The sequence below is a fragment of the Aethalodelphis obliquidens genome, unplaced genomic scaffold (genome assembly GCF_003676395.1).
Source record: "Aethalodelphis obliquidens isolate GAN/ISIS:26980383/991018 unplaced genomic scaffold, ASM367639v1 scaffold13, whole genome shotgun sequence".
NCBI lineage: Eukaryota > Metazoa > Chordata > Mammalia > Artiodactyla > Delphinidae > Aethalodelphis > Aethalodelphis obliquidens.
In genome coordinates this window covers 13,939,333-14,227,690 of record NW_020837957.1, presented here as the reverse complement: position 1 = coordinate 14,227,690, position 288,358 = coordinate 13,939,333, and the positions used below count along the sequence as shown (strand labels likewise).

The following is a 288,358-nucleotide window of genomic DNA, read 5'->3' as shown; positions in this document are numbered from 1 at the left end:
TGGCTGACTGCTTCTTGTCATTCACACCTCAGCTTAAATGTCACCTCCTATAAGAGGACTTTACTGACCTTTTAATCTAGGGTAGCCAGCCAGTTAATTTCAAGGACATCATCCCTTACAATAATGCTCTGCACAGCACCTACCACTTCACCATTGTTTGTCCTCTCCCACTAGAATAAGTTCTATAACAGCAGGGACCTTTCCTATCTGGAACTTTGTATCTCTGGGAGCTAGAACTATGCTTGGCACAAAGTTAGTGTCCAATAAATACTTGCTGAACCAATAACAAAGAGAACAATCTTGCTGAAGTAGATGGTGCCCATGGAGAAAAGCCAGAAGATGGGTAGGTAGAGTGTGGCCACAATGTGGAGGGCCTTGATCACCAGGGTAAAGGGTTTAGCTTTAATCTGGTAGAAAGCCAGTGGAGGTTTCTGGGGGGTAGAGAAATGACATGATGAAATATGAAATATATTTTTTAGGAAAATTAACCTGGTGGTGATTAGAATGAATTTGAGTAGGGAGAAGCTAGGAGGTAGCTAGGGTAGCAGCTAGGAGGCTGTTGAAGTAGTTCACAGGTAAGAGGTGAGGGCTTAGACTAGAGGGGAAGTAGGGGAAATGGAAATGAGTGGTTGGATATGAAGGACATGATTCGGATTCAGATATGAGAGATGACAGAAGATGACAGCTCAAAAACAATTGCCAGGTGTCAAGTCTAAAACAATAAGGAACATATTGCATTTCTTCCAGTATCTTTCTGCCCTCTCTTTTATGCTCTAGAAATACTGGGCTTCTCTCCTTCCTGTCTTTATCCTGGCTTCTTCCTCTATGTCAGAAATCTCTGTTCTCTGTTCACTAGTATACTCTCATCTCCATCCTTCTCTAGTTGACACCTACTCACCTCTCCGTCTCTTAGCATTAGCATATCACTTCTTCCAGGAAGCCTACCCTGAACCCCGGCTTAGGTTGGATCCATCTGCCTGTTAATATGGTTAGTTCTATAGCATATGGTATTTTCTATAGCATCCATTGTGCTTCTAATTATGTTTTTAACACCTGACTTCATCACTATAGGGCAGGTGCCATGTTTGTTCATGAGGGCAGGTGCCATGTTTGTTATTTTTTGGTAGTTACATTCTCGGTCTTAAAAGAGTGTCTGACACATAGTAGTACTCAATAAGTGGAGGAGGGCTGGTTTTGAAGCAAATATGATATGTTTGGTTTTGGACATGTTGAGTAAAGCTGACAACGAGATATTCCAGAAGAAAAGCTCTATGGACAGTTGGAGCTATGGGACTAAAACTCTTATTTGTGAGTAATTATTTGTTCAATTGTATACAAACGGTAGAAAAAAATGGATGCTCACCTCATATTTACGGTACAATGCTTTAAAGAACTGTCAGCTAATAATTTATCCTTGCTTTTATCATATTTTTACTTAGGAAAGTAATCTGCTTACAAATTATTAAAATGTTCTATTTCACGGAATAATTTTTCATGATAATTATATATTAGCATGGTGATGTCAATATTTCAGCAAAAAAATGCATGAATCACTTTTTGTTTCTAGACATAATAATAGTGCTTACAGTTACAGGGAAGTTAGCAATTTTGTCTATTTTAATAAGCTATTCTGTAAATCATAGTTAAAAACCTACAAAGCACACACGTGCAAAGCATTTCATAAAATAATATTTTATTATTATAGGATTAATCAGTTTAGAAACCATTTTCTGTCTTTCAGCCTACATTCCAGATATTAAACAGTGTGATACAACATTCTTGTCACCATAGTATGTGAAAGGTTTTATTTGATGATTAATTAAAAGATCTCTGAGTTGGAATTCTGGTAAAGTACTAGCAGATATGGAGATTCTAAAATTAACTAGTGATTTCAGTTCTAATGAAAGTTAAATCTACATTTTCCATTCCTATTTTAGCTTATCCTGCTAGATCAAGAGTTCCAAACTGGTCATCTGTGGGCCCAATGTAGCCTCATAGATGTGCTTTGTTCAGCTCGACATTTTTCCAAAATTTGTGCTTGACTCCCTTTAGACAATGATTGTTCACTCTAGTTCTGTTCTCTAGTTTGACCACAGTCTCCACCATTCTCTATTACATACTTGGCCTGCCTGGCTTCTACATATAATCAAGTCAAGTAACAGTATGAAACAGAAGCATTCAAATTTCATTTTGTTACAAAATGGCCACTTTATATAACCAGCTTTTCGACTAAGTGAATGTCACATCCTCTTAGACTTAAATTTAAGAACATAAAAATATCTTAGACTAAATCCAGTAATACCTAAGGTTTGTTAGTGCTTTAAGGTTTAAAAAGAAATTCCCCATATTTATGTCACTTGATTTAACAAGGGCCTAGGGCATGTATTTAACATTGAGCCAGATTCTAACATATGATGACACCCTGGGAAGGAAGTTAGCCCTTTTGGGAAGGTGTATGAACCCTTCAAGCTCACAAAAATATCATTTTATTTACTTAAGCAGTAATTTACCAAGTGGTGTCCTGCAGTGGTAACTGCTTAAAGGTTCTCTCTTGAGCACCCAAGCCTAAATCACCTAGTGGTGACCCTGGATTGACAGGGAAGGAGTCTTCTCCTCTCTGGAGATGTTTCTGAGACAACGTCATTTCTGCTTTTTCTCCCTGCTTGTGTTTCTTAAAAATTAACACACTCTGACTTTTCCCCACATCATGTTCAAATAAAATCTAAGTGGGTCATGACTAAGTAAGATAAAACAAATTAAGATTTATTTCCCCCTTGTATTTATTGCAAATAGAATTGTCTCCGCTTCAAATTCTGTCTGTATAACTGAAACTTTTCGTGGTACAATTTTTGAGAATGGTTTAAATTTTGAAAACAGAATGATTTGGGCCACTGGGAAAGAATTAATTGGTTTCCTCTGATTGGAACTGATTTCATTTTGCACATACTATTGTACTTCTCAATTTTATCTGGAGCCCAAAAGGCTGCTTAGCTGATTTTGAACTAATTTTGATAAGCACATATTTCAGAAAGCTGGAATACCATGAATCTCCTCTAGTGAATTCCAGTTCTTAGTTCCAAACTATCCCTAGAACTGTTAAACAAGTTTATGCATCCCATTTCTTTTGTAGCACCCAAATGCCTAATCTCATGCATTGCATTCAGTAGCTGCTAAATAAATCCTTCTTGAGTTAACTAGTATAAACTTTACAAGCATTTATGCAGATGCATTAATATGAACTCTGAATTTGGAAACACAGTAATAAGTTAAATCTCTTCTGAGTTAATCAAAAAATGTGGTAGTTATACAATAACTATCAATTCTGTCTGTCAACTACTCATTTATTTGGAAAAGTCTAATTTGCAATTTTAAGAAAAATTCAGTTTGCTAATGTAATTCATTTTACAAAATAACGAAGTCAGGACTTCCCTGGTGGCGCAGTGGTTAAGAATCCACCTGCCGATGCAGGGGACAAGGATTCGAGCCCTAGTCCGGGAAGATCCCACATGCCACAGAGCAACTAAGCCCGTGCGCCACAACTACTGAGTCCGCATGCCACAACTACTGAAGCCCCCGTGCCTAGAGCCCATGTTCCACAACAAGAGAAACCACAGCAATGAGAAGTCCGCGCACCGCAATGAAGACCCAACATAGCCAAAAATAAATTAATTAATTAAGAAGAATAAACAAAATTAATGAAGTCAGTAAAAAATTTCATTGAGCTTACAAAATTACATACAACGGTACGTAATTTTGTTTGTCTTATCATGGAGGTGATTAGAATTAGTAGCAGAGACAGAATAGTCACATTCCAGGGCCAAATATCCTTTTAGGTGCTGGGAAACCTACTAAATTAAATCATTGCCTACAGTTTGTATGATAGGTTTTAAAGAAAATTGCTCTAAGTATAAACTGTCTATTATTCTACAAATACATTACCATTTCTTAGAAAGGATCTCCGTGACTGCCCTCCATTGAGCGGAGGTAAGGTCTTCTTCTCCTGGCTTACAAATGAATCCCACTTCACCTTGTCACAGCCGCCTAGTTCCTTTACTTTCTGTAAACAACTTTCCAAGTACTCTACTGGGTCTTCAGGCTTAGAACACATCAGTCCATTCAAAAGGCTCTGAAATACAACACAATATGCCCACAGAAAATATGTTTTTAAACCACCTTTGTCAAAATAGTGTATATCCCGTCTTTAAATTCTGGGTTGTTTTGATTCTTTGCATTTAAAAAAAAATAAACAATTAGAGTTGAAATTATGCTCTGATTGAATAATTAAAATACCCCCTTAAATTCTTGACCAATTAGTTTTCAGCTCAGCATTCTCTGTCTTTTAAACCATTAAGGCCAACTATACTGTTTAAAATAGAAGAACCTTATCAATATGAGATAAAGTGCAGTGTGTAAAAATGCCCCAGTCATGATTTATCTCATTCCTACCCATCCTTAAAGGCTCCAAGCCTCAGTTTCAGAGGATTTTTTAAGGATTAAAAAATGTAAATATTTTGTAAATATAATGTATTTTACATACATATAATGTACGTAAATATTTGTAAAGTACATATTAAGTGCCTGGAACATAGTAAATAATAAATGTTGGTGGTTGTAATCATCATCGTCATCATCATCATCATCAGGAAGTCTCCCCTGAGCCCTCAGGTTGGCTTGTGGACCCAACACCCTTCCTTGGTGTTCATGATACCCAGAAAAAACTATCTTACCTGTCATTCATACTAAAACCACCAGTTTATGTGTTGGTCTCCTCTTCTAACCTACAAACTCTTCAACAATACAGTGTGGGTCTTATTTATTTCACAATATCCAGCCTCTGACACTTTCCCTTGCACAAGGTAGGTACATACTGAACTGTTCTCTACTTAGAAAAAAAAATTTCACTCAAAACATAAAGACTGAGTTTAAATAAACACATTTGATATATAATAAATCACTACAATATCCATTGATATTACAGAGGAAAACCTGGTGTCTGATATTTCATAAGTATTAATTTCTAAAAATGCTATAAATTTGGAAATGCTGATTCCTGGGAACTGAACTGATGTGCAAAATATTTTCCTTTGGAGTATTTCATGGAAAAAGCATAGAGGATTATTACCACCATTATTAATGCATAAAACATACACCTTTGAAAAGCTGACATCTTTCCTAAATACAGTATTTTATTTTCAAATTATTCTTGTGCAATTTGCTCTAAATGGTAGGCAGTTCCTACCAGGTACATTTGTTCTCTGAAATCCTAAATAACGTAGGTTAGAATGTTCAATCAGAGGAGTTCAACTGCAGAGGGAGCAGAAAAAACTAACCTGGGCATCCACAACCAGTTTGTATGTCAGGGTCTGTGCTACACACACACACATTGCGTTTAACTCCTCGGATTCCTCCTACCTCAATGTAGCTAACTCTGTGGCAGGGCTTACTCAGTATCTTTGCATGCTTTAGCTTACCCAATGCACTTTCAGCCCTATGTGGCATTATTATCACCATTTATAGACTAGGAAATCCTGACTCAGAGATGTTAGTGAGTTGATCTAGGTTACTCAGCTAGAAACTCGTAGGCCTAGGATTCCAAGTCAATGGTTTTGATTCCAAAACCCATATATTCCTCTCTCTACATCTTGCAAAAAATATGATATGGGATTTAAAAAGTGCCAGATTTTCTGTGCCCCATACATAATCCAACTGCAATTCAAGTCACTCAAGATTAGGTTTTTAGTTTTTTGATCCCTATTATTGCCTAAAATGAGTGAACGCACTCAATGAAGATTTTTTTTTTTTTTACTGGAAACTATGGTTCCAGCCTCCCTAAACATACCTGACTCCACAAAGGGTACTGATTTTAGAAGGAGGAATGAGGTCCACTCCTTCATAGATAATTTAAATCCATTCTTCTAACAGTCAGCCAGAATCGGGGATCCAAAACAACCAGCAAACATTTTTTACTCGGTCTACTTGAGTCAACCCTTTGAGAACCTGAACAATCTAATTTGACTTGCCCCAGTATTCAAATTAATTGCCAAATCTTTGCTCTAAGGTACAGCGATACAAGATCAATATACACACCATAAGGTTAACTAGAGTTAAGAACTCATCTAAAAATGGAAACACATTTCAAACTTGAACCTACCAGAGATATCCCATTTAGCCCATATGATGTTTCAAGTCAGAAGGAAATCTGAAAAGGTCAGTTAGATACAGCTAGTTGCTTGACAATATGTAGATTCAATAATCAATCACTTGGTCTACAATGGTGTCTAGTATCCACAACTGTGCCCAATGTTTTGGGCTTGATAGATATCTAACTGCTAAACTTTGTATGCCTAGAAACTTTGTATACCTACACTGTGGTTTTGAGGGAGAAAATCTCCCTCAAACTTAAAGTGTTTGGTTTAAGTTTGGAAACTTAAAGCGTTTGGTTTAAGTTTGGAAACTTAAAGCATTTGGTTTTGCTGTCTACACTCATCACATGGAGAACTGCCAAGTCTTACTTCTCTTGTGCTGTGCACAGCACAGATTCTTCTTACTGGAAGGATGGAGCTTTTGGAGGTCACCAGCAGTCTCCTTCCAGCTTCCCATTGCCTTGGATTGCATTTAAGTACACTGTATATCTGTATTTCACCTAAGCAAGTTGACTTCCCTTTCTGGGTGTGCACTATTTTAAAACATCACATTCATATGCAGAAAAGCCAAGGAAAAGCATAGCACCTGAACAAAAATGCCTGCCATCACTTATTTGCACAGTGTAGATTTTCATACACAAGCTATCAAAATCCTCTGTGGTTACCAAGGCGGAAAAACAGTACTCACATTTATATAGAAAAAAAAGGTGTACTATTAAGAAGCACTTTGCAATCAGGTGGCCCTGCTGCAGATGTTTCTAATTACTCTTTTAGGGATGACATTGATCTCAGTAGCAGTATTTATGACAAAACCCTGCAAGCTCTTCATCTCCATATTTAGTTTTTGAAAATTAAAAAAAAGAAAAGAAAAACTCTTAACGAGAATCCTGCATACCCCCAAGACCTGTCCTTATGCAACACCTCCTGATTATTTTCAAATACTAGTAACACACTTGCTAGATTGGGGTTTCACATACTAGGCTTGTGCTCAGTGGGTGATTTACCTGGAAATCTTGTCTTCAGATGGACCTGAAACCGGTGGCTTATGGAGGTGAGAGGAAAATGGAGATCTGTAATTATGGCGGCCCATTTAAAGATAATTTGGGAAAACAGAGACAAGATTATTTTCCCAAGTAGTGTTATAAAATTCCTTTTAGCAGAACAAACCCCCCAAATAGGAGAACGAGCAACGCATAACTTTTAGTTTACTGTATCAGTCCACAGTCTTATCACCTTTCAGAAATGGGGGAACAGGTTTCAGAGGTCGCTTGGCTCGCTTCCATTTTTTTTTTTTTTTCCCTTAACCTAAGTAAAAACACATAGGATTCAGGAATGTTCTAAAATTCAAATACGGAGAGAAGGAAAGGAAACAAGACGATCCGCGACGTAGCCTATGGTTTAGAACTAACCAAGGTTCTAGTTCATCCATCAAGCCTCCTCTCCCACATTCCCAAAGTGTTCCCCATTTCCCGGGTCTCTGGTGCAGATGATGCTGTGATGCGGTCGGAAGACAGAGCAACAGGAGTCACGCCCGCCTCGCCACTCCCTCTCCGATTCGCCTTCTCTACATGGGTTGGTGAGGACAGGCGAAAGCTATGGGCTGGGGAGGTGAGGAAGGAGAACCATCCCTTCCAAGGTGACGGGAAAACGTGCTCAGGAGTTCATTCACCGAAAGCGCAGAGCAGCGCTGGGTGAGAGCCACCCGGGAGGTAGCGCTGCACTTGATGGGTTTGGATTTGTTTTTTGCATCTTCATCCCTCTCCCCCAAGCTGTCCCTGTGGTGGGCTGCGTTCGTCCTCACTTCCCCGTCAACACGGGGGTCCCAACCCTCGGCGCGCGAAGGGACTAAGGCTCTCGATTCCCAGTTCCGAGTCCTTGCTGGCTGCTGGGCGCCAGCGTACCCACCTGGCCTGATCCTCACCCCGGGAGAGCGCGGCCGGCCGCTGCCAGCAGCCCATCCTGGGGGTCCACATGGGAGGGATGCGCTGGGGGCAGCCTGCTTCCAGAACCCTGTTCGAAGACTGAAATTCGATTTTCGAGATGGAGGCTTCTGAGTCCAGCCTTCCGACAAGGACCCCGCAACCCGCCAGACAGGCAGCTACCCCTGGGCAAGCAGGCGAGCAAGCTTCCGCAAGCGTCTTCACTTCCGTGCCCCGCGTCGGCAAGGTGGGACGGCGAACGGCCTCTCACCCCGAGCCCCGGGGATGCCCTCCCCGACCCTCCCGTCCTCTCTGCCAGACCTAGCCCCCTACCTCGAAAAGCTGCGGGATTTCCCTCCGGGCCAGATACTCCTTGGCTTCGTTGGTGTTCATGGCTGTTCCGCGCGCGCCCTGGGGCGCAGGCGGGAGGCTCCCGGGCTGCGGCGATCAGGGCTGGGGCTGGCGGTGTCCACACCGAACACCGCGCAGCCCTCGCTCTCACGCGGAAATACGCGCTCGGCTCTGCCTACCCAGGCCGGGCCCCCCTCCGCTTCTCCGTGGCGACTGTAGTCTCAGAGCTCCCACCGCCCCCTCCTCGGTGCTGGTCCCCACGCCGGAGCTGCGGGCTCGGAGCCGCGGCTTCCCGGGCTCTAGGCTGCGCGGCCGCCAGCGGAGGGGCGGAGGGGGCGGAGGGAGCGGAGGGAGCGGAGGAAGGAGAACAGCGCGGCGGACGCCAGGCAGCAGCCCGCCCGACGCCAGGCAGCAGCCCGCCCGCCTGCTTGTCCCGCTCGGCGCGCCGCGCTCTGAGCCTCCCGTATGCGGGCGGCGACGGCGGCGGCCAGTCACGCTGCTCGAGCGGAGCGTGGCGCGGGGGTGGGGAAGGGTGAGCGCGGGGGGCTCGCAGTCACGCCCCCCGTGTCACACCACCGCCTGGCGCGCTTCCCTGCGCGCGCCGACCCCGGAACGCAGCAACCTGGGACCAGTTGGCCAAAGGAACAGAGTCGGGGTCTGTAGCAATGTGCGACCCTTTCACCTCTCCCGACCCCCCCCCCCCCCCCCCCCCCCCCCCCCCCCCCCCCCCCCCCCCCCCGCCACACGAGTTACTCGTGCATGCCCGAGGAGCTCCCAGGAAGAAACCTAATTGTCACAGAATTTATCATTTATTCCTAAGGTTACCTGTGTTTCATAACAGGGAGCTGGGAGTAAGGAGAAAAGGGGATTGAGGGTGTTGACTCCATCCCCTTAAGATAATTTTTAGATCTTGAGTGTTTCTATCCTTCAGGAACGTTTTGCTAGCTGGTCTCGAATTTTTTTCCTTGTTAGTGTCACAAATCCTTACAGATTTCAGAATAAGGCCTTACAGTGAGGTTGGAATCTTCCCTAACAGAAGGATTAGTAAGTAATCAACTAGTTAATTATGTCTGTAGAGAGGAATGGGAAGGTGGAGGCGAGAAGTGGGTGGTGGTTGAGAGCCGGAGACAGCTTAAACTGGAAACATGCTTGGTAGGTGACTGGGCGCCACCGTTAATCCGATCGGAGGAGTGTGCTGTTGGTGGACCATGGGCCGTTGGAGCACCCTGGGGTGGGTATGGGTTGATGTGATAAAGCAGCGTTACGGGTCAAGTATCTTCCCATTCCCCCATTATGATGTCTTTTCATTGCCTGCTTGAAAATGGTCCATGCCACCCTGGGAACATGACCTCTAATTCCATACAAGACCCAACACGTGGGAGGGCATGTCAGAGAAAGGAGGCTCTTGCCATCGGGGATCAGGCCAGGGAGAGAGGCAACACCGCCACTGCTTCCAGGAACCAGTGTCTGGGTGTCCATTTCAAGTTCATCTTTTGCAGATCTTTTCTTGGTTTTATTTCTTGTCACAGTAAAGACTGCTACTCATGCCTTCACTATAGCTACAGTTTTGTTTTATCCAGGGAGGGAACTCAAGAATTAATTGAGTTTTGTAAAGTAAATGAAGTTTTCTGAACATTTGTGAAACCATGTGTCATATGGTAGCCTTAAATGAGGCAGGTGTTCCATAGAAATTGGTTTCTGCCCTCAGAATATGCCACATCATTTATAGTTCCAGCTTCTGACGTTCTTTACCTTGTGTAAGAGCAGGTTTTGACAGTAGTGAAGCATTGTCTGTTCCCTGTGCAACAATGCTTGATAACTACCAGGATCCATGGCCTGAAAGCTTACTTTATGAGCAGGCACAGCTGAGGCAAAGCACCTAGGACTGAAGAGGCCACTTCCTGCTGGACCTTTCAAGGTCACCCTTTACAGGCAAGAGTCTGGCAGAGTACAGCTCACATCTTCTCTCCTAGGGAGGAATGAATCCTGAATGGATATATGATTCTAAGTGCACTTTAGTGTAGTCAGGCAAGGATAACCACTTGCTTGTATAAAGAGCGTGGATAATGAAGACTGCATTGCACTAAATATTCTAAATAGCCTGAAAAAACATAGTAGCTGGAGATGTGGCAGATTTTCAGGTAGCCTCATACACTGACAATCAGTGCTCTTTGGTGTGTTCCAGATGTACGAAAGAAGCAAGTATTCACAATTACTTTTGCAAAGGGAGTTGTAGCCTGTTATGGAAGGGCTATATGGGGAAAGTGTAATGCTTAAAAGCCAGGCTGATTGTTTGGAAGAGAGGCAATAGAAAGGACAAGGAACAACAAATACATTCTTGCCATGGGAAAGCTGGCTCATCTCTCCCTGATATGAAATTCTAAGGGTGGGTAAATAAAGGGTTTCTTTGTTTACTTGGGGATACGTCGTTGCAAGGAATCAAGATGCTTACTGCATACCTAGCGTCTCCAGGCAGAATCTCTTCTGCTCCCATATTGGGAGAGTGTGCTGCGTTATACAGCAATGAATAAGACATACATAATTCCTCTGTCAAGCAATATACATTCTCCTGGAGAGTGCATGTAAGAAGTCCAGATGGACCATAAGCAAATAAAAATGCAGAAACAACATAAGATAGTGATAAATGAAGAGCAGATAAATAATTAACCCCTCCCCCACCAAAGACATAAGTGAGAACATATCAGATAGTGATAAATGTAATGATGAAAATCAAACATGCTTAACTGTTGATTTGATGCAAAAGGGTGGAGTCCAGATTCTTTGCTGGAAGTAGCAGAGCAAGTGGGAATGGTGATAACCTTTGAGGTGATATCTAGAACTTTCCAAAGTTCTTGAGGAGGAGCCTCTTGGTGGGAATGTTTCTCTGGCTCACTGCTGACACACAGGCTATGTCTCAGCAAAGGGCTGAACCTTGCTCTGTCGCTATTAAGCAGCTGTCTCAGAGCAGAGACCATTGACTGCATCCAGTTGAGAAGACTCAAGGGCTCTGTACCCAGGGCAGCAACAGAGATGGTTGGAAGCCATGCTTAAATGCTCATTCATTCCTAACAGATATTTATGCCATTTATAATTTAAATAGGGCAAGTTTAACTGCAGAAAATTTTACTGATAAAGTGTCAAATATTTCTTATGTTGCAGTTTCTCACCCCAGGAGAGGAGTCTAACGGGATCTACCACAGGCCCTGGTATAGTTGATAGTAATGATGTCATGACAAATTTGGCCATAATACAAGGTAAAAATTCATTGAGTGTTATGAGTCAGGCATTGTGACAAGCACTTTATAAAGTATATTGTATATGCCATATTTAATTCTCAGATCAACCTGTGAGATATGTATTACTTGCATTATGTAAATGAAATAACTGAGATTTAGAGATCTTAATTCCAAGATTATACTAGTAGTTACTATCAGTCCAACTGCAAATCCCTATGCATCCTCATTCCTTAGAACTTCATCATCACCATGCCCTTCAATGTTACAAAGGCCTGCAACCTTCCATTCTTCCTTTCCTATTCCCTTCCTTCCTTTCTTTTTTTTTTTAGCAGATGTTATTTTGTATTTGAGGGGAAATGTGTTTCAAAACACAAGTACAACAACAAAACATGTATAACAAGTTTATCTCTATAGATTTTCTAATTGTTTAAGGTTCTTTTCTATTTGAAAGTTTTTTCATGATTCAGAGGTTGAAAAGATAACACAACATTCCTATTTGTTGAAATCTTGAGTGTTGAATTTCTCTCATTCTGCACAAAACCCCCCCAATATCTCCCTCCTAATTATTCTATTTCCCTCACTAATTGACAACCCACTGGGCTATTTGTATTTTCAGGGCCATTTGTAAATATTTTGTTTATCCAGAAAAAAATCTAAATACATAAGACTATCCATATTGTGTACATTGCCCTGATAAGTATACCCCTTATTTACGGGGTTTTTTTTAGAAAGTCTTTCTGAGGCTTTTACTCTTTTGTAAATGTGGAGTATACATACTGGTCTGTGAAATCTGGGGTAAATGCAGGATGAAATAATGATGTATAACACAACTCTTCAGCCAAAGCAGAATTTCCCTATGCTCTATTTCTTTTCTCCACACTGGCCGAGTAGCTGAGCCAGACACTTGGATTCTGGATCTCAAAGACCTCTAGGAATTTTTGGGTTAGTGGAGGTTAGAGGTAAGAGATTGAAAACTCTCCTACAATGTCTGAAAGCTTTAGGAAAATTTCCAAGTATATAATTTATACACTAAGAATAGGAAAATCCTATATATTTATCTATTCATTAATATGTTCATTGATCAAACAATTATGAAATAACCTTGTATGATCCATACCTGTGTCTGGAGCTACGAATACAAACAGCAAGACTCAAAGGGTTCGCTGTCTAGTAGGGAGACATGGGCTTGTAGTAATTAAGTACAGGTAAACGTAATACTATGTTTTAATAATATGATAGAAGTAGATATGTGGAGGTGGGGGACACAAAGGTACATGACTCATATAAATATGTATATGGTAAAAAAAAAAAGCACTTAGAACAGAACTCACACACACTGCTGGGGGAATGTAAACTTGCACAACCACTTTAGAAAACTGGGAATAACAATGGAAGCTGATGTATTTTTATATTCACCAAAAGATATGTATTAGAATTTTCACAGAAGCACTATTTTAAATAGTCCTAAACTAAAATATACTCCAATGATCACCAACAAGTAGAACACATAAATTGTGTTAGATTCACAGCATGGAATACTATAAGCAATGAGGATCAACAGTCTACAGCTACATGGAACAACATGGATGAGTCTCACAGGCATAATACTGAGTAATCACCAGACAAAAAATATACAAGCTGTATGATTTCATTTATATAAAGGACAAAAACAGGCCAAAAAAATCTATGCTGTTAGAAATCAGGACAGTGATTACCCATAGGAGAATGAAGCAACAGAGCTCAAGAAGGATTTAGGGGAAACTGCTCACGTTCTGCTCCTTGATTCGGGTGCAGGTTACACGGGTGTGCTCATCTTGTGAAAACGCATTCAGCTGTGCAGATAGAATGTGCGCTTCTCTGTGTGTATATTAAACTTCAGTAAAGACATATGTTGAAAAGTAAAAGATGGTGAAGTATGGGATTCAAACCCAAGACCATCTCATTCTTAAATCCCATGCCCTCCTAACAGTTCCATGCTATTTTATCATTTAATAAGCAGATCAAAAGTGAATTTGCAATCCATGGCCCTTTGCTTGTGCCTTTATTATTGCACTTAGAGTCAAATTGCTGCACTCAACACTATGTTGTTTGTAAGTAATAATTTACTTACAGTTTAGTCTCTCTCACTGTAAGATTCTGAGCTTCTCATCAGTAGGACCATGTCCTAGAAATCTCTATTTTCTCAGTGCTTTGGACAATGTCTGGCTTAAAATAGATACACGTGAATGCAGGAATGAACTATCTGTATCTGTATGTATAGAATGCTTAGAACTCAGCCAAAGAAATTTAGAAAGATATCCTAGCAGGAAAAAGTAAACTTTCTAATATTTTTTAAAAACAAATAGGTTGAAATCTTTAAAAATTGCACCATGATGACTTGAAAGAGTTAATGCCATTTGTAGGGATTCCTGATTTACCATGTGGGAGTTTAGGTGCTGAGAAAATCTAACTCAATGTTTTTGTAAGGTCTAGAAATATAATGGTTTATAAATACATGATTAAGCTACACAAATTAAAATGAAAACAGTGTTTTGTAATCATTCATTCAGTCAAATATTTCTTGAGTTCCTAGTATGTGCCAGGCACTGCTGTGCTACTCAGCACATAGACAAATAAAATACATGCGTATAACATATATCTAGAAGTTGGAAACAATAAAATAATATTTTATAAATCATATATGTATTTTTTATATTTATAAATCATATAGGTTGTTAGAATGTGATAAATACCATGCGAAAAGAAAAAGCAGAGGAGAGTAAGGAGGGACAGAGGACAGTTTCAGGTTTTTTTAAAAAATTTATACAATTTTAAAGGTTATTTTTCATTTACAGTTATTACAAAATATTGGCTATATTCCCCATGTCGTACAATACATCCTTGAGCCTATCTTACACCCAATAATTTGTACGTCCCATTTCCCTACCCTTATATTGCCCCTCCCCCCTGTAAGCACTAATTTGTTCTCTGTATCTGTGAATCTGCTTCTTTTATTTTTTATTCACTAGTTGTTATATTTTTTAGATTCCATATATAAGCAATAGCATACAGTTTTTATTATTGTCTGACTTATTTCATTTAGCATAATGCCTTCCAAATCCATCCATTTGTTGCAAATGGCAAAATTTAGTTCTTTTTTATGGCTGAGTAGTATTCCATTGTATCTATATACCACATCTTCTTTATCCATTCATCTGTTGATGGATACTTAAGTTGCTTCCATATCTTGGCAATTGTAAATAATGGTGCTATGAACATTGGGGTGCATGTACATTTTCGAATTAGTGTTTTCGTTTTTTTTCAGATATATACCCAGGAGTGGAATTGCTGGGTCATATGGTAGTTCTATTTTTAGTTTTTTGAGAAACCACCAAACTGTTTCCCACAGTAGCTGCACCAATTTATATTCCCACCAACAGTGTACAAGTGTTCCCTTTTCTCCACATCCTCATGAACATTTGTTATTTGTAAACTTTTGATGATAGCCATTCTGATAGCTGTGAGGTGATATCTCATTGTGGTTTTGATTTGCATTTCCCTGATGATTAGCAATGTTGAGCATCTTTTCATGAGCCTGTGGCCGATTACATTTTTAAATAGTGTGGTGAAAGAAGGTGTCATGGAGAACGTGACATTCCAGCAAAGATTTGAGAAGGTGATGGAGTTAACCCTGCCAGTATCTGGGGGAGCAGCCAGTTCAAATATCCTAGAGGGGAAGGATGCCTGACATGTTTTGGCAGCAGCAAGGGGGTGGGTTGACTGGAGTGGAGTGAAGGAGGGGAAGGGCAGAGGGGAATGCAGCCAAATCATGTAGGACCTTGTAAACCTAGTAAGTTCTTAGACTTTTCCTCTGAATGAAATGGGAAATTAGTGAAGGGTTTTGAGCCAAGACTAACATGATCTGACTTATATTAAAATTTTTTTTTAATTTTATATTGGAGTATAGTTAATTTACAATGTTTTATTAGTTTCAGGCGTACATATATCTATTCTTTTTCAGATTCTTTTCCCATATAGGTTATTACAGAATATTGAGTAGAGTTCCCTGTGCTATACAGTAGGTCCTTATTGTTTATCTGTTTTGTATATGTTAATCACAAACTCCTAATTTATCCCTCCCCCCCCCAACCTTTCCCCTTTGGTAACCATAAGTTTGTTTTCTATCTGACTTAAATTTTTAAAAGGCACATCTGTCTACTGGTTTAGGAAGAGGACAGAGGGCAAAGGTAGGCGCATGGAGAACAGTTGGGAGGCTATGTGATTCAGATGAGATGAAGTCAGTAGAGGCGATGAGAACTGGTTAGATTCTAGATATATTTTGAAGATAGAACAAACAGGATCTTTGGACAGATTGCATGTGGTATATGAGGGAAAGAGAAAACATCAAGGATGACTTCATGTTTTTTGGCCTGAGGGTAGTAGACTATTAACTAATTGGCCACAAGTAGCTTGCTAACTTAGAAAAGCAGATACATGGAAGGGAATTTTGACTTGCTCTGAAGGAGGCCTGGTACATGGTGAGCTCTCTCTGCTACTCACTGACCAATTTTCTGTTTTCATACACAACCTTTGGCTTAAGTGCGGCCATCTGAGCTCATGTTAGGTTAATGTACATGTCACAGGAAGTCAACCTCTTGTGCAAGTAGAAGAGAGGAATTTCCAGTTATTTCAGGAACATATTTGGAACTTAATGTTTTAGGATTTCAATGTCCATTCATTGGCATGACTATTTTACCTACCAATGGGAAATCTGTAATTCCAGCACATCGGGTCTTCACCAGTCAACCTAACTTGGCTAAGATAAATACAAATAAGGAAACAACTTGAGCTCCAAGGAGCTTCTAAATTTAAATGCTCTAGCTAAAATACATAGAGAAGCATTTTCATTTTGACTTAAATGAATATTCTGACAGAAGCTTTGAAGTAAAAGCTTTTTTGAGTCTCATAGAAGCCCCAGAGAAAAATAAATCCATGACATCAATTTATGTTTTTAAGTTTGTTTTCACAGAATGCAAAGAACACATTTGAGTTTTTATTATTCTTTTTTATCATTATGGAAAAATGGCAATTCTGTGAGCCTAGAGGCCTAAAATTTCTAAATCACACATATGTGTCAGAACCAGTATGCCCTTTTAAGTGTCTACATTTCTTACTTTTGTCTTTTTACTACATGCCGTATGAACAGTCTATTAGTAATGCATATATTAATCAGCTTAGGATGAGTAAGATATAATCTTTCCATCCAAGGAATGAAATGTACTCTTTCTCAAGAGTCACAAGGCATTCATGTTGGTGTGCTAGAAATTTTTAAAACTTACCAGAATTTACCATCTGCTACTGTTTTTTAAAATCTTTTTCATTTAGTCACATTTTCGCTATTAACTGTTCTTCTATAATACAATTAATTAGCATTCACAGTGTTTTTCTAATTAGGTGAAATCATAAAACTAAATATCTAGTAGAGATAACATGGGCAGTGACTAATTTAAAGAGGTCCCTTCCCCAAATAAATCAACATTTTAGATTTTGCAAAGGAAAACTAATACTGAAGCATTTCTCCAGTCATGTCAGTCTCTTGTGCAAACATTTTAGTGGCTACCATTGTCTGCACTGTCCAATATGGTACACTAGCCACCTATGGCTATTTAAAGTTAACACATTATTTAATAATAATTTTAAAACAATAAAATTAAAACTTTAGTTTCTCAGTTGAACTAGACACACTGCAAGTACTAAATAGTCATGTGTGGCTAGTGGTCACCATGTTTGGATGGAATTAGGTATAAATGTAGATATAGATATAGAACATTTCTCTCATCACAGAAAATTCTTTTGGAAAGTGCTGGTGTAGAGAATAACTTGTAATTGTTTTAGCATGGAATTCCAAGCACTCCATTATTTCATTCCAGTTTACCTTACTAGGTATATCTTCCACTATACTGATCACATATGACCTATGAATCCTATACTTTTGTATTTCTGAGCCCTTACTTATTTGATTCCCTCAGCTTATTATTAATTTCATCTGTTTTCCATTTAGTGAAATATTCCCATAGCTACAAGGATCCAGTTAAATATACCTTCTTCATAAAAGCCATCTATATTCAGCCCTGGTGGATTTAAGTAATTTCTTCCTTGCTGTTCTCTAGAATGTGCTTGTACAGGTATCCCCTGGTTTTTGATAGTTCGCTTTACGCCACTTTGCTTTTATGAAAGACTTGCATTAGTACTTGTTTTCTCTAACCAAAAGAAATCCAAAGATTTCTGCTTTTACAAAAAAGGAGAAAATAAAAAATGGCATTCAGCACTTGTTTTGTAGCTAGCGTTACAGAGGCAGCACATGACCTGTGCAGCAAGAGTGGTACCACCAAGCTCCTTCCCTGGGAACTGCGCTCAGCACCCCAGCATCAAGCTGCCATAGCTTTGAACTGTGTCTGTGAGCATCTGTGCTTTATCTTGATTTATTTATTATCTTTCAGCATCCTTTTTCTTTTTCATCGAATTATAATTGACCTACACTATTAAGTTAGTTTCAGGTGTACAACATAGTGATTTGATTTTTTTTACATTAAGAAATGATCACAATGTCTAGTTACCATTTGCCACCATGCAAAGTTATTACAATATTATTGACTATAATCCCTATGCTCTACTTTACAACCCTGTGATTTATTTGTTAACTGGAAGTCTGTACCCCTTAATCTCCTTCACCTATTTTGCCTGTCCCCCCACCACTCTCCCTTCTGGCAACCTCCAGTTTGTTCTCTGTATCTATGAGTCTGTTCCTGTTTTGTTTTGTTTTGTTTGTTCATTTGTTTTGTTTTTTAGATTCTACATATAAGTGAAATAGTACAGTATTTGTCATTCTCTGTCTGACTTATTTCACTAAGCATAATACCCTCTAGGTTCATCCATGTTGTTGCAAATGGTACGATTTCACTCTTTTTTATGGCTGAGTAATAGTCCATTGTGTATATATACCACATTGTGGTATATATACACATTGTGTATATCTTCTTTGTTTATTCATCTATCAATGGATACTTAGGCTGCTTCCATATCTTAGCTATTGTATATAATACTGCAACGAACAAGGGGTGCATACGTCTTTTTGAATTAGTGTTTTCATTTTCTCGAATAAACACCCGGAATTAGAATTGCTGGATCATATGGTAGCTCTATTTTTAATTTTTTGAGGAACCTCCATACTGTTTTTATAATGGCTGCACCAATTTATATTCCCACCAACCATGTACAAGAGTTCCCTTTTCTCCACATTCTCACCAGCACTTGTTATTTCTTGTCTTTTTGATGATAGCCGTATCTTGATTTTTTTGTGCATCTGTTAGCAAGATGTGTCCTAAGATACCTGCATCTTTGCTTTACACCATTTTGGCTTACAAATTACTTAATAGGAAAGGTCTACTTTCAGAGAGTGTGGAAAACCTGTATCTCTATTGTACCCTGTATAGGATTTATGTACTTTTGTTCCTATCATCTGCTCCAGCCCCCAAAGTATGTCTTCATGGTTGTACCACTATACAGCTCATCAGTGTCATGTACATGAAGAATACTCTAAAATGATGATTTGAGTAATTTATAATACATTTAAATATTACTTCTTCTTCAACCCCATTGTTTGATATGTTTTGAATTTGTAAATTTGTTTGCTCCATTATTTTTTAGGATGATCATTTTCAAACCCCATCTCCGTTGACTAGCCTAGATTTGGGGGCAGGGGGCAGTGGAGAGATTAACCGTATCAAGTTATAAATACAAGTTTCTCTTCATGTCTGTAATTCGACACTTGAGCATTTCAACTGCCTTCTCTATTATCTCTCATGCCTATAGCTAGAAAACAGGATGCAATTTAAGCCAATCAAACAGAGTGTCTACTAATCCCTGATAATTGGTGCTATGGGCTAGGTGTCTTTTCATTCATCTGCCACTGGTCACTAGTTTTGCAGAATCACAATCATCAGAACAAAAAAAGGTTGTTATGACCTTGTTTCTGCCTTTCTGAAAAACTGTTGGCCATTACTACACTTCCATTTTTAAAGCAAAACAAAGCCTCTCACCGGTTAATCTATTATCAAATTATAAGCTCCAAATGGATTCCCAGAAGTCATCACTCCTCTCATCTCTAGAAAACACAGCACAAGACCATAGCACATTCCTTTTAGGGAAATTTTGAATTGTGTTTCTCTTGTCTTTCACAACAGTCTCACTTGTAATTTTTCAGAAATTGGCAGGTGTTATTTGTGAAGATTATTCATGCTAACGAAATGTTGAAAGTCCCAATGTTGGAACTGCCTTTGTGGAAAGAGAAGAGGAAGTTTTTGTCAATCTCTGTTATCCTGAGTACATGCCTTCAAAAGAAGGTGTTTCCTAACATGACCCTGGTGGCTTCGTGGCGACAGTCATCCTGATATCTTTGAACTTGATAGCTACCATTCAATATGAGTAGAAAGAGAAAGCATTCTTATGCTCACCCTGAAGTCAATGTATTCATTAAATGGCCTTTGAATTTATTACAAGCACATATCAACTTATCTATCTGCTGGCTACACCAATGACCTGTCAGCAGGTGTCTTCCACATCTGTTTATCTCCAGCCCTAGCCTCTCTCCTGGGCTCAGTTCTGCCATTAAAACAGGTTGCTAGATACTTAATCTTTCATTCAGCTAACATTTATTGTTCACATATATATGCCAGACACGGTGCTAGGATTTTAGGAGACAAAGACACAGCCAGTGTGGCAAAATGCTCATCGTGTCCACAGAGGAAAAGGCTACTAAACCAAAGACGACAATGCAGCAGAGGACACTAGAGCAGAGTGGAAAGAGCATAGGCTGTGGAGTCCTAATTTCCACTCTTGTCTCTTTCTTACCCAGCTATCTGATACCCACAGGTTATTAACCAGTCTAAGCCTCAGTTTTCTCTATTACAAAAGTGAGAATATTATTCTTTAACTCACTGAGTTATTTGAGGCTTAATGGAGCCGGTAAGTGCAGAGTTGAAGCTCAGCCTAATTCTTTGTCTCCAGAGTCCGTTTTGTTGCCTACTGAATTTCTTATTCTATCTTTTAAGACCCTGATCTTAATTATCCACTGTTTCCTCTCCCACATTGTAAGCTCAAATTAAACTGATTCACTTCCTGTTCCTTGGATACATTTGCCTGATGCCTTTTTCCTTTGCTCAGGCTCTTCTTTCTGCCTGGAATAGCTCACCAGTTCTGCACATCTAAATTCTTCCTGCTTCGGGGCTCTTGATGAAATATAATCCTCTTCATAAAGCTTTCCTTGGTTTCTGCAGCATGAAATGACTGGTTCCCATATAATCCTGTAGCATTCTGTTCTAACGTTTTTTAAATGTTGTTTTTATGAGATGTGGTACGTCGAATACTAGAATGAGAATGATCATTAATATCTATGCATTGAAGTATTATAACTGTGACAACAGTTTGTCATTTGAGCTTGTGGAAGATGACGTGGTGGAACAATCTTACCCCTGAAATAAAAAGAAACTAATGGAGTGTGGAATGGGGATGCTCCTCCTTCCCCATATTCAATCCTCAATTTGCCCTTGCTATTCTCACTTCACCACTTTAACTTCCCTCTCATTGTCTTCAGGAAGCCCCTTCTATGTTTTAAAGTAAATTAGAAATGGTGGTAATAAACCAGACCTAAAAACCACCTCATATAAGTCTTTATGAACCACTTCAAAGTGAAGTTGCTACCTTGATTCTTGGTAAATATGGGTTTGCTGGCTGATTTTTCCTTGAACCATCTTTCAAAAGTCTTGAATTCTTGGAAAGGTATGAATGTCTAGAGCTTCAAACTGTTTTAATCGTTGAAGAAAGAATGGATTTCACTGGTAATCTCATTTGCTGTCATTAGACCATTCAACCAGTAAATATGTTGAATCTTCATAAGCAAGAAATATTTTCCATAGCAGCAATTTGGTACCTATTGTTCTTAAGTTTGAGAATACATAATGAATTAAATTATTCAGTGACAAAGGAACTGCACGTTCTGTGTCTGTGCAAATGTTAGTAAAGTTCAGAGATTCCTATTAAATTCTTAGGCTCTCTGATGAGTAAACATGATTTTATGGTGAACTATCACCACTCTTATGGCAGTTATGAGCATCCAGGTAGGGACCCGAAGATGCTGGACCAAACGAGTGAACAGCCCTGTGTAGTATTACATGTCCACTGTGAGTGCCAGTTGTACCTTGTTTTGTAGTAATGGCCATCATCTTCACTTTTACATTAATAAGAATATGTATGAATTAGCTGTACAATATGAATGTATATATGAATATGTACACATGGTTTCAATCAACTCTGTGAACAACTTGGCCTATTAATCCTAATTCACAGACACACTTACACACGCCACAAAATGGAGCAAATGAGCTCTTCCTGTTTGCTTCCTTACACTCTTTCTGCTAGAAATTTTAGAACAATTTTAGTTGTTGATTTAGCAACTCTATACATTAAATCTCAAAACCTTGGTCATTGTATGTCTTTATCAGCCAGGCTGCAAACTTCATAGCATAAATACTGCCTCTTGTTTTTTTCCTTGAGACAGTTACAGACTTTGTTCTTAGCTTTCCAAGTTCTTTAAAATTTTTTATTTCTGTTAATAGTAAAAGATTTTTTGTGTTCAATGTCTCTGCTATATATTTCCTACATTCTCTATGATTTTATATACTATTTTTTTCTTGCTTATCTGATCTCTTTATTTAAACAAAATTCTGAACTATTTCATTCTGTATAGAAGGCCTATATTATTCAACTGACCCATGGATAACGATCTGCTGATGGCCACTGCCCACTGTTGAATGTCTATCTGAGGCATTTCATTTTGAAATACCTGATCCATGACAGTGTCAGGGACTGGTGATATAATTCTACAAATCTGCTTTCTATGTCAACTCTACTCACATCCAGCTGCTGCACCTTCATTTCCACCTCAGCCATGTGGTGTAGTTCCCAACCTGGGCACCCTCCTGGAAGAGAGATGGCAGATCTAATGCATGGGTACAACGGATGCCACTGGGGAGAGTGTTTATCCTTCTTTGCCAGTGGCACTTACCACTTTCTCTCTAGTGGTTAGAACAGACTCTGGTAATAATTCGTTGAGTGATTAATATGAACAGAGAGCACTTCTTCTTTTTTTTTTTTTTTTTTTTTTTTTGCGGTACGCGGGCCTCTCACTGTTGTGGCCTCTCCCGTTGCGGAGCACAGGCTCCGGACGCACAGGCTCAGCAGCCATGGCTCACGGGCCCAGCCGCTCCGCGGTATGTGGGATCTTCCCGGACCGGGGCACGAACCCATGTCCCCTTCATCGGCAGGTGGACTCTCAACCACTGCGCCACCAGGGAAGCCCCAGAGAGCACTTCTTCATGGCCCCTGACTTCTTGTGACTAAAAGTTTGAATGTGAGGGCAGGGAGAAGGAATCTCATCTCTCTCCTTTGGTACTTTGCTCGATGGAAAAAACAACTCAACCCGACAATGACATAATCTGTCTACTATTGCAGCACCAGATGGCAACATCAAAAGGATCCTAAGGGACCTGGGAAATCAGTTCTACATGTGACTGTGAACCGCGTATGGAAAAGATTCCACCGGTGTCTTAATTGAACTAGTCAGGCTAGTGCCTTAAGTTATTCTGGAACCGATAAGTTCACAGCTGACTTATAATCATTTCCCTTCATGTGATTTGAACTGTGAGTCATCTGTTCTGCTGAAATTGTGGACACATTGGTGTATTTTTAACTTACTATGAGCCACTCTTCTAGAATAAAACAGAACAGAAACGCAATATGCAATTGTCTAAGGGGCAATGATGTACAGGGTCTTGAGTGGAGATCTATGTCTTGGATCCTGGAGGCGCTCATGAAGGGCTCCAGGGCTGAGGCTCTCAGCTCCTGTTACCCAGGGCTGCCTTCCCATTCCAGGAGAAGAAGAAACACAATTTCCCACAGTGAATCATTCCTTGGGGTTCCTGTAGCCTTTGGTTTCTGTGTCTGTCTCTTTTCTGGACTCAGTCTTATTCACCTTTGCAACTCCCAAACCAAGCGCTAGTACCTAAATCATGGTAGAATCTACATACCTGTTTGTTGAATCCAACTATCCATTATTCTAACAGATACTTTATCTAACAGATACTTATTATGCACTTATTATATACAAGAGTCTGTGCTAAGCATTGGGGTTACAGCAGAAAACAAAATAGACAGTTCCTGCCCTGACAGAGCTTAATTTAGTGTGTTAATTTTAGTGAGGGTGGGGTAAGTCAGATTATACATGAAAAATTATACAAATAATTCCAAATTCAATATTTGTAAGTGCTCCAAAGGACTAGGGAGTCCTGACCAAACTACTAATAAACTAACAATATAACACTAGCCAAATTACTTAACCTCTCTGAGTTTCAGGTTCCTCATTTGTAAAATAAGAGATTTGCGTGAATTAACATCTAAAGTCCCTTTTAGGCCTGAACTTTATGATTCAGTGAATCATAGTGAAGAAATATGTTTTGTACAAAGAGCAGCTGATTAAAATTAGTCATTAAATAATTATACCAGTAACAATTATCAGAAAGAATTCATTTAATAAATTTTCAGACTCTCAGTGACTATAGTGGGAACTTCACCACACAGAGAGAAATAAAGTAGGGAATCTTCTGGACAAAAGCAAAACCAAAGCAAACCACAATTACATTAAGAATTAAAGTAAAATGAATGAAATGTCTTAAATCTTAAATACTAGGCATCATTACAGGACAGTGTGAAGTATTAACTGAAATCTTCTCTAGCTCCAGAAGGTTACAAACAGTGCAAGGCTTACAAAAGAGATAACATCTTTCTGAGAATAAAATTACTAAATGCTTTAATGCTGAGTTTGAAAAAAACCCAGTTCTAGAACATTCTTTGGCATAAATCATATTTTTTTTTGGATCTATCTCTGAAAGTAAAGGAAGTAAAAGCAAAAATAAACAAATGGGACTTAGTTAAACTTAAAAGCTTTTGCACAGCACAGGGAACCGCTGACAAAATGAAAAGACAACCTACTGAACGGGAGAAAATATTTGTAAGTGATATGACCAATAAGGGATTAATAGCCAATGTATATAAAAAGATCATACAACTCAACAAACAGCCCAATTAAAAAATGGGCAGAAGAGCTAAGTAGACATTTTTCCAAAGAAGAAATGCAGATGGCCAACAGGCACATGAAAAGATGCTTAATATTGCTAATCATCAGGGAAATGCAAATCAAAACAACGAGATATCACCTCACACCTGTCAGTTTGTCTATCATCAAAAAGAGCACAAACAGCAAATATTGATGAGGATGTAGAGAAATGGGAACCCGTGTACACTGTTGGTGCAGCTACTGTGGGAAACAGTTTGGTGGTTTCTCAAAAAACTAAACATAGAACTACCATATGACCCAGCAATTCCACTCATGGGTATATATCTTAAAAAAAACCCACTAATTCAAAAAGACACATGCACCCCAATGTTCATAGCAACATTATTTACAGTAGCCAGATATGGAAGCAACCTAAGTGTCCATCAACAGATGAATGGATAACAAAGATGTGGCGTGTATATATACGTATATATATGTATACACACACACACACACACACATACAATGGAATACTACTCAGCTATAAAAAAAAGAGTGAACTTTTGCCGTTTGCAGCAACATGGATGGGTTTGGAGGGTATTATGTTAAGTGAAATAAGTCAGATGGAGAAAGACAAATACTGTATGATATCACTTATAAGTGGAATCTAAAAAATACAACAAACTAGTGAGTATAACAAAAAAGAAGCAGACTCACAGATATAGAGAACAAACTAGTGGCTACCAGTGGGGAAGGGCAATATAGGGGTAGGGGAGTAAGAGGTACAAACTATTATATATAAAATAAGCTACAAGGACATATTGTACAACATGGGGAATAAAGCCAATATTTTATAGTAACTATAAATGGAGTATAACTTTAAAAATTGTGAATCACTATATTGTACACTTGTAATTTATATAATATTGTACAGCAACTACACTTCAATTAAAAAAAAACTTAAAATTTTTTTTTAAATTTAAAAATCCTAGTTCTTAGCAAGAGACTTCTGGTTTGTTCCCACATGAGAGGGGAAAATTGGATTGATGACTTTTACCAATGAGACAGAGATGAGGAGGTGAGAAACTGGGAAATTAGAGTGTTTTAGGGGTTTTCTCTCCCTTTCATCATGGAGGAAGGAAGAGAGGTGCTCAAATAGTTTCCTTCCTTGAAGATGAGGGAAGGGAGCCCAAGAGTTTCCCTCCTTGGGAAAATTTGCAGGGTAGCTGGTAGGAGAACAGCCTGACATCTCAAGCCTGGTGGTTGCTTGCTGACTCTTGGCTTGTTGACTTGTCCTAGGGCTACTGGAGGGAGGGAAGGAACACTGAGAAGAGGTTTTGTGACTGTAGTTGGCCAGGTGGGTGGGAGCAGGAACTACTCCCTGCAAGTTCACTACTTCCAAGAGATACAGCGGATACCTGTGAGCAGATGGGGCCTCCCCATGGGTGCCGCAGAGCATCCATGAGATGGGGTGAGGGAGAGACTTGCTGGGGACTGCTACAGCACGAGACAAAGAGGCACACACAGAAAAGAGATGTAGCATGATGCTAAACAGGAATCCTCCAGCTGAACAGGCCCAGTCTCACAAGGTACCATCAGTGTCCAAGGGGAGTTTTAGGGATCTGAATCCTTCATCTGTGGGTTCTGTTGGATCCCCTACTCACTCCACACTGAGACAGTAGATCAGAAGCCAGACCAGTGGTGATAACCACAGAAAGGGAATAATTAACTCTGCCACAGCAGGGTGGAAGTGTTCATAAAAGGGAACAATGGTTACTTCCAAGAAAGATGAAATCAGTCAAGTAGCCCTGGGCGGTCAAGAAAGGAATGTTTGTCTCTTGCTTCTTGCCTGAGATGAGACAGGGAGGTCTGGCTCCTGCCCAAGGCAATAAGTTTCAGATCATCGCTCCAGCAGCTCAAAATCAAGCAGCAGATGAACTAAAGGACATCACCCAGGGACCAGGGGAAGCAGAGGACCAGGTGCCTGACAGACTCTTCCCTGGCACCTCCCCAATGAGGCCACACCCTACCTTCATCACATGAAGGCCATTTTAGGGAAAGAAGCACGGAAAGGCTGTCTGAGGGACCACATATGTTTATCTAAGAGAGACTGAAATACTACCCAAATGAGTATTTAAATGATTACGTAGTACTAAGCTTTAAAACATGTTGAACTCACAGTTAATTTTGTTCCTACTGTTTGTTGGATGAGGGGCTCAAGGGAAATCAGGAATAGCTGTAACCAAAATAAAGAATTTACATTTACTTTATACACCTAAGTTTTCAAGTCGGGAGTCCTGACCTGACTCTGGATTCCTATACGCTATTACTGAGTGAAATAAATAATTGGATCACAAAAAGTCTGAAAAATTCGGTTCTTTTATAAAAGTAATGTATTGAGGAAGTAATGTAATATAGAACAAGCATCTATGACCAAACCTATTTTGATAAGAAACAGCACAGCTTCATTTCCCGGCTCTGCGGCTTATTAGGTGTGTGGCCTTGGGCACGTTGCTTAATCTCTCTGACTTAATTTCTCCATCTTTAGAAAATGTAAAATAACAGCTATTGTGTTGGATTATTATAAGGCTTAGGAGTAATGAATGTAGAGTTCAAGTACCGTCTCTGACACACAAACCATGCTGAACATTGACAATTGCCATTCTTATCATTATTATATGTTGTGATCTTCTTACATTTTCTATGACAGGGAAGCCAGAATTACTAGTCCCTCTTTACTATTTGCTTTAGATGAATCAAGCTTAAGAAATCTCTTAGCTAGTTCTCCTATTGTGTAATATAGACAGCCTACGCTTACCAAAAGCCACACTGGGGGTTAAATTCTACTTGTTGTTGACATTACTTTGTAGTGTCTTTTAAGTTAAAATATATTTCTTCAATGAATCACAGGAAAATAAATGAGAGGGAGTTCCTGGGTGGTCCAGTGGTTAAGACTCTGCGCTTCCACTGCAAGGGGCATGGGTTTGATCCCTAGTCAGGGAACTAAGATCCTGTATGCTGCGAGGCTTGGCCAAAAAAGAAAGAAAGATAGAAAGAAAGAAATGAGAATAAAATGTGAAAATTAACTTTAGAAATAAATGAAATTCTTGAGACTGGTTTTCTAGACAATAAAAATGGAGAGCTGAGAAATTTTTATTTGATCCTCAAAAGTAGCTAATTAGGTTATTTTCAGCCCCCAGTTCTTCCTTTTCAGAACTAGTAGGAATTATTTTGTTCTAAAACATCAAAAATTACTTTAATTCTCTTTAAAGAGCTAAATAGGCACCTGTCTAGATGGAAAAGGCATAGAGAGAAACTATTTATGAAAATGATAGATATCAAGAAAGTATTCCTAAAATAGCATAGTTTACTAGTTCTCTAAATGCATAAATAACAAAAGGTACAGAGATTTTCTGTCTTTGGCAATATCTTTTTCTTATTTATCCATTGCATTTCTCCATACTAAAAAGGTGTTTAATAATATTCATTGAAAAAACCAACAGTGCAGCATCTCTCAAGCTTCCTAATTCAAAATGACATAAAGTGTAAAAACATGACTAAAACCATTGAGATGAAAATAGAGAAGTTGTAGTGCATCCATCCATTTCTATAATCTAGGTATCTTTTATTGTTTAAATCAAACATTTGTGCTTTTGACTGAATTTCTTAGCTCTTGTCTCTATGATTAATCATAATAAAGAAATTAATTAGTTAATCACACTTGAATGCTGCACTGTGACTCCTAAGCCATATAATAATCCAATATCACACTTTTAATATCGCTTTAATGTTTTTGCTCCCTGTGGTTACAATTCCCGTATACTCCATTTTAGCTGTCATACCTGGGTGCTCTGGGATACTAGTAAATTCAAATATTCTGTGTTGTTGGTCCCTCATCCTCACTCATCTATGAACACTAAACACCTCCTTCTTACAGGCTCTGTCTCCCCTTGTCTTTGTGCCATCCTCGGGAAGGAGGATTTTTTTTTTTTTTTTTTTTTTTTTTTTGCGTTACGCGGGCCTCTCACTGTTGTGGCCTCTCCTGTTGCGGAGCACAGGCTCTGGACGTGCAGGCTCAGCAGCCATGGCTCACGGGCCCAGCCGCTCCGCGGCATGTGGGATCCTCCCGGACCGGGGCACGAACCCGTGTCCCCTGAATCAGCAGGCAGACTCTCAACCACTGCACCACCAGGGAAGCCCGGGAAGGAGGATTTTATGAATTTTTCAAGTAGATGGAAAAGAAGTCAGGTGAAGTCCACAATTAGTTGTTGATTCACACTCCCAACATATGCATATGGAAGTTTCAAATTAAAATCAGGATGAACTTAGACGTGGCAGAATAATACATCCTAGTTTTCCTCTCACCTCATTGACTACTCCTTTTTTGTTACTTTTGTTGGTTCCTCTTCATCTTCCCAACTCTTAATTGTAGAGGGTACCAGGCCTCAGCCCTTGGACCCTTTTTTCTCGTTATGGATCCACTCCCATTATGACATCATCCAGTCTCGTGGCTTTATATGCCATCAATAGACTTAGTCTTCCCAAATTTATAATCCCAGCCTAGACTTTTCCTCAAGCTACAGAAACCCTTGTATATAATTTCCTACTTGATGATCCTACTCTAAAGTCTAACTGGTACCTCAAATTTAATATTGCAAAGCCAGCTGCCTGGTCATCCCTCTTCTGCCTGTCCTTTCAAAGTCTTCTCTACCTCAGTTAATGGTCACTCAAAACTTTCAGTTGCTCAGGTCAGAAGCGTTGGGTCATCCTTGACTCTTATCTTTCTTTCATCTGCCACAAACTGTTTCCTGTGGCTTTACAACATACAGAATCCAAGCACTTCTCTCTGTCTTCATCACTACCACCTCAGTCCAAATGCCATCATTTCTCACCTGCATTATTGGAATAGCCTTCTCACAGTTCTCCCTACTACCATGCCCTGTGGCCTACCACTATTCTCAACACAGCAGCTAAAGTGATCCTGTTAAAAATTAAGTCCAATCATGTCATTCTTTGCCCAAAACCCTCCAGCGGCTTCCCATCACACTCAGAGAAAAAGTCAAAATTTTACAGTGGCCAAAAGCAGTCTACACAGAGGACCTTCAAGATGGCAGAGGAGTAAGACATGGGGATCACCTTCCTCCCCACAAATACATCAAAAATACATCTACAAGTGGAATAACTCCTACAGAACACCTACTAAACACTGGCAGAAGACCTCAGACTTCCCAAAAGGCAAGAAAATCCTCACATACCTGGGTACGAAAAAGAAAAAAGAAAAAAACAGAGACAAAAGAATAGGGATGGGACCTGCACCAGTGGGAGGGAGCTGTGAAGCAGGAAAAGGTTCCACACACTAGGAAGCCCCTGCACTGGAAGAGATGGGGGGTGGGCTAGGGGGAAGCTTCGGAGCGACTGAGGAGAGCGCAGCAACAGGGGTGCAGAGGGCAAAGAGGAGAGGTTCCCGCACAGAGGATCAACGTTGACCAGCACTCACCAGCCCGAGAGGCTTGTCTTCTCAACCGCCGGGGCGGGTGGGGGCTGGGAGCTGAGGCTTGGACTTTAGAGGTCAGATCCCAGGGAGAAGACTGGGGTTGGCTGCATGAACACAGCCTGAAGGGGGCTGGTGCACCACAGTAGCCGGGAGGGAGTCCGAGGAAAAGTCTGGACCTGCCTAAGAGGCAAGAGACAATTGTTTCAGGGTGCATGAGGAGAGAGGATTCAGAGCACCGTCTAAACGAGCTCCAGAGACAGGCGGAAGCCATGGCTATCAGTGCGGACACCAGAGACCAACATGAGATGCTAGGGCTGTTGCTGTAGCCACCTAGAAGCCTGTGTGCAAGAACAGGTCACTATAAACACCGCCCCTCCCGGGAACCTGTGCAGCCCGCCACTGCCAGGGTCACTGCTGGCCTCGCTGCCACAGGCTTGCCCCGCATTACATACCCCTCCCTCCCCCCTGCCTCAGTGACCCAGAGCCCCCTAATCAGATGCTACTTTAACCCCATCCTGCCTGGGCAGGAAATGACGCCCTCAGGTGACCTACATGCAGAGGCGGGCCAAATCCAAAGCTGAGCCCCTGGGAGCTGTGAGAACAAAGAAGAGAAAGGGAAATTTCTCCCAGCAGCCTCAGGAGCAGTGGATTCAATCTCCACAATCAACTTGATGTACCCTGCATCTGTGAGATACCAAAATAGACAATGAATCATTCATGTGGTGGACTTTGGGAGCAACTGTAGACTTGGGGTTTGCCTTCTGCATCTAATTTGTTTCTGGTTCTATGTTTATCTTAGTTCAGTATTTAGAGCTTATTATCATTGATAGATTTGTTTATTGATTTGGTTGCTCTCTTCCTGTTTATTATATATATATATTTGCCTTTTTCTCTTTTTGTGAGTGTGTATGTGTATACTTCTTTGTGTGATTTTGTCTGTATAGCTTTGCTTTTACCATTTGGTCCTAGTGTTCTGTCTGTCCTTTTTGTTCTCTTATTTTTTTTTAGTGTAGTTTTTAGCACTTGTTATCATTGGTGGATTTGTTTATTGGTTTGGTTGCTCTCTTTTTCTTTTCTCTTTTTAAAAAATATTTTATTACTTTTTTATGTTTTATAATATATTTTAATTTTAATAACTTTATTTTATTTTTTCTTTCATTCTTTTTTTCCTCCTTTTTCTTCTGAGCCATGTGGCTGACAGGATCCTGGTGCTCAGGCGGGGTGTCAGGCCTGAGCCTCTTAGGTGGGAGAGCCGACTTCAGGACATGGGACCGCCAGAGACCTCCCAGCCCCATGTAATATCAAATGGTGAAAGCTCTTCCAGGGATCTGCATCTCAATGCTAAGACCCAGCTCCACTCAACGACCAGCAAGACACAATGCTAGACACCCCATACCAAACAACTAGCAAGACAGGAACACAACTCCACGCATTAGCAGAGATGCTGCCTTAAATTATAATAAGGTCACAGGCACCCCAAAACACACCACCGGATGTGCTCCTGCCACCAGAAAGACAAGATCCAGCCTCATCCACCAGAACACAGGCACAGTCCCATCCACCAGGAAGCAGACACAACCCACTGAAACAAACGTACCCACTGGGGGCAGACACTAAAAACAACGGGAACTATGAACCTGCACCTGTGAAAAGGAGACCCCAAACACAGTAAGTTAAGCAAAATGAGAAGACAGAGAAATGTGCAGCAGATGAAGGAGCAAGGTAAAAATGCACCAGATCAAACAAATGAAGAGGAAATAGGCAGTCTACCTGAAAAAAGAACTCAGAGTAATGATAGTAAAGATGATCCAAAATCTTGGAAATAGAATGGAGAAAATACAAGAAATGTTTAACAAGGTCCTAGAAGAACTAAAGAGCAAACAAACACTGATGAACAACAAAATAAATGAAATTAAAAATTCTCTAGAAGGAATCAATAGCAGAATAACTGAGGCAGAAGAACGGATAAGTGACCTGGAAGATAAAGTAGTGGAAATAACTACTGCAGAGCAGAATAAAGAAAAAAGAATAAAAAGAATTGAGGACAGTCTCAGAGACCTCTGGGACAACATTAAAGGCACCAACATTCTAATTATAAGGATCTCAGAAGAAGAAAAAAAGAAAGGGACTGAGAAAATATTTGAAGAGATTATAGTTGAAAACTTCCCTAATATGGGAAAGGAAATAGGCACTCAAGTCCAGGAAGCACAGAGAGTCCCATACAGAATAAATCTAAGGAAAAACACGCCAAGACACATATTAATCAAACTATCAAAAATTAAATACAAAGAAAAAAATGTTAAAAGCATCAAGGGAAAAGCAACAAATAACATACAAGGGAATCCCCATAGGTTAACAGCTGATTTCTCAGCAGAAATACTGCAGGCCAGAAGGGAGTGGCAGGACATATTTAAAGTGATGAAAGGGAAAAACCTACAACCAAGATTACTCTACCTAGCAAGGATCTCATTCAGATTCGATGGAGAAATTAAAATCTTTACAGACAAGCAAAGGCTAACAGAATTCAGCACCACGAAACCAGCTTTGCAACAAATGCTAAAGGAACTTCTCTAGGCAGGAAACACAAGAGAAGGAAAAGACCTACAATAACAAACCCAAAACAAATAAGAAAACGATAATAGGAACATACATACTGATAATTACTTTTTTTTTACATCTTTATTGGAGTATAATTGCTTTACAATGGTTTGTTAGTTTCTGCTTTATAACAAAGTGAATCAGTTATACATATACATATGTTTCCATATCTCTTTCCTCTTGTGTCTCCCTCCCTCCCACCCTCCCTAACCCACCCCTCTAGGTGGTCACAGAGCACCGAGCTGATCTCCCTGTGCTATGCGGCTGCTTCCCACTAGCAATCTATTTTACCTTTGGTAGTGTATATATGTCCATGCCACTCTCTCACTTTATCACAGCTTACCCTTCCCCCTCCCCATATACTCAAGTCCATTCTCTAGTAGGTCTGTGTCTTTATTTCTATCTTACCCCTAGGTTCTTCATGACATTATTTTCCCTTAAATTCCATATATATATGTTAGCATACTGTATTTGTCTTTCTCTTTCTGACATACTGCACTCTGTATGACAGACTCTAGGTCCATCCACCTCATTACAAATAGCTCAATTTCGTTTCATTTTATGGCTGAGTAATATTCCATTGTATATGTGTGCCACGTCTTCTTTATCCATTTATCTGTTGATGGATGCCTGGTGGCTTCCATGTCCTGGCTATTGTAAATAGAGCTGCAATGAACATTTTGGTACATGACTCTTTTTGAATTATGGTTTTCTCAGGGTATATGCCCAGTAGTGGGATTGCTGGCTCGTATGGTAGTTCTATGTTTAGTTTTTTAAGGAACCTCCATACTGTTAACCATAGTGGCTGTAACAACTCACATTCCCACCAGCAGTGCAAGAGTGTTCCCTTTTCTCCACCCCATCTCCAGCATTTATTGTTTGTAGATTTTTTGATGATGGCCATTCTGACTGGTGTGAGATGATACCTCATTGTAGTTTTGATTTGCATATCTCTAATGACTAATGATGCTGAGCATTCTTTCATGTGTTTGTTGGCAGTCTGTATATCTTCTTTGGAGAAATGTCTATTTAGGTCTTCTGCCCATTTTTGCATTGGGTTTTTTGTTTTTTTTGTTATTGAGCTGCTTGCAAATTTTGGAGATTAATTCTTTGTCAGTTGCTTCATTTGCAAATATTTTCTCCCATTCTGAGGGTTGTCTTTTGGTCTTGTTTATGGTTTCCTTTGCTGTGCAAAAGCTTTGCAGTTTCATTAGGTCCCATTTGTTTATTTTTGTTTTTATTTCCATTTCTCTAGGAGGTGGGTCAAAAAGGATCTTGCTGTGATTTATGTCATAGAGTGTTCTGCCTATGTTTTCCTCTAAGAGTTTGATAGTTTCTGGCCTTACATTTAGGTCTTTAATCCATTTTGAGCTTGTTTTTGTGTATGGTGTTAGGGAGTGTTCTAATTTCATTCTTTAACATGTAGCTGTCCAGTTTTCCCAGCACCACTTATTGAAGAGGCTGTCCTTTCTCCACTGTACATTCCTGCCTCCTTTATCAAAGATAAGGTGACCATATATGCGTGGGTTTACCTCTGGCCTTTCTATCCTGTTCCATTGATCTATCTTTCTTTTTTTTGTGCCAGTACCATAATGTCTTGATTACTGTAGCTTTGTAGTATAGTCTGAAGTCAGGGAGTCTGATTCCTCCAACTCCGTTTTTCATTCTCAAGATTGCTCTGTCTATTTGGGGTCTTTTGTGTTTCCATACCAATTGTGAAATTTTTTGTTCTAGTTCTGTGAAAAATGCCAGTGGTAGTTTGATAGGGATTGCATTGAATATGTAAATTGCTTTGTGTAGTAGAGTCATTTTCACAATGTTGATTCTTCCAATCCAAGAACATGGTATATCTCTCCATCTATTTGTATGATCTTTAATTTGTTTCATCAGTGTCTTATAATTTTCGGCATACAGGTCTCTTGTCTACTTAGGTAAGTTTATTCCTAGATATTTTTTTGTTTGCAATGGTAAATGGGAGTATTTTCCTGATTTCACTTTCAGATTTTTCATCATTAGTGTATAGGAATGCCAGAGATTTCTGTGCATTAATTTTGTATCCTGTTACTTTACCAAATTCATTGATTAGCTCTAGTAGTTTTCTGGTAGCATCTTTAGGATTCTCTATGTATAGTATCATGTCATCTGCAAACAGTGACAGCTTTCCTTCTTCTTTTCCAATTTGGATACCTTTTATTTCCTTTTCTTCTCTGATTGCAGTGGCTAAAACTTCCAAAACTATGTTGAATAAGAGTGGTGAGAGTGGGCAACCTTGTCTTGTTCCTGATCTTAGAGGAAATGCTTTCAGTTTTTCACAATTGAGGACGATGTTGGCTGAGGGTTTGTCATATATGGCCTTTATTATGTTGAGGAAAGTTCCCTCTATGCCTGCTTTCTGGAGGGTTTTTATCATAAATCTGTGTTGAATTTTGTCAAAAGCTTTCTCTGCATCTATTGAGATGACCATATAGTTTTTCTCCTTCAATTTGTTAATATGGTGTATCACATTGATTGATTTGTGTTTATTGAATAATCCTTGCATTCCTGGAGTAAACCCCACTTGATCATGATGTATGATCCTTTTAATGTGCTGTTGGATTCTGTTTGCTAGTATTTTGTTGAGGATTTTTGCATCTATGTTCATCAGTGATATTGGCCTGTAGTTTTCTTTCTTTGTGATGTCTTTGTGTGGTTTTTGTATCAGAGTGATGGTGGCCTCAAAGAATGAGTTTGGGAGTGTTCCTCCGTCTGCTATATTTTGGAAGAGTTTGAGAAGGATAGGTGGTTAGCTCTTCTCTAAATGTTTGATAGAATTCGACTGTGAAGCCATCTGGTCATGGGCTTTTGTTTGTTGGAAGATTTTTAATCACAGTTTCAATTTCAGTGCTTGTGATTGGTCTGTTGATATTTTCTATTTCTTCCTGCTTCAGTCTTGGCAGGTTGTGCATTTCTAAGAATTTGTCCATTTCTTCCAGGTTGTCCATTTTATTGGCATAGAGTTGCTTGTAGTAATCTCTCATGATATTTTGTATTTCTGCAGTGTCAGTTGTTACTTCTTTTTCATTTCTAATTCTATCGATTTGAGTCTTCTCCCTTTTTTTCTTGATGAGTCTGGCTAATTGTTTATCAATTTTGTTTATCTTCTCAAAGAAGCAGCTTTTAGTTTTATTGATCTTTGCTATCGTTTCCTTCATTTCTTTTTCATTTATTTCTGATCTGATCTTATGATTTCTTTCCTTCTGCTAACTTTGGAGTTCTTTTGTTCTTCTTTCTCTAACTGCTTTAGGTGCAAGGTTAGATTGTTTATTCGAGATGTTTCCTGTTTCTTAAGGTAGGATTGTATTGCTATAAACGTCCCTCTTAGAACTGCTTTTCCTGCATCCCATAGGTTTTGGGTTGTCATGTCTCCATTGTCATATGTTTCTAGGTATTTTTTGATTTCCTCTTTGATTTCTTCAGTGATCACTTCGTTATTAAGTAGTGTATTGTTTAGCCACCATGTGTTTGTATGTTTTACAGATCTTTTCCGGTAATTGATATCTAGTCTCATAGCATTGTGGTCGGAAAAGATACTTGGTACAATTTCATTTTCTTTAATTTACCAAGGCTTGCTTTGTGACCCAAGATATGATCTATCCTGGAGAATGTTCCATGAGCACTTGAGAAAAATGTGTATTCTGTTGTTTTTGGATGGAATGTCTTATAAATATCAATTAAGTCCATCTTGTTTAATGTATCATTTAAAGCTTGTGTTTCCTTATTTATTTACATTTTGCTTTATCTGTCCATTGGTGAAAGTGAGGTGTTAAGGTCCCCTACTATGAATGTGTTACTGTCAATTTCCCCTTTTATGGCTGTTAGTATTTGCCTTATGTATTGAGGTGCTCCTATGTTGGGTGCATAAATATTTACAATTGTTATATCTTCTTCTTTGATTGATCCCTTGATCATTATGTAGTGTCCTTCTTGGTCTCTTCTAATAGTCTTTATTTTAAAGTCTATTTTGTCTGATATGAGAATTGCTACTCCAGCTTTCTTTTGATTTCCATTGGCATGGAATATCTTTTTCTATCCCCTCACTTTCAGTCTGTATGTGTCTCTAGGTCTGAAGTGGGTCTCTTGTAGACAGCATATATATGGGTCTTTTTTTTGTATTCATTCAGCCAGTCCGTGTCTTTTGGTGGGAGCATTTAATCCATTTACATTTAAGGTAATTATCAATATGTATGTTCCTATTCCCACTTTCTTAATTGTTTTGGGTTTGTTATTATAGGTCTTTTCCTTCTCTTGTGTTTCTTGCCTAGAGAAGATCCTTTAGTATTCTTTGTAAAGGTGGTTTGGTGGTGCTGAACTCTCAGCTTTTGCTTGTCTGTAAAGGTTTTAATTTCTCCATCAAATCTGAATGAGATCCTCGCTGGGTAGAGTAATCTTGGTTGTAGGTTTTTCTCCTTCATCACTTTAAATATGCCCTGCCAGTCCTTTCTGGCTTGCAGAGTTTCTACTGAAAGGTCAGCTGTTAACCTTATGGGGATTCCCTTGTATGTTATTTGTTGTTTTCCCTTGCTGCTTTTAATATATTTTTTTTGTATTTAATTCTTGACAGTTTGATTAATATGTGTCTTGGCGTGTTTCTCCTTGGATTTATCCTGTATGGGACTCTGTACTTCCTGGACTTGATTCACTATTTCCTTTCCCAGATTAGGGAAATTTTCAACTATAATCTCTTCAAATATTTTCTCAGTCCCTTTCTTTTTCTCTTCTTCTTCTGGAACCCCTATAATTAGAATATTGGAGCATTTAATGTTGTCCCAGAGGTCTCTGAGACTGTCCTCCGTTCTTTTCATTCTTTTTTCTTTATTCTATTCTGCAGTAGTTATTTCCACTATTTTATCTTCCAGGTCACTTATCCGTTCTTCTGCCTCAGTTATTCTGCTATTGATCCCTTCTAGAGTATTTTTAATTTCATTTATTGTGTTGTTCATCATTGCTTGTTTCATCTTTAGTTCTTCTAGGTCCTTGTTAAATGTTTCTTGCATTTTCTCTATTCTATTTCCAAGATTTTGGATCATCTTTACTATCAATTTTCTGAATTCTTTTTCAGGTAGACTGCCTATTTCCTCTTCATTTGTTAGGTCTGCTGGGTTTTTATCTTGTTCCTTTATCTGCTGTGTGTTTTTCTGTCTTCTCATTTTGCTTATCTTACTGTGTTTGGGGTCTCCTTTTTGCAGGCTGCAGATTCGTAGTTACTGTTGTTTTTGGTGTCTGTTCCCAGTGGCTAAAGTTGGTTCAGTGGGTTGTGTAGGCTTCCTGGTGGAGGGGACTAGTGACTGTGTTCTGGTGGATGAGGCTGGATCTTATCTTTCCGGTGGGCAGGTCCACGTCTGGTGGTGTGTTTTGGGGTGTCTGTGGACTTTTTATGATTTTAGGCAGCCACTCTGCTAATGGGTGGGGTTGTGTTCCTGTCTTGCTAGTTGCTTGGCATAGGATGTCCAGCACTGTAGCTTGCTGGTCGTTGAGTGAAGCTGGGTCTTGGTGTTGAGATGGAGATCTCTGGGAGATTTTTGCCATTTGATCTTACGTGGAGGTGGGAGGTCTCTTGTGACCAGTGTCCTGAAGTTGGTTCTCTCACCTCAGAGGCAGAGCACTGTCTCTTGGCTGCACAACCAAGAGCCTTTCATCCACGTGGCTCAGAATAAAAGTGAGAAAAAGTAGAAAGAAAGAAAATAAGAGGATAAAAGTAAATAAAATAAAGGTAAAATAAAAGAGTTATTAAAATAAAAAATAATTGTTAAGAAGAAAAAAATTTTTTAAAAAGTAAAAAAAAAAAAAAAAAAAAAGGACGGATAGAACCCTAGGAGAAATGGTGAAAGCAAAGTTATACAGACAAAATCTCACACAGAAGCATACACATACACACACACAAAAAGAGGAAAAGGGGAAAAAAAAATCATAAATCTTGCTCTCAAACTCCACCTCCTCAATTTGGGATGATTCATTGTCTATTCAGGTATTCCACAGTTGCAGTGTACATCAAGTTGATTGTGGACATTTAATCTGCTGCTCCTGAGGCTGCTGGGAGAGATTTCCCTTTCTCTTCTTTGTTCGCACAGCTCCCGGGTTCGGCTTTGGATTTGGCCCCACCTCTGCATGTAGGTTGCCGGAGGGCATCTGTTCTTCGCTCAGACAGGACGGGGTTAAAGGAGCTGCTGATTCGGGGGCTCTGGCTCACTCAGTCCGGGGTGGAGGGAGGAGTGCGGGGCGAGCTTGCGGCGGCGGAGGCCGGCGTGACATTGCACCACCCTGAGGCACGCCGTGCTGCGTTCTCCCGGGGAAGTTGTCCGTGGCTTCTGGGACCCTGGCAGTGGCAGGCTGCACAGGCTCCCGGGAGGGGAGGTGTGGATAGTGACCTGTGCTCGTACAAAGGCTTCTTAGTGGTGGCAGCAGCAGCCTTAGCGTCTCATGCCTGTCTCTGGGATCCGCGCTTTTAGCCGCGGCTCGCACCTGTCTCTGGAGCTCCTTTAAGCAGCGCTCTTAATCGCCTCTCCTCGTGCACCAGGAAACAAAGAGGGAAGAAAAAGTCTCTTGCCTCTTCAGCGGGTCCAGACTCCCTCCCAGCTAGCGGTGGTGCACTAACCCCCTTCAGGCTGTGTTCACACCGCCAGTCCTCTCCCTGCGCTCCAACCAAAGCACAAGCCTCAGCTCCCAGCCCCACCCACCCCTGCAGGTGAGCAGACAAGCCTCTCGGGCTGGTGAGTGCTGGTCGGCACCAATCCTTTATGTGGGAATCTCTCCACTTTGCCCTCCGCACCCCTGTGGCTGTGCTCTCCTCCATGGCTCCGAAGCTCCCCACCTCCGCCACCCACAGTCTCCGCCCGTGAAGGGGCTTCTAGTGTGTGGAAACCTTTCTTCCTTCACGGCTCCCTCCCACTGGTGCAGGTCCCATCCCTATTCTATTGTCTCTGTTTATTCTTTTTTCTTTTGCCCTACCCAGGTATGTGGGGAGTTTCTTGCCTTTTGGGAGGTCTGAGGTCTTCTGCCAGCATTCAGCAGGTGTTCTGTAGGAGTTGCTCCATGTGTAGATGTATTTCTGATGTATCTGTTGGGATGAAGGTGATCTCCATGTCTTACCCTTCTGCCATCTTCCCACTCTCCTTGATAATTACTTTAAGTGTACAAGGATTAAATGCTCTACCCAAAAGACATAGACTGGCTGAATAGATACAAAAAAAGACCTGTATATATGCTGTCTACAAGAGACCCACTTCAGACCTAGGGACACATACAGACTGAAAGTGAGGGGATGGATAAAGATATTCCATGCCAATGGAAATCAAAAGAAAGCTGGAGTAGCAATTCTCATATCAGACAAAATAGACTTTAAAATAAAGACTATTAGAAGAGACCAAGAAGGACACTACATAATGATCAAGGGATCAATCAAAGAAGAAGATATAACAATTGTAAATATTTATGCACCCAACATAGGAGCACCTCAATACATAAGGCAAATACTAACAGCCATAAAGGGGAAATCGACAGTAACACAGTCATAGTAGGGGACTTTAACACCTCACTTTCACCAATGGACAGATAAAGCAAAATGTAAATAAATAAGGAAAGACAAGCTTTAGATGATACATTAAACAAGATGGACTTAATTGATATTTATAGGACATTCCATCCAAAAACAACAGAATACAATTTCTTCTCAAGCGCTCATGGAACGTTCTACAGGATAGATCATATCTAGGTGACAAATCAAGCCTCGGTAATTTAAGAAAACTGAAATCATATCAAATATCATTTGTGATCACAACACTATGAGACTAGATATCAATTACAGGAAAAAAACTGTAAAAAATACAAACACATTGAGGCTAAACAATAAACTACTAAATAACCAAGAGACCACTGAAGAAATCAGAGAGGAAATCAAAAAATACCTAGAAACATATGACAATGAAAACACAATAACCCAAAACCTATGAGATGCAGCAAAAGCAGTTCTAAGAGGGAAGTTTACAGCAATACAATCCTACCTTAAGAAACAGGAAACAGCTCAAATAAACAACCTAACCTTGCACCTAAAGCAGTTAGAGAAAGAAGAACAAAAGAACTCCAAAGTTAGCAGAAGGAAAGAAATCATAAAGATCAGATCAGAAATAAATGAAAAAGAAATGAAGGAAACGATAGCAAAGATCAATAAAACTAAAAGCTGGTTCTTTGGGAAGATAAACAAAAGTGATAAACCATTAGCTAGACTCATTAAGAAAGAAAGGGAGAAAACTCAACTCAACAGAATTAGAAATGAAAAAGGAGAAGTAACAACTGACACTGCAGAAATACAAAGGACTATGAAAGATTACTACAAGCAACTCTATGCCAATAAAATGGACAACCTGGAAGAAATGGACAAATTCTTAGAAAAGCACAACCTCCTGAGACTGAACCAGGAATAGAAAATATAAACAGACCAGTCAGAAGCACTGAAATTGACACTGTGATTAAAAATCTTCCAACAAACAAAAGCCCATGGCTTCACAGGCAAATTCTATAAAACATTTAGAGAAGAGATAACTCCTATCCTTTTCAAACTCTTCCAAATTATAGCAAAGGGAGGAACACTCCCAAACTCATTCTATGAGGCCACCATCACCCTGATACCAAAACCAGACTAAGATGTCACAAAGAAAGAAAACTACAGGTCAATATCACTGATGAACATAGATGCAAAAATCCTCAACAAAATACTAGCAAACAGAATCCAACAGCACATTAAAAGGATCATACACCATGATCAAGTGTGGCTTATCCCAGCAATGCAAAGATTCTTCAATATATGCAAATCAATTGATGTGATAAACCATATTAACAAATTGAAGGAGAAAAACCATATAATCATCTCAATAGATGCACAAAAAGCTTTTGACAAAATTCAACACCTGTTTATGATAAAAACCCTCCAGAAAGTAGGCGTAGAGGGAACTTACCTCAACATAATAAAGGCCATATATGACCCACCCACAGCCAACATCATTCTCGATGGTGAAAAACTGAAAGCATTTCCTCTAAGATCAGGAACAAGACAAGGTTGCCCACTCTCACCACTATTACTCAACGTAGTTTTGGAAGTCTTAGCCACAGCAATCAGAGAAGAAAACTAAATAAAAGGAATCCAAATCGGAAAAGAAGTAAAGCTGTCACTGTTTGCAGATGAAATGATACTCTACATAGAGAATCCTAAAGATGCTACCAGAAAACTACTAGAGCTAAGTAATGAATTTGGTAAAGTAGCAGAATTCAGAATAATGCACAGAAATCTCTTGCATTCCTATACACTAACAATGAAAAATCTGAAAGAGAGATTAAAGAAATACTCCCATTTACTATTGCAACAAAAGGTATAAAATACCTAGGAATAAAGCTACCTAAGGAGAAAAAAGATCTGTATGCAGAAAACTATAAGACACTGATGAAAGAAATTAAAGATGATAAAATAGATGGAGAGGTATACCATGTTCTTGGATTGGAAGAATCAACATTGTGAAAATGACTCTACTACCCAAAGCAATCTACGGATTCAATGCAATCCCTATCAAACTACCAATGGCATTTTTCACAGAACTAAAACAAAAAATTTCACAATTTGTATGGAAACACAAAAGACCCCGAATAGCCAAAGCAATCTTGAGAAAGAATAACAGAGCTGGAGGAATCAGGCTCCTGGACTTCAGACTATATTACAAATCTACAGTAATCACAACAGTATGGTACTGCACAAGGACAGAAATATAGATCAATGGAACAGGATAGAAAGTCCAGAGATAAACCCATGCTTGTAGGGTCACCTTATTTTTTATAAAGGGGGAAAGAATATACAATGGAGAAAAGACAGCCACTTTAATAATTGGTGCTGGGAAAACTGGACAGCTACTGTAAAAGAATGAAATTAGAACACTCCCTAACACCATACACAAAAATAAACTCAAAATGGATAAAAGACTTAAATATAAGTCCAAACACTATAAAACTCTTAGAGGAAAACATAGGCAGAACACTCTATGACATAAATCACAGCAAGATCCTTTTTGACCCACCTCCTAGAGAAATGAAAATAAACAAAGGGGACCTAATGAAACGTAATAGCTTTTGCACAGCAAAGGAAACCATAAACAAGATGAAAAGACAACACTCAGAATGGGAGAAAATATTTGCAAATGAAGCAGCTGACAAAGGATTAATCTCCAAAATTTACAAGCAGCTCATGCAGCTCAATATCAAAAAAACAAACAATCCAATCCAAAAATGGGCAGAAGACCTAAATAAACATTTCTCGAAAGAAGATATACAGATTGCCAACAAACAGATGAAAGGATGCTCAACATCACTAATCATTAGAGAAATGCAAATCAAAACTACAATGAGATATCACCTCACACCAGTCAGAATGGCCATCATCAAAAAATCTACAAACAATAAATGCTGGAGAGGGTGTGGAGAAAAGGGAACCCTCCTGTTCTGTTGGTGGGAATGTGAATTGGTACAGCCACTATGGAGAATAGTATGGAGGGATCTTAAAAACTCAAAATAGAACTACCATATGACACAGCAATCCCACTACTGGGCATATACCCTGAGAAAACCATAATTCAAAAAGAGTCATGTACTACAATGTTCATTGCAGCTCTATTTACAATAGCCAGGACATGGAAGCAACTTAAATGTCCATCGACAGATGAATAGGTGTGGCACATATCTACAATGAAATCTTACTCATAAAAGGAACGAAACTGAGTTAATTGTAGTGAGGTGGGTGGATCTAGAGTCTGTCATACAGAGTAAAGTAAGTAAGAAAGAGAAAAACAAATACTGTATGCTAACACATATACATGTTATTAAAAAAAAAAAAGGTTCTGAAGAACCTAGGGGCAGGACAAGAATAAAGACGCAGATGTAGAGAATGGACTTGAGGACACAGGGAGGGGGAAGGGTAAGCTGGGACAAAGTGAGAGAGTGGCATGGACTTATACATACTACCAAATGTACAATAGATAGCTAGTGGGAAGCAGCTGCATAACAGGGAGATCAGCTTGGTGCTTTGTGACCACCTAGAGGGGTGGGATAGGGAGGGTGGCAGGGAGACGCAAGAGGGAGGAGATATGGCGATATATGTAAATGTATAGCTGATTCACTTCGTTATAAAGCAGAAGCTAACACACCATTGTAAAACAATTATACTCCAGTAAGGATGTAAAGAAAAAAAAAGCTGAGCAAAAAATGTAAATACTTGACTACAACAGTTGGCAAGTTATTTATTTAATTAAAAATCTGGTTGAATTTCGTGGTTAATATAGACAATAATTATTTTTAAACTTATAATGTTATCTGTTAATATCTTTGCAGTTTGATTTAGAAATTTCCTTGGAATGGATATTTTTTCCTCCACATTTTGCTACTAACTCAATGTTTTCAGGTGCAATGAATGATGACACATTGTGTTTCATGTAGGGAATATTTTTAGCATTTCCAGCTTTAAAAAAGTATTTAAGCCACTTAAATTATTAACCATAGATGTCATATTTATCCGTCATTTTAGGTATTTTAAGTCACACTAGGAAAAAGATCTAATGCATTTCTAACTTTAATATCCCATTTTCTCACACATTTTCTTATCCTTTTCCTCTTACCCTTGCCTTCCTGCTCTAATCCCTCCTCACTCAGCCTCCTAGCACTTTGTTGCACTGTACTTTTCTAGATCATTTCCCGATGATATTTCTAAATATTTGGAAAGGCAGTCTCATGCACACAGTCTTTCAGTCTCTTCTTGGCTGCATAAGAATGGGCCTGGGACCTGGAATATTTACTTATCAAGAGAAAAAGTGCACGTGCAGCCTGTGTTCGACTTGTCACCTGTGTGGGAATATCTTTCCGTGTTTCACACCCAATGTGTACTCTTTTGTTCTGTTTAGTGTGTGTGTGTCATATGACACCTGACCAGCCCCACTGCTATATCTGTCCCCTGCAGGAAACTGATGAGGTCCTTCTGTTGCTGCACAAGAGGGGTTCGTGCAGGTCAGTTGTTCTGTGTTGGCTGCTGAGAGGGACCCGCTGGCTGTGGGAAACCATTGTGCACTCCTGAAGCTGATCTTGCCCTGTCTCTTTACGTGAGTAAAGCATCGTTCCTTCCAGTGCTTGACAGTGTTGTGTTTTCCTTGGAGACTTTGATAATAACATGCAGTGGGCAGAAGTGCTTGGACTTCTACTTCTGGTGACAGACAAGAGATGCCACTTGCCTGACACCAAATCTTCAGTAAAAGTACTGCTTCTTTATTTTATTTTGCTTTCATGGAAATTACTGGTAGGCTTGAACTTTGTGCCCAAGTGCAGTACCTGAGTGGAGACATAGGAAGGATATAGAAAGGGCCCTGTACTCACACAAAGCTTGAAATTAAGGCATCAAGTCAAGTTTCCACAAATCCCCAAGGGAAAGCGGAAACCTCAACTGATACTGAGTTACAATTGCATTCTAATCTTGAAAGGCCAGTGAGAGAATCTACTCATCAAGGGACCACTAAACATAGTAACTTCATTGTACTATAGCTACTACCATCTTTTTTTAAAATCCAAAAGACTGGGAACTATTGCCCTAGCCAGCAGTCCCCAATTCTATCAGACCCATAGATACTGTAACTTGTATACAAACTTCCCAAAAGTAAATATATATATGTTTATATATATATATATATGTATAATATAAAGCAGGAGGAAAGGAAAGCAATTTATAATAAAATAACATGTTGAATAGAAACTAGCTAGCCAAAATTTTACTTTGAAAAACTTACAGTGAACTAGATCAAATCCATACACACATTTCTTTTTTCTTTACCTAATGTTTATTTATTTATTTGGCTGCACCGGGTCTTAGTTGCGGCTCGCAAGATCATTGTTGTGGCACGCAGGATCTTCGTTGCGACGGGCGGGATCTTTAGTTGCAGCATGTGGGATCTTTTTTCAGTTGCAGCATGCGGGAACTAGTTCCCCGACCAAGGATTGAATTCCAGCTCCCTGCATTTGGAGCATGGAGTCTTAACCTCTGGACCACCAGGGAAGTCCCATACACACATTTCTTCATTTTTAATTCATAGAAAAATCCCTTTTAAATTTTTGCATGCAAAGAGATAGCATAGCTTAAGAGGGCAACTCTAGAGTCTGACTGCCAGGTTTTGAATCTTGATTCTGCTCTTTCCAGCAAGTTACTTAAGCTCTTTGGCAAGTTACTCAAGCTCTTAGTGTTTTACTTTCCTCATGTGAACAATGTGGATAGAATTAGTACTATCATAGGGAGTTCTGGTGAGCTTTCAATGAGTTAATGCATGTCAAGCACTTAGACCAGGCTCAATAAACACTAGCTCTTATTATTATTGTGAAATGGTTCGAATGAGTCCACTGGACATGCCAACACAGAAACAAAGTACATTTGCAAATCTTCTATAAATATTTATCCTGTTTCTCCCTTAGATTAAACTACTTTGAAAATATATAAAATAAAAAGAATCTTTCTTCTGAAATTGAAGAGAGCTCTAGGCAAGGGCTCCAGAACGAGAAGGAGAGGAGCTCAGATTGTAAGGACATGTAAGCCGGTAAGCAGAAGCAATCCCTAAACATAGCTGGGAAGGATGTTTCTGAGCTCATAAACTTATAGACTCAAGGTTTAAAATTCTCAAAAGGTATAGAAGTGAAAAAGTAAATTTGTGCTTTTTCACCCTCTATGCTAACACTTTATGCTGTTGCCAAGGGTTATTGTGATTAATAGTGTCTTATTTTTCTTTCCAGGAAGTATCTATAAATACAGAGGCATATATATTTTTATTTTAAATAAAAGTTTCTCTCTGCTTGCCTCTGTGATACTATAGCATACCATAACACCTGGAAAAAATTCCATCATGTTTGAGAGGAATTCACTGAGGATGGTTTGACTTACAATACAGAGTGTACAGCAGAGTTGAAAGTCACTTTGGAGAGTCTGTTGGGTCCATTCCAAAGTAGCAGGCAGTTATCCTCTAAAGCAAATGACATTGAAGTACAGGAAGCTTGTGTGCTGCCAAGTGGGAAAGAAGCACATATAGATTAAAACATCAAGGACACAGAAGCCAAACTTGGGTTTCAGACATGGATCCCAAATGGGAATCCACTCCAAACTGCAGCTGTTGATTTCTGATGAAGGACTTTATCATGTGAGAGGTTTTGGCAGTATCCTTTAGGATGAGTGGCAGCAGGGATCTAATTATTTCATATTGGTAATGAATTTCTCAAGCCACCTGGGCAGGTTCACTGATTCTACACACATCCTTTCTTCCCTCACGTACGATATTTTGTGGTAAACACAACAAATATATGAGTCTACTCTGTGCCAGCCATCATGTTAAGGATAAGGTTATAAAAGTAACCAACACTTCGTCCTTGACCTCACAGAGTTCAAGTACAATTAAGAAGTTTCCATTAGTGGTCTGGAGGGTATGCCAGGTGTAACCCACTTCGAGCCTGAAGCTCTTAGCTGTAGGGAGGAAAGCACAGAGAGGGCATCCTTAGATACTATGGATACATTTTTAGAATAGTTCTTTATTCACAAATATTCATTTTTTCAACAAATATTTACTTAGTAAAAATATTTGGTTGGTAAGCCCTGGTAAGTCATTGTAAGAACATTGGCTTTTACTCTGGGTGGGATGGAAGGGATTAGAGTTTTTAGCAGAGGAGTGATGTGATCTGACTTACATGTTAACAGATTTACTATGGCTACTGCATGGAGAGTAGAGTTTAGAGAGAGAGGGGGCAGAAAAACCAGTTAGAGGGTTATTACAATGAGAGAGAGAGAGAGAGAGAGAGAGAAAGAGAGAGAGAGTGATGGTGGCTTGGACCAGGGTGTTGATGGCAGAGGTGGTAAAAATCAATTGTATTCAGGGTATATTCTGAAGACATGTTTGAGGATGAATTAGACTGAGTTTTGAGCATGTTGTTGTGGGACTCGAGGGACATTGTTCCAGCTAATGATTAAGAACTCTCCAGACAATAGGGGCTTCTTAGACAATGGGTGAATTTCCAGGATGTCCGGCCCCCTTCCGAGAAGGAGGGAGATAAACAAAATGTAAAAAAGGTGTCTGTCAAAGACCAATCAGGAAGCTGGGGACAAGTTCCCTCTCTGGTCCGAGCCTAAACCGGGACCAATCAGCAGGAAAACACAACCAAATCTATAATTTACATACGGGGAAGTGGGAACCTATAAAACTGACATATTCGCGCCCAAAAGGGGTTCCTTCTTCGACCTCCTGCGTGAGGACCAAGGAACCCCGGTGCACGGGCCTTCAATAAACCTCTTGCATTTTGCATCGGCTTCCGACTCTTGTTGTTTCCTGGGCGAGTCGAAACTCCTAGGAGACCGCGAAGGTCTAACATTGTCAATGGAGAGTTGGCTGTAACAGGGGTTAGGCTTTAAGCAAGCATATATGCTGTATGCTGGAATATGACGAAGTGAATATGAATGTAAGAGAATGGATTGTAATGATTTTTTAAAATTAATTTATCCATTTTTGGCTGCGTTGGGTCTTTGTTGCTGTGCGCGGGCTTTCTCTAGTTGCGTTGAGCGGGGACTACTCTTTGCTGTGGTGCACAGGCTTCTCATTGCAGTGGCTTCTCTTGTTATGGAGCATGGGCTCTAGGTGAGTGGGCTTCAGTAGTTGTGGCATGCAGGCTCAGTAGTTGTGACTCGCGGGCTCTAGAGCACGGGCTCAGTAGTTGTGGCGCATGGGCTTCATTGCTTCACGGCATGTGGGATCTTCCTGGACCAGGGCTCAAACCCATGTCCCCTGCATTGGCAGGCAGATTCTTAACCACTGCACTACCAGGGAAGCCTGGATTGTAATGGCTGAATGTGGAAGTCAAATTATTTGAAGAGGGACATGAGCACTTGAGATGAGGTGAGGAAAAGTGAAAAGGTGATAGAATCAATGAATCGTTGGTTTTGATATGATCAGAGATGTTTGAAGACAGGGTTCTAAAAGAGTGAGCTAGAAAAATAGGTGGTGGTGGGAAGTTAGAGGCTGGAAATTTAGATTATGGAAGGTTTTCAATTTTTGGTAATAACAAGGTCTAAGATATATCATAGGAATGAGCGGCTGATGTAAAGTGATGGACAAGATCATGGAGGAGAGGAGGTAAAGGATCATGGAGGAGAGGCTAGACTACTGGAAGGATCATCCACCTGGATTTTGAAGTGACTGAGAGTGAAGAGAGTAATTGTGTTGAAGAGAGTGACGTAAGCCAGGAATTAAAATTTGGTGGACGATTGCAACAAGAAGAGGTAAGGTGTAGTATAGACAGATGATTTGAGATTCAAAATCAGAGAATTTTAGAAAGGAAAGAAAAAGAATGACCTGGAGGTGAAGTAAGGAGGACACGTATCTTACATCTTATTTTACCTGCAAGGCCCGATATTTCCAGGTAAATGGAGGAAAAGCAGCTTGTATGTAGAGGATCCCGGGGCGAGCCAGGTTTACAATGAAGCAAGAAGGTGAAGGAAATGATGAGAGAAGGGACTGAGAAAATAAGAGAATTTGCTGATGATGACCCATGGGTTCCAGAGAGCACAGGGCTCCCTCCTCACTCCTGCCACTGGAAAAGCAGAGCCCTCTCAGCAGGCATGTTTCCCGGGCTTTGGTAAATCATGACTCTGTACTAGCAGAGTACGTATTCTTTTGGATTTTTGAAGTGGAAATGCCTTTTACATTTTAGGATTAATACACTTTGTCTCTTCTAGGAAGGACCTAGATGTAGAACCAATCCATCTACCCACTATAGGTTTCCTGTAATGGTCACCTGAAGGGACTCATCAGAAACAGAAAAGGGACCCATTTAGATTGATGATCTAGGCCCCTAGGACTAAGATTATTAAGCAAATATCCGGGAACAGAGACTTCCTGAACCTCTCCGTAAGTCTCCTGTTTGGTAAAGGAATTAACACAAAGGTAGAAGAGACCTGAAGCTCCTGGAACATTTTGTGGTGCAACACTGATAGATTTTTTTTATCCAGCAGAATTGCTGGATAAAAGTTCAGAGCCAGACTGTATTCATTACATAGGTTTTGTTATGCTCACCACCTTGACCTCTGCAATGTGATTAGGGTGCCCGAGAAAGCCAGGATTGCATACATCTTAAATTGATCAAATCTGACAATGTTTGGCACTAAAGGAATATACTGCTTTTCTTTTCTTAATGGAGTTAGATTTTCTTTATAAGCCTTTTTTTTTTTGTAATAAAATAAATCATCACTACACTTCACTCACAACCCTCAGCTGGAATAATGTAATGGATTTTTAAAAGCACTTTCTTCCCTGATAATAACATTTGGGGGTAAAAATGGATCCTTTGTCCAAGTAATTTCAAAAGCATTTAACTGACTTGTTTTTAGAAGATTCCATTTCTATGCTCTTAGAATAGAAGTCGAATGGTATTTGACATACTTAAACTGTACAGATTATATTTGATGTCCTTTATAGCTATCGTTAGAAGAGCAGTAGTGAAAATTGAATGGCTGTATCACTATTGCTTAATTATCTACAATGGAATAAAAAACTTACTTTTCTCTGACATCCATAACCTCATATATAACCCTTGTGGCACTATTACATATTGCTTAGGTATGATTTTATTCTTAATTTTTAGCATTTTTGTGTCTTTTGGGGTCTGTATCAAAACTAGAATATTGTAATTATTCAAGAAGCAACATAGTCTTTAGGCCTATATATGTAGCAGGTGCAAATTCCACAGACACAAACAAGTAGGCTGTGCAAAAGATGATAACTCACTTTATTTTTCCATAATAAAATTTAATTTCTACTTCCAGCACTTGTTTCCACCTCATAGTAGAGAACTGTATCTTGTAATTTGAGGTGAACTCAGGTAAATATGGTAATTTCTAGTAATTTAGCTTTAAATATAGCCCAGTTCAGAGCGCTCTCCCTCCTCTCCCTAGGATGGCATCTCATTTAAGGGGGGAGAGAGAGGGAGCAGGTGTTAGAGGGGTCACGTATAGCATTATGGCATTGAATAAGCAGAGAATTCTCCCCTGGAATCCTCTGAGGTGGCTGGTAATTGCTCATGTTGAAATATACTAGGTCTGCATCTGGTTTCCTGTTGGCACAGTTCACACAGAGGTCTGCAGATATGACCCCTTTGAAGGACTCTGAGACCCTTTGGTCCTCTGGCTGTTTGCTTTGTATATTTCATTCTCTGAATCAAGGAGAAGGTGTCCCTTCCCTTCCCCAGGGCCGTGAGCCACCCACAGCTGTCACTGGGCTTCTCTGTCCCACTGCCTTCCCCTTGTGTGGCCCAAGGCACTTCTTTGGGACGCTTTGTGACTCACGTGCAGAGCACTGATGTGAAGCAGACACAAGCCTTGTCTAGAGACTCCCCTCAAGGTTCACTACCTTCCCCAAGACTGGCTTTTGGATGGGCAGGAAAAAGGCCTATTGTGAGGACCTGTCAGAGTCTAAGCTTTCTTCTTTCACTTGAAACTCTTCTCCCTAGAAGGTGGTAAGTGGGTGTTACTTTGGCACTTTTTTGGAAGAAACATTAAGCCTCAATTTTTCTCAAGTGCAGCTTTTTTTTTTTTTTCGGTATGTGGGCCTCTTACTGTCTTACTGTTGTGGCCTCTCCTGTTGCAGACCACAGGCTCCGGACGCGCAGGCTCAGAGGCCATGGCTCACGGGCCCAGTCGCTCTGCTGCATGTGGGATCTTCCCGGACCGGGGCACGAACCCGTGTCCCCTTCATCGGCAGGAGGACTCTCAACCACTGCGTCACCAGGGAAGCCCTACATTTTTTTTTTTTTTTTAAGTGCAGCTTTTTAAAACAAAAATGTTTCAAGGGCCTACTTTGGAATTCAAAATATGAGTGTTGACCATTTCTACATTCCTGCTATCCTCTGGAGGCAATGGATGCCCTGACCAAGTAGGGGAGTTACTTATGTAAGGAAGTGCTGGGGAATGGACAGAGGAGAATGTAGAGAGGACACAGACACACTGGCGAAAGCCTGAAGCTACTATCCCACAGCATTTACTCTCATCTGTGACCATCTCCATCCATATAGTCCTCTCTGGGTCCTCTCTGTGTTCTGCGACATTGGTCTGTTTTAATTTTCTTCCTACCTCTTTAATTCGTTCTTTTTTCTCTCTTTCTACTCTTGTCTCAAACCAAGAGGTTCTGGTTTTGGCTCTTGATTTTTCTCTCTTCTTAAACCTCTGACCCTTTGAAATTTCATGCATTCCAACACCTCCATCTGGTTCTATCTATACAAACAGGGCCTACCTCCAATCCCTACCTCCAATCTCACATTTCAGTGACCTTGAAGACACTTCTACTTGGACCTAACATCACCTCAGAATAACACGTCCAAATCCAAATTCTTCACCTTCACATCACCTTTTAAAACTAACCTTCGCTTTTCTCCCCATGTCTGTTAATGGCATCCCCATTTTTGCATTCACCGTACCCAAAACTCTCCCCCTTTTGACATCTAATAGTCAACAAATCTCACGGATTCTTTCTTTGAAATATCTCTTATACTTGCAACCCCATTCACCTTCTGCCTCTCGCCACCGGCCTGTGGCAGCTTATGTAACCTGACTTGAGAATTTCTTCAGCCTCACTTCCTCCTGCCACGTCTACCTCCTGTGGATCTCAGTTACTCTCACCTTGTGACTCTACATCTTGGCTCTCATATTCCATGTTGCTTTTTAGATGGATGAATAGATTTTGGTTGTTCTAGTCTGGCTCTGTTTTTAGTGTATTTCAGCGTATCTGTTCTTCAATTTCGTGTGCCGGCCCTGCGCACTGTCTTGATTGGTGAGGGATCCACTTGCTAGAGCCTAGTCATCTGACTTCTGCCTAACTGGGAAAGGGCTTCATATTAACGTGCCTTGCTGCCTGCAGTCTGCTGAACACCGTTCTCAGGTTAATGGTAGCCTTATCCTGTCCGATAAGGATTCCTTCCTTCCTTCCTCGTCCTCAGGGATTCTTCCTCGTCCTCAGGGATTCTTCCTCGTCCTCAGGGATTCTTCATCACCTACAGGAGAAGATTCCAGCATGTGGAATCTTCCTTCCTCGTCCTCAGGGATTCTTCATCACCTTCCTCGTCCTCAGGGATTCTTCATCACCTACAGGAGAAGATTCCAGCATGTGGAATCTTGTATTTAAGCTCCTCCACATTCTATCATGAATCAGCTTTCTGGCTTTACTACTAACGACTGTCATAAAAGAACCCTCAGTCAGCCCCGCTAAATAGATCCAATTACCATCTCTCTAGAACTTTTTTTGCTTTTGGACATCTGCAATTTTATTTGTGTCCTTCTGGGTATTTGAAATCCCTCCCCCACCTCCCCCACCCCCATCCCCAATTCATCTATGGAAAACATACTCTTGTTTCAAATTTTAGCTTAAATTGTTTCTTGAAGCTTTCCTACCAGCTTACTGTATCTTTCCCTCTGGAAACACAACACAATACCAGGAACTGAAATAATGAATCATTATAATCATATCAACAGATATATAAAATGTAAAGATATCTATATATAACAGTTGCATGTAAGTGATTTTACCCATGTTACCGCAATTGGATTAACCAGGCTCTGGATGGATTTCTGTGAAAAAAAGGAGAGATGATTTTTATTTGCTCTAGCAAAGATCATAATGACCTCTGAATCCCCAAATCTAGCCCTTCTTCCCAGGCCTCTTCCTTCTTGATGTTTGTTGCATGTGTCCTCCCCAAGCCCCTACACCCCAAATTCTCTCCCAATTGGTCCTTCTACTTCCACATTGATCACCCCCTTTCAGGCTGGTTTTCCATCTTTCTTTGCCTAAACCCTGGTCTGCAGGTGCTCCCTCAGTGATATCACCACTGATTTCAAGGACCAGCTTATGACACAAATGTTGAAGTCTACCCTTGACTCTTCTACTAGTAAGCTCAGTCTAGACCTATGTTTTTGGCTTGGCAGCTCTGTAGATAATTCAAACTCTAAGTAACCCAAACTGAACTCACTATTACCCTCCATGACTCCAATTGCTCCTTCTTCTGTATACGCCTTTCGTGTTGGAAACAGCATCATCTCAGTCACCCATTCTGAGAGAATCCTCAGCTGCTACTCTCTCCTCTTCCCTCAACACCAATTCACTCCTCTCCTTGAAATTCTTCAGAGCATTTTGTAACACTCAGACTTCTGTGCAAGTTTTACCATGGCCCTAAAAGTGGTGTCTGCCTAATTCTCCAACCTCATCTCATGCTACTATTCTCCTTTTGCTGAACTCTAATAACTCGGATTTTCTACCTCATGGCTGGCCTATTAGGATTCTTTATATGCTAGCTTAAAGACCACCTTCTCAGAGTCACAATTGACCTAAGTAAAGTAGCTCCCCCTGTATTATTTTCTATTAACTATCATTCTATTTCTTTGTTTCTTTGTTCTTAATATAAACCACAAATTTCTCTTCCACCGGCAAATAAGCTTCCTGAGAACAGGTGCCATGCCTACTTTTTCATTGTTTTAGCTGCAGGTGCTTGCCATGTGGTAGGAACTCACTCAAATTTTATTGAGTGAAAAAATCAGTCATCAAATTCTGTTGATTCTACCTTCAAAATGCCCCTTGAATACACCTTCCCTTTCCATTACTGCTTTTTCTCTAGCTAGACTCTTATTAATTGAGAAGCAATGAAGGATAGTGGTTAAATATACAGGCTCAGGAGTAAGACATTTTGGGTTTGAATCCTAGCCTTAACACCTCCTACCCATGGACACTTTACGCAAATGATTTAGCAACTGTATACCTAAGTTTAACATCTGTAAAATGGAGATAATAGCATCTTCTTTATAGAGGTGTAATAAGAATACTCAGCTCGGTGCTTTGTGACCGCCTGGAGGGGTGGGATAGGGAGGGTGGGAGGGAGGGAGACGCAAGCGGGAAGAGATATGGGACCATATGTATATATATAACTGATTCATTTTGTTGTGAAGCTGAAACTAACATACCATTGTAAAGCAATTATACTCCAATAAAGATGTTAAAAAAAAAAAGAATATACATAAATAGGCAAATAATTAGCATATGAACATTATAAGCATTGTCTGTTAGCTATCACTACTTTTCTCATTTAAACTATTATCGTAGCCTCCTGTCTCTAGTATCTTTACCGCTGTCTTCCTAAAACATACATTTGATTGTATTACTTTGCTACTTGGAAAAACACTTTTTTATAATGGCTGTGTACTGTCCACAGGATGAAACTCAGCACTTGGCATTGAGTCCAAAGTTCTTCACAGTCTAGCCCCATTTCTCATCACTCAGACCCATGCTCCTACATTCCAGTTACTTGGGTTATTCATCCTTCCTCAAAAATTAACAGCATGAAAAAAAAAAAAATTAACAGCATGCTTTTCCCCAGTTTGTATCTTGGATTGTGTCCTTACCTCTGCCTGGAATTTTCCTTGCCCCTTCCGATCAGGCAAATTCTTATTCTTTCCCCCCATCTCTGAACACCCAGTTCTAATATTGCCTGCTCAGTGAAACCCTCCCTGACTCTTCCTAATAATAATTATAGCAATACTAAAAACAATGACAGCTGTTAAACTTACTGAGTACTTACCACATGCAAGCTACAATGCTTCACATTATTATCTCATTTAATCTTTTTTTTTTTTTTTTTTTTTGCGGTACGCGGGCCTCTCACTGTTGTGGCCTCTCCCGTTGCGGAGCACAGGCTCCGGACGCGCGCAGGCTCAGCGGCCATGGCTCACGGGCCCAGCCGCTCCGCGGCATGTGGGATCTTCCCGGGCAGGGGCACGAACCCATGTCCCCTGCATCGGCAGGCGAACTCTCAACCACTGCACCACCAGGGAAGCCCTCGTTTAATCGATTTAATGACCTATGAGATAGGGATAATGTTAGTCTCCATTATACAAATAGAAAAACTAGGCTTAGAGAAGTTAACTGGAATTAACGATTTCTCTACACTCCAGTAAGACTTTAATATACCTTCATCATAGCTCTAGAACCCTGTTACTCTATTATTTATTCAAGTGGCTGCTCTTTGCCTCCCTTCCTGCAGAATGAGCCCCTTGCACCTAAGAACTGTGCTATTTAACTTTGCATCTGTGGGGCTTACTGTGATGCTTGGCACACGGTACTCAGTCAGAAAATGTTTCTCTTGCCCGAATTGTGTCTTCACTAAGATCTCCAAGATCAGTTTTAGACAATTTTCTCTAATTAAGTCTAAACTTTCTTTTGAATCCTTGAGCCTGGCTTAAAATGGCCTTATTAACTCTTTTTCTTTTGAAATAAATAATTATAAATCTCCTTTAAAGAAGGGATGAAGAAAACAAGAGAGAGCTACACGGGGACATTAAAATTTGTTTTACTTACTCGAAAAGTCAACTTAGATTTCAAATGATAAAAAGTTCCAACTGTAAAAAGAAATGAAATGTAAGCAAAGCATTCATATTCATTTTGTGGTACAAACAAAAGGAGTAAAAATGCATTTTATTTTGATTAAATTTGTTCTCAGACCTCTACATCTTAATGATGCCCTTAAGAACTAAAGTAGTTTTTACTTTGTATTTTTTGAAACAATAGGATTCAGCTATAGAAAGTTATTGACATCATAACCCTACATATCTTCCACTGATATGGACTTCTGTATTCAAAACAATTTATCTCTTATTGGCGAAGAAGATTTTGAAACCACACACGGAAAGATTAGGCTTTTTCATCAGAACAGACAAATAAAATTCAAAATTCTATGAAAGATCTAATTTATGTGAAAATTTCATTTTCCCCCCCAAATATGCCACTACAGAGAGAGGTGTCTGGCAATGTGAAGTATAACTTAACTCTATTTTACTATTCCCATGGATAGAACTATTAGAAATACTAATTTGAATTTTGCAAAGATTTCCTTGAAATTATGGGAAAAACAAGAACATTGAAAACAATTAATTTTATTAATTATGTAAAACTCAGGAAGGCACTGGGAGTACATTTTGCAGTGCAGTTACAAATCAAATTACCAGAATAATTTTTGACCCCTTAGACCCACAGTTTGGTGTTCTATTGGGGCAGGCAGAGAACAAACTAGAGAACTTACTGGAGACAGGGAATGGGGCTGACCATAATGGATGGGAAGAAGGAAATGTTAATAACTATTAACTCAACACTCGTCATGTATCAGACACTGAACTAGGGGCTTTAGCATACATATATACGCAATATCTCATGAAGTACGCATTATTATTAGTTCCATTTAGTATATGAGGACTAAGTTTAGAAGAATTATATAACTTGACCAAAGAGACATAGCTAGTAATGTCTAGCCGAGACCAGGACTGACTCCAAGGGCTATACTTTTTTTTTTTTAATAAATTTATTTATTTATTTATATTTATTTTTGGCTGTGTTCGGTCTTCATTTCTGTGCAAGGGCTTTCTCCAGTTGCGGCGAGCGGGGGCCACTCTTCATTGCGGTGCGCGGGCCTCTCACTGTCGCGGCCTCTCCCGTTGCGGAGCACAGGCTCCAGACGCGCAGGCTCAGTAGTTGTGGCTCACGGGTTCAGACGCTCCGCGGCATGTGGGATCTTCCCGGACCAGGGCTCGAACCCGTGTCCCCTGCACTGGCAGGAAGACTCCCAACCACTGCACCACCAGGGAAGCCCCAAGGGCTATACTTTTAACCACTAGGCCATAACAGACTCAGGAGGCCAAAAGATGGCCTCTAGAGGTTCTATGTTCAGCTTTAGCCTCCACAGATAGCAATTCATGTTGGTTATATTTAAGATCATTAGGTTCAACAGAGGAACTTCAACAAATAGGATATTGAGAAAAGCATGCCTAGTCAAGACTAATCACTGTTGGTCTTGGGGGCCTTGGAAGGGGCTCTACATCTTAAGTATGCTTCTTAGACAATAAGAAAATTAAATGCACAAATAGGAAGATTAAGGTGTACATACAGAATCATATAATTTTTGATGATAACTGCAGAAGCCTTACTGCCCAAACCATTATAAAGATGCAGTTTTTAAAAAATTCACAAAAATCTCCAGAGGAGGTAGTTTACAAACTTAAAAAACATTATGGTCATAAATTTCTTTCTGATGTCTAACCCAAATTTATGAAACTGACATTAAAACCCTAATTTTCTTAGGTATAAATGATGATCATTTGCTCATCCATATACATTCAAGGAAGCTATACAAAATGCTGAGTTTAACTCTGCAGAGATGCAGTGACATTTGGGAATATTCAGGGTCATTACTTAAAATAATCTTTAGGCTGGTAAAATATTTTGTGAGTCTCAAAGAATTTCTTAGTTGTTGATGAATCTGTCAAGTGTCGATATATATAGCTAATACTAAAGGTCTAGTAATGATTATTAACTTATAGATTATTCATTCCCTTTAACTTTTGTCCTGCTCCCTTTGGCTGACTGCCCCATACAACTGTTTTGCTTATTTGCAATTTAAATCTATCCATCTTGCTATTTGTTAGCTGATGTGGTTAAAAATATTTTTTAGTACTGTAGTTAAAATAACAGTTAATCAAAATAAAATTATATATCACACATAGAATCATCATTTAAAAATGTCCCTACTTTTTCTTACTAATAATAGACTCATTTTGCTTTCTTTAACATACCATGTCATTTTCTTTTAGAATAATTCACTGAATTTGGTCCTCACCAATTGTCTTTTCTTGGTCTGTAAGAATAACATGGTCTGTACTTTTTATTGATGCATTTTATTTATTAAAAAATTTTTTTTATTGTGGTAAAAGTCACATAATATAAAACATACTATTTTAACCATATTTAACTGTACAGTTCAGTGACACTAAGTACATTCACATTGTTGTGCAATTCTCACCATCATCCATCTCCTGAATTTTTCACCTTCCTAAACTGAAACTGTGTCTCCATTAAACACTAACTCCCCATTCCCCCTCCCCCGCTAACTCCCAGCCCCTGGCATCTACCAATGTACTTTCTGACTCCATGAATTTGACGATTCTAGGTACCTTGTATAAGTGGAATCAAACAGTATTTGTCTGCACCCAATGTATATTAGAATGCATTTTTAAGGTTAACTTAATATATGTCCTGCAAACAGATTGTACCTTCTTTTTATTTTTCCCCTGTGCTATACAGTAGGCCTTTATTTCTTAGAGAATTTTCAGGTTCATAGCAAAATTGAATGGAAAGTAGAGTTCCCTTATATTTTCTGCTCCCTCCTCTGCACCATACACACAATCTTCTTCACTATCGACATTCTGTACCACAGTAGTATATTTGTTACAAGTGATATAATTATATTAACACCTAAAGTCCATAGTTTACATTAGGGTTCACTATTGGTGCGGTACATTCTATGGGTTGGTCAAATGTATTATGACATGTGTCCACACTGTAGTATCATATAGAATAGCTTCACTGCCCTAAAAATTCTCTGTGCTCTGCCTATTCATCTCTCCCTTCCCCCAATCGCTGGCAACTACTAATCTTTTAAAAGTCTCTATGGTTTTGCCTTTTTCAGAAAGTTGTATAGTTGGAAGCACATATTGATTGTATGTAGCTTTCACAAATTGGCTTTTCATTTAGTAATATACATTTAAGATTCCTCCATGTCTTTTTATGGCTTTATGGCCCATTTATTTTCAGCACTGAATAATATTCCACTGTGTGGATGTGCCACAATTTATTTATCCATTCACCTACTGAAGGACATCTTGGTTGTTTCCAAGTTTTGGCAAAAATGAATAAACCTGCCATAAACATCCACACACAGGTTTTTGTGTGGACATAAGCCTTCAGCTCATTTGGGTAAATACTAGGGAGCACAATTGCTGGACTGTGTGGTAAAAGTACATTTAATTTTGCAAGAAACTGCCAAACTGCCTTCCAAAGTAATTGTACCATTTTGCATTCCCACCAGCAATGTGTGAGAGTTCCTGTTGCTCCACATCCTTGCTAGCATTTGGTGTTGTCAGTGTTTAGATTTTGGCCATTCTAATACATGTATAGTGGTATCTCGTTGTTTTAATTTGCATTTCTCTGATAACCTATGATGTGGATCATCTTTTCATATGCTTATTTGCCACCTGTATATCTTTTCTGGTGAAGTGTCTGTTCAGGTCTTTCGTCCATTTTAAAATATGGTATTCATTTTCTTATTTTCTTTCTGTATTTTGGATAACAGACCTTTATCAGATGTGTCTTTTTAAAATATTTTCTCCTATCTTATATTTTTAATATAAAACTTTCCCATGATTTCTATAGTTATTCTTTCCCCTGGTTAGTATTCTTCATTATTTAAAATTTTTGAAACCTCATTTGTTCATATGTTTATTCAAAATACATTTATTGAGCATTTTTATTTAGTATGTCCTAGATCATGGGAATACAAGATGAAAAAGGCATGGTCCTTGACCTCAAAGATGCAGTCAGTCCACCATAAGAGACAATAAAACTATTGCTACAATAGAAATACATGTAGGGTGTTATGGTAACAAGAGACAGTTGTGACTCTTCTGGGAAAAAATAAGGTTAAATGAATAATAACGATAGCAATAATATCTGAGATTTATTTAGGAAGCTCTTAACTTTGTACCTGGCATTGTAGCCAAGAGTTTTATATACATCGTCGTATTTAAAGTTCACAGTAACTCTGTGAGGCATATATACTTTAATCTCATTAAATTAGGATTTCTGTTCAATGAAGGACAACATGAACCAAGGAGAAAAACCAATGACAGGAGGGGTAGAACATACCTGAAATGTCTAAAACCAATAAAGGATTAAATATCTGTACTTTGTAGGAACACCTGCAAATAAACAAGGAAAAGATAGAAAACACAACTGTAAAATGGGCAAAGAATATGAATAGGCAATTTACAAAAGAGGAACTCTAAAAGGTTAACAAGTATATGAAGACGTGCTCAAAAGTATTAGTATTCAGAGAAATGCAAATGCACATTAAAACAATGAGCTATCAGTTTACCCCTGTTAGAATGGGAAAAAAAGGAGAGAGAGAGAAATGACAAGTGGGGCATAGGAATCCTCATGCACTGTTGGTAGTAGTTTACATGGACCATCTATTTTGGAGAGAAATCTGGCTTTGCCGTGTGAAATTAAATATGCGTATCTTTTCCTCAGTGATTCTACTCCTCCTTCTTTGCTCACAGAATCCTAGCTTTTACTGGAAGCAGTTACCAGAGATCAGGGACAAACAGTGATTGACCTTGGTTACTATTAATCCTGTGCCCCTTTGTCACGTCTGGAAATAGACATGTGACCAAGCCTTGGATAATCGCATGTAAGGGAAAGTCTGCTAGGAGGCCATTAAGATCGTCTTTCTTGATATGCAAGGATATGATATTTGGAGCTTCAGCAGCTATCCTGCTACCGTGACAAACAAATCAGGATCCCAGAGTCAACAGGCTGAGATGGCAGAACAGGACGCTTGGTCTTTGAAGAAATCATTGAGTTTGCAAACCAACCTTGAAACCACCTTTCAGTGCACCGCTTGTCTTGCCAAGTAATTAAATATCTTTGGTTTAAATCACTGTTAGTGGAAGTTTCTGTTGATTTTGGGTAAAATTATCCTTACTAATGCAGTGCACAAATGTTTGTTGAGTGAATAAATACTGGTTGCTACAATCATCATAAAACAAACTGTTCTTAGTCTCTATTTCTACAATAAGAGAGGTTAAAGAAGAGGACAAAATAAAGAATGCAGCCAGCATAATACTAAAATATATTGGTTGGTTATGAAAATAGCTACATTAGATCCTATATTTGTTTCCTAGAGCTGCCATAACAAATTACCACCAACTAGGTGGTGTAAAACAACAGAAAATTTCTCTCACAGTTCTGGAGTCTATAAGTTGGAAATCAAAGTGTTGGCAGGGCTATGTTCTTTCTGAAGGCTCTGGGGAAGCACAAATCCTTCCTTGCTTCTTGCTAGCCTTTGATGGCTCCTAGCAATCCTTGGTTTTCCTTGGCTTTTAGTTGCCTTCCTCAACCATCTTACATGACTTTCTTCTCTCTGTGTGTGTCTCTCTATGTGCTTTCCTCTTCTTATAAAGACATAAATAATTGGATTTAGGGGTTCACCCTAATCTAGTATGTTCTCATTTTGATCCTTATTTTTAAAAATTAATTAATTAATTTTTGGCTGTGTAGGGTCTTCATTGCTGCATGCGGGCGTTCTCTAGTTGCGGTGAGCAGGGGCTACTTTTCGTTGCGGTGCGCGGGCTCCTCATTGCGGTGGCTTCTTTTGTTGTGGAGCATGGGCTCTAGGCACGCGGGTTCAGTAGTTGTGGCACGTGAGCTCAGGAGTTGTGGCTTGCGGGCTCCAGAGCGCAGGCTTAGTAGTTGTGGCGCAAGGGCTTAGTTGCTCCGTGGCATGTGGGATCTTCCTGGACCAGGGCTCGAACACATGTCCCCTGCATTGGCAGGAGGATTCTTAACTGCTGCACCACCAGGGAAGCCTCTTGATCCTTATTTTGATTACATCTGCAATGACCCTCTTTTCAAATAAGGTCACATTCTGAGGTTCCAGGCGTTCAAGAATTTTGGGAGGACACTATTCAATCCACCACAGATCCAAAATACTTTATTTATTTCATCTAAAGCAAGAATATCTGAATTCTAAATCTTCCAATTTATTATCACATTGATATCTTTACTTTTAGTCTCTCATGTTTGTAATTTAGCTGATATAAATCTCTGCTGCAACTGTAATTTAACTTCTTATTGTGTCATTATTATTATAAGTCAATTCTACATTATGACACTTTTCTATTGAACATAGGCACATTTATGCTGATTCTAATTAAAGGACATTATTGCTCAAAATGTTACAGACATCTAAGTGTACTGAGAAGCAAGTAAACAAATAAATAAAAGGGATCACTTAAAATTGGTAAGATTTTACTTATTTAGAAATTTTGATGTCACAGTAGTTATTAATGAGGGCATATTTATTATAGAGATGTTATTTTCCCCTCTACCCATCTGAAGGTAATCACAAATTATAGTTCGGAAAATTACTACTCATCTGGGAATTGTAACAGAAGATTTTAGTGTTGAGAAATTTGGAACTTTTGGTTTTTTTAATATCCAGTTATTTCATTTATGAAATTACTTTAAGAAAAATTCCTTTAGTGATACCCTTTGTGTTGATTTCAAAACAATTTTTGCTCTTTGTTCCTTTCCTTGTGTTCCTTAATTTTGATCTGATAAAAATAGCACTGTGATGGGCAAAGAACCTGGGTTTTAATTCCCTCAAGGTCAATGTTAAGTGCATTTCACAGCTCTTCTTGATAGATTGACTATCAAAAGCTAATACATCTCATAGTTTCCTAATGTAAGCTCTGGACAAAGAAGGTATTTAACCATTATTTTATTTTACTCTTTTTGTCCAGTGGCTTCAATTTGTTAACTTAAATATTTCAATTGACTGAAGTATATGAGAGAAAGAGAGGAAAATGTCTGTTCATTAAGCTAAATTTGGCTAATCAAGCCATATGAGCAGACCATTTCCAGCACTGAGCAGCTGTGTTTCCAGATATAAAGAGAGGGAGGAGTGTTAGTTATTCCTTTAAAAAAAACACTAGAAGGACTCATTTTTTATAATAGTAAAAGTGATATGTGCTCTTTACAGAAAATTAAGAAAATTTTGTTTTCCACCTCTGTCTGGCAAATTCCCATTCATCCTTTAGTTTTAAGCTGAAGTTCCTCAGGAAAGCATCCCCTGACTGGGTTAGCCTGCCCTAGGACATGATGACATCACCTGTACTTCTCCTTTGTTGAACTTCTCAAAATATAATTAATAATTTGTGTAATTGCCTGTTCCCTACTACGTCTAAATTCCATGAGGGCAGGGGTCGTCTCTATTTTATTCTCATTTGCAATCTCAGTTCCTAGCACATTCTCCAGCACAGATAGATGAATAACTGTTGAGGGACTTCCCTGGTGGCGCAGTAGTTAAAAATCCGCCTGCCAATGGAGGGGACATGGGTGCGAGCCCTGGTCTGGGAAGGTCCCACGTGCCACAGAGCAACTAAGCCCCTGAGCCACAACTACTAAGCCTGCACTCTAGAGCCCATGAGCCACAACTCCTGAGCCCGCATGCCACCACTACTGAGGCCCACACCCCTAGAGCCTCTGCTCCACAAGAGAAGCCACTGCAATGAGAAGCCCGTGCACCGTAATGAAGAGTAGACCCCAATCACTGCAACTAGAGAAAGCCCGCGTGCAGCAATGAAGACCCAATGCAGCCAAATAAATTAAAAAAAAAGAACATTTTTTAAAAATATTCACTGTTCAACAGTTCATTCACTGTTGAGTGAATGAACAGGTACATGAATATTGAACATCCCCAATCTCAATACCCAGGACTGAAAACTGCTAACATTTTAGTAAGCTTCCTTCTTATTTTCATCTAATTTTTTACATGGTTGAGAGATTATTCCATATACAATTTCTTTCACTTAATATTATCTAGTTTCTCTTTTAATGATTCTTTATTTTTATTAAAGATGCTATACAAATCCATAATAAAACAAAAAAGTGTGAAGAATGGAGAGTAAAAGCCCTCTAAGACCCCAATCTTCATTCCCAGATCTCCAGAGGGCAATAACCACTGTTCACAGTTTAAGTACCTACAGTAGTTTCCTATTGCTGCTGTAATAAATTACCATGAACTCAGTGGCTTAAAACAATCACGTTTATCATCTTCTAGTTCTGGAGGTCAGAAGTCCAAAATGAGTTGGTAGAGCTGAGTTTCTTTTGCAGGTACTGGGGGAGAATCCATTTTCTCGCCTTTGCCAGCTTCTTGTGAAACTACTCACATTCCTCGGCTGGTGGCCCTTCATCACTCTGACTAATGTCTCTGTCATCACATCTCCTTTTCTTCTCTGATCCTCTTGCCTTCTTCTTATAAGGACCCCTGTGATTATAAAGGGCCAACCCAGATAATTCAATAGAATCTCCCCAACTCAAGATTCTCTTTTTTTTTTTTTTTTCAAGATTCTTAATCATATTTGCAAGTCCCTTTTGTCAATTCAGGTTCACAGGCTCTAGGGAGCCATTATTTTGCCTACAACAGTACCTTTCTAGCAACTTTCTATAAAACACACAACTCCTCCCTCCCCTCCACACCACTCCAATATCTTCCTAAGAGAGGCTTTCAGAATGTCCCACACTTTACTAAACATGGTATAATTAAAGTATTTATTAAATGTCCTTGGGACTCCATAGAGTCTCAAAAGATGCTTAATGAATAAAAGCAATAAACAACTGAATAAAAATCAACTGAATAAAATCAGTTGCACTTGTAGGAAATTCTTAGCTCATGGAGAACTAAACTCTATCAATTGTCTTTGCACCAACAGAACCAGTGGCTTCTTGATTGACAAGGGAGCATTACACTACTCATAAGATACCAAGTTTTACATCACTAAAGTATTCAACATAACTTTCTGTCCAGGTCATAATGGCATTTTCATGACAACACAGGATTTCCAAAAATGAGACTTTGAAGGGCATTTGCTCTACTCTTGCACTGAAGCAATGTTATTCTGCGTTAGTTCTGAAGTTAATAAGAGGGTCATGAGTTGGAAACTGATTACAGCCTAACAAACTATTATTTTTTTATTTCTAAGTTTTGAAACAAATACCTTTTATTTTTCTGATTTTTGTCCTGGAACAGGAAGAAATACCAAAAACATTTTAATGCTGAGGACTAAAACTCCAAATTGCAAGGTACAAGAAGGTTGGTGAGAAGTAAACAAAAGTAACTGTATACCATCATATGAAAAGCAAGTCACATACAGAATAAAATTTGTTCCTGTACTATATCTACTAATTTAAATCATGATGCTAATAATTATCAAATTACTACTAAGTATTTTCTAAGGATATATTATATGTATAGGACTATATTCTAGACTATATTCTAGTTCCTGATTGGGTTCACAAGAAATATAAAACTTAGGTCTACCATATGTTCTTTTCTTCCTTTTTTAAATTGTGTTAAACGTAATATAAAATCTACCATTTTTAAGTGTCCAGTTCAGTGGTGTTAAATACTTTAACATTGTTGTGCAGCCATCACCACCGTCCATCCCCGTAACACCATGTGTTCTTTTTTTTTTTAACATCTTATTGGAGTATAATTGCTTTACAAGGTTGTGTTAGCTTCTGCTGTATAACAAAGTGAAACAGCTATAAAATTCAAAAAGAGTCATGTACCACAATGTTCACTGCAGCTCTATTTACAATAGCCAGGACATGGAAGTAACCTAAGTGTCCATTGACAAATGAATGGATAAAAAAGATGTGGCACATAAATACAATGGAATATTACTCAGCCATAAAAAGAAACGAAATTGAGTTATTTGTAGTGAGGTGGATGGACCTAGAGTCTGTCATACAGAGTGAAGTAAGTCAGAAAGAGAAAAACAAATACTGCATGCTAACACATATATATGGAATCTAAAAAAAACCAAAAACAAACTATTATTAAATGGCTCACTGGAAGGAGGGAAGAAAAGTATTTGAGGCCAAACTGAAATGGAATTTAAGATGGTGCAAAATTAAAAAAACAGTACTAGAAAATGATATAAATATACTGGAAAGAAATGTTTTTGCTTCATTTTAATTGATTTTTTCCTTATGTATTTTATTGTGTATCTAATGTCTGTATCTAATTTTATTGAGTATTATCTTGCCCAAAGAAATATTTTGACTGTTGGATGTGAAATGTTTTCAGCAAATACTTGTGGTGCTGATTGTTGTAGCAAACAGATTTGCCTGTAGCAATTAAACTGTATAGTGTAAACCACATTGCAAAATCTCAGGGGCCATGTTCTGATCCTGATTAAACTTATCCTTTCCACTCACCTCATTTTCTAACAAAATTTATTTAGTAGTCACAGAAGTACTTCTTATAATAAGTTAATGCAAGTCTGTCTTCCAAATTGCTCTGGGCAAATGTTTAAGCCAGACCTCACTTGTATATAAGTCCTAAACCTGGTCCACTTCCTGTGAGTCTTATGTTTAAAAAAAAGACACTGCTATGCATTTAGTTGTAAGAGTCAAATATCCAAAAGTCATCTTTAAAATTGTCCTCTCTCCTACTTCCTAAATATAATCTATCATCGTGTTCTGTTGGTTATAATCTTAAAATTCTTACTGGTTCTCTCAATTTTTCATCATCTTTACTCTTACCACTCTGGTCCAAGCTACCGTTGCTTGAACTGTAACAGCAGCTTCCCCAATGCTCTACCTGCAGCCATTCTCATCTTTGGAGCCAGCATGATCTTTACCATTCTGAAGCTTTCCATGAACCTGACCCTCAAGGATTTGAAGGGAGCGGGCACCTGCTTAGCAATGCAGTTTCATCTTACAGCACTCTCTCTTTTGTTCTTGAACTGCAAGCACAATGTTATGAGTGATTAAAAAGCTCCTCTGATAAGGCAAGCTTCCATAGGTTCTTTGCAAGAGCTATTTCCTCTGCTTTGAAAGCTTTTCCCTCCCCTCCATCTTTGCCTCAATAACTCATTAATTTCAGTTCAGTCAATTTCCTCAGGGAAACCTAACCTGGTTTTTTCTTATAAGGTTTGGGTCCCCTACTAGGAACTCTCCTGTTAGACTTTTACATTTGCTTAAATGCTTCTACTATTAATGTCTTTCTCCCCTGGACTGTAAGCTCCATGAGGGCAGAGACTTGCTCAGTTTTTGCTCTCTCTTCTGTTGCCTGTGACTAGCACAATGCGTGGTACATAACTGGTGTTATAAATATCCACCGAGCGAATGAATAACACAATGGTGTTCTTGGTGCACAAAAGAGAAGAGAGAAAAAGAGAACAAAAAAGAAGATATGATAGGGTGTAGGTAAGAGGAGAGAGCAAGAATAAACACTGATCCAACACGAGAATCAATAGAGTCAATCTGATTTATTGTTTGATTGAAGAACAATAGTGAAAACAGCATGGATAGACGAAAATGCTAATTCAAAAAGACACGCACACCCTAATGTTCATAGCATCACTATTACAATAGCCGAGATATGGAAGCAACCCAAGTGCCCAGAAACAGACAAATGGATAAAGGAGATATGATATATATGTGTATACACACACACACACACACACACACACACACACACACACACACAAACACACACAATGGAATACTACTCAGCCGTAAAATGAATGAAACTCTGACATTTGTAGCAATGTGAATGGACCTAGAGAATATTATGCTTAGTGAGTACATCAGACAGAGAAAGACAAATACTGTATACTACTTATATACTACTTATATGTGGAATCTAAAAAATGATATTTGGGTTGGCCAAAAAAGTTCATTCGGGTTTTCCATAACATCTTAAGGAAAACCCCAAATGAACTTTTTGGCCAACCCAATACAAACAAATGCATAGAGCAAAATGAGAAACAGGCTCACAGATATAGAAAACAAGTTAGTGGTTACCAGAGGGGAGAGGAAAGGGAGGAGGGGCAAATCAGGGGTAAGGGATTAAGAGATACAAACCTCTACGTACAAAATACATAAGCAACAAGGATATATTGTATAGTACAGGGAATTATAGCCATTGTTTTGTAATAACTTTCAATGGAGTATAATCTGTAAAAATGCTGATTCACTATGCTGTGCACCTGAAACTAATATAATACTGTTAATCAACTATACGTCAATTTTAAAAAAAGGCTATTTAAAAACCCAGCATGGATAGACTTCATGGTTTACTTACTGTGAGGCTCAGGCATAAAAACTTTATTACAGAAGCCGTGAATACACGTGTATAGATGTGTGTAATTTTGATCTGATAATCAAATGCTTGTTTTCTCTTTTAGTTGCTAAGTCAATTATTCATTTAATGAATAACTGAATTGAACTGTAGTCTAAATGCAGACTCTGGTTAACAACTTTTTTAAAAAAGATTGAGATAGAATGACATAAATATTGTATCAGTTTTAGGTGTACAACATAATGATTTGATATATGCATATACTGCAAAATGACTACCACAATAAGTCTGGTTAACATCCATCATCACATAGTAACAATTTTTTTCTTGTGATGAAAACTTAAAAGAAAAATTAATTATTTTTTGGCTGTGTTGGGTTTTCGTTGCTGCGTGTGGGCTTTCTCTAGTTGCGGCGAGCGGGGGGCTACTCTTCCTTGCAGTGCGCGGGCTTCTCATTGTGGTGGTTTCTCTAGTTGTGGAGCAAGGGGTCTAGGCACCTGGGCTCAGTAGTTGTGGCTCACGGGCTCTAGACCGCAGGCTCAGCAGTTGTGGTGCATGGGCTTATTTGCTCTGCGGCATGTGGAATCTTCCCGGACCAGGGCTTGAACTGTGTCCCCTGTATTGGCAGGCGGATTCTTAACCACTGCGCCACCAGGGAAGCCCAATGAGAACTTTTAAGATCTATTCTCTTAACAACTTTCAAGATCTATTCTCTTAACAACTTTCAAATATACAATACAGTATTGTTAATTACAGTCACCATTCCCAGGATTTATTTGTTTAAGTGCAAGTTTATACATTTTGAATGCCTTCACTCCTTTTCCCCACCCTCTGCCCTCTGCCTCTGGCACCACCAATCTGTTCTCTGTATCTGAGTGTCGTTAACAATTCTAACCAAATTTTAAACTATGCTATTTCACATATTAACAGATTAAAAAATTATTATTTCCCACTTTGAGTAGTGTTTAAAATGCTCATGTGTCCTACATTAAGGTCTGAAGCTGGCCACCCCATACTTGAAAATCAGTGGTTCAATGAAAAAAGAGGAATAGAAGTCTACTTCTTTCACATAACAATGAGCATTTACTCAAATCCAAGAGCTAATGACAGACTTAATGGAAAAGAGCTAAAGCCATTCTTTTAAAATTAAAATGAAACAAGAAAATCTTCTGCAATTAATATATTAATTAATATTAAGCCATAACATAAGCCATGAAAATGAAGTATTGATCCAAGATACAATACAAGAAATAATATTGGAAAGGAAGAGACAAAAAGATAATTTGCAGATAACATTACTGTAAAACTAGGAACGCCAAAACAATTTGTCAAACAAAAGTTTTAAATAATTTTGAATATTAAGATAATTAAATAATTCTTATTAAAATAATGAAAAAGCAGTTGGACACAAAATATGACTTGCATCCCAACAATAACTGAACAGAATACATAATATTATAGATATTATTTATAATCATTTATATATATATTTCCTACATAATGAAAAGGACATCCATTAAGAATAACAACAAATGTTAAAAATGCTTATGAAGTAGCTTAATTTAGCGACCTCTGACTTAGAGTTTTACTGAGAAATTTAAAAAAGCAACCACAAATAAATGAAACTACCATATTCCTGAATGAGAGACTAAATATGATAAAGATGTCAGCTTCTCTCAAATTTATTAACAGATTTTTCATAATCCCATTGAAAAAACCCAAATAGTATTTTTTTTAATAAATTGAAAGAAGGATTATAAAATTCAGTTGGAAAATTACCAGGCAAAATCATCAAAGAATTTCATGAAAAATGAAGTGTACTGAAACGGTTAGCCCTAATGGCCAAATATCAAAACATATTAAAAGCAACAATAATTAAAATAACATGGGGGGGACTTCCCCGGTGTTGAGGGTCTGCCTTCCAATGCGGGGGATGCGGGTTCAATCTTGGTCGGGGAACTGGGATCCCACATGCTGTGGGGCAACTGAGCCTGTGAGCTGCAGCTATTGAGCCCATGCCACAACTAGAGAGCCTGTGTGCTGCAACTACAGAGCCCACGTGCTCTGGAGTCTGTGCACCACAACCAGAGAGAAGCTTGCTCACCACAACTAGAGAGAAGCCCACACCCCGCAATGAAAGATCCCATGTGCTATACCTAAGACCTGACCCAGCCAAAAATATAAATAAATAAATAAATAAATATTTTTAAAAAAATACATGGTTCTGGCCCCAAACTAGACACCTATTTTAATTGAAGAGAACAGAGTCTAGAAATATTCTATTTCTTATAAGAATTTAATACAAGAGATATCATGAGTCAATAAGAAAGGTAAGCATTATGTAGAAAATTATACTGGATAATTAAATACCAATTTTGATAAAAGTACTGGTAGATCATTATAGCAATGGCTCCCACAGAATCATGTCTCCCTGTTTCTACATCCTTGTGTCTCTGGGTGTGGACACACCACAAAGTTTTGGGTGGCTTGTTATGCAGCAGTACTCAACATATTAAAACATCTTATAGAATATACCAAAATATATTCCAGATAGTTGAAGAGTTAAATATAAAATTAAAAGAAAATAAAATTTTGGTCTGAGACCTAAATGAACTTGAGGCATTCAGGTACAAGACATGGTGGTAGTGTGCTAACTTTCTTATCTTCACAAGGGAAAGCCTGAAATTTGATTACCTAACATTAAAGATATCACAAAGTGCAAAAGCAAGAGAAACAAAATGGAAAGAGAGACGAGACTGGGAAAGCAAGAGCATAAAATATGGCTAGGGTCAATGTCACTTCTTTATAAAGATATTGTTCAAACTCATATGTAAAACAAAGCTATGAACATATAATTTACATCAGAGGACCTACAGATATTTTATAAAACAAGACATCAGATCTTGATAGTAATTAAAGAATTAGAAGTATAACAACCTTGAGGTAACATTTTATCCCAAGGAATTTAGAAAAAAATGGTATAATTTGGTCTTAGGTTGTGTATTTTGATGGCACTGTAGATCTGTACACTTTGGAGAGAAACATCATTCATAGCCACTAAAACTTTTGTATCCTTTGACTCAACATTCCTACTCCAGGAAAATTATCCAAAGAAAGTAATTCGCAAGTGTAAAAAGCCAATACCCAAAGATACTCTTTACAATATTGTTTTAATAGTAAGCCGTTGAGACTTTGTATTGCCCCAAAAAAGGGCAATTACTTTGCCTGAGGCATAAGAATTCCATGTTACCATTAAATGTTAAATTTATGAAGATTAGGAAGCAGCATAAACACATGTTAATGTCATGCTAGGCGCAAAGCAGAATTTAAATGCATATAACGAACATAATGGAATAAATACACATGATCTTATTAAATCCTCAGACTCTGAGATGTCTTAGCTCTATAATTACAAAAGAAACAAAAATTTCACTAATTTCTCCGGGTTCATACTTTTAATAGGTAATAGACCCCAAGCCTGTTAGCTGAAGCACTCACCCATCTTTTCATTTGTAATTGATCCAATTACTCATCTTTTTGTGCCCCAAAGCTTACTCTTCCCACCACATCATGCTTCATATAGTCAAAGTACTGGCAGCCCTACGCGGAAAAGGGAATAATTTCTTAAAGTTTATGGGTTCACACGTTTTTCTCTCTCACCTTTCAAAAAAGTTTTAAAATGTTACATGCATTTTACGATATAAAAATAAAAAATGTAGGGCTTCCCTGGTGGCGCAGTGGTTGAGAGCCCGCCTGCCAATGCAGGGGACACGGGTTCGTGCCCCGGTCCGGGAAAATCCCACGTGCCGCGGAGCGGCTAGGCCCGTGAGCCATGGCCAGTGAGCCTGCGCGTCCGGAGCCTGTGCTCCGCTACGGGAGAGGCCACAACAGTGAGAGGCCCACGCACCAAAAAAAAAAAAAAAAAAAAAATCAAAAATGTAGTCAAAGATAAAGTACTCAAGTCCTTCATCTACTGTGCCCCAGTTACCCGGGAAACTCAAGGTCTACGGAAGCGCGGGCTCCTAAAGGCGGGCGAGGGGCCAGGAGGCGGGGCAGGCGTCGCAAAGAAAAAAAAACCAAAACAAAAGTACGCAAAACCCTGCCCCGCGCTGCTTTACGGCACTCGCTCCGCCCCTCCAGGTGCGCGAGTCTGAAGCCGGCAAACATGGCCGACACCTGTTTTCTCGGCCAGGGTTTCTTTACCCTGGTAGGGTTATTGCTCTTGCCCTTCGGCAGCTTGGCCGCTAGTCAGATCGAGGTAGGAGTCAGGCCCTCTGAGCGACAGGGCCCTGGGGGGACAGCTGTGGCCTGGCTGTCAGCGCCCAGCAGATGTCCGATACACAGCCGCCGAGGGAAGCCTTCTGGAGTCACCCACCAGCCTCTTCCTAGGCTGACTGGGCTGTGGGGAGGGTGTCGCAGGGGACGGGATAGGACAGTGTCCGTCTGTTTCAGCCTTTTAAAACGGTGAATGAAAAGAATCAAGTCCTGGGCGGCGGGGGAGGGCCTGATCCTTTGCTCCGACGAGCGTGCAGTCCCTAGCTGGTGAAAGGTCAGCGCATGAGTGCCGCACCTACTTTTCCCTGCTACCAAACTATAACGCTCTCCTTTAATAGGAGTCAGATGGATACGGTGTTTTATTTTTGGCTCACACTACGTTCTGGCGCGTTACAAAGCTTTTACTATCCCCTGTACTCTGACAATACCTTCGTCCAGTTCTGCAGCCTACATCTCTAGCATCATTTTTCAGAATATCCAGCTGGCTTAGGGGCCCAGATAGTCAGCAGACAGTTGAAACTTTGTGTCCAAAGTTTTATATTCTGCCTACCCCACCTCTTGTGGGGTTGCTTCTAAGCTAGAAACCTAGGGTTTTTAAAATTAACTCCTCTCTTTATTTCACATTTTAATCATCACTAAATTCTATGTTCTGAACTTTTAAAATTGCTTTCACCTGTCCAGTTCGACTGGCTTAATGCAGGCCCTGGTCATTTCTTGCTTAGATTATTGCAATAACTTTATCTTTTTTCCTCTAGGCTTCCAAACTCCCTTACTTTAGTCTTCATCAAATGTAAACCTGATCACATTATTCTTCTGATTGAATCTTTTCAGTATTTTTTTCATTACATACAGAATAGAGTCTAAACATCATGATCTGGTCTCTAAGCAGAGACTTTTCCATTCTTCATATAGGACCCCATTCTCCCCACCATCTCAGACCTTGAGCTTAGACCAGCAGCTCAAAACTTTTTGAATACACATCCCTACCAGTTAAAAAGAGAGCATGCACTCCCTCTTTCTATTCATGAATTATTGCTAATTTATATATTCAGTATTTATAAAGCATATTGTTTAGATAATGTAAACTTAAATAGAAGTTCTATTGTCCTTATTTAGTAGGTTATTTTGTATACTTCATTTTGGATACCATTACCCTTTTTTGTAGTTACACAGTTGTGCTTTTTTACATTACCATATTTCATTCCTCCAGTTTCTTCTGTTTGCTTATTTACTAAATGCAGTAAAAGCTAACCTCTGTAGAATCTTTCCCTATCCTTTACTTTTGCCTTTACTGTTGTAATTTGTGCACTTAGCTAGTATAGCACTCGTCTCTTATAACCCATGTATTCTTTGTACTCTATTATTACATCATCTTTCACTTAGATGATGGTCTGGCCTAATTGGTCTGGCTCAAGTCATTCTTTTTTCTTTCCAGTCTGTTCTCCAAGCTGCAGCCCGAGTAACTTTTAAATATGCAAATCTGATCATGTCACCCGTATATACCTTAATGCTGCTTTAAGGATAAAGAACTAAATCTTGATTATGACCCATAAACAAGGCCTTGCATTCTTTGGCTCCTGCCTACACCTCCAGTTCTCTCTCCCGCTCTCTCTTTTTCAAACTTCTAGTTGTGCTAATCTTTCAGTTTCTAGAAATTTTTAAGCTTCCTTCTGCCATTTGGGCTCATGTTCCCTCTGTCTGGAATTATCTTCCCTCTTCTCATTATCTTTTGGATCCTAACCAAATGTCACTTCTCTAGAGAAACCTTCCCTGACATCCCTGCCTGCCCTTCCCCCTCCCATTCCCTGATCAGGTTAGGTCCCCCTATTATACTCTTTTATGATACTGTATATCTTACCTTTATAGAATTTGTAGTTTGTCCTTATCTGCTTAATGTATGTCTATCAAATTGGACAGTAACCTCTTTGGAGGCAAGTACTAGCACTATTTTTGCCCATCGTTGTATTCTGAGCACTGAACAGGGACTGGCACATGGTACCCAATGAATGTGATGAATGAATGAACGTTACATAGTAGTGTAATGTGTTTGCATGCTTGTCTTCTTTATTGAACTCTGGGATTCTTGAGAGAAAGCAGCATGTTTTTTAGTGACTTTTTTGCATCCCTGTACATTACGTGGTACCTGGCACATAATAGGTGCTCCACTGTGTGTAGAATGAATGAATAACTTTGCAGTGTCTATATTGTCTAAACAATCACAAAAGAGTTTTGCCATCTCAATTTTTTCACTGAAGTCTTAATGATGTGAGGATTTTGGAGCTGGAAGGGACATTAGAGGTTATCGGGTCAACTCCCATTTCTACGTGAGGAAAATCAAGTCTACAGAGCTAAATGACTTAACCCCATTCTCACAGTCAGATCTTCAAATTCCTAAACCACTATAGCACATTGCTTTCTTTAGCATCTATGCAGCTGTTGAGAAAGTTTAAAAAGAAATATATATATATGGCGCGCACACACACACACACACACACATATGACGCACACACACATATGACGCACACACACAGTGAATTTTTTATTTCATTCTTTCTGAAATTTTCTTGCCAGCTGAAAATTAAAACAGCTAATATTTGTTATACAATTACTATGTTCTAGTCACCATTCCTACATTCTGTGAGTCAGGTAATGTTATCATTTTATAGGTGGGGAAATGGAAGTACAAAGAAATTAAGCAGCTTTCCTAAGTTTATACAGCTAGTAAGTAGTAGGGTCCAGATTTGAATCCAGGCAGTCTGACTGTTCTAGTAATTAATACTGTTTAGGGGCAGATCTGAAATCATTATGGTTTATATTCACTATTATTTTAATATATAATAAAAGTCATGTTCATTAGGTGTCTGGATGGTATTGGATGCTGAGGTTTTTAATGTTCCATGATGGTAAATATAATTCAGACTTTAACAGATTAGCAAAATGGTACATGGAAGTATGCTAGAGAATGTGTTTAATCACATATATTGGTGAGTTAAAATAAAATAATAGGAAGCACTCAGCACAGAGTAGGAGCGAATATTGAATGAAATTTCAGCAGGAAGGGTATTAATATATGTGAATCAAGAAATGAAATGTCATTCACAATTTGAAGATTGAATAGAAAATGAGAAGCATGAGGAAGAGCTGATTGCATTTGAGATAAAATGTTTTAAAACAAAAATCCCCTCTTGCAGTAGCCTCCTGCTCCCCCCAAATAAAACTATTTTGTCTTTCATAAGGTCAGATACTAGAATATTTATAAACTTGCATAATGATGGCTTACTGTTATTACAACTGTAAAAACTCCGTGAATCGTAACTGTCCTTTATCAGTCTTTATTCTGGGAAATGTGACTTTCTTTTAAGCTTTTTGCTATTATTTGACTAATAGGATCAAGCGGAACAGTTCTTCAGAAGTGGCCATACGAACAACTGGGCGGTTTTGGTAAGTGTATTCTATAAAGGTATACCTCGTTGTTTACATTAGATGTGTATCTGAGAAATTTTGTGTGAATCAAATTCTTGAAAATAATTTATATCTTATAACAGAAATTATTTTCATTTAGCTATATTTTAAATTGATCACATCAACTAATAATATCCTTTGTCTTCAGTGTGTCTGTCAAGGGGTGATGTGTAAATACATGGAAAAATAAATTAGGGATCCTATTGTGAAAGGGAGCATTTTATAAAGTGTAGAGTTATTTTAATGATGGAAACTGGTAATTGTATTTCTTATCTGTAATATTTGTTTATAGATACTCTCTACTTTGGCTATTTTGTTTTTATTTTTTAATTATTTTTTTCTGTTTACAAAAATAAATGATCATTGTAGAAAATTCAAGTTACACAGAAAAGTTTAGAAGACAAATTAATTTTATGTTACTGTGATTAAATAGAATAGCAACGTGGGTTCATGACTCATTTTCTTGTTCTTAGGAACAAAAACCTTTTATATGCTACTGCCTCGTAAGAGATTTTATGAAGGAATTGAACAAAAGCTGCTCATGATAAGGAGATGGGTTTTCAGTGACCACTTAAATTGGGGAAAACTATGAGGAGGCAGGCCATGATCCACCAATTTGAGAAGATAACTTGCTCTATAGGAAACTAAGGGCACTTCCAATTAGTCTCTCTATAGGAATTCTTAAAAGAGGGAATAACTGCCTATGTGCGACAGCTAATTGCCAAAGGGCTCATCTTTTAGAATAGGAGCCTATTAGCTTATACTACACACACATTGAAGTCTTCCTTGTTCTGGGAAACCTTTAACTGAGCCCCTCTCTAATCTCAGCAACCTAGGTCTCAGATGAGAAATAGAAGGTGAAAAAGAATTACTTCTGAGTATTTGACAACTGCAGTTTTCATGTTTTGTGCAATATTTTACACATTAACTCTTAGTAGAGTGAGACTTCAATAAATTGTACTTTCTTAAGTGGAAAATTATGAAATTTGACCAGGGCCAAGTTGAAAGTATAAAACATACATTTCTTTAAATGTTACGTAGTTCAAATTAAAGAAAAAAAAATATATGTTTTTCCTCCCAGTTTGAATTAATTTTAATCTTGACTAGATGATCAGAGGTAAATGAAATGCCCCTTCGCTCTTGTAATATTATTGAGAAAACTTGCCACCAGAGGGAGATAGAAGGAAAGTCAGATTCTATTTTAGTTTCAGGATCTGCTTTGAATAAAACATTTTTGTCTCTGTTTAATAAAAAATGTTACAAAGATAATCCATACTCATGGTTAAAAAAAATAATACTGATGGGTAGTGATTTTGTTTCTAGCTTTTTGGTTTTGATTTTTGCTAATGTAGGCAATATTATAGTGAAAGTCCTTGAACACATATTTTTACATGCTTATATGAGCTAAATAAAAAAATAAGTACATTTTCAAACTTGATATATGTTGCAAATTACCCTCTTAGAAGGTTTATATTAGTTCACATTCCCATAAATAGGATATGAGTGTTTTGTCCTCATATCTATAGTATTTGCCCTCATACTATTGGCAAGGGTATTGTCATACCCTTGCCAATAGTACGAATTGTCAGACTTTTGGATACTTATCAATTTACGTTTTTTTTTAAATTGTTGTGTAACTACTTTACAATGTTGTGTTAGTTTCTGCTGTAAAACGAAGTGAATCAGCTATATGTATACACATATGCCCTCCCTCTTGGACCTCCCTCCCCCCAACACCCATCCGACCCATCTAGGTCATCACAGAGCACCAAGCTAAGCTCCCTGTGCTATACAGCAGGTTCCCACTAGCTAGCTATTTTACACATGATAGTGTATATATGTCAATCCTAATCTCCCAATTCATCCCACCCTCCCTTTCCCCCCGTGTCCACACATCCGTTCTCTACATCTGCGTCTCTATTCCTGCCCTGCAAATAGGTTCATCTGTACCATTTTTTCTAGATTCCACATATATGCGTTAATATATGATATTTGTTTTTCTCTTTCTGACTTACTTCACTCTGTGTGACAGACTCTAGGTCCATCCACCTCACTACAGATGACTCAATTTCGTTTCTTTTTATGGCTGAGATTCCATTGTATATATGTGCCACATCTTCTTTTTCCATTCATCTGTCTATGGACACTTAGGTTTCTTCCAGGTCCTGGCTATTGTAAATAGTGCTGCAATGAACATTGTGGTACATGACTCTTTTTGAATTATGGTTTTCTCAGGGTATATGCCCAGTAGTGGGATTGCTGGGTCATATGGTAGTTCTATTTTTAGTTTTTTAAGGAACCACCATACTGTTCTCCATAGTGGCTGTATCAATTTACATTCCCACCAACAGTGCAAGAGGGTTCCCTTTTCTCCACACCCTCTCCAGCATTTATTGTTTGTAGATGTTTTGATGATGGCCATTCTGACTGGTGTGAGGTGATACCTCATTGTAGTTTTGATTTGCATTTCTCTAATAATTAGTGATGTTGAGCATCTTTTCATGTGCTTCTTGACCACCTGTATGTCTTCTTTGGAGATATGTCTATTTAGGTCTTCTGCCCATTTTTGGATGGGGTTGTTTGCTTTTTTCATATTGAGCTGCATGAGTTGTTTGTAAATTTTCGAGATTAATCCTTTGTCGGTTGCTTTGATTGCAAATATTTTCTCCCATTCTGAGGGTTGTCTTTTTGTCTTGTTTGTGGTTTCCTTTGCTGTGCAAAAACTTTTAAGTTTCATTAGGTCCCATTTGTTTATTTTTGTTTTTATTTCCATTTCTCTAGGAGGTGGGTCAAAAAGGATCTTGCTGTGATTTATGTCATAAAGTATTTTAACTATGTTTTCCTCTAAGAGTTTTATAGTGTCAAATCTTACATTTAGGTCTTTAATCCATTTTGAGTTTATTTTTGTGTATGGTATTAGGTAGTGTTCTAATTTCATTCTTTTACATGTAGCTGTCCAGTTTTCCCAGCACCACTTATGAAGAGACTGTCTTTTCTCCATTGTATATTCTTGCCTCCTTTGTCATAGATTAGGTGACCATAGGTGCATGGGTTTATCTCTGGGTTTTCTATCCTGTGCCATTGATCTATATTTCTGTTTTTGTGCCAGTACCATACTATCTTGATTACTGTAGGTTTGTAGTATAGTCTGAAGTCAGGGAGCTTGATTCCTCCAGCTCCATTTTTCTTTCTCAAGATTGCTTTGGCTATTTGGGGTCTTTTGTGTTTCCATACAAATTGTAAAATTTTTTGTTCTAATTCTGTGAAAAATGCCATTGGTAATTTGATAGGGATTGCACTGAATCTGTAGATTGCTTTGGGTAGTATAGTCATTTTCACAATATTGATTATTCCAATCCAGGAACATGGTATATCTCTTCATCTGTTTTTGTCATCTTTGGTTTCTTTCATCAGTGTTTTATATTTTTCTGAGTACAGGGCTTTTGCCTCCTTAGGTAGGTTTATGCCTAAGTATTTTATTCTTTTTGTTGTGATGGTAAATGGGATAGTTTCCATAATTTCTCTTTCTGATCTTTCATTGTTAGTGTATAGGAATGCAGGATATTTCTGTGCATTAATTTTGCATCCTGCAACTTTACCAAATTCACTGATTAGCTCTAGTGGTGGCATCTTTGTGATTTTCTATGTATAGTATCATGTCATCTGCAAACAGTGACAGTTTTCCTTCTTCTTTTCCAATTTATATTCCTTTTTTTTCTTTTTCTTCTCTGACTGCCATGCCTAGGACTTCCAAAACTATGTTGAATAATAGTGGTGAGAGTGGACATCCTTGTCTTTTTCCTGATCTTAGAGCAGATGCTTTCAGTTTTTCACCATTGAGAATGATCTTTACTGTGGGTTTGTCATATATGGCCTTTATTATGTTGAGGTAGGTTCCCTCTGTGCCCACTTTCTGGAGAGTTTTTGTCATAAATGGGTGTTGATTTTTTTCGAAAGATTTTTCTGCATCTATTGAGATGATCATTTGATTTTATTCTTTAATTTGTTAATATGGTGTATCACATTGGTTGATTTACCTATATTGAAGAATCCTTGCATCCCTGGGATAAATCCCAGTTGATCATGGTGTATGATCCTTTTAATATGTTGTTGGATTCTGTTTGCTAGTATTTTGTTGAGGTTTTTGCATCTATGTTCATCAGTGATATTGGTGTGTAATTTTCTTTCTTTGTGATGTCTTTGTCTGGTTTTGGTATCAGGGTGATGGTGGCCTCATAGAACTTGTTTGGGAGTGTTCCTCCCTCTGCAATTTTTTGGAAGAGTTTGAGAGGATAGGTGTCAGCTCTTCTCTAAATGTTTGATAGAATTCACCTGTGAAGTCATCTGGTTCTGGACTTTTGTTTGTTGGAAGATTTTTAATTACATTTTCAATTTCATTACTTGTGATTGGTCTATTTATATTTTCTATTTCTTTCTGGTTCAGTCTCTGGAGATTGTGCTTTTCTAAGAATTTGTCCATTTCTTCCAGGTTGTCCATTTTATTGGCATATAATTGCTTGTAGTAATGTCTCACGATCCTTTGTATTTTTGCAGTGTCAGTTGTAATTTCTTCTTTTCCGTTTCCAATTTTATTGATTTGAATCCTCTTCCTTTTTTTCTTGATGAGTCTGGCTAAAGGTTTATCAATTTTGTTTATCTTGTCAAAGAACCAACTTTTAGTTTTATTTATCTTTGCTATTGTTTTCTTCACTTCTATTTTATTTAGTTCTTGTCTGATCTCTATGATTTCTTTCCTTCTACTACCTTTGGGATTTATTTTGTTCTTCTTTCCCAAGTTGCTTTAGGTATAAGGTTAGATTGTTTATTTGAGAGTTTTCTTGTTTCTTGTAGTGAGATTGAAGTGCTATAAATTTCCCTCTTAGAACGGCTTTTGCTGCATCCCATAGGTTTTGGGTCCTCGTGTTTTCACAGTTATTTGTTTCTATGTATTTTCTGATTTCCTCTTTGATTCCTCAGTGATCTCTTGGTTATTTAGTAACGTATTGTTTAGCCTCCATGTGTTTGTGTTTTTAACAGTTTTTTTTCCTGCAATTAATTTCTAATCTCATAGCGTTGTGGTCAGAAAAGATGCTTGATACTATTTCAGTTTTCTTAAATTTACTGAGGCTTCATTTGTTACCCAAGATACAGTCTATCCTGGAGAATGTTCTGTGTGCATTTGAGAAGAAATTGTATTCTGCTGCTTTTGGGTGGAATGTCATATAAATATCAATTAAGTCTGTCTGGTCTGTTGCATCATTTAAAGCTTCTGTTTCCTTATTTATTTTCTGTCTGGATGATCTGTCCATTGGTGTAAGTGGGGTGTTAAAGTCCCCCACTATTATTGTGTTAGTATTGATTTCCCCTTTTATGGCTGTTAGCATCTGCCTTATGTACTGAGTTGCTCCTATGTTGGGTGCATAAATATTTATAATTATATCTTCTTGGATTGATCCTTTGATCATTATGTAATGTCCTTCCTTATCTCTTGTAACAGTCTTTATTTTAAAGTCTGTTTTATCTGATATGAGTATTGCTACTCCAGCTTTCTTTTGGTTTCCATTTGCATGGAATATCTTTTTCCATCCCCTCACTTTCAGTCTGTATGTGTCCCTAGGTGTGATGTGGGTCTCTTGTAGAGACATATATGGGTCTTGTTTTTGTATCCATTCAGCCAGTCTGTGTCTTTTGGTTGGAGCATTTAATCCATTTACATTCAAGGTAGTTATCGATATGTATGTTACTATTACCATTTTCTTGTTTTGGGTTTGTTTGTGGGTCTTTTTCTTCTCTCGTGTTTCTTGCCTAAAGAAGTTCTTTTAGCATTTGTTGTAAAGCTGGTTTGGTGGTGCTGAATTCTCTTAGCTTTTGCTTGTCTGTATAGCTTTTTATTTCTCCATCGAATCTGAATGAGATCCTTGCTGGGTAGAGTAATCTTGATGGTAGGTTTTTCCCTTTCATCACTTTAAATATGTCCTGCCACTCCCTTCTGGTCTGCAGAATTTCTGCTGAAAAATCAGCTGATAACTTTATGGGGATTCCCTTGTATGTTATTTGTTGCTTTTCCCTTCCTGCTTTTAATATTTTTTCTTTGAATTTAATTTTTTGTTAGTTTAATATGTGTCTCGATGTGTTTCTCCTTGGGTTTTTACTGTCTGGGACTCACTGTGCTTCCTGAACTTGGGTGGCTATTTCCTTTCCCATATTAGGGAAATTTTCAACTATAATCTCTTCAAATATTTTCTCAGAGCTTTCTCTTTGTCTTCTTCTTCTTGGACCCCTATATTTTGACTCTTGATGCGTTTAATGTTGTCCCAGAAGTCTCTAAGACTGTCCTCATTTCTTTTCATTCTTTTTTCTTTATTCTGCTCCTTGGCAGTTATTGCCACCATTCTATCTTCCAGCTCACTCTTTTGTTCTGCTTCAATTATTCTGCTATTGATTCCTTCTAGTGTATTTTTCATTTCAGTGATTGTGTTGTTCATCACTGTTTGTTCTTTAGTTCTTCTAGGTCCTTGTTAAACATTTCTTGTATTTTCTTAATCCATGCCGTCATTCTGTTTCTGAGATTTTGGATCATCTTTACTATCATTACCCTGAATTTTTTTTCAGGTAGGTTGCCTATTTCCTCTTCATTTATTTGGTCTTGTAGGATACCTTGCTCCTTCATCTGTAACATATATTTTTGTCATCTCATTTTTTTTTTTTTTTTTTTTTGATGAGTGCTGCTGTGTTCCTTTGTTGCTGGTCGTTTGGTGTGAGGCATCCAGCACTGGAGTTTGCAGGCAGTTGGGTGGAGCTGGGTATTGGTGCCAAGATGAGGACCTCCGGGAGAGCTCACACGATTAATATTCCCTGGGGTCTGAGGTTCTCTCGTAGTCCAGTGGTTTGGACTTGGCACTCCCACCACAGGAGATCAGGCCTGACCTCTGGCCCGATAATGCAGGGATTCCTCCTGTCCCCTTAGGTGTCTGAGGTCCTCCACCAGCGCCTGGTAGGTGCCCTAGTTGTGAGGAGACATGAACTCTGCGTCCTCCTACTCTGCCATCTTGACTCCAGTCAGAAGCTCCCTTGCTCACCAGTGAAAGCCAGTGCTCAGAGTTCATTACAGTCCCTGGACCCGCTTCACAGTCATCCTCAGCACAGGACTCTAGGCAGCCACTCAGCATGAGCTGAAAGCCATTTACCATCCTCACAGTGGCTGGAAATCTGCTTAGGGAAGGCTTCAGCCCAACAGAAACATCACAAACCTGTTTTCTTATATTATGACAGAAGTTGAGCATCTTTAAGACTTTTATTGTCTATATTTAATACTTTTGTTATGAAATGCTTGCTCTCATCCTTTGCCCATTTTTCAAAATTGGGCTGTTCATCTTTTTCTTATTGGGTTATAATTATTTCAAGTTTTTCATTTCTGTTAGGATTTTATGGTATATATTTTTTTATGTAGTCAAGAATTTTAGTCTTCTCCTTATTGGATTCCAGGTTGAAAATTCAGTTTAATAAAAAAATCTTGTGGTTCTGTCCTATTTACAGGGGCAAGAACATTTGTGGTATTCTCAAAACTGTCATTACACTTACTATCAGCAGAACAGTGTGGTAGGAGGTAGGAGGATACTTAGTGGATAGATATATTACCAACTGATCCCAGTCTCTGGTTTCTCCTTTGGAATGAGCATTCGAGAGGGCTGACTTTTGAGGCATGGCATTAGATTTTCCTAGTATCTTTGTTATCTTTTTTAAGGATCAGTTTGTCTTTAAGTGTAAAACTTGTTGAAATCGTTTCTAGTTTTCTGTTCCGTTCAACAGCTTCTTTATAATGCATTCCCTTATGTGCATATAAACCTGTTCTCTATGCTTTGTTTTAGTCTCTCTCTTATGTTTTTCACAACTAAAATTAGGAAGCAATCCAGAGTGAAAGGAATATTATATAACCCAATGTAGTTAATATTCTTTTCTATTCTGTGAAGAGATTATGGGCATTGTCTTTGGTTCTAAAGAATTTAATATTTTAGAAATAGGAACATTATAGAATCATAAATTGAGAGTAACTAAGTTTGTTCAGTATTTGATTAAATTCCCTAAATATTTGTTTTCTCTTAAGCTGAATGTTTTTTTGACTAGTGATGAAAGACCTTTTTCTAGAGAGATTGGTTTTATTGACCATTCTTTATGTGCTTTGCTGTTTCTAGTCCTGATTATGACATACTCTTTTTTTAGGTATCTCTACATCCTACTTAAAGAGAAGTAATTCTGTAACTCTGTAGCTTATTTTGATTCCTAAAAATAATATATTTGTTTTATTACTTTAGGTATGTACATCCCGATTCTGGTTTAATTATCGACATGTTGCAAATACTCTTTCTGTTTATAGAAGTGTCAAGAGGCTAGGTATTCCTGACAGGTAAGTATTCTTAATAAAGCTTAACGCTGATCCTCAGTGAAAATCACCTTTAGATGATATTATATTTGTTTTTTTGTGTTGCTTTTGAAAAACATAAAGAAACCTAACTTGAAATTATCTTGTTGTTGTTAGAGCATAACTATCATGTATAAAATAGTTCTTACTTAAGAGCATAATTGCAAATTATATAAAACAACAATCAACACTAAGGTAAAAAGATTTGATAAAGTATAATTGTTCAGTGTCATTTATTTAATTATTCAATGCTTCAGTCTGGGTTTAATTTTAGGCAACAGAAGGCAATTCTGACCGATTCAAGTAGAAAAGGTATTTATTGAAAGCATATTTATTGAAAGCATATTGATTAGTTTACCAAATTGCTGGGAAGGCTGAGGCCTTAAAGAGTCAGGAACAAGAGAGACTACGTAACAGAAAAGACATATCTAAAAATCAAGGCATAAAACTAGTCCAGTGATAGGAATGCACCTTGAATTGCTGATGGCTAGACTCAGCTACCACATTACTGCTACCGTTGCCTTTGGAAACTTAATGTTGCTTCTGTGGCCTGCTGCCAAAATCTGACCTTTGCCGTCCCAGCTTCTTACTGTCTCTAGCTCTTAATTTAGAGTCCTTGGTGGGAATGTCATGTTGGCAGAATATAGATTAAGTGCCCATGTCCATGCTGCAGGGGTGACAAGAAGAATGACTATGTGGCATTGTTAGCTTCTCTATAGGGAGGGGGGGGGCTCTACCTTCTGTGAAGACTCATAAAGTGGTATATTCCCTAATTATATGAGGGAGCTCAAGTACTAAGCAGAACTCCCACACCTCCACCCCTAAACACCTGTCCTCTACATTTGGTTTGTCAGATATGATAGATCTGTTTTTTGCTACTTCCAAAGCAGTTATAGAAGAAATTGCAGTCAGTTCAGTTATTTAGGTTTGATTTACTTAGTTCTGTGTTCCTCTCTACCTGTGAGGTAGTGTGGAAAGAGCTTTGCAGTTAAACAGATCTGAGTTTGAAATCTGGGCTTAGTGGTGATTTTGGTTAATCATTTCGTGATACTAAGCCTATTTCCTTAGCTATTACATGGTAGTGGTACTACCTTCTTTGCAGGATTTAGGTACTTACAGTAAAGTGACTAGAGGTATGTATAAAGTGCTGCAGGAGAAGAAAGGAAGCAGGGCATGACTCAGGAAACAAAGTTATCTTACAGTCTATGTCAATAGATCATTTTAGCCTAAGAAGCTGACAACTATAGCCTTGGAACTGTAATTTAATTCCTGTATTTCATCTGGAAGTTAAGGCATCTTGGTAATACCATTTTTTAAAAGTACATTAAATTAAGTCTGAGAAAGGATGATTTGTTATATCAGATTTAAGAATTATTCTTGTAATTAGCTGATTACTGTTATTTGTTAATTAGTTCTCAAATAGGTGTATGTGGTTAGTCTGTTGATTTTTAACTGCTATTGCTTCTATACCCAATGTGCTCCTTCAGGGAATTACTATGCATGGCTTGGCAGTAAGTTTCACTTTGGTAAATGAGTCTTTGTCCTGTCTATAAGTCATGAGGATATGTTTAAATGATTTAAGTAAGATTTAGAAGGACTTTTTAGAAATAGAATATAACTGTAGGATATATTTTATATATAATAATTAGTAAGTTTGTCCTTAGGTTTCTGAAGAGTATTCTTTAAAAGCTTATTCCTGTTTCAGATGCTTTCCTGTCTACATCTCTGGTTATGAAGTCTTTGTTGGAGAATGAATTGGGGATTGAAACAGTTGATGATTTAAAACATTTACTACTTAATAAAAAGCGATCAATAGAATAGATTTATTTGGCTTTTAGTCTATTATCGTGAATACTCCTCTTCTTGGTGACTTATCTCACTTTACCCCTACCTGGAATTAAGTATAAAAATATAATTATAAGTAAATTTTAATCAGAAAGTAATAAACAATTATGAAATAACAGTTTGGAAACTTAAAATCATTGAGTGGTTTTCAGTTTTAAAGCTTGAATTTCAAAATACAGTTTGAATTTATTTTATACATTATGGAACATTTTCAAGTTAAAACAGTATTATCCTAGCTTCTGACGTATATCATAGCTTCTCAGGCTGTGTATCTTGAGAAAAATGAGTGGTCACTGCATTGAATAAAAATTATGAGTAGAACTCTGTTTTATTTTGTTTTACCTTATTTGCTTTTTAAAAGGAGCATTTTACTTTGTCTTGCAATGCAAAGTATTTGCATTTAGTTTTTCCATATACTTCAATAAGAAACTAGTTCATGTCAGAAATCATTTACCGAAACACACGACACAGATGATTGCCTTTTATTGTGGAAGTTCACATCAATTCCTTAGATCCTGTTTGAAATGTCACATTAATTGTGTCAGTACTCTTGTTCTGATTTCATTTTGATTTTCTGTCTGTATTTCACCTACTCCAACCATACTGAGCTATTCTCTTTGCCTGGAATGGTTGTCTATACTTCTAGCTCACTGCCAGCAAAACCTGGCCGTGATTCTGAATCACTCAAGGTACGTGTTAAAAATACTGATTTCTCGGCTTCACCCCTGGAGATTCTAATTCACTAAATCTGAAGTGAGTCCTAGACATCAACTCTATATGTGGTTCTGGTGCACAGTCAAGTTAGGAAGCACAGCTGTAACTTTTACCTGACCTTCCAAATCACTTTAGTACTTCAAAAAAGTATTCTTGACCTCCTTGTTTGCTTTTATGGTATCCTTTGTCTGTACTTTGATTATAACATGGTTATGCTAATTATAGTATGTCTCCCTCATTAGATTATAAACTCCTTGAAGGGAACAAGAATTATATTTTATTTCACTTTGTACTTCTAGCATCTAGCACAGTACTTGGCACATAGTAGTGCTCAGTAGGTATTGGATAAATAAACTTGTGACTTGGAAATACTTTAACCAGTTAGGCAAAACAAACACAAGTCTGTACTTTAAAAACATTTCTGTCTTCTAAAGTGTGTTAGTCTAGTTTTTAGCAAATGTTAATGTTATAAAAGACTTTTTAGTACATAAGTTGACAGAATTTTATAATACTGTATCAAAATATTGATTCAGAGAGGGGATCTTAATGGTTATGGGGGAAAATAAAAAGACGTGCTCATAAGTGGTTCATAATTACCCTCCACCTTATCTATTATCCTTTTCATACGTAGGTTCCATGGAGTTCAGGTGTCTTGCACTTTGTGCCCATGCTTTCTGTAACCTTACCCACCCTCAGAGATTTTGTTTTTCTTTGCCTGGTTTTAGCTTCCTGAAACATTTCATTATTTTTAGGAAATTTTATGTCCTCAAATACTTGTTTCAGACTAAATCCCTGTTTTGCTACCTCCAGTATGCTTTAAATGCTTAAGATGAGGAAGCGAAAAGGCATTAAGCAGGGCTTAGGTTCTAAAGTCAGTATGTGAAGCAAAAATTTAGCTAAAATTTTTCTTGTGAAGTTTCTTAAATAGCACATAAAGCACAATATAGTATTATCTTTCATCAAGTCTAACATAGCAGTTTTAGAGCAGTGCTAGAGCAAATTACTGTTTTCTTTTTCTTTGGTGGAACATTTGATGAAGTGGTTCACTTAGGATTAAGGGACATGTTTTATGAAAAATGGCCATATCTTTAACACTAGAATTGTGATGCTCATGCTGTGAGAGGCACATGGGAATTGAGACTGAGGGAATGTAGAATTGTAGCTCCCATCTCATCTCATGTTTACTTTGGGGAATAAATTTATTGAGTAATAGGGTGGATGAAGTCTGTCTTTCCTTTTATTTTTTTTGGCTCAATTCATAAGAATTAAGTTTATGGAGTTAAATGTGTATATAATTTTTCTTAAAATATGATTTAGCTCTGCTACGAGTTGGGTGGATATGAGTTTTTGTAACGATTCTTATCTGATAAACTATTTCTATAGTTAAATCCAGTAGCTTTTCTTTTTTTAAAAATTTTTTTTATTGAAGTAGAGTTGATTTACAATGTTGTGTTAATTTCTGCTGTACAGCAAAGTGACTCATTGATGGTCCAGTAGCTTTTCTGACACTATTTTTTCCCTTACTCTGTATTTTAATCATTATGTGAGATTAATATTCTTAATTTAAACCTTTATTCATCTCCCCTTACTCGTAAACTCTTAGGGTATGCAAAATAAAGTTCAAATCCCTTATGCTGGAACTCAAGGCTTTTGCAGTCTGTCCATATCTAATATTCTGATCATTTAATTTCAATTCCTCATGCTCTAACCAATACCTTCTTATAAGTCTCTGTTTGGGCCTCTGTCATTGCCTTACACTGGTCCTTCCGTCTACAGTTTTTTCCTTCCACCCTCCTTTCTAGTTTTCCTATGCCCAAATTCACTTCATACATTCCCTAACGCTTTCTCAGTCCTTCTTGCATAAATATTTTATTTGTACTTCTATCATGGCACTTTTTTGTATGTATTGATCTTATTTCTTCAAGGTAGGTTCTGATACTATATTTGTATTCCTCCCAGTACATTCTGTAATATATTGTGCAGAGTTGAATGAATGAATAGTATGCTAAAGATCCCTAGTTAAGTGGAACCTAATTGGTCTAGATTAGAAAGGAAATATATATGAATATTGCTTATTTATAGTTTCTTTAGATCTTTATTCTTTTTTTTTTTTTTTTTTTTTGCGGTACGCGGGCCTCTCACTGTTGTGGCCTCTCCCGTTGCGGAGCACAGGCTCCGGACACGCAGGCTCAGCGGCCATGGCTCACGGGCCTAGCCGCTCTGCGGCATGTGGGATCTTCCCGGGCTGGGGCACGAACCCATGTCCCCTGCATCGGCAGGCAGACTCTCAATCACTGCGCCACCAGGGAAGCCCTAGATGTTTATTCTTAAGCTGCACTGAGCTAAAAGTGCCCTATAGTAGATTTTATAAACTATTCCCTGACTCCTACTTTTGGGATCCATGGGTGGGGTGATCTCACCAGGGAACTTCAGATTCATTTCCTTCTATGAGAAGTCTATAGAGTCTTGCCGAAGACAGGTTATTCCCTATCTTCCTACTGTTTAAATTCCCTCAGAATGCACTTTTGAGGTTTTGGTCTCTTATTCTTTTTAACTTCTTTCTCAAGTAATAAATATTAGAATTAGAAATGTGAATTCTGGTAATGTTGTAAATTAAAAAAGAAAAAAAAATCACTAACTGCCTGTTATTGTTGTTTTAAAAATCAGATTGGTAATATAGCTTTTGACAGTTTTTATTTATTTATTTTTTACATCTTTATTGGAGTATAATTGCTCCACAATGGTGTGCTAGCTTCTGCCCTACGACAAAGTGAATCAGCCATACACACACGTATGTTCCCACATCTCTTCCCTCCTGCGTCTTCCCCCCTCCTACCCTCCCCATCCCACCCCTCCAGTTGGTCACAAAGCACTGAGCTGATCTCCCTGTGCCATGCGACCGCCTCCCACCAGCCGTCCACCCCACTTTTGGTAGCATATATATGTCCATGCCACCCTCTCGCTTTTTGACAGTTATTTTTTATTCTGCTGTGGATTTGATCGTATACATAAGAAGATATTGTGTACGGGGGAACATTAATAAGATACTTCAGGAATTTTCTTGTATAATTTCTCATTAAAACAATATGGAGAAGGGCATGGTTATTACGGTTCATTGGAGATGCTTGTGACTTTCCGATAAGGTCAGCCAAAATGGACCCCTACTTTTGGCCTCCTCCTCCATCCCCTCTGCAACACACATTCACTATCCACTGTCCACCATAATTCAGATACTGTGTTAGGGATTTTATAAAGAATTATTTATTCCTTGAACTTTTATGAGAGAATCCCCTCCCCTCCCTTTTTACATATTAAAAATGGTTACTCAGAATGGTTAAATGACTTGCTTAAGGTACATTAAAGGCACTGTTAAATAATAGAACCAGAATTTGAATTCAGGTGTTTGGACTTTATGGCTGGAGCATTTCAATTATTTCACAGCTATCTCCTCCCTAAGAAATTACAACAGGTAATATTTATGTAATATTTACAATTAGAGAATTCTTTTAATAACATGATCTCATGTTATTCTTATGACAGTCCTATAGAGGTTGGTAAAATTATGCACACTGATCATTTAATACCTTATTTAATTAAAAAGTGTATATCTACATGTTGAATGTGGTGCTTGTGAAAATCATTCATATTAATTGAATAATATAAGGAGCACCTTCCCATTTTCCTATTTTTTCCATAGTTTTTACTATTTTCTAAGTCTTCATGATTTCATGCTTCATGTACTTCATGCTTCTGTACTTCAGCAGCTTTGTAGCTGTTTATTCCCTGTCTCTAGTCTCTTTCCCCCTCCAGCCCATCCTACACACAGCTGTCAGAATTATCTTTCTCAGACACTGCTTTTATCTTTTAACTCCCACAATTAAGAACCTGCAGTGACTGTTGTTTCTCTAAAAAATCCAAAAATTTCAACCAGTGTTCAGTCTTTACTGCTTTGTTAATTACAAGTTACTATGTTCATTTGTTGATTTGTTATGATGTTTACTACATAATATTTATTCACTGTTATTTCTATTTTTTTTTAACCATTCATCCCACTTAGAACACTTAGAATATCCTCTGTGCTGTCCCTTCCTACCCATATAGCTTTCTTTCCTTTGTGTCACTATGTAGAACTTTGCAGAGTACCCTGTACATGGAGGTTACTGAATGATATTTTTTAAACCATTACAGTTAATTTATAAAATTTTCTCAATAATTAAATATATAGTTAAAACTTTACTACTGTTTTTATTTTATGATTTCACCTCCTTTTTTGTGAACAAAAGAACTGAATAGTAATAAATATGCTTTGTAAATAATTTGTGATATATTATCATAGTTATTGTCAAGATAATATTAACTCATGCCTTTGAGTGTTCTGCTTCTTGTCTTCTGTCATTTCCCAACAGTTTTTTTTTTCTCATATACTTTGTAAAACTACAAATAATAGTGTTTGAATATAGATACGTATTCTGAGCAGTCTGTCATTTTACTCTCACGTTGGCAGCTGATCTGTCTGCCACTCCACGTGATATTCTTGGTGAAGTGCATAATATCTTGAATAGGTAAACGTTTAGAATAGTTAAGAAGCTGAAATGTGCTCTGAGGAGGAGAATAGTGACAATGCTAAAAGGAGCATGTTGGCCACTGCTATCATTCTTTTATGTTTAGATAATAAGATCCATATTGAAGACTAAGGAGACCATTAAGGGTTTTATGGAGCAAAGGGGAAATTTCTTTATTAATTTGTAAATAGATAGAAGGGTTTTGGGCTGTTGAAGAAGTGAGAGATGCTTATTTTTCATCAATACCACAACGTCTTCATTCCTGACACTATCTTCATATCTGGGAATTTGATTTCCTTGACTTTGGTCTTCTTTTGAATTGTCTTGGAGTCTTGTTCTTCCATATTAAGTTTACAATCAGCTTGTCAAGTTCTTAAAATCCTTTTGAGATTTTTATTTGCATTGCAGTGAGTTTTAGATTAATTTAGAGAGAATGGGCTTCTTTATGGTATTTTATCATTCAATCTTATAATTCAATTTATGAATAAGGTATATGTACATTTAATTATGTGTTTAACATCTTTCAACTAAGCTTTATAATTTTGTTTTTGTTTTTTAAAACATATTGGCTTTTTTTAAAAAATAAATTTATTTATTTATTTATTTATTTTTGGCTGCATTGGGTTTTCCTTGCTACCTGCAGGCTTTCTCTAGTTGCGGCGAGCAGGGGCTACTCTTTGTTGCGGTGTGTGGGCGTCTCATTGGGGTGGCGCTTCTCTTGTCATGGAGCACGGGCTGTAGGCACGCAGGCTTCAGTAGTTGTGGCATGCAGGCCCAGTAGTTGTGGCTTGCGGGCTCTAGAGCACAGGCTCAGTAATTGTGGCACATGGGCTTAGTTGCTCCGCGGCATGTGGGATCTTCCCAGACCAGGGCTCGAACCCGTGTCCCCTGCATTGGCAGGTGGATTCTTAACCACTGCACCACCAGGGAAGTCCAAGCTTTATAATTTTTAATTTTTAGTTTTTGGTAGAATTTTTAGTTGTCATATTTTTTTGGTTGATACTATAAGTGGTACCTTTTAAAAATACATTTTCTTACTTCTGATGCACATGCAGCTGGTTTTTGTGTATTGTTCTAGCAACTCACTGAACTCTTATTAATTTTAATAATTTGACTGTAAATTCTCTTTTGGTAGCCATAAAATCTAAATGACAGTTTTCTTTCTTTAAAATCTTTGTACCATAAATTTTTATTCTTCAAAAGTTTTTCATATTTGAAAATTTGGGGATAAAAGTTGTCTTTAAAGACCTCAAAATTAGTAGTCCGGGGAAATCCTTTATTTTACACATGAGAAAAATGTGTTCCTGAGAGGTAAAGTGACGTTTAAGGTCAACAACTGTGTGGTGGCAGACCTAATGCTAGAATCCTTGTATAATGATTATATTATATTGTGTTGCCCAATTCATCAGTAGAAATAAGTGAAATATTGAAGAAAAAGGATAAATGAAAGCAATTAATTAAAAATAAGTATAACTGTTGATACATCTTAGGACGTTGATGTTTGCAGGATAACTCAGTATACTGGATTTACTATTGTAAATAGTAATCTAATAACCTTACCAAAATTACAGTAGCTTGTCTTCAGAGCTTTCTCCTATGATAAGCTTTCTTTAGAGCTGTCCATCTATTTTAGTTTGAAAATAACTCAGAAAATTATTTTTATTTTCACATTGGCCCTCCAATAGAGTGCACCTGTTGGCGTCTTATGTCAAGTTTTTATGTCAGAATGTGCAATAACTTGATTTCCTAAGTATTTGTGATGGCCTTGTTAAATAGTCTTGCTGAATGATTATTTTAAAATCAATTATAAACCAATTTAAGAGTCAGTGGCTTCCAAGGATTGTGTTGTAAATGCAAATAAATCACAAGTTAGATTGGAGGCATTTAGCATAATGTTTAAGAGTTCAAGCTCTTAAACTGTCTCTATTTGCTGATGACATACTATTATGTATAGAAGACACTGAAGAGACTCCACCAAAAAATTGTTAGAACTAATAAACAAAATCAGTAAAATTGCAGGATACAAAATCAATATATGAAAATCTCTTATGCCTCTACTAATAATGAACTATCAGAAAGAGAAATTAAGAAAACAGTTCCATCAAGAACAATAAAATACTTAGGAATAAATTTAACCAAGGAGGTAAAAGACCTGTATGCTGAAAACTATAAGACATTAATGAAAGAAACTGAAGAATACACAAATAAGTGGAAAGATAGTCTGTGTAAGAATTAATACTGTTAAAATGTCTGTACTACCTAAAGCAGTGTGTACTACCCAAGTGTCTGTACTACCGAGTGTAATCCATATCAAAATTCCAATGGCATTTTTCACAGAAACGGAAAAAACAACCCTAAAGTTTGTATAAAACCACAAAAGACCCCAAATAGCCAAAGCAGTCTTGAGAAAGAAGAAAAAAGCTGGGAGCATCACACGACCTGATTTCAAACTATATTAAAAAGCCATAATAATCAAAGCAGTATAGTATTGCATAAAAACAGATGCATAGACCAATGGAACAGAATAGAGAGCCCAGAAATAAATCCACACATATATGATCAGTTAGTTTACGATAGAGGAGCTAAAAATATACAATGGGGAAAGGACAGTCTCTTCAATAAATGGTGTTGGGAAAACTAAACAGCTACATGTAAAAGATTGAAATTAGAACATTTTCTCACACCATATATAAAAATAAACTTAAAATGGATTAAAGACTTGAACGTAAGACCTGAAACCATAAAACTCCTAGAGGAAAACACTGTCAGTAAGCTGTTTGATGTTGGTCTTGGTGATGATTTTTTGGATTTGACGTCAAAACCAAAGGCAACAAGAGCAAAAATCAGCAAGTGGGACTACATCAAACTAAAAAGCTTCTGTACAAAAGGAAACCATCCACAAAATGAAAAGGCAGTCTACTGAATAGGAGAAAATATTTGCAAATCATATGTCTGATAAGGGGTTAGTGATCAAAATATATAAAGAACTCGTAAACTCAATAGCAAAAAACCAAACAATCCAATCAAAAATGAGCAGAGGATCTGAATAGACATTTTCCAAAGAAGACATACGGCTGGCCAATAAGTACATGAAAAGGTGCTTAACATCATTAAGCATCAGGGAAATGCAAAGGAAACCACAATGAGATATTATTGTAAATAATCTAGAGATGATTTAAGGCACAGGGAGGATATTGCTGTGTAGGTTAACATGCAAATACCAAGTCATTTTATATAAAGAACTAGAACATCTGTGGATGTTCATAGGGATTCCTGGAACCAACTCCCTGCAGATACCCAGGAACAACTGTATTGGGGAACCAATAAAAGGAGCCTGATACGTTTGATGTCATATAACTTTGGGTAGGTGCTAGGTTGGTCTGAGAAATACGAAGGAAGAAAGACAGTTGGTGGGGGTGGGATACACACTAATTTAATTTACTTCTTTTCCTTTCTTCTTTCTTTTCTCCTTTCCTTCTTCCTCCTTCCCTTTTCCAACCAACAAAATATGTATTGAGAGCATATGGTGTTTAGAATACACTTGCCAATTTTTGTAATTTCAACTGATGTGGGGATACAAGGAAGAGAAAAGGGTAGAGGAGTGAACTATAACTTCCATGAAAAACCTAAGTGCTTGGCTGGTGACAGTGGGAGTGACCTCAAAATAAGTCAGACTCAACTTGACATTTCAACATGGAAAGTGGTAATAATAAGTATTTCTAAGAAATTTCTGAGAACTTCTAGTGGAGAATTGATACAAACAATGTTGTAATTCTCTGTCATGTTATATCTGACTCAGGGATGTTAAAAGGATAAGTGAAATTAACATTTGTGAACATAATTTGATTTCTTTGTAGAAAAGTTATTTCACAGAGTTTTATATTAATGATTTCTAAGAATTTGACCTGAGCATGAGTGGGAGATTACTCAATTCAGTAAAAGGTACCCTGACATTAAATCCTTATACCTACCCATTAACTTATATTTAATTATATCCATCTCCAAGGCTTCAAATCATGAAATTCAGATATGTTATTTCAGAAAGTAAAACCCATATTAATCAGAACTTAATTTACCTAAACTGTCAGTTTTTTTCTACCATACTGGAAGCAAAGGACAATCAAATAAAATCATATTAGGGAGCTTGTTCTACAAATATATTTTCAGATTTATTCTCGACAAGTAAAAGCTAACTTAATATTCTGTACTTTTTCTATCTATTTTGTTATATTTAATAATAGATATTCAAAAGTTAGCTTTGATATACGGATAAAGATTTTTATTTAGTAGATCGATTATACTTATACAAGAAAGTAGTTTAGATATTGTCTTTTTTTTTTTCCATTTCATTATTTATTTAGATGTTTAGCTCTCGCACTAGGTTTTTACAAACTGGTGAACACTGACAAATTATTTGTCTCATAGAACTATAACTACATATTACAAGACGATATAAGTATGTGGTCAAACTAACATTAATATACATCACCATTTGATCAGTTTCATAATAAACTATCAAGTATCCAAGTATTGAGTTACACAGCTCAAAACGCATAGAAAAATTAGATGTCTGCTCAGTTCACTAGCAGAAACCCACTTTAAAAAAAAATGATTTATTTATTTATTTTTGGCTGTGTTGGGTCTTCACTGCTGTGCACAGGAGTTATCTAGTTGGGGCAAGCAGGGACTACTCTTCGTTGCAGTGCTTGGGCTTCTCATTGTGGTGGCTTCTCTTGTTGCAGAGCACGGGCTCAGTAGTTGTGGCTCGCGGGCTCCAGAGCGCAGGCTCAGTATTTGTGGCACATGGGCTTAGTTGCTCCGTGGCATGTGGGATCTTCCCAGACCAGGGATTGAACCCTTGTCCCCTGCATTGGCAGGCGGACTCTTAACCACTGCGCCACCAGGGACATCCTCACTTCTTTTTTTTAAAAGGGAGGTTGGGAAGAGAAGAAATAAAAGCACATTTCAAACAAAAATAATAGCTGGTAAACAACTTCCAGTAGGTATGGAAAAATAACAAGAATTTCAAATATTTTATGACTAAGAATTAGCTACAATAACAAAACATCTTTATCTTTAAAAAATATTTACTAAATTAAAGAGCATATTCTACATATTCTATACAAGGTAAAGGCAGTATCTTACTAGAAATATTTAATAGCCCTCTCCTGTTCCTTTTTAGGCTCTTCCTGTTAAGTGGAACACAAAAATGCAAACATTAAAATAATTGTAAAGCTTTTTTGCTTGGAGATGTTAAAGATATACTTCTATATACAACGTAGCTTTTCAAAATGTAGATTTTCCATAACAGCACAAATGATATTTATGGAAAGATATTAAATAACACCATATGACTTGGTAAAAAATTTAACAAAAATCAATGGTTATGCAAACCTGATGTATACTGGTATGAATGTGGGCAAATGTAAATGTAAAGTGAGCAAGGAAATAACTATATAGGCCCTGCTTTCAATGTAAGAAATGACTGAAGCAGTAAACCACATAAGATCTAGAGTATTCTTAGTTCCTAGGGTTTTAGTTCTATATGATAATAAAAAACATACAAGTGTTACACTGGATATCTTGGTACCTAATCTTCCTAAATTTCTTATGCATTGAAAAGATTCTGGCATGGGAATAGATTTAAAGACTTATAACTCAGTACTGCATGAGTTCAGGAATTGGAACAAATGATAAACAAATTTGAAATGCTGAACAGCAAGAATCTTTTGCTAAGTGTCCAAATACGTTGATCGTAACCTAAACACAGAAGTTCTGTCAAGCAGGTAAACTGGTAAAATTGCTTTTCAATACTCTTGTAAAAGCTTCATTAGACTTGTTCACTGAGCCAACTTCTTGGCTAATATGTGCAACAAATTAGGTCCTGTTTGAAGTTCTACTTCCAAAACAACAGCATCAGACACCTCAGTTTTATTGACCATTGAAGTCTTTGCAGCACAAACACATTTGAGAATGATACTTCTCTAAGTACAAAAGTTGCTTGATGTTAAAATCTCCATGCTGCTTTTGTTTTCTGACCTGTACTGCATCTTCCTGTTTCATTCTGCCATCTATTAATGCTAGGGCAACAAGCAGTGGAGCTGTTCCAAGGCTTGCAACACGGTGAACAGCAGTATAGTAACCAGGTTCTTCATAAAACTTGATTTCACAAGACGTAACTAGCCATCAACAATAAGGTTGGATGGTGGTGCACCTTCATGAAAAGGCCAGTCAAGAACATGGATGCCTTCTTTTTCCATAAGAGCAGTGTCGTCGTACATTGCTTCACATACTCTTACTATTGTGGTAATCCATATTTCTTAAGTTTCTCAATAGCTTTGTTCAAGGTCTCTTTGGTTGGATTGTGTATAATAAGAAAAACGTTTTTGTATGTGCCTTCAGTGGGAGTTGGGCAGTTCATGCAAGACATGTTAATTTAGTCAAAAAATACTCATTAGGGCTATGAAAGAATTAAACAAATTGAATACAGAAATGATGTAAAGAAACTTCAGCTTATTCCACTTGAAATTCTCAGTGCTTTGAGTATGAAGTTGGGAATAATGGGGAATGAGATGAACCTCCTAAGAAGAAGAAAGTCTTCAATCCTGTAATACTGAGCAACAGAGAGGAAGTGTTTTGAGGCTCACCCTGTCTAGGTCAGAACTGGAAAATGCTCTGTGGATTTCAGTTCAACACTTTTGTGTCCAGGTAACTGCTCTTATGCGGCTTCTTGATGGAGGTGGTAATGAATTTCTACAGCTCTTATGTCCTCATAAAGGTCATGCTGTGCTTGGCAGTAATCTTCACTGACCTTCAGAAACTCCGTAAATGTGTGATGACAGAAAGGATTATGTTTACTCATTGAAAACTGTGGCCTAATCATGCAGTGGGTACCAAAGTGGCAGCGACACAGGCAGCTGCGGTTGCAGCGCAGGGCGGGGCTCCGTGGTGGTCGGTTGCAGGGTGGAGACAGTGCAGGTGTTGACAGGCAGCAGGCAGGTATTGGGTTTTGAAAAATAGTTGAAATCAGAACGTTCCATTCCCCAAGCATTCTTTGTCTGATTTTATCATTATTAAAAGAAGACTTTGGGAATATTTTTCAGTTTTTTTAAAGGTGAAAACAGACTTAAAATCTGTAGCTCTAAAATTAAATGATTTGCATATTTAAAGTTTTAAAAATATTTGTAATGAAGTTTAAAGGATAAATTTCATTGAGTCATGAACAATGGAAATACTGAAATGAGATTTTTATGAGGAAGGTGATGTCCCCTTAATATTTGTTGATGCGAGTATAGAAATTATTACAGATTTTCTTTTGGCTCTGCTCACTATTTGGGAGTGAAAGTGGAGTGAAAGGCAATGTATTCCATTCTGCCAAAGAATGTAGTAATGGGTGGAAAGTGTGTGGACTTTGAAATCAAATCTCATCTCTTCTGCTTACTAATCATGCAGCTTTCGGCAAGTGATCTGCCCTCGCTGAATTTCCTTATCTTTAGAATGGAGACAATAATAGTCTTCACGGGATTGTTGTGATTTAGTGAGAATTAAGTATCGGAAAAGACTGCAGCACAATGCCTGTCACACAGTAAACTCAACAAATATTTGTTTCCATCATCTTGTCATCTTACCTTGTTTCCATTTTTCCATAGCTTCTAATCTTATGTTTTTATAATCTTATTGAAATATGAACTCCAAAGTTGATAACTTGGGTAAAATAGTAAGTGTACAATTTAATATGGAATGGTTAAATCAAATTTATGTCAGTTAACACCATTATAATGCTTTAAAAATTGTTGAAATATATTAAATTGAGATTTATTATTATCTTCCAGTTAATTATCCTTTTGTCTGTCATAGTCTCCATTTATATTTTTCCTCTTTGATTTTTGTCCTAGTTGACTTTTTGATCGAATTGAAGAACAGAAGTGGTAGTAAAATACTCTTCACTATCCGTGTTGTGTCTCTGTATTTTATTCTTTGCCAAATAGATTTTAAAAAACTGATAAAAGTGATACCTCAGAAGCATAGCCATCCAAGTCTTCTTAAAGAAAAGAATACCTGAACTTAATTCTTAAGAATATCTTTCTTAGTGCCCAGAGAAATTAAGAGGACCTTTTCATTTACTTGCTATTCGAGAATAGAAATGTACCAGAGAAGGCTTATTAATGATGTTTGCATATATTTTGCACGCAAAATGTGCAGTTCAGGCATTGTGGTCAAGTCCTAGGAAACTTTGTAGCATCCTAGTGAGGTTACATATAGACTGCTAAAATCTACTGATGTTAAGCAAGATTCCAAGATACTTGTCATAAAAGTAGATGAGTTGGGGAGACTGATTAGGTCAGTACAGACCATTACTGGAAAAATAACAAAAGTAAAACTTTTGTTAAACATGAGAATATGAGAAAGATTGCATATATTGATTTCCATTATGATGGATTGTATACAATATATCCAATTGTATCCTGTGTCTTTTGACAAAAGTAGGTTATACTAGATCAGTGGATGCAATATTCTTTTTTTTTCTTTTATTAACTTTATTAACTGAATGTTGCCAGTGAATTTAAAATGTTATTTTTTCTGAACAACTAAATACAGAGCTCAATACCTTTAATTGTTCTTCGAATTAACTGCATTTGATCCAGTACTTTAAATTTTACAAACTGCTTCATAACACTCTACTCAGGTTATTTCTGTTTCATTAGTATGTCATTTATTGCACAAAGCTTAATATTATGCTTTATTTATTTATCACACATTCCTCTGATAAAAATAGACAAATAATTTCTAGACGGAATGGTAAGGTAAGAAAGTTTTATCTAATATTGATGACTGTTTTTCCAGGAAACCGCTAGCATCTAATGCTATTACAGCTAGAATAAAAAAACAAATTAAGTGGAACCCAATAAATGCACCTTTGGGTCATGCCAGTCTTATTATTATGCATATTTTACACTGAATTTAACCATTCACTAGGAAACCAAAATGGAAACTTTTGAGTACAAGCAATTTTTTAGCTTTTCCTTATTACTAACTCATCGTTATTGTTATTAGAATAGTAATATTAGTACACCTTTTCAAATATGCCAATTTAAAAAATTTGTAAAAAAAGCCTTTTAGTTTTCTCTTTTAAAAATTGGAACACCATCTACCCCCAATTTCCTATATATATGCCTTTTAAAAATATTTTGCCAGTTATTTTCCCCTATCTAGATCTTATTTTCTTTCTTCCTTTTTTTAAATTAACATCTTTATTGGAGTATAATTGCTTTACAATGTTGTGTTAGTTTCTGCTATATAACAGAGTGAATCAGCTATATGTATACATATATCCCCATAGCCCCTCCCTCTTGCGTCTCCCTCCCACCCTCCCTATCCCACCCCTCTAGGTGGTCACAAAACACTGAGCTGACCTCCCTGTGCTATGTGATTGCTTCCCACTAGCTATCTATTTTACATTTGGTAGTGTATATATGTCAGTGCTACTCTCTCACTTCATTCCAGCTTACTCTTCCCCCTCCTTGTGTCCTCAAGTCATTCTCTACGTCTGCATCTTTATTCCTGTCCTGTCCTGCCCCTAGGTTCTTCAAAACCAGTTTTTTTTTTTTTTTAGATTCCAGATATATGTATTAGCATACGGTATTTGTTTTTCTCTTTCTAACTTACTTCACTCTGTATGACAGTCTCCAGGTCCACGCACCTCACTACAAATAACTCAATTCGTTTCTTTTTATGACTGAGTAATGTTCCATTGTATATATGTGCCACATCTTCTTTATCCATTCGTCTGTCGATGGACACTTAGGTTGCTTCCATGTCCTGGCTATTGTAAATAGAGCTACAATGAACATTGTGGTAATGACTCTTTTTGAATTATGGTTTTCTTAGGGTATATGCCCAGTGGTGGGATTGCTGGGTCATATGGTAGTTCTATTTTTAGTTTTTTAAGGAACCTCCATACTGTTCTCCATAGTGGCTGTATCAAGTTACATTCCACCATCATTGCAAGACGGTTCCCTTTTCTCCACACACCCTCTCCAGCATTTATTGTTTGTAGATTTTTTGATGATGGCCATTCTGACAGGTGTGAGGTGATACCTCATTGTAGTTTTTTTTTTTTTTTTTTTTTTGCGGTACGCGGGCGTCTCACTGTTGTGGCCTCTCCCATTGCGGAGCACAGGCTCCAGATGCGCAGGCTTAGTGGCCATGGCTCACGGGTCTAACCGCTCCGCGGCACATGGGATCTTCCCGGACTGGGGCACGAACCCGTGTCCCCTGCATCGGCAGGCGGACTCTTAACCACTGCGCCACCAGGGAAGCCCCTCATTGTAGTTTTGATTTGCATTTCTCTAATGATTAGTGATGTTGAGCATTCTTTCATGTGTTTGTTGGCGATCTGTATATCTCCTTTGGAGAAATGTCTGTTTAGGTCTTCTGCCCATTTTTGAATTGAGTTGTTTGTTTTTTTGATATTGAGCTGCATGAGCTGCTTGTAAATTTTGGAGATTAATCCTTTGTCAGTTGCTTTGTTTGCAAATATTTTCTCCCATTCTGAGGATTGTCTTTTCGTATTGTTTATGGTTTCCTTTGCTGTGTAAAAGTTTTTAAGTTTCATTAGGTCCCATTTGTTTATTTTTGGTTTGATTTCCATTTCTCTAGGAGGTGGGTCAAAAAGGATCTTGCTCTGATTTATGTAATAGAGTCTTCTGCCTATGTTTTCCTCTAAGAGTGTTATAGTGTCTGGTCTTACATTTAGGTCTTTAATCCATTTTGAGTTTATTTTTGTGTATGGTGTTAGGGAGTGTTCTAATTTCATTCTTTAACATGTAGCTGTCCAGTTTTCCCAGCACCACTTATTGAAGAGACTGTCTTTTCTCCATTGTATATTCTTGCCTCCTTTATCAAAAATAAGGTGTCCATATGTGCGTGTGTTTATCTCTGGGTTTTCTATCCTGTACCATTGATCTATATTTCTGTTTTTGTGCCAGCACCATACTGTCTTGATTACTTTAGCTTTTTAGTATAGTCTGAAGTCAGGGAACCTGATTCCTCCAGCTCCGTTTTTCATTCTGAAGATTGCTTTGGCTATATGGGGTCTTTTGTGTTTCCATACAAATTGTGAAACTTTTTGTTCTAGTTCTGTTAAAAATACCATTGGTAGTTTGATAGGGATTGCATTGAAACTGTAGATTGCTTTGGGTAGTATAATCATTTTCACAATGTTGATTCTTCCAATCCAAGAACATGGTATATCTCTCCATCTGTTTGTATCATCTTTAATTTCTTTCATCAGTGTCTTATAGTTTTCTGCATACAGGTCTTTTGTCTCCTTAGGTAGGTATATTCCTAGGTATTTTATTCTTTTTGTTGCAGTGGTAGATGGGAGTTTTCCTTAATTTCTCTTTCAGATTTTTCATAGTGTATCGGAATGCAAGAGATTTCTGTACATTAATTTTGTATCATGCTACTTTACCAAATTCTTGATTAGCTCTAGTAGTTTTCTGGTAGCATCTTTAGGATTCTCTATGTATAGTATCATGTCATCTGCAAACAGTGACAGCATACTTCTTTTCCAATTTGATTCCTTTTATTTCTTTTTCTTCCCTGATTGCTGTGCCTAAAACTTCCAAAACCGTGTTGAATAATAGTGGTGAGAGTGGGTAACCTTGTCTTGTTCCTGATCTTAGAGGAAATGGTTTCGGTTTTTCGCCATTGAGAACGATGTTGGCTGTGGGTTTGTCATATATGGCCTTTATTATGTTGAGGTAGGTTCCCTCTATGCCCATTTTCTGGAGAGTTTTTATAATAAATGGGTGTTGAATTTTGTCAAAAGCTTTTTCTGCATTTATTGAGATTATCATGTGGTTTTTATGCTTCAGTTTGTTAATATGGTGTATCACATTGATTGATTTGTGTATATTGAAGAATCCTTGTGTTCCTGGCGTGAACCCCACTTGATCATGGTGTATGATCCTTTTAATGTGCTGTTGGGTTCTGTTTGCTAGTATTTTGTTGAGGATATTTGCATCTATGTTCATCAGTGATATTGGCCTGTAGTTTTCCATCTTGTTTAATGTGTCATTTAAAGCTTGTGTTTCCTTATTGATTTTCATTTTGGATGATATGTCCATTGGTGAAAATGGGGTATTAAAGTCCCATGTTATTTCTGTGTTACTGTCGATTTCCACTTTTATGGTTTTTGGCATTTGCCTTATGTATTGAGGTGCTCCTCTGTTGGGTGTATAAATATTTACAATTGTTATATCTTCTTCTTGGATCGATCCCTTGATCATTATGTAGTGTCCTTTTTTGTCTCTTATAATAGTCTTTATTTTAAAGTCTACTTTGTCTGATATGAGTAGTGCTACTCCAGCTTTCTTTTGATCTCCATTTGCATGGAGTATCTTTTTCCATCCCCTCACTTTCAGTCTGTATGTGTCCCTAGGTCTAAAGTGGGTCTTTTGTAGACAGCATATATATGGGTCTTGTTTTTGTATCCATTCAGCCAGTCTGTGTATTTTGGTTGGAGCATTTAATCCATTTACATTTAAGGTAATTATTGATATGTATGTTCCTGTTACCATTTTCTTAATTGTTTTGGGTTTGTTTTTGTAGGTCTTTTCCTTCTGTTGTGTTTCCTCCCTAGAGAAGTTCCTTTAGCATTTATTATAAAGTTGGTTTGGCGGTGCTAAATTCTCTTAACTTTTGCTTGTCTGTAAAGGTTTTAATTTCTCCGTCAAATCTGAATGAGAACCTTGCTGGGTAGAGTAATCTTGTTTGTAGGATTTTCCCTTTCATCACTTTAAATATGTCCTGCCACTCCCTTCTGGCTTGCAGAGTTTCTGCTGAAAGATCAGCTGATAACCTTATGGGGATTCCCTTGTATATTATTTGTTGCTTTTCCCTTGCCGCTTTCAATATTTTTTCTTTGTATTGAATTTTTGATAGTGTAATTAATATGTGTCTTGGAGGGTTTCTCCTTGGATTTATCCTGTATGGGACTCTGTGCTTCCTGGACTTGATTGACTATTTCCTTTCCCATGTTAGGGAAGTTTTCAACTATAATCTCTTCAAATATATCCTCAGTCCCTTTATTTTGCTCTTCTTCTTCTGGGACCCCTATAATTCAAATGTTGGTGCCTTTAATGTTGTCCCAGAGGCTGTCCTCATTTCTTTTCATTCTCTTTTCTTTATTCTGCTCTGCGGTAGTTATTTCCACTATTTTATCTTCCAGGTCACTTATCTGTTCTCCTGCCTCAGTTATTCTGCTATTGATTCCTTGTAGAGAATTTTTAATTTCATTTATTTTTTTGTTCATCATTGTTTGTCAGCTCTCTAGTTCTTCTAGGTCCTTTTAAACGTTTCTTGTATTTTCTCCATTCTATTTCCAAGATTTTGGATCATCTTTACTATCATTACTCTGAATTCTTTTTCAGGTAGACTGCTTATTTCCTCTTCAGTCATTTGGTCTGGTGGGTTTTTACCTTGCTCCTGCATCTGCTTCTCATTTCTTTGTCTTCTCATTTTGTTTAACTTACCGTGTTTGGGGTCTCCTTTTCACAGGCTGCAGGTTTGTAGTTCCTGTTGTTTTTGTCATCTGCCCCCATTGGCTAAGGTTGTTTCAGTGGTTTGTGTAGGCTTCCTGGTGGAGGGGACTGGTGCCTGTGTTCCTGTGGGTTGGGCTGGATCTTATCTTACTGGTGGGCAGGGCCGTGTCCAATGGTGTTTTTTGGGGTGTCTGTGACCTTATTATGATTTTAGGCAGCCTCTCTGCTAATGGGTGGGCTTGTGTTCCTGTCTTGCTAGTTGTTTGGCATGGGGCGTCCAGCTCTGGAGCTTGCTGGCTTTGGGTGGAGCTGGGTCTTAGCTTTGAGACAGGGATGTCTGGGAGAGCTCTCACTGGTTGATATTATGTGGGGCTGAGAGGTCTCTGGTGGACCAGTGTCCTGAATTCTGTTCTCCCACCTCAGAGGCTCAGGCCTGATCCCTGGCTGGAACACCAGTACCCTGTCAGCCACATGGTAATCATTCTTTCCAGTGGTGGACCAACAGTGAGACAGGGAGAGTGGTTTGTCCAAGCTAAAATCCAGCTGGAGGAGGTCATGGAGAGGACACAATGGCTGGTTGAACAGAGAGGTGGACGCAGGCAATTCCGTGACTTGACTATTGGGTTAGTGGAGGCGCCTTCCCCACAGCAACATTCATTATTTTGACCATTTCTGTGAGCCATCCAAAAGGTTCGAGAAATATAATAACTTGTAGTTTTGCTAATATAATGCACAGATTTGAATTTCAAGCCTTGAAGCTGGTGTGCTTGACTAAGTCAGTAAATTAAATAGTTAGTGGGAAGGTGAGCAATGGAAAACAGGAAAAAAGAGATGGAAAACTTGTCTACACAATACTAATTTTAGCTCTGATAAGAGAAGGGAAGGAGTGGATGGGGCACCTCTGCTGCTTACCTCCTCCTCCATTATAGGAAGAGTGGTTAATATTGGGCAGTGTTTGGAAGCAGAGATAAGAGCAATCAAGACTTAGGTGTAGGCTATAGGTTCAGGTGCAGATGGCTGAGAGTGAAAATGGCAGGCTTGGTGGCTGAAAAGACGTTGGTGAGAGAAGGGCCAGTAGGAGGATATAATCCCAATGCCTTTCTGTAAGAAGAGAGTCAGGGGCTTTAGAGAATTGATTGGAGAATGTCTAGAACATTAGCCTCTGTATCTCTTTGATGTTCTGTTCTCTGATTTTTGCATTTAAGTGGACATTTAAATTTTACAGTTATACCTTACTACTTTTAAAGGAGAAATTACATACCCTAGTGCTGTTCTTCAATTTAAGAGTTTGCTATGGTCTCTGGATGGTTCCATTTAGAATTTCAAGGGCCTATTTTTATGTTAGTTATTTGCCATAAATATTGAACAGCAATAATGAGTGCATGCATTTAACTTAATTATCTGAGTTGATTAAATTATCAATATAAAACAAAACACACCATTAAATTCTTTCAAATGCCAGTTCACATAGTGTCAGGGTAATGCAGAATTACTAAAAGCAAAGGTTCATGTCACACAAAATGGGTTTGACTTCAAACTCCACTACTTACTAGCTGTGTGACCTGGGACATGTTACTTAACTTCTTTGTGCCTCAGTTTCATAACCTGTAAAACAGGTATGATAATAATATGTATCTTGGAAATAATGTATGAGATAATGCCTGTAATGTGCTTATTTTATTAGTGCAATGCTGGAGATATACCAAGTACTCAATAAATGTTATTTATTATTGTATTATACTAAACCCCATGTGACTTACATATATGAGCCTATAGCTACCTAGCTCAACCCTTATGTAACATGTTTGTTGCTGTTGAGTTCCTGTCTCTGCAGTGCAGTTTTTTGAGTTTTATTTCTAATAATATAAGGGCAGAATACCTGGTATCATATAGTCTTACAATGCCAAATATTTACAATTTGGCAAATTGAAAGTAATTCAGAAAGTCTTTATGGTCCAACACCTGTGGCTAGCAGATTTGTTATGATTAGTTTTGTAGAGCATTGGTGGCGAGATTTGTTAACTTGGCGATTCCTCAAGACATGGAAGAAAAGGAAGAAGAAAAGCCAAAAGTAAATTACTCTGGCATCAAGCTAACAATTATATAACAAAATTTGTTGAATTTGCTTGGTCCCGTAGTCATTAGATTGCTGCAGAAGAGGTAACCCACAGAACATTCTGAATAATTTATGTCAGGAAAAAAAAGTAACACTTATGAGCAGAAACTCAGAGATTTATGAGCATCAAAGATCTCTGTGATCCTCAAATCCTCAGTTGCTTTAATTTCAACTACTATTCTAGATTGGGATGATGATATTGAAGATAAGCTTGGTGTAGGTTGCTAAAGATGCTCTAAGGTAGTATTATCTGATTAGTAGCGTGGTTAAAGAATGTATAGCAATTTTAAGTGAATGGTTTAAAAACATTTTCACCAATACAGTAATTTATTTAAATTTCATTTAGTGAAAAATTTTTCTTATGGTAATACCAGCCTGTTATAAATGAAAAGTTATGCTTTTTGAAACGTCATACTCTAATGGTCTAGAGCAGTGAAAGATTATCTATTTAAAATGTTTTTTTTTTTTTTTTTTTTTTTTTACCCATTGGTTACTGGTTCCTGACTGGGCCAAGGAAGAATTTCAGGGAGGAGGGTAAAGAATGGCCGAGCAGCCCTGATACAGGGCTTACCTGTTCCTTCAATGTTAGACAAACATAATAATGGGAAAGGATTTATTTCAGACCATTTTCCACTCACATATGTTTCTAGAACTGGGTTTCATGCCTTCTTTTTTGAGAGGTATTAAAATTTCTTTTTCATTTTGATGATCTTTAAAATCTATTTAAGCATGATCAGGGTACTCTATTGGATCAGACACCAAATAGTGGTAAGGGAAGAAAATTTTAGCAGTTTCTTTATGTTTCTTTTTTTTAATCTATAAAAGAATGAAGTTGTGCTTCACTAATATTTATTATATATATTTGAAATAGCAAATACATATGACTTACAAATTAGTAGATATATATATATATACATGTGTGTCCTCACATTTTTTTTAACTAACAGGAGTGAGTGTATGATTTAAACAATGTGGAAACTACTTATATAAATAACCACTGTATTTGTTTCAAACCCAGTTTGAACTTTATACAATTTCAGTGCTCACCTTTTGGTTTTGTGCTGAGAGAAGGCCATACCATATGCTTTGTTGTGTGATGTAGGTTTTGCTGGGCCTTGAGTAAAGTGTGAGAGTTGAGTCATCACACATGGTAGTAGAGGATTGCCAAACTGTAAGAATATCATATTCTTCTATCAGTTGGATATATTTGAGGGATTTTTGTCTTAATTTTAATAAGATAACAAAGCAACTTGCTATCGTTATTTATAGGAATGTAGTAGTGTGTCTTCAATACCCACTCAGTGAAGACTTAAATAACTGCTGTGATGTTAACCTGATATTCAGGTGACTAAGGCACTTTAAGGAGATAACAAGTTAGATCTCATGATAACTGGTGTCCAAAGAGTGTTTGTTGGCAAAAGCCTTAGTTAAATGTAAGATCTGATTATCCTGAACAGTAAACAGAGCATGGAAATTATGAATGGCATTTTGTGCAACATACTTTTGTGAACAGATATATTCTATATCATAAAATTATATAGTAGTGTGGATGTCAAAATATAGAAAAAAATGAAGTGTAGAACCAGGCCTGAAGTTAACCTCTTTCTCCTGTTAAATATAACAGCAGTCATTTAATTTCAGCAAAATAACATCATCCTTCAAATGGAATTAATGTTCTTAGAATATTATTAGTTTAGTAGTTTATAATTTTTAGTACTTTATAATTTTGTATTTATTTTTAGTTTTGTAAGAAATATAAGCCTAAGGAGTTTATTTTCATGTATATATTTAAGTATCATTTTACAAATAATTTTATGCTTGGGCCAGGTGAAAGGGTTTTTTTTCTCCAGAAAAGAGTTCTGAACTTTCAGAAACAGTGCATTAGAATATGTGGTTGAATTTCTAAACCTTTGAAAATTCAGTCTGTTTTCTGTCCTGTTTTTTATTTATTATCTACAGATATAATGAATTTTTTTTTAATTTATTTTTTTTTGTGGTACGCGGGCCTCTCACTGTTGTGGCCTCTCCCGTTGCGGAGCCCAGGCTCCGGACGCGCAGGCTCAGCGGCCATGGCTCATGAGCGCAGCCGCTCCGTGGCATGTGGGATCTTCCCGGACCGGGGCATGAACCCGTGCCCCCTGCATTGGCAGGAGGACTCTTCAACCACTGCGCCACCAGGGAAGCCCTATAATGAATTTTTTAATGATATATTGATTATGTTAACCAAAGGTTATAGTGTTGATTGAATTTATAATTTTAAGCTGAAGTGACTACTTCTTTATGAAATTGACATTGTATAGATATTAAGTAATCATTTCATTTCAAGGAACGAAATTAACCTTCAACCAAAAACATGACCTAAAGGAATATTTTTATTTTTATATTGAGATTTATAGGTCAGTTCATTCTTGTTTAATAGTGGCTTATAACAGAAAAGATATGATTGATAATAACAATATAAATCATTTTAAGTTATTAAAATGCGAAGATATATTTTCCATTTTAAGAGGAATAACTTTCACCATTCTGTGAGTATGAATCAGTAACAGCTGAAGATCTGATCTTTGAATGTGGCAGTGTTGGAACCCTTTCAAAATAGAAACCTAGCCAATTTTCAAGAAAAATCACAGTGTTTCAGTTCTGAACTTTAATGTATTTGGACCATATGCAGCAGAACATTTTCTTCTTGCTATCTCTTGCCAAACTAATTACATATGCCACATTAATTTTTCCCTTATGTTTGGGAAGCTCAAGTATATTGTAGAATAAAGAATTGCCTGATTCATGTTCACCAGTTTTAATGGAAAGATCAAGATGAGAAGCATTTAATTAAAGAGAGACTTTGTAATTTTCTCTCAAAGAAAATAAAAGCAAAAATGAAAATGTTTCATTCACTCAATGAATGTTCATTGAATACCTACTATATGCCAAGCTGTATTACTAAGCCTGAGTGATACAGTGGTGAACAGGACAGATAAAAGCCCCTGCCCTCAGAGAGATGCTCATATTCTAATGGGAGGGGGTAGTGGGAGAAGATGGGGATTTCAGATTCGTAAATGACCTATAGGAAAGAAAACTTGAAGTGAAAATAGAGTACCTTAGCTGAGATTTGAATGATATGAAGATTTGGGAGGAGAGAAGTCTAAATTTGGTCAGTAGCCCCTGAATTGGGAAAGGCTTGGCATATTCCTGGAACAGTATGGAAGTAACATCGTGAACATGGATGCTAGGGGCTGAAGTTAGAGAGACAGACAGAGACCACATTGAGCCTTTTAGACCATGTAAGGAATTTCTGTTTTCCTCTAATTATAATGGGGAGTTCTTGAACGGTTTTAAGTGAGAAAGTTTAGTGATTTGACTTGTTTAAGGAAGGTCACTCTGGTGGCTATAAGGGGAATGAACCATGGGAGGGTGAGAGTGGAAGTGGGAAGCCAGGTGGGAGCTAATCCAGCACCTAGTCCAGCATCATCTAGAGATGATGGTGGCTGGTGTCAGGGAGATGGAGTGGAGCCAGTGAAGAATGACTGCATTGGAGATGTGTTCCTGTGGTACAGTGATTACACTTGCTGATGGATTGCATGTTTTCATACTTAAGCATTTGAGATTCTGAAAAGTAGATTCTTTGGAATATCATAGTTTAACTCAGTGAGTCTTGAGAGTTTCAAATTATTAAAATTGAAAAAAATGTTTTGGGAGGACAGTGTAGCTCCTTCATCTTAGCTTCCTTTTGCTATATGGCATAAAGTATACTCTGTTGGGAAAAAAAAGTAAGTTAATTTCAAGTTCTGCGGATAAGTTCGTGACAGATTGTTCTAATTTCTCGACTTTAAAACTTATACTACATAAAGATATGAAAAAAATAATTAAAGCTCTTTTAAATATGTCCTCAATAATTATTTTGAGTTAATTTTAATAAAGAAAGAATGAAGATAATTACCATATTATATAAATAGAATATATTTGTTTTTACCTTTCTGGTTTTATTTAAATAGTACACTATATTTACTGAAAATTTTTTTTCCTAGTCACATTGTTCTGATGCTTGCAGATGATATGGCATGCAACCCTAGAAATCCTAAACCAGCTACAGTGTTTAGTCACAAGAATATGGAATTAAATGTGTATGGAGATGATGTGGAAGTGGATTATAGAAGTTATGAGGTAAATTGTTTAGTTTAGCAACAGTTTTGAAATATTTTCACTTTTAAGCTTTAAAATAGTGGTAGAATAAAATAATCTTATTCTTTTTCTTTAAACTTTGTACATGATTGTCACTGAAACCTTGCTATAATTCTGTTTCTGGAGTTCATATTAAGGAAACAATATATGAGTAAAACTATCACAGCATGAATATTTCATATATGTATCTAGGATAGAACAACTTTATCTTGGCTTCTATATTAGAGTATTTTATTGATGTTTAATGTATCAACATTCTTTTATAGTAAGTATATTCTTTGTTTTTCATATTTGATCTAAAATTTCAAGTTTTATATTTTTAGTAAGTATATTGTGAAAATACTAAAGTGACTAACACTACTTAGAGGTAATCACTTTTAATATGCTTCCAGTGTTTTTAGCATGTATGATTAAAAATAAAAATGTAAATTTGGAAAAATGGCATTATACTATATTTTCTCCCTTTGAAACTTCATTTTAAATTTAATAAATTGTATGTTTAAAATTTGAAGTCTTCCTTGATGAAGTCTTCCTCAATAATCCTTCCCCTTTTACCAAGTTTACCAAAAGTAAGACACAATTTCCCATGTTCCCAGACCTGTTTTGAAGCAATTTAAAAAGAATATCTTTTCCCAGGCTGTAAGCTGCTTGAGAACATGGCCTGTATCTTATGTATCTTACACCTAGAGAGTTCCTGTAACCTTCTGAAGGCACTCAAAAATGTTTGTTCAACAGTTAAATGTTTATGAATGCTGGACTTTTAATTGTTTATTTAGTCATTATAAAATGTAGACCAAATACTTCCCTTCCTTATTAGCTAACAAGAAGTCCTGTTAAAGAAAAACACTTAGCATTTTGCTGTCTTCTGGGAAAAATGTAAACCAAATAGCTTACACACACACACACACACACACACACACACACACACTTACATACTCATGATCTAGGGAAAAGTCGAACAAGAAAGCTGGATTGATTTTCTGCTTTTTAAATTTAGATCTGTATAGTATAACTTCAAATTAGCATTATACTCCCAAGACCTTAAATATCTTTCAAAGAATCCCAGATGTCCAGAAATTCCTGGTTGGGAAATCTGGTTTAGAGTGTTATGAATTTTTTACATGTTAAAGATACCCCTAATGAAATTTAAGTAACAAAATGCATTAAAAAATCAAAGATGCATAATTTGGGAATTATTTATGGATCTATACTTACGGTTTTATTTTTATAATTTATTATGGACCTGTTTTTCACTGTTAATCTAGAATTGACTAAGTAGTTGCACATATTAATTGCAATAGTTATAATGTTGTTGAATTTATTTATGTTTTTATATTTTGTTTCTTCCCAAAGAATTGCCTGTGAAGACAGACTGATAATCTTTAAGTTTTTGGCAATATTTTGTATAGTATTTGAATTTTTAAATGTATAATTAACCTATTTTTCCCCAAGGTAGTTTTTATTTGTTAGTTTTTAGTATTTTTTAAAAAATGGAAACAAAGTTAGTTTGAGGTATACATTTAAATAAATATATTTTAATTGAGTTATATTTCTCTTTAGGTTTTATTTTCAGTTTAGAGGTAATGCTGAGTAATACATAGAGAAAGAAGAAGGAATATTTTTGAAAGTAAAAAACAATTATCAGGTTTCCCTCAATTCTATTTCATCTGATTTTTCACTTATTTTTCAGGTAACCGTGGAAAATTTTTTACGGGTATTAACTGGGAGGATTCCATCTAGTACGCCTCGGTCAAAACGTCTTCTTTCTGATGATAGGAGTAATATTCTTATTTATATGACAGGTAATTTCATAATTTAGATATTTAATGATAGCATATGTTGCAACTCTTTTCAAAAAGGAATTTGTGTGGAAAGAAATTTAAACATCTTAAATTATTTTGGTTCAAGTAGTTTGATAGTTTGTTATGAAGTTCTCTTTTCTCATAATGTATAACAACTTGAAATGATACTTTAGAACAGTGTATTACTCATCAACTGATGATAAAATAGGTGCAGAATGATTCTTAGATGTCATACAGCAAGACAGTGACCCCTAATTAGTAGTCTTCTTTTATCATGTTGCATTTATTTACAGCTTTTAAAATACAATCAATTTATAAACTTTCTAAATTAACCCAGCAAGTTAATGAAGTCAGAAAAATTTTCATTTTAGTTTATCTGACATTTACAAGAAATTTTAAAGTTTTTGTGGCAAATAGGATGAAGTACAGTCTTGTAGCTTGGCTTTATTTGATGTACTAAACAAAAGGTTTTACATTTTTTTCTGAGTCTGTAGATCCTCTTTCAGGACAACTCCAGGTATGGGAGAAATTCCAGTATCTAAGAAAGAATTGGCAAACCCTGGCCCATGGAAGGGCTACTGTTTTGGAAGTAAAGTTTTATTAGAGCATAGTTGTAACCATTTGTTTTGTGTATTGTCTGTGGCTGCTTTTACATTACAGTGGTAGAGTCCAGGAGTTGCAACAGAGACCATATGGCTCACAAGTCTAAAACATTTACCACATGGCCCTTTACAGAAAAAGCTTGCCAACCCGTGTAAGAGAACGGGAAGGTTGATAATTATGATAATATGATAATAAAAACGGTAATAGCTAATATTTATTGAGGCTTACTATACATCACGCAGTATTCTTAATCATTGTGTATATTAGTTCATTTCATCCTCAAAACAATCTAAAGATTTAGGTGCCGATTTTCAGGGCTGTCATATATGGTTGTGTGGGTTGTGCACTGCATATAAGTGTCTGGCTCGGGTGGTGAGTGGGAGCTGAGATCTAGTATATGTTTACATTTACTCAGCTGTGTGCCCTGCTATAAAGTTGTGTCTAATGGGAGAGAGAAATATTCCTCTTCCCTTAACCCACCCTAAGGCATAGCCACTAACCACTTTTGAGCTTACAGGACTACTTATATTCAGTGGGAGCACTGAAACACACAGATTTTTCTACTTTGTTACCCAGTGGGAAGTACCTTTTTAAAATCTGCACAAAGGACATATATAGACACGCTAATGATGACCTTACTGATACATTTCTTACTTTACATCTGAGGAAACTGAGGCCTAGAAAGGTTAAGTTACTTGCCTAAAATAACACAGTCATTAAGTAGTAAAGCTAGTGTTTGTGTCCAGGCAGACTGGCTCTATCATGCATTCTAAATGTCATAATCTTCTGGTCAACTCTCATTAGACAGTGGTTGATGATTGTGAAAACATCAAGTTTTAGGTGAGAACTACACTTCCTATTGATATAGCATTTCAAGTATATACTGTGAATAGTGCTAGCTTACCATGGGACTAGCTAGTGTCTTCAACTCCTTTCTCACCAAAAATGTTTGCCTGGTATTTGAGAAATTTTTATCTATGGAAACTCATTTCTGACATAATAATGGAGCCAGTGAAAAAAGTATAAATGTGTTTTTCTAAAACTGAATGATAGAAAATCTTTTAAATATATGTTATATCTACTATTTTGTACATAGTCTATCATTATTCTCTTTAATTGGTATAGCAGAAAATTAAATTTATTTGTTTTTACAGTACTTTTTATTTTAGAGTATAAAATAACAAGTGATATTAAAATATTGCCATGAATGAAGTGAATGTTTATATCTAGATGTGTGCAGTTTGCATTAAAAACAGTGTCTGTTTGATCTTTCTGACTCTTCCTATAAGGACATGGTGGAAACGGTTTCTTGAAATTTCAAGATTCTGAAGAAATTACCAACATAGAACTTGCAGATGCTTTTGAACAAATGTGGCAAAAAAGACGGTAATTGACAAATGACTACTTTTCATAAGATAGATTAGTACCTAATTTTTCCATGGTTAGTAGATTTATAAATCTTATGAGATCTAAACTTATTTTAATAAGTCATTTCTTCTACTCTAGATTTATGTTTGTTATTTCTATTGAACTGAACTATTTTTTATTTTTTTAGAAATTGTACATTGCAGCAGTAGTTTTATTATATTTTACAGAAGTATGAACTGAATTCTTTTTAGAAGAAAAATTTGGGTTTCTTAAAGAGCATGGAAAGAAATTCACCTGTTAAGATCATATCTCTTGTCATTGCTCATCCTGTTTGGAGGAAATAAGAGTCCCACCAACCAAGTTCCCCATTATTTAGGGGGATTGTGAACATATATTTATTTTTCATCTTGTACTTATTCTTTTTGCACAATCTTGGGCCCTCCAAGTAATAGGAATACATTATTTCTTCTTTGGAAAAAAGATGCTGAAATTAGGATTAGTATAAAATTTGTAGCAACTCACATTGAGGATGATATATTGTTAGTAATCCGTGATAAGCACCCTTTTAGTTGAAAGTTGTCATATGAACTTAAGTGAATTTAAAGTAACAATTGAACTGCTTTTAAATTAATTACCCTCAATAAATACTTATTGCTTACCTTCTGAACATGTGGCACAGAGGGGAATATGATGCTTATTGTGCCTTCAAAGTTTTTAAAATCTAGTAGAAAAGAGAAATGTGTACACAACTCTGCTACAAATTAAATATTCTAAATTCTGAATTATAGGCATAAGGAGAATGTATAGAAGTGTTGAAGAGGAAGCTTTTGCTTGGTACTGGTTTTATCTTATTCATAGCTTACATTTATTGAAGGTATACTAGGTGCTGGGCACTGTTATATAATGTGTTGTTCTGTTTAATTTTAATAACACCATGAGGCAGATATTGTTATTATTCCCATTTTTACAAATGTGTAAATTGAGGCACAGATAGATTAAATAACTTGCCAAACTTTATACAGCTCATAAGTGCCAGTACTAGAATTCACATCCAAGTGGGCCTGTCCCAGAGCTTACTCTCTTAATTGTTTTACTGTACTGCCTCTCATAACCTTAGATGTTTATGATCCCCAGGGGTGTCCACAGATTTTTGTCTGAGAACAAATGTGTCATATTAATCGTGCCGTCTATCCCTTGCCTAGATAATATTAAGATTCCATGCTTTCTTTTTTAGGTGTAGTGTTAGCTGTTTACTTAGATCCAATGTCTGAGAGAAACCTCTGAGAAAATGTTATTTGCTCCCTGTTTTCACCTTCACCAACTAGGCAGCTAAAATATAGAGCTGATTTTGTTATTCTTTCACTTTAAAAAAGCCTTTGATGGCTTCTTCAAACTTATAGGTTAAGATCCAAACTTTGTACAGGATACTTTACAGGTTGACCCTGCCTTACCTTTTTGAAATGAATTTCTCTCCATTTTACCAAATTAACTCTAAATCCAAGCTACACAATACAATTCCTTTTTCCTAAACATTTATACTTTTTTACATTTAGATGCCTTAATACAGGCTTTTTCCTCTGCTGGAAGGTGCTATTCCTCTCTTTGTTAAATAATATAACACTCACCCCTCACTGCCCTTGTCAGACATCACCTTTCCCTGACCTGCCTTTCCTTACAGTTTCCTCTGTTTCTTTCTCAGTGCTCTTGGAGCACTTTGACTTTGTTAGACTCTAAGCTCTGTGAGGGCAAGGACTATTGTATCCCCAGCTTAGTGTCAGGCACATTGTAGGCCTTCAATAAAATTTGTAACACTCATCACATTCTGATTTAGTTATATGTTTATGTGTCTGTCTTCCAGTTAGATTTTAAGATCTTTGAGTATGTGACTAAGTCATATATATATTTTTTCTGAATCTAGCTCAGTTTCTAGGACTGTTTGGGTGCCAGATAATGTTTTTTTGAATTGAACATGTGTTTGAATTCTGAATCTTGTGGCATAGATAAGGAGGGGGAAGAAGTTGGGGCAGCCACTTTATGGCACAACTACTGCACTCTATTGAGGTGGTTCCCCTGGACAGGTTATACCTTTAATATTTCTCATATTAAATTTATATTGGGAATTCTATCAAAAAATCTCAAATTTTTAGCTAATGAAATGACTAAGATATGACTTAAACATCTTAGGGAAGTATTGTAAAATGTTAATGTATGTTTAACAGCATGATTCATGTCAAAGATATTATCACTTTTCTTTCAGCTACAATGAGCTATTGTTTATTATTGATACTTGTCAAGGAGCATCCATGTATGAGAGATTTTATTCTCCTAACATAATGGCTTTAGCTAGTAGCCAAGTGGGAGAAGATTCACTCTCGGTAGGTGCATTTTTTCTTTCCCGTTTGTAAATGGCATTGTCTTTGGAATGTGTAGCTATTTCTAGGATCACTTATATGCTTTATAAATATATCTGTTATTCCTTATTCTTAGAATTCTTTATATCTTAGAAGGAAATTTTGATTATATTTAAAATATTTTGTTGTAATGTGGTGATCCTATCTATTAGACATACACTTTTTTTTCCTTTGCTTTTTTTTTATAGCATCAACCTGATCCTGCAATTGGAGTCCATCTTATGGATAGATACACATTTTATGTCTTAGAATTTTTGGAGGAAATTAATCCAGCTAGCCAAACTAATATGAATGATCTTGTAAGTATTTGCTTGATTTGATTATAGCACAATAGCTATGCTAACCTTAATGTGGTAAGTGAAGTCTGTTATTCCTCGACTTCTAGGGTACTCTTCCATATGCTGAATGGTGGCCTTTTAAAGTGTTTTGAATCTCCCATTACAGTAGTATCTCTTTCTTTACTACAAGAGGCCTAAAACCTTAGCCTAGTTAACTTGCTATTCCTTGAGGTATTTTGCTATTCTCATTCATTTGCTCATGGTTTTTTTTCCCTACCAGAAGTCTCCTTTTTTAGATTCACATATTGAAATTCTACCTATTCTTTGGGAGTCAGATCAGATCCTACCTCCTCCAGGAGATCTTCTCATAGTCTTCTTGTTGGAATTTATGTAAAATAAGTAAAGCTACTCAGAGCTTTATTTCTTTTTTTTTTTTAATGCCATTTGTCACAGTCTGTCTTTGTTTGGACTTACTAATTGAGTGTAAATGTTTTTCTCACTTAATGGGAAGTTCTTGAAGGAGAGAGGCCTCCTCTTACATATTTTTGTGCACCCTACAACTTCTAGCACCATGTTTTGATGTGGCCTGTTGAATTTAGTTCAACTTTTTTTCCTGAATTTTCTGCACTGATTGTCTCTTTTAAAATAAATCTACTTTGAAGTTGCTATCAAAAGTAAGCATAATAAAAAGCTTGAAATAGCAGTTCTAGACTGGATAATTACTGTGAATTAATGACTTTCATTCTTTTTCATTAATTTATATCTTAATTCATTCACAAATATTTCTTGAGATTTTGCTAAGTGACAGGCACTGGCTGTACTCTAGAGATAGAGGCAGATACTGTCCCTGCTTTCATGGAGCTTTGGAATGAATGGGAGCCTGAGTAGATAGGGTTCTGGACTCTAGTATTTCATAAACCAAGCAGCTTTGTATTGATCTCTTTTATTATATAGAAACCTTTCAGGTAGATTTCTATTTATTAAAGAGGTTCAACTCTAAAATTCTGAAAACCACTGCTTTAAGCTATCAGATTTGATAACATCAAACTACTTACTACATTTTGAAGTTTCGAAAGGGAATAACTGCCAACTAGGAATTCTGTAACTTGTAGGGTTATCATTCAGAATTGAAGGAGAGATTAGGAGTTTTCCAGATAAGCAAAACTAAAAGAGTTCATCACCATTTTATAAGAAATGTTAAAGGGACTTCTCTAAGCTAGAAAGAAAAGATACTAATCAATAGTAAGATAAGATATTAAATTAAAAATCTCACTGAAAAAGGTAAATAAAAAGGTAGTGGGTTAATCATTTATAAAGTCAGTACAAAGGGTAAAAGACAAAAGTCATAAAATTAATTTAAAATACAATACTTAGTTAAGGGATATATAAAATGAATAGATGTAAAATATGTTATCATAAATGTGTTGGGGAAGTAAAATATAAAGCTTTGGAATGTGTTCAAAATTAAGTTACTATAAACTTAAAGGAGATTGTTATATATGTAGGATGTTATGTGTGACCTATGGTAACCACAAACAAAAAACCTTTAGTAAATACACAAAAGTAAATGAAAAAGGAATTTAAAATAACTGTAAAGAAAACAGTCAAACAACAAGGGAAGAAAGAAAGAGAAGAATAAAGGAACAGAGATGAACTACAGAAACAGTGAGAAAACAATTAACAAAATGGCAGTAAGTAAATACCTATCAATAATTACTATAAATGTAAATGGACTAAATTCTCCAATCAAAAGACATAGGGTGGCTGAATGGATTAAAAAAAACAAGGCCCTTCTCAATGCTCCTTACAAGACACTCACTTCAAACCTTAAGACACTCACAGTCTGAAAGTGAATGGATGGAAAAAGATATACCATGAAAATGAAAATGAAAAGGAAACTGGGGTAGTAATAGACTTCCAAACAAATACTGTAACAAGGGCATTACATAATACAAAGGGGTCAGTCCAACAGTCCAACAAGAGGATATAACATTTGTAAACATTTGTGCACCCAACATGGCACCACTTAAATATATAAATCAAATAGTAACGGAAGTAAAGGGAGAAATAGACAGTAATACAATAACAGTAGAGGACTTAATACCCCACTTAATATCAATGGATAGATCATCCAGACAGAAAATCAACAAGGAAACATTGGCCTTAAAAGACACCTTATATCAGATTGACTAAATAGATACATACAGAACATTCCATCCAAAACAAAAACAGCAAAATACACATTCAAGTGTACATGGAACATTCTGCAGGATAGATCACATGTTAGGCTATGGACCAAGTCTCAGTAAATTTAAGAAGTCTTAATAAATTTGAGCATCTTTTCTGATCACAACTGTATGAAACCAGAAATCAGTTATAAAAAGAAAACTGGAAAAAAACCCACAAAACATGTGGAGACTAAACAACATGCTGTTAAACAATCAGTGGGTTATCAAAGAAATCACAAAATACCTTGAGACAAATGCAAATGGAAACACAACATTCCAAAATCTTTAGGATGCTGCTAGCGAAAGCAGTTTCTAAGAGGGAAGTTCATATTAATACTGACCTACCTCAAGAAACAAGAAAACTCTTAACCATCTAACTCATTTAAAGGAACTAGAAAAAGAAGAACAAACAAAGCCCGAAGTTAGTAGAAAGAAGGCAATAATAAAGATCAGAGCAGAAATAAATGAAATAACAGCTAAAGAGACAATAGAACAATCAATGAAACTAAGAGCTGGTTCTTTGAAAGATAAACAAAATTGGCAAATCTTTAGCCAAACAGATTCATCAAGGAAAAATGAGCCCAAATAAGTAAAATCAGAAATGAAGGAGGAGAAATTACAGTCAATATCACAGAAATACAAAAGATCATAAGAGACTATTATGAACAATTATATGCCAACAAATTAGACAATCTAGAATTGGATAAATTCCTAGAAACATGCAGTCTTCCAAGACTAAATCATGAGGAATTAGAAAATCTGAATAGACCAATTACTAGTAATGAAATTAAATCAGTAATCCAAAAAAAAGAAAAAACGCCAACAAACAAAAGTCCAGGTCTAGGTGGCTTCATAGGTGATTCTGCCAAACATTTAAAGAAGGTAATACCCATCCTTGTCAAATTATTCCAAATAAAATAATACACACTTTGGATAATATACACTTCTTCAGTTTGAGAAGAAAGAAAGAACACTTCCAAAGTCACTTTATGAGACTAGAATTACCCTGACACCAACGCAAAAGAATTGATGCTACAAAAAAAGAAAATTATTGGCCAATATCCCTGATGAATATAGATACAAAAATCCTCAACAAAATATTAGCAAACCAAATTCAACAATACATTAAAAGAATCATGCAGCATGATCAAGTGGGATTCATTCCAGGGATGCAAGTTTGGTTTAACACCTGCAAATCAATAATGTGATACACCACATTAACAAAATGACTGATTTAAATCATATGATCATTTCAATAGATGCAGAAAAAAGCATTTGACAATTTGACATCCATTTATGATAAAAACTTTACAAAGTTGGTATAGAGAGAATATATATACCTCAATATAATAAAGGCCATATATGACAAACTCACAGCTAACATTATACTCAGCAGTGAGAAACTGAGAAAGCTTTTTCCTCTAAGATTAGGAACAATACAGGGATGCCCACTCTTGCCACTTTTATCCATAGTGTTGGAAGTCTTAACCACAGAAATTAGTCAAGAAAGAAACAAAACTAAGTTATTTGTAGTGAGGTGGATGGACCTAGTCTGTCATACAGAGTGAAGTAAGGCAGAAAGAGAAAAATAATACCGTATGCTAACACATCTATATAGAATCTAAAAAAAAAAGGATGAACCTAGGGGCAGGACAGGAATAAAGACACAGACCTAGAGAATGGACTTGAGGACATGTGGAGGGGGAAGGGTAAGGTGGGACGAACTGAGAGAGTAACGTTGACAGATATACACTACCAAATGTAAAATAGGTAGCTAGTGGGAAGCAGCTGCATAGCACAGGGAGATCAGCTCGGTGCTTTGCGGCCACCTAGAGGGGTGGGATAAGGAGTGGGGGAGGGAGATGCAAGAGGGAGGGGATATGGGGATATACGTATGCATATAGCTGATTCACTTTGTTTTACAGAAGAAACTAACACAACACTGTAAAGCAATTATATGCCAATAAAGATGTTAAAAAAAAAAAAGAAATTAGTCAGGAAAAGAAATAAAAGGCATCCAAACTGGAAAGGAAGAAGTAGCAAAACTGTCACTATTTGCAGATGGTGTAATACAGAAATCCCTAAAGACTCTACCAAAAAAACTATTAGAACTAATAATGAATTCAGTTAAGTTGTAAAATTAATATACAAAAATTGGCTGAATTTCTGTACACTAATAATGAACTATCAGAAAGAGAAGTGATGAAAACAATCCCTCTTACAATTGTATAAAAAAGAATAAAATACCTAGAGATGAATTTAACCAAGGAGGTGAAAGACCTGTATTCTGAAAACTCTAAGCATTGATGAAAGAAACTGAAGATGACACAAATAAGTAGAATAAATCCATGCTTCTGATTTAGAAGAATTAATATTGCTAAAATGTCCATATTTTCCAAAGCAATCTACAGATTTCATGTAATCCATATCAAAATAATAAAGACATTTTTTAAAATAGAACTAGAACAAATAATCCTAAATTTTATATGGAAGCACTGAAGACCCCAAATAGCTAAAGCAATCTTGAGAAAGAAGAACAAGCTGGAGCTATCATATGCCCTGATTTCAAACTATGCTACTAAGCTATAGTAATCAAAACAAGTGTAGTACTGGGAGCACCCTTCTAGTTGCTAGGTGGGATGCTGCCTGCCCAATTCATGAATCATCTAATAAAGCCAAATACATCTTCAAATTTACTTGGTTGACTTTTATTTTTTAATGGATGGGTGGCAGCGATGAGATTTGAAGTGAATTTGGGATGGCTTTCAAGGAGCAGGAAACACAGGCATGGCACCCTGTGAACCCTTTTCAGTTCACTGTCTTTCTTGCTGTTTCCAAGGGCCATTGGTAAGTTCCTTTTGGTTGAGCTCTGTTCTTTTTGTGTTCGAGCTCCTGATCTAATTAGCTTTCCACAGTTCATTGTTTTGAGTGGAAAACTCCAGTCCCTTGATTCTGTCTCCACATTTGGTACTATGAAGGTTTAATATGCACCTCCCCATTTGTTTGGAATCCTTTCCCAGATTCCCTGTTGAGAACTACTAGTTATAGCTGCAGTTCTCCTTTTGCTTGGAATCAGTCCGCAATACTCATTCTTTGAGGTCTGCTCGTTCAGTCCTTTCCCCAGTCTCTCTCTCTCTCTCTCTTTTTTTTTTTTTTAGTTACCATGGGTTTCTGTTAATGTGCACACGAAGTAAAACCCATTGCTAATGGGAATTTCAGAAGCTAAAAGGCTGCAAAGTTTGGTGGGTACCAGACGTTTAAAAGTTATTAGAGTGCTCATCACCTAACCCAAAGAGTCTCATGTTAGGATAAGTTGGTCACAGAATGGGTTAGACTGACATCTAGGTCACTCACCAACCTCAAGAAAACTTCCATGCAATAATGTACACTGTAAAACAACACATAATTCCCAACCCTGCCACAAGTCCCTCTTAGGTATTAGTTTGACTGAGAAAACCAAAGGCCTAGCTAGAAGAAACATGATCCTTTATGTACAAATAGTTGAGCACACTGCCTTCCATCACATCTGCTTAGTTTATATTTAAGAACTATGAATCCTGGAAGCTGCAGTTATTTAACAAAATGGCAAAGTTTTACTAAAATCAACCTAGAATTACATTGGCCATTAGGAGGAATGTTCCAAATAGGTAAGATCACTTAAAAACAAGGGCTCCCAAGTTAAATGAACCAAATGGAATACCTTTTTTAATTAGTATGCAGAAGTCTCCAAAAGCTTTCAAAATTCCAAAATAACTTCATTAAAAGATTTGTTGCAAAATCCAATGAAAAATTAAAGATACAAAAGATATCTAAAACAATGCCTAGGCCTCCCCATTTCACCTTCTTGGGGGTTCATTATTAAAACACTTGCCCAGAGATCAATGTTTCAGCTGTTATCAGCTGGGACCCTGGAAAAGAGATTGTTCTCAAGGCTCTGTGCAAATTCTTCCACATCAGCTTAAACTCCCATATGGGCCCCTCACAGAGTTGATGATACAGATTTTTTTGGATAAACTGCTAAATTATTGCCTTAAACACTTAGGGAACTGAAATTATTCAGAGTCTGGTAAGAATTTAGACCTTATACCCGAAGCTAGATATACCCAGAGGAAAAGAAACATTCCAACAATAGGTAGATGGGTGTCATTCCGTTTTGCCAATCCCCAAACCTCCTCTCTTCATCTCAAAATACTTGTAGATATTGGGACTTTGGAAATAGAATTGTTCTGTACTTAATCTGTGTCTTTGTGATGTAGATTTCCTATCTCTATATTCTCTGAGACTTAAGAGCCATTCTTTGAAATGCAATTGTTTCTCATCAGAAAAGAAAAAAAAAGAAGGGAAGAAAAATTTGGAAATTTGGCAGATAAAAAAAAAAACTTAAGTGTCTTCTCCACAAATATTGGTAACTATGAGATCTCTCTTTGCATCTGTGTGTATCTCCTTATGTACGTTGTAGATATGTGGTGGTGTTTTTTTTTAACCTCTAGATGGTACTGCAGAATTACTTTGTAGAAGAGCTCTATTTAGTTGGTTTGAAGACAAGCTTGTAAGGATTGTGTTACCGAGTGCAAGCACGCTCTGCTCGCCGCACAACAGGCCAATAAATCGGGAGACAGGGTGTTGAGGCAAGGAATATGACTTTATTCAGAAAGGCAGCAGACCGAGAAGGTGGTGGACTAAGGTCCCCAATAAAAACATCTTATCGGGATCTGGATGCCAGTTTCTTTTATAGAATCAGAGAGGGAAGTAAAGCAAGAAGGCAGAATAGAGAGGGAGAGGCGGGGAGGAAGTAAAGTAAAAAGGGCCATCAGTCTTGCCAAAACATCTCCTGGAATGGCCAGCCTCCAGGAGGGCATGTGTTAATTTCTTCTTTCATGCAGCCATTCCCAGGTGGGTAGGGTTCCCTGCGGCAGGCCATTATGTATGATTATAATAACAAAAGCAAGGAAAAGCAAAGGCTAAAGTCAAAGAAACAGAGCCAATGTGGAGTCAAAATGGGCATTCCAAAGTTGTCAGAAATACAACAGAAACTAACTGAAATGCTTTTTAAAATTATGTGATCTAAGATATCTTTTGTAAATAAAAGCTAGTTTAAGGTTGTTGGTTTAAATTAAAGCAGAGATGTCTTTAGAGTTATCAGCATTAAATATAATACTTTTATTTTACCTAGGCTTGCAAGGAAAATAACTGGATATGATGAAGTTTTCATAAGTAATCTAAACAATTGTTAAGAGCAAGTATTAAATAAATATAAGTAGGATAAAAAGTTCTTAGTTGAACTTTTCAAATTAATTTCCCATATCTTTTCAGTAACCTGAAACCTTAAAGTTTTGCTAAGATTAAGTGCTAGAAATTTATTGAATATCTAGCTCTCCCCAAATAAGAAAAAATACTGAGCCATTAATTACTGAACATAGGTTTATCTACTTTTGGTTTCTTATTATAGAGAAACTAAAGATAAATTTGGGTTTATTAGTAAGCGTGTGTCGAGTGAAAAAAAATGTGCAACCAAAAGTTGAGAATTATGTTTTGTTTGGCAGACAAAATTGAGGACTTAAGCCCAGGATGTAGCTTCTCAGATAGCTCTGAGGGACTGTTATGAAGAGGTAAGGGAGGAACCAGATTTTATAAGAGTTTTTGCAAGAAAGACCAGGTAGTCAGAATATCAAAAGATTACTGTTGGACTTCCCTGGTGGCGCAGTGGTTGAGGGTCCGCCTGCCGATACAGGGGACACGGGTTCGTGCCCCGGTCCGGGAAGATCCCACGTGCCGCAGAGCGGCTAGGCCCGTGAGCCATGGCCGCTGAGCCTGCGCATCCGGAGCCTGTGCTCCGCAGCGGGAGAGGCCACGGCAGTGAGAGGCCCGTGTACCGCAAAAAAAAAAAAAAAAGATTACTGTTAGTTAAATAAAACCAGACATCTCAAATTAATGAATTTAGCACTTTTCTATATACGGGAAGATGCAAGAGTCTGGGCTCATTGAAATCATTCCTTTGATATGCATCATAGCTGTCTAGGGCCAGTATCCTGGGCTTTCCCATCCTGAGTCCCTTCAGGGTGCACCTTTGGGAGCAGCTGTAGTGGCTCGATGGCTGCAACATCCTTTGTTTACTGATATGGCAGGCAACATTATTCATTCACACTTGTTTGGTGCCATGCTGAGAAATTTTCTATGAGAAAACACATGTTTCTAGAAATTATAAAAAAGTATAAGTTTGCCAAGCTGTAATGCTAGAGTAAGAGATAGTCCACAATTGTTTACTTCCTAAATTTTCACTAGAAATTAAGGTTTTTAAAGGTTAAAAATTCTAATTATGCAAGTAAAGCTATTAGAAACGATATGGGAGACATCTCCATAGGCAGGGAAAAGCAGGATGTGTTTTTGGCTAAGAAAAAGTATGAGGAATAAAGATGCATTTGTGTTAAGGGAAATGAGGATAATTTTGTCTTAACTAGAACTTCTGGTTATGAAGGACAAACTAAACGTATATAAAAGGTTGAGAGAGAGAATTTTACCTTGTCTAATCAAGCTGGCTGAAATTGAATTGTTTATAAAGGTTTTAAAAATTAAGCTTTATTATCAATAGTGTACTTCAAACTAGAACTTAATTTTTTTCATCTGCTAAGTAGACAATATTGCTAAGTAGACAATATTGCTAAGTAGACAATATTGATCTGTGATCCTGTTTCTTCAAGTGTCCAAACCTTTTGGTATCTTTGACAGACTTCCCAAAATCAGATTCTAAAACTGAAGCCTTTTGACCTCAATTAACTTTCAAGTTTTTCAGAGGGTACCTGGAACATTTCAAAGGATGTATTTCCTCTCCTTATAAAAAGGAAGATGTTAAACTGATTAGGCTTATTTCATACTTTAAGTTACATGGGAAACATTGTCTAATAAGAAGGAACAAGCCTTCTTTATGCTGTGTCTATATAGGTATGTATTATAAGTGTTCCAGAAATTGCATGAAATTCTTGGAAGTCTGATATATCCGGGTGTATTATATTGTCTGTCATCAAAATTGAGGCTTACACCAAAGGACTGAACCTCAGTATTAGGGAGTTGCTCTAGCTGACTTTCATGCAAAGGCAGCAGCAATAGAGGCTTATAAAGATGGTGGCACATGTGGATGAAGTCCATTCTGCTTCTGCAAAACATGACCCTCTCATTGCCAGACTTTTGCCATCCTGATGTCCTTGTAACATGGCAACAGTTTGTTCCTGAATCAGAGAAATTAAGGTGGGTAAATAATGGCTGTAAACTGAATGACCAGTCAGGGCTATGGGAGAACCTAGACAGCGTTTGGTTCTTCCTGGCAAACGTTTTTCTTTTTTTGCATTCTTTTGCCCACCTACCAGTGCGTTTAAGAATAACAATTTTTGTCCCTAGAGGTGGTCTCAGACCTCTTCTGTCTCGTCTCCTTTAGCACCTACAACTGGACTTCATTCATTTGCCACTTAGTATGGGTTATCGGTATGTTCTTGTTATTGTATGTATGTTTCCCGGATGGGTTGAAGCCTTCCCCTGCTGCAAGGCCAGTACCCTCACCGTGGCAAAGAAACTGTTAGAAAATGTGTTTCCCACCTGGGGTATACCTTCCACAATCTCCAATGATTGAGGCACACACTTCGCTGGGAAAATCATACGGTCTTTAACGAAAACCTTGCAAATTTCTTGGAATTATTACTGTCCCTATCACCCTCGATCATCCGGCAAGGTTGAGAGAACTAACGGAAAAAACTGGATTCAAGCAGAACAAGAATTAATAACATGGGACTGAATGAACTGTTAAGGATGATTTTAATTTTTATGACTGTGTTTTTAAAATATTGCGGGTTCTTTAATGTTTTTTTCCAGATTTAAAGAAATCTTTTCTCTTAAGCTATCAACAATTTGGTAATATATACCTTTGTGAACAAAGATGAAACATTTACTTTTTCTCCCTATCTGATCCCCCAAATTCAGAAACTCTTAGTGAATATTCTTATTTTCATGTTCCTTGTAACAGGACACAATTAGAAACATGGGCTATATTACCAAGGCTTTGACTGGAATGTGTACATAGACTCAGACATGACCAGACAGCTGCAAGAAACCACGTGGAAAAATCAAGCTGGTACTTTGCTTACAAAGTTCCAGCAAAGCAATCTTAAAAAAGAACTTATATGGTCAGTCACTGTTCTTGCTGTACTTCTATAAAAATCAGGCCAAGTTTAATACAGACAAATTAGTTTTACTGTGATTATCTCTGGTTAAAAAAAATGGGATAATCATAGAGAGAAAAATTATGTTTGCACCTTTGTAGATATTAGATTCTAGTCCTGTTAATTGTCTTTGTGGTCAAAGATTCCTCTAGTTTCCTCAGATATCTGACTATGACTTACCCAATTAACATTTCCAGCTTTTTCTCACCCTTCTGATTTGGAATCACTAAGAACAAAGGCAGCCCTTGAGCCCCATTGGAAGGGACCTAACCAAGTGTTCCTGACCACTGACACTGCTGCAAAACTAAAAGGTTTTGAGCCTCGGGTGCACATCTCACAGCCAAGGAGGATTCCATCTGGCATCTGGTCCTGTACTAATGCTGGAGACCCCTGAATCAAACTGACAAGGAAGAGAAGTAGCTGACATTGATGTAGACTGCTTCTGCCCAAGATAACGGATCAAGACTTCATACTTTGACTAAAACCTTTTCCTCTTTGCTTTCTTTCCTTTACTCTGGAATTGACCTGGAAAGATAACGCCATCATCCGTATCTCCCAGGCCATTGCTTAGAGGGGTAACCTCTCGAATTTAGAACAACTTTTTATTTCAGGTTAGGAGAAAATCTGACTGACCCTTGGCTTGAATGGGCAGGTACAACAACACTTGCAAATGAATCCATTGACAGTGCCACCTAAGTGGAAGTAGTTTGTGCCCTGACAGGATTTGTCTTAGTCAGTGATGGTTATTCTTCCTTGGGCCTATGAATACTTAGATGGCTGGTATATAACCAGGCAGTACCTATTAGGTTATCTAACTGTGCCCCTAACTGTTCTAGAAAGCACCTACCAGGAGGCATTCATAATTCAGAATCGCTTCCTTTGGCAGGGTCAATTTCCCTGATTAGGAGTAAATACAAATGAGAATATGTTCAGAAGCCTCTTCTTAACTCTTGAAAGTATTGCAGAATCCACTGCTAAAGCATTAGCTGCCCAGGAAAGATCCTTAGACTCTGTGGCTAGAGTTGTTCTTGATTATAGAATAGTCCTTGATTATCTTTTAGCTGAACCAGGAGGTGTCTGTACTACGGCCAATGCCACCAACAGGATTGACATTTCAGTCACTGAGCAAACCACTTGGCTTAAAAGGGTGACTCCTTCAACCGGGTCTTTCTTTGATTGGTTTGGGTCTTGGGGACCAGACTCTGAAGTGCCTTCCATGTACTGGGAATTATCCTGCTTATAATAATCATAATAATCCCCCTGGCGGATCATATTCTCTCAAAAGCTTTCAATTCATGTGCGCAGCTGCTAACTGCAAGGCAAATGATCTCCTAAGACTGGAAGGTCAGAAATGAAATGAAGAGAATGACCAACTTAAAATTTATGAAAAATTTATGAACCTGGAACCATGATCTGTGGATGTTATGGGAATTAAGCAAAAAACGTTTTGGGCGCTCTCTATCCCCCATCCCCCTAGAGGCAATCTGCATGATAAAACCCTTGTCATTTCCTCCCCCTACACCCTCCAAAGGAAGCCTGGCCTAACAAAATCTTTTCTTTTGCTAATAGCGCCCCGACTTTCCTCCTATAAAACCTATTTTGTACAACTCCTCAGAGCACCCTTCTAGTTGCTAGATGGGATGCTGCCTGATTCATGAATTGGCCTGTTAAAGCCAATTAGATTTTCAAATTGAAAAAATAATAATCATATGGTACTGTACAAAAACAGACACATAGAACAATGGAACAGAATAGATATCCTGGAAATAAAGGCATGCTTGCTTATATGGTCAGTTAATATACAACAAAGGAGGTAAGAATATAAAATAGGGGAAAACACTCTCATGCACCCCAGTGTTCATAGCAACATTATTAACAATAGCCAAGATAGGGAAGCAACCATATGTCTCCATCAATAGATGAGTGTGTAAAGTTGTGCTATATATACAATGGAATATTACTCAGCCTTAGAAAAGAATGAAATTCTGCCATTTGCAGCAACATGGATGGACCTAGAGGGTATTATGCTCAGTGAAATTAGTCAGAGAAAGACAAATACTGTATGCTATCAACTATATGTGGAATATAAAGAAAAAACACAGAAGTAGACATACAGAGAACAAACAGATGGTTGTCAGAGGGGTGGGTGAGTGGGGACACGGGTGAAATAGATAAAGAGGATTAAAAAGTACAAACTTCCAGTTAAAAGTAAATAAGTCATGGCAAAGTAATGTACAGCATAGGGAATACAGCCAATAATATTGTAATAACTTTGTATGGTGACAGATTGTAAGTAGACTTGTCATGGTGATCATTTTGTGATGTATAAAAATATCAAATCATGGGCTTCCCTGGTGGCGCAGTGGTTGAGAGTCCGCTTGCTGATGCAGGGGACACGGTTTCGTGCCCCGGTCCGGGAAGATCCCACATGCCGCGGAGCGGCTAGGCCCGTGAGCCATGGCCGCTGAGCCTGTGCGTCCGGAGCCTGTGCTCCGCAACGGGAGAGGCCACAACAGTGAGAGCCCGCGTACCGCAAAAAAAAAAAAAAAAAATCAAATCACTATATGGTATGCCTGAAACTAATATAATTGTTTCAATTATAATTCAGTTTTTTTAAAGTGGAAGTTTTTTGTTTTTAGCAGCAAAGAATATAATACTTATTTAGTGTTTGCCAAGCTCATTCAACTGCTTTTATTTTCCTGCTTGCTTCTGCTAGTACCTAATAAAACCGACCAAGTTATTCATACAGGAATACCTTTGATATACCTCGAACTTTAATTTTATCTTGTTTATTTTATCTTTTATTTTGTTTATTCAGCCTTCTGTCTGTTTTGTCCTTGTTTGACATTTAACTTTCTTGATCTTCCCCCACCCTTTTTTCCTTCTTTTCTTCTTAATTTATATCCTGAACTCTTCTTTGTATTTCCTGTTATTGCTTTCCTGAACCTGGAAGGCAGTATGATGTTAGACCAATTAATCTCTTTGAGCCTTAGTTTGAAGGAGAGATAATAATTTTTGTATACCTCAAAGTTATTGGTAAGCTTAAATGAGAATATCTGCAAACTGCTTAACACAGTGCTTGGAACACTGTTTCATAAATTATAGTTGCTGTGCCCTTCCCCATCCCTCTACTGTCGTGTTGGTGATTATACCTACGTAGATAGTCTTGTCCCTACAAGTGGGCAAGTGCTGTGGGCTCTGGGTCCTTACTAGTGGGCCTGTAATGGTTTCCTTCATATATGCTGCCAAATTGAATTGAATTTGAATGGAATTCAATCTGCCAAATTGAATTCTTTGCCTTAACATGTCTCTGCAGCTGCTCCTTTATTAGGAATGTTATTTCCAATCTAATCTTCCTTTTCCTTCAGAAAATAGCTAAAACCCCACTCCTTTTTTCTTATCCTCAAACACTAAGAAGTTTATCTTTTTCTGAATTAGAGCCTGTCCCTTTTTTTCTGCCTTGTTATGTTTATTCATCTCTGACTAGACTTAAAGCCTTGAGGAGAGGACCCAAGTCTCATCAATTTTTGTATCCCCTATGGAATGTAACCATATGAAGTGCGTATAATAGACACTTTTTATACTTTGCTGAGTGAATGAACATGTGTCTGGGGTCAGCAGACACTTGGTCCTGTCCAAAACGTCCATACGACATTTGGCCCATGCCAAAAGGTCCTTGAAATTTGGTCTTGTCCAAATGTTCATGAGCATATTTGGTTCATGCCAAATGGTTTTGGACAGGACCAAATATCAAGGACCTTTTGGCATGGACCAAATGTCCTGCAAAGGTCCTTGGTAATGCACTGATGTGGAATATCAGGAATAAGATTAACATAAAAAATATTGCGAGATCTGTGTAGTGGTGAAGTTGTAGTTTTCAGACTATTCTCTGGAGCACTATAGTGTATGAGGTGCTTTGGGTTTGTAATTTTTATCATGGATAAACTAAGAAAGTTACTTGATTTATAGAATGGTTTTTGTAGATTCACAGCAGGAGGATGAAGGGGATAGCTAGTGAGCAGGCTACATTTAACTTCCTGCAATCCAGAGCAGCTCTGGTTTCATCTTTTTTACATATTGAGCTACTACGTAATATTTTATTTGAATTTAAAGTTTGAATGAAGGGTCATGATTACAAAATGTTTAAAAAATGCTCTGGTAGAGCATTCCACTGAGATGGATGTAGTTACAGAAAAAAAGCATTTCTCTTGTCATAGTGTTGCCTATGAGTTCTCATAAATAAGTGTTCAAAATAAACTTTGTAGCATATGATTTTAAAAAGTGAATGTTTTTTCGTTCCCTTGCCAGCTTCCTGTTTTATTGATAACCTATTCTAATGTCTGTAAAGCTTCTTAAGGTGTCAAGCATTACGATAGCAATGAAACTTTAATCTTTAGAACCAGTAGTTTCTTTAGGTTGGGAGAGCTTTGAAAATATATTACAGTCTACTATATTGTATTAATGGATTTAATAAAAGTTGTATGAATGTGTATTTATTATTATTGTACATATTTTTTTCAGTTTCAGGTATGCCCCAAAAGTCTATGTGTGTCTACTCCTGGACATCGCACTGATCTTTTTCAGAGGGATCCTAAAAATGTCCTGATAACTGATTTCTTTGGAAGTGTACGGAAAGTGGAAATTACAACAGAGACTATTAGTTTGCAGCCAGATTCAGGAATCATGGAAAGCAGGTATTCATCTTAAATTATTATTTGCATAGAGTATTCTAGTCTCATGATTTGTAAACTTTTATGTAACATTATATTAAGAGATGAAAATTAGTATTTTTAAAGAAAATCACACATTTCTACCCATTCTTTACTTTATGTAGCCCCTATGCTTTTCAGATTAATGGGCAGAAACTCTAAATATCAGTGGGAAGCTAAGATCTTGATTAGGGTTATGTTGTAGCTCCAAAATATGTTTGTAGAAGTATGAGTTCAGGCTTGGTTTAAAAAGGACTAAAACTGGGACTTCCCTGGTGGCACAGTGGTTGAGAGTCTGCCTGCTGATGCAGGGGACACGGGTTCGTGCCCTGGTCCGGGAAGATCCCACATGCCGCGAAGTGGCTGGGCCTGTGAGCCATGGCCGCTGGGCCTGCGTGTCCGGAGCCTGTGCTTCGCAACGGGAGAGGCCACAACAGTGAGAGCCCGTGGACCGCCAAAAAAAAAAAAAAAAAAAAAGGGACTAAAACTTACACAACAATTGACTGTCTCAGAGCCATACTTTTCTGTCAGTAGAGGTATATATGATGGTTCAGAAGACCTTCATGATGGGGCAAGTATGTGAATGTTTCAAACATTATTAATACTCTCTAACAATGTGTAGATTGTCACCTATTGCAGTAGAAGGTGTTAAATGAGGTGACACTGAATAGGGAAGTTGGCAGCTGGGCATTTAGAGTATAATAGGGTCCTAGGAATCTGGTAGATGCAAGGCAGATAAACATATAAAGGGGAAGTGAGTGTCAAAAGAATATAGGTGCCAAATGTATACTTCAAACTATAACACAATGCTTGCATTTTCAGAATTTCTCTGGGCTCCAGCAATCTAACTAGTTCTCTGCCACGTGTTTTGGTTCATAGAGTCTGGGTGGTTTGTGAACCTGGTTCAGTCCTATCTCTGGCTTTTGCCTAGTGTTGCATTCTATTAATCTTCAGAAGTTTATCTTTAGGATTTCTTTGGGGGCTCTTAGTTATTGATTAGGGAAGAGAATGAGAGAGAGAGGTATAAGCCAAGTACTCCCCTCTTGGGGAATGGACTGTGTGTGTGTGAGTAGTGAGTGCGCGCGTGCGTGCGTGCGTGTGTGTGTGTGTGTGTGTGTGTGTGTGAGAGAGAGAGAGAGAGAGAGAGATTGCGAGAGACTGGTTGATTTGGGGTATGTGAATTTAGAAGTATTTATAATGTTCTGCTTGTTTTCTTTTCTGTAAACATTTTTAAAGGTACAATACTTTGTTGGGATTAAATAGTGTCTCAGTTAATAGCCACTTTCTTGAACTATATAGACGTATATTTTCCTAGCCATTAAACTTTGTTATTTGGGATTGTTTAATGCTGTCTATTGGAAACTCATACTCCAGGGAACTTTTCTGGATTGTCAAATGGCGGCATATAAATTACTTTTAATTTTGAAAATTTAAAAGATTTATGATTGAGCTTATGAATGTTTTAGAAATAAATTTAAAAACTAGCAGTAAATTATTCCTTATGAAGATTTGAAATTGATATTATTATTAATTATTTCCTATTATTCATATTCAAAGTGTTGGATTCTTTCTTTTTCAATTTCCTGTATCTGTTGGCTTAAAAAATATTTTCTTGAGACAGCAGGTGATACCCTCAACAATATCACTTTTATTTATTATTTAAAATTTCAAATTACTTTTGTAAAATAGCTAAACTATACCTTAATACTTAGCAACTGAAATTGAAATTGAGCTACTATATGTTTTTTACCAAATTCATTTTGTAATTTCCCTTGAACTTAAGCCTGTAATATACAAGATATACCTTCTCTTAATCATCTGAATATTGCATTAATTTCCTTTAGAGATAAGGACTATCTTAATACTTCTTCTGTGTTATTTTCTATTCTATCCACTTAACACAATATTAAATATATAATAATTGTACAATAAAAGTGATTTCAGTGGAATTCTACTGAGTTTTATTTTATGTTCTGGAAAGATGAAATTTTTGTCTCATAAAGTATCTCCATGTATTAGTTCGAAAGCAAAAATTGTTTGTGCTGATAATTATCTTCATTTATCTATAATCAAGGAGAAAATTATATTAAGCATCAAAGCCAGATACCAGGCACTGTGTTTTGTTTTTGTTTTTTAAGTTATTTTATATTGGAGTATAGTTGATTAACAATGTTGTGTTAGTTTCAGGTGTACAGCAATGAGCAGACACTGTTGAATTAGAGCACCCTCTAGTGTTTATAAATAAATTTTATTTAGAACGTTGCTTACAGACGGTTTCATAATTACTAATATTTGTTATCCAGTTAATTTAGGAGGATTAAGTTCCCAACATGTTCCAGGAATGGATGATAGAAATATTATCTCATTATATATAGGTGCTATTTATGTGCAAATATGAATGGCAATTGGATGTTTGTTTAGAGAAAAGTATTATATATTCTTGAGAGATCAGCTGTCACAAAAAACTATTTAATTAAGGAAATTATGGGCTTGAATGTATATGTATTTTTTGAAATCTTAGGTTAAAAACATCAATACAGTTACTGTTATTAAAATGGCAGTTAAACTTTTAAGAATACTGCTTTCTACATATATTAAGAAAATAACAACTCATTTGTCCAGATTGTCCATATTTCATATTTTGTGTATTAAACTAAAGTCAGATATGATGGAGAACATTAGTACATAAAATTGACTGAAGTAGCTGTATGACATAATTGGTGTTTTGTATGTCTTCTGACAATATACATATTATATGAGTAAGGTATAGTCATATAAATACTTATATTGAGTAAGGTCATATCCTTACAGTCATATCCTTAGTAACAACAGTTGTTTCAGCGTATGTTTTACTTATTGTGTTTTTAATTTATTTACAAGAACAAATGAGGTAAAATAAGGACTGATTGCAATAAGCTTGGCTTATATAACTTAATTCTAAACTGCTTTATCTGAGTATATATAGGTTGACTTTTGATAAATATGCAAACAGCCTGCCCTCAAAGAGTTGGACTTTCTGGAATATAGTAATAAGTCCATGTCAGCGTTACTCAAAGTACGCGAGTACCCTAACTATAGATATATAGGGAAAATAGCCTTTAGCTTGAGAATGTAAAAATACAGGCACCAAAATGTAGAAGTGTAAATTCTGTAGGCATTACCTAAGAAAAAAATGGAATCTGGGACAATATGAACTGTAAATGCTCAACATTTATCTTGGTTGTCAGATGACATCTTACCTAGTCTGACTTTTGCTTTAGGCTCTAAATTGAGGCGCTTGATTCTATCTATTTTTTTGTTGTAATTTTATTCTGTTATACTAGAATTTCTTTCTCTCTTTAGGCAGTCTTTAGCAACTGAAATTTTGAATCTAGCAGGAAATTTGAGGATGGACTCTTTTCTTACAGATTTCTTATAGATAGAGGGGTGAAAGTGGGCTAACAAGGTCGGTCTGTATTTTGAACACCACAGTAGGACTCTTTCAAGAGCTCGGTAAGGAAGTCCCCACTTTATATAGGAGGTCAAAGATCAGACAGTTGTCACAGAGATTAGATTTTGAGCCTTTTCCATGTGCTTCATGCTTTATATAACATATTATCTAGGACGGTTGGATTGTAAATAGTAGACTCCAACATAAGCTAGCATTATTTCCTTAAAGATATTTATATATAGGTATTCTGTGTTTTATGGAACCCAAGGGCAGGCCTCAGTAAGGGCCTGGAATCAGTAACCAGAAATCAGTCAGAAATGTGGGCAGTACTCCCTCTGTCTCCCTGTTCTAGTCTTTTCTTTCTCTGCTGCTCTGAATGTAGGGGATAGAATGTGTTCACACTACTCTTCTGGAAATTTATATCTGTTCTGTTCATGATAAAGCCCAGATACAGAATTAACTTGCTCATTCTCCATTTTAAGCTCCCCAGAGGGCTTCTTGATTAGCCCAGCTTGAGTACTGACCCAGCTGGGCAGTAGTGGGGTCATTTAACACAAAGTCATAGCTACTGGGGGGCCCATCCCATGTGGATAAGAGGAACCCTCCAAAAGGAAATTGGGAGCTATGCAGATACCCTCAAGGAAAAATTACATTAATCCCATTTAATTCACATAATTGCTTTATGAGGCAGGTGTAATTTTCCCATTAAATAGATGAGTAAAGTGAGGCTGAGAAAGGTTTAAGAAACCTGCCTAAAGTCCACATCTAACAAATGGTGAAATCAAGATATGAATCCAGGAATGCTTCCTACCTCTAAAAAATATATATATTATTTTATTGTTTTATAATTTACGCTGAGTTGCTTTCTTTTAAAAGTATATAAAATATACATGATAGCACAATGAATTATCAGAAAGCAACTACTCAAGTAACCACCAGAGAAAGAATTAGAACAATGTTGGTACCCTGGAAAGTTCCCCAACCCTTACACCCCTTCTCAATCTCTACCCTCTCACTCCCCCTCAAAGTTAACAGTGATCCTGTCTCTTATGGAGTTTACTTTCTTGCTCTTCATCTTAGTTACATCACCTAAACGTGTATCCCTAAACGTTATGTTTTGTTGCTCTTGCTAGTACTATGTGTTTGGAATTCATTTACGTTGTTGTGTGCAGCTGTGGTTCTTTTTTTTTTTTTTTTTTGAGTTTAGTAAAATTTCTAGTATATAGTTCTGAGTTTTGACAAATGCATACACTTGGATCATCACCATTGCTAATCCATCATTACAGAAATTTTCCTTATGCTCCCTTTTCTCCAGTCTCTCCCTCATATCCCACTGATCTGTTTTCTGTCCCCACAATTTTGCATTTTCCAGAATGTCATATAGATAGAATCGTATATTCTGTACTCTTTTGAGTCTGGCTTCTTTTACTGCCATAATGCATGTCAGATTCATATCTGTTGTCACATGTATCAGCAGTTGGTTCTCTTTTATTGCTGTATTGGAGGACATTTGTTTTTGCCCCCTAGTTTTTGACAATTAAATGAAGCCACTATAAATGCATACAAATATAAGTTTTCATTTCACTTGAGTAAATATAGCTAAGAGTAGGTTTGCTGGGTCACATGGAAGTGCATGTTTAACTTTATAAGAAACTTCCAAACTATTTGCCATAGTCACTGTACCATTTACATTTCCACAAATAATTGTTCCACATCCTTAATTACACTTGGTATTGTCTTTTTAATTTTAACTATTCTAATAGGCATGTAGTAATATCTCATTATGATTTTAATTTGCATACACCTGATTGCTAAGGACATTGAACATCATTTCATGTACTTTTTGGTCATTCATACATGTTTCATGACGTGCCTATTCAAGTGTTTTGCTCATTTTTTAAAAATTGGGTTGTTTTCATACTGAATTGTAAGATTTCTTTATATATTCTGGGTATAAGTCCTTTGTCAGATATCTGTAATGCGAATATTTTTTCTTAGTCTTTGGCTTGCCTATCATATTCTTTTTTTTTTTTTTTACTATGTCATAATATTGACCTTCAGTCCAGTAATCCTCCACTGTAACAGCTCCTTTACGTTGCAGTGAGAAATGATTTGTATATTTTTTGCCTCTGAGTCCTTGTGGGTTTTTTTTTATTCAAACAGAAAGTCACAATAATTATAATATCCTCATCAGTTCACTCAGTCCCATGTAATTAATTTTTTTTTCATCTTGATCTTTTGTTAGCACTTTTATGAATTCATCACTTTTCCATTAGAGTTCTGAAAATGCTTATTCATTCAGTTCAGCAGTATAGTCAGTTACCAGAAACCTGTACTTGTCAGTCTTTTCCATGAATTCCTTGAAGATGAAACCCTTTTATAGGAACATTTTTGCGAAAGCATCAGAGTACACCAAGAACTGTTTGTAAATGATAAAACACTTAAAAATAACCACGGTTAAAGATTTGATGAAAGTTCATAATAATGCAATTGACAAGTAAATTTAGTTATTTCTGAGATATACATTTTAAAGTAATAAGTAGAATTATGACTTATAACATTACACCGGAAAATATAACATTTTTAGAAATTTCAGGTAACGTCTGAAACATTTATATTAACATATTTCCATACAAAAACCCAAAGAAAGTTTAGTATTAGTCGTTTTTTTTGTTTGTTTTTTGTTCTTTTATACTGCAGGTTCTTATTAGTCATCAGTTTTATACACATCAGTGTATACATGTCAATCCCAATCGCCCAATTCAGCACACCACCATCCCCACCCCACCGCGGTTTTCCTCCCTTGGTGTCCATACGTTTGTTCTCTACATCTGTGTCTCAACTTCTGCCCTGCAAACTGGTTCATCTGTACCATTTTTCTAGGTTCCACATACATACGTTAATATACAATATTTGTTTTTCTCTTTCTGACTTACTTCACTCTGTATGACAGTCTCTAGATCCATCCACATCTCAACAAATGACTCAATTTCGTTCCCTTTTATGGCTGAGTAATATTCCATTGTATATATGTACCACAACTTCTTTATCCATTCGTCTATCGATGGGCATTTAGGTTTCTTCCATGACCTGACTATTGTAAATAGTGCTGCAATGACATTGGGATGCATGTGTCTTTTTTTTTTTTATTTCTTTTTCTTTTTCTTTTTTTTAATTTTTTTTGCGGTACGCGGGCCTCTCACTGTTGTGGCCTCTCCCGTTGCGGAGCACAGGCTCCGGATGCACAGGCTCAGCGGCCATGGCTCATGGGCCCAGCCGCTCCTTGGCATGTGGGATCTTCCTGGACCGGGGCACGAACCTGTGTCCCCTGCATCGGCAGGCGGACTCTCAACCACTGCGCCACCAGGGAAGCCCCTCATGTGTCTTTTTGAATTATGGTTTTCTCTGGGTATATGCCCAGTAGTGGGATTGCTGGATCATATGGTAATTCTATTTTTAGTTTTTTAAGGAACCTCCATACTGTTCTCCATAGTGGCTGTATCAATTTACATTCCCACCAACAGTGCAAGAGGCTTACCTTTTCTCCACACCCTCTCCAGCATTTGTTGTTTGTAGATTTTCTGATGATGCCCATTCTAACTGGTGTGAGGTGATACCTCATTGTAGTTTTGATTTGCATTTCTCTAATAATTAGTGATGTTGAGCAGCTTTTCATGTGCTTCTTGGCCATCTGTATATCTTCTTTGGAGAAATGTCTATTTAGGTCTTATGCCCATTTTTGGATTGGGTTGTTTGTTTCTTTAATATTGAGCTGCATGAGCTGTTTATATATTTTGGAGATTAATCCTTTGTCCATTGATTCATTTGTGAATATTTTCTCCCATTCTGAGGGTTGTCTTTTCGTCTTCTTTATGGTTTCCTTTGCTGTGCAAAAGCTTTGAAGTTTTGTTAGGTCCCATTTGTTTATTTTTGTTTTTATTTCCATTACTCTAGGAAGTGGATCAAAAAAGATCTTGCTGTGATTTATGTCAAACAGTGTTCTTCCTGTGTTTTCCTCTAAGAGTTTAATAGTGTCTGGTCTTACATTTAGGTCTCGAATCCATTTTGAGTTTATTTTTGTTTATGGTGTTAGGGAGTGTTCATTCTTTTACATGTAGCTGTCCAGTTTTCCCAGCACCACTTATTGAAGAGACTGTCTTTTCTCCATTTATATCTTTGCCTCCTTTGTCATAGATTAGTTGATCATAGGCGCATGGGTTTATCTCTGGGCTTTCTATCTTGTTCCATTGATATATGTTTCTGTTTTTGTGCCAGTGCCATATTGTCTTGATTACTGTAGCTTTGTAGTATAGTCTGAAATCAGGGAGTCTGATTCCTCCAGCTCTGTTTTTTTCCCTCAATACTGCTTTGGCTATTCGGGGTCTTTTGTGTCTCCATACAAATTTTGAGATGATTTGTTCTAGTTCTGTAAAAAATGCCATTGGTAATTTGATAGGGATTGCTTTGAATCTGTAGATTGCTTTAGGTAGTATAGTCATTTTCACAATATTGATTCTTCCAATCCAAGAACATGGTATATCTCTCCATCTGTTGGTATCATCTTTAATTTCTTTCATCAGTGTCTTATAGTTTTCTTCATGCAGGTCTTTTGCTTCCCTAGGTAGGTTTATTCCTAGGTATTTTATCCTTTTTGTTGCAATGGTAAAATGGGAGTGTTTCCATAATTTCTCTTTCAGATTTTTCATCATTAGTGTATAGGAATGCAAGAGATTTCTGTGCATTAATTTTATATCCTGCAACTTTACCAACTTCATTGATTAGCTCTAGTAATTTTCTGGTGGCATCTTTAGGATTCTCTGTGTATAGTATCATGTCATCTGCAAACAGTGACAGTTTTACTTGTTCTTTTCCAATTTGTATTCCTTTTATTTCTTTTTCTTCTCTGATTGCCGTGGCTAGGACTTCCAAAACTACGTTGAATAATAGTGGTGAGAGTGGACATCCTTGTCTCATTCCTGATCTTAGAGGAAATGCTTTCAGTTTTTCACCATTGAGAATGATGTTTGCTGTGGGTTTGTCATATATGGCCTTTATTATGTTGAAGTAGTTTCCCTCTGTGCCCACTTTCTGGAGAGTTTTTATCATAAATGGGTGTTGAATTTTGTCAAAAGTTTTTTCTGTATCTATTGAGATGATCATACGGTTTTTATTCTTTAATTTGTTAATATGGTGTGTCACATTGATTGACTTGCAGATATTGAAGAATCCTTGCATCCCTGGCATAAATCCCTCTTGATCATGGTGTATGATCCTTTTAATGTGTTGTTGGATTCTGTTTGCTAGTATTTTGTTGAGGACTTTTGCATCTATATTCATCAGTGATATTGGTCTGTAATTTTCTTTTTTTTTAGTATCTTTGTCTGGTTTTGGTATCAGGGTGATGGTGGCCTCATAGAATGAGTTTGGGGGTGTTCCTTCCTCCGCAATTTTTGGAAGAGTTTGAGAAGGATTGTTGTTAGCTCTTCCCTAAATATTTGGTAGAATTCACCTGTGAGCCATCTGGTCCTGGACTTCTGTTTGTTGGAAGATTTTTAATTACATTTTCAATTTCATTACTTGTGATTGGTCTGTTCATATTTTCTGTTTCTTCCTGGTTTAGTCTTGGAAGGTTATACCTTTCTAAGAATTTGTCCATTTCTTCCAGGTTGTCCATTTTATTGGCATAGAATTGCTTGTAGTAGTCTCTTAGCATGCTTTGTATTTCTGCGGTGTCTGTTGTAACTTCTCCTTTTTCATTTCTAATTTTATTGATTTGAGCCCTCTCCCTCTTTTTCTTGATGAGTCTGGCTAATGGTTTATCAATTTTGTTTATCTTCTCAAAGAACCAGCTTTTAGTTTTATTCTTTGCTATTGTTTTCTTTATTTCTATTTCATTTATTTCTGCTCTGATCTTTATGATTTCTTTCCTTCTGCTAACTTTGGGTTTTGTTTGTTCTTCTTTCTGTAGTTCCTTTAGGTGTAAGGTTAGATTGTTTACTTGGAATTTTTCTTGTTTCTTGAGGTAGATTTATATACCTATAAACTTCCCTCTTAGAACTGCTTTTGCTGCATACCGTAGGTTTTGGATCGTCATGCTTTCATTGTCATTTGTCTCTAGGTATTTTTTGATTTTCCTCTTTGATTTCTTCAGTGATCTCTTGGTTATTTAGTAATGTATTGTTTAGCCTCCATGTGTTTGTGTTTTTTACTTTTTTTCCCCTGTAATTCATTTCTAATCTCAGCGTTGTGGTCAGAAAAGATGCTTGATATGATTTCAATTTTCTTGAATTTACTGAAGCTTGATTTGTGACCCAAGATGTGATCTATCCTGGAGAACGTTCCGTGAGTACTTGAGAAGAAACTGTAATCTGCTGGTTTTGGATGGAATGTCCTATAAATATCAATTAAATCTACATGGTCTGTTGTGTCATTTAAAGCTTCTGTTTCCTTATTTATTTACATTTTAGATGATCTGTCCATTGTTGTAAGTGAGGTGTTAAAGTCCCCCACTATTATTGTGTTACTGTCGATTTTCTCTTTTATAGCTGTTAGCAGTTGCCTTATGTATTGAGGTGCTTCTATGTTGGGTGAATGTATATTTATAATTGTTTTATCTTCTTCTTGGATTGATCCCTTGATCATTATGTAGTGTCCTTCTTTGTCTCTTGTAACATTCTTTATTTTAAAGTCTATTTTGTCTGATATGAGTATAGCTTCTCCAGCTTTCTTTTGATTTTCCTTTGCATAGAATATCTTTTTCCATCCCCCCACTTTCAGTCTGTATGTGTCCCTAGGTCTGAAGTGGGTCTCTTATAGACAGCATATATATGGGTCTTGTTTTTGTATCCATTCAGTAAGCCTGTGCCTTTTGGTTGGAGCATTTAATCCATTCACGTTTAAGGTAATTTTCGATATGTATTTTCCTATGACCATTTTCTTAATTGTTTTGGTTTGTTTTTGTAGCTTATTTTCTTCTCTTGTGTTTCCCACTTAGAGAAGTTCCTTTAGCATTTGTTGTAGAGCTGGTTTGGTAGTGCTGAATTCTCTTAGCCTTTGCTTGTCTGTAAAGCTTTTGATTTCTCCATCAAATCTGAATGAGATCCTTGCTGGGTAGAGTAATCTTGGTTGTAGTTTCTTCCCTTTCCTCTCTTTAAGTATATCATGCCACTCCCTTCTGGCTTGTAGAGTTTCTGCTGAGAAATCAGCTGTTAACCTTATGGGAGTTCGCTTGTATGTTATTTTTCGTTTTTCCCTTGCTGCTTTCAATAATTTTTCTTTGTCTTTAATTTTTGCCAATTTGATTACTATGTGTCTTGACGTGTTTCTCCTTGGGTTTATCGTGTATGGGACTCGCTGCGCTTCCTGGACTTGGGTGGCTATTTCCTTTCCCATGTTAGGGAAGTTTTCGACTATAATCTCTTCAAATATTTTCTCGGGTCCTTTCTGTCTCTCTTCTTCTTCTGGGACTCCTATAATGCGAATGTTGTTGCATTTAATGTTGTCCCAGAGGTCTCTTAGACTGTTTTCATTTCTTTTCATTCTTTTTTCTTTATTCTGTTCCGTAGCAGTGAATTCCACCATTCTGTCTTCCAGGTCACTTATCCGTTCTTCTGCCTCATTTATTCTGCTATTGATTCTTCTAGTGTAGTTTTCATTTCAGTTATTGTATTGTTCATCTCTGGTTGTTTGTTCTTTAATTCTTCTAGGTCTTTGTTAAACATTTCTTGCATCTTCTCGATCTTTGCCTCCATTATTTTTCTGAGGTCCTGGATCATCTTCAGTATCATTATTCTGAATTCTTTTTCTGGAAGGTTGCCTATCTCCACTTCATTTAGTTGTTTTTCTGAGGTTTTATCTTGTTCCTTCATCTGGTACATAGCCCTCTGCCTTGTCATCTTGTCTCTCTTTCTGTGAATGTGGACTTTGTTCCACAGGCTGCAGGATTGTAGTTCTTCTTGCTTCTGCTCTCTGCCCTCTGGTGGATGAGGCTATCTAAGAGGCTTGATGGGGGGGACTGGTGGTGGGTAGAGCTGACTGTTTCTCTGGTGGGCAGAGCTCAGTAAAACTTGAATCCACTTGACTTTTGATGGGTGGGGCTGCATTCCCTCCCTGTTGCTTGTTTGGCCTGAGGCAACCCAACACTGGAGCCTACCTGGGCTCCTTGGTGGGGCTATTGACAGACTCTGGGACGGCTCACACCAAGGAGCACCTCCCAGAACTTCTGCTGCCAGTGTGCCTGTACCCAGGGTGAGCCACAGCCACCACCACCCCCCGCCTCTGCAGGTTACCCTCCAACACCAGCAGGTAGGTCTGGTGGGGTCACTGCTCCTTCTCCTGGGTCCCGATGCACACACTACTTTGTGTGTTCCCTCCAAGAGTGGAGTCTCTGTTTCCCCCAGTCCTGTCGAAGTCCTGCAATCAATTCCCACTAGGCTTCAAAATCTGATTCTCTAGGAATTCCTCCTCCCGTTGCTGGACCCCAGGTTGGGAAGCCTGATGTGGGGCTCAGAACTTTCACTCCAGTGGGTGGACTTCTGTGGTATAAGTGTTCTCCAGTCTGTGAGTCACCCACCCAGCAGTTATGGGATTTGATTTTACTGTGATTGTGCCCCTCCTACCATCTCATTGTGGCTTCTCCTTTGTCTTTGGATGTGGGGTATCTTCTTTGGTGAGCTCCAGTGTCTTCCCGTCGATGATTGTCCAGCAGCTAGTTGTGATTCTGGTGCTCTCGCAAGAGGGAGTGAGAGTACATCCTTCTACTCTGCCATCTTGGTTCCTCTCCCTTGCCTGTCATATTCTTAATGTCTTTTTTTGACTAGTAGGAGATTTAATATTGATAAAGTTCATTTATCACTTTTTCTTTATGCTTAATGCCCTTTGTACAGGATTTTTAAGCTAAATCAAGGTCATAAAGACTTTCCTTTATTTTCTTCTAGAAGTTTTATACTTTTACCTTTTAAATTTAGGCCTGTGATTTATTTTGAATTAATTTTTGAGTATAGTGTTAGGTAGGGGTTGAGGTTCATTTTTTTCCATATGGATATCTAGTTATTGCAGCACCATATATTGAAAAGATTGAATTTCTTATTGCATTATGTTGGTGCCTTTGTCAAAAATCACATGACCATGTATATATGTGTGGGTCTGTTTCTGGATTGTACTCTGTTGCATTGAACTGTGTCTCGTTTACACCAGTATTGCACTGTCTTGATTATTTTAGAATTATAATAAGTCTTGAAATAAGATTGTATAAGTCCTACAAATCAATTTTTCTTTTTTAAAGGTTCTTTTGACTATTCTAGATCCTTTGTTTCCATATAAATTTTAGAATCAGCCTATTTCTAAAAAAAAAAAACCCTACTGGAATTTTGATTGGAATTGGATTGACTCCATGTATTAATTTGTATAGACAAATTGTTAAGGAGTATAGACACCTTAACAAAATTGAGTCCTCTATCCATGAACGTATCTCTACATTTATCTAGATCTCCTATAATTTCTCTCTGCATTGTTTTATAGTTTTCAGTGTAGAGGTCTTCCACACTTTTCATTAAATTTATTCCTAAGTATTTTTGTTTTTCATGCTATTTTTAAGTGATATTTAAAAAAATTTTAAGTATTTTTTTAAAGTATTTTTAAGTGATATTTTAAAAATTTATTTTCCATTTGTTGCTCAAATATAGAAGTACAATTAATTTTTATATTGACTGTATTCTGGGATTTTTATTGATTCTGGTATTGATCAACTCAATCACAATCAAAATCCCAGCAGGCTTTTTTCTGTAGAGATTGACAGACTGATTCTAAAATTTATATGGAAATGTAAAAGACCTACTATAGTATTTATCATTTATCATTGAACATATGAATTCTAGTCTCTATTTATAATGTTTACTAAGAAATTAAATCGAATTTAAATGTACAAGTCGAAACATGTGTTTTGGAATTGGCCAAAATAGATTGTGAGGAATGTGAAACTTTGTGATCAAACAATTCGCTGAAAATCGTTCATAGTAAGTTGATATGATTATGAAACTTTATGAACCAAAGATTTGTCAAAATGGCTCAAACAGTAGTTGATAGGATTTCTCCCCTACTATTCTACATATTTTTCAAAGTGATTAATTTACTCATTGGCATAATTCTATATTACCTTAGGCATGTTATTTGGCCTTTTTTTTTTTTTTTTTTTTTGCGGTACAGAGGCCTCTCACTGTTGTGGCCTCTCCCATCGTGGAGCACAGACTCCGGACGCGCAGGCTCAGTGGCCATGACTCACGGGCCCAGCCGCTCCACAGCGTGTGGGATCTTCCTGGACCGGGGCACGAAGCCGTGTCCCCTGCATTGGCAGGCGGACTCTCAACCACTGCGCCACCATGGAAGCCCCTGTGACTCTTTTAATCTCCTCACTAATTGTAATATTGTTGCCTTGTCCCACTAAATTAAGGTTTAATGTCCTAAATGAGTTAAATCAACTTAATGTCTATTATCTGATGTTATGGAGGGTATTACAGAATAATAATCAAAGGCAGGGTCATTGGAATCAGTCTGCTTCTGAATTCAGAGCCTCTCCCATTTACTAGCTGTGTGCCTCAGGCAAACCACTTGATTTCTTTGATTCTGTTTCTTCATCTGTAAAACTGGAATAATCATTCCACTTTATAAGGTTATTAAGAGAATTAATCTCCATTTTGCTCATAAATCTCTTCTAGAAGTGCTCAAATACAGTAAAGTAATCAATAAATGTTAACATTATTGAGAGAATATATCACATGTACTGATAAACATTATTGCTAGAATTCTATTTTTAGTGTATTTTTTGTCATTTGTAAAAACTATTCTGCTTTTGTTAATCTAGTATTAGAAAGGAGGGATTTCATATCTGGAGGTTTGTCATTTGGAGAAGTGCTGTAAAGAATTGGGAAATTGTGTTTTACCAGAAGGTGGCAGTAGAATTACATATTTGTACATATGGAACTTTTTTTTTTTTTTTTTAATGCTATAGATTGGGGTAGGTTGTACTTTCAAATAAATCACGGTATTTGTTTCTTTAGACCATTGACAGGAGGAAAAGACTTGATATTGAATTGTCAGTTTAAAAAAGTATGGTAAAAAAATTCTCTCTTTATGTAAGTTGCCTTGCTTTAGTAAACCTAGTTATATGGAATTTTGGCTATAAACTAGGTAAATCTACAGGATCTTTCTGAATTGCTACTTTTCTGGCATATTTTTAGGAATTAATTTATATGTTATAAAGTACTTAATAAATTAAAGGGTCAGAAAAAGTCTTAAGATGTTTGTGAAGATTATGATTAATAATAAGGATAAAACAGTTCTTATTTATAATTTATCAGTGGGGAAAAACTGGATTCAGTTTTTTAACAATTGATTTATATACAGTACTTTAGGATTGAAGCTGTTAAGTAAAGCAAGAGGCAGAAGACATTTACATTAATAATATGAATCTGTAATCCCATTTCAAAAATTGCCACTTTTGTTGAAATCATGGTATACCTTGTTACATGGTTTCCAAATATTCTACAGGTGAGGTATTGCCTAATTGTCCCTTCTGGTGCTACGTGGAATCTTTAAGGTAGTCTTACATAGGTAGAAAGAGTATGGAGATGAATGGACTTGTATTCAAGTTTTGGTTTGGTTCCTGGCTTTACATCTTAAAGCACATTACTTTATCTGTAGAAGGGTGATCTATCTTCAGAGTTATTTTGAGGATTGGGGATAATGTATATAAAATGAGCGTACTTTGTTAATGACTTTTTAAGAGCGTACCATGTAAAACTCATCACAGCCATACTGATGTCTCTTCTCCAGTGCAAAAGATACAGTGGAAGTGTTGCCATCTTTATTTGATGTACTATAGCTCTGTTTATATAGCTTGATTTGCATTTTTACCTGCCATGCCACATTTTGCCCATATGACAGGAATTATTGTCAGGTTGGCCTTCCTATACTTACTCACGTAGTTGATTTTTTAAAAACTCTATTTTAGACTGTACTGTATGCTTATTTCATTGTGTTTTTATCTTACCAATAATTATAAGTACTAGTTCATTATTGCAGTCTACTAGTCTTTCAGTGTACTTATTCTGATATCATAATATTAGTATATCTGTAGGTTTTATTGTGGGGGAAAAATGAAACTGGTAAGGGACAGAGCCATGAGGTCTTTACTAGCAATATCCTCATGATTGACAGCAATTTTGTGGCACAGCTATTAAGTTTATTAGACTACTGTGATTTTTCTCAGGGGTATTGGATGGTTTGACATTTCATGACAATTTTTTTTTTTTTTTTGTGGTACGCGGGCCTCTCACTGCTGTGGCCTCTCCCGTTGTGGAGCACAGGCTCCGGACGCACAGGCTCAGCGGCCATGGCTCACAGGCCCAGCCGCTCCGTGGCATGTGGGATCTTCCCAGACCAGGGCACGAGCCCGTGTCCCCTGCATCGGCAGGCGGACTCTCAACCACTGCGCCACGAGGGAAGCCTGACAATTTTTTTTTTTTAAATAAAGCCAAACTATACCTAAAAACTGCAAGTAAAGTCATTTATGTGATTCTTCATTAAATTGGTATAACTTAGTAAATATTTATTTTTTTGTAAATGTAATAGATTTCCTACAAAGTGGCAAAAAATTAAGAATGCTTATTTCAAAATTGATTTTCTCATAAAAATGAAAAGCAGGAGACTTAAAAAAAATCGTTTGGTTTTTGATTGTGTTCTGGTAATATAAATAGTACTTTAATATTTATGTGAGAAAGGGAACATATTATATTTCTTCATGAAACAAACATTTATGGACAATTTTCATTTGAGCTACAGATTACATTAATCTATTCAACGTTGACTAACTCTATTATTCTTCATCTTTGTTTCAAATTCATGTATATGAAATTCTTGTCTTATTCAGTAATATTGCAGACTTTGCGCTTTCTTTAGTTTGATGAAATTGTCATATATTATTCTGAAAGTACTTTCACTAAGAGAAGCATGCAAGTTGATATTGTTAGGGAATATCTTTTTTCAGTGAAATTGGTCAACCTCATTTTAACTTCAATATTAAGAGCCTTTCTTTGTTCTTCATCTGATGGGATCAGTTTCTAATGTTAATATTTTCTAGTATGATTTCTCAAAAGTGAAAAACAAATGAAAATTAATGAAATACAAGAGTTCAGAGGATATGATCTCAGAATATCTGAATTTGTCACATGATAACTAAGTGTAGATGCTGGCTGAGAATTACTTTGCACCACACTGAGTAGTGGATAGATATAGTTTAAATGGCCTGAATGACTTTGCCAGTGGTGAGCAATTTAAACTAGGTTGTATTAAAATTAGTGCTATATATAATTTTTTTGTGTGTGTGGCACGTGGGCCTCTCACTGTTGTGGCCTCTCCCATTGCGGAGCACAGGCTCCGGACACACAGGCTCAGTGGCCATGGCTCACGGGCCTCGCCGCTCCGCGGCATGTGGGATCCTCCCGGACCAGGGCACGAACCCGTGTCCCCTGCATCGGCAGGCGGACTCTCAACCACTGCGCCACCAGGGAAGCCCTATATATAATTTTTAATATGTTTATTTTGTTATACCAAATATATGTGTATTAAGAGTATGATCTTGAGAGATGGAGTAGGAACATAGTATTTTAGATTTCTATTAGATAATTTAAGGCTTGCATGCTTTAGGAAGAGTATTTTGCACTTTTGCTTTAAGGTAGTGAGATAGGTAACAATGAGTTATATGATTAGACATAAATTATCAGTATAGGCAATCTCTGGCTTGGAGATGTCACCCCAGTTTCTGTTGCTTGCAGTAGGAGTTGTAATTGCTCTAATTGCTTTGCATAAACATGATGTATACATTTAAAATCTTATATTCAACGTTAGGGAAAGCTCTAACTTATGCTTTAAAAAATAACTGATATTCATAATGATTTCTATTTAGTGTGGTAAAACACTGTAATACATATCATCTAAATCAATGAAAATGATTAAAATACATCTTGTATGCTTTTAATGTTAAGGGTAGTTTTTTTTTTCCCCTAACTCTTAGAAAATTAGGCACAATAAAACCTTGAGTATCCAGAAATTAGGTAACTTCTAACAATAAAGAATACATGAAAGTTGCCAATGAGTTGGCTCTGAATATGAGAAATTCCATTTTTACCTTAGATGTAGAAACACAATCTGACTTCAAAGGCGTTTGGCATTCATAGTTTGAAATTTCATCAGAAGGAGACTTTCTCAATAAAAGAATACCCTATAATATTCAGAAATAGATATAACATTGCACTTTTTCCAGGACAAGAAATTAATATAAATTAGTTAGAGAGGTGGTTTGAAGTTAAAAGTAAGGAACAATCATTTGACTTCACTTTCGGAATTGTTGCTGACTAGATGTTTCTGAAAAACTCTGTTATAAAAAACCTAGAAGCTCTATAAATTACAAAAAAAAAATCACTTTTAAATACATAACTGAGCTACCAAGAAAGTAGTTGTGTGGAGACAAACACCATTGTTTGATGAATGGCATTTCTGGCTTTTCCCAGATTGAACTAGAACTGTTGGCACCTCCTTATTAAAGAAAAGGGGCTTACAGGTTCAACTTCCCATGTTTTTAGATAGTCACAGCTGGTGTTCCAAACATGCACATTCCCTAAACAGCTGGCAACAAGTTCAGATTCTTTGTCTCCCTTTGCAAGGCCTGCTTAGCCTTACTATAAAAAGAGTATCAGTGGGCTGGGTTGCTTTCCTAGAGCCAATCCATGATGTGTCCAGTGCACCTTAATCCAAACATGCCTTTTCAGAGGACAATGTGCTTTATCCTGCTGCAGGCTTTTTTATCTGTGAGGCAGAAAGTATTTGCAGGAGCCCACTGCTAGACAGCGGCTCTCAGTAGAAAGCTCCACTTTCTTCAATGATAGGGAAATCTCTTGGAGAAAACTTTGGATTTAAGGAGCTAAAATCCAAGTGGTAAGTAAACATAGAAGGCAGGGCTCCCTATAATTACTGCTATAGAAATCTAGAATTCTCAGTTACCATTGTTTTGTGTGATGGTCAAGACAAAAGGCTGCAGGTCCATTTGTGGATAGGTGGGCTTAAGAAAATAACTGTCAGCTTAAAATTGATTACCCAGCTAAACTATCGTTAAAGAATGAACAAAAATAAGGACATTTTCACATATAAAAAAGCTGAGAGTATTTTGAATCAGTACACGCTTACTTAACATCTAAAGGGATCACTTCTTGAAGAAGGCAAAGGAGCCAGAAGAGAGAGGTCTGATTACAAATTAGTGAAAATGTGGGTAAATTTGAGCAAAAACTGAGTATATTTTATAATTATGATAGTAGTGATGATGATAATTATTTGAAGGAGTAAGATAAATCAAAGTACTAATGTTTTTAATAGCAATATTATGTAGAAAGGAGAAGAAGTCATTGGTTTTAAAGAATTCTGAGGTTTTTTTGATGGGGGGAAGAAGAAGAGTAAGTTTTAGTAGCTATGGACAGTAAGGTAAGTATGCATTTTACATTTTAAGAAGGACCACTGAATGACTAGAAACAGAAGAAATAAGATAAAAAAAAAACAGTGCAGGAGAAAAAATGGAATTAGAAAACATCAGTGAGGAGGCAGCAAAGGAGTAAAGGTGAAACAGAAAAAACAGGAAGAGTAGAAATTGCAAAGTAAGAAGACAAATAATTATGTTGCTTACAACAGAAAATTTAAGTGAATTAATCTTAGTTTAAAACAGAGATCATCAAATTAGGATAAAAAGAAATCTAACTACAGACAGAAAACCTAATGACATTGCATACTGAAAATCAAAAGATTACCAGATAACTGCTAACAAAAAGAAAGCTTGTATAGTTATATTAATATTAGATAAAATAGACTTCAGGAAAGGGTATTACTAAGCATAATGAGGGCAAATAATGGTCAAAGGTTTAACTCATCAGGAAGATAAAAGCATGTTAAGCTTTTAATTACCTAATAACATAGCCACAATATATATTTTTTAAATTTATATACTTAAAAAAGAGTTTGATAAATTCACAATTGTAGTAGAAGATTTCAGTGTCACATCAGAAATTGCTAAAAGATTCCCCCAGATGTTTTGAAATTGAAGATATGAGCAACACGATTCAGTGATGGATTCCACAATTAGAGAATAAACATTCTTCTCAAGCCCAAACATAATGATTTAAAAAAATTGACTCATAGTTGGCCAAAAAGCACATCTTAATAACTGTGAAGTGTTTGTAATCTTATGGAGCATTTTTTTCTGATCATAATATAATTGTTAAAATCAATAACAAAAAAAGTTTATTTTATGTATTTTATTGTTTAAAATATATATGTGTGGAAAGTTAAAAACACACTTTGAGTTATTCTTGGAATAAATAAAAATAACAATGGAAATTTTAAAAATACTTAGAATTGAGTGATAATGAAAAAATTTTTTTAAATATTTTATTTTTAAAAATTTATTTATTTTTGGCTGCATTGGTCTTTGTTGCTGCATGCGGGCTTTCTCTAGTTGCGGTGAGCGGGGGCTACTCTTCGTTGTGGTGTGCAGGCTTCTCATTGCAGTGGCTTCTCTTGTTGTGGAGCGTGGGCTCTAGGCGCGTGAGCTTCAGTAGTTGTGGCATGCAGGCTCAGTAGTTGTGGCTCATGGGCTCTAGAGCGCAGGCTGAGTAGTTGTTGCACACTGGCTTAGTTGCTCTGTGGCATGTGGGATGTTCCCGGACCAGGGCTCAAACCTGTGTCCCCTGCATTGGCAGGCAGATTCTTAACCACTGCGCCACCAGGGAAGTCCTGAAAATTTTAAATATCAAAAGTAGTAGGATATAGTTTCTGATTCTGGAATGATGAAATAATTTGCAATAGGTTTATGATCCCACTAAGAACAATTGGAAAAGCCAGACAAAAATAACATTTTTAAAGATTTCAGAAGCAATGTGGACTGAGAAGGTAAAAATCTAGATTTGGGAGAACTTCTCAGAGATGAACTGAAAATCTATAGCCACTTTTCCACTGAGTTAATTTACTGATTCTGGGAGTAAGCCAAAGGTTGAGAATCTGGGTTTGGTGCAGGCAGTGGGTCATGCATTGCTTGTGGATAGAAAAATCAGCAAAAATTTTGGTGATTGTGTGAGGCTAGAGTGGCACAATTGTCACTCAATCAGAAATCAGTTTCCCTTTCAAGGTATTTGCCTCAATCACATGACCAGTTTCCTTCTCAAAATATTTGCCAAGGGCTTCCCTGGTGGCGCAGTGGTTGGGAGTCCGCCTGCCGATGCAGGGGACGCGGGTTCGTGCCCCGGTCCGGGAGGATCCCACGTGCCGCCGAGCGGCTGGGCCCGTGAGCCATGGCCGCTGAGCCTGCGCGTCCGGAGCCTGTGCTCCACAACGGGAGAGGCCACAATAGTGAGAGGCCCGCGTACCGCAAAAAAAAAAAAAAAAAAAAAAATATTTGCCAAATTCTGAAGCTAAAGGAAAGCTAACTGCTAAGCAGAAAACTTCTGAAAACAAGAGCTGAATTTACTAGTCTTGCAATTTCTGAAGTGATAGAGATCTTCAGGATGTGAGTCTGAAGAATATGCCAGGTCAGAGTTGACAGTTCTGGAGATGGTGGTGAACTGACACTGACATTTTCCAGCTACATTCCCTTTGGATACACTTGCTGATTCTGAGTGCAGCAAGAGCAAAGATCAGCACACTATAGCCCATGGGCCAGGTCTGGCCTGCTGCCTGTTTTGTAAATAAAATTTTTTTTGGAAAACAGACAGAATCATTCCTTTATTCATTTACATATTGTCGGTGGCTGCTTTCATGCTATAATGGCAGAGTTGACTACTTGTGATAAAGACTATTCCGCCAGAAAGCCTAAAATAGTTACTATCTGGCCCTTTACAGAAAAACGTTGTTCACCTCTGTATTAGAGGAATCTGGGCTTGGCCTCTGATAGAGGGTCACTAATGAGGACAGAGTGACCAGTACAGCTTGTGGCAATTCAGTGGGGCTGGAGTGCCTAATTCTGAAGCTATGCAGGACAACAGGACAAAGATCTAAGCCAGAAACCTCTGAAAAGCATAGTGGAATTTTCTGCATTTTGTCTGTGTTGAGGGGACAAAGACCTGCCAGGCTTCAATTTAAAATCTTGAAGGGCCTCACCATAAAAATAGGGTTAAATTAAAGATTGAATTGAGTTTTGTCAAAATTGTAAGGCAGTCTTAATTCAGCTCAGTCCCTGACTGAATGGAAGTGATCAGACCACCACTCTCTAAATGCCTAGCAGAACATTTAGATGGATCTTCTCAGATGGAAAAGTATTGTCAGTAGGTTTTTTTTTTTCCTTTAAACAATTGTGCACTGTGTCCTGTACACAATCAATAAAAAATTACTTGATGCATAAAAGGGAGAACATTATGACTCTATTACCAAGAGAAAAACATAAACAAAACAGAATATAGAAGCAGACCTAGAAGTGATTCAGAACTTGGAGTTAGTAGAAAATAGCCTTAAAATACCTATTTTTAATATGTTCAAGAAAATAGGGAAAAAAATTCTTGAAAACAGATGAAAAGTTAGGGAATTCACTAGAGAATATGAGTATGTCTAAAACATTGAAGTGAACATTCTAAAATTGAAAAATATAACATCTGAATTGAAGAATTCAGTGAATGGCTTAACATCAAATTGGATACATCAGAAAACAGCATTAGTGTACTTAAGGCAATTCGATAGAAAAAAATCCAAGCTGAAGCACAGAAAGAAAGAAAAGAAGGAAGGAGGGAAGGAAGGAAGGAAGGGAGGGAGGGAGGAAGGAAGGAAGGAGAATAAGGGATGTTATTAGAGTCAGTAAAATGATGTAATGTGTGTAAATAGTGTCTTAAACTAGAGGACAGTTTGAAAATAAGGAAGCAACAATACATAAAGAGATAATGAGCAAAACTAATGAAACATATTAAACATATCAGATTCAATTAATTCTACTCATCCCAAGCAGGCTGAATATGAAGGAAACCACATCATAGTCAAAATGCTGGAAAATCATAGACAAAGAGAAAAATCTTAAAAGCCCACCAGAGAAGAAAATGCACAGTACCTTTAATACTGACATAAACAGTGGAAGCCATAAAACAGTAGAATGACATGTTTAAAATGCTGAAAGAAAGAAAACTTCTAACCTATAATTCTATACACAGCAAAAATATCTTCCAAAAATGAAGGTGAAATAAAGATGTTTTCAGACAAACAAAACAATTTGTTGCCAGTGCACCTGAACTAAAATAAAAACTAAATGGAGTTCTTCAGCCAGAAATAAAATGATCCTAATGGGAAACACAGAAATTCAGTAAGGAATGAAGAGAACCAGAATAGGCATATGTATCATTTAAGATAATTGAATATTAATGGGGCAAAAACCAAAAATAATTTCATGTTGAGTTAAACAATGTTTGTATAATTAAAATATATGGCAACAACAGTGCAAAAGGCAGAATTAGGATAAATGGAATCAAACTGTTGCAAAATACTGTTCTTATTGGAGAAATGATAAATGTGATACATTTGATTAGATTAACAAGTCAAAATTTGATGTTATAATTTCCAAGGTAACCACTATAATAATGGTAAATATATGTGTAATTACCATGTTAATAGAGAAAAAAAGATTAATAAAATATTTGGTTAATTCAAAAGAAAAAGGAACATCAAATAGATGGGAAATAGAAAATAGATAGTAATAATAAATCCAGTTGTATCAATGACTAAATTAAATATAATTAGACCAAATATCCTCTGTGAAAGAGTAAGGTCATCATACTAAATTCAAAAGAAAACCCCAAAATGTGCTGTTTACATGATGCATTTTCTATATAAGTCTATAAAAATCACTTGGAATGTGACTGAAGTAATACTTACCAGGGATTTAGGAAAAAAGTAAGTAAAAGAAATAAATTAAGCCTTCAAGTAAAAGAATTTGCTTTTTTATCAATTGTAAAAAATATGTATCTTCTGTCAACAAACTTCAAACAGCAGTAGGCTTAGATAGTTTTTACCTGTGACATTTACCAAACATGTGGAGCTGACATACGAACAGAATAAACAAAGAAAGCATGCTACCTAACTCATTTGGTGGAACTAGTTGATTTGAAACCAAAACTAGACAAGGAGAGTATGAAAAAATAATAGAGCCAACCTATTTATTATCACAGATGTACCAATCTTAAATAAAATCCAAATCAAATCCAGTAATGTAAAAATAAAAGTATTTCATGACCAAATAGAAGTTATCTTAAAATTGCAGGAATGATTTAGGGTTAGAAAATATATTAATGTATTTCATCATATCACTACATTAAATGAGAAATATTTTGTAATTGTTTCAGTAGATGAGAGAAAGCATCTGATTAAAATTTATCAATCATTAATGATGAAAAAAAGCAACATGGCTTACTTAGCAAACTAGAAATAAAAGAGAGCTGCCTTGACTTAATAAAGGCCATGTATCTAAAATGAGCAGAAAACATTATACTTTAGGGTGAATCTTTAGCAGCATCTCAATGAAAGTCAGACGAGATAAGGATGCATATTATATTTCCATCTATTCATCATTGCACAAGAAGTCCCAACTAATGCGAGAAGACAAGGGAAAAATAGGAGGCATAAGAACCAGGAAGAGGCAAACTTTCCCTGTTTTTTTTACAGACCATGTAATAGGAAATCTAAGAGAATCTACCATTTAATAATTATTAAACTTAATAAGAGCTGGGAAATAGGAGTGGGGAAAGATGCCATACAAAACATAGCTAAGAAGAGATTAATAAAAATTACTGCAACAAAATTAAAATACCATATATAGTAAAAAAGAAAAAATACAAAGTTAAAAGAGAAACTCTGGGTGAAATTATTTGCAACATGTATGTCAAAGAATTTCTATCCAAATTATATAACTCTGCACATTGATTTTTTTTTTTTTTTAAAGACAACCCAATAGAAAAATGACCAAAGGAAATACAGTTTGGAAAAGAAGAAAGACTCATGTCCAGTGACCATTCAAGTATATTTTTAAAAGGGAAATGGAAATTAAAACAATGAGATACTGTTTCTTGTAGAAACTTAAGTGGTGATGAGGGAAATGGGAACTTACACATTTCTGGTGGCAGTATAAATTGATGCAGCCCCTTTGGATAGTAATTTGGTTGTTACTAGCAAAATTTTAAATGTGCATAATAACTTATGACCCTGCAAGTTCACTTCTAAATAATTACTCTAGAACAGGGGTTGGCAAACTTCTGCTGTAAAAGGCCAGCTAGTAAACATTTTAGCCTTTGTAGGTCAAATGGCCTCAGTTGCAAATACTCTTGCTACTGTAGTGCAGAAGTCATGGATAATACATTAGCAAATGAATGGACTCAAGTAAAACTTTATTTACAGACACTGAAATTTGGATTTTATATAAGTTTCATTTGTTATGAAATATTATTCTCCCTTTGATTTGTTTTTGCAACCATTAAAAAAATGTAAAAACCATTCTTAGCTTACTGGACATACAGAAACAGATGATAGGCCAGATTTGGCCTGTGGGCTATGGTTTGCCTGTTATAGAGCATCTCTTGCACATGTAGACAAAGTAGCCTGGAAGGATATTTTTTGCAACACTATTTTTAATAATAAATAAATGAAAGCAGATATCCATCCATAATGGAATGTTTAAATAAAATGGAGCATTTTCATATTATACCATATAGCTATTAACAGTTATGAGCTAGATTGGTAATCATATTGAGATGCTTGGATCTCAAAAACATATTAAATGAAAAAAAAAACAAGTGGCTGAATTATACGTATTATTTATTTTTTGCTGGGCCTTTTTTCCCCTTACAATTTTATTGAATATAATTGACTTACAGCACTGTGTACATTTAAGGCATAATGATTTTACTTTACCACAATGTTTAGTGAGCATCCATCATCTCATAAATATAGAAAAGAATAGATAAAGAAAAAATATGTTTTTCTTTGTGATGAGAACTCTTAGGATTTACTCTCCTGACTTTCACATATAACATATAGCAGTGTTAACTAGAGGTTAACAGAGGTTTGTTAACTAGAGGTTTGTACCTTTTGAGCACCTTTATCCAATTCCCCCACTCTCTACCCCAGCCTCTGGTAATCACCAATCTGATCACTTTTTCTATGAGTCTGAAGTATAATTGACCTATAAGACTATGTTAATTCCTGGTATACAACATAGTGATTTGATATCTCTATACATTACAAAATGATCACCACGATTAGTCTGTTTACCATCTGTCACCATACAAAGATATTACATTGTTATTGACTATATTTCCCACACTGTACATTTAATCCCTGTGGCTCATGTATTTTGTAACCGGAAGTTTGTACCTCTTAATCTCTCTCACCTATTTCGCTCATCCCCCCACCTCCTCCCCTCTGGCAACCACCTGTTTGTTCTCTGTATCTGTGACTCTGTTTTGTTGTGTTTGTTTATTTGTTTTTTAGATTCCATATGTAAGTGAAATCATACAGTATTTGTTTTTCTCTGACTTATTTTCTTAGCATAATACCCTCCAGCTTCATCCATGTTGTGGCAAAATGGCAAGATTTTATTCTTTTTTATTTGGCTGAGTAATATTCTATTGTGTGTGTGTGTGCATACACACACACACACACACACACACACACACACACACACACGTACACTCCCCCCCCCAACTTCTTTGTCCATTCATCTATCGATGGACACTTAGGTCGTTTCCATATCTTGGCCATTGTAAATAATGCTGCAGTGAACATAGAGATGCATATATCTTTTCAAATTAGTGTTTTTGTTTTCTTCCAATGAATACCCAGAAGTGGAATTGCTGGATTGTGTGGTAGTTCTACTCTCAGTTTTTTTGAGGCACCTCCATACTGTTTTCCACAGTGGCTGTACCAATTTACATTCCCACCAACAGTGCACCAGGGTTTCCTTTTCTCCACATACTCGCCAGCACTTGTTATTTGTTGTCTTTTTGATGATAGCCATTCTGACAGGTGTGAGGTGATATCTCATTGTGGTTTTGAGTTGGCTTTACCTGATGATTAGTGATGTTTAGCATCTTTTCATGTGTCTGTTGGCTCTCTGTATGTCTCTGGAAAAATGTCTATTCAGGTCCTCTGCCCAGTTTTTAATCAGGTTGTTTGTTTCTTTCATGTTGAATTATGTGAGTTCTTTGTCAATTTTGTATGTATTTACATATTTTCATTGTTTATATTTGTATATAGAATCTAATTTATTAATGAAACTATTTATGAATATTCTACATATTTTTCATGTATACATAGATATATATGTAAGCAAAATAAAATGACTAAACAACACACATATATAACTTGTTATAGGTACCTACTAGATTGCCTAATACAGGGTAAGTGCTCAGTAAAGTTGACAGGTTTTCCTTTGACTACCCACTGTTCTTTTAGAATTATCTGACTCTACAGAGATAATTCCTTATATGTACACATTTGCTGGTTTGGGAAACTTTTGGAAAGCCTGCCTACAACCTCTACCAGACAAGAGATCCTTCAATGAGAACTAGAGCTTGGTTTTCTGGGATTTTATTATATTCACTTTACTGAATTGCTTGAGAGATACTCTTTTTTAACTGGTATGTGCATCTTTATACCTCACTGCAAGCTGATGGTAAATAAGATGTATTTCAACAGTTGGGCCATAAGTTAATGTAACATTAATTCTCTTGGGAGTTAACTTTCCGTTCTCTATCTCAAATTATATCTAATTTCCCCAGCTCATTATCTTTCTTGTGCTTCTTCAAAGTAGATAATAAACAAGGTTATGTTTTAATATCTTTGCTTACAAATTTTTAGTTTGACAATTAGAAGAATGGCGATGCTATGAGTTTGGGAGGGGAATCTCATTTCAAGGAAGATGATGCATTAGATTGTTGTCTCATTTCTATATAACCTGTCTTCACAAAAATAATCTTTGGTGACACTTGGGACATTTTTCGAGTTGTAATAGCATTTTGTGTGTGTCTCTATTGACCAATAAATTTGTTTTTTTCCCTTAGAGTGTCTTTAAACTTTCAGGAATGTCATAGGGTTGCAGGTTTGTCAACTATATCTTACAGTACAATATGTGTTGTCAGTTAGATGAATGCTTGGGCAATTTTTTAATGCAGTTTAGGAGTGGAAATTTTTCTATCTTTGTTTTTCCCCAACAAGATTATATTAAATTAACTGTTTTTTTTTATATACTTTTAGTTTCAAATAATTCTTTTAAGCTATCAAGTTCAAGAAGTAACACTAACTTTGGCTCTCTTCCTATTTTTGTTATGTTTAGAGAATTCCTTCCTAATGACTTTGGATTACACTACATCATGTGTCTTGAATTATTTGTTGATGTTCTTAATTTTTAGTTTGTATTTGGCATAGTGCAATGTGTCTGTCTTCCTGTTCTTTTTGTTGGGTATATTTCTAGTGTTTGAAAAGATGCTTTGGTCTTCTGCCCACAGTAAGCTAGGTCATTTTATCATGAATAATCTAATCTCAATATGGCAATATAGAATAAAAACTTCATCTGTTTCTGAATCAGAGATGACCTTCTATATGGGTACCATAAATAATTTTACAGTATTATTTTAGGAGTGCTTGGACAGCACAGAGGAGGAAGATTTTTGAGGGCACTGAGCATATATGAAAGAGTAAAAACACAAAAGAAATGAGTGTTTGTAAAGACTAAAACTTCACAGGTTTCAGAATTTTGCCAGCAGTATTTTATTTACTTGTGCAGAGGATTTGCATTTTGATTTAAGATGGTAGCACCACTGTATTGGATCCAGAATCCTTCCATAGTATAAGCAAATTCCATTCCATTTATTACTGTTTTCTTCAAAAGCACAGTTTTTTAAAAAAGAAACAGTAAAGTAAGAAAAGGAATATATAGCCTTTTGCATGCAGAAACTACTCTCTTGTTAAATTATTTAAGTAGTGTTTCTTAGTGAAGGATCTTGGAAATATAATAGAAAAAGTACATCCTTTTAGGAAAAATTCAGAATGTTAAATGAAAGGAATAATGGGTGGCTTTAAGAAAGAGAACTTTACGATTTTGCAGGAGAAAAATTCAGATTCCCTTAGGATGGCAGACATATATAAATTGAAATTAACATTGGTAGTTTTCTCAGTTTCTGAATTATGCTGTAAACATGGACTACTTGATCAGAGCCGTAGCTACTGAAGATAGAAGAGATGGGGCTTAGAAAGTGTGGGTGACTTAGGTGACAGTCTTGGGAAATTAATTCTGAGGTAATGGAAGATACCTTGCAAGGAGGGAGGGCATGTCCCTTGGATGCTTGGTAGTAAAGGGAAAGAAAGAAGCAGCTGAAGATAAAGGACCAAGGGAAATAAGAAAAATGGAAAAACAAGAAAAAGACAAATTCTGTTCCCACCACTGCCACAAAAAGTACCATTTATTAAAGAATCTACACTTCATTGTAGCCACAGAGGAGGGTGCTATTGAACTGAGAGAAACCTAATAAGCCAACTTATCTCTGTTCTTCCCCCCTTTACAAGATAGCTTACTATTGCTGATTCTGAAAAAAAACAGTGCAAATAATCTTCAACTGAAAAAGTAGCCAGCATCCATACAGAGTTACTATAAGAAAACAGAAAATCAAAACCAAATCTTCTCAGCACACTTACACACACATAGAATGAAAGGCAAAATAAAAAGAAAGAAAAGAAAAGCCACAAAAAAAGAAAAACTAAGACACAATACTTGAACATGAATAACCTGTATTAAACAAGCAATTGCATTATAAAAGGACACCATGAATCAGACACTCCAAAACTCACAATTGAAATGGACAGTGAACAGGAGGATGTATGAAATAGGAGCTGACTGAACTCTGGAAAGGAAATCAACAAAAAAACCTCAAAAATCATTTCAGAAATGAAAACTAAATTACAAGGTACCCAAGGAAAGATAGATATTACCAGAAGTTCAGTAAGAGACATAAAAAATAGAAATGAAAAGGTCAAGAAAGTGAAATTGAAATAAGACAGATAAAAAGATCAGAGAGAAAAGTGATAGAGAAAATCCAATATATTTAGTTCAAGAACTTGAACTAGAAAAACAAATGGAAAATAAACAGAAATAATATTTAAAATTATAATAAAACAAACTTTTCTAAAATAAAGGGAGATGTGAATTTCCATATTGAAAGAGCTTCTATATGCCTGGGGGAACTGATTGATCTAGAATAATTGACTCTTAGCTATATCCTATATCCTAGTATTAGACCTTAAAATAAAAGGAAAAGACCGCCAGAGCCTCCAAGCCAAAAAATACTTTTATTGTTAAAATAAGTTAAAAATGAAAATAATTAAAGTGGAAAGAAAATCAGTTTGACATCATACCTTTTAGAAACATTATGGCAAGAAAATGATGGACATTTTCAAGAAATTCAAAATGAGTAATTTAATTTGTTGTGGGACATTGAATAAGTAAAAAACTCCAAAGTCTGTAGTGATACCCAAGATTATTTGTGAATTACACTTTGAGTGCATTTTTAAAAAAAATCCTGCAGAGGTAGACCTTCAAGATGGCGGAGGAGTGAGACGTGGGGATCACCTTCTTCCCCACAAACACATCAGAAATACATCTACATGTTGAACAGCTCCAACAGAACACCTACTGAACGTTGGCAGAAGACCTTAGGCTCCCAAAAGGCAAGAAACTCCCCACGTACCTGGGTAGGGCAAAAGAAAAAAGAAAAAACGGACAAAAGAATAGGGACAGGACCTGCACCTCTGGGAGGGAGCTGTGAAGGAGGAAAGGTTTCCACACACTAGGAAGCCCCTTCACTGGTGGAGACAGGGGGTGGGCGGGGGGAAGCTTTGGAGCCATGGAGGAGAGCACAGCAACAGGGGTGCAGAGGGCAAAGCGGAGAGATTCCCGCACAGAGGATCGGTGCCGACCAGCACTCACCAGCCCGAGAGGCTTGTCTGCTCACCCGCCCGCGCGGGCGGGGGCTGGGAGCTGAGGCTCGGGCTTCAGTCGGATCCCAGGGAGAGGACTGGGGTTGGCTGCGTGAACACAGCCTGAAGGGGGTTAGTGCTCCACGGCTAGCCGGGAGGGTGTCCGGGAAAAAGTCTGGAGCTGCCAAAGAGACAAGAGACTTTTTCTTGCCTCTTTGTTTCCTGGTGCGCGAGGAGAGGGGATTAAGAGCGCTGCTTTAAAGGAGCTCCAGAGATGGGCGCGAGCCACGGCTATCAGCGCAGACCGCAGAGATGGGCATGGGACGCTAAGGCTGCTGCTGCAGCCACCAAGAAGCCTGTGTGCGATCACAGGTCACTATCCACACCTCCCTTCCCGGGAGCCTGTGCAGCCTGCCACTGCCAGGGTCCCGTGATCCAGGGACAACTTCCCTGGGAGAACGCACGGTGCGCCTCAGGCTGGTGCAACATCATGCTGGCCTCTGCCGCCGCAGGCTCGCCACGCATCTGTACCCCTCCCTCACCCCAGCCTGAGTGAGCCAGAGCCCCCGAATCAGCTGCTCCTTTAACCCCATCCGAAGAACAGACGCCCTCAGGCGACGTACACGCAGAGGCGGGGCCAAATCCAAAGCCGAACCCGGAGCTGTGCGAACAAAGAAGAGAAAGGGAAATTTCTCCCAGCAGCCTCAGGAGCAGCGGATTAAATCGCCACAATCAATTTGATGTACCCTGCATCTGTGGAATACCTGAATAGACAATGAATCATCCCAAATTGAGGAGGTGGGCTTTGGGAGCAACAATATATATATCTTTTTCCTTTTTCTCTTTTTGTCAGTGTGTATGTGTATGCTTCTTTGTGTGACTTTGTCTGTATAACTTTGCTTTTACCATTTGTCCTAGGGTTCTGTCTTTTTTTTAGTATAGTTTTTAGCACTTGTTATCATTGGTGGATTTGTTTTTTCGTTTGGTTGCTCTCCTTTTTTTTCTTCTTTTATTAATTTTTAAATTTTTAATAATTATTTTTTATTTCAATAACTTTTCCTTCCTTCCTTCCCTCCTTCCTTCCTTCCTTCCTTCCTTCCTTCCTTCCTTCCTTCCTTTCTTCCTTCCTTTCTTTCCTTCTCTCTTTTCTTCTGAGCCGTGTGGCTGACAGGGTCTTGGTGCTCCGGCCAGGTGTCAGGCCAGAGCCTCTGAGGTGGGAGAGCTGAGTTCAGGACATTGGTCTACCAGAGACCTCCTGGCTCCAAGTAATATTAAACCGCTAAAGCTCTCCCAGAGATCTCCATCTCAGTGCAAAGACCCAGCTCCATTCAATGACCAGCAAGCTACAGTGCTGGACACCCTGTGCCAGACAACTAGCAAGACAGGAACATGACCACACCCATTAGCAGAGAGGCTGCCTGAAATCATAATCAGTTCACAGACACCCCAAAACACACCACGTGGACCTGCCCACCAGAAAGACAAGATCCAGCCTCATCCACCAGAACACAGGCACCAGTCCCTTCTACCAGGAAGGCTACACAACCCACTGAACCAACTTTAGGCTCTGGGGGCAGACACCAAAAACAACAGGAACTACTAACCTGCAGTCTGTGAAAGGGAGACCCCAAACACAGTAAGTTAAACAAAATGAGAAGACAGAGAAATGTGCAGCAGATGAAGGAACAAGGTAAAAACCCACCAGACCAAACAAATGAAGAGGAAATAGGCAGTCTACCTGAAAAAGAACTCAGAGTGATGATAGTAAGGATGATCCAAAATCTTGGAAATAGAATGGAGAAAATACAAGAAAAGTTTAAAAGAACCTAGAAGAACTAAAGAGCCAACAAACAATGGTGAACAACACAATAAATGAAATTAAAAATTCTCTAGAAGGAATCAGTAGCAGAATAACTGAGGCAGAGAACGGATAAGTGACCTGGAAGATAAAATAGTGGACATAACTACTGTAGAGCAGAATAAAGAAAAAAGAATGAAAAGAATTGAGGACAGTCTCAGAGACCTCTAGGACAACATAAATGCACCAACATTTGAATTATAGGGGTCCCAGAAGAAGAAGAGAAAAAGAAAGGGCCTGAGAAAATATTTGAAGAGATTATAGTTGAAAACTTCCCTAATACGGGAAAGGAAATAGTTAACCAAGTCCGCGAAGCACAGAGTCCCATACAGGATAAATCCAAGGAGAAGCATGCAAAGACACATATTAATCAAACTCTCAAAAATTAAATACAAAAAAAAATATTAAACGCAGCAAGGGAGAAACAACAAATAACTTATGAGGGAATCCCCATAAGGTTATCAGCTGATCTTTAAGCAGAAACTCTTCAAGCCAGAAGGGAGTGGCAGGACATATTTAGAGTGATGAAAGGGAAGAACCTACAACCAAGATTACTCTACCCTGCAAGGATCTCATTCAGATTTGATGGAGAAATTAACACTTTTACAGACAAGCAAAAGCTAAGAGAATTCACCATCAAATCAGCTTTACAACAAATGCTAAGGGAACTTCTCTAGGCAGGAAACACAAGAGAAGGAAAAGATCTACAATAACAAATCCCAAACAATTAATAAAATAGCAATAGGAATATACATATCGATAACTACCTTACATGTAAATGGGTTAAATGCTTCAACCAAAAGACATAGACTGGCTGAATGGACACAAAAACAAGACCCATATATATGCTGTCTACAAGAGAGCCACTTCAGACCTAGGGACACATGCAGACTGCTAGTGAGGGGATGGAAAAAAATTGTCCATGCAGATGGAAATCAAAAGAAAGCTGGAGTAGCAATTCTCATATCAGACAAAATAGACTTTAAAATAAAGACTATTACAAGAGACAAAGAAGGACACAACATAATGATCAAGGGATCAATCCAAGAAGATATAACAACTGTAAATATTTATGCACCCAACATAGGAGCACCTCAATACATAAGGCAAATGCTAACAGCCGTAAAAGGGGAAATCGACAGGAACACAATCATAGTAGGGGCCTTTAACACCCCACTTTCACCAATGGACAGATAATCCAAAATGAAAATAAAAAAGGAAACACAAGCTTTAAATGATACATTAAACAAGATGGACTTAATTTTATTTTTAGGACATTCCATCCAAAAACAACAATACCTTTCTTCTGAAGTGCCCATGGAACATTCTCCAGGTTAAATCATATCTTGGGTCACAAATCAAGCCCTGGTAAATTTAAGACAATTGAAATCGTATCAAGTATCTTTTCCGACCACAATGTTATGAGACTAGATATCAATTACTGGAAAAAAATCTGTAAAGTAGTTGTTACAAAAAATTTTAAACTCATTCATTTTCCTCATTTTCTTTTGTTTTATTTTTTCTGAACCATTTGAAAGTAAGTTGCAGATATCATGACAGTTCACATCTAAACACTTCAGTATGCATCAACCAAGAATAGGTTGGTTAGAAATTTTTCTTTTCTTTTTTTGGTCACACACAGCTTGAGGGATCTTAGTTCCCCAAAAAGGGACCAAACCCGGCCCCAGCAGTGAAAGTGCTGAGTCCTAACCACTGGACCGCTAGGGAATTCCTTTGAAAATTTTCTAAACAACTGCAAGACTTTTTTTTTTTAAACATTTTTATTGGAGTATAATTGCTTTACAATGGTGTGTTAGTTTCTGCTTTATAACAAAGTGAATCAGCTATACATATACATATATCCCCATATCTCTTCCCTCTTGCGTCTCCCTCCCTCCCTATCCCACTCCTCTAGGTGGTCACAAAGCACCAAGCTGATCTCCCTGTGCTATGTGGCTGCTTCCCACTAGCTATCTATTTTACGTTTGGTAGTGTTATATATGTCCATTGCCACTCTCTCACTTTGTCCCAGCTTACCCTTCCCCCTCCCCGTGTCCTCAAGTCCATTCTCTACTTCTGTGTCTTTATTCCTGTCGTGCCCCTAGGTTCTTCAGAACCATTTTTTTTTTTTTTAGATTCCATATATATGTGTTAGCATATGGTATTTGTTTTTCTCTTTCTGACTTACGTCACTCTGTATGACAGACTCTAGGTCCATCCACCTCACTATAAATAACTCAATTTCGTTTCTTTTTATGGCTGAATAATATTCCACTGTATATATGTGCCACATCTTCTTTATCCATTCATCTGTCGAAGGACACTTAGGTAGCTTCCATGTCCTGACTATTGTAAATAGAGCTGCAGTGAACACTGTGGTACATGACTCTTTTCGAATTATGGTTTTCTCAGGTTATATGCTCAGTAGTGGGATTGCTGGGTCATATGGTAGTTCTATTTTTAGTTTTTTAAGGAACCACCATACTGTTCTCCATAGTGCCTGTATCAATTTACATTCCCATCAACAGTGAAAAGTGCTCGCTTTTCTCCAACCTTCTCCAGCATTTAGTGTTTGTAGATTTTTTGAGGATGGCCATTCTTACTGGTGTGAGGTGATACCTCATTGTAATTTTGATTTGCATTTCTCTAATGATTAGTGATGTTCAGCATGCTTTCATGTGTTTGTTGGCAATCTGTATATCTTCTTTGGAGAAATGTGTATTTAGGTCTTCTGCCCATTTTTGGATTGGGTTGTTTGTTTTTGATATTGAGCTGCATGAGCTGCTTGAAAATTTTGGAGATTAATCCTTTGTCAGTTGCTTCATTTGCAAATATTTTCTCCCATTCTGAGGGTTCTCTTTTCGTCTTGTTTATGGTTTCCTTTGCTGTGCAAAAACTTTTAAGTTTCATTAGGTTCCTATAATATATTTTTGATACAAATCTTTTCAAGTATATGATTTACAAAAATTTTCTCCCATTTTTGGGGTTTTTTCACTTTCTTGGTAGTGTCCTTTGAAGCACAAAAATTTTAAATTTTGATAATATTCACTATATCTATTTTCCTTTTGTTGCTTGGTATATGTTTTATATACCTAAAAATGTAGAGAGACTTTTTAAATGTACATTGTGAAATATTTAAAAATAATGTGGGTTTTTTGGTCAATGAATATTTATTTTATTTTTAATTGTGGTAATATATACTGTATTAGTTTGCCAGGGCTGCCATAACAAAGTACCACAGACTGAGTGGCTTAAGCAACGGAAATTTATTTCCTCACAATTATGGAATCCAGAAGTCCAAGGTCAAGGTGCTGGCAGGATTGTTTTCTTATAAGGCCTCTCTTGTTGACTTATAGATGGTCAAATCTTCTCCTGGTGTCTTCTCATGGTCTTTACTTTGTCTTTCTCTGCGTCCTAGTTTCTTGTAAGGACATTGTCATATTGGGTTAGGACCTACCCTAATGACCTCATTTAACCTTAATCATCTTTTTAAAGATCCTGTCTCCAATTACAGTCACATTCTGAGGTACTCAACGTTAGGGCTTCAACGTATGAGTTTTGAGGGGACACAGTTCAGCCCACAGCATATACAAAACATAAAATTGACCATTTAAACCCTTTTAAAGTATGCAGTTCAGTGGCATTAAGTATGTTAACATTATCCTGTAACCATCACCACCAACTATCTCCAGAATTTTTATCACCTTTTAATACTGAAATTGTACCCATTAAACAGTAATTCCCCTTTCTCCCCTCCTTTGCCCCTGGAAACCACTGTTCTACTTTCTGTCTATATAAAACAATGTTTTAAGACAGTTTTTTTCATCATTAGTGAGAGTCTTCAAAGTTCCCCCAAATTAATTATTTTTATGCTAATCTGCAAAGTATGCACAAACTTTTACCTAGCTAAGAGGTTTCTTATACTCTTATATACAAAATTTTGTCCTTATTTGTATATCTGCCTTTTTACTGGGAGAGATTCCAGATTTCTCATCATCAGATTCTTAACTACAGCCCTGGAGACTTATACTAGTCTTGTTTTATTATTTTTCAAGATAATTCAATGTTTTAATTTTTTAATTTGATTTTAAGTTGATAAGGTGATGTGTAGTTTACAGTAATAAAAGGTAAGTGAAAGTTTAAATGTGTTTCGGTCTTATTGTTTTGTAACCTAATGAATCTAATGTTTATTTGCTATTTTGAAAAGGGTCAATACTTTTTTCAGAATATTTTTTCTAATTCTCTTCATTTGGGGAGATTTTATTTTTTATTCCTACTCTGCACTTTACTGTTTTATACCCTGTTAGGTATGTGTTGTATCAACTCTGCATCTCATTGTAAATATAGATATTAAAGAAAATATTTTCCATGTAGAATAACCTCTCAGAATTATTGTTGTCTTCGCTTTATTCATACATTCATTCAGCAAACATTTATTGAGTATAATATGGTAAACATTGGATATACAAAGAAAAATAAGACATAATTTTTGTCTTCAAGGAGGTAAAAAATGTACCTAGATGCATCTAAATAAATTATTATATTTGAAAGAAGAGTAAAGAAAGAAGGAGTTGTGGTTGGTCCAAACAGGAAACACAGTGGAGAAACTCAGAATCATGGAGATGCCAAGCCCACGGGCAGGTGACCACTAGTTGGAATGGCTGAAACTATTGACTTGGACGTAGAGAAGGAGTTGCTGGAGATGAGGCTTGAATGGTTGGAGCCAGGTTTTGAAGACCTTTATTTAAATACTATGATAAAAAGCATATGCAGTGAACATGGAGTTCTTAAGCATTTTTAAGTCTCAGAGTGAAAAACAGGATCTGAGACTATTAGGTGATGTTAGCTACTCTTATTAAATAGTAATTAAATGCAATCTGAATGTATTCATGGTTATGTCATTTAAAAATTGTCATTAGGTGTTTTTTCATAGATTATTGACAAATACTGCTTATTTCAGAATCTCATATTGATATATATTTTTAATATATTTCATATTTGGCATATTTAAACATTTGGCATATTTAAAAATAATATTTACCTTGGCTTTGTGTTTCTTAATTTTTTTCCAGCTATAAGAAAGACCTGATGGATGAGGAACTAATGGAACCTCTGAAATATGCTGAACAACTTCCTGTAGCTCAGATAATACACCAGGTTTGCTTTCCATTTTGTTCTTTTGAAAGAAACAATAATTTTAATCTCTGAAAAGTAATTGCTTTTGTTAGGTTTTTCAGAATCAGTGTGCTATAGCTGAAAGGCATTCCAGGCCGCCTAGCCCTATTTAGACTCCACCTATTACAGTTGGAAATCTCATTCAAAGCACAATATTAAAAGGCTACTTGCTGTGTAACAGTAGAATTCTTGCTTATATAAAATACAGGGTAGAATCAGAATTATCTTTTGCGCATTACTTAACAAGTGTTAATTTCAGAGAACGCTCATTTGCACCATTGTATATGGTACTTGTTAGTGGCAAAGAAAAAGTTGAAAAAATATCATTTGGTATAATTGTTTTGAGTAGCTAAAATGAAAAAGCAGTCTCTCCCTACTTCCTCTGCCCCACCCCATTATCACCTCTTGTAAAGTATCATTCTAAATGTCATGTGGGTAATTTTTTCATTTCCAATTTTAATGACTCTATCATCCCTTTTACATAACTGTAATCTTAAAGAAGGCAGTGTGGTAAGTTTTTAAACTTAGATTTGGTACCGTAATTTTGACAGCATATAAAGTCTGCCCTGCTGGACTAGAATCGAAGAATTTTAAAAGTGATCTGTTGGTGAGAGTTATGGCCTTTAGACTTACCAGATTTTTCGGAGGCTATAGATTATGGGAAATATTAAAAGCCCTTAAATGTCAGAATTTGTCAGAATTTTCATGAATGTTAATTATTATTATGAGTTTTTCTTTATGTCTTTGCCAATCAAAAGAATTTTTATTTAGCAGATATGGATTGATTAGAAGTTCCAGGTTGAGTTTATTAAAAGAAACAGGCTTTTACTTTAAAATGTTGGCTATATAGATCTTTTCATTGACATTAAAATTGAATATTATAATTCTATGAGAAATTACCAAAAATGGTAAGAAATTTGCCCCTTTTGGTAGCCTATCTGTGGTTGGTAATCAGGTCCAGTTATATGTCAGGAATTCCCTGGTGTTGTCAGAGCTTAAATGACCTAACAGGCTGCAAATGTCACATTTAAAATTCTGTCTTCATGCCTGACTCTCAGCATGAATGAATTAAACGGCAGAGCAGGCAGCAAGTCGGTATGTTCTTAATAGTCAGAGTGAGCAATGAAACAGTTTGTGGTTTGTTCAGAATAGGTAAATAGAATCTGCCCAGAACAGTTCACCTAGAATAAAATCTGAAATAGGAAACAAGAGTTAACCTTTAAGATGGTTGACCAGATGAAATGTCAGTCATATTTTTACAGCTTGAGTGAACCAATAAACTGTGGTTTATGTAAGAGCTGCATTTTGCTATTATATACTATATAAATTCAAAGATGAAAATCTTTGACCCTGTTGAAAATTTTTATGATGATATTCTTGGCATTATAAGAAGCTATATTAATTTTAACACTGAATTATTAAACATTATAATGAAATTTTTGTAGTAACTGAATTTATAAAATTTTAATTTTAAGATACATGATAGAAATTTATTTTTTTTATTGAATAAAATTAATTTTGTTCTCAGGAGGTAATCAGGAAAGATCATTGTTAAACCAGACTCTTATAATCTGTTCCTCTTGTTATGTTCCTTTATTGACAGTACTACAACTTTGGAACTGTTACCATTTTCTGTCCAAGTGATGTTTAAGAAACATATGAGTTATGTTGCTAGAAGTTTACTTATAAGTGGATTATTTGAAAGTGGTTTTTTCCCCTAAGAGAATAGTAATAATACATGTAATAATTAGGTTCAGCCAATCCCACGAAACTTTTAAATATGTAATATATTTAAATTATAGCATTATTGTAGTATATATCTAAGCTCCACCTATAATAATAGTATGTTTTTATACTATAAGTAAATATTTTTTCTTCTAATCTTGAATCATGCTTTACCTATGCCTGTTTTGGAGCATGTGTCATTTTTATTTGAAATAATGTTATTTATTCACATGTCTTATAGATATATTTGATTGTCTTTCTGGATGTCCTTGATTTCTTGATATTCTTTTCAGCATCTAGCCTTGTGCCATGTATGTATATATCTGAATGGATGGATATATATATTTAATGGTATAGTGAGAGCCATATTATCTTTTTTCCCTACTACCCAGCCATCAGAAGCTGGGGCCTCTCACTGGTGGCACAGTTTAGGAGCTGAAGGAGAGAAGGAACAGGGTCAGAGGCTGTAACATGAGGAGCAACTTGAGAAATAGCAGAGAGAGAGGAATGTATCTCAGTCATTTGAGTAATTAATTTCTTGTGTATGTTACTTAAACGGCATTTTACAATGAGGAGGTAGGCAAGATTTCAGTATTACCATTTCATATTGCCAAATTATTTACCTCTTTTTAGGGGTCCTAGCAACATGATTGCACATCTAGGAAACCCAAGACACTCAAGTTACAAACAGTAGAATTAATAAGAGAATCTGGTGAGATAGCCAGCTATAAGATGAATAAAACTGGTAGCTTCTCTATATATGCAATAACTACACAGGATGGAAATGGGAAAAATGTTCTTTTTTAAAAAAAATAAATTTATTTATTTATTTATGGCTGCGTTGGGTCTTTGTTGCTGTGCACGGGCTTTCTCTAGTTGCGGTGAGCGGGGGCTATTCTTAATTGTGGTGTGCTGGCTTCTCATTGCGGTGGCTTCTCTTTTTGAGGAGCACAGGTTCTAGGCACGCGGGCTTCAGTAGTTGTGGCATGCAGACTTAGTAGTTGTGGCTCACAGGCTGTAGAGCACAGGCTCAGTAGTTGTTGTGCAGGGGCTTAGGTGCTCTGCGGCATGTGGGATCTTCCCGGACCAGGGCTTGAACCTGTGTTCCCTGCACTGGCAGGCAGATTCTTAACCACTGTGCCACCAAGGGAGTCCCAAGATGGGAAAAATTTTCTTTCACAATGAAAGGAACTATAAAATACTTAGGAGTAAATTTATCAAGTAAACCATAGGCCCTGTAGTGTAAGAATTGTGGAAACATACCGTGTTTCATAAGCAGAAAGTTATACCAAATATTTGATGGGGCAGGGAACTTAATATCATAAAAGTATCATTTCTCCCAAATTAGCAGTTCTAATTAGAATAGAAGCAAGTTTTTTTTTTTAATGTTAGAAAACAAAAATGACCACATAGTTCATGTGGAAGAACAAATATCCAGTAATAGCCAAAGAAGGTATATAAAAAGAGAGAAAACACAGCCACTAGAATTATATAGTTATGTATGGACAAAGGAATAGACAAAGGGATTAATGGAATACAATGAAAGAGTGGATTTCAAACTTTATCTATTATAATTGACAATAAGAAATACATTTTACATACATAATGACCCTTGATATATGTGTTTGTATGTGTATGTTAAAAATCAGAATTAAAAGTATTATGAAACATTAGCCCTTATTACATATGATGCACACTATTTTCTTTTTCTATTTTTTAAATGGCAAATAAAACATACTAAATTGATTTCAAAAGCAACAAATATTCCTGATCCGTGGCTTGAAAAACACTAGAACAGAGAATCCAGAGAAAAAAATTTATTATGTTTGATCATTAGATATATGATTAAGATGATTTGTATTTCAGTAGGAAAACAGTTACACTTCTATTTCATACTATGTAATACAAAATAAATTTTGTGTAAAGACTTAAAGTAAAATAAATAAATAAAATATTTAGAAGAAAGTTTAGGCAACTGCATTTTTAATCTAGAAGTAGGGAAGAACTTCTTAAAGAACACACAAATGCGGAAGATATGTTCAGCACCATAAAAATTCAATATTTTATATAACACAAGATACCACAATGTTAAAAGACTAATGTTAGAATCAAGACAAAATGTTTACAAAGAAACAGTAGTAAATTGGTTAATATCTAAAATATACACAGAATTCTTAGAAGTTTATTAAAAACAACTCAGAAAAAAAAAGAGATGAAAAACAGTTTAGAAAAAAAAAAACAACAAAGAGATGAAAAGCAGTTCAGAAAAAAAAACAAAGAGATGAAAAGCAGTTCAGAAGAGAGCAAACTTAAATGGCCAATGAATGAAAAGAAAGCCTAAAACTCAGTAAGGAAGTGCACATTACCAATTCAGTAAAATTATTATATGCCCTTCAAATTGGCAGAAATTAAAATCACATTTTGGAAAACAGTTTGGCAGTTCCTCAAAAGGTTAAACATAGATTTACCATGTGACCCATTGATTCCAACCTAAGTATATAAAAACATGCATCCACATAGAAACTTGTACATGAATGATCATCGCAACATTATTCATAATAGCCAATAATTGGAAACAACACAAGTGTCCATCAACTAATGGATGAATAAAATATAGTACATCCATACAGTGGACCATTGTTCAGTGATAAAAGGGAATGAAGTACCGATACATACTACAACATGGTGAACCTTGAAAACAAACAGTGTGTTAAGTTAAAGTCTGTCATAAAAGACTACACATTGTATGGTTCAATTCGTGTGAAATGTCCAGAATAGGCAAATCTAGAGAGACAGAAAGTAGATTAGTGATTGTCTAAGACTAGGATGAGGTGGGGGAATGAGGAATGACTTCTAAATGGGTATAGGGTTTCTTTTTTTTGAGTGATAAAAATGTTCTAAACTTGGTGGTGATCATTGTGTAGCTCTGTGAATATACTAAAACCATTGAACCGTACACTTTAAAAGGGTGAATTTCATAGTGTATTAATTATATTTCAATCAAAATGTTTTAAAAATTAAAATCACCCATTTCTGGCAGAGATGCTAGGAGAAAGATACTTGTATACCTTCTTGGTAGATATCTGAATTATTCCTACCTTTTTAAAAGGCCATCTTGCAACATCTACTCACATTTAATGTATATACCCTTCAACCCAGTGGTTCCACTTGTGAGAATATAGCCCATAGTGGTAATATATGAATAAAAGTACTAACATATAAGAATCTCAGTGCAATGATAATTTATAGCAGTGTTACTTGTGGCCACAACAAATTGGAAACGATGTGAATGCCCCTCAGCACAGTTGATATATAGTGCGTACGATTTTCAGAAGCCACAAATCAGTAGAGCAAATACATGTTTTTCCATATTTTCTTATAATTGCACTTTTTTTTTTATCAACTAACCTCTTATCCCTCCTCCTCTTTCTGCCTAATGGTAGAAAATGTAGTCACTTACACCTAGTATTTTCTCCCTTTTCCACTCCTTCCTGGGATGATGGAATCACAGCTTAGGTAGTAGGGGGTAGTTGACGTGGCTTCATGGCACTGAGAGATTCATGGTGTTCCTCCACTGAGATATACTGTAATATTGTATAGTTTTGGATTGGCATCTACCTCTTCTGATAATTGCTGAGTTGGCCATGTGCACGGCACATCTGTTAATATTTTACACACCATCTCTTCACATAGTTGCATAGCTCTAGTAATGTTGGAGGAAGAGAACAGAGTACGCAATGAGAAAGGCCAGCTTCTCATTTGCTGTCATTCCTTCTCTATCCACTTCCTCTATTCTCTATCCTCTTCTGTCTTCTGACTTTCTCACTTTTCTTTCTTGTCCCTTTCCCCCATTTTCCTCTATTTTGTTCTCATAAGCTAAAGTTATATGAATTCTTCCCCCATGTTGGTGAGTGTTGTTAGTATTTTCATTGGAAAGTGAATTAAGTACAGTGTCTGATACATAGTACACACTGGATAAATATGGAGACCTTTGTTGAGGTTAGGGATCTGGCATGCTGACAGAAAAGAGAGTTAAGAGTTCTCTAAAGGTCACAAAGAACTTGTGGCAGACCTGTTTATGATACTCAGGTTCCTTTCATAGCCAACAGTGGTGGCATTTATTAAACATCTCGGAGGAGGTGTGCAGATCGTAGGGTTCATTATACTAACAATTCAGGCAACCTAGTGGTCTTGCAGCAACACAGCAAAAGCATAAACTGCATGGAAAGGCATAACTTGCAGCTACTGATGAAGGGAGCATCACTTCACATGAAAGTACAACTATTCCTTTTAAGGATACATCAAGTTAGGACGTAGAATATTACTGGGAAGGCAGGTACAGAACTATCTACTGAGACAGGTACGGAGAGAAGTGTATGATTTTCCCATATAAGTAATTTTACATTTACTTCAGACATGTTAATTTTAAAATTAAGCCACTTTAAAAGATAGCTTAAATTTACTCTTAAGATTTGAAATATGTGACTATACTGTGGTCTTTTGTGGTAAGTTGGTATTTTTTCTTCTTTGTGAAAAGAATTGCATGCAGATGGGTCAGAAAACTTTTCCCTTTTTTTTAATTAGTAGGCTCATTTTACTTTAATTTGTAAACATAAAAAGTTGATAAGCACCATGTAGAGTTTATTGAATTATAAAATGGTGACAACTAGGGATTTAAAAAAATAACCAGACACAAGTCTTTTAAAAAAAGAAATTAGTATGTAGTTAAGAGTAGTATATTAGTCTCAAATACAGATGTTACTTAAACTTCCTTTTTAAAAAATTAAAATACTTTAGAAATGTACTGAAAAATGAAAAGGTCAGTAATGAATGTATAATTTATCATAACAGTTTTCCTTTAGTGTCATCTAGTTAAGCATGTGTTTTATTTTTTAAAATTTTGTGTCAAGAATCAATTTTAGTTAGCTCTGGCAGATATTAAAATGTTTAGGCTTGTACTGTTTAGATATACAAAGTGCCACTGATACAAAAATGTAGGTAAGTCTTATGTGCAGAATAGATAGTACAAATCACCTAGCTAGCCTAGAAACCCCGGTATGTATATGGATTATATAAATGATAAAGATCACATCACAGATCAGTGAGAAATTAAAGGATTATTCAATAAATAATGCTGGGACAGTTAATTAAGTATTTGCAGGGGGCAGGGAAGACTTGATTCTTGCTTTATAACATGTGGAAAAAAGTAAATTCTAATTGGATTATAGATCAATGCAAAAAATGGAAAATATCAAAACTATACATTGGTAAATATTTGTTGGAAAGGAATTTCTAAGCATGAAAATAATGGCAAAAACTTCACGGAAAATTGATATATTTTACTTTGTACAAATGTAAAACTTACGTACATCAAAACAAAAAGGCAAATATCAAAGTGGAAAACTATTTTCCTCACAGAATTAACATCTTTACATATAAAGAGCTTTTACAAAGAGATAAGGAAAAAACTTAACTCTTCAGTGGAAAAGGAGCAAAGAACATATACAGACATGCCTCAAAAGTTGAAATAAAGATGCCTAATAAACTGATGAAAACATGTTAATATTCATTAATGATTTAAGAATTATTCATTTCAACCATAAAGTACCATTTTAAAAAATCTCTTAGATTAGCAAATATATGAAAAGTAGTAATACTCAGTAACAACAAAACACACACACTGCTGGAGAGGAGTGTAAATTAGTACAAAGTGAGGACAGTGTGGTAATTTGTACCAAAATTTGTAAATATGTTTATGAACTATTTAGACATGACTGATTGAATACACATTTATTCTCCTTCCTGAAAAGCCTTACTAAAGTGACAGTAAAGACATAAAAATATATAAATCCCATAAGACAAAGAAAATGGAAGAGGAGAGAATAGCAGAAAAATTGGAAGAAGAAATTGGAAGAAAAATGGAAGAAGAAAAATAATTGAAAAATTGGAAGAAGAAAAATAGTTGAACAAATGGTAACCAACTTGGCAGAGTGGACAAGCTGCACCCTAACTTCTATCATGAGGGAGATCTGTAAGAACAAGCCATTTGTACTGCAGAACCTTGGGAAAGCAGGCACCAGGCACCTCAAAGGTTGCGTGCAAAGAGAACTCCCAGTGTCCTTCTCCTGTTTAGTTCTCAAAACACTGGCATCCAGGCTTATATTCTATCAGGCAGAAGATTGGAGAATTCCTCCCTGAGGATACTAGTCCAATAGAAAAATATTGTGCATTTTGACATTTGCAGGACCCCAGTTTAATAGCCAAGTCCCAGTCTGTTCACCCCACTGGTAAGCCCAGTGGTTGATAAGTGCTGTTAATACATAAAGATCTTATGATCAGTGTTTTACTTCCTCACTCTTAACTATGAAGATACAACCAAGGATCATTAAACTTTTGGGGAGTGTCTTCATTATGAAAGACAAAGCTCAAAATAAGCAAATGGAAAAAGTGAGGTTCTCCCCGCCCTTTTCCCCTAAACGAACACATTTAGTTAGACTGACCAAGATTATAGAAGAAAAAAATTAGCAAACTCAAGAATGAAGAGGGGGCATCATTAGAACCCTTTCAGAAATCAAAAGGATTATAAGTAAAGGTTATGAAGACCTTTATCCAACAAATTAGACAACTTAGGTGAAATGGACAAATTCCTAGAAACATTCAAATGTTAAAACTGATTCAAAAAGAAATAGAAAAGCTAAATAGACTTTTATCAAGTTAAGCAATTGAATTTGTAAATTAAAATTTTACCACAAAGAAAAGTCTGGCCTCTGATGGCATCACTGGAGAACTCTATCAAACATTTAAGTAAAAAATGATACAGAGTCTCAGAAAATTGAGGAGGAGAAAACACTTCCCAACTTATTTTATGAGGTTAGTATACCCTGGTATCAAAGACATCACGAGACAAGAAAACCACAGATCAACATCCCTCGCGAAAATAGGCACAAAACCATAACAGTGTTGGCAACAGGAACAAGAGACAACTTGTATATGATCAAATATCTAGTCTGTGGCAAAGCCAAGATTTGAACCTGAGCATTTTAGCACTGGAGGCTTTGCTCTTATATACTGGACTGTGCTGTGCTATGAAAGCAGCAAAGATATGGTGTGAACTCTGTAAGTATGAACTGAATTTAAACCTCCAATGTGTCTGTCTGTTCTTGGTCCTGATGATTATTGTGCTCATTTGTGAAATTAAACTTATCTTACTATCTCAGCCTGTTCCTATATTAAACAAGCATAAATATGCATGATTTAAACATCTTGATTAGAGAGTTTTTAGTAGATGCGTTCCTGGGATTTAAGATATGTGAGAGATTCATTCTGGGTATCAACATCATGAAACAATTTTATCTTCTTTATTAATTCAAGACCCTTTACTAAGACAAAGGCTAGGTGTAAACAAAGGCACAAACCGGTGTATGCTTTAAAAAACTTTAACATACTCCAGTGAATATTTTGTCTTGACAGAGGTATATTATCCACTTTTTCCCCACTGTGTTCTTATCCATATTCCATGCTTTTCCTGGATCCCCCAGTTTCAGTTATATGGCTTCTTACAAATCCTTTAATATTTTAATAAGATTAGTAGATTGTAAAATCTATATTTTTTAATGCATCTCTGCAGGGTACATGGTGATGATATAGTGTAACCTATTCTCTTTCATTCACACAAGCTGCCCAAAAGATTACTATAGAGCTATGTATCCATTAAAGATTCAGTTTACTGGAAAGAAGTACTGGAGTGTGTCCCATCAGGCCTTGGCTTATAACATGGAAGGTTATCTTGCAAAATTTTGTTTCATCTATGCTTTGTTTTTCCTTTTTAATCCTAGAGGTAATTTTTTTTTTTTTCTAGTACAACCAGTCCATATAGTTCCTGGTATGTCCATTGTTTTGCTTTGGGGTACTCTTGGCATTTGAATGGGACCATTCTTTCATTGTACAAGACTGGTCTCTGCATCACAGGATTTTTGGCATCCCTGGTCCTTCCAAACACTGGTTGCCATTAGTACTCCTCACTCATTCATTGTGATACCATACCAAACAATGCACTCACCTTTTCTGAATTCCTCCCCTCCCATGGAGGGCAGTACTACCTCAGGTTGAGTACCACTGCAGGTAATTACTTGCAGTGTTTGCCTATAGAACCTTTTATCTGTATGGTCCAGTCTCTTAATCTTATAATGTAATATTTTAAAATATGTATAATTGAGAACCTCTTCTCACTTTTCTACATTCTGAGATGTTGTCTTGGATGCTGCAATTCTAGCTTCTGTCATTGTGACATGGATTTGGACAATTTTTCAGTTCTTCTGTCCTCGTTTGTGATAGTTCTTCATCTTATTTTACTCTAGCTATTTTGGCATTTTTATGTTTTTCTATTCTAGTAATGCCTACCTCATTATAGCTAAACTTTACTAAAGGTTGACTGAAATGTCTATCAAGTAGAAAATTTCTGACACTTTCTTTTTAAAAATGTGCCTATTGAATTATCAATACCTGGAAACTCATCAAAAGGCTGAATCCATAGTACTCTCCCTGCCTAGGGACTGACAAAGATTGTTTTAAATTCTTATAGAGCTTTCTCTAATTGTAGACTTTAAAACTGAAGTCTAGTGAAAAATAACATACTGCATATTTATTTTCATTCAAATTATAAGGCAAGTAATGAAAATTAAACTATTTGAAGGTCATGTGCTACTTCTTTAATATCAACTGGGATATAATTTTAGATTCATATAAATTAATCTCAGCTTTCATATTATGACAGTCACTTCCAAAAATGTCACTTTTCGAGGAATAAATGAAACTGTAAAGCTATTTGAAAATAGTGATCAATATTTCAATACTGTTATTTCATCAACTTTATGTAAGTTTGAAAAATTCTGTCCATCTATAAATTTGTCATCATAGTTTCTGATATATTAAATTTCTATATTAGAAATGAAAAGTTTGAGCCTCATTAGTCATTAAGTATTCCAGAATAAAAACAAACAGATACGAGTTTTCACCAAGTTTGTAAAGATTTTAAAAATGAGAATAGTTGATGTCGGTGAAGAGGCAGTGAGGTGAGCATGCTCATAAATTGCTGATGGGAATGTAAGTTAATACAGCCTTTAGGAAAAGTAGTTTGTTAGTGAGTTTGTGTTTATAGCTAATAATAGTAATTCCACCTCTAGGATTTTATTCAGAAGAAGGAATTAGAATAGGACAGAAAGATTTATGTTTAAATCTGTTATGTTCTATTAGCATTTCTTAGGACACAGCATAATGTAATAGGGTGGACTGGGATTGAATCCAGGCTTCACCATTTAATAACTGTCTGGTCTTGGGAAAGTCTCTTAATCTTTCTTTTGCAAATTATACATTGGAAATATGATGATGATGATAATGATGATGATGACAATGACAACAGTAGCAACAGTGAAGACATTGACAGATTCATCTGGGTTAAATACTGCTGAATAAATCTAATTAGGTCCCTTACCAATTTTCCATAGCAGATGTTCCAAATATTTGCTATAGTCTTTATGCCTCTGCCTCTTTCATCCCCTTTCATGTTCAGCTTATGACCTAGCCTCCTAAGTCTTGAGGAAATTAGGTGAAAACACCTTCAGTATACCTTCCCCATACCTTCAAACTTATTTGTATCGTCATGAGTCTTTATCTTTTTTGTTCATCTCAAAGGAAGAAGTGTGTGAATTGTATCAGAGATAACCTTACTTACCCTATTAGGAACGTCGTTCCATCAGTTATGCCTTTCTCTCTTGTCTTTACACTCTCCACTGCTGACTTAGATGTTTTTAGTCCTTAAAAAAGTCTTCCTCAATCCTGCTATAACTGAGCTCAACAATGGAGAAACAAACAGCCCATATTAAAAATGAGCAAAGGGCTTGAATAGACATCAGTCAATAGGGAAATGCAAGTCAGAACCACAATGAGATAACTTCTTCATACCCATTAGGATGACTATTATCAAAAAAACAGAAAATGACAAGTGCTGGAGAGGATGTGGAGAAATTGGAACCCTTGTGAACTGCTAGTGGAAATGTAAAATGGTATAGCCACCATGGAAAACAGTATGGTGGTTCCTCAAAAAATTAAAACAGTTACCAATTCCATTTCTGAGTACACAGCCCAAAGAATTAAAAGCAGGGATTTGAACAGATATTTGTAACCCATTGTCTATAGCAGCATTGTTCATGATAGCCAAAAGGTAGAAACAACCCAAATGTCCATTGACAAATAAGTGGATAAATAAAATGTGGCATATACGTACAATGAGATATTATTTAGCCTTAAAAAGGAAGGAAATTCTGAAACATGCTGAACCTTGAAGATTTTATACTAAGTGAAATAAACTAGACACAAAAGTACAAATATTGTATGATTCCACTTATATGAGGTACCAGGAGTCGTCAAATTCACAGACACAGGAAGTAGAACAGTGATTTCCAGGAGCTGAGGGAGGAGGGACCTGGAGAGTTATTGTTTAATGGGTATAGTTTTAGTTTGGGAAAATGAAAATGTTCTGGAGATAGATGGTGGTGATGGTTGCACGATGTGAGTTTACTTAAAGCCACTGAACTGTACACCTAAAAATGGTTAAAATGGTAAATTTTATGTATATTTTACCACAATAAAAAAAGTAAACTAACTCTCTTCATTTCTTCACTCCCATTTTTTTTCTCAATCTACTTTATTCTAGTTTGTACTCCAGCAAATGCTCTGTATCTGTTCTTGCAAAATGTACTAAAATGTCCTAATTTTCACATCATCTTAATTTTTTACTTATTTGTGATATTTAGCTCTCTGAAACCTTTTTACTTTGCTCTTAGACCATCACTGTATACTGGTTTTCCTTCAATCTCTCTGATCAATTCCTTTGAAAATCTTTTGCTTTTATCTTCCTAGACCTATCTCTAGGATTTTGTGTCTTTTACAAATTCTTACTGGACAGGCACTCCCTACTGTTCAATCTACCATGATGTTTTTCAAATATTACTTACATGTAAGTAACCCCCAAATATCTTCATCTCCTTTGAGTTACAGAACAATATTTTATTGCCTATAAGATAGCTCAACCTGGATCTCCAACACATTGTCTAAAACAGAATTCACCCCTTTCCTAAATGGTTCTTCTATTATGTTTTAAACCTTAATGCCACTGTATCTTCAGTAATATTAGCTCAGAATCTTGGGCTTTTTTTTTTCTCTGTCTCTCCTCCCTCCATCTCTCCGTTCTTCTCTCCCTCCTTCTCTCCTTCCCTCTCTTCTTCCCTTCTCCTTCCTCTCACAATATTCATATATAATTAGTTTTTAGTTTCTGTTTAATCTGTCCCTTAAAGGTATCTCAAATCCATCTACTCCTTTCCATATTTTGGGGGCACCTGCAAACAAGTATAAAACATCATATTTCACAGTTAATCATAATCATCATCATCAGAAAATAATTATTACCATTGAAAAAGTTATTGTTCCCATTTTATGCATAGATAAACTGGGGTTCAAAATGGTTTAAGTAACTTGCCTAAGATCTTCCATCTTGTAAGTGGCAAAGCCAGAATTTGGATATAGGTCTGTTTGACTTCAAAGCCCTTCCTCTAAACAATATATAGTTCCTCTTACCAACATTGTAAAGTTCTTATAAAGGAACTTTGTTTGCAGGAAATTTGATGAATGAGGTGTCAACAGATGTAATGCATGCTATGTTTAATTGAAACCATATTTGGGAAGAACTGAATGTCAAGAGTTCGTTCAGTATTCAGCACCTGAGTATCCATTTATTTAGAAACTGGCCTAAAGAGAGTCACCCTCTTTACAGTTCTATTCCTGATTTCCTTCCCATCCCCGTTGTTCTTGGCTACCAAGTGAGGGCTTAAGACAAGGTAGAGATCTGAGGGGATGTGGGTTAAAAGCAGTAGGAGAATGTGCTTAAGATTAACTTTACTCATTTAAAATTGTACCTGTAGTTGACTCGCTTGAATCAAGAGAAAAGTTTCTTCTATGTGGTCACCTAATCTGAGGATCTATATTTAGTTCAGAGAGTTCAGCAACATTAAGGATTTTTATAGACTTTTGTGAACTATCCTGTTAATATAACAGCCATTTATAACATGATTTTCAAAAAATCTTCCATAAAACTGATAAAATATAATCAGTTATAATATAATTCATATCCTGTTTGCCTGTATAATTCTTTATCTCTTCACCACTGAAGGCAGCTTGATAGATGATAGTGGTTTGTCCAAAGTTGTAAGAAAATGAGTGTCAGAGAACCTGAATGATCTCTAATTTGTGTGAGTGGACCTTGAATACTTGAGAATTAGCTACATACAACTAAAATAAACAATCAGCAATTAAATCAACTAGACAAATACACATTTCTTTCACAAGTCAAAGTAATTTAGAGTTCATCACATTTAGGAAGCGAACATCCCTAATGAATATTAGTCATTTGACCCTTTGTATTGCTTTGAATATTAAGATCTTGGTAGTAATTAACCTTATTCCCTTTGCATTACAGCTTTATCATCTTAGTTACTAAGACAGAAGGCTTTCAGAAGAGTTTTTGGTTCTTTATAGAAAATATAATTTTTTTCTTTTTCTTTTAAAATATTTTGTATAAATAGTAAAGACTTGTTGCATATATTTTATAATGGATTTTTATTTTATTAACAGACCATGATATAATAGCCGTTCTAAATTGGGTTTTTGTCGTTTAAAATTCATTTGTAATTTTGTAAATGTGCCAGATATAAAGAATGACTTCATTTTCTGTATTCCATTATATCAAAATGAATCACATAGCTTCTAGTGTATTCTTAGATTTTTCTAAGTTTGTCTTAACAACGTGTAGACCATAGTATTAGGGGCATAAGTGTGCTTTGATGGTAGATTGTTGGTGTTTTGAATAAATGTTGGCTTTCTGGGTGTTGAGGCAAAAAGTACTGGAAGTGAGGAGATGGGCCGTTTTCCACCTTCAAGAAATGGAAAAGTGATGTGCTCCTTGGCTAGTTCCCTACTTTTCCGATAGAAATCTGTACATAGGCAGAAAAAGTACATTATACAGTGAAGAAAATAGAACCAGATCACTCATGCCCAATGTATCCTGTGCTTCTAGTCGGAAGGTTTTTAATTTACAGTAGAATAAGGTAAATGAACATTTTAGTTAAAGAAAAAAGTGAGGGAAATATGTTGTTGCTTTTATTAACAGGCAGTTATGTGCCTATCCTGATAAACTTGACAGCAGTTCAATTCAAGGATCCACCGAAAGCAGTACTAGAAGTACCATGGCAAAAGGAGAAAATGAAACACAAGAGAATCTCTTCTCATATAAATTCAGAAACTGGCTGTTTGGATATAGACATAAAAATACAGTGCCCTTCAGCTTAATGCTATGTACTTGGCAAGTAGTTAGATACTGACTAGCAACAGATAGAAATAGTGTAACTAGGAGTTATTTAATCTGTCATCTAAATTGACCTGAAATCACCTGAATGTGCTTTCCGATAAGGGTTGAGATTATCATTCACTTTAAAACTGATATATTGGGGCATCCCTGGTGGTGCAGTGGTTGAGGGTCCGCCTGCCGATGCAGGGGACACGGGTTCGTGCCCCGGTCCGGGAAGATCCCACATGTAGCGGAGCGGCTGGGCCCGTGAGCCATGGCCGCTGAGCCTGTGTGTCCGGAGCCTGTGCTCCACAACGGGAGAGGCCACAACGGTGAGAGGCCCGCGTACCGCAAAAAACAAAAACAAACAAACAAAAAAACTGATATATTCATGGCAAAAAAGTCATATTTTATATTAAAGGCATCAATATCTTTAGTTACACATTTGTAACATTCAAGATTAACTTTCATTTCATAGTACTAATCATGTTTGGTGGGTAATTAGTGTAGTATATTTCAATTATAATTTCTGATAACATTTACATAAGCACAGGTTTCTTTCAAAGATTATTTTTACTTTGGTCTACATTCAGATGTAGTTACCAGTGCCTGATCAAGGTATTCAGTTGTTTGATTTTGTTTGTGTTTCTTTTTTTATTTACCAGTTCTATCTCCAAGGTTATTAATACCTTGTGAAAACAGAATAATATCCATTTTACCTAATATTGGTTAACTAAGAGATTTCTAGTTTAAAATGTGCCAATAGAGGTTTAATTTTGTAGAATAAACATGTTTACTTTTAGATAGTGTTATTAAATCTATAACATTGCTAGAGTGAGATGTAATAATTATAAATGGATATGTTAGACACTAATTATATATTTTGTTCTGCTAAATAGCTATATCTGTTATACCTAAAAGTGTTAAAGTTTGTGATAGAGTAGATTCAACTGACATTTTAACAATTAATTTTTAAGAGTTTCAGACTTACTTTACTTCTTTCCTGGTACATGTCGGCTGTTTCTCCCAAAAATAAAATAGTAGTTGTAATAACTGTAAACCTTAGCCTGCTGTCTTCAACTAGTATAGAAGTAGAAAAGGACTGTTTCAGAACACTATCATTTATTAAGCCATTTAGAGGGCCTTTATCCATGGGAAAGATCATTACAAGTAGAGTATGGGAAAAATAATTATAAGATTTCTTTTTGTTTGCAAATATGTCAAGCATTTTTACAATGACTACCATGGCTAAAAGTGACTGTTTTTGTTAAAAATACTTTGTCAAACTTTAGATAATTTATTGTAAAAGAAATTTAGTTTAAAATCTTTTTAGGTATAAGCAGATGATGTTCAAAAAATTAATTTGACTGAAATTAACTAATTTCTCTGAATAATGTCTTCATTTAAACACAAAGATAGACTTCCTGATTTGTTCTTCAGACTATATATTTCAAAAGAGAAGGTGCCAATGAACACTTAAAAGCACTGTAATGATTCTTTTGGGAGACCCACATTACAGACGTTCTAAAAATTCTGCCTAAAAATATGGAGTTGGAATTTACCTTTTCCTTAAACAGGAAAATAACAAAAGCCCCTTATAGTAATTTTCAATTTTTTTCCTCAACTATTTACCCATTTAGAATTAGTTGTACAGCTGGAGGCAAGCATTATTCATTATTGGTGTATTAGTGGGGGTTTTGTCTTTGTTTTTTGGGTACAGAATAAAATGTAATTTAAATGTACTTTTTGTGATAATTAAGTTGTTGACATTTTTCATATCTGAGTGAGAAACTTTTCCTCGTGGTTTGAAATCATAAAGTAATGTAACAGTGTGCTGATTTCTCACTACTTTCTTAGAATCATGTATGTTATCTCAATGTTAGAAAATCTTCTAGACTTTTAAAAATCTATCCAATCCTTGCATCTCTTAGATGGCATCTCACCAAAATGTTGTCCACTCAATCATGGAAAAGTCCTCTCATGCTCCTCAGAGCAACCTGTTCTTTCTTTGAACTGCCTGTTGGAAATTTTTCTTAAATCTCATTGGAAATAGTCTCATACTTTCCACTCCTTCATTTTAGTTCTAGCACTAAAGGCTACATAAAACAAGTCTAGTCCTGGTTGCATCTGCCAACCATCATCAAATATTTGAAAGGTTATTACTTTTCTCCTCACTTTCCAAGATTCTGTCTTAAGGAAGACATTGCGGTGTAGTGGAAAGACCATGGTCTTTCGAATGAGTCAGGACTAGGTTCAAACCAAGGTTGGCTAATTAATAGTTTTGTTACCTTGGGCGATTTACTTACCTCTTTTACTCTAGTTCTTATCTGAAAGATGGGGTTAATACTTTCAATAAAGAATTGTTACAAGATAGTGTATATAGAACACCTGGCACATTCTTGACACTGAACAAATGTTGGTTCTTGACAAATGTTGACTCTCTTCTTCCTCTCCCCTTTCCACCTTCCCTCATCCATATTTAAGAGAATGTATTTAAGAGCATAATTTTTTATTGAGGCAGAGAATACATTAAAATAAAGAAACAATAGGATTCACTTAGTTACTCACTGACTAATGGGGAGGAGAGAATAGGTCAAAACTACACCTTTCCCTGTATCCATTAAGTTTGGTTGAATAAACAAGCTGGTGAAACGGGGTATACATGTAGAAAAATTCATTTAATAAGAACACAACTAGATGTTATACATAAATAATCAGAAATTTTTGGAGTGTGCACATTTCATTCTTTTTCTGTAAAAGATACACATGGCAAGCAAACAAGGCAATAAAAGGAATCTATGCACAAAATACCCAATTTCTTGTATATATCATATTTCTATATACAATTTAAATTCATATTCATACTTGTAGCCATGGGATTTAAATGTGCTTAACTTTGAGTTTCCCATGTAATATGTTTCTGAAGCACTAGTTCTACAGTATGTTAGTAGTTAATAGGTTAAAAAGAGGGTTTCATGGTATAAGTTAGTGAAATGCTTAAATAAAAATTACATGTTTCTTTACTCTGGGACTTGAAATCATCTTTAATAAACTGATATGTATTGTGAAGATATCAGAGATTTGAAACACCATTTTATCCTCTTTTGAGGACATGCTTTATTCTTATGATTTATTTTATCAATGTAAATAATATAAAAGCACAGACTGAAGAAAGTCTCTATACAGTTAGGGGATGAAAAATCTTCCTTCTGCTCTCTTAGGTTCTGTGGCTGGGCTTGAGAATTAAACTGACATAAGACAGATTAACAGGAGAAAAACATAGAAATTTTATTTAATATTTTTATGTACATATGGGAGTCTTCATAAGGAAAGTGAAGACCTAAAGAAGCAGGTAGAACTGAGAGCTTATATACTTTAATAAAGAAGCAATAAATTTGTGGGAAAGTGATGAGACAGAGGGACTTGGGCTAGGGAGGCAGTAAATTGTGGGAAAGTGATTAAGAAAATATATGGGGGAAACTAATGGAAGATAAGGGTTATTTTAGTAGGTTGGTTTGTATAGATTCATTTTGGTGTTGACTCCCAGTCTCCAGTAATGAGAATGTTCTTCCCTTCCTGGTACAGAGAGGGTACCTTTCTCATAGGAAATTTTATGATCTGCTTTTTGGTAGAAAGGTGGAGGTCAGAGAGCTCTTCCTGCGCCTCCTGTTTCTCAAGTGCCTTCAGTTCAAAATAATATGCCAGAATGGCATAGCTTGGGGTAGCATGTTCTGAACCCATTCAACAGCAATTCTTTAGAGCATGGGTTGGCAAACCATGGCTCATGGGTCAAATCAACCCACCACCTGTTTTTGTAAATAAAGTTTTATTGGGACATAGCCAAGCCCATTCATTTGCATATTGTCTACAGTTAATATTGTACTTTGAGGCAGAGTTGAGGAGGCAGAGTTGAATACTTAGAAGTAAGATTCTGTGGCCTGCAAAGCCTAAAATATTGATATTTACTCTCTGGCCCTCTATAGAGAAATGAAAAAAGATTCCTGCTCTAAAACCTTGAAATGCTTTCTCAGAATCATTCATATTTAGAAACATGACTAATTTATAAAACTACTGCATGTACCTTAATTTTATTTAAGAAGTAAGGATTTATCTACTTTTCTGTATAAACATAAATGATCTTTTTCATGACCTACAAATGTAAGTACAAAGGAACCTATGTTAATATACATTACTACTTTTACAAGTAAGAATAACCATATTTACAAGCCCCTTAGCTCAAATGGCTTGTACATAGTAGGCATTGAGGAAATATTTGTTGAATTTATTATTGACAATAAATCTAGAAAAATATAAGACAAAAAATATAGTACAAAGGGATTCTTCTAGCTTTAAAATAAAAGATCATTTCTGAACTTTGAAATATCTGTCAAACTATTAGGAAAATATGTTTTACTTACATTTTTCGTGTGTAGAGAATAGATATATACACATTAAAACTGCAGAGAATGATGAGATAGTATCTTTAAATCTGTTAGTGTTAGTATGCACTTAAATATCCCTTGCTACATGAATTACAAAAAAAGGGTAAATCTTAGTACTTTTTAACGTAACCATTTATATGTAGAAATATAAATTAGAGCATATGTGTGTGGAAGTATTTCTTACTTTAAATGATCAAATTTGCAATGGTTACAAAGACGTCTCTAACTGCAGGCATGTGCCAGTGTAAAGTGGAGAATGATATATTTAAAGATGCATTCCATGTGTGCTGTATCTGCTACTTGACCATGAATAGCTAGGAGGGCAGTACTCAGGAGAGACAGCATTTATGGGCATGTGCCTTGTACCCATTTAGTCTCTTGTTGATATACCAACCTTTCTTTCCCAGTTCTACCCCTAAATCCTAACACCAACTGTCTCCAATATGTGCTCTATAGCTCATTAGTCTTGTGCTTATTTTAATTGCCCCGTAATATCCGTGAGGTTAAAGGAGTTGCCTGGAGGAGGAGAAGTCTGGACCCATTCCCAGAGGAATTCTGCAGTTTAGTAGCATTTTTGTAATGGTTAAGAGCACTGACTTTGAAATCAGACTAAACCATGTTTCAGTCCTAGCGAAACCACTTACTAGAGCTTCTAGCTTGTGACTAGTCAGGTTACTCAATCAGTTCTCATGTTTGAAATAAGATAACGATAATTATGTCACAGTGCTATTGTAAGGATTAAGTTAGATAATATATATGAAGGTCTTACAAAGGAGTAAGCACTTTGTACAGCACTCCATAAATGATAATCATGATTATGGGTAGTGGTGGTAGTTTTGTAACAATTGTTAACTTTCCTTATCCGTAAAACAGGGTAATAATATTATCTACCTTAAAGGCAATGCACTGACACATTTAAAATTCTTAAAATAATGCATGGCATATGATAAACATTTAAAAAGTGTTAACCATTATCATCTGCAGTTTCTGCTTGACTCTTGGGTTCTTCCCTCAGGCATTCTTATCAGTACAGATCTCTTGTTTTACAGGCTGACTGGAAATCCCTTTCCTCTTTCTATATTCTCTCCTTTCCAAATCAGTTAGAGATGTGGAAATTTTTATAGACTCTACAGAAATATGTGTCCTTTTAACTCTGGCTTAAAATTGGATAATATGGTAATTTGTATCTTGCAAGGTATAACTTGTCAAATTTATAGCCATAAAGTTCTTTTTATATCCTCTTATTACCTTTCGAATGTCTATGTAATCTATAGTGATATTCCCTCTTTCATTATTCTCTGTTTTTTTCTTTTAATCAGTTTTGTCAGAAGTTTATCAATTTTATTGAACTTTCAAAGAAGCAGTTTTGGGTTGTTGATATTTTTCTCTTTTTTTGTTTTGTTTTGTCTTCTATTGAATTTCACTTTTTAATTTTCTTTTTTTAATTTTCTTTTTTCTGCTTACTTGGGTTTCATTTGCTCTTCTTTTTCAGATTTCTTCAGGTGGAATCTTAGATTACTGATTTTAGAAATTTCTTCTTAGAAATTTATTCTTTTCTAATATAAGCACATAAAGCTATACATATCTCTGTAAGCATGTTTTATGGACATCCTCCACATTTTGAAGTGTACTAATATCGCCTGCCATTTTGGCTGCCCACCATCAAGCCCTCAGCCTCTGCAGCCACCCCTGACAGTGCACCCTGAGGGGAACTCAGGACAGAGAAAAACAGGGTACTGGCGCTAGATAGTTAAGGTGCATATCAAAGGAATAATTTCAGTAAGCCCAGACTCTTGCATCTTTCCATACATAGAAAAGTGCTAAATTCATTAACTTGAGATGTCTGGTTTTTTGAATATAACTAGCAGTAAGTAATCTTTTGATGTTGGACCCCTGAGTTTGTTTCTTTTTCTTTTTTTTCCAAAACTGCTATATATACTGATACATTCTGGCTCCTACCCTGCCTCTTTGGAGCAGTCCCTCTGAGCTATCTGAGAGGCTGTATCCCAGGCTTAAGTCCTTAGTAAGTCTGCTGAATAAAACATAATATTCAGTTTTTAGGCTTTGCATTCTTTTCAGTTGACAAGTATATTTTCATTTTCATTTTTATTCAGTTCAAAATATTTTTTAATATCCCTTGTGATTTCTTCTTGGGTTATTCAGAAATGTATTGTTTAATTTCCAAGTACTTGAGGATTTTTCCAATTTATCTTTTCTGTTACTGATTTCTAGTTGAATTTCCACTGTGTGGAGTACTCTGTGTGATTTCAACCCTTTTAAATTTATTGAGACATGTGTTATAGACTAGAAATTGGTCTATCATGGTGAATGTTCCATGTGTGCTTATAGAGCATGTGTATTCTATTGTCATTGAGTGGAGTGAAATAAATATATCAATTACATCAAATTTGTTGATAATGTTCAAATTTTCTATATTCTTACTGATTTTTTTTACTTATTAATTCTGAGATTGTGCTGAAATATACAATTATAATTTTTCTTTTCAGTTCTTTCAGTTTTTGATACGTGTATTTGAAGCTTTAAGTACATACACATTTAGAATTGGTATGTCTTTTTGATGAATCAATCCCTTTATTTGTATGAGAAGTTCCTTTTTATCCCTATAATATTCAATGGTCTAAAGTCTACTTTGTTCTGACATTAAATGGCCTGCCCAGGTTTCTCTTTCCATGGTATTTCTTTTTCCATTTGGATGCTTTTAACTTATCTGTTTTGAATTTAAAGTAGTTTCTTATAGGTAGAATATCATTGAGTTTTATTCAACTTGACAGTCTTTGCCTTTTAATTGGAATGTTAAGATCTTTTCACTTAATGTAATTATCAGTATTTAAATTGGATTTAAATCTGGTTGGATTTAGATCTGCTATATTGCTGTTTGTTTTATACTTGCTCCATCTGTTTTCAATTCCTTTTCTTTTTCTGTTTTCTATTATTTTGTATGATCCCATTTTAACTCCACTTTTGGTTTATTAAGTGAATCCACTTTGTTGTTGTTACTGTAGGATTTATAATATGTATCTTTAATTTAATACAGTCTAGTTTAAATAATATTATTCTGTGTATAACATAAGAACTTTATAATGATATTTTCTCAATTCCTCCCTTCCATCCTTTGTACTGTAGTTGTTATACATTTTGTTCCTACATATTTATGAACCCCACAATACGTTATTATCATTTTTGCTTTAAGCAGTCAATTATCTTTTAAGGAAATTTTAAAATGAGGAAAATGTTTTTATATTTGTTTACCAGTTTACCATTTCGATCTCTCCTCTCTCATTTGTGGAAGTCTGTATTTCCGTCTGGTATAATTTTCATTCTGCCTGAAGAACTTCTCTTAACATTCCTTGTATTATAGGTCTGCTATAGGTATACCTTGTAGTATAGGTATTTGGTATACTACCTTGTAGTATAAGTCTGCTGCAGTATACATCTGTTGAATTCTCAAAGCTTTTATTTTACTGAAAGTTTATTTCATGTTCATCCTTGAAAGATTTTTTCACTTGTCAGATTTTCCCTAGAATTCTAGATTAACAGTTGTTTTCTTTCTGTACTTTAAAGATGTCTTTCCATTGTCTTCTGGTCTCCATGGTTGCTGACAGCACATCTTCAATCATTCTTACCTTTGTTGCTCTGTAGCAGGGGTCAATACACTTTTTCTTAAAGTACCAGATAGTAAATAGTTTAGGTTTGTGGGTCATCTGGTCTTCTTTACAACTGCTGAACTTTGGTGTAGTGTGAAAGCAGCAATAGACAATATGTAAATGAATGAGTGTGGCTGTGTTCTCATAAAACTTTATTTGTAAAATCATGTGACTGGCTCATCTACTGTAGTTTGTTGAACTCTGCTCTGTAAGAACAAATCTCTTTATCTGACCTCTTTTAAGGTGTTCTCTCTATCACTGTTTTTCAGCGTTTTGATTATGATGTTCCTTTGTGTGGCTTTCTCTATGTTTCTTATGTTGGTGTTGAGCTTTGTGGATTTGGTGGTTTATAGGTTTTTTGTTTGTTTGTTTGTTTTTACCAACATACACAATGATTTTATACACATCCATGGATAGTACTAACATTTATAACCATTCACATACACATGTATGTTTGGTTTATAGTTTTTATGAAATCTGGAAAAAATTTCACTCATTGTTAGTTTTACATATTTTTGATAATGTTCAAATTTTCTATATTCTTACTGAATTTTTTTTAAATCAGCCCCTTACTGATTTTTTTTACTTATTAATTCTGAGAATGTGATCTTGCTTAATATTATGCCCACAATAGGCATATCTTAGGCTCTGTTTATTCTTTTCTCTTTCTGTCCTTCATTTTGAGTACTTCTATTGCTATCTTAATAGTTCTCTGTTAATTCTTCTGTAGTGTCTAATCTACTGTTAATTTCATCCAGTGTATCTTTCATTTTATATATATTTTTCATCTCTAGAAATCCTATAATGGGTCTTATTTAAATATTCTATTTCTCTCCTCATATGTTCATGTTTTCCTTTACATCCCATTTATAATAGCTGTCCTAAGATCCCTGTCTACTAAATCCATCATCTTTTTCATTTATGTGTGTATTTCAATTGATAAATTTTTCTCCTGGCTTTGGCTGATATTTTCCTCCTTCCCATGTCTTTTTAAAAGATTGGATGCTAGCTATTTTAATTTTTTGTTGTTGTTGGCTCTTGCATTTTGGATTTTTGTTTTATTCATGTAGCGAGTGTTGGATTTTGTTCTAGGATCAGTTTGATTCCGCTAAGGATTGCTTTTAAGTTGTTTTAGGCAGGTCCAGGGTAGTCTTTTTTGGGGGGTTGGTGATAGCCCCACTGTCTCTGATTTATTCTGATTTAGCCCCACTATAAGCTGGGACAGGGTGCTCTGCATATTATGAGTATTGGGAATTGTTTGGCCTGTTGCTTTTGGTGTTTTGTTTTGTTTTTCTGTACAATCTTCTTGTTATGCATGTACAGATTAGAACTCTGCCAAAGATTTAAGGAAATCTCTCTGCAGTTCTCTGGAGCTCTCTGTGGAGCCCGCTTTTCTGCAATAGTCTACCCTGAAAATTCTAGCTAACAAAACCTCCTTGAATTCTAATCTGTGTCTCTTCAACTCTTCAATACTGCCTGGCTCCGTTGGGGGTTCTGTCCTTGTGCTGCAGCTTGGAAATGGCCTCCAGGCAATAAGCTTGGGCAATTGAAGGACTCATCTTATTTGTTTCCATTCTTTCAAGGATCAGAAAACCACTGCAAATTGTCCAGTATCTGAAAACCATTGTTTCTTACCTTTTGAGTGATTATCTAGTTGTTCAGAAAGGCAGATAATTCCTATAGTGTTTAATCCTACATAGGCAGAAGCAAAACTCTGATCACCTCTTAACAGACACAGATAGATACTATTGATAAATGAACCTTTATTATGTATTTGTGGGAACAGTGGGTTAATTCTCTTAGTTAAGAACTAAAAACTAGATTCATTTATTTCAAACTTCAAATTGTTTTACACATTTTTTTTTAATTTACACCTGTTCACTCAACATCCAGAGTATTTATTTAGTTCAATAACACCTATTTTATATTTATTTATTTATTTATTTATTTTTTTGCGGTACACGGGCCCCTCACTGTTGTGGCTAACAAACAGTTAGCCACAACAGTGAGGCTAACTGTGTTAGCCTCACTCCCGCTGTGGAGCACAGCCTCTGGACGTGCAGGCTCAGCGGCCATGGCCCACGGGCCCAGCCGCTCCGCAGCATGTGGGATCTTCCCAGACCTGGGCACGAACCCGTGTCCCCTGCATCGGCAGGCGGACTCCCAACCACTGCGCCACCAGGGAAGCTCCCACATTTTTAAATGAATATTTTTTTAACTTCTCACTAGGGAGTCTTGAAAGAGACTGTGTCGTTATTTGATTAATGCAGTTCTTATTATTTTCCTTAAGTCATAAAACCAAGATGTAAATTGGTACTTTATATTTGAATATTTTACATTTCTTATTTTCAAGAAGAAAATAATATATAACTAAAACAAATTGATTATTGTATTTAAAGCTTATGAGACCTTGATAAGGTTCAGGAATGGATAAGGTATCACAAACAGATCAAAATGTAGCAGAATCACACCTGTAAATTAACTATAGTGTAAGATATAAACCAAATATCATCAGTGCCCTGAGAAGAAGTAATTCTTACCGAAGTATGAGAACAGGCTTCACCTGGAGGTGATATTTGATCAAGGTCTTAGAGAATAAATAGGTATGAAAGAGTAGGAGGAATTAGTCTAGAATATTTCATTCTCTTTTATTTTTTTTAACATGTAAAGTTAATATCGTAATAAGGTTTTCCACTCAAAGAAGAGTTATCAGATGTAATAAATAGTTTCATTTCAAGATTTGTTTGTTAATTAGTTTTCTATAGGTGTGTAACAAACAAATTTAGAAATTTAAAAGCATTTATTATCTCACAGTTTCCATGTCTCAGGAATCCAGGCACAGCTTAGCTTAATCCTGTGCTTAGGGTCTAACAAGGCTTCAATCAAGGTGTTAACCAGGACTGCAGTCTCATCTGAGGCTCAGAATTTTCTTCCAAGTGTACTGATCATTGTCAGAATTCAGCTTTTCATGTCATAGAACTGACTGTGAGGCAGGTCCTCAGCTCCTAGAGATTGACTGCCATTCCCTGTCTGTGGTCCATTCTACAGCATGGCTGTGTGATTCTTAAAGGCCAACAGGAGAGCATCTCAGCTACTTCTAATATATCTGTCTCTCTCTCTCTTTTTTTTAAATTTATTTATTTTTGGCTGCGTTGGGTCTTCATTGCTGCATGTGGGCTGTCTCTAGTTGCGGCGAGCGGGGGCTGCTCTTCATTGCGGTGCGCAGGCTTCTCATTGCGATGGCTTCTCTTGTTGCGGACCACTGGCAGTAGGCGCCCGGGCTTCAGTAGTTGTGCCACGTGTGCTTAGTAGTTGTGGCTCGCGGGCTCCAGAGCGCAGGCTCAGCAGTTGTGGCACACGGGCTTAGTTGCTCCGCAGTACATGGGATCTTCCCAGACCAGGCCTGAACCCGTGTCCCCTGCATTGGCAGGCGGATTCTTAATCACTGCGTCACCAAGGAAGTCCCTATCTGCCTCTCTTGACTTACGTCTCTGATATCTAGACCCTCTTTTAAAGGGCTCACCTGATTGGGTCAGCCCCTTGCCCCAGGATAATCTCCTTTTTGATTAACTGAAAGTCACTGATTTAGGGACCTTAATAACATCTGCATAATCCCTTTGTCTTTGCTATATAATGTAACCTAGTCAAAGGAGTGATACCCCATCATATTCACAAGTCCTGTCCACGCTCAAAGGGAAGGAATTATACAGGATATGTACGCCAGGGAGAGGGAATCTTGGGGGCTGTCTTAGAATTCTGCTGACCACAGTTTGATTTATACTATTAGTATACTTTGAAGACTACAAGTTTTATTTTATAGAGAGGATGTGGATAGACTGGAAATACTAATAAACTACAACTGATTAAACAGTTGAAAACAAATAAATTATTTTCTAAAGTAATTGTCACCTCAGTAGATTGGGTTTTTTTGTTCTTTCCTTAAATAATTTAACTGATCTGATACGCTCATTATATTTTAAGGAAAGAATCTCATTGAAACCTTGTAAAATTTCCATTTGTTTCCCAATAAACATGTACAATTTTTAAAATCCTCAGTTTTTTCTTTTTACATAATTTTAATACTTAGATCTATTCTCTGTTAATTATTTTGAAGTTCTATGGTAATGTTCTCCTAGCAACATGAAAGGGGAGACTGAACACTGTTCACAATTGGCAGTGTAGTGTTGCTAAGCTACCTGTCTTTTTAATTTGAAATATTAGGCATTTCAATAATAGGTAGCCCTTAAGCTTTTAAGTGTTTGCTCATGACACATTACAGTGCTTATGTATACTTTTCACCTCTGTATTATAGCTATTATTGTGAAAGTTTAAGAAAAAAAGAAGAGTGTATTTAATAGCAGTCAGTAGAGTACCTTAACTACATAAAATTAGTCATTTTATGAGAAGCTCTAATATGGATACAAATGAAATTGTAAGCTATACTTTAATAAGAACTTACCTCAAATGCAGCTGTACTACAAAATGCAGTAATTATACCAATATTTCATTTGATTTTAAGTAAAATCATTGTAGAATACCTAAAATATTACCTATAGTTGTTTTAAAACTGGCAGTATTGTTATTCTCTAGGAATATCATTAAATACATACTGAAAAAGCATTTTATTATATTATGTTGCTGTCATGCTATTCACATTACTTTTTCTTAAAGTAGGATATCAAGTACTAAACGGTATCATTGCAGAACATCTCCTAATTTGTAAAAGATGAATATATGAAGATTCTTCTAGGTGGACTCTTTTAATAAAAGTTTTTCCTCTATATTCCCCTTACCCCATAAAAATAATTAAATAAATACATGTCCATTGTAGAAAATATCTTCAAAAGTATAGATAAGTATAGAGAAGAGTTTGAAACTACCTCTAATCCTCCTTCCCCCAGAGAAACACTATTCAGACTTTAGCATATTTCCTTTCTTTGAATATTGCTATAGAAGTAAAGATCATATTTCATACTCAATTTGCATCTTTTATTTTCTTATTACAGTATAAGCATCTTTCCAAATCATTAAAATTGAAAACAGTTTTGATGACTAATTATGTGGATGTACAGTATTTCTCATTATATAGTTTCCTGTTTTTATTATGTAAATAACAGTGATCAGAAAATCTTTGTGCAAAACATTTGTCAGCATTTCTGAATTCCTTACTATAGATTCTAGCTAGGACTGTAACAGATTCTAGGAATGAAAAAATATGAACATTTCAAAGACTTCTGAACATGTAAATAGATTACTTTCACTGAAAAGTTGACCATCCTTATTAACATTTACTAGTTTAGTTTTAAAAAGAGGAAGAGGGCTTCCCTGGTGGCGCAGTGGTTGAGAGTTCGCCTGCCGATGCAGGGGACACGGGTTCGTGCCCCGGGAGGATCCCACATGCCACGGAGTGGCTGGGCCCGTGAGCCATGGCCACTGAGCCTGTGCGTCTGGAGCCAGTGCTCTTCCGAAAGAGGAAGAAATAGTTAATATATTACTTTTAACTTGTTTTTATGATCAAAAAATTGTATTTATTCAAGTGTTTATTAGCCATCTGTAATTATTATTTTGTGAGAATTTCCATTTCCCTGTAACATTTGTTGATATATCCACGTGTCTTTTACTGATTTTGGGGAGATCTTCAAGTACTGAATTTATTCCCCTTTCTGTCATATTTTCCCATGTATTTGCCTTTTAATTTGATTTATACACTTTGTAAAATACAGATCTTTCAAAAAGTTCTTTTAAAAATCTCTCCACCTTTTCTTTTTCTTTCTATTTATTGCTTTTAGACTTATAAATCCCTTTACTGTGTAGATTCTCCTACATTTGATCTCCTTTTACCATATTCACCTGTGGGTGGTTGCTGGGTAAACTCCCAGAGGCAACGCATTGTCTCAAATCCCAGCATGCAGCTGGACATTCACAGAGTGAACCTACCGGCCCTGATGCTTGCTATTCCCAAACTGCATCGTTTCTTTCATCAGGGTTCCCTAAGCGCCAGGGGGTTTGGCAGTGAACAAAGCAGATGCAGATCTCCTTCTGTCACCTTCCCCCTGCTAGCTAGGCTGGAGCATCACTCTTTTCCCACTGCCTGGCTTTTCTCATAACTGTGACTTTGCTCCATGTGCCACTGTTTGGGTGTTGTCTCCTCCTCTCCATCAACTCAGATATGACACCTTGTTCAAGGGCCAGCTCATCCAAGAAGTCCTTCCTGAGTAGCCACCCACCTGACAGTCCCTTAGCTTGCAGGCCCTTTGACTCATGTGTTCTGCTCTCCACAATGAGCTCCTTTGTAACTGCTCTCCACTGGTACCATTAAAGTAGCTACCATTGTTATGTAAACTGGGTGCCAGTTTACAAAAGTAATTAAAATTTTTTTTTTACATCTAATATTTTTACATTCTTAACCATGTGAAGTGTATTTTGATTTATAGTGTTGGGTTAGAAACAAAACTGATTTTTTTTTTTAATGTTAATCCATTGCTAGAGCACCAGTAAGAATATTTCCTTGCCCATTGATTTGTGATAGTTCTTTTATAATATACCAAATTCGTGGATACTGGGCTGATTGCCTACTCTCTGTTCTGTTTCATTGATCTTTTCTATTTGCATCAGAACAGCATTATAGATTAGCTTTATCATATCCTTTTTGATATTTGGGACTGTTTACCCCTCTATAGAGTAATGCAGATTTTTACCATACATCTTGTGCTGTGGGTATTCCTGGATATTTTATGGTTTTTACTGCTATTGTGAATTGAATTTTTTTCTCTTCTGTTTTCCGATTCTTTTTTTTTGGCGGTACGGGGGCCTCTTACTGTTGTGGCCTCTCCCGTTGCGGAGCACAGGCTCTGGACGTGCAGGCTCAGCAGTCATGGCTTACGGGCCCAGCCACTCTGCGGCATGTGGGATCTTCCCGGACCGAGGCACGAACCCGTGTCCCCTGCATCGGCAGGTGGACTCTCAACCACTGCGCCACCAGGGAAGCCCCCGATTCATTTTTACCAGCACATTGGAAGGGTATTTTTTTTTATATTTATCTTAAATCTGAACTCTTTATTCTCAATAATTTTGAGTTGATTTGTAGAGTTTGTTTGTATCTAATTATAAAATCTGCAAATATGAAAATTTACTTCTTCCATGAAGTTATATCTGGATTGGCTGGAAGTTACAGAGTGATATTAACTAATAATATTAATAGTGAGTATTTTTATCACAAAAAAAAACCAGTGGTCAACTTTCTATTGAAAATAAAATTATAGTTAAAAACAAATGATCTTTAGTTATCCTAGATTAGATTAATTGCTTTGCAAATTTACCATGTGTAAGATACATCAAGATTCTGGGAGATATTCATTTCTCTAGCAGAGGGTTGGGTGGGGGGCAACATCTAATTAATACTAATTGCTAACTAACTTCAAAAGAAAAGGAACTAGACTTGAGATAGAGATTTCAGGGACTTACCTGGTGGTGCAGTGGTTAGGAATCCGCCTGCCAATGCAGGGGACACGGGTTCGAGCCCTGGACTGGGAAGATCCCATGTGCCGCGGAGCAACGAAGCCCATGCGCCACAACTACTGAGCCCACGCTCCACAGCTACTGAACCCTCGTGCCTAGAGCCCGTGCTCCACAACAAGAGAAGCCACCGCAATGAGAAGCCTGCGCACCTCAAGGAAGAGTAGCCCCCGCTCGCTGCAAGTAGAGAAAGCGTGCGCACAGCAATGAAGACCCAACGCAGCCAAAAATAAATTTAAAATAAATAAAACAGGGGTAGAAAAAAAAAAGAGAGATTGTAGTTTGGAGGGGAAAGGCTAGAGAGAAGCGAGGTGAGTTAGCCTCTAGATTCCCCCACTTTATCTCCTCGGGAGCAATTCCTAGCATGGTGACAAGTGGAGTCAGCCTCTTTCCAAGAAGACTACAAGAGAGCTGGAAGTGAGCATAACTGCAGCTCCCTTAAAGTGAGGGATGGGTAGCAAAGAACATTCACAAAATTTACCTCTAGAAGACACTATAGCATGACTTCTTCAGAGTCTGGCTATACATACTGTTCAGGTGTGACAAGTGTTTGTTGAAGTCATTACTTTGTGAAATTTAGCCCAGATGAGTGAATGGGGCTGGATTTCTTATTCTAGGAGGACCCAAGGGGATTATCTTGACAGACCTCCCTCACTTCAGCAAAGTTCATGGTCAACAAGGAGTTGCTTAGCTGCCCTTCATACTGTTTTTATATATACCATTGTTGCAGAAACCTGAAGCTACAAGTATGTAGGTGGAGACTTTATTTTCTTATGATAATAAAGGATCAGGGTTTTTCCTTCTATATTGTTTGTCACCTCAGTGGATATATTCCATAGTTTTTGATGGATAACAAACCACTACAAAACTTAGTAGCTTAGAGCATCAACCATTTATTTGGCTCATAATTCTGAAGGTTGGCAATTTAAGCTGAGTTTAGCTGGGCAATTCTATTCTTAGCTGGGCTCCCTCATGAGTCTGTGGTCAACCTTGGGTTGGTTAGGCGATTCTGCTTCTGGAAGTTGGCTAGTTGCTGACTGGAAGACTTGAGTTCTTCTCCATATGGTGTCTGTACCTCCAGAATCCTTGCCTAGGTTTTTTGTCATGGTAGTAGCAGAGGTCTAAGAGAGAGCAGAAGCAGGCAAAGAAAGCCTCTTGAAGCTAGCGTTGGAATTAGGACACTGTTGCTTTTGTTCCGTTCTGTTGGCCTAAAGAAGTCACAAGGCCAGCTGATTCACAGAGGAAGGACATAGAGTCTACCTCTTGATGAGAGCTGCCATAAAGCAACATATTCCAAAGGGTATGGACACAGGGAAGTATGGGGAATTGGGACCATTTTTTTTGCCATCAGTCTACCACAGTTTGGTGAATGAAGGACTCAGAGATGTGCTTCAGACACTATCTTTGTTGTCAATATAGATTTTAATTTTGCTGTTACAAATTGTGTCAGTGCCCTTTTTATCTCAACCTATTGTCCTTGTACCTTGTATTATTTTTCTCTTTATACTATTCATTTGGTTTTGGCTTCTTGTGCATTTTTATTCAAGTCCATGTCAAATAAAATTTTTCTAAAATTATCTTTTTGTTCTTTATTAAATCTATTCAGAGATATGTTCTCTCTGTCTTCAGGATATTTCTTCTTCATGTGTGGGAGTATATTTACTCATGGACATCACCGTGTTTTTTTCCCTTTTTGTTAGAGTTCTGTTAGTATTTGCCAACAGAGCATGTGGACGTTTCTCACTGTCTACTTAGATTTGAATGCCTTTTCAGATCCTCATCTGAAGAATAGTTGTTAGACATTCCCCAGTGACTGGCAACCAGTCATCAAATGTGGTTTTGCTAAACTAAACTAGGATCATCTGCCACCATGCTATGTATGCCTGGTTTTTGGACAGTTTAAAAAGGTGAAGTATGTGGAAAAACCATATTTCTTAACATATGTTATTAAAAGAATTTTTCCTGTATTTTCCCTTCTTTGCAGAGATTTTCATTTGGATATTGAACCTTCTCAGATGCAGTAAACCATCCTTAGATGCAGTAAACCCTACCTTCTCACATGCTCTTTACTAGGAATTGTACTTAAATGGATGTAGAAAGAAGCGTGCCACTGGTCAGTTGGGAATGAGTGGCAGTACTCTGGCTGCCTCATAAAGCCATCCTCTACTACAGCAACACTGCTTCTCTTAAACAGCAGGCAGAAAAAGGGAGAGAGCTAAAGTCCCTTTCTCAGCTGACAGAATTACTGTGTTTCACAGAGCAAAGCAATCCTTTGTACCCTGTGTACTATTCAGAAAACTGGGCCACCATTAATTTGTTTCTAGACCTGGTTTCTGGACTTACAGATAGTGAAATTGAGGGTTCTTATCAGAGGTTAAATTAATTTTGGTAGAGTGAACTCTTATCTCTTTCTGTGCCTTTCCTGAGAAGATGGCAGCAGCTGCACTGGCAGGTCTCTACGTGGATGCCATGCTAAGCTAAGAGTCCAAACTGTATTTAATTAATAATTCATTTTCCATTTTTTGTTAATCAAATATATGTAATGAATATCCAATAAAAAATATAGCAACCACAAATAATAGTTTTTTAAAAGGTGAGATTTGCTACTTTTGTTAGCTTGTACAGTGTTGTAATATGAATAAATACATCACTCCATAATAATTTTGGAGTAATAACATATATTTCCTAGTCCTCCATTATTGCCTTCAAAGTTTGCTGTTGGCAAACCACAGCTCTAGCACTTTGCTTTTCTCTCTTGTCCTCTCCTGAGCATCAGTGGTCTAAATGTGGGACGTGTTTGGCTGAAGGATCAGGAAGCAGTGCCTCCAGAATTCTCTGAAACAGTTTTTGGAATAACAGATCGAAATAGCTATCTTTGAGGAAATGATAGTTACTTCTAAAGGAGCTATAGTTGTCTTATCTCTGGCAACTATTTCTGACTGCTAAGTTTAAGACGTAATGGTATGAACTACCAATGTTTGACTAGTAGAAAATAAACAGGACAAAAACTGCGCAATAGTTAATCATGTTTAGTTCACTCACTTGTTTTTTCATGTCACATGCTTATGATACTTACATTACCTATCTTTAATATAACTATGTTTTATATTAATTATTATAGATTTTCTACTGGAATTAAAAATTTTCACAATGTTGCACAACGTTCCAAGAGCTTATAAACCATCTGAAATGGTTTGAGAACCACTGAGCTTATCATCTTGTAAGATACTAGAGGGAAGGTACTTTTGTCATCATCGTCATCACACATGATCAGAAGCCATTGTAGACTTGAGTAGAAAGTAACATGAGGAAACATTGGGCTTAATCCTTGGGGTGTTTGGGGAGTTTTCTGGAATGAGTGGTGGAGGGTGAGAGTAGACATGGCAGTGAGAGTGGAATGTAACCACTGTAAACAACATTGTCAGTTCAGTTCATATTAAGCATTTGATTAAAAACTCCTAAAACTCTAGCATTATTGATCCAGATGAAAATATTAAGGTGGATTTCTCTTCTGTTAGTTTGATAAGTTAATTTTGAATTGATGAAAGTTATACAAATTAAAATTTTAAAAATCATATTTTTTTTCAAACATTCTTCCTCATAACTGGCAAACACAGATGAAAGTCATCTAAAAAGTACTTTGAGTTTCATATTATTACTTTTCTAGGTAGGAACGTGTAATTATAGGATACGTTTTCAAAACTACATCATTGCAGTAACTACGCATTTATTCATTCCTAGGCGGTATGTGTTACTATGCCCTAATTTTACAGATTCAGAAATTCAGAGTGGCGTAGTGGCTTGCAGGCTTTAAGCATTAAAACTAAACTTTGAATCCAAGGCAGATGATGCTAAATCCCATGCTCTTTGAACCACACCACAACATGCCTTGGTTTGTAAATTATTTATTTAATTTCTTAAATAACAAAAGTAGTATATGCTCAAGGCAAACATTACCTAAATGCATACATTATGTATGGCAAGTATATATTATACAGATATATATTTGTATTTTGGAAAGATGTGTCTAGCAGCGCTATGGTTGACAGATGGAAAAGAGGGAACCTTGGAGGAAGAGAAACTAGTTAGGAAACTATTTCAGTAATCCTGACAAGAAATGATAACAGCCTCCCTCCCTCTTTCCTTCCTTTCCATGTGATGATTTGAGGATTGAGTGAAGAGCATTAGGTGTCCTGCTTATGTAGGGGAAAAACCAAAGTATAAGATGTGGAAACCTCTAAGAGATTTATGAGCCTTTCTGGGATCTAGTTTACATGGTGACTAAAGCAAATTTCAGATTACAGTTTCTTTTCACTTTTGTCTATTCTAAAATAGGATTCTTATAACTGTCCTTACAATCTTGGCTAGTAATTCAGGAAGTAGAACTCATAAAGACATCATAGTCACAGACCTTCAGTTTCAGGGTCATAATGTAGCTGTTGAAATGACAACTAAATGGGGAAGACTGGTCTGCCTTTCTTTGCTGGCCAAAGAAACACACAAGACACTTGGATGGATGTTGAAGGGTAAGGAATGGAGAAGGGCATGTAAAATGGACTCAGCCAGACCTTGTCCCTGGAAGTTTTCAGGGAGATAAATGATAAAGGTGACTATAATAGTAGGTAGGAGTAAAAGTAGAAGGGGCTGCAGATTCAAAGAAAAGAATTTATCATCCAGGAAAATCTGGAGGAGTTGGCATTTGAGTTAGTGAGCTTTGAATAGGAAGAATAGAATAAGGAGCATTCTACCTCAAGGGAGTAATATGACCAAACTCACTGGCCCCCCAAATATTTGTTGAATATCTGAATAAATGGAATCAGGTAGCATTGTTGTTCCACCAACTTACTCGGTATAATGTAGTGTCTCCTATATGCCAGGCACTGTGGCAGGTAGGTGCTAGGACTATAACAAGATGACCCTCATAGACAGTCATCCTCTAATAGGAGAGACAAGTAAAACAAACTAATGACTATATAAATTCAAAGTGAAAAAGGACTGTTAGGCTACTGAATAACTTGGGTGAAAAGACATGTTGGATAGGGTAGTCAAGGAAGGCCCCTCTGAGGGAACAAAATGTCATTTGAAACTGATCTTTGTAAGAACCACTTTGAGATATTTACCCTGTTTCAAGTCTTTACCATTGTTGCTTTCCAAATACAGTCCTCCAGGACTGGTTCCAGGACCCCTGCAGATACCAAAGTCTGTGGATGCTCAAGTCCCTTATATAAAATGGTGTAGTGTTCGCATGTAACCTAAGACGTCCTCCCTAGACACTTTAAATCATCTCTAGATTACTTATAATACCTAATACAATGTAAGCGCTATGTAAATAGTTGTAAATATAATGTAAATCCTGTGTAAATAGTTTCTGGTGTGTGTCAAATTTAAAATTGCTTTTTGGAACTTTCTGGAATTTTTTTCCTCAATATTTTCATTCCATATTTGGTTGAATCTGTGTGTGGAACCTACAGATAGGGAAGGCTGACAGTACATTTAATTTGTCTAAATTACTCCCCCTGAAAGTACAACCTGTGAATTTCCTATTTTCCATCAGTATTTATTTTATCTTTATTTATTTATTTATTTGTTGACTTATTTACCTGTTGTTAAATTTATAATGTCATCCTTGTTTTGCAGAAACCAAAGCTGAAAGATTGGCATCCTCCTGGGGGTTTTATTCTGGGATTGTGGGCACTCATTATCATGGTTTTCTTCAAAACTTATGGAATCAAGCATATGAAGTTCATTTTCTAGATGCGATGATGTATGAAGAACACTACATGGAAGACCACAACCTTGGATAAAAGTTCATGTCAATATATATATATATATATTTTAACATCTTTATTGGAGTATAATTGCTTTACAATGGTGTGTTAGTTTCTGCTTTATAACAAAGTGAATCAGTTATACATATACTTATGTTCTCATATATCTTCCCTCTTGCGTCTCCCTCCCACCCTCGCTATCCCACCCCTCCAGGCGGTCACAAAGCACCGAGCTGATATCCCTGTGCTATGCGGCATGTCAATATATTTTTAAAAATACATTGCTCTTGTGTGATTTGGCAAAAAGTATAAGGAAGCTAAATTTGAAAGAACTATTGGTTTTATAACTCAGAAATAATTGTTAATGCAAGTGCTAAATGACACTAAATATATTTGTTTTTCATTTTGTATTATTAGAATATTGGGACAAAGAGATCAGAATACACTCACTGACTCTTTTTGAAAATAAGAATTGCCCCTTGTTTTATCCCCTTTTCATTTGGAAAAGAAAAAAATGTGAAGACATTAAATTCTCACTAGCAAGGGAAATTTTGTTAGTATTTTTGTATATGTTCTCCCAGTCTTTTTCATACTTTTTTTCTAAAATAGAGAGCATATAGAACATACCATTTTATAACCTTACTTGTCATTTTGCAGTATGTTGTCAGCCCCTTCCCTCTCCTTGGATATTCTTCAAGAACACGTGAATGGCTGCACACTATCCATTTCATGAATGTACAGTAATTTATTTAACATTCTTCTATAATTAGACCACTTACTTTGTTCCCCAAATTTTCTTTTGGTTCATTCTTTAATGTGTTAATATTTTGTCAGCTATTCTTGGAATTCTGCAGCTAAAATGATAAGTAGAGATGAATAATCAGTTTCTTAATCTGTGGTACTGACAGTCTCCAGGACCTTATTTACTGTCAGTTTATCTGGAAAATTTAAGATCTTGGGGAATTTCACATACTGATTGCTCAAGAGAAACAAACCTAATCATTTTTCATTTCTAAGCATTCTGTGCTCCTCTAGAATTGATCACCTCCTCTTCTGTTTCCACGCTGAAAGAGATGTTGTTTCATTCTGTTTAAGGTAAACCTTGCCCACTGGCTGGATCTACACTTTTTCTGGGACAATCCCGTAAAACGGATGGACTGTAGGAAAAATTCATGCTTGTGGCCCTGTCTTCGTGTCTGACTGATGTATCACATAAGGCAGTAAGCTCTTTTCTGGTCTCTGACAAGATGCAAGAGCTTATATCCCCATCACTGATTTTTTTCATCTTGCCAGCCATCTTCATGTCTATCTCGTAACTGTAAATGGTATTGAGATTGTGCTTTGCTATCAGCCCCAGATATTGCTTTTTCACATATAAGCGGTAAAAAAAAGTGAAAGTTGAGTATTCATGTCCCATGGGATACTTTTTTGTATTTTATCTGTTTTATCCAGGAACTTCGTGCTAATCTTTATTCACTATGAAGATATGTTTTGTAAATTGTAGGAAACATTCAGAAGACAACGCTTCCTCTACAATAAAACCTCTTAAAATTAATAGTCCTTAGACTCTGTTTTCCTTTTAGCACTTAAAATATTACCCTTTAATTATATGCAAAATGGTCATACTTTTCACAGGCAAAGGATTGACTGTGTTATCTCTCAGATTAGAACAAATGACATTGAGGCTTTTTGCCAGCTCTGAATCTTCATTTTAATTGATCTTTTTATTGCTGCACTAGATAAAAGAAGAAGGACAATTTTTATCTGATTATATGGAGAAGCATCTTTTTGTACATAGAAAGGGGGAAAAACAAACTTAAATTCGAGTAGCTGGATTGTAGTAGTGCTAAGAGACAAAAAAAGGTTGACCATGTAAACACTTACATAAGGTCATGGACACTCTGGTGGCCGGGAGCTACTTAGAGTAGTAAAGGAAATATGATTGTTCTTGAGCCAAAGTCATTTAGTTTGAGTATAATGAAACATACCCTGATGGTAAAGACTACTGGAAAGTAAAAGGATTCCTCTTCAGAGATTGTAGAAGGTGCCCTTCTTAGTTAAAACCAAACTGGGAAAAGTAATACTGGGTATAATATACAGTATTAATTTTATTCCAGACAAATTTCATAGGGCAATTATTTCTTTCTGTTTCATTATTGAATTTTCAGAATATAGTTAAAGCAAAAAGCTTGAAATATGTTAAAGGTTTAGCTCATAACCATAATCTTTTTACATAAAGTATATTCTGCCTTCAGTAATAAGTAAATCCTCTGCATATGTTAACTGGGTAATATCGTAAGTGTAATTAAATGGCCCACACTTTAAATGATAACATAAAAGCACATCCTAAATATATTTTCCTTGAGCCACAAAGAGCTGAACAACTGAAAGGTGTTTTCCTTTTGCCTTTCTCACAGTGTTATCGTAAGGATCAGATGAGCTAATGATATGACTACACACTTTGGAAATTGTGAATATTTGGTGGTGTTGTTTTTCTTTTTTCTGCCTAGGAAGATACCAATGGGGAAGTTAATGGTGCCAGGGTCCCACTTATTTACCTTTCTAAGCTACTCAGTGTGATTCCCATTCTCTTCCGTGTTCTTTTTCTCCTCCCCTGCAGTGTCTTCTATATTCCTTGTCCCTTCAGGGAGACAAGGAATATAGATAAATGGATCCCAGCAGACATGTCCTGACCTTTTGGGGGAGGGACAGGGCATAATGATGCCGTTCTGCAAAGGCAGCCTGCGTGAGCAAAAGAAACCAAATGATGTGGATTTTAAAATTATGAAAGACATTCATTTACAGTTTATGAAAGGGAAATGTAGTTTGGAAGCAAAGCTGATTAAATTGGATCAAGAAAAATTGGAATTAAATGCAAAAAATAATGCATGCATTTATGGTTTCAATTTTTTTATATCCTCAGCTAGTTGAAAATGATGATTCCCACAACAAGCATAACTCAGCTTGTTTCTGCTTACTGAGTATTTTCTACTATGGTATATGTTGATAACATTTCTTACCTTATGTATGTTGTACAGCAGAGTTACAGTTACTGTGGGAATCATAATTTGAAATTTTGACTTATGTGTTTCTGGAACGTTTACAATAAATGTTGCATTAACATAGAACTTCTTTTCGTTGATTTTACCAACATTAAATTCATCTATAGCAGATATACTGTTTTAACTTATGAAAGAAATATTCTATAAACATACCACAAGGTATGGCTGTAAAATGAGATCAGTCTCCATTTCACTTTCTGGAATCAGCCCCATTACTTCACTGTCACATTTCCTGCCTGAGTGCATTTACCTGCTCATGTACCTGATGCGTAAATGTGAAAGTCTTTCAGTTCATGGACAACACACCTTAGTAATAACCGGTCTTTTTCCTTTTAGTGCAAAATTTTACTGTTTCGGAAATGTGCTATGAAATATTTGTTATAAATTAACTGAGTAGACCCTTGAATAACGGGATTGATATAGATGAAGGTGTGACCAAGAAACTCATTATTAAAAATTCGTTTACTCCACACTTGGAAAGGTGGTCACTGTCATTCTTGTTTCACTTGGGCTGCTTGCAGCCTCAGAGACTTGAGAGGACTTTCAGATGTGCCCGGTGTATATACCCAGAGTTTACCGGGCTCATATGATATGACCCTCTTCTCATGATGGAAGTACCAGCTCTGACTGTGCTAGAATCTCAGGGACAGCTGGCAGTAGCAATGTAGGTCACTTTCTTCGGGGTCATTAAATAAGGTCATAAATGTAAAGCACATCATACAATACCTGGCACATGGGAGAGGTTCAGCCTTTTGTTCTTTGCTGGGCAGGGCTCTACCTAGCTCTTGTTTTTAACGTCCACTCGGTTACTCTTTAAAGAACCATTAGCCTTGGTGCTCCTGGGCTGTCCTGTCCCCTTTGGTTTTCAGCAGTTGTCATTTTGAGGTAACAGTTTCTTTTCACTTTCAACGCTGTCCGACAGTTTCAATCCACAGGTTCTCTTGCCTCTCTTTTCGGTTTTTCCATTTTAGATAGGCTGAGGCTTTTCTCCATCTTCCCTCAGCCTTAGGTTTTTATTATCTTCTCTCTATGGCTTATCCACTCTCTTGGAAACAAATATAGCATGATTATTGGGCAGTCTAGCCTCACCCCAGGCCCCAGATGTCTGGATAATTACCCTGTCTGAATTTCTCTTTATTCCTCTGCCACACTGGGTACTGCATTTCCAGGAGAAGACCTCCTCCTCTCCCCCCAACCATGTTAGTCAGAACTTTTAAAGTTTCAAATGATAGAAAACCAACTAGAAAAAATTTAGGCCAAAAAAGGAATTTGCTGGAGAATATTAGGATATCTTACAAACTTGCGGGAAGGGGGTCTGGTGTGAGCCTCACCAGGGGCTGGCATGGCACCTGGATATTCTTCTCTGCATGTCTCCTTTTGGCTTTCTTACTGGCTTCCTCACGTGACTGGTGACTCCAGAGCCTGATATCCTGTGCTTCATCACAAGAGAGAGGAAAGTTACTTTCTTCCTTTATTTCCAGTTCTGAAAGTCTTGGAGACGAACTGATTAACCTTGTTAATCCTATAAGCACATAAGGACCTCTGGTGGCAAACTCCTCTCTAGTAGGGTCCCTCCCAGAGAAGGGAGAGATCACAGGAGCCAGGCAGTCACCCTTACTACTACTTTCTACTAACTTGCTATTCAGTGGGTGGTCTGTGGAGCTGCAGCATCACCCTGGAGCTCACTAGAAATGCAGAATGTCAGGCCCCACCCTAGACCTGTTGAACCAGAATCTGCATTGTACAAGATCCCCAGGTAATTCACACGCACATGAAAGTAGGAGAGGCACTGATCTACACCTTCTACGAACTAGCTCAATTTTCTCTCTTAAAAAGGAGGTTGATTGCAAATACTCACTTGTAAAACAAACAGCCATGGGTAGCATATTTTATGGGTTAATTGACTCTTTAACATTCTTTTTCTTAACTTTTTATTTTATATTGGAGTATAGTTGATTAACAATGTTCTGTTAGTTTCAGGTGTACAGCAAAGTGATTCAGTTATACATATACACGTATCTATTCTTTTTCAAATTCTTCTCCCATTTGGGTTGTTACATAATATTGAGCAGATTTCCCTGTGCTCTACAGTAGGTCCTTGTTGGTTATCCACTCTTTAGCATTATTTTTGACTCTATTAGACCTTTTAAGGCTGTAGACCACTCTCGTTCTCATTGTTTTTTTCCTTCTGAGGCTTTTTCAAAATGTTGAATGCTTAAATGGGCATCTAATTAGCACTTACTGTATGTAGTGTCTGCAGTTTCTTTGACACGACTGTCATCAGGAGTGTGAGTCTAAATTCCCCTTCCCTGAATATAGGCTGGCCTTAGTGACTTAATTCTAATAAATAGAATGTGGCGGAATAATACTGCGTGACTTCAAGGCTAGGCCATAAAAGGTGATACAGCATCTGCCTGGCTCTCTTTCTCAGGATACTTCTCTTGGAACCCAGCCACCGTGCCCTGAGGAAACCCAAGCCACTTGGAGAAACCAGGCATGTTTATTTTGGCTATTACCCTGGCAAGGTCCCAGCCAATAGCCAACATCAACTTCCAGACACATGGGGGAGAGAGCCTCCAGATATTTCCTGATGGCAACCGCGGGAGAGACCCACAAGTGAGAGCCACCCAGTTCTGGTTGACTCCCAGAACCATGAGAGATAATAATGTGAAAAAAATTGTTATTTTTACCTCAGTATGTTCAGGATGGTTTGTTGTACAGGGATAGTTACTGAAACACTGTGTTAATACCTACCCACTTTAGTAGATGCTAGGAGAGATTACAAAGAAACAGAATTCTTTTTTCAAGAATTACAAATCAATTCTTGAGACACATGTGAAAGGATGAAATAACTGTAGAGCAGAAAATGACAAGTGCCACATAAGAGCTATAGAAGAGGGGGTTTAAAAAGAAACTTCTAACTTTAATTGCTAAAGAGATGCATTGTTCATATTGTATTTATTCTCAGGGGAACAGAGAAGACTTCAAGAAGGAAATGAAATTTGAGCAATCAGATTAGATTTCTCTTGTTTCCCCTCCTTTTCCCATTATTGCTCTTTCGGAATTGTAATTTTTCTTCAGTCCTGTTCCACCAACTCAGACTTTCCTATCGTCAGAAGATTTTGCTTTGTAATCTGAAAATTAAAATGGGGGAAGTGAACTAGCTCAACTTCCTTCTCTACCTCTACAAATTCGCCTCTCTTCCCCCCACCCTCCATTCCTACCCCAACCCCTTTGATCTTAGAGATTGAGTTATTGACCCCATCCTTCTTCTGGGATATTGCTTACTCATAAACTCACCTTTCTTCTTGCCCTGCAACCTCCCTTTGCATAGAAGTGCTTTCCCTTACATTTTGTAAGATGTTCAAGCATTCTCATCTGAAAGACTCCTCAAAATTCTATGTCCCCCTTTAAATGCTAATATAGAAATGCTATATAGAGCTCTTTTCTGCTTCATTCTGTAGCTTATTATTTTGAATGAATGAGCGACATTCTCTAACTTGGCTTCCTTGCCTTGTATTCATTTGTGAACCTTTCTGTGAATCTATCTTCTGCTCCCACCACTCGCCTGAAATTATTTTCTTACTGATATCAATGATCTATTTGCAAAATCAGATGGAATTTTACTGCCTGTATCTTTCTTTTTTAATCTCTCCTTAATATGTAATAATTGTTGATTACTCCCGGTTTAGAAACATTTTCTCCTCTGCCTTGTGGTACTGCTGTCTCCCCAGGTTTTCTTCACTTGGTCTCTCGTTTTCAGTCTCCAACAAGTGCTTCTCTTTGACAGCGCACCCCGGATGTTCTGCAGAGTTCTGTCCTCGCACTCTTCAAATTTAACACTGTCCCTGAATCTTTTCATCCCCACCTGTGGTTTCCGCTATTACCTCTACAGCACTGGGCAGCCACATTTGTATATCCCAGGATCTCTCTTGAGTTCCAGAAGCACCCCCTTCTACCTGAAAACACAGGAATCTCAAACTTAGTGTACCCCAAACTGAACTTCCCATATTTCATCACACCTCATTGCTCGGCTCTTCCTTTTCTATTTTTTTTTCTTATTTTATATTCTGGATCTTCTCTAGATGGGCACAAATAGTGAAGACATCTGTGGCCCATGTAAATGTTGACCACAGCATTTACTACACACGAGGCTCCTAATAATCAGGTGGGTGAAATGACATGCTCTGTGGGTGTCAGTTAGCCTCTTTTGCCAGACATTCCAGTGCTTGCCAGTGGGCCCATGAAGAAAAGTCGTTGTGTGGGATGGAGACTATGCAGGGGCTCAGCAGGCTGGATTTCTCCTTACCAAGGCTGATCTGGCTAATGCCTCAGCTGACAGCCTAATCTACCAGTAGCAGAAACCTTCATTAAAACTCAGCCAGTAACCAGGTTGATGCCTCCATTCCCCAGGAGGGGGCCAGTCGGCTGACTGGTAGTAGGTTGATTATATTGACCATCATAAAGTGGGCAGAAATTCATTTGCACTGCAATAGATGCATCTTCTGAGTATGGATTTGCATTTCCTGCTCTTAAAGCTTTCGCCAGCATCAACCATCTATGAACTCACAGAAATCCTTATCCACCCTCATGGCATTCTGTACAGTATTGAGTCAGGTCAAGGAACTCATTTCACAGCAGCTAAGTGTGGCAGCAAGCTTACGCCCATGAAATTAATCAAACTTACCACATACCCCATAGGACACAACACTCTGAAAAGAGGGAGCTCTATCTATAGACTTTAAATCAGAGACCATTGCATGGCATTATTTCCCCCATAGCCAGAATGCATAAAACTGGGAACAAGAGTGGAAATGTGAGCAACTCCTCTCACGATTACACCTAACAGCACATTTCCAGAACCTTTGCTTCCTGTCCTGGCAACTTTGAGCTTTGCTAGTATGGTGGTCTTAGGTGCAAAGAGAAGAATACTTTCCTCAAGGGATATAACAGTGGTTCTATTGAATTTGAAGAGAGGATTGCCACCTGGCCATTTGGGGCTCTTTATATCACTGAACCAACATGCCAAAAATAAGGAGTTACTCTACTGGCTGGAGTGATTGATCCCAGTTACCAAAGGGAAGTTGAGTAGCTGCTACACTGAAGGCAAGAACAACTATGTGGCAAGAGGATTTTCTAGGGTGCCTCTTACTAGTTCCATGACCAATAGCAAAGGTTAATGGAAACCCAAAACAATCATAAAAAGGCAGGATGATTGAGGACTCACTCTTCTGAATGAAGGTTTGGGTCACTCCACCAGATAATGAACTGACCATCTCAGCTTCTGGCCGAGAGCAAGGGAAGTATGCAATAGGTAGGGGAAGGTAGGAAGCCATAGGTATCAACTATGGCCCATGGCCAACTGCTGAAATGTAGTAGTTTTGTGTATTTTCTCTGCCTGTTACATGTTTGTGTGTGTATGCTATTTCTCTCTCTTCTCGCTCTTTTCCCCCACTTTTATGCACGTTGGAGGGGCTTAACCTTACAATATAATCTTTAGGTAAGAAAATATTCAATGGGACTGTGATGGAATTTGAGGAGTAATTAATGTAGCCAGCAGTGCACACAGCAACAGCTGGGGCTGTGTATCTCCTTATTTTGGTGAAGAGTGAGAACTTCTTCACTTGTAAGAAGAATAACAACATCCTGTTAGATGGAAATATAGAGCTGTGTCGTTGTACAGAGCTCACATGTGTGGAAGAGTGAATGCAGGAGCTGACCAGGCAAAGGACTGTACTGTTCCAATTACCAATTCATTGTCTCAGCTGAACCCTTTAAGACTAATTTCCCCATTATAGTGAACAGGATGCTAAGTTTTGTCAGTAGAGGGTGCTGGGGAGGCATGGCAAGAAGAAGGAGCTTCTCTTCCTGTTCCTGGTGTAATCCTCCCATAGGTCTCCTGCAGTGTGTGTCTCCCATAGGTCTCCTGGAGTGTGTGTGTGTGTGTGCGCGCGCGCACGCGTGCGTGCGCATTCACCAGCACACATGTGTTTCCTGCAGTGCCCAGTGGTTGGCAGCACAGAGCACCTTCCTGTGGGCAGCTTCATAGCAGAGGGTAGCCAGCAAAGCACCTCTGCATGAGTTGCTGCCCCAGGCAAGCTGCCTCTGGCTGCTTTGCAGTGGGACACCTATGGAGGGCACCTTTCCATAGTGTACCTCCTTGGGCATCTCCATCATGGGTGCTGCTGGCAAGGGCACCTCCTTTGGACAACTTTCCCCACATCCTTTGAGGGGAGTTTTCAGTAAATTCGAAGGTGAGGCTCCTCTGTGAGGATAGCTTTCCCTAGCAGTCCAGAGAGCAGCTTTCCAGCAAGTTCCACTGAGACAACACCTCAGTGAACGTCTCCACCATCCAATGAGCCCTGCTGCACCCTCTCCAACAATGTCTGGATCTCGGTCCTGGGAGGGGTGGCTTCTCCCTTGGGTCCTCTCAACCTGAGGTGTGGTGGCCGCTCCTGATACCAGCCATTCCTCTATTCTTTAGCGTTCTCTTTCTCTCTCACTAGCAAATTCCCCCTTGCTCAAATGCCTTGATCAAATTACTATGTGATTCCTGTCTTCTGCTTGCACTTTGACTGATATACCTCCTCACAGAAAGCAGATGGCACTAAGTGGTGAAATTCTTGGCCACAGTCATTCAGATTGTTCAGATTATGCCTCTGCGTTCAAGGGAAAGTCCTCCTCCCTCCCAGAGAGATGGACAAAGGGTTGGAGCCCCTTCTTACACCTCCCCCTAAATCTGAACTTCCACTGAGGGTTAACAGATGGAAGGAATAACTCCTTCTGACAGTCTGGCAGCCAGATCTGGCCCAGGAGATGTACAGACCTATCAGACACGCGGAAGCCATTCAGCGAGGGTCTCGTTGACTTTGTTTTAAAAACGCTGGATTCTTCCGGCTCTAGGCAGCTTCTCCTTGCCCCTTGTAATGAGTACAGGAAATGAAAAGATTCAGGCAACAGGATTTCTTGTAACCCTGCCAGGAAAGGAGATGGATCAGAAGAGAATAAAGCATGTTAGAGGCAGACTGCTGCAGGAAATATTCTTGTTTGGTTATTAAAGTGCTCACAGATTAATAAGGCTGAATAGCACAGTGGTTAAGAGTCAGCTTTGCATTTCTGTCACTTGTCAGCCTGATAAATGCACATTATACAAGGAACAGAATAATTAAAATTACAAATAAGGAAATACACTTATAAATCAATAAAACCAAAGGTGAAAAATTGAGGCTGAAATATGAGAAACCAAATAAAAGGAATATACATTATACATTAAACAGGTTAAAACACAAAACCAGAAGCTCAGAAATTACAAAGTCTAACTAGGGAAAATGAAATCAAAGAATTAAAATTTTAGATGTTAAAATCAGAACCTTAGAATTTCAAGGATATAGTTGTGAATAAAGTTAAAGTAGAAAAAGGAAACGTGTTTTAAAGTGAAAACAATGGAGGGGAGAATTAAATGGAATATAAAGAGTAAGCCAGTAGCTGAAACAATTTATTTTAAAAGTTTAAAATAAAGCTAAAACTAGTCAAAGGAATATAACATTCTCTAAGTGCTAAGTATTTAAGAACAAAACCAACTGAAAATAAATATAGAAGACAAGAGATGAACAATTTAGAACATGAGAAGAGCAAACTTTCTTTTTTAAAGCAAATTACCTGCTTTTAAGAGACACCTGGCTTTTGTTATTGTTATTTTGCAGATACTCAAGCAGCCACAAAATCCAGTAGATTGTGTCTGCAACTTTGATTCCCAAGGTCAGGTTCTTTGTAGAGCATCCCTTGGGGTTCCTTTAGACTGAAAGCTAAAGGTAGCAAGCAGTTCAGAAGGTTGAGCCTTTCTCCAAGGCTCCTCCTGGCTCCTGTGTCTACATGGCTTTTAATTGAGTCCCTTGAAGAGTTGGGCATGGAAACAGGTTAGAAAGATACACACCCCTGGCTTGGCCAGCCCTGTTGTCGGTTTGGCTCTCTGATCTGTTGCCTCGAAGCCAAGCAATCATTCAACAAATATATTTCCCACCTACATAGCTCTCAGTGCTGAGGTAATCATGGACCCTCCTTTCTTCCCTTCACATTGCTGGCTGCAGGTCAGACAATTGTACTGTTTTGTAGTATTTCTGGCCTCAGTTAGAAAGCAAACCAGTGGATTTCAAACTTTTGGGCTACCACCCACAGTAAGAATACATGTCATATTGTGACTACGCATATATGTGTTTATATCTATATGACTAAAAAGTTTTACAGAATATGTACCCTCTCTAATGGCATACACTATTATCTTTATTTTTTTGTATTCTGTATTATAGAATTGTCTCAGCTGGGAGCCAGATCAATGGTTTTCAAAAATATTTTGCTTCTATCTGCACTAAGAAAGAGATTTCACACTGTGATCTGATGCACATACATGTGTGTGCATCTATATAACTGAAAGAAAAGTTTTACAAAACGATACTGACTCTTTCTTCATATAAAGCACCTATTAATTTCCTATTCTATTGATGGCTTATGAGCCATAGATGGCTATATTTGCATCTCCAAGCTTCCTGCCAAGCAGACTCAATGAGAGTGTGGAGAACCCCAGCCAAGGAAAATGCCCCACAGGGTGGTAGAATTATTACAAACATCCTTGCACTGACGATGCACTTTACTGCTCCCTGGTGCCAATTTAATCTTTACATTGTGTGGATGACATAGCCTCAGTCTTGAAGCCTGTCTGGTAAGTTAGAAACATCTTTATTCTGTCTCATTTATTTACAGTTGGGGATGGGGAGCCAGGTGAAGAGAGCTCCAGGAGAGCTTCTAGAAGGTATCATGAATTGAGAGCATAGGTCGAATACAAATTTTTTGAAAAGGACAAAAAATCCAACACAAATATGCTAAAATAGAAAATAGAATTTATCGATATTTACATAACAATGTCCAGGAGAGATTTGTCTTCAGGCTCAGCTTGATCCCGCACTCAACAACATTCTAAGATCTATCGCTCGTATCTGTTTCCCCTGTGATGGCTTCACTCCCAAGGTGATTCTTCTTGTGGTAGCAAACATGGCCTTATCAGTCTCAGACTCTAAAGCATTATGAGCTGGGGGGAAGAGTTGTATCCCTGCATAGGGTCATGTTCCCATCCCTGAACCAATTCTTGTGTCTGAGGGACAGGATACACCAGTAGGTTTAAGCCAGTCAGGGCCTACCCCTGGAGCTGTGTATAGAGCTAACCAGATGGTTAATGGTGGAGAGATTGGCTTTCCAAAGAAAATACAGGGAACCTTCGCCCGAAAGGTAGGGAAATGGAAGCTGGGCTGCCAATGGCAGGTGCTTACTCCTTGAGCCTTTGAAAGCAGTGTGGAAACAGGGAAAAGAGTTGTGGTGAGGAAGGCTTGTCAACAGATGGGGGCACAGGGGAAGGGTCAGCACTCGAGGTGCAAGGAGCAGCCTGGGCGAAGCCTGGAGACACCTTAAGTCACCTGAGGTAGCTGGAGCTTCAGGACACACGTGGAGGAGCTGTGAGGGAGGAGACTAGAGCTCAAAAGGCAGACAGTGGGTTCTGAATCCAGGCTATGGAATGAGGATTAAATCTGGCAAGCTAGTCAGAATTCAGAAGAAGCTTCTGAGCGAGATGAGTACTTTATGAGACTTATCTTGCACTGGCAGAATGAATGGGAGAAAGGCAACCCTGGAAGGCCAGGGCGGTCCAGGCAAGAGCTAAATGAACGTGAACACAGAGCAGTGAGCGTGGAGACAGAGGAACTGATGCAAAAGCTCTGTGCTCCTTTATCTCCTAACCTGAAATGAACTTTCAGTTCTGTTGACTTATGCAAAGGAGGGAGACATCCTTTAATATTTAATTGGCTTCAAATAAAGATCAAATAATTCCTGAAAACTTTACTTTTCAAAAGGGAAGAAACTACCCTTCGGTGGAAAAAATAAGCCAGTGCTTATTATATAACTCAATACACATGTCTATCCCATCAAATGGTTAAACTACTTTGCAATAAACAAGACAGAACAAAGATATTTCTAACTCACCAGACAGGCTCTAGAGACCTCCCTGGGACCTTCCGAACAGAGTTCCTCTCCTCCCTATCCCATAGAACCTTGGGTCCAGCTGTCTTGTATCTGCATCACGTATGTGCGTGTTTTACCACCCATGGATTATGAGCAGGACAGCAGCCTCTTCATGTTGACTGAAATCATTTCTCTTACCCTCTCTCCATTCCTTTCCCAAGCACCTCTGCTTGGACCCAAGCATCGTGATAGATGCTGGAGATACGGAGATGAGTTCCAGCTAGTCCTGAACCTGAGGAGGCTCCAGTCTAGTGTGAGAAGTGAGATATTTAACCAATACTGGGAGACACATCTATGCAGAATACAGTGGGAGAAGAGGTCAGCTCCACATGGTGAGATCAAGAAATGCTCCATCAGAGGCAACATGTGATGAGTCTTAAAAGACTAGCAACAGAAGGAGATGGGCAGGAGAGGAAAAGCACTGAGTGGTAAGCACTCAGTCGGGCAGGGAGGTGTTCTAATGTGGAGGAGGCCATAACAACTTTGACCTCATGGGTGTCTACAGAAATATGTGCCCATTTCTCTTAGAGCACTTTCAGAGCACCTCCCTGCCATGCTGGGACTGAGTTATCATGGACAGGAGCCTTTCATATATTCTTATTTAGTTCTTACTACAACACTGTATAATAGATACAATAAGAGGAGCCCCAGTTTTACAGAAAATGGAGGTTTTAGCAAAGTGGTAGAGAGGCACACAGCTGGGAAGGGAGTAGAGGATGGGCTTTCGAACAGTCCTGGCTTGCAGGCCTTTTGCGCCACGAGGGCATACAGTCACTGCCCACTGTCTGCTTGCAATGACTGTCCTTTTGGAGTTGAATCAGGTTGGAGAACTGGAGCTCCCCTTTCTGCTCTCAGCTAAGTCACTTCTTTATTTCACTTGCCAGAATCAGTCCAACAGTGTTGTTGTTGTTGTTTTTAATTGAAGTATAGTTGATTTACAATGTTGTATTAATTTCATGTGTACAGAAAAGTGATTCTATTCTTTTTCAGATTCTTTTCCATTATAGGATATTACAAGATTTTGAGTATAGTTCCCTGTGCTATACAGTAGGTCCTTGTTCCTTATCTATTTTATATATAGCAGTGTGTATATGTTAATCCCAAACTTCTAATTTATCCCACCCCCCTCCTTTCTCCTTTGGTACCCATAAGTTTGTTTTCTATGTCCGTGGGTCTATTTCTGTTTTGTCAATAAGTTCATTTGTATCTTTCTTTTTGGTTCCACATATAAGTGATATCATATGATATTTGTCTTTCTCTCTCTTACTTAGTATGATAATCTCTAGATCCATCTATGTTGCTGAAAATGGCATTATTTCACTCATTTTTATGTCAGCCCAACAGTTTTGACACTTGCTTGAAGAAGAAGCCAGTTATAGATAGACAGACAGAATAAACTGCACACACACACACCAACACACACATTTGGCATAACATGGTGATGGTTAATCTAAAATGAAAGACTATCTGGTGTTAAGAGTACAGGTTTATTTTTACTAAAATAAGGCAAACAAGATTCATCTCTCTCTACATTATAGCCACTTACAATTATTTTGAAAACAAGGAGTAATCTTGTAGAAATTGAAACACTGATACTTAAAGTTATTTTGATGTTTTTCTTTAAAAAATAATTCTCAGCGGAAGAAAACATTTTTAACATTCCTTGAACCCCATAAAGCATTGCTTTACTCACATAACTTCCATGCTTAAACTTCAGTGATACACTGCTAACATCACCAAGTCACACTTCCAGCTTGGAACTCAAGGCTGGCAGTAATTTCACTGAAATCTATGTTTCTAGTTTTATTTCCAGGCTTCTTGTAGAGTTCTTCCTTTTTGTCCATGCTCCCTTCTGTCTACTTACCTTTAGATTTTACCTTTAGTCCTGCCTCCTCAGTGGTACCTGTTGCTATTGACAGTGCTGTCTGTGCTGAAAATACTCAATAGGAATCTGAAGACTTCTGAGGACTGAGGTCCCAATCTGGCACATTGTGGGAGCATATCCCTTGCCGTAGACAGTGAACTGTCTACGAACTTCTTCACCCTGTGGGTGAGCCCGGATGGAGTTGCTTCCCCTTGTAAACCTCTTATTTGATGCAGAACAGAAAGCTCTAGTCTCATGGAGGGCTTAGCTGGATAGACAATTTGGCATCTGTCAAAAGCACACCATGTTACTACCTCAAAGAAGGGTAAGAAGTGATAGTGAAAAGGTAAGGCATAAAGAAAATCAAGGTAACCCTTCCCAACATCTTGTTTCATTTGATCCCTTATTAAAGATGCCAAGCCAGATCCTCATATCTCTCTTGAAATCCAGGGAAGGAAGGAAGCAGACATGTGGGTCCAAGAGGTGGAAGGATGTGTTTGTGACACAAGGAAAAAAGGAAGCTGAAAACCAGAGCAGAACACTGCAGGGAAGGGTTACGCTCTAAATCAGCCAAGAGTCACAGAAAAGAACTTTGAAAATTCTTTGAAGCAAGAACTTAAGAGAGGGAATACAGGGGTCACCAGGTGCCAACTTGATTTGTTTTTAGGTTTAGCCAGGGGGGATGATACAGGCACTGTTTCTATTTTAGCAACATGTTTGTTAAAGGCTTCCGCTTGTAAAACAGTGGTGAAATATGTGCTGGATTGAAGTTACAAACACCAGGCAGGTCAGTTCTATCCATATTAGCAGCTTTCTCTTATCTATCCTACAGGGAAGCCTTGCCAGAAAACCATCTCCTGAGTAATATGCTTATCAATTTTACACTTAGCACAGGCAATAAGAGATTAAATGTGTACAAGATGACAAAATTAAAATGGTCTTGACAGGCTGACACCAGTAAGATTAAATTTAACATAGATAAATGTTAAGTTCTTTATTTAGGTTAATTGTTTCTTCCCCTGAGGTTGAAATGGTTTGGCATACAGGATTATAGGAAGATGCTATTGTAGTTTGTCCTATGACAACTTGCCCATTTTAAAATCCATTACAATTTTTAAAAATTCCATATATAATTATTTTATGTTTTGATTCTGATAATTCAAATATTCAAGGTCTTGTTTGTTATTTCTGTTGAATCTCCCTAATGCTGGCATATTTCCTTGGGTATTTTGTGATTTTGTATAGATTATACAGATACATGCTTGATAAGGAGTCTACATAGGAATGTTCCCCCAAAAGTATATGAACAGAAATATGGGTTTGGGCCCAAGTATTTGCTCTGAATTGGTCAGATGGTCTGGATTAAATAACAGATTAGACAAGATAAGAGAATGTTAACAAATCGGACACTGGAAATGAAGAACTTAATTAGAATGTGGCCTATAAAGACAAGGAGATGAAAAATGTGAAAGAATGATTAAGAGCACAGAGAATAAAATATATGATCTGTTATGTATCTAACCCAAGTCCAAAAAAGGAGACTAGAGGGAATGCAGGAGAGGCAATAGGTGAAGAGAAAATGACTAATCATTTTCCAGAATTGATAAAAGATGTCAATCTATACATGTAGGAAGGAAACTTGTATATCTAGCAAAATAAAGAAAATCTGTATCTAGACATATTATAATAAAACTTCACAACCACAAAAACATAAACAAGACTGAATAAGCAGCCAGAGACCATACAACAGAATAAAGTGAAAAACAGAAGACTATTCAACGGCAATATAAATCAGGAGACAATTGAACAGTATCTTCAAAGAAGTGAGAGAAAATCACTTTTAACTTAGAATTGTGTATCCAGAAAAGCAAGGATGAGATAAAGACATTTTCAAGCATGTTAATCTGATATTATTTCTTTACAAATAAATCTTCACCAATGGAACTTCTAAAGTATGTCATTTAAGCGTAATAGAGATCGGACCTTCAAGATGGCAGAAGAGTAAGACGTAGAGATCACCTTCCTCCCCACAAGTACATCAAAAATACATCTACATGTGGAATAACTCCTACAGAACACCTACTGAACACTGGCAGAAGACCTCAGACTTCCCAAAAGGCAAGAAACTCCCCATGTACCTGGGTAGGGCAAAAGAAAAAAGAAAAAACAGAGAGAAAAGAATAGAGATGGGACCTGCACCTCTGGGAGGGAGCTGTGAAGGAGGAAAAGTTTCCACACACTAGGAAGCCCCTTCACTGGTGGAGACAGGGGGTGGGCAGGGGGGAAGGTTTGGAGCCATGGAGGAGAGCACAGCAACAGGGGTGCGGAGGGCAAAGTGGAGAGATTCCTGCACAGAGCATCAGTGCCGACCAGCACTCACCAGCCTGAGAGGCTTGTCTGCTCAACTGCCAGGGCGGGTTGGGGCTGGGAGCTGGGGCTTGGGCTTCGGAGGATGGATCCCAGGGGGAGGAGGACTGGGGTTGGCTGCGTGAACACAGCCTGAAGGGGCTAGTGTGCCACAGCTAGCCGGGAGGGAGTCCAGGAAAAGTCTGGAACTACCTAAGAGGCAAGAGACCATTGTTTCAGGGTGCACGAGGAGAGGGGATTCAGAGCACCGCCTAAATGAGCTTCAGAGGTGGGCGTGAGCCATGGCTATCAGTGAGGACCCCATAGATGGGCATGAAATGCTAAGGCTGCTGCTGCAGCCACCAAGAAGCCTGTATGCAAGCATAGGTCACTATCTACACCTCCCCTCCCAGAAGCCTGTGCAGCCCACCACTGCCAGGGTCCCGTGATCCAGGGAAAACTTCCCAGGAAGAACACATGGTGTGCCTCAGGCTGTTGCAACATCACACTGACCTCTGCCACCGCAGTCTCACCCCACATTCCATACCCCACCCCCATCCTGAGTGAGCCAGACCCCCCTAATCAGCTGCTCCTTTAACCCCCTCATGTCTGGGCAAAGAACAGATGCCAAAGGAAAACCTACATGCAGAGGCAGGGCCAAATCCAAAGCTGAACCCTGGGAGCTGTGCGAACAGAGAAGAGAAAGGGAAATTTCTCCCAGCAGCCTCAGGAGCAGCGGATTAAATCTACACAATCAGCTTGATGTATGCTGCATCTGCGGAATACCTGAATAGACAACAAATCATCCCAAAATTGAAGCGGTGGACTTTGGGAGAAACTGTAGGCTTGGGGTTTGCTGTATGCGACTGACTAGTTTCTGATATACATATTTATCTTAGTTTAGTTTTTAGCACTCGTTATCATTCGTGGGCTTGTTTATTGGTTTGGTTGCTCTCTTTTTTTTATTTTAATATTTTAAAAAATATTTTATTTTGATAACTTTATTTTCTCTTCTTTCTTTCTTTCTTCCTTTTTTTTCTCCCTTTTCTTCTGAGCCATGTGGCTGACAGGGTCTTGGTGCTCCGGCCAGGTGTCAGGCCTGAGCCTCTGAGGTGGAACAGCCGAGTTCAGGAGATTGGACCACAAGAGACCTCCCAAGTAATATCAATTGGTGAAAGCTCTCCCAGAGATCTCTGTCTCAATGCTAACACCCGACTCCACTCAACAACGAGCAAGCTCCAGTGCTGGACACACCATGACAAACAACTAACAGGACAGGAACACAACCCCATCCATTAGCAGAGAGGCTGCCTAAATTATAATAAGGTCACAGACACCCCAAAACACACCACTGGACATGGTCCTGCCCACCAGAAAGACAAGATCCAGCCTCATCCACTAGAACACAGGCACCATGAAGCCTACACAACCCACTGAACCAACCTTACCCACTGGGGGCAGACACTAAAAACAATGGGAACTATGAACCTGCAGCCTGTGAAAAGGAGACCCCAAACACAGTAAGTTAAGCAAAATAAGGAAGAGAAATGTGCAACAGATGAAGGAGCAAGGTGAAAACCCACCAGACCAAACAAATGAAGAGGAAATAGGCAGTCTACCTGAAAAAGAATTCAGAATAATGATAGTAAAGATAATCCAAAATCTTGGAAATAGAATGGAGAAAATACAAGAAACATTTAAGAAGGAACTAGAAGAACTAAAGAGCAAACAAACAATAATGAACAACACAATAAATGAACTTAAAAATTCTCTAGAAGGAATCAATAGCAGAATAACTGAGGCAGAAAAATGGATAAGTGACCTGGAAGATAAAATAGTGGAAATAACTACTGCAGAGCAGAATAAAGAAAAAAGAATGAAAAGAATTGAGGACAGTCTCGGAGACCTTTGGGATAACATTAAACACACCAATATTCGAATTATAGGGGTCCCAGAAGAAGAAGAGAAAAAGAAAGGGACTGAGAAAATATTTGAAGAGATTATAGTTGAAAACTTCCCTAATATGGGAAAGGAAATAGTCAATCAAGTCCAGGAAGCGCAGAGAGTCTCATACAGGATAAATCCAAGGAGAAACACACCAAGACACATATTAATCAAACTACCAAAAATTAAATACAAAGAAAAAATATTAAAAGCAGCAAGGGAAAAAACAGCAAATAACATACAAGTGAATCCCCATAAGGTTAAGAGCTGATCTTTCAGCAGAAACTCTGCAAGCCAGAAGGGAGTGGCAGGACATTTTTAAAGTGATGAAAGGGAAGAACCTACAACCAAGATTACTCTACCCAACAAGTATCTCATTCAGATATGATGGAGATATTAAAACCTTTACAGACAAGCAAAAGCTAAGAGAATTCAGCATCACCAAACCAGCTCTACAACAAATGCTAAGGGAACTTCTCTAGGCAGGAAACACAAGAGAAGGAAAAGACCTGCAATAACAAACCCAATGCAATTAAGAAAATGGTAATAGGAACATACATATCGATAATTACCTTAAGTGTAAATGGATTAAATGCTCCAAACAAAAGACACAGACTGGTTGAGTGAATAGAAAAACAAGACCCATATATATGCTATCTACAGGAGACCCACTTCAGACTTAGGGAAACATACAGACTGACAGTGAGGGGAATGGAAAAAGATATTCCATGCAAATGGAAATCAAAAGAAAGCTGGAGTACCACTTCTCATATCAGACAGAATAGACTTTAAAATAAAGACTATTAGAAGAGACAAAGAAGGGCACTACATAATGATCAAGGGATCAATTGAAGAAGATATAACAATTGTAAATATTTATGCACCCAACAGAGGAACACCTCAATACATAAGGCAAATGCTAATAGCTATAAAAGAGGCGATTGACAGTAACACAATAATATTTGGGAACTTTAACACCCCACTTTCACCAATGGACAGATCATCCAAAATGAAAATAATAAAGGAAACACAAACTTGAAATGACACATTAAACTAGATGGACCTAATTGATATTTGTAGGACATTCCATCCAAAACAACAGAATACACTTTCTTCTCCAGTGCTCATGGAACATTTTCCAGGATACATCATATCTTGGGTCACAAATCAAGCCTTGGTAAATTTAAGAAAATTGAAATTGTATCAAGCATCTTTTCCAACCACAATGCTGTGAGACTAGATATCAGTTACAGGAAGAAAACCATAAAAAATAAAAACACATGGAGGCTAAAAAATACACTACTAAATAACCAAGAGATCACTGAAGAAATCAAAGAAGAAATAAAACAATACCTAGAAACAAATGACAATGAAAACATGATGACCCAAAACCTATGGTATGCATCAAAAGCAGTTCTAAGAGGGAAGTTTATAGCAATACAATCCTACCTCAGGAAACAAGAAACATCTCAAATAAACAACCTAATGTTACACCTATAGCAATTAGAGAAAGAAGAACAAAAAACCCCCAAAGTTAGCAGAAGGAAAGAAATCATAAAGATCAGACTGGAAATAAATGAAAAAGAAATGAAGAAAACAATAGCAAAGATCAATAAAACTAAAAGCTGGTTCTTTGAGAAAATAAACAAAATTGATAAACCATTAGCCAGACTCATCAAGAAAAAAAGCGAGAAGACTCAAATCAACAGAATTCGAAATGAAAAAGAAGTAACAACTGACACTGCAGAAATACAAAGGATCATGAAAGATTACTACAAGCAACTATATGCCAATAAAATGGACAACCTGGAAGAAATGGACAAATTCTTAGAAAAGAACAATCTTCTGAGACTTAACCAGGAAGAACTAGAAAATATAAACAGACCAATCACAAGCACTGAAATTGAGACTGTGATTAAAAATCTTCCAACAAACAAAAGCCCAGGACCAGAAGGCTTCACAGGCGAATTCTATCAAACATTTAGAGAAGAGCTAACACCTATCCTTCTCAAACTCTTCCAAAATATAGCAGAGGGAGGAACACTCCCAAACTCATTCTATGAGGCCACCATCACCCTGATACAAAAACCAGACAAGAATGTCACACAAAAAGAAAACTAAGGCCCATATCACTGAGGAACATAGATGCAAAAATCCTCAACAAAATACTAGCAAACAGAATCCAGCAGCACATTAAAAGGATCATACACCATGATCACCTTGGGTTTATCCCAGGAAGGCAAGGATTCTTTGATATATACAAATCAATCAATGTGATACAACATATTAATAAACTGAAGGATAAAAACCATATGATCATCTCAGTAGATGCCGAAAAAGCTTTTGACAAAATTTAACACCCATTTATGATAAAAACTCTCTAGAAAGTAGGCATAGAGGGAACTTACCTTCATATAATAAAGGCCATATATGACAAAGCCACAGCCAACATCCTTCTCAATGGTGAAAAACTGAAACCATTTTCTCTAATATCAAGAACAAGACAATGTTGCCCACTCTCACCACCATTATTCAGCATAGTTTTGGAAGTTTTAGCCACAGCAATCAGAGAAGAAAAAGAAATAAAAGGAATTCAAATCAGAAAAGAAGAAGTAACACTGCCACTGTTTGCAGATGGCATGATACTATACATAGAGAATCCTAAAGATGCTACCAGAAAACTACTAGAGCTAATCAATGAATTTGATAAAGTAGCAGGATACAAAATTAATGCACAGAAATCTCTTGCATTCCTATATACTAGTGATGAAAAATCTGAAAGAGAAATTAAGGAAACACTCCCATTTACCATTGCAATGAAAAGAATAAAATACCTGGGAATAAACCTACCTAAGGAGACAAAAGACCCATATGCAGAAAACCATATGACACTGATGAAAGAAATTAAAGACGATAAACAGATGCAGAGATATACCATGTTCTTAGATTGGAAAAATCAACATTGTGAAAATGACTGTACTACCCAAAGCAATCTACAGATTCAGTATAATCCCTATCAAACTACCAATGGAATTTCTCACAGAACTAGAACAAGAAATTTCACAATTTGTATGGAAACACAAAAGACCCCAAATAGTGACAGCAATCTTGAGAAAGAAAAACAGAGCTGGAGGAATCAGGCTCCCAGGCTTCAGACTATACTACAAAGTTACTGTAATCAAGACAGTATGGTACTGGCACAAAGAACAGAAATATAGATCAATGGAACAGGATACAAAGAAACAAGTAAAACGTATAAATGTAAGCAGGTATGTATTTTTAGATTTTTAATATATTTAAACTGTATATATTACATATAAAATAAAAAATAACTTCTAATGTGTGGAATTGAAAATGGTTCAGATGGAAATATACTGTATGTAGGAATTTTATCATTGAGAATCAGAATTCTAAGTTCCTTGATTATTCAGGCAAGGAGAGGAAATCTACAGATATTCATATATCATAGAATTTTTAAAGTTGTTTTATATATATACATACATATATATATACATATATATGATAAAATTTCAACAGTGACCATTAACAGAAAGAATATATAACTTCCAAACTGATAGAAAAAGAAAAGTCAAATAATAACAATCACAGTCAGTTGAGACAAAAGGACAGTATAGGAACAAAAAACTGAGAAAAAGAAGAATGAATGGAAATTGCAAAGTAAGATTATTGTAACAAGTCTAAATATATTATTCATCCCCTCAAATTGGAAATGAACTCAACTCTCTCATAAATGTCAGATTAGAGAAAGAAAAAGTTTTATTGTTTATGAGAAATGCCTAAAACATAAAGACATGAAATACTGAAAATAACAGAATGAAAAAAGATATTCCTAGAAAATAATAACCAAAAGAACACTGAGGTAGCTATTTTAATGGCAGAAAAATACAGACTTTAAGGAAAAAGCAATACTGTATTGGGAATAAAAGTGGTTAATACCAAATGATAAACATTAATTTCACCAGGAAGATTAAACAATCATAAAGTTGTATACACCTCAAAACAGCTGAAGCAAAATATTTGTAGACTTATAGGAGGAAATTCAATATTATATTGGAAGACTTTAAAATACTTCTCTATCATTGTTTGACTACACAGACTAAACAATCAACTATAGCTGTTTTTAAGAGAAATGATTTAAATAAAAAGACATAAAAAATTGAAATTAAAAGAATGTAAAAAGGATAGAAAAGAATATAAAAATACAAACATTAATAAAATAAAAGCAAATATAGCTATACTACTAACAGGCAAAATGGACTTTAAGGAGTGAGGTATTACTACTAACGATAGCGAGGGATATTCCATAATGACAAAAGGATCACTTCAACAGGGAGATATAAGATCCTAAATACATATGTAGCTAATATGTACATTTTCAAAATACATAAGGCAAAAATTTACAGTCTAAAAGAAGAAGTAAACAAATTTGCAATGATAGTTAGATTTCAATACATCCCTCTTAGTAACTGATAGAACAGCAGAGGAAAAAAGTTAGTAAGTATAAAAACGATTTAGACCACACTAGTAATGAACTTGACTTAATTGACTTAAAGAATACTGTACACAACCATAGCAGAATACACATTTTTTTGATCATGGAACTTTGATCAAAATAGACAATATTTTGGGCCATAAAACAATTCTCACTAAATTTCAAATAAGAATTGAAATCATGCAGTGTTTGATCTTTGACCACAGTGGAACTGAATTAGAAAATAATAATTAGAACATTTCTAGAAAATTTCTAAGTATTTGGAAATTACACAACACATATATGAATGACTCATGAATTTTAAAAAAATCTCAATAGAACTTAGAAAATATTTTGAAGTGGATGATAATGAAAATTCAACGTACTAAAACTTGTGAGATGCTCCTAAAGCAAAATTTAGAGAAAATTTTATAGCTCTAAATTTATATGTTAGGCAAAACAAGAAGAATGGTTGAAAAACAACAATCTAACCTACGTCAAGAAAATAGAACAAGCATAGCCAATTCAACTGAAGAAAGGAGAAGGAAGAAGATAATAAAGATAAAATATTCAAGGATATATAAAGCAAATGTACAATAAAGACAAAAAGCCCTGGCAAATTAGAATGAGAAAAAAGAGATATACCAGATATCCTAAAGAAATTTAAAAAAAAATCATCTTATGAGAAACTTATTCAATTTAGATAAAATGGACAAATATACTAAAAAACACAATTTACCAAAATTGACACAATAGGAAAGAGAAAAATCTGAATATCGTCACACAGAAAATCACAGTTCCAAGTGGTGTCAATTCTTCCAGACACTTATGGAAGAAATAATGCCAATATCACACAAACCTTTCCAGAAAATAGAAAAAGAACAAACACTTCTGAATTCATTAATGACACCAGTGTAACCTGTATAGCAAAACCTGACAAAGCTAATACAAGAAAAATTACAGGTCAAGCTATCTCATGAACACTGATGTAAAAATTCTCAACAAAATATTAGCACTCAAATACAATAAGGATATGACATCACAAAGTGTATTCCAGTAATCCAAGTTGGTTTGAACTTTTGAAAATCAATGTACTTTAGCACAATTACAGAATAAGGAAGAAAATCTATATGATCATCTCAGTAAATACAGAATAAACATTTATTTCAATCCAAGACACTAAAATAAAAAATCTTAGCTAACTAGGAATAGAAGGGAACCCCCGAGATCAGCTCAGTGCTTTGTGTCCACCTAGCGGGGTGGGATAGGGAGGGGGGAGGGAGATGCAAGAGGGAGGGGATATGGGGATATATGTTTATGTATAGCTGATTCACTTTGTTATACAGCAGAAACTAACACACCATTGTAAAACAGTCATACTCCAATAAAGATGTTAAAAAAAAAAAAGGGAACCCCTTCCATCTGATAAAGTATATATATCTACCAAAAGCCTACAGTGAGCATCATTATTTTTGGTTTATATTAAATAATATTAAACAATTTTCCCTGAAGTTGGGAAGAAAATAAAAATGACCACTCTTATTACTTCTAACCAACACTAGGCCAGAAGTCTTACTCAGTATAATAAGAAAATAAAAGATGTAAGATGGAGAAGAAAGAAATAAAACTGTCAGTATTCACAGAATTATGATTGTACATGAAGAAAATCCAAAAAATCTACAAACAAACTTTCAAAATCACTGAGTTCATTTAGCTCTAATGCTGAATATAAGATCACTATACAAAACGCAGTTGTATTCTATATAGTTATAACAAATAAGTAGAAAATTAAATTGAAAACAAAATCATTTGTAAGAACACCAAACAAACCCATCAAATATCTAGGAATAGATATAAGAAAAGTTGTGGATGACCTCTATAGAGAAAACTTTGTGCTCAAGAACTGAAGACTTGATTTCGTTAAAATGTCATCCCTCTCCAAACTGTCCATAGAATCAGTGCAATCTCAATAGGAATCCCAGCAGGCTTTATTAAATATGGAAACTGATACTCTGATTCTAAAATTGTATGTGGAAATACAGAGTGCCAAGAATAGCTAAAGAATATTGAAGAAGATGAGTAAGCTAGATACCTTCCACTTCTAGATATCAAGACTTGTGAAGTTATAATAATTAAGATAATGTGACAATGGTGCAAGAATACAAAATGGTACAGAATTCAGAGTCAAGAAACAATCGAGCATATATATGATAACCTGATTTACCACCAAAGCACCAGTGAAGAAAGGTTGGTATTTACAATAAATGGTGCTGTGTCAATTGTATTTTCTTAAGGAGAAAAAAAAAAAAGAACCTTGAGCCCTACCTCATATTATATCCCCAAGTCAATTTGAGATGGATTATATATACAATATGGAAAGGAGAGAAAAAATAAAGCTAGAAGAAAACATAAGCAGTTACCTTCATGACCTTGGACACAAATAATACTGTATGAAATACTTATAAATTGAAATTAAAATTATTAAAATTAAAAACGTTTAGTCATCAAAATATACCATTAAGACACGAAAAGGCAAACCACACACTGCAATATATATAACAAAGGACTTGAATCTAGACTAAAGAATTCCCATAAACAAGAAAAAACCGTGACAACCCAACTAAAAGAACGGACAAAAAGCATACTGCTTACGTTTTCTTCTAGGAATTTTATGGTTTCTGGTCTTACATTTAGGTCTTTAATGAATTTTGAGTTTAGTTTTGTGTATGTTGTGAGAAAATATTCTAATTTCAATCTTTTACATGTAGCTGTTTAGTTTTCCCAGCACCAATTATTGAAGAGACTGTCTTTTCCCCATTGTCTATTCTTGCCTCCTTTGTCATAGATTAATTGACCATATGTGTGTGAATTTATTTCTGGGCTTTCTGTTTTTCTTTGCCAGTATCATAATGTTGTGATTATTGTAACTTTGTAGTATAGTCTGAAGTCAGGGAGCATGGTAACTCCTGCTTTGTTCTTTTTTTCTCAAGATTGCTTTGGCTATTTGGGGTCTTTTGTGGTTCTAGACAAATTTTAGGATTATTTGTTCTAGCCATGTGAAAAATGTCATGAGTATTTTGATAGGGATTGCATTAACTCTGTAGATTGCTTTGGGTAATGACATTTTAACTATATTAATTCTTCCAGTCCATAAGCACAGGATAACTTTCCATTTATTTATATCATCTTAATTTCTTTCATCAATGCCTTAAAGTTTTCAGAGTATAGGTCTTTCACTTCCTCAGTTAAATTTATTCCTAGGTATTTTATTTTTTTTGCTAAGATTGTAAATGGTATTGTTTTCTTGATTTCTCTTTCTGATAGTGCACAGAAATGCAACAAATTTCTGCATATTAATCTTGTATCCTGCAACTTTACTGAATTCATTTATTAGTTCTAATAGTTTTTGGTAGAGTGTTTGGGTTTTCTATGTATAGTATCATGTCATCTGCAAATAGTGACAGTTTACTTCTTCCTTTCCAATTCGGATGCAGTATGCTCTTTGACATAAGGCTTAGCAATGTTTTTTTGGACCTGTCTCCTTAGGCAGGGGAAACAAAAGCAAAAATAAACAAATGGGACCTAATCAAACTTAAAAGCTTTTACACAGTGAAGGAAACTATTAACAAAATGTAAAAGCAACCTATTGAATGGGAGAAGATATTTGCAAATGATATGTCTGATAAGGGGTCAATATTCAAAATGTATAAAAAATTTATACAACCCAATATCAAAAAAACAAGCATCCTAATTAAAAAATGGGCAGAGGACCTGAATAGGCATTTTTCCAAAGAAGACATACAGATGGCCAACAAGCACATGAAAGATCCTCAACATCATTAATCATCAGGGAAATGCAAATCAAAACCACAACGAGACATGATCTCACACCTATGAGAATGATTATCATCAAAAAGACAAGAAATAATTGTTGACGATGACATGGAGAAAAGAGAAACTGTTGGTGGGAATGCAAATTGGTACAGCCACTATGCAAAACAGTATAGAGTTTCCTCAAAAAATTAAAAATAGAACTACCATATGACCCAGCAATTCTACTTCTGGGTATATAGCTGAAGAAAATTAAAGCACTAATTTGAAAGGATATATACACCCCAATGTTCTTCGTAGCATTATTTATAATAACCACAATATGGAAGCAACCTAATTATCTATCAACAGATGAATGGATAAAGAAGATGTGGTATATATATATAGACAATGGAATATTACTCAGCCATAAAAAAGAATGAAATTCTGCCATTTGCAACAATATGGATGGACCTAGAGGGTATTATTCTTAGTGAAATAGGTCAGATGGAGAAAGACAAATACTGTATGTTTTCACTTATATGTGGAATCTAAAAAATAAAACAAATGAACTAATATAACAAAAGAGAAACAGATTTACAGATACAGAGAACAAACTAGTAGTTACCAGTGGGAGAGTAGTGGGGGAGGGGTAAAATAGGTGAAGGTGATTAAGAGGTACAAACTACTAGGTATAAAATAAACAAGTTACAAGGGTGTATTGTATGGCACAGGGAATATAGCTAATATTTTATAATTACTTTATATGGAGTGCAATTTGTAAAAATATTGAATCAATATGTTGTACACCTGAAACTAATATAATATTGTAAGTCAATCATACTTCAGTATAATAAATAAATAAATGAAAATTTAAAAAATTAAAAGAATGGGCAAAAGCTTTGAACAGGTATGTCACAAAAGAGGATATGCAAATGGCCAATAAGCATATAAAAAGGTGCTCAAAATCATTATTCATCAAGGATATATGCACAGGAAACTATATTCAACATCTTATAATAACCTATAATGGAAAAGAATCTGAAAAATAACATAAATATAGATACACACACACACACACACACACACACACACACACACACACACGTATATAAGTGAATCACTTTGCTGTAAGCCAGGAACTAACACAATATTATAAATCAACTATATGTCAATAAAAAATAAAAAATATATATATATATCCAGTTATATATATAACCAGTTAACAATCACACTTGACTTTTTGCCTAGACTGTCAGTTTCACTCTTCCTGTTATATCCAATAATAAATTTATTAAAATTTAAACAACAAAAGGGTATATGAATCTAAACCCATAATGATTTACCACTATCTAGCCAGAAAAAGGGTTACATTCCTAAGGACTGACAATACCTTGCGCTGGTAAGTATGTGAAGCAACTGGAGCTCTCAGTTACTGCTGGTGGGAGTGGAAACTGGTGCAACTATCTTGGAAATCTGTATCTACTAAGGCCAAGCACAGGTGAATCCTGTGACTGAGCAAATCCATTCTTTGCCGTGTACCTAGTAGAAATGAGCACCATGTCCGTCAAAAAACATATACAAGAATTTTCATATTAGCTAAATTTGTAGTAGCCCCAAACTGGAAACAACCCCAAAGACCACCAACATTAGAATTTGTAATTCTAGTGCAAAGTGATACTATGCAGCGACAAAAACAAAACTACTGCCCATATGCATCAACGGGGATGAATCTTACAAACATAATTTTCACTGAAAGAATCCAGACACACAAGAAGTACATTATATACCATGTAATTCTATTTACATAAAACTTTAAAACATCCAAAATAAATCTACATTGATGGAAGTCAGAAAGGGTTATCCTTGACCAGGAGATTAACTGGAAAAGAGCATGAGTGAGCCTTCTGGGGTGCTGGAAGTGTGCTAACCTGTGATCTGGGTAGTGGTTAGATGGGTGTACAGATATATAACATTTCATCAGTCTGTATACATAAAATCTGTGTACTGTATTGAATAAAAATGCCTCAGTAAAAACTAGTGACTTAAAAAAAAGAATAAGCAAACATCCCTCAGGAAGAAGAATAAAGTGAAGGGGAACTTGCCCTACAAGATATCAAGACTTATTATAAAGTTATAGTAATTAAGACTGTGTAGTATTAGTACAGGGGTAGACTGGTTAGAATGGAACAGAAAACAGAATAGAAATAAATCCCCACATATATGGAAATTTGACTGTAGATCACTAGAGAAGAATGAATTCTTCAGCAAATAGTGCTGGGATGGTTAGTATTTATATAAAACGAAAAATATTTTTTCTACAAAAAATAAATCCCTGTCACATGAAAGACAAAAGCTTTGAAATTTTTAAGAATAAGATATAGGAAGATACTTATTGACCAGGAACAGTGGAAGATTTTTTAAGTAAAGTATAAGACGCTCTAATGACATAAGAAAAGATAGAAAACATGACTACATTGAAATTAAAAACTTCTGTTCATTGAAAGACACCATAGAGAAAAAGAAAAGACAAGGCAGAAATTGGAAGAAGATATTTGCAATACATATAATCAACAAAAATACAGTATATGGAATATACTAAGAATTTTTTAAAAGAAAAAAGGAAGGGAACCCAGCAGAAAAGGGTGTGAAGATGAATAGCCATTTCATAGAGAGGTAATACTAATGTAGAAGAAAAAATGCTAAACCTTATAAGGAATAAAGAAAATACAAGAGGACAATGAGATATAATTTACACGTACAAAATGGGCAAACATTTACAGTCTGAAAATACCAAGTCAAGTGTTAGCAAGGATGTGGACAACCAGTGTTAGGAATATAAAGTGTCAAAGCACTTTGGAAAACAATCTGGCAATACCATGCACATGTGAACAACTATAGCCCAGGAATGTTATTCCTAGATATATACTCTGTATAAAAATTCTTGCACGCATGTGCTAAAAGAACTTTCCAGAATGTTCATGAAAGCATTAGCAACAAACTGAAAACCCAAATGTCTACTTAAAGAATGGATAGAAATAAATGATGGTATATTTACACAATGGCATTATACAATCTTGAGAATAAACTAGAGTTACACACAAAGAAAATGGATGACTCTTGGGGAAAAACGTTCAGAAGACTGTACACAATGTTGTAACAGTTTTATAATGTTTATTAATATTTAAAACAAAAACCATTTTATTTGTTGATATATCTGTATGTAATAAAACTATTTAAAAAGCAAGAGAATGGGAAATCGAAAATCCAAGATGATGGAAGGAACACTCAGGTAGCTTCAGGGGTTGTGGTAATATTCTCATTATGTTGCTTCATAATTTATAGATTTGCCACTTATTATTTGGTATTTCTCAAATATTACATATATTATGAATATGATGTAATAGAACCTGATAAATATTCTGATAGAAATTGCTACCTATACGGTTAAGTTTCTGCCAGGAAGTACATGATGACTGAAGGCAGAGACTCCAGAGGGTGGGTCTATCCTGTGGTGTCTAACCTGACTTTCCCACTTACTAGCTGCATGACCTAGTAAGTTACTGAAAGTTGGGAAAGTTACTGAAGTGAAGTTCCCTGTGTCTCAGTTTTCACATCTGTAAAAGGGGAACAATGAAAGAATCTATTTGCTTATTGGAGTCATGGTGAGGATGAAATGCATTTATAAATGTAAAGCACTTAGAAGAGTGCTTGGTCCATGGCAAGCAGTGTCTGCTCTCATCTTCATCACTCTGGGGGCTGGGTATGCAACCTGTCCTAGTCTCAGCTTACTTATTTTCACAGTGGGATCATAGGATTATTGTGGAATACAATGTTGTGTTAGTTTCTGCTGTACAATGAAGTGAATCAGCTATATATATATACATATATCCCCTCCCTCTGGGAACTCCCTCCCATCCCCTGCCCCGTCCCACCCATCTAGGTCACCACAGAGCACTGATCTGCACTGTACAGCAGGTTCCCACCAGCTACCTGTTTTACACATGGTAGTGCACATATGTCAGTCCCAATCTCCCAGTTCATCCCACCCACACCCCCGTGTCCACATGTCCATTCCCTGCATCTGCGTCTCTATTCCTGCTCTGCAAATAAAGCAACTATACGCCAATAAAAAAAATAAACAAATATAAAGAAAATGACATTGTGCAAAGTACTCATTAGTCAGTAGATAAAATATAATTGTATACATTTTGACTCAGTGTCATGGATTTCCTATATTTGTTTTTTTTTCTTTTTTTTACTATTTTAACTATTAAAAAATTCTTTTTAATTTTTATTGGAGTATAGTTGATTTAAAGTGTTGTGTTAGTTTCTGCTATACAACAAAGTGAATCTGTTATACATATTCATATACCCACACTTCTTTAGATTATTTTCCCATATAGGTCATTACAGAAAATTAAGAAGAGTTGCCTGTGCTATAGTAGGTCTTTTTAGTGATCTATTTTATATACAGTTGTGTGTATATGTCAATTCCAATCTCCTAACTTATCCCTCCCCTATATTTGGTTTTGAAATTAAAGACTAGTCATGTGGTAAAGAACTAAAGATACTAATCCTTAAGATGATTTATGTAGTGAGCAATGACATTCTTTTATGTGTAGTTAGACATGGTATATATCAATACTAGCTTTTTACTAACATTCCTATTGGGATTCAGTTTGAAATCCTGGCATAATGTCTTTCTTAATATTTCATTAAATTACATTTTGCGATCATAATACCTCTGAAAATATGGGGAAATCTATAATCCTATCCACTCAGAAATAAGCACTCTTCTCAGTTTCATGTAGCTCTTTTCCTATGTTCTAAAAAATGAAATCAAGATCACACAATTAAATAAATATGTGGAAGAGCAGACAATGAAGGGAAAAGAACTACAGAGTGTCCACATGTTCAAGAGGTAATAGTTATGGTTTCTACAGAAGCCCCCACCAGCAGCTACTTACCCTTCCTGACTTTATGCCATCTTACCCTCTCCTGCAACCAGGTGGTCATCGGACACCAGGTGCTGGCCAGGTGGTGACTCAGGAGCCTGGGATGTTCCGCCTGAGGATACCCTTTCTCAAGAGTTCTCCTTACCCCTCAGGTTCTCATAGAGATGAAACAATTTTAGATGAGCTTCATGGAAACAAAAGGTTTTTTGAGGGGGAGGTATTTTGTTTTTAAGATAAATATATGCTTAATTTTTATAGACCCTCAGTAACTACCAGTTGGATTCTCAGCAGCTTAAGTAAGCTGTCAAGTTTAAGGCAAGCTATACTCATCTCATTTTAGCCTCCCTTTTATAGTTGAACCACAGAAGTCAGAGCCCAAGATACCTTTCCACTTTTTCGTGTGGTATAGCATTTGTCAATATTAAATTTAATTTGTCCTAAGAGCAGCTCGCTAACAGCGAGAACACAAAGCTTGCTGAACTTCACTTTGTGTGTTCAGAACAGCCAGCATAGCAAACCTAATGAAATCAGCAATATTATTCTACCAAATCTAGCTCACCTCTGTTGATTAAAAATGTTATAGGTTTAAGGACTGACCCTATAAAAAAAACCATTTAAAATTTAACTATTTCATCACCTACTCTGTCACCTGTACTTTTTACATGGAAGAATATATACCAATTACCAATCCAGTGGGCCAACGTTAAGAGGTCATCATCAACAACAGACATTTATTGAGCGCCTATTGTGTGCAAGGCACTGTGCTAGGCATGGGGCTACAAAGACAAAGGAGAAACTGTCCCTGCTCTCAAAGAGCTTACAATCTAATTAGACTAACAGGACACATACATAAAAAGACAAAGGACAATCCAAGGTAGCATATAATATTAGGGCACTGAGTGGAAACAAACAGGATTGCAGCCTTTTTTTTGCATTTCTATGGTGGCTCAATACCCTGAGTAGGTGGGGATGAGGGAGCTAGAATAAAGGAGTTACTCCTATTCATTTATAAGCCTTGTAGACACTCTCTCACCTCTTCCCACTCCAAAATGTCTTATGGCATGTGCTAGAACCTAGGCAGTTGGTTCACTTTTACCCCCAAAGGCTTTAGTATTATAGTTCTCATTGAAGTGGCCTTTTGATAGGGTGACACACTGTCCTGGCTTTCCTGGGACTGTCCTGGTTTTGGTACAGAAAGTCCATATTTTGGAACTCCTCCCCTTCCCTCCTTCCTTGGCCATGGGGAAACCAGGATGGTACTTCTGAAAAACCTTGTCCTGTAGACCTCCCAACCTACTACGGCTATTGCTCTGGTAGGACCCAGCCCAGATCTGTTCCCCAGGTAGGTCTCTAGTTTAAAAACCTATAAGAAAGACCTTAAGAGACACCAAAGACTGCTGGTTTAAGAGTACACTGTAGACAAAAGACAGCAGGAGAGAATGATGGCAAAGACAGAATGAGGTTTAAGAGAGAAGCAATGAGGATAGAAGCAATGATTGGGTCAGGAACGAAAGATGTAAGTGTGCTAACATCACCTCCTAACACTTCAGAGAGAGAGAGTGGGAACACAGACCCTTCTTTCAGAGTGGGTCTGTTTAACAACCTGAATCATCATGCCAGTGGAATACAGGGTATATTTCTGAAATGAGGTCACTCCTACATAAGGGCAAATATTTGGGCCTATTAAATCGGTACACATGCATTTAAATAACACTCTCAGTCCTGATAGAATTTCAACATTTTCCTTCCTTCTAAATACCTTTACCTTCTAAACCAATAATTTTAATTTTTGAGGTGAGTTTTTATTTCAAAATAAGGATATAGCCTTCCATTTTAGCATAATTCAAAAAGATCAGTAATGGAGAGAACTTCAGAAAAAAAAGGTAATCTGTCTTGAGAGCTCTTGTCTGTAATCTGATACACATATCTGGTAGGAACCTAAGGGTTCCAAGAGACCTCACAGAAATTTCTCTTTTAAGTACAGTACTTTGCGTTTTGCTTTCATTTGTTTTTTGGAGAAAAGCTCTAACTCTGCAATCGTAGGACCTTGGAAGTTCCTGCATCACTCTGGTTGTATGTCTAGCCCTTAGGAGCACATACCAGGGTTAGTGAAGCACAGGGACTTAGTTATCAAACACCATTAACCGTAATGGAAATCACACAGCGAAGTCCTCACACAGCGAAGTCCCCACATATTCAGTGTGCTGCGAGGGAAGCAGCACTCTGAATATTTACCTCTTAATGTTCTTTTAATGTATGCTTTCTTGGGTGAATATTTACTGGAGAATATTACAGGCAAGATTCCTCCTTTTATGGGCCATTTGAAGTGATTGATTTTGCCTGTGCATTCCTGTACCGTTGCTCATAATGGCTATGGCCTCTGCCAAATGTTCTTGCGTTGAAATAACAGATGCCGGGGATGGGCCAGCCGTAGCTTTGTGTTACTGGGGTCTTAAAAGCTGAGAGGAAGCTGGTGACACAGCTGGGGAGAGAGGAGAAAGGTATGTAACATAATGAGTATGATGTAGGCTCCAAATACAGTTGGATATTGAAATCACTGAGGTCTGTAAACATGATTGTAGTCTTTTATATGAGTTGATTTTAATGATGTTGCGTCGTGTTAAGCCTGATAGTCATGAAATGATATTGGCAAGAGAAGAATTCAGTTGCCCACAGCCAGTTCCAGCAGCATAGTTTATCAGAGTTCTAGGTATTTTCTTTAAATGCTGTAATAAAACCACTGTCCAAGTGATAATTTCTTACATATTTATACCATAGTTTAAAAAATATAAATTCGCATACTCACATATCCTAGTCACATGTAGATTTAAAATATTTCCCAATGAAGCCAGGAATTTCAGAATTCCTTTGCTTTACACTCTTTTGAGTATCTGAGAGAGAAAAGTTACAAAAAAGATGGAGCTATCATATGATCTTAAAAAAACAAAACAAAAACAAAACCCCTAAAACCTGAGGATAATACAGACATTTGAGATATTATCTGATTAGGTAATATAGCTGCATCTTTGCATGTCCCAGTATGCCTTAAAAATAAAACTTGTTAAAGGAGCTACTTACATCTGAGCAATATAATCTCTTCAAGTGATGGGAAAGGTGGCCTATGAATCATTTATGTAAAATTCTTATGATTTTTTATAAGTTCATAAAGTACTGTTTGTCCAGAGTCCATGCTGTAGAAGAGATTGTGCTGGAATAGAATCCTATTGTTTCTTTAAAAAACTGAGACAATTTAAAGGACACATTCCAGTATGTTTTGGACAGACATTTCCATTGTATTGGCTTTTTACAGCTCACGCCGCACCACAATAATACCAACTTTATTTTTGCTAAATAAATATCTGGACTGTGTTTGCATCTCAATAACAGTACTCCATATAATTAATAGTACTAGTTAATGCAAAGGAATGGAGTCTCAGTACTAATTAAGGAAAGGGAAAAGAGGTGGTAATGTGAGAAAACTTCTTTAATCTCAAACCAGGTCATGTTTTGTAAAACAATGTCAGTCTCCGTACATAGTATTTGCTGGTGCCTTCAAATTTGGCATTAGAGAAATTAATGCCTCCTAAGCCATGTGTAAAGAAAACATTGGTATATTTTTTTAAAGGGTATTTTTGAACAATATTACTTGTGTAAATGAAAATCTTTCACACTAGCTGATCTTGGCTCGGAATAAAAATAAGTCCTTTATACTTCTGAAGACGAGGGAATGGCAGTGAATATAATGTAAGATTTGCAGGAAGTGAATCGGAATAGTTCATAGGATAAATGAGTCGTATGATGGGGAATCTCCTTGTATTCTCTTCTCCGCACAAACTCACAGAAATGCAGTTCCTTGCTCTTGTAGTCAGGGAATAGCATGAAAGATTCCCCCCACCCCCTCCCCCCCTTAGAATAGCATGGAAGTTCTCTCTCTCTCTCTCTCTCTCTGGTGCAAGAAGCACCAGAGAAGCAGGGAATGGATTTTGGCCAATGGGTTCCATGGAAGAGGTATGTTTTTAACCACAAGAGGGTGATAGGTAGTAGGGGGATATAAAAGGCCCCCTAAAATAAGGCTCCTGCTACTGTGGGAGCCCCATCATTCCAAGTGCAAAGTCCTCATGTGGGTCGACAAGAGGCTCGTTGAGAGAATTTCAGATCTGGAATGAAACTTAAGAGGTCCGCTGGTACAGTGACATCATTCTGCAGAAGAAGAAACTAGGGCTTTAGTGAAGTAACCTACGTCAATTATTACTAAAGCAAACTGTCTTTAAGTTTCTCTTGTTGGTATCTTTTTTGTTTGAACGACGCAGTTTTTGGTTTTCAATGTTGTCATTTGGAGCATTTCTGCATATTGGAAAAATGTCATAGCTGTTCTTGAAGCCTGAGGGTTCAAAAAATGCAATGCAACATTTCCAAGCCAAATACCGTCGCATGCTAACGATGAGCATTGGGAACACCGCAACTCATCTCCCAGTTCCGGGCCTTTTCCAACCATCACTCAGGATTAAAGAATTAGGAAGGATAAATTACCACATAATCATAATCTATAAAAATACTGGCCGAGAACACACTAAAAAACTCTCAATAAATAAATATTGGGCATTTGCTTATGAAAGTCAGTGAAGATATACTCTTCAGAAATCATGTCCATACTTTCAGGCTGCTTTTTACAAATCACACATACAGAGTCCAACAAACGGCAAAGGTTCAGGTTAGGATACAATTTGATAGAAAAATGACTTTTGACGTGGTATTTCTACAAAGGAATACAACTAATGTTGAGTTCCTAATGTCTCAGTTTCGAAGGCAATACTTAAAGAGATCCAAAATGTTTTTAGCCGTGGCAACATCATTTAAATGAGAGTTCAGCCCCTACGGTAACCCCTTTTGAAAGGGACGACACTCATTAGGATGTATTCATTCTGGAATTTTCCCTTACAGACCAACTGCACTGCTGTGTAGTCACGCCTCGGAGGCACCTGTACATGGTACTTCTTGAGAACTGAAGCTACCCCGGCCACCCATTCTGTTCCTCTTTCAGGTCTGGTGTTTCAAGAAGTTCAGTGGCCTGATGTCTGATACAGTGGGTTCTTGGGATATCCACCTGGCCACACACATTCCTCAGAACACAGGTTTATTCTCAGGATGACTTATAGCAAGTGATTCTGGTTTCCAGTCTGGTTGAAAAAAGTGAATATTGAATGTCTGTGCCCAGTTCTTAAAGACTCTTTTCTCTGTGATAAAGCGGTGATGACTGCCCTTCCGTCCTCGCTCGTGGGAGAGGTACATCGTACATTCATCAGGTCCAAGAGGTTCGTAATAGTGATAAGGTACTGAAGGGTGATTGGGATCCCTGTAGGAGGAAAACGAGATAACTGATTAAAGCCAAAAAAAAAAAAAATTCCTTTCACAGATTTAGGTAAGATGTTATCTTTAATAAGCCGATAAACACAAACCATACTTTCAAGTTAAATGAATTCAACAAACGGTTTAGCTGATGTTTAAGCAATATGCACGTGAAGAGGATCTGAGGCTATGAAATAAACTCAGCGACCATGATTATCAAACAGCAAGATTAAACGTGAGCCTGTAGGATGCTCAGGCTTTGGGGATTTGGAAACTACGTAGTCCTAAGAGCCAGCTATAGTTATGATTTCCACTCTTGCCCCACACAGTCTGTTTAGCACAAACAGCTATGAAGATATTTACAAAACAAAAACACATCATCCTCCTTCCCCAGCCCCGCCCCACTCCAAACCCTCCAGGGGCTTCCACTTCCACTAAGAGCGTGGCCTACAGGGTGTTCCGTGATCTGGCTCCTCTCCAGAGCCTTCTCCTAATCCACTTGACCTTGTCTGCTATGCTCCCGCCTTACTGGCCTCTCCGGTGGTCATCTCGACCAAGCTGGTCCCTCGCCTGAGGCCTTGGCTATTGAGGGCAGTCACCCGGCTGGAACGTTCTCTCATCAGCTCACTCCTTCTCACTGCTGGGGATCAATGCAAATGTATCCTCCTCGGAGAGGGCTTACCTGATGCCTGCTCCTTCTCTCTATCTCACTTGCATTTATTTCCCTTGTGGCATTAATCATTCTCTGAAACTGCTGTCGTTGTTTACTTGCTTATTGTCTGTTCACGAGAGCAGGCCTTTGTCTTGTTCTTAGCAGGCGCTCAATAACTATTTTTTGAAGTTCTGTTGTTGAAAGGAATTTATATGGAGTTAGCAGCTAAACGGCGGGCCTCTAAAGACAATTCTTCCTCCAGGTATGGAAAGTGGATGATGCAAGTTTGATCGCACGGGAGAAACTCAGCAGGCACGACGCCTCCATTTTTCTCTTGCTGTTTTAGACGGACAATGTACTTAAACCTAGAGTTTCTACGTTGAGAAAGTCCAAATCTTCAACCCCCGCTGTGTAGCCCGAGAGTCCCCACATTTTTCTGTCTCTATATCCCTGTCTCCGCCTCATAGGAGAAACACTGGCTCATTTGTTCAAGGTAATGTGAACAGGATTAACATGTGGTGGTGGTGAGCGCCCTGATGTAGGGTTACTAAAATATCTCACCCCCAAAGAGGTCTGGTCTCAGACTGGGTTCCATTCCACCCCACCTCTTCTGTCTTGATGTCTAAATGATAAGAGCAGTCAAGATATCCCAGCAGATAAACCCTCCTACCTTGACCTACACTCACCAAGCGGCCTTGTTGCAAGACTAAGCTCTTCTTGGTCTCTTCTTAGCGCTTCTCTTAAAAAGTGTCCCAGCTTCCTGCAAACCACCTTACAGGGTTTGATGCCCTGGGGTCTCCCTCCCAGCACTCAGCTTTACTCTAAGTACAGTAACTTGGTTTCCCAGAGATGCTCATCCTGCTAGATACCTATTCGTTTTCTTCAGAGGAGATCAATACACAAATGGCTTTTACAGTAGCAAGTTTTCTGGGGTCAGGGATCGAAGTCTTTTATCAAGAGGGGTGTCGAGTTCATGGCTCTGAAGACAATAAACCTTTGAGCTTCCTCTCCTCTGAGGTTACAGTTCTTCCAGGAAGAGAGATTTACTTTTGTCATGCAGCATTTAAACATTCCTCATCCTGGGTTGGATTCTGCGCTGAGTTAATAGTTTGCATCTCTGTTATGCCTGTCTCAGAAGTATCTCTATGTTCTATAGTGAGACATCAGATCCCGTCCTGTCCAGTTATTATAGAGTTTGCTTATTTACTTACCCTAGAAATTGAAACCCCTTAAAATTTTAATAGAACGTGTTTTCAATATAGAAAGTGCATGGTAGGAAAAATTCAAGTTGGAACGGACCACTATGAAGAAACAAAATTAAAAAAAGAGAAATAGAAATTTGTGAGACAAGTCTCCCCAGATTCATATGGCTTAATTTGGGGAACCGTGCTAAATTCGTGTTGCCATGGTAAACTTGGGGTTAAGCTTTTATTCCAGTACGGATCAGGTTTTAAATCTGATTCATCTAAGTTTTGGACATATTATTGGCATCAATCTGACTAAAGAGGCAATCAGGTTTCTAAAAATATCACGAGATTGATTTGACACCTAGGCATAGAGGGAAATTGGAAACCAGATAAAGGATGCTATAGGATCAATTTCCTTATTCAGGAAGACCATCTCCTTGAATGAAAATGTATCTGGCTCCACACTGCTCTCCTAAAGGGAGAATTAAATTTACATATTTGGTTCTGATGGTTTCAAAGGTGTCCAAATAACTGAGGGTTGTCTCCATGCTTTAAAACTTTGTCCAAATGGCAGAAAAGGGCTTGATGGGACTTAGAAGGCAGAGCCGAAGCAACTGCAGGGACAGCTCTGCTGTAGGTTGTCAGCCTGCCATCAGGTGTCATCCACTGTGCTGTTCAGAAAGCCCTTCCTTCAGAAAGTTCAAGCTTATAATTCCTTAAGCCTTTTTTCCCAAGCCTGACTTTCTAAAGGCTGCCATAGTTTGTTTCCCCTCCACCTGATCCAAATGAAAACAGCAATAAAAATCAGCAGACTTTCCACATCAGGAGGCTACTGCTGTAAAAGAGAGGATTCTGGAGCTCAGGTTGCTGTCTGGGGTCAGGGGATGCTCAGGGAGTGAAGGTGCAGGGGTGCGGGCTGTGTGGGCATGATAATCACAGAGCCAGTTCCCTAAGTGGCAGCAGCCTCTCATCAGCCCTCCAGGGGCCAGTGGGGGAACAAATCCTGCAGAATAATGTGAAGAAGGATTGTTTTTTCTCTATAGAGAAAGCAGGTAGGGAGAATGAAAGAACTACCATGTAGTGCACAGGTATTAAAGAAATACCATGGCCTATGTTCCACCTCCATAGAGTCTGGTTTAATTGATTTGGAGAGGGTCCCAGGCATAGGTATTTTAAAAAGTGCCTTAGGTTTGAGTATCAAAATAAATAATGGCAGTATTGGATTATGAGTCCCACAAAATAAAACTGAATAAATATCCATGAGCCCATGATGATTTCAATAAATTACTGAATAAATAAATAAATGAAATACAGAATAATTCCAATTAATAATCTAGAAAGAATGAGGGAATAGAAAATCACCATTAGAACAATGCAGTAATTGTTGCAGGCAAGATGCACAGATGAATGGAATATGAGAGAGGAAAAGCATGAGGAGAAATAGGTTATTTGCATAAAGTCCCCCCAATGTATTTATTAATGATAGAGGGAAAAATTGTAACTTTACAATGAGTAAACCTGGCAGACACCACCTTCACCAAGTGACCAAGGTTAACATCACCAGTAATAAGACATTTTGACATCATGTACCTCTTGATATGAAATGCTATTGCTTCTGTGGTATCCTTCTCAGTAATGCATAGCCTCAATCTAATAATTAGAAACTATCACACAAATCCAAAGTGATGGACATCCTACAATGACCAGAATTCTTCAAATGTGTCAGAGTCATGAAAGATAAGGAAAGACTGAGGAACTGTCACAGACTGGAGGAGGCTAATGAGACATGATAAGAAAATGCAAAGGGATCCTGGATTGGGTTCTGCAGGAGAAAAATGACATCAGTAGGAAAAATGGTGAAATGTGGATAAAGTTTGAAATTTATTTAAGAGTATTGTACCGGTGTTAATTTCTTAGTTTTGATAATTTTGATAATTGGACCAAAATGGTAACATTAGGGGAAGCTGGGTGAAGGGTATACAAGAACTCTCTGTACACTTTTTGCAATATTTTCTGTAAGTCTAAAACTTTTTCGAAACAAAAAAATTTAAAAAGGTAACAATGTTATAAAGTTCTGTAGGACATTCTAATATGCAGCCAGGTTTAAGAAGGCTGATTTAGTTAAATACCTGCTAAGCCTCAGTGCTTAGCTTATATTATCTCCTTTATTCTCCATCAGGCGTCTAAGGTTAAGTATCACTACTCCGTGTGATGGGTGAGCATCCGGCACCCAGGGTGAGAATCCGGCGCCCAGGGTGAGAGTCCTGTGCCTGGTTTAAGCACACAGCCTCACTCATGGGCCATCCAAGATTCTAGACTTGACTCACATAGTGCTCAGCACTCCACATAGACTAACATTTAATCCTCACGTCACCCCAGTGAGAGAGGTACTGTTATTACCTCTGTTTTACAATGAGAAAACTCATACCCAGAGAAATTGAAGAAGTTTCAGGGCCCAGATCTGAACCAAAGCTGTACTCTTAAGAGTGAGGCTCTGTGTCTTGGAAAAATTCCTGTGCCACCAGGTGGCTGTCCGCACTAATGGCACCCCGGGTTCCCGTTGGGTTGGCACCATATGGTTGAGAGCAACTCTGGCCTTGCTGCATTCTCCCAAGCACCCACCTACCGAGGTGCCCCGTGCCTGGTGGGCACTGTGCAGCGGGTCAGGGTGCGAAGCACAGGCCTCATGCTCATTTACAGTTCTGCCCACTGATATGTTATCACTGGCAGCAGGAGTTGGTGACGTGCCATTTTAAATCTTCTAAAGCTAGGCTGTGCAATTGGAAAGAAACCTTGTGTCATTAACAGGTAAGGGTGGATATTTCCATTTCCGGGTATGATCTAGGTTGACCCTGATCTCCCAGTTTGGGTTGGACGATCTAGAAGGCTACAAAGATCCTGAGGAAAGAATGGTGCTTTTGCCTCTCTTGAGAGCCTCAGATACTCTCTCCAAACACACTTTTATTCTTGGCATGGTATACAGTACCATATAGCAGGTAGTCAGGGACCGTTTGAGGGATAGTGTTGAATCAGTAGCTGTCAAGTACCTCGGTTGTTCGGAAACTGGCTCGCACTGGGGGTCTTGGGGACAGTACGGAGCATTCAGAAGGAAATGTTCCCCTAACAGGCCTTCCTACACAGCTGCTTCAGGCCCGGGAGGCCCCATGAACCACCTTTATTCTGTTGCCTCCATTTCTTGTTTTTACAGCCTCTTTTGGAAGGAAACTGCCACACGCCTTGGAAGCCAGTGAAATAATACTTGTGCTTCTGGGGCACAAAAAGTGCCGAGAGCCTGCGGCTGCCCACCCGTCATGGGTCAAAGGCCCAAGTGAGTCGCCTGAACCCCATATCCACACCCAACCACTCAGGCACCTCAGGTGATGCCATAGCGTCTCATAACAGATGCATTGGAGCCACGGGACAGAGGAAAGTAATGAAGACATCCAGTGACCAGTAAGTTGGTCAAATTATAGCAAAGATAGAAGAAGAAATTATGGCAAAGTTAAGCATCTATGAAGAAAAAAGTACAACAATGTATTTTAAGTTCACTTCATAAAATGTGAACCACGTGGACGCATTACATTCCATACCCGTCCTCTGTAAGCGTCTGATTCTACAGGGCAGACTGGTGCCAAGTAGGAACTTGCCCTGTAATGCTGGCAGCTTTATTAACGTTCACTAGCTAATAACTCTGGCAGAATCGGCTCTCTGATATTCACGATACCTTTGAGATGTCCTTCACGTTATGGATAAGATATTAATTTAGTTCCATGACAGTGATTACTCTGAGTCGTTACTCTACTAATTAATACTCAGGAAATGATGGGTAACAGAGAGTTGTAAACTTGGTAATGTGTTAAGTATGACCAGAAATATGACTGTTAGATAGAATTTAAATTCTTGGCCCATTGTTATCACAAATAATTTACAATGGAAAATGAGATTAAAAATACTCACCATCACTTAGTTTGGAAAGCAATGATAACAGAGCTTTTCCATTGCAATTTATAGTCCATCTAGAGAGAATGGATTTGCCTTCCCATATGGATACGGCGTGATTTAAAGGTCTATGTCCCCATAATAATATATTTTGAGGCTGTCTCTGGTGTGACACAACATTAATTTTCTCTGGCTTTCTGAACACTGATGAGCCTGGCGTCCAGTGATAGAGGCAGGATGGAGACTGATGTCTCATGCCTGAGGACCCAGTGCTGGCCTTGGCTGGGAACGATACAGGTGGCCACCAGTGACTTCTCTGGACCCTCGAAATCGGTACTTGCCACTGGCTAATTATACTCTTCACTCACCTGGCACTTTTGATCTTGGAATAAATATAGAATCAGTCTCCTAAACACCGTCAAGGAAAGGAAGGTTTTTATTTATTCGTTGAGTTAATCAATACTGAATATACACTACGTGCCAGACACAATGGCAAGAGCTAGGGACACAAACGTGGCTTGAGATAGGACCCCTTCCCTTGAGGAGATTACAGGCTGATGAAGGAGATGGACATGTCACTCAGTTAGCTGAGGCAGAGGGGAAGGTGGCAGAGGCCCCAGTAGGGGCCCAGGTGGGGTCTGACTCAGATAGGAAGGCAAGGAAAGCTTGGAGGAAGAGGACCTCCAAAGCAGTGGAGGGAGGGGTTAAGAGTGTTAGCTCTTGAGCCCTGAAGACCTGAATTCAAATCCCAGCTCCATCACTTACCTGCCCCACGACTTTGGCCAGTTGTTTCATGTCCTCAAGCTTCATATGTAAAATGGCGATAATAATAATGTTTATCTCCTGGGATTATCATAAAGGTTCCATGAAATGGCACCTGTACTTGTACTCAGCACAGCACCAGCATGTGGTATGCGCAGAAAAACTATCAGCCATTAATATTACGGTGAAGAACCGGTAGTGATCAGCCAGATTAAGGAGGGGATGGATGTTCCGAGATGAGGGCAAAGGGACAGGTGTGTGCAGGGTGAGCTCCTTCTTGAGTTCCTCAGTATGGCTAAAACAAGTCTGTGAGTAGAGGAGATGAGACTAAGGTGGCTGCAGAGGTCAGGTCCTGAGGGCTTGTGTGCTAAGCTAGGGAGTGTGAACTTTCTTCTAAAAGCTGTGGGGACCTACGGAGGGGTTTAAGTGATAGAGTCAGACTTGCGGTTTATCCAACAGCACAGTGGTGTTTGGAGAGGAAAGAGAAAGACCAGAGTTGGGGAGAGTGGTCAGGAGGCTATTGCAGCACCAGATTAAGGAGGAAACGGTTGCACGCCAGTCACATGACTTTTAGTCAGCGTTAGATTCTGCCAGGTTTCGAATAACATGTCCTTCATCTGCCACCATGGCCATTTATACATTCACTCTTTCCATTTGTGGTGTTAAATATGAACGTGGGGTTATTCGTCTCCCTAAGGAGTCCATGTGCTTAGTAGTTTAGAGACTACTGGAAATCTTCTTGCCAATGAATGATTCCTGGAAGTAAGCCTGGCCCTTTGGGTGGGAGGGATGAGAAGGCCAGAACTCCAGGAGAGCTGGATGGAAAATGACAGCTCCAGGCTTGTAGGAGTGAACCCACTCACACGTCTTAGAAGTCAGGCACTCATGGATGGCTCAGCTGTCTGCTCCCAGGATATAATTTAGTCCCCTCCTGCACCTCCCTATATATCCCAGCATATAGCAGCTGACATTCCCTTTGGGTCACTGCCACGCTAAGCTGATGGAAATGACTGCAGAAGTAGTCCAGCGTTTGGTCCTCCTGTGCCTTGGTTTCCTTGGCAAGGAGACAGTGATGACTCTATTCTCCTTAAAAGTGTGTGAGAGTGTGATTTAGATTGGAAAGCGGTATGACCGTATCTTAGACCAGAGGTCATCAAGGCTGTCAATGTTCTTATTTGCCACGGGACCCTTTGTGATATGAGAGCCCACAGGTAAAACAGAGAGAAGTTCATCTGCTGCCGATGAAGTGGGTCAGGAGGGGGCAATGTTCTTTCATCTTAGCTCCTTGCCCTTGTTCCACCGGATCAGGTCAGGAGAAAGCCAGAGCTGGATGTTTCAGTAAAGCCCTGCGCGTCAGAGACTACTGACAGGCAGAACGTGAATAATTTCTCCCACAGGAACCTTGGGAACCTTCTGTCCCTTATGATTGAATTGTGTCCAAGTGACACGCAGGAGACCAAAGGCAGGAACCCTGTCACATTCATCTTTGATTATGTCCCTAAGTGCCCAACACAAGTTAGGTGAATGAATCAGGGTCCCTGTGATTTTGTTTAGTAAATGACTTCTTTTGAGGGTCCTAGTTGTATCTCAAAGTCTGGAAAGGTTAATTTACCCAAAAAGAGCAGTTGGCTCTCCTTTCGTTTGCTGAACCCTGGCCCCATGTGCCTAACTCTTCATTCCAGTGAGAGACTGGGCATAAAGAAGCCACAGAATGGGGGGGTCTGCTGTGAGCAGCCCGTGGGGTGTTCTGCAAGGAGCTGGAGGGAAAGTGGGACCCAATTCACGTGGGAGCCTTTCGTGTCCTTGGCCCTCCCTGCCAACAAAGCACTGTTCATTAGTGCTCGCCAGACAGCTCCTTAAAATGTGCTCATGGGTGCATACCTGCAGATGAGTGAGCCCTTTCTCCTCGAAAATTTATCCACACTTAATGTACACCAGCACTGTGCCAAGAATTCCTCATCTATTATGTCATGGAATTATCATATAACCCCGTGAGGTAAGTACTAATGTCATCATCATCTGCAGACGTGGAAACTACGGCTTCTGAGACGGTCATTAAGTAACCTGCCCACGGTAACTAAGGCTCAGTGAGGTTGAATAACTTTCTCAAGGTCACATAGCTTCTGACCTTGAGAAATATGGCTCATTTTCGGTCATATAAACACCCTTTGACTACAGCACGAGAGAGAGAGGACAGGGCCATTCATTCACTCAGTATGTATGAAGCATCTGCTATAGGTCAGGACGGTACTGATCTACTGTCCTGTGCACCATGGCTCCAACAGTGATCCCAACACACAAAAGTCTCTGCCCTCGAGGTGTGTATATTCTGGTGGACTCGACCAGCGTGAGGTCTGTCATCTCACAAAAGCTTCCCTACCACTTTTGGCCCCGGTGATATCTTATCTCCCTAAGTCCTACAGCTCATGACACATGTACCCTGCTGGTCTTAGAGTTCTTAGCTTCTTTCAAAATCAAGACCAAGGGGGAATGATCAGACTAGTAGCTGGATTAACTTATAAGTTGCTTTTTCATTTTCTGGTGGTGATACTCTTTGCAAGAGTCATTTTGACTCCAAGTGGCTTTGCTGTGCTTGTTAGATTTCTGTGTGGGTAAGGCTTATCGTAAGCCTCCAGGAAGCAAGAGCTGTGGCCTGTTCTTTGAACCCCTCCCAAAATTCTTGGTACCTTTCAGGGCAATTCTCAAGGGCTTAGGAAAATATTAATAATTATTTTATGTATAATATTAAAGTATTAGTATCACTAATGTTATTAATAATCTTTCCTGAGCACTAACTGTGTGCTGGGCACTGTGTCAAACGTTCTACTGCCATGATCTCATTTAATCCTCACCATGACCTGTTTGCTTTTATTATTATTTTCTTATGTTCATTTTGCAGATGAGGACAGCAAGGTTCAAGGTCACCGGTAGGAACTGGGTGCCTGGTGGTTCAGCCCATGTGTCCTGGACGTGAAGATGAAAGGAACCTGGGAATCAATCTTTACTGCTCCTTCCTTTCTTACCCTTCCTAAACAAGCATCAGGACTGAAGAGGATGCTGTCACCAGCCTAACCCTCTGCACCAGAGGATGGCCAGCACACTTCTTCGCTCTCTCTGATAGGACACTGGGGTTAGGGAGCCTTCTGATGAGTCCTGGCCAAAATCATCTTATGAGAACAACTGTTGAACCTTTGGGATGGTGGCTGAGGAACAGAAATTCAGAGCAGCTGCCAACATACGGTGCACGGACGGTATCTTGACTTCCTTGCTAGTGTCATCGTGTAAATTGTTCCCGTCCTAAGTGCACCAAGCCGTGATGAACTAAATCTGAGTAAGAGAAATGACAGGTTAACTTGCCTTTCATTTGTTTTCCATAATAAGTGCAATATTTCCTTGAACACTTTAAGTCATTAACATTTCAATTTCTTCATGCTCTTTTTCTCCGGTGCCCTAATGGCAATATTACATAATTATATCTGCCGTCTAACCATCAGCTTTGATGGCTCTTTGCATGCCCAAAGGGGCCACTGCCACTGCCTTTGTTAGCCTGTTGGTTTGAGGAGGCAGTTGGCTTTTTTACACCATCTTACCTACTTTTTTGCACAGAGGTTGTTAAAGGGGAAAACAAGGCCAGTGCATTAAGTGATGCGGAACTGGGTGAGGGTCCAGGCTCACTCTGGCCATGCACTAGGTGCTGTTCCAAGCACTTTACATGTATTCACTTATTTAATCCACCTCCAATACTCTGAGGCAGAGTCTATCATTATCATCACATCCACTTCTAATGACGAGGAAGCTGAGACACAGAGAGAATGAGTGACCTACTCAAGGTCGCACTAGGTTAGTAAGTGGCAGGGCTGGGCTTTGAACCTGTGCCATCTGCGTCCAGACTCCACCCACTTCCTTACTACATCATGTCTTCCCTGGGGATGCATGAGTCCAGGCAGATTTCAAAGGCCTGCTCTGTCCACCCCTTTCCTTCTCCCCTGTGACCTGACTCTTACATATAAACTAGTACTGCTGCTGTGTGGTCTTTGGATTAAAAAGGGTGGGAGAAAAGTGGCAAAGTGATAATGGCACAATTAAGCATGCTTCATCATTCTTGCATCAAACCTCCAAATGGTAGAATTTGCCTAAAGGCTCACAGACTTTGAGAAGTTGTTAGGTTTAAAACACATGAAGGTATAAGCAGGCATAAATTTTAATGAACAAGTTTAAAATGCCCTCCCACCCCAGATCTTACCATTTAAATATCATGACTGAGGCCATGTGCAGGTCAGCAGGCATGCCTGAAAACTAGGAAACTTTCTGATTTTATTGGCATCGCTCCTTTAGGTTACAGGTGAATTTCAATCGGCCTTCCACAAATCAGGCCCTGAATATTTCTCAGTGTGTCTGTTAGTACACATCGAACTCTACCTGGGCACATGCCAGGAGGTAACTTAAGGTAGCAATAGAAATTATTATTACATCAAAATAATTATGCCTGTGCTTTTGGTCTTAGAAACACAAACCGAGGCTACTGATGTGGAAAGGGAAAGAGACTAAGAGGAATATTTTAATTTTGGAAAACAGGCCTTAACCGTCAAAGAAATTGCCCTCTTTAATTCATTAAAAATTACTACATTCCTTTCAAATGAGAATAAAACTAATATATTTTTTGATGAATTAATGAATTAATTAATTTATTTTGGGCTGCATTGGGTCTTTGTTGCTGTGCACGGGCTTTCTCTAGTTGTGGTGAGCAGGGGCTACTCTTCATTGCAGTGTGCGGCTTCTCATCGCGGTGGCTTCCCTTGTTGCGGAGCATGGGCTCTAGGCACGGGGGCTTCAGTAGTTGTAGTTCACAGGCTCTAGAGCTCAGGCTCTCTAGTTGTGGCTTACAGGCTTAGTTCTCCGCGGCATGTGGGATCTTCCCAGAGCAGGGATTGAACCCGTGTCCCCTGCATTGGCAGGCGGATTCTTAACCACTGCACCACCAGGGAAATCCCCAAAACGAATATTTCTTAATGCTTGTTCATTGTTAATATTATGCCAATTACTGCATTACTTTTGGCTGATAAATATTCAGAGGATAAATGAAGCCCACAAGATGGATTAATTCTCCAGCAGTACAAACAAAAACTTTCAATATTTTATATCACATAATTAAATGCCGTTTGCTGTTTCTAGAACCAGGACTTGGGACATGTTAATTAATTGCTTCAAGAAGACAGTAAGACATGTTTCATGGTTGATAGGTGGAATCAGATATTTATAAACACTGCACAACACTGCTGATGAATTACATTTGCAGAATAAATCCTACCTGCAGAAGTCTGGGGGCACCATGCCATAAACATTGATCCTGTCACAGAGCTCCAGGGCAATCGTCATTGTGAACCAGCCAGTGCTGAGCCAAGTGTTGGAGATCTTCCTGGAAGGAACAACAGTTAAGTGTGCAGCTGGTAAAATAATCATTATTCCCACTCCATCTTAAACCTTTTCTGGAACAAGGCTGACTATAAACACACGCACTCTCTCTCTCTCCATTTGGTAAACTCTCTCTCTCACTCTCTCTCTATCTGCTAAAGCTGGAACTTTAGCAGATAGAAATCTGTTACTCATGCCACCATATTCCATGATAATATGATAAATGATGTCTGTACTCCATCATGGTGGATTCTCAAGGGACTTCTACATAGTCAAAGATGATGATCAATGTTTCAATGTTTAAGTGCGAATTATTACCACTCAATTTCTTGTAAGATGACAATCCTCGTGTGTCGGCTCTTTATTAACTAGAATACTTGACTAGCTATAAGCATTCTTTTTTGCTCCACGCAGGGTGGATAACAAAGAGCTTACTAAATGTGAATAAACACAGTTGTCTTTATCTATCAATTGATCAACTGATTGACCAAATGATCTTAGGGTAGAAGCTTGCCTTCAACTAGACTAATTAACACCAACATCGTGACTGAATGTCTTTCCTTAGAAGGAGTACATTCATTTGGGAATGGGCTAATGACCAGAGGAAAAGGGACACAGGGATGCTTACGTTTAATTGAGCATTTGCTTTATTTTACCTCAGAACAGTCCGAGCCCTGTGAAAATTTTTATTAAATGACCAAAAATGGACAGAATTTAAGGAATAAATCGGTGGGTTCCAACATTCATTCATTTGCCCAATCAAACATCTGTATTGAGCCCCAAACACACACCAAGTCTAAGGGTAATCGTGGAGACACAACATCAAGGTCTAATGTGACTTGTGAGGATGACTCGGTCCACCATGCTATGCTGCTGTGGATATTAATTTCAATTCTTTGGGGGTTGCTGCATTTACTTTTTTTTTTCAGTGCTTGTGGCATGCATCATTAGCCAGTTTCAAACACCTTATCCCCAAGGTCAGACTGTCTGACTTTGCCCAGCCATAGCACCGTATGTGATGTGAATGAAAGAGCCGCAGGAAAGCTTTTCTACTTGCACTGCGTAGCACCCCTCTTTGAAAAGGAAGAGTTTTTGTTAAGCAGTTTGCATTATTTCCATTTCGCATAAGGAATAACAACCAAAAAAGACATTTTAAGATGTCTTTTGTTTTGTCACCTACCTGACAGGAATGGGTAATTTAGTCATTCCTGAGTTCGTGGCTTCAACTTTCTAGTTCTTAACTCCTTTACTCATTTTTATTTTCCATTCCATTGTATCCAGATCCAGTAATATCCCAGGAAGTACATTTAAAATATTCTCAAGATGGAAATAGCATGGATTTGTATCTTACTAGTTTCTGTTATTCACCAGCTAAATGACCTGAGGCAGGTTATTGCTGTTCTTTGAACCTTGATTTCTTATCTAGAAAGCAAGCATGGGAAGCTCTATCTTCCTGTGCTATTTCGAGGACTAAAGGAGAGAATATCATAAAAAGTTATCTAGTCTGGTGTGTTGATACATCAAGATCCCTTCCTCGCCTCTTGGTTACTAGGTTGGAGCAAATGAAATAATAATTCAACCATTACTCCCAGTGCTTTTTAGCACACACAAAACAACTGATATCCTTCCAACACTGCTACTGGCTCTTGTGTAGGAGCCATCGTCAGTAGTCCGGGCAGTACAGTAAGTCCCTTACATACGAACTTTCAAGTTGCAAACTTTCAAAGATGTGAACGTGCGTTCGCATGTCCAATCACATAAGTTAGTTCACGTGTCTGGCATACATAGTCACATGCGTGCATCCTCTACAAGTGGTTGTGCTTTTGCGTACTTTACTGTACAGTACAGTATAGAGTACAGTAGTACAGTATCTTTATTACAAGCCCAGGGTGTCATCTGTGATGAGGAAAAAAGAGCTACTACCCAGACATCACTGGATTGTTTTTTTCAAGAGGGTAGATAGAATTGAATCCAGCAAGGGAATGGAACTTGTACCATCAACATCAGGCATGAGTGACATTGCTGCTTGCCCTCCATCTCCTGTTGCTGATGATCCTTCAGCTCTACCATCTCCCACCTCCTCTCCCTCCTCCAGTCAGTAAGTCTTCTTGCCTGTTCACTCGATACCAGCTCCTGTATGTAGCTGTTGTACTGTACTTTTCAAGGTACGGTACTGTAAGATTAAAAACTTTTTTTATTTTTTGTGTTTGTTTTTTTATGTATTATTTGTGTAAAAAGTATTATAAATCTACTACAGTACAGCACTATATAGCCAATTGTGTTAGTTGGGTACCTAGGCTAACTTTGTTGGACTTACGAACAAATTGGACTTATGAACACACTCTTAGAACGGGAAGTTTTCATATGCAGGGGACTCACTGTAATTAGAAAATTCTGGAGCCTCCAGCCTACATAGGTATTAACAATCTCCCTTGTTTTTCACCAGGGCTCTAAATTCATAAGAACTTTGGGACTGGAGGAGGTGGGACAGAGCAGAGCTGACTGAATGGGGGAGGGGAAGAGAAGGCAGTGCCTTGCCTCAAGTTAGACCTTGTCTTCACCAAGGCTGTGACCTTGAGATGGCAGGTTGTTCTAGACTTAAACTGGGAGAGTGAATAACCGGAATGATGTGGAGCCCAGGAGGAGAATGACAGCTTACTTATACCCCCAGATTCCTGATCCAAGAATCACACTCATGTCCCTATGCTTTTGAGTTGTAGGAAACACTAAGAGGGCTTTTCCCAGTGGCAGAAACTTCCCTACAACTTTGGCTTTCTTTTGTGTGATGTAGTAGAAATCACAAGCCACAGCCTGAAATATAGGGGCATGTGACTCTACAGAAAAAGATTTAATGGGTAAAAATGGGGAGAATAAAAAGTGGAGGACTAAAGAAACTAAGGTGAACATTTCTTTAAAGTGCCACTTAAAATTCCCCGGACTTGCGAAATAGTAGTCTTTTGGGATCACAGGCTATAGAAATGTAACTGCTTTGTGTTTTCTAAAAAGATTTGAACTCTTTTTCCAACAAAGGAATATCTAGTGTTTTTACACTGAATCAGCTGTAATGAAGGAATATGAAGAGCTGTCATGTGCTAATTAGGGAAAATTATCAGATATTCTTTTATATGATGAAGTAACACACTAAGCTGATAATGCTATAGTACACACTAAATTACAATTAAAGGCCTTTCTGCTCCACCAGAATCTCATTTATAATATCTATGGAAATATTCTTCCTGCAGTTATTTCATTTATACTTCTTTTATCTAATTACTATAATATTGGTTCTGAATCATATTTTCCTAATGTACCCTGTTCAATTATAAAGTTATTTTCAAGTGCAGTTACTTTCTAATATCAAAGAATACCACTTGGCCATCTATGTCATTTGTCATGCTTCTTAATTGCAGATTGTTCCTGAGACATTTTTTCTCCACTTTTAAGTAGGGTGAAATTTCCATAAATCAAAAATTATTGAATTATCTCATTTCTTCAAAATATTAGCCGGAAATGAATGTCCTGATTGTGAGATTGCAAAATTAGATATTCCATACTTTGTGTATCTTTAATCCATGCCACTGTTTTGTTAGGTTTCAAGAAAAACATACACAGAGGCAATACTGTTAAACCCTAAGTGTTTTGTATTTTAGTTTATAGAAATAGTTTTGTTCTGAAGGGCTGTTCCGGACTTTGTTCTTTAGCTTGGAGTAGACTGAAGATTAAGAATATGGACACAGGAGAATATTGAGTCAATACAATATTAGCTTCTTTAAGACAGTTTCTTAAAGGTAAGAGGCACAAAGATTCTAAAAGTTGACAGTGTACTTTGGCATCCTACAAATCCATCAGTGTGATTCCCTGTGTGGGGACTGCATGGATCCTAGAAGATGGATGAGAAGCCTGGTAGCCAGTCCATGAAATTTTACCTGTCTCTTACCATCTGGGCTCGCTAAGGATACAGGCGTATTGAGCAAAATGTTTTCACTGGTCAGAATTTAATGAATTTAGTGAGTGGGTTATGTCTTGATGTGAGGTTGTTTCCTAAAGATGTAAGGATGTAATGACTAGTCTCCAAGTTTTCAACTTAATCCCTTAAGAAGATCCGGAGCAATGTGTAAACATCCTAAATAGCTAACACTGCAGCAGTGTTTCAGGAATACTTACATTTAGCAAACAACCATTAAACTCAAAAGAGAGAAGTGTTTTCTATTGAAGAGAGTCTTTCTACTTATTTTGAATTTTCCAACCAGAAAAAAATGAAACTGTAAATAACTTCCCTCATTCTCCTTCTCTTATAAAGCGCTCTCTTGGTTAAATAACTCATTCAAATGAGCAACAGTCTGTTATTTGTATGTTTTTTTTTTCTTATTTGTGGTTTTTAAAGGACAGTAAGTGACTGGATTTCATGACAGCATGTGATGGTGACCAGGATCCCCCATGTGATCTACTGGCTGGGCTAACCATGGAATCACCTGGGCTTCCAGGGAAGGAGGCCACAGTGCCAGTGGCCAGGTCCACCTCTCCTCAGTCCATCAGATGCCACGCCCACTTTTGCCTGGACCAGCCCTCAAATGGTCACAAGGTTTTAAGGATTTAAAAAGAAAGCTCTTCCCTGCAAAGAATTTGGGAATGCTGGGCTTTGGTCTTTCTTTAAAACTCTGTTCTTCATAATGAGCTGCCTAAGCGATAGCCAAAAGGATTTAGTACTTCACATTCTTTACTTATCGAATCTCTTTAGTTTTAAGATAAGAAATTGATGCAGGAACAGTTTTTGTAAGGGAGGGGGTAAATTACATCATTAAATGTGTATTAATTATAAACATATGTGTTTTAGAATTAAGGAAATGAGGAAATTTAATTATTAGACTGGTCCTACGAGGCCTAGTCACTATGCCCTTGTCACATGTGAGGTCACTGAAATGTTAGATATCTTGTCCAAGACCATATATCTAGTGAGGGACAAAGAATTCCAACCCAGAGCTCTGTGTTTGGACTACAGCACATGGCTCCTTTCAATATCTATAGCTGTCCTTTTCTTCACCTAGATTCGGCCAGCTCCCCACCCTTTATCTCTGCTTCCTCTCTGGCTACTCCCCGCCAGCACTCCTGTTGCAGCCACAGGGACTCTTCTCCAGCCCCCTGGAAGTCCTCTTACCTCCAAGCTCTTATACCCATAAGGATGTTTCTCTCTCCCCTTCTCAGGTTCTTCTTTACCTGGATAAATACTTATTGGCCTAGGTCTCAGCTTAAATACACCTTTTGGAGAAAGTCTTTCCTCACACCTTCATCTTCTAGACCAGTGCTTTTCAAAAGATTTTGACCTATAGTCAGAAATACATTTTGCCTCATGATTGAGCATATATGCTCACATGTATTGTACATGGTTTTCATTTCATTTTAGTTTCCTAAAGTGTGTAATTTAGTTTTTTTTAATATACTCACAGAATTGTGCTCTCATCATCCCTATCTAATTCCAGGGCAATTTTATCACTTCAAAAGAAGACCCTGTATATGTATATTTCTATGTATAAAACCGAAACAAATTTTATCCCATGAAATAATACTTTGCCTTACTTACTATAGGAGATGAATGCTGATATTGTCTGTTTTATTCCATTCTTTCCATTACATTAAAAACAATCTTGCAGTGACTCAATACATACATTTCATGTTCCATTACTGAGTTGTAAGCAGCAGTTTGGTAAGCCTTGTCCTAGACTACGGCAGGTCTCTCTGTCCCACTGGTCATAGCACCGTTTTCTTCCCCTCACATGACCTAGCTCACTGGCCACTACTTGGTGAATATCTGCTGGCCCTGTTAAGACTATATTCTGGGAGGGCAGGGTCTAGATCTGCCTTATTTCTGACTGTGTATATCCCCAGTACCAGGTGCAGGGAAGTAGTAGGTACTCAGTAAATATATGTTGACTGAATAAATATTTGCCTTTGAAAGAGAAAAATAACCCTATACACTTATTTCTGGTTAGTGTTCACACAAGTAAAACAAAATGCAATAAACCTATTCTCTTGCACTTACTGCCAGTGTAAGCCAGGAGCAGTGTCGCCTCATCCTCCAGAGTAGGGATTTGGCCCTGAATTATCTGTATAAATGTCTCAGTGCTTCCTTTCACTTTGCCCTATAAATTCAGCTTCAGCAGTCCAGTCTCCAGGAGGGCCCTACCGGTGAGCTCTATAGATGGCACGAGCAGTGTGGTCACAACAAAAAGCACTTAGCAAAAGCTTTCAGAAATAAAAGAATGCCATTTGCAGCAACATGGATGGAACTAGGGATTATCATATCAAGTGAAGTAAGTCAGAGAAAGACAAATACCATATGATATCACGTATATGTGGAATCTAAAAAAAAATATGAATGAACTTATTTATAAAACAGAAACAGACTTACAGACTTAGAAAACAAACTTATGGTTACCAAAGGGGATAGCAGGGCAAAGAGATAAATTAGGAGTTTGGAATTAACTACTACTATATATAAAATAGATAAATAACAAGGACCTAGTGTAGAGCTCAGGGAACTATATTAAATATCTTGTAATAACCTATAGTAGAAAAGAATCTGAAAAAGAATATATATATTATATATGTATGTGTATATATAATATATATAAAAATTATATCTCTATAACTGAATCACTTTGCTATACACCTGAAACTAACACAACACTGTAAATTAATTATACTTCAATTTTAAAAATGGTTAAAAATTAAAGAAAAAGAAGCTTAAGGGGATGAGCTTATCTGACATAAGCATAAAAAAAAATAAAAATAATAAAAAAAAAAGCTTTGCTTTTGTTGAATCAGCCAGCAAGGACATTTCCTCACCCTCCCCTAGACCCCGCGCACCCCCTGCCCGTGCCTCTGTACCTGTCTTTGCCGGTCTCGCGCTTGAAGAGCTCATCAAACTGCAGCATCTTGTGGCGCGTGATCATGAAGGCCTTCAGCCGGGGCAGCACCTGGCTCAGGAGCTGCAGGTTGTTGTAGACCTGGCCCTTGCCGTCGCGCCGCATGTAGCTGCTGGGGCCCCAGAAGATGAACACGGTGCCCTGGCTGACGTTGAGCAGGTCGTGGCGGTTGCGGAGGATTCGCTGGAGGCTGGAATGCGCGATGACCCTGAGGCTGGTGCGATTGCCCACGTCGTGCCCATAGCCGCGCGTAGGGGCATCATTCATGCGGATGACGCACTCAGTCTGGTCAATCCGGGGGCCTCGCAGGCTACGCAAGAGATGCCCCGAGCTCGTCACCAGGGCGCAGTCCCTGCAGTGCATTTTCAGGGGCTGCAAGAACGGGGAGAAGGACCCCATCAGCGGCAACACTCGCTTGGCACCAGCAGGTCACTTCCCTGCCTCCGAGGGCTGCCATCTTCGCTTTTCTCCCTCCTGTGCCGGAATACATCCCTTCTGCTATTACCTCATCCACCCCTACATTCTCTTCCAGACTGGTGACAGGGAGTACTGGACAACAGGGAAAGAGCCAGCGGTGACCTGTTGACCATTGGGCTCTGGGCTTTACTGATATTAATAGATCAAATCGTCATATCAACCCAGCAAGCTTGCTATTACTGCCATTTTACAAATAATGATAACCCTAGGCTCAGAGATGTTGAAAAATTTGCCCAAAGATGCATAACTAGCAAGTAATGAAGTCATGCTTTCAAACCCAGGTCTTTCTGAATCCAAAGTTACCCCCAAGTTGAAGAAAAGACTATACTGCAATTTGCTGTGACACTAGTTTTAATGCTCTTAACTCACCTTATTGGAAGTTAAGCATGTATCAGTGTTCTTGGATGCTGTACAAATATATTTATCCTAAATAGACATCGTCTAAGAATCATGTGAGAAAAGACATGCAAATTGTAACCCCTTAGAAGCCTTAATTTTGAAATGACAATTATGAGAGTTTCTCCCATTTTAAGGGGAGAGGGAGAGAAATTGAGTCAGTGTTTCTTCAAAAATGTAAAGAAAGCCTCAAGCTCATCCACTGTCCTCGCGCCCTGTGGAAGCCCTGGCCCTGTGGTGTCCACCAGGGACAACGCCAATGACAATGCTCATTTCAACATCCTGAACCAGTGATGTACTTTCTGAACACCTACGTTCTTACAAGTTAAACATTTCCCTGTTCATGTTTAATGAGAAATATCTCTCAGTTGCTGTTTGAAGATAATGTAATTAGGGCCGGAGGCCCAGGCCAGCAAGTGCACAAAGAAATGATAATCAAGAATGTTCTGAAGGACAGTTGCACTGTTAGATTTTCCCCGGAGCCTCTGCCCTTCCTCTCTGTTAACTCTGAACTGGACGCACTGGCTCCCTGCAGTCTCAGAAAACTGGATCCAATTTAGTGCTGCGTATAGACAGTCTTGTATTTACTCTGGGAGTTTCCTAAGCCATAGCTCTGTCTTCCGAACCAGACAGAGAGCACCGAGGGCGGTCACCTTCCCTCACTGCAGAGTGGCCAAGGGCACCCACATAGGATGGTCCAGGCTTGTCTACACTACCTGTTAGCTATGGGACCTTGGCAAGTCACTAACCTCTGCAAGTCTCACTTTTCTCATTTTTAGCCGAGGATAATTGATGCCTCATTCCACTTTGATAGAATTAAAATGTACACAGTGACCTGCGAAAGTAGCAATTGCATGGGGTTGAACCCAGTCCTTACCATAGGACGTGGCACGGCGTCATTCATTAAGTGAAGGCTGCTCTGGGGCTTTTCAGGCAGAGTGGAGCGCATGGTAGGTACGCACCACATCAGTGTGTACTGATCGCTCTGGGTTTCTAATTGACACATGGGCTTATGAAATGGCGATTCTACCACTGCAAATTCTCATCATTCATTTGACATCCAGTTACTCTTAGGTGACAAATGTACTGGGCAGCAAGAATGTGAATGGAATGGAAAAACAGAACCCCTCAAAGTTTATACTTTACTGGGGGGCAGTAGGTCAGAGATGTGCAATGACGTGACACAATGGGGGACTGTGCCGCACTGTTAGTAAAGGGGGCTGTTTACAGCACAGCCGGGCTGGGGGCACAAAGGAAAGAGTGGTCAATTTAGTTGATATTTCTGATGTTCTCTTTGTGCCAGGCACTGTTCTGAGCTTTTTATATAATTGCATTCATTCTTCAACTAAACCTATAAGAAAGATATTACATCATCACCCCTGTTTTACTAAGGAGAATATTGAGAGGTAGAAGAGGAGCGCGGTTTGTTAGGGGGTGTTTGGGTTTTAGCATCCAAAGTCCTGTATCCTGGGAAACCTCTACTCGTGTGAAAACATTCCTACAAAGATGACAGGGGCATCTGCAAATAGCATGTGAGTAAATGATGATAAGGGTCAGGAGACCCAGGGTCTAAACAGACTTTATCACAAATTGGGTACTTAACTTTCTCACCCGTAAAACAAAGAGAGCGCCAACTAGACACCTGTGGCCAGATGATATTCATTCGTTCATTCATTTAACAGACACTTATTAAGCACTTAACACACCCCTGAGGTACCGTGTAACTCAGTCTGTTTGCTTAATAAGGTCACTTTGCAAGATTTCATTCCACTGGACCCGAAAGCCATTGGGACCTGCTTTTTCCCCTCAGACTCACCTAGAACTATTATCCTGAATTTTCCAGTTTGATTTATAATTTCAAGACATTGTGCTCATTTTTACTGGGGAAAAAATTCTAAAGAAAGGTCCCAGCATTTCTTTCCCCATAATTAATTATTCTGCTGTGATTCTCAGAGCATAGGCTGCTTGACAGGTGAAACTTGTAACCCCTCTGGAGATTCCAAGGCCTCTCTCTCTCTCTCTCTCTCTCTCTCTCTCTCCCCACACACACACACTATGCCCATGTGAGGCCAGATGAGCACCCTTTCAGGGAAGGCCAAGGTTCCTGACTGTACCATACGGACCCTCTGTGATTACCGGGCGCCACCAGAACATGCTGGGGTCCACCCAGTCCCAGAAAGCCCTCCCTCATGAGTCCTGCCCACCTGCCTTAGCTCTGAGGTATTGGTTACCTCAGGCACCAGCATCCTCTCTTTGAGTTGTACAGATGCACCAAACAATGCAAAAAAGATCTAAGTCTGAATTATGCCTTAAGCGCCTTTCTTTAAGTGGTGCCAATAAAGTGACAATAGCTGTTCTAAACAATGTCACACTTCCTGCAGTTGAGAAGAGCATGTACCAAAGGCTGAATCACTTCCAAAGGCGGAAATGAAGTCTCTTTCCTGCATTCAGAGGGACTAAGGATATCTTGGGAGGCAGAAGAACTATACAAACTGTGGGACCCAGGTTCTTGGGATGTTACAGTCCCCTGAGACAGCCATGTTCCTGCACATCGAAGTACCATTATCATCCTGAGTGTCTTAATGACATGGGTGAAAATACTCATGCTTTGGTGAGTTAAGATTCCTGATGTAGTATTGAACATGTTCTTCCCTTAAACACTCAGATGCTGGGTTGATGAATCACTCCGCGGAGCATGGGAAGGTGAACTTGGGGCTCTGCCAGCAGGCCAGGGAGATAAAACTCCACCGAGGACAGGAGAGGGGAGGTGGCTCCTGGTGGACTCACTGTCTACCTACGCCTTCTCTCCTACTTCTTTCTCACAGTATTCAGCTTCCCTGATTTTTGGGGACATTTTCCTTAAAGACTCATTTGGTGAGGGGTTCCGCCCTTTGTAGGAAACATGGGCACCCGTGTTAGGTCACTCCAACCTTGGTAATCTCTCTGGCTTCCTGACTTATGTAAGCACTCAATTAATACTAAATTGATTGATGGGTTGATAAGTGAGTGAATGAAAGCCAACCTCCAGGCTTCTCAGTCCTCTGAGAAAACCTCCATATATACAAAGAAGACATGATGTGATGCCCTAACCAACAATTCTCCTGCAGCCCTGTGCACTAAAACCACGGGGAGAAGCAGGGGAGAGCACAGAGGAAGCTCTGTCTGCAGAGAAGGAGGCTGGGCCATTTGCCTCCGGGCCACTCAGCCCAGGGAGCCACAATGGCCAGAGCCCAGGGCACTGCTTGCAATTAATGGCTGACTGGGAGAATGGCCCAGGACACAGTTAGGGCCATTAAACCCGGCTGGTTATTAATCCCCAGTAAGAGCTTGATGCCCAGGTCATTAGGGCTGTTGTGCAGTGAAAAATGCTCAGGAAAATCTACAAGGCACGGAGCAGTTACCTCTTCTCCAGACCACTGATGCTCAGAGCAGCAGCCCATGTCCCAGGAGTGCGGTGCACAGGAGCCTATGGGGGCAGGTGGGTTGGCTTCTAGAGGAAGTGCGCGGGCGTGCACGCACACACACACACACACACACACACACACACGGGCACATGCAATGCATCATCCCAGTTCCTAGGACAGTGGCTGCAACTCCTTGGGGGCTTATGAATGTCTTAGAATATTGGGGATATTTAGAATATTTTAGAAGGTGTGAATAAACTTCTCTTTCCATCCCCGACTCCTGGGAAAAAAACCCCACAATCAGGGGATGGGGAGAATGACAACTTTCATCACAACTCGCTCCTTTGGGCCGCGGCGATAGAAGCAATTCCTGCTTGAGAAAGCATACTCAGGGAATCCAGGTCTGATTTCTGTCACAGCCCGAAGAGCAAGAGCAGAAGGCATTTTCCCTGCGACCCAGCTGATGCCTCCTGAGCCTTTCTTAAAAGAACAGAACAGGCTAAGTCCAATTGAACTTGACACCTAAAACACTCAGTGACGTCCTTGCAAACATTTGCAGCACGGCAATCTCAGGCTTCACTTTAAAAAATTCTGATTTATTGGGCAGAGAGAAAGCCACCTCAGAACATAATGTCCATTAGTTTGGTAATGAGACCAGTCTTGCTCTGGGAGCTGATTGTTGGTCTGGAGCAAACATAAGATATATTAAATGGTTTCGCAGGTTTCAAGAATCTCTGCACTTTCCAATCTGATATTTTCCAGTAATTACTGGGCTTTTATTACCTGTCAACCTCCGTTTACCCTGACACTGGGTATAAGCCGCTCTGGTTATTTAATACGATTCACTGGAAAAAGTGTTACTCTTCCAAGTTGCTCCTCTCCCTCTTGTTCAATGAAAGCCCTCCCATCAGCAAGAAGTCCTCCTCCCTCCACCAGAGCCACTTTCCATGATTTCCATCCACTGGCTGGCTAAGGATGAAGGAACTCCTTGGGTAGGAGGAAGTACTGAGCAGTGTTTAAAATATGGCCTTTGGAGTCATTGGCTTCGAACTTGCTTCTTCCACTCCTTAGGTGGATAATTTGGGGCAAATTGGCTTAGATTCTCTGAGCTCCAGTTTCTTCATCTGTGATCTGGATATAGTAAAGTCAGTCTCAAAGAAAAGGTTTGCTTTTTCAATTAATGGTGTGCCTTCCACCCAGCTGCTCAAACAAAATTCAAGGATTGTTCTTGACACCTCTTTCTCTGCCCCCTACAACACATCCAGTCCTATTGGATCTCTCCTCCTATAGATGTCCCAAATCCTAGCCTTCTCATCATCCCTGCTGCCACCCCCTTCATCAAAGCCACCATCATCTCTCTTTAGTTCCTGCTGCACACTTGTAACTCTTTACTTCCCTCATTCCATCCCTCCTTTATATTCCTGTCTCCACAAATCTCCTGGGGTGACCTTTAATATGTAATTACCAGAGAGTTCTGTACAAGATGATGCCAATACCATACTGTTTGATTACTATAGCTTTGTAATATAGTTTAAAACCAGGGAGTGTGATGCCTCTACTTTTTTCTTCTTTCTGTTAATTACACTGCCATATCTCCATTTCCTGTTATCTGACGTGATTTATATTACATAATATAATAATTTATATTATTTCCACACCCAGGACGCTCTTCTCCTGGTCTTTGCATGATGACACCTTCACCTTCTTCAGGTGTTACCTCAAACCACCTCCCCAGAGAGACCTTCTCTGACCCCTTAATATTTCCACTGCCCTCCTTTGCCATCTTCTGTCACTGTCTCCATTATCCAGGCTTCTTTTTTTTAACCTTTTTTTTTTTTTTGGTTGCACCATGCAGCATGCGGGATCTTAGCTCCCCGGCCAGGGATTGAACACGGGCCCCTACAGTGAAAGTGCCAAGTCCTAACCACTGGACTGTCAAGGAATTCCTTATCCAGGCTTATTTTTAAACTCAAGCATCACTACCTAAAATAATCTTAATTATGGCTTGTGTGTTTACATGTTTATGCCTTTCTCCCTTACTAGAATGTAAGCTCCAGAAAAGGTGAAGCTTTGTCTTGTTCACATTTTGTCTTCAGCCTCAAGAACAGTACCGAGAATAAAGAAAAAGTTCAACAAATATTTTTGAATGAATGACTGAAGGATAAACCATGTAGCACCTACCACATTGCCCGGCACATCAACAGTATGAAAGAAATGTGCTTACTGTATTTGTGTCACCATTCTACTAGTAACCAGTCCCTGATATTTTTTTTTTTTTTGTCTGGGTGAGTAGGTTGATATATTCTAAAGCACAGTATTTGAATTCTCCTGCATATGTCATAACCACCTTCAGCACTAGGTGACCTTCAAAGAGAAGTCCAGGAAAGCCCATTCGTTTTTTAAAATTTTTAATGCAATTGCATTCTATTTTTTTTACATGTATTATATATTTTTAATGTCTTTTGACAACTTTATTGATATATAATTTACATACCATAAAATTCACTCATTTTAAATGTAAATTCAATGATTTTTAGAATATTTACAGAGTTGTGTGGCCATCACCATGATCTAATTTAAGGACATTCCTGTCATCCTGAAAAGATGCACATCCTTACCAACACTTGTTATTTTTTGTCTTATTGATAACAGCCATTCTTACAGATATGAGGTGTTATCTCACTGTGGTTTAGTTTTGCATTTCCCTGATGATCAGTGATGTTGAGCACCTTTTCATGTACCTGTTGGCCATCTGTATGTCTTCTCTAGAGAAATGTCTATTCAGATCCTCTGCCCATTTTTTCTTCCAGTTTTATTGAGATATAATTGACATATAGCACTGTATAAATTTAAGGTGTACAGCATAATGACCTCTGCCCATTTTTAAACTGGATTGTTTGTTTGTCTGTTTTTTGCTATTGAGTTGTATGAGTTCTTTATATACTCTGGATATTAACCCCTTATCAGATATATGATTTGCAATATTATCTCCCATTCAGTAGGTTGCCTTTTCATCTTGTTCACGGTTTCTTTTGCTATGCAGAAGCTTTTTAGTTTGATGGAGTCCCACTTGTTTATTTTTGCTTTTGTTGCTTTTGCTTTTGGTGTCAGATTCAAAAAACATCATCACAAAGACCTATGACAAGTAGCTAACCACCTATGTTTTCTTCTAGGAGTTTTATGGTTTCAGGTTTTATGTTCAAATCTTTAATCCATTTTGAGTTAATTTTTGTGTATGGTGAAGAGGGCTGTCCAGTTTCTTTCTCTTGCATGTGGCTGTCAAGTTTTCCCAATACCATTTATTGAGGAGGCTGTCCTTTCCCCTTTGTATATTCTTAGCTCCTTTGCTGTAAATTAATTGACCATAAATGCATGGGTTTATTTCTGGGCTCTCTAGTCTGTTTCATTGATCTGTGTGTCTCTTTTAATGCCAGTACCATACTATTTGATCACTATAGCTTTGTAATATAGTTTGAAATCAAGGAGTGTGATGCCTTCACTTTGTTCTTCTTTCTCAAGATTGCTTTGGTTATTTGAAGTTTTTTGTGGATCCATACAAATCTTAGAATTGTTCTCTTTATTTCTGTGTAAAATGCCATTGGAATTTTCATTGTGTTCTTGATTTGCATTTTCCTAATAACTAATGATCCTGAACATCTTTTCATGGTCTTATTTATGCCATTACTTTTCAGGTTTCTAATTCCATCTATTGTACCCTATCTCTACCCCAAATAAGTTCCACCACGGGTAGGTGATTCTATTGAACTCTAAGTCAACATTCTGTTGACTTCTGCAGGAGTCTTGTATGTGCAGGACCTACAAGCCAGAGGAGGGTGCAGAGTCTATGTGCATGGAAAATAGAGAGAAAGAGGGGCTTTTTAATCAACACCTTTAAGTCAGGAGAGGTAAATCCAAAGTGGAGAATCAGGTGAGCATTGTCTGGGACATATGTTTATATTTAAACCAGATTTTGTAAAAATAGAACTACCATTTGATCCAGCAATCCCACTTCTGAATATACATATGAAGGAGACAAAATCAGTCTTTTGGAGAGATATCTACACTTTAATGTTCACTGCCACATTGTTCACAGTAGCCAAGATATGGAAACTCTGTAAGTGTCCATTGATGGATGAATGGATAAAGAAAAATGACAAATAAAGAATACTATTCCACACAATGGAGTAGTATTCAGCTATGAAAAGAAGGAAATTCTTCCATTTACAACAACATGGATGAACCTAAGGGACATTATGCTAAGTAAATTAAGCCAGACAGAATACTAGATGATCTCACTTATATTTGGAATCTGGAAAGAAAAGTTGAACCCATAGAAAGAAAGAGTAAAATGGCAGTTGCCAGGGGCTGGGAGATAGGGTAAATGGGCTGATGTTGGTCAAAGTGTACAAAATTTTATTTATAAGATGAATAAGTTCTGGGGATCTAATGTACAGCATGGTGACTGTAGTTAATAATACAGTATTGTATACTTGAAATTTGCTAAGAGAGTAGATCTTAAGTGTTCTCACCACATACACACACCCCCCCCACACACAAAAGGTAATGTGAGGTGATAGACATGTTAATTAATTTGATGTGGTAACCACTTCACAATGTATATGTATATCAAATCATCACATTATATACTTTAAGTATATACAATATTATTTGTCCATTATACCTCAATAAAGCTGGGAAAGAAAAGAAAGCCAGATTTTGATAATTAAAGTTAGAAAATTTACCTAATCATAGTATATTGAAATGAGTTTTCTAGAATTACAGAATAGAACGAGTGGCAGAAATCTCAGAGATTAAGTGGCCCAGTAGTTCTCTGAGCAAGGTTCCTCAACCAGCAGCAACAACAAAGTCTAGAAACTTTCTGGAAATGCAAATTCTCAGGCCCCACCCTAGAACTTCTGAATCAGATGCTCTGAGGTGAGGCCCCGCAATCTGTGCTTTAGCAACACAGGTGATTCTGATGCATCCTCAAGGTTAAGAACCCCTGGACCAGGACAGTACCTTGATTTTATCAAGGAAGAAGCTGGAACTCATGAGGTTATGTGATTTGCTCAAGATCACACACTAAGGGCAGCACCTGGGATAAAACCCCAGGTCTCCTCACTCCACAAATCTAAGAAAATTCGCCTGTGTCCGTAGATTGTTCAAAATCACTGGGAACTCACTGAAAAGGAGTCATGAATTAATAGTTTACTTAAGATGGAACCTACAAATGGAAGTGATATGGTGGAGACAGTTGAATAAGAAGGAACATCCCTTATGTGATATGCTGCCCTCAGCAGGGCTGCCTGCCTTTGCACCACCTGCCTGCTTATTTGGAAGGAAGAAACAGGAATAGCTAGAGAGCATCCAAACCCTCTACTACAGGGAAGATGCTGATGCTTGTGTATGTCTGGGGACTGCTCTTGCCACAGAAGTTGGGCCACTGGGGCTTCTCTCCAGCACAGCCTCTCAGAGGCATGGCCAGTCAGGACCCTCCTGTCTGTTGTGGGCTGAATGTGTCCCCCTGGAAAACATATGTTGAAGTTTTAAACCCCAGTAGCTGTGAAGGTGACCTTATTTGGAAAAAAGGGTTTTTGCGGATGTACTTAAGATGCAAATCAAGATGAGGTCATACTGGATTAGGGTGGGTCCAATCACTGGTGTCCTTATAAGAAGAGATCAGAGACACACAGAGACACATAGGCAGAATACTATGTGGTGACCAGGCGGAGACTGCAGTGATTCATCTACTGGCCAAGAACTCTGAGGATTGCCCCCAAGCACCAGAAGCTGGAAGATGTGAGGAAGGATTCTTAGAGCTTTGAGAGGCAGTGGGACCCTGCCAAAACCTTGATTTCAGACTTCTGGGCTCCAGAACTGTGAGAGAATAAATTTCTGTTGTTTTAAGACACCCAGTTTGTGGGAATTTGTTTTGGCAGCTCTAGGAAACCAATACACTGCCCCCAACAAGTTCTTTACTCTCTGTCTTCCAGCCTCCCACCAGTGCCCCAGCCAGCAAGGCTCTGTCCTGCAGCTTTCACCCTTATAATTCACTCTCTGCACAGCTGCCAGAGGAAGATTTTAAAGCATAAAGCACCTACTCCCACCTTTCTAGAAAAATAAAATCCAAATTCTTTACTTGGCTGGAGTCTTGCCTACCTCATGGACCTCAACTTGTTTCCTCAGTCTCCAGCCCCACTGACCGCCGAGCTCCTTTCTGCTTCTGGGAGAGATAAGACAGTCCTGCTTTTGTCTCTGGCCTTTGCTTCCCCTGTTATTTACATGCCTGGCCCCTTCTCATCTCTCACATGTCAGATTAAAAGCCATCTCCTCCAGGAAGCCCTCCCTGACTGCTCTAATTGGAGGTGGCCTCCCTCACTTATTACATAACAAGATATTAACCACTAATAACACTGACAAAATGCTCAGCTCGTGTAAGGCACTATTCTAAGCACAGTACATGCATCATCCAACTTAATCCTGAAACAGCCTTGAGAGGCAGGTTCTACCATTGTAATTTTATCAGATGAGGAAGTTACACAAATTAGTCACCTATCATGATCCTGTTTATTTCCTTCATGGCACTTTCCACAATCTCTAATGATTTACATTTTAAATTTCTTTATTGTCTGTCCCCACCACTAAAACATCAGTGCCATGCGGGCAGAGATCATGATGTATGCATGGCATACAACAGGTGCTCAAGAGATAAAGAAATCTCCTAATACATCACTACCTTACTTTTTCAGCAAGCAGTAGATTTTTCTCTGTCCAGAAGGGGTGTGGATGAGCTGTCAGTGAGACAACCCTGTTTCTAGAGCCCATTTCTTCTCTGAAATGCTGGTACAATGGTGATGTTACACCCTGACTCACTTCACAGCCTTTCAAATAACTCCCTGATGTGATTTCCTTCAAAGGTCACTCATATGCAATTATTTCCTCTAGGAGGAGATAGGATATAAAGGCCCCCTGTGCTCATTAAAACAAAGAAAAAGCTCCATTTTCATTAGAGGAGTGACAGTTAATGCTGCCAGACAAGCCTGATTCCACAGAACTGGCTTCTTTGGCCTCTGCTACACTTGAAAGTGACCTAAGGTAAATACGGCACGGCCTGAATCTGGGAAGAGCACTAATAATTGATGATCAAAGGCAAGATAATTATGAGAACTCGGGAGTTCCACAAATAGCTTAGTTAAATGGAGGGAAGAAAGCCAAGGTTTCAGGTGACCAAATGAGAAAAAAATCTAATTGAACAAAACATTAAATTTATAACATTAAAGTAGACAGAACAGTGTCTTGAGTCAGACTTGGGTTCGAATCTCAGTTCAGTCATTTATTGGTAGGTGCTTCCCTACTCTCAGTCAGGTTTCTCTTCTGTAAAATAGCCATAGTAGACACTAAGCAAGGAATAACTATTATTACTATCATGGCTTAATCATTATAGATAAAAAAGAGGCCTCCTGAATAACCTGCTTCATCCTCTCCCCTCGTGTCCGGTCACTCCCTGAGCCTGCAAACTCAACCTCCTTCACCTCTGTTGAGTTTGATCATTTCTATCCACCCATACATGGCTTCTCATTGACCCCTCCCTGGTTCAACCCACGATCTTTGCCCAGTCACTGCCATGCCTCTTAGCCAGTCCTACCACACTCATTCCTGTCTATTCCCCAGGCAGAGTGGCCTTTCGAAAATGCACATCTAATTAAGTCCTGCTTTCGTTTAGTGCCCCTGTATGACCTCCATTGCTTTCAGGACGAGATCCTTCCAGTGGCTTACCAGGCCCTGATACCTTGCCAAGTCCTACTGTATCCCCCAGTCTCTTGTAGATCTCTACACTCTAGTCACACTGACTTTGACTCTGTAGTTCCTTGTAGCCCCAAGTGGCAATATTCATAAGACTTTGCCTCGGGGCCTTTGCACGTGCTTTCCCTGGAACCTGATAACCTACCTGGCAGAGTTATTTTATGAGATAATAATAACAACATTCAAAGTTTCCCTCCCCTGTATCCTCTCCTCATTTATGACTTTTGTAATTCTTCATCACTCGTTCAAAGTACCACTTCCTTGAAACCTTCCTTAAACTCCAAGATTAGCTTAGGATCCTGTTTCTTCCTTTATAATTCTCATCATATCTGCAATCATTGATTCAGTGTCTCTCTTCCCCACAAAATGGCAAGGTTCTTAAGAATTGATTCTATATCTGCGTTGAGTTTAGGTCACCAAAATATCCCCAAGACCTAATATATAGTAGGTACTCACTAAATATTTACTGTACAAGTAACCAAACTAGCTCATGCAGCCGAGGGGGCCATTCCAGAACCAAGGCCTCTCCCAGGCTTTCTGTTTGGGTTTTCATTTCCATTGATAAGCCCAAGTGTAGACCAAGGAACAAACTCATCCAAAATAGATTATTTACTTTGGTGCAAATACTCATTTTCCAGAATGACTCATTATTTGGGGTTCTGGACATTGACTAGTGCCAGGTAGCTAATAGCCAGATTGCATTGGTGTTGATACTCTGGTTCTTGGGCTGATGGTTTGTTTATTGAACTGCATACTTTAGGGGCTCTGAGAATGAAAGAATGGCCATCAGCAGCCTGGATAACTCAGCACCCCAGCTGGGAACACATGAGTAAACAAAATCGTAATCTTTCACTTTGCCAAGCTCAGTAACAGTGTCATGATGAGCTACCAGCAAAACAGCCATTAGTTAAATAAATAAAGCACAAGGCTAGAAACAGGATTGCTGATGCAGGCACAGTCTCCTCTTTTGCTGACCATTGATGGACATTATACATGATGCACACCCTGGGCCCCCTGCTTTAATTTGCTAAATATGATGCATCCTCTGGGCTGCATGACTTACTTTGTATTAGTGACAAATCACCTTTTCTTCTTTTCCCATTTCATTTGCTCACCAGATAGTTATTAAGCACCTACTGCCTGTGTAATGGGACCTCTTGGGCAGGCTGCCCATATACAACTGTCTTCGGTCCTCTGGTGATACTCAGACTCAGAGAGGAGACCTAAAGTACAAGGAAGCTGATTCCTGGCAAGAAGAGACAGCAGTGTCCCAGCTCCTTCAAGAAGCCTGGGGGTTGGTGAAGGCAGATAGGTTTGATAAGGTGAGAGAGATTCAGGGTTAAGAAAGGTTTCTTTTGGGGAGGTGCTTTTTTTTTTTTTTTTTAATAAGAAACAGGGGAGGGACTTCCGTGGTGGCGCAGTGGTTAAGCATCCAACTGCCAATGCAGGGGACACGGGTTCGAGCCCCGGTCCGGGAAGATCCCACATGCCATGGAGCAACTGGACCCGTGAGCCACAACTACTGAGCCTGTGCTCTAGAGCCTGCGAGCCACAAGTACTGAAGCCCCTGCACCTAGAGTCCGTGCTCTGCAACAAGAGAAGCCACCACAATGAGAAGCCTACACACCACAACGAGGAGTAACCCCCCTGCTCGCCACAACTAGAGAAAACCCACGTGAAGCAATGAAGACCCAACACAGCCATAAATAAATAAATAAATAAATAAATAAATAAATTAAAAGAAATAGGGGAGATTTTTACCTGGTCTTCTTTTCTTGATACTCCTCTTTTGGCTTCATCTATTTATGTTAGATCTTTCTTTAGACTATGCTCAAGCATATTAGTGGATCCATAACTCCTGGCGACTTTCAGGACCTTGACTCATGGCCTCAGCCATCCACTCCACGGAAATGTCTCCCATATTCTGGTTCTTCCTCCATCTGTACCTGGATCCCAACTCCCTGCAGTCTTGTGGGTTATATTTATTTCTATTGAGGATACCAGTAAAAATCAGGTCCCATGAGTGCCAAAAGAACAACAACGATAGCTACCAGTCTTTACAGAGCAACTTTCTATATTGCCATTATTAAATCAGTTAACCCCAAAGTAAACTGGCAAGGTGTATATTACCATCTTGGTTTATATTATGAGGAAACAGAGGTTTGAGGTTAAATTGCTCAAGGTCATAGTTTCAAAGGCCCAGCCTGTGTTGGTACTGAGGTCAAACTCACTCCCAAGTGTGGGCACGCTTTGTACAGGACAGGACAGGCAAAGAGCTGAGTGGAAAGATTGCAAAGCAAAGATGATCAAAGGGTCTTAAAGGAAGATTAAAAGAAGCCTATGTAGGCAAAGGACTAGTTAGGTAACAAAAATGGCAGGAAAACATAGAAAGCATTGGAAAACAGAAATTGGAGACACTAGGTGACACAGTGGCTGTATGAGTTCTTGGGGGATCAGAAAAGTTAAAGAGAAATTTAGCAGAACAGCCTAGAATTCTGGAGGCATTCAGTGCAGGAACAAATGTTTCCACACCTCTCAAAAGCCATCAGTATATAACACACTGCATTATAATAAGTAACATTCATAATGGGGATCCTAAGTCTTCAAGAAAAGCTTAAATTAAGTTAAGCTTTGTTCACTTAGGTAGGAAAGTATAAAATCAATTTGGAAACTTCAAAAATAATTCAGACAAACACGATTTTGCACTAAAAGGGACTGTGCTTATGTTCTTTTAAGCTTCATTTGCTCATAAAACTCCTTCCTCAACCATGCTTCAAAATGAGGCGCTAGACAACTTTGAAAAGTTGTTGCTGAAGGGTAAATAAGCTCTTCTTTCCTCACTCGGGTGTGAGAGACTCTCCACCAAAATTCACGCTTTCCCTCCACAGTGTAGTCATAGACAGAAACGGCTGCCCAGTCAGGACTACATTTCTCGTCCCCATGCTTCTAGGGGGAGGCACGTGCCTCCCCATGGAATCGGAACAGAGGTCACTGAAGAAATCAAGCAGCAGGTGCTTTCTCCACTCTTCACCCTTCTGCTGCCTTGGTATACATGGCACCGTGAACTTGGAAGCGCTGTGTCAAAGATGGCAGAGCCAACGAACGGAAAGAGACCAGGTCCACGAATCATTGTTTGGATGAGAGATATCAGTTACGCTCACTTCTTTGACTATGTGAGAAAAAAAAAAACTGTCCTTTTGAGCCATGATGCATTTTTTGGATCTGTTTATGAAGCAGGCAGTGCAACTGTAACTATCACATCAGGCAGCCAGAAAACTTTCTTTTTTGCAGACTTATTTTACCAAGTGGCTAGAGTGCGGGAACCACGTTTTCTTTCTAAATTACAGCTCTGATGACGTCATTCCTGCTCAAAGATTTTCCATAACTCCCTGTTACTTACAGAGGGGAAGTCTACATTTCTAAAAGAGACCCTTCATATCTTATTTTTTACCGGTCCATTTCAAGAATGCTAAATTCCCCCAAACTGGACCACCACTCATTTATCCAAACGTGCCATGTCCTGGTCTTTGCCCACAGAGTGGCCGCCACCCCCAACTCCAGTCACTGAAAGCCAACCTGCCATTCGAGTCCTCCATTAAGGCCATTTGATCAGCAAAGTTGTCCTTAATTCTGATTGTTCGGGTTCAAATCCCATCATTTACTAACTAGTGACCTTGGGCAGGTTTCTCAACTTTCCTGTGCCTTAGATTCCTCATGTATAAAATAATGGTAAGGACAGAACCTCCCTCATAGGGCTGTGAAGGTTCATGAATCCACAGGGGAGCCGCAGCTTGCTCTTCAGTGAACTCATGAGCCCTCAGCATATCTCACGCTTCATACTGAAAATTATTTCTTCCCCAGTTTTAACCATTCTTGTGTCACCTTCTTGGGAGGCAGAATAACTTTTTAATCTTTGTGTCCCCACACCATCCCACAAGGTGACTTAAATACAGAAGATGCCTAATATGTGGTAGTTGAATAAATGAACATAGGAATTTCTAAAGCTGCAGGAACTGGGTTTCATCCTTCCATTCACCCATGATTTGCTCAGAGGACCATGATGTCTTCCTCTAGTTTGAATTCTAATCAGAGAATGACAAGGCTTCTTTTTAGTATCCTGAAGTTCTGAAGAAGCTTTGATCATTTTCTGACCTCCAGAGAAAGTATCCACCCCTTGAGCACAGGGACCTGTTTTACTAGGAAGTTTGCTTCAGCTTTGAAGGTATGAAACTTAGTAAGTTGCTCTGGCCATGCTGAGCAGAGGTGGACATTTTTGTCTTTTGTGCTAATTCCTGGGCATGCCTGAGGTGTCTGAGTTACCCAGAATTTGTCTTCAGAGGCTATAGGAGGGTTAAGTAATTTGAGGCTGGAAGGACTAAATATCCTTCAGAGCTGACAGCACAGGGGGCCAGGGCAGGAGTCAGTGCAGGAAGGCACTGGTAAATACAGAGCCTGACAGACCGGATTCCCCACTGGCCTGGCCCGGCTCATTCTCAGTCACACTCAGGGCTGACATGGTGTTTGTTTCAAAAATAAGACTTACAAAAAAAAAGAAAAAAAAAAGACTTACTCTTAGACAGAGAAAGACAAATATCATATGGTATCGCTCATGTGTGGAATCTAAAAATTGATACAAATGAACTTATTTACAAAACAGAAACAGACTCACAGACATAGAAAACAAACTTCCGGTTACCAAAGGGGAAAAAGTTGGGGGGAAGGATAAATTAGGAGGTTGGGATTAACATAAACACACTACTATATATAAAATAGATAATCAACAAGGACCTATCGTTGTTCACCTGAAACTAACACAACATTGTAAATCAACTAGACTCCAAAATAAAGTTAAAAAACAAAAACAAAATAAGACTTATTTATGACGGATGCCAGGATTGTAAATCAGTCTTCAAATGCAGGAGGACATGTCTCTCTAGAACACTGTTGGTGTTTAAAGATATGAGAACAGTGAAACTCCCCCAGTCTTTAAATAATATTTCGTACTAAATTGTCCCACCTCCGAATGGATTTTTCTCCTTGGATGGCACATAGGAGCATCAGCCTCAACACATCTGGCACTGAACGCATCTTCAGTCTCCCCAAAGCTGCCACTCTTCCTCTGTCTCAGTGAAGGTCTCAGCTCCACCCAGCTGCCTGTGCCAGAAACCTGGGAGTCCTACTGAACCCCTGCCTTTCCTTCTCCACCTCAACCAAACAATCCTTCGTCCTCAATTTCTCTCAATTCTGCTCACTTCTCTCCATTCTTACTGTAAACACCCCAGTTCAGCCCTCCACCATCTGTCACTTCAACTACTGCGACTCTAGTTACAACTGTGGTTTATTTGCCAGGGTCCCTTGCTAGACTACAAATGCCATAAGGATGGTGCCTTATCCAGAGCTTAGCCCAGAGTCTGACCCACAGTGGACGCTCAATAAGTGGTCACTCATCTCAAGTTCATGCTTCCAGCCATTAGAAGAGGCCAATGGGAAACGGACGTAGACCTTCACTCCTGTCCCCAGTTTCAGGTCCCCTGAGTTGGGTCATAAGCCCCACATCTTAAGTATAAAGCAACATGAACCCACTTCAATTCATCTTCAGTGTAAAGGGCAGTATTTATTTTTGTTGTAAGTGACCAGAGGGCAGGGAATGTATCCTTTTGGGATTAATTGCATGATAGAAGCTTGAAAGGACCCATAAGCACTGTGCAGTGGAAGCTGGCACCTTTTTGCTCTCCTCTCTGTTATTAACACTTATTGTTTTCTGTCTCTAGAGTGGAGGTGAAGGGACCCTTTGTCAGCACCACTCCTCCAGGCTCCTTCCATCAGCTGGGGGAACATTCACACTGGAGCAAAGGGTTCTTGGGTAGCTGATGACCCCAAACACTGTATCCCTGCCTGAGACCTCTGTCTGCCTTTCTCTCATCACCTTAGGGATGGACAGTGGGCCCAGGGCCAGACTCCAAGAATATGTTTGGCAGCAGAACACTGGAACCAAACACATTCCCATTCATTCATTCATTAGTTCAAAATACATTTCTTAGTAGTTTACTATCTTCCAGGTACAATTCCACATGTTAAAGACATAAGAGTGAGCTGACCAGACAGAACCTCTGCCATGATGGAGGCTACATACAAACTGGGGGGACACATAGTAAACTGATAAATAGGTTGACTTTGGAGAGCACGGGATTATGTCAGCGGCTCCTTGGCACATGGAGCCGGGGCTATTTCCCCTGCCCCGGAGAGTCACTAAGTTTAGCCCTTTGAACTCCTCTCAATGACACCTCTGCAAGCCAGTGCCAAGGCTGGAGTTAGGCTTCTGAGGTGAATCAGTCACAGCTCCACACAAAAGCAGCCCAGCCAGGATGCATATGTGGACTTTCTAGAAAGCAATTTTAAATGCAGTCAGCCATGCTGTGCCCTTACATGGTGACAGCAGGATTAGCGAGAAGGAGGGGGAAATTAACTGAAGAAGAGCTGAGGCTGATCCAAAGCGCTCGCAGGGTCTGAGCACGAAGGTCCCCTCCGCTGCTAAGGAGGGCCAGGAGTCCCTCCTTAGTCATATTTCCCAGGGCTCTTTTCCCCATAACAGTGGCAGCAAACAAGTCAAAGGCGGCATGACATTTACAAGAAAGAAAGAGCATCCTCGGGAGGTGAAGGAACTTGTCCAAGGTCACAGAGTGAGTCAGTGTCAACGCTGGGACTAGAACTTGGGCTAAAACTTCCAGCCCAGTTTCCTTCCCAATATGCAATGCTGCCTCTTAACAGAAAATCTTAGGGGTGACACTCTTCCCCAAAACTAGTTTGGACAAGTGCCAGCCTCCCTAAAGAAATGAGTGCGCATTGTGATAGGAGACTGAACTGACCTGCCTGTATTTACATGTTTACTATTTTATCATCTGCTGAGGGGAGTGGAACCTCTGAGCCAGGTGGTCGTGGCAGGCGGGGCTCTGCAGTTGGAAAGGAGGAGACTGCCTGTGGGAGGAGGGGCCGGATGGGGGAGGGGGGCCTGGGTGATTTTACCCAATGGGTAGAGCCACCCAAGTATCTCACTGTGTCTGCAGAAGCACCCCACGTTCCAGACCTTTCTTAACCATATTTCCTGATCAAAATCCACCTAGTCCATGATCCATCTTTTCCAAAACTATTCCAGGTATGCAGAGAAAGCTGATTTTCACCAAGTAAATTGTGTCCAGGTATAAGAATGGTTTAATTGTAATCTCTTCAATTCCTTAAGCCAACAGAGTGACTGTGGTGGAATGTCAGGCATTTAAGCATCCTTGGAGTGGGACAGGGGCGTGTGTGTGTGTGTGTGTGTGTGTGTGTGTGTGTGTGTGTGTGTGTGAGACAGAGAGAGAGAGAGTTTTCAGAATAGATGGAACTTTTTCAGCACATTTCAATGACTATGATATTTATGCCTAAGATAAAGGGAATCCACAGAGGGAAAGCTGGGGACCAGGGGTGGGAGACAGAGGAAGTTAGAAGGGGCACAGGGCCTGGGAGGTGACCTGGCCAGTATTCAGGTGACATAGAAAGGCAGGTCACAGCTGGTGGGGTCAGAGGACAGGAAACGTCTGTGAATCCCTGCACTGGGAAGCTGGGGATCTGGTGCTCCATGGACTGTTACGGTCTGTGTTGGCTCCATCTAGGCAAGGCTTGGGACAGCTGTCTGTGCGGTGCCGCCTGCTGCCTGCAAGTACTGTGGACTTTATAAACAAAGATCATATCCTGGCCGGTCTCCACAGGTAGGTACACTGCCTCCTTTCTTCTATGCAGAGAGTTTCTGGGCCCCAAACGTCAAAATCCCCAGAAACAGACTCAGTCATTGAGATCTTCACTGGCCTTTGAGAGGTGAGATGCTCTCCCTACTCACAGTGATACACCTGCCATCTGAGCTCTGAGGTCCAGCGGGGACACGAGTTTCTCACCCCTGGGAGGATACTACTTCCTGTCCTTAACCTTCAATGCATCCCACAAGGTTCTGTACTAGGAGAGAGGCTCTGACTGTGTGGGGGTATCAACATGAATCAACTCATTCATTCATTCCACAAGTATTTCCTGAGTGTCAACTCTTGCCAGGGAGCACGTTTGATACTGGGAAGTCAACGGAAAGTAAAGTAGCCATGCATTTCTGCCTTCATGAAACATATGGTTTAGTGGAGGAAACAGATGTTAATCAAATAATTGCACAAATACATAATCATAAACTAATAAATGCTAGGAAGTAAAAGCATAGCATGTTATGAGAATATTTCTGGCGGGAGCTGACCCAGTCTAGCGTTGGGTGTCAGAATCCTGTGTGGTCCTGGCTTCTGAGATGCCCCCAAGCTCCCAAGCCCACACCATCCTTTCCTCCACTCCCCTGGGTCTGGACTGTGGCTAGTTTCTTGGGCTTTCTCAGAATTGTCACCGTGACAGTGACCCCTTTACCTGTGTGAGCTGTACATAGCCAGCATTAGCACAGGACACCTGCTTAAGGCACCCAGATCACTCCCCCTTTTAAAATCATTTCACCTGCTTTGTAGCTCAGGCCCTTCTAACTGTCTCTTCACTGGCCCGATTCTGCTAGACCCCAGGCTCAGCCTCTCGCTTCTCTGCCCACGCTGTGTAAACACAGCATAATAATGCCGTGGGTACCAAAAAAAGCCAATCCTAAATTCTAACTTTGAAGGCTCCTGCCTCCCCCCTGCCATTATTTCTGAGCCTGCCCCAGATTTCAGGTCTGCTTTGATGGAGTTTCTTCCCAGACTTGTGTCATCCCACAATTCAGAATGGCCCTGGATTCCGTTACTGATGCTGCTGTGTCAGCACAAAGCTCTGGTTACCTTCCACGCCCCTCAGTGGGAGCCTGTGCTGTGAGGGCTTAAGTGGAATTTGTTAGCACATAGGCACTGCGGACTCCGGTGACCCTTGACAAAGATTCTCTTCTTGATCAAACTCTAGCCAGGCTCCTCTGAGCCTTCTTCTGAACAAGGCTTTTCAACCTTGGCTCACAAAGGCTTGAACAAACACTGACATAGTTTCTAATAGCCCAAGGCTGCATCCCTAGGATTACCGTAGCTCCCCTTAAAGTGTCTGCCTGAGAAAACCCAAGGCTGCCACCTGAAGATAGCCCATATCTGAAGAGAGGGCCCCTGGAGGAGGGTGGAAGCCTAACTTCCATAAGTGTCAGTTAGGAAACCCAGCTGTGTTTCACATGGATCAAGTACCTTCCCGCTGTTGTCATTTTTCATTTCCCTGACTCTGCTGAGCCCTTTCTACTGCCCTCTCTACACCCTCATTCTCCCTTTAAAATGCCCAGACACCTCTGTATAAATCGAAGTTGGGTTCAGTTCACACTGGACTCTTTTCCCTATTATTTCCCCTTTTACTCAGTCTATTACTGATTAGAATCCATCCTTATCTCTTTGACTAGTGTCCAGCTTTGTTTATCTTTGACACTGTGAATGTGAGACCAGGGCACTGTAACCTTGTGCAGAGCTGTACCTAGAAATGTGCAAGGTACATTTAGTTAGTTACCCAGAAAAATGAGTTTCTGCTTATATGCAGGAAAAATTCCCAATGCCACGGCTGCCATAACAGAATGCCAGACTGAGTGGAGTAAACAACAGAAATGTGTTGTCCAACAGTTCTTGAGGTTGGAAGTCCAAGATCAAGATGTTGGCAGGGTTGGTTTCTTCTGAGGCCTCTCTCCTTAGCTTGTAGACAGCCGCCTTCTCACTGTGTCTTCACATGGTTGTCTCTCATTCTGTGTCCTAATCCCTGCTTCTTATAAGGACACCAGACATACTGGATTAGAGACCACCCTAAATCTTGTTTTAACTTAATTACCGCTTTAGAGGTCTTAGCTTCAAATAGAGTTATATTCTGAGGCACGGCGGGTTAAGACTTTTAACATACAACTTGTGGGCAGTGGACACAATTTAGCCCATAACACCCAGTTTGACGAGAAATATTTATTCAGAGAGAACACAGATGTTAAAGGAAGAAAAATAGAAAGTTTCTAGGATATCATCTCCTTTAAAAGCGCTAATCCAGAGGACAGTCCTACTTTCAGATGCGAGAACAAAATGGGAGTAAGCTTCAACTACTCAAAAGAACTAAGTTTTTGTATTATTTCCCGCAACAGATGTAACTGAGTCTGATAAGTTAAAATATCAAAAAAGCCCAGTTTTTGTAATTGTTAGTTTTGTTGGTCCACAATGTGACCATACAGAGATAGAAGAGACAGAAGCCTCCTTCTTCAAGTTTCACGTGATCTAATTAACGAATCATGAATTCAGCCATGTGGCTTGAAAGCCTCGAGTCTGATAAGTACCTCTAGGTCCTGGATGCGGGCATTCGTTTGAAGAATACTCGGAATCTAATACTGTTGCAACCAAATACTGCATTACGTTGGCTCCCTTGGTCTGCATATTTTAGGGATACAAACTTGACATGAGGAATCAAAACACTTTCTCAGGTCTGGAAAAATAAAATTGCAACCCAAGCATATGTCAGATGAAGCATGCTGTGTTTATAAGTCTCTCGGGAGCTCCATTTTCTTAGGAAAGTTGAAGTTATATTACTAAGCAAGGCTTCTGCTTCAGTGAGGTGCTTGCTACCACCTTAATTTTCTGTTTTTATGGAATTGATGGCAAGTGAAAGCTTCCACTAGAGCAATTAAAATACCACTCTCCTCAAAAGAGAGCAATGATGCAGGTTGGGCTTCTAGGAGCTGGCCACGTCCCAAATAGTATTTACCTAGATGTGCATTTTGTTGGCTGGAAAAAAAAATATTTTAAAGACAAACAGGGGTGTAGCACAGACTGCTGAATGGCATGACAGCGTCTGTGTATGAAAGGCATTTCTATTCTTATTAGGAGGTCTGATTACACGGTTCTCAAATCTCCCCTTAAGCCTCCTGAGATGAGAGTGAGGTGCAACCTTGTAAATTGTCAGCACATATAAAGCTAAGATTTAGAGAGTGGTTTCCACTGTGCATCCTATAAAACATGTCCCACCAGGAAGATTAGTATCAATCACAGGCTTATTGGAGAGGGAGATGGGGTCCAATGATAACCTGGCACTATCAACTAGAGCAATGGTCCAAGAAGAAAAAGCAATCAGAGAGGAGAAAGGAATAACCAGACAGAAAGACAGAAGTGGAACATCAGAGTGCAATGTATCATATTGATGAACAGGAGCTGTTATCCAGGACAAAGGCTCACGTGAACAATGCGGTTCTTAAACAATGGGTCTCGCCTACTGCTTAGCTTAAGGACAATGAGAGGCGACTTAAGAGTCACATCCGGTAGCCTGCCTCTGGCAGCACCAACATGTAATGACGTCATGATCACTCAAGAGTCTTACCCATCCAACTTGAGATTCATTTGCTAATTTCAGAGGCTTCTAAAAGAGAAACCGGCATTGTGGTTTCACAGGTAACTTCATCCTGGAAAAGATAAAAGCAACATGATCCAGCCCCAACCAATTTGGTTTCTTGGATTCTGGTAGACTCATTCAAGTGGTTATTCCTCAGATGTGAGTGGATAAGGAAGGGATGAAGGAAAGGTCTGACTGCTTTTTAAAAAGGAGGCTGGTTTGACTGCTTTTTTTAAAAAAAGACCGATTTGAAGTTTTTCATGTCCTGGAATTCTTTGACACTCCTCTCATCAAGAGGTGCAGTCTAATTCCCCTTGTCCTAACTATGGGCTGAGCTTCCTGCCTTATCTCCAGTGAATGGAATGCACTAGGAGATGGTGGTATGGCTTCTGCCTGGCTCTCTGTCTTGGGACGCTAGACCCTGGGACCCAGTAGCCATGCTGTGAGGAAGCCCAGGCAACACAAATGCCATTTGTTGGTGTTCTGACCAATGGGTCCTACTGAGGTCCCAGCCAAAAGTCATCATCAGCCCCCAGGGATGTGAGGGTGCTTTAAATGATTCCAGCTCCAGACTCTATCTGACCAGAATCATATGAATCATAAGGGAGGTCTTGGTGGAGATCTGCCTAGCTGGATCTAGTCAACCTTCAGAGCTGAGAGATAAGAGTAGTAAATG

The 288,358-nt window shown here is 37.9% G+C and overlaps 3 protein-coding genes and 1 pseudogene across 4 annotated transcripts in view; 1 reads left to right on the top strand and 3 right to left on the bottom strand.

Annotated features, from left to right (window-relative positions):
* AK5 (adenylate kinase 5) overlaps positions 1-8,801 on the bottom strand; it is a 235,546-nt gene extending 226,745 nt beyond the window's left edge. Inside the window, exons 1-2 of the mRNA XM_027114110.1 lie at positions 8,396-8,801; positions 3,940-4,126 (exon numbers count right to left, since the gene is read on the bottom strand). Of these exons, the coding sequence (XP_026969911.1) occupies positions 3,940-4,126; positions 8,396-8,455 (247 nt within the window). The 5' untranslated portion in view covers positions 8,456-8,801. The remainder of the gene's footprint in view (positions 1-3,939; positions 4,127-8,395) is intronic.
* Positions 8,802-72,680: 63,879 nt separating this feature from the next.
* On the top strand, positions 72,681-207,545 carry PIGK (phosphatidylinositol glycan anchor biosynthesis class K). The gene is made up of 11 exons (XM_027114102.1): positions 72,681-73,008; positions 76,413-76,466; positions 84,800-84,891; positions 111,716-111,851; positions 113,560-113,671; positions 115,564-115,660; positions 117,900-118,017; positions 118,242-118,352; positions 133,288-133,460; positions 170,863-170,947; positions 207,346-207,545. The coding sequence occupies exons 1-11, from the start codon at positions 72,916-72,918 to the stop codon at positions 207,460-207,462; spliced, it is 1,188 nt and encodes a 395-aa protein (XP_026969903.1). The 5' UTR covers positions 72,681-72,915; the 3' UTR covers positions 207,463-207,545.
* On the bottom strand, positions 97,469-98,479 carry LOC113624387 (protein tyrosine phosphatase type IVA 1 pseudogene; annotated as a pseudogene).
* Positions 207,546-244,610: 37,065 nt separating the features above from the next.
* Positions 244,611-288,358, bottom strand: part of ST6GALNAC5 (ST6 N-acetylgalactosaminide alpha-2,6-sialyltransferase 5) — a 174,719-nt gene continuing 130,971 nt past the window's right edge. The window contains exons 3-5 of one of the 2 annotated variants that reach the window (XM_027114524.1): positions 264,201-264,610; positions 257,212-257,319; positions 244,611-245,370 (exon numbers count right to left, since the gene is read on the bottom strand). In XM_027114524.1, the coding sequence (XP_026970325.1) occupies positions 245,139-245,370; positions 257,212-257,319; positions 264,201-264,610 (750 nt within the window). In that variant the 3' untranslated portion in view covers positions 244,611-245,138. Of the gene's footprint in view, positions 245,371-257,211; positions 257,320-264,200; positions 264,611-288,358 lie in introns of those variants that run through there. The other variant, XM_027114526.1, reaches the window with a different exon arrangement.

Excerpts from the sequence above, each read along its gene's own strand:
- PIGK (XM_027114102.1), top strand. The coding sequence starts at position 72,916 with ATGGCCGACACCTGTTTTCTCGGCCAGGGTTTCTTTACCCTGGTAGGG. Across the intron at positions 73,009-76,412 it reads TGGCCGCTAGTCAGATCGAG|GATCAAGCGGAACAGTTCTT; the intron begins GTAGGAGTCAGG and ends TTTGACTAATAG. Across the intron at positions 133,461-170,862 it reads TCAGGAATCATGGAAAGCAG|CTATAAGAAAGACCTGATGG; the intron begins GTATTCATCTTA and ends ATTTTTTTCCAG.